We start from the raw sequence: 281,467 nt of genomic DNA, 5'->3' as shown, positions 1-281,467 counted from the left end.
GGGGACAATCATCACTCTGGAGGCTCTGTTGAGTGAACAGACGCCGCTCGCATTTTGCTCTTCATTCTGGGGTTAATCTGGTGTGTGTATCTCCGTGTGATATTGTGTGTTAGTAGAGTGTAGAGTAGGTTAGTTAGTGTTTAGAGTATCGTTAGGATTTGTGACTGTTGCCTTTAGTTTAGCTGTGTGTTTTGTGTAGACTCCATTTGTTAGTTGTACCACTCTTGAAGTGAGGTTTTGTTTCGTTCTTTATTGAGTATATTAGTATTTATTTTCCCTGTTTGCCTTTAGACTCCTTTTGAGTCCTCCCTTAGTTTGGTTATCTGTCAACCTGTGCCCTTTTGGCCCTTTAGTTTGTTTCAGGCTGCCTGCCTGCCATTTTGTTACACCTTGCTTTATAATAAATCACCTATAATTAATACCAATACCACTCTGGTCGTGTCGCTTCCCTTTGGTTCCCCTAGCCCAGGGGTCTTCAACTAAAATTCAACGAGGTCCAGTTAGAGAACATGTCCCCATGCAAAGGTCCGGAACATCAAAATGTCTAAGTTGCTTCATGAATTAGTGTGATATGTATTGAAGTGACCTGTAGCTTTATCAACGTCTGCATAATCAACAACTGACTGCCAATCAAATAAAGAAAGTACAATTTAAAAAAAAAAACAACAATATGTATTGTCAATTAACATTAAATACTGTGGATATGTGTAATGTTCCTCTCGGGCTGCATTTACAAATAAAATAGAGAAAATAAATAAAATAGCTTTTGAAAATATGTGCATCTTAAAAGTGCTTAATTTTAGATATATAAAATAAAGTGTAGCAGCAGCTTGAGTGTCCCTTTTTCTTTGTTAACCGTTTCACATCATGACTTAACAGTTTCAGCCGATTATAGAACAATATCAGTCTTTACACATCATAACAATTGCACAGTTTCAAAGTTTCTCTTTCTTTCCCTCTTATATTGCAGTCCCCCACTCACTTTTTTTAAATTCAGTGTGAGAATTGAGCTTGTCCTGCCAGGAGTTTGTAAATCTGGGCTGACATGGAGTCAAGTTGTACTTTTTACAGTATTACGGCTTATACAGATGACTTTTTTTTATGGATTTTTTGTCAAAGCACTTAAGCTATTCATTGCTATCGGGATGTTAAGAGCATTCCATGGAATATAACAAAAAGTGTATCTCGAGCCGGTTTCTGAAACTTACCTACCCCACCTTTAAGTTAAAAATCAAGGGTTTTTATTATTATTTACAGCAGGGGTGGGGAACCTTTTTCCTTTCAATTTTTACAACATCCTCCGAGGGTCGTACACATTATTGAACTCAACCTTTGCTTAAAATATTGAAGTTAATCTGCATCAATCTGGTGCACTTTGAGAGCAACATGAAGAGATCTATGGATACATCTCTCAACATCCATATGAAACAGAACTGTAAGCATATTTTTCTTTTTGGATATTTTACAAATCACTCCCCTTTTAAACTCTATTCTTGTTATTTTTAACAACTTTTTTGTTACTGTCTTATAATATTTTATACCAGTTTTTCATTTAGTCTCATTAATAACTATAATGATCATATCAAGGTGTGCCTTAACCTCACTGAGCTGAGGTTATTTGAGCCTCTCAGGAGAGAGCTCTCTTCCACCTGGTTGTAGAAAAGCTCTTTAAATTCGTTAGCATAGCTAGCTAGCCAGATGCTAATAACAACAGATCGCCACTGTGCTTACAACTGAAGACACAGCCACGCAAACACTGCGGCATGTGTACGGCTCCTTATGGATTATTATTCTTATATGCAATATTTTAAGGGCTGGAGCGGCGTTCCGGTGCTCAGCACTCCTTTCAGACGAGACATATACCACGCGAAGGAAGACAGGTTACGCTCGTGTTGTGTTCAAGGAACCTGTCCTTGGCCAGGAAAAACAGGTAGGCCTACTCGCTTGTTTAATTATTTTTGCGGTCTAGATTTCTTCTTCTTTTGTGAAGTGAGAAGTTGTCTGTCAGTCGAAAACTCTTCGGTTCTCCACGAATTACACAAGTCACCCAAATCAGCGTTAAAAAAGCGGGAGGCGCCGAAAAATCCCCTATTAATGTATTGATTATAGCTCGGGTCCGTATAGGTCGGCGTCTGGGTCCGGATCCGGACCGCGGTCCGCCTGTTGCCGACCCCTGCCCTAGCCCAATAGGGAACGTAACACAGACACAGACATTATATGCAGACACAGACGTGGTTCAGAAACACAGAAATATTAGAAAACAGACCATTTAAGCTCGGATGGATGCTACACAATCAGATGCTGTTGGTACCTGTACATGTGGATAGATATGTAAATTGTAATCCCTGTACATTTTTGCTGTCCATGATGTCCTTTTGTTGTTCTGTTGTTTGTGTTTTTATGTCTTCATGTGGAACCTACTGCTGCAGGTCTCCCTTGAAAAAGAGATAATTGATCTCAATGGGATTTCACCTGGATAAATAAAGGTTTTGAATTGAATTGAATTAAGGCAAAAAATCTAGTTTGATGGATGCTGTCAAAACTCAACTACAATAATATGTGTGTGTGTGTGTGTGTGTTTATTTATCACGGGCACATAGTAACATATCTGTCCACGGCTGTTTGAAGAGCAAGCATGGGAAACAAAAGACAGCATTTACCTGTTTGCATCCAGCTAGTCACACACACAGTTACAATCACACTCCCTGTAATTGACAATTAATAGATAGTTTAGCTTCTCATCATCATTTGCTGTGGCCCACTGATGTTAACGATCGTAACTGAAAGGCTGCCTGTCAAACGTAAACATTCAGCCACGTGACTCGCAAACTCTCGCGAGAGTTTTACACAAGACGGATCCTAGCCATAACCCTTGCACCGGGCGCTGACAATGGCGCCCGGTGATCATCAGATTTGACGACGCTGATTGGCTGAAATTATGTTTCGGAGGCATAGTTTACAGATAGCAACAGTCAGCTGCTAGTGGCTGCTGCTGCACTGGTTGAGGGCTCCTCTCTTAGCGCCCAGACGAGAGAGGGTAATGATACACGGGCAAGGCCAGGCAGGAAACATGTGACTTATCAGTAACTTTAGACATCGTAACACAATTTTAAACGAGATTTTTTTGTAGATTATACATTTTACTGATACCAATTATATAATATTTACCTTGTTCATTAAAGGTGGGGTAGGTAAGTTTCAGAAACCGGCTCGAGATACACTTTTTGTTATATTCCATGGAATGCTCTTAACATCCCGATAGCAATGAATATCTTAAGTGCTTTGACAAAAAATCCATAAAAAAATGTCATCTGTGGAAGCCATAATACTGTAAAAAGTACAACCAATCCGTTTAGCCGGCCCAGCTACACGGATTGGATTGCCGCCCTGTCTGTCAGCCTTCCATCTCGTGCATGCACAAATGTATCTCGTGCCCTCATTGGGCGTGCCGTCATTGGGCGTGCATTGCGCGTTCATGTGTGTTGGAGGCGGTGCTCTGTAAGGAAGTCTGAAGGAAGGGGCGGATTCTTTTTCGGCTGTGTACTTTCAAATTTTAGTGCACTCGAGCTGAAACTTACCTTCCCCACCTTTAAAAATAAAAAAATAAAATATTTTATATAGGCTATATATATTTTTTTTTTGTAATGTGGGAAGAGGTGGGGCGGCGCCCCTAGCGCCCCTATGAGCCGGCCACCCTGGATGGATTGATAATTCAGTGTTAACACACAGGAAACGTCACCATCGAGTCTTTGCTGCACGCTGGCACGCTTCCTGTTCGTAGCCTCTTAAATCCAGTCAACACTCAACTAATAACACCACTAATGGAATCATCAGAGCAGCAGCAAACCTACCAGCAGTGCACTCTGTCACCTCCCATTGACTAGGACGCCATTCAGAAATCTATGCTGATAAATCAGACGCCACGCATCGTCATTATCAGGCATGTAAGACACAGCAGTCATTAGTGGATGGAGAAACTGCAATGGACACACACTCTCACGATTACAGAAACACACCAAGCCTACTCTCTGTCTTTCACACACACATTACAGGAGAATGGGAGAGTGGGAACCAGTAGTAGTGTGTCAGTGGGGAAGCGTTGAGACAGCAGTGGGTCAGTGTTTGTGCTGCAGTCTGAAGCCCGCTGCACACCATGCACACTCCACTGCAGCACTTTGATTTCACATTGGCATCCCCCCCTCTGCATCTCCAGCATAATGGCTCGGAGCAGCCTGCCCCATCATTACCCTTCTCACATGAGAAACCACTGCTGACATCTTCTATTGCACACCGCACACACCGACTCACACAAGCACATCCACACCGAGCATGCATGCACCAAGTCCTTTTTTTGCAGCGAGTAAATAGGACAGACAGGGCTGCCCTTCTTTCCTGTGTCCTTACACTCTCTTGTCCACTTTATTCTGCACAGCAAAATCAAAGCTAGTTTGTAGGACTCCGAGCTTGGCTGCTCCCAGAGGAGACAAACCTGGACGAAAGCCCTAAGAACCACTACCGCTGTAACACGGTGATTTATTACTTTTGCACCAAACAAAGAGAAGTTCACAGAGAAAGTCCTCTTCACATGAATGCACTGCACCAAGAAGAACAAGAGTAATGAAACGTGCACGCACGCACACACACACACACACACACACACACACACACACACACACACACACACACACACACACACACACACACACACACACACACACACACACACACACACACACACACACACACACACACACACACACACACACACACACACACACACACACACACACACACACACACACACACACAGTCACACCTCGGTGCTGTCGCAGTGCTTTCTCTCTATGTGCTGTGAGGTGAGTCATCAGCACAGAGAAGCATAACCTCACAGCTCCAGCTAATCTCTCCTCCTCCTCCTCCTCCTCCTCCTCCTCCTCCTCCTCCTCCTCCTCCTCCTCCTCCTCCTCCTCCTCCTCCTCCTCCTCCTCCTCCTCAACCTGCCAGGATCTCATTTTCTCCACTTATGGATGAAGGCACGGTGACTTACATCATAGCTGTAGCCTCACATATACATATAAGGCCACAGATCCGAAAACATGGCCAACACATCCTGGAGAATCACACTCACACGCTCTCTGCAGGGATATACCCTGCAGCTAAGACATTGCCAGCAATCCAATCAATATTCCTGCGTTATCATGCATTTTATGCACTGAAATCAGCATTTCAATTCCAGAGGTCAGACTGAGACCGCGCTTGATGTTTTATATGCTGATTTTTTAAAGTTCCATGGAAACATTATTGCAGTCTTTGTCCCTTAAAACTGATTCTTGCAGCTTCACATCAGTTCCCAGCGCTGCTCCTTTACAGCGATACACAGGTCCTTTCTGCCCTTTAAAACAGAAGCCCTGTGAGATGTGATTAAATGCTACATGTTCGCTCTCAGTCAGCAGGATACTGACCAGAGGCGGACAAGAAAAGCCAAACTAATAAACACAGTGTCTCTTTGAACCCACAGAGCTGACAATCAATCGGCTCTTCTGCTGTGGATCAGAGAAAGTGTGCGGATCAGAAAGGTAAAAAAACAAAAACACACGGCTTCAAGAGGAGATACAGTTCACCAGGAGGAAGATATTCCCAGGTTCTCATTTATAACACACACGGCTGCAGACATGCTTCACTCTGTCACAGGGGGACACATGCTGGCACACAAATTGGAAGCCAAGCATCCACGACTTGAGGCAGTTTCTGTCTTACTTCTTCTAAGAGTGAATAAACAAAAGATTATGTCGTTTTTTGTCTAAATATGCATGCTGCCAACCTTGCCAGAAACTGCATCTGACTGACTGTAGAAGATGAAACATACAGGCTGCATTAATAAATACAAAACATGAGCAACAAAACATTCTCTGTAAGTTTGACCTTTCCTAACACCAACAGATGTTAGCATAGAGCGGTATATTTAAAAGTCTTAACATACTTTTAGATCAAATAACTCTGACATTCAATTTTAAGAGGACTTACATTGCCATGTTAGCGTTCTGCATCTCGTGTTGAGGCACTGTGACTATTCTGGCTGTGTGTGCTGCTATGCTGTGGTGTGTTGGTCTGTTTCTGTCAGCCTGTTTCTGTGTGTGTTCGTGCCCAGGGCCAGACCACTGGGATAGCTGTCTCTATGCTGACTTCGCTGTCATATATTAAAGAGGCCTTCTTAACGGTCTTGGGAGCATATCAGCTTCTCTGTCCCGTCACTTCAGGCATCACATCCAAGCAAGCACTTTACCACACACACACACACACACACACACACACACACGCACGCACGCACGCACGCACGCACGCACACACACACACACACACACACACACACACACACACACACACACACACACATACACCATGTATACATCACTTCAGGGGACATTACATTGACTTACATGCATTTCGTGGAGACTTACCCTAACCTTAACCATCACCAACACATGCCTAACCCTAACCCTAACCCTAAACCTAATCCTAAACCTAACCAAGTCTTCACCCTAAAATGAATGATTCCCCTCATGGGGACCTCCAATTTGTCCCCATAAGGGAGGCGAGTCCCCACACGTGACTATGTAAACAGATTTAGGTCCCCACAAGTATAGTAATGCTAGGCCACACACACACACCCTCACACACACGGTCAACCATTCCCTGTCTCTCCCCTCCCCCTGCTGTTTGCTCGGCCAAGGGTACTCTCCAGGGGTCCACACACACACACACACACACACACACACACACACACACACACACACACACACACACACACACACACACACACACACACACACACACACACACACACACACACACACACACACACACACGCACAGAACGACACCAACACTCAGTCAAGATACCATCTCAGGAGCTGACACACAGTGACAGAAGCAGCCTCGCAGGACTCTGCACCACAGTACCAGTCACTCTCATATACAAAGGAATAGCTCAGCAGATGTCATTTTATGATCCTCTTTTCTGTCTGTTCATTTATATATGCAGTTAAATACCTCCATTTTTAGACAAGAATAAAATGCCGAAATTGAGTCGAGTTCTGCCAAATTTGTCAAATTGCAGATGCCCTGAAACATTTAAGGATAAACCACATAAGGTGTTAGGACACCTCAAGCGGTTTGAATCCTCTCAGTGCTTATTGGCATGAATAGTTCATATCGTTTCTTCCAACACATCTTTTCATCTCTTAAATTCTTTATGCATTTATAATGACAACACACAAGGTCAACATTTCTGTAAATGTGTGAGCAGCTATCTGGCAAACTGTTGCAAAACCAATGACGTAAAGGTTAAGAAAAGTAAGAAAAGCAAGACACAGTTTGACAGCAATATCAACAACATTAGCATGCACAAGACGTGCAGAAATCATGCAGCAAAGCATTGATGCATTGACACGACAAACCATCCATCATTCAGGACATGCAGCTTGTGACAGCATCACAAAGCAACAGAACACAGATGATTGACCACACTGCACACATTAGCCATTCAAAGCATTGGGTTAAAATATACATTCAGTCAAAATCGTCCATAAGAGCTCAGATGGGCTGAGAAGGGGGGCTGCAAAGGCCAAAGCAATCATACTCCTTAATTAAAGCATTCAGTGACCCTCAAGCCATGCATGGTTTCATGCGGCCTTTCTTATCGTTTATTAAAGTCATTCCTTTAATTTGAGGACTGCAGGGGAAACATAGATAGCTCAATTCATAAGAAAAACAACACTTAGTATCACAGGGCTGATTTCAACAACTCGTAAAAACATGAGGTGATCAAGAACACATTAAAGCATGTGAGGCTTTTATTCAGTGAAATGTAAAATGTCTCTCACCTGCGTTTGAACACAGCATCGGTGTACATGGGAGGGGAGAACAGAGGTGGCTCCGCTGAACCGTTAGGGGGCACAGGGAGGCCCCCATTCCTACCCTGTCCTGGGTCCCCCTCTGTACAGACAGATTAATATATGAATCACTTTAAATTGCCATTCTAATTTACACTTCTTCCCCTGAGACTGCTTGAGTAAGTAGAAGGATTCACAGGTTTGTAAGTAGAATATTAGCCACAGATAACACTGAGAGGGATTCTCTGTAGAGCACTCAGTTTTTATGTAAATGTAAGTGAAGCATATTGATTTTGAATAGTGCAGCACAGACAGCTCTGCGCACCACAGCCACGTTGAGGCCATATGTTGTCAGCGGCTGGTTAGGAACGCTGGCGGCTCAGTAATCCCCTCAGCCATAAAGATTTAAGAAGCTATTTTTGATGGCTCTTAGTCTGCGGCGCGGGTTTACGGCAAAGTCGTTTTGTTACCTTGATATTGTTTGTATTTAATCAATTTCTCACATAATATTAAATGCAGCAAAAGATAAGTGAAAATACTGGTAAAAATAAGAGGAAGGCTGGCTGGAAATTGAGAAGCTGTAAATGTGTGTTGTTCTGATGCACGCTGAAAGGTTTTTCCAGAGAAAACAACAGCACAACAACACAACAACACACACAGCCCTCCCTCTATGAGCCTTATTTTGTTTGTGTTGGCCATTAGTTGATTATCAATGCATGTACCGTTTTCATCCAGCAGGAAGGAGGTTAGCAGGTGGGGACACACTTCCTCCAGAAGAGAGCAGAATGAGCAGAATGCAGAAGGCCCCTTTGAAGACAGATGGTCCAAAAATATCTCCGTCCGTTTCCTCCTGGACTCGTGTCCCAGTATTTCCTTGTATTCCCCAAGTGAGAACACCTTGTCATACACCAGGTGGGGAAGTACTGTGTTGACATCTAGCTCGCTCAGGATCTTTTGTCGATGCTTCTTGAGGATCTTAGCCGCCCATCTCTTTTTCTTCCTGGTGCATGGCCTCCTGCCAGGCCTCTGGTACTGCCTCTTCTGCTTCTTCACAAACCATCTTTTGGTGCCGCTGTCAAACATCTTCGACTTCAGGAGATCCAACAAAACTTGATCCACGGCTCCGTCAGCACACTTCCCAAAGGAGGGGAGGTGCATATTTTATGCTAGTGAAGCAACCATGCCACATATTTCCTGGAGCCTGGCTTTGTTGTTGTCCGAGTCGTTTATCTGAGGCAGGAAGAAACAATCTGGACAGTGGCTGATTTCTAGCTGGGTACTTAGTGACGCTAAGAAGATTACCAGACTCCTAAGTACACCAATGCAAACGGCTCACTACTGCAGACAACATATTTTACATCATTTTTGAGCTACTTAAGTTTCCATTTAATCACCATATGCCACCTTTAATTACAATATTTCCTGTTAAATCCTTGGAGATAATGTAGAGAAAAAACATGTGACAGGCCTTACAGTTATTTTTGGGTAATGCTGACTTCCCTTAAAATCATCCGGTAGTCACACAATAAGGTTTTTGAGGTTCAAACCCTCCCTATCCTGAAACTTAGTGTGAATGTAACAGAGTTATAGGAATACTAAACCCCCAAAACGACCATTGTATATCAAATACTCACCCCATGTTACCTTTGAATCTTTAAGCATATCTTCACTTTGAATAAAGAAGAAATTGTTAACATTTTTAATAAATTGCACTAAGTAGGGGCTGCAATTACCAACAGCAAAACTAAATTAGATTTGTTTACACACTCAGTGAAATTGTGCTGTATGGTCCAATTGTCATGTATCTATAACCTATTTTTGCATGATCAGTAGACGGAAGATTGTGCCTGCAGGCTATACCCGACTTGACTCATCTAGACTTTTCTTTGTTTTTGAATTCTTCACTCATTGTGGATGCATGCCCGAAAAACTGCCTTGATCACAAATTCGAGGTAACACAGGGCCAGTAATTGAATTTACAAATAGTCATTTTGTGGGTCAAGTATTTCTTTAACCTCCAGCGGCTCCACTGACCAGCTCTCCAACAACTCACAGTTCTGGGTATTGCTGTGAGTGTGACACCTGATTAAAGCAAGATTAAAGTATTTTGTCATGAGCATTGACCCGTTAAATTGAGATGTCAGGCTTGCATTGAGGAGAAGCAGTAACATATCATAAAATGGAGCAAGGGCATTTAAAGGGGAGCTTAATGCAATGAACTGAAAAAATTAAGTAATGCGGCAAAACCCAGCATGACCTTGAATCACATTTTATCCAGCTTCTGTATAAAATGATGGAGGATGGTCTACTCTCTTTACCAGGAGAGGGTGCCATTTGATCGGTGAGCATCATATGCAGTAAATCATAGGGTGACAGTTTTTATGTGCATTACAAACATTTGGCTTCAGAGCCGCAGACCCGTGTTATCATATTATACACTGTAACAAATGCCATAACATGTCATGCCAATAAAGCTAATTTAAAATCAGACTTTTAAGAGCAGCTCAGTAACTGCTTTAGGATTTATGGCTTTGGATTGTTCAATGAATGTTGCCTTATGTCATGTAGGTCTTTTATTAAAAGTAAAAACAATCTAACAAATTAAAATAAATACATTTGGCTATAATAACATGGTCAGGCAGCAGCCTACATCACGAGATAAACTAGTCCCACTATAAGCTGACAAGTCTAGTTCAACAGAGTAGTAATAAATGCTGTCTATGCGGCCCCTGGATTTGCTGGATTCAGGTAATTGCATGCACTTAAGCTTCTTAAATGTAGGTACATTAAGGATCCATTTTTTAAAAGGTCGAGAGGGCTGAAGAAACCACATACAATATATGCATGTATCAATGCAGCTTTTAAATTGTCCAAAGATAGAGTGCAGTAAATAGTTAGTTAGTTGCATATAACGTACTTGTGACAATTAAGCTTGTAGCGTAGGTGGTTACGTTTGTCTCCTTTACGTTTGTGCAGAGCTTCAGTAATGGCGATGCATTTGTACGCTATAGGTTACGTATAAGGCTTGGGCATTTTAACTTGTCAGCACAGGAAATATAGAGTGGTGCAGGAACGAGTCCTAAAACCTTCAGAGAATTTCAGGAACAGTGTAAAGTGTTTCCAAGGTGTGGTGTTCCTCTTCTGGCTCGGGGGAGAGAAGCCAAGACAGTCCTGAGAACCTGCGCCTGAATCTGTCCCAGTCAGTCACGATCTTCGGAGGTGGGCCCTCTTGTCAGCGGGTTAAATGACTTATTGGTTGGAGGAAACGGCTCCTCCACTGAATGCGTACTGTCAGCTGCCTCTGGCTTCTTCCACTGACAGGTGGTGTGTCACCGTGTCAGTGCAGCTGAAATTGTGGATGGCAAAGATGGCTAATGCAGCCGCATGACTGCATTTCCATTCTCCACGTGGGTATTGACATTTTGTGGAGATAATTCCCTCTTCTCCTGTAGAGGCAGATACCTGTGTGGTGGTGGGTTTGTTTTATTATTTAAAATATAGCCTATTTACATTTTATTGCCTTCCCAATTATCCCTTTACTTGTTTATCCTGTTTGTTTATTTCATGTATATTTCTGTTCGGCCTAAGTGTTTTCTGGTGTGTAATAAAGATTTCATGTGACTAATAGGCCTATGAATAAATGAACTCTAGGTTAATGGTACTCTTCCCTCTCTTGCTATCGCTACTCACCGACACTTGATAGACCTTATCCCTCATGCCAGCCCTGACAACACCGGTAAGCACACCTTTATCTAGGCTGCACTGCTGTACGTGTCCTGACTTGTTGTGGTTCTCTCCTCTATCTACACTCTTTTTGTCATCTTTGTAAAACGATATCAGACTGGTAATTGAAACAGCCATGACGTTCAATTCAGTGTGGCTCAAAGGAAAAGCGTTGTTAAAATATGCAAGCGCGCAAAATTCAAATACAAGTTGAAACGATCTAACCTGTTAAACCCCGAGCCTGTTTTTCAGGTTTCAGGCTCGAAAATGACATTCCCAGAACAAATGACCATATCTTCCCTTCTAAAAGGGTTAAATGAATAATCTTTTTTCTCAAAGTAATGATAAACCTGTGAGTTGGATGTAGAAACGTCAGAATAAATATAGATGTTTTTTATTTTAAAGAAAATTCAGATTGAACATGGTAAAAAACTGTAAATTATAGTGTCCGTCCAAAAAATATGTTGTACTTATAGTGAAGTGTAGTGGGCGTTGGACGCGGGGGTACGCAGTACCCCCACTTATTTGGAGCATGATCTTTTTTTTAATAGTCTAATAAATATAAAATCATTGCCAGTGTTATCAGTTGCAAGTGAGTATTTGTTGTAATAATGACAAAAACATAATACATTTCACAGTAATTATAATAAAAAATAAAAACGATTTCCTTAAAAAATGATGATTCGTCATCACGCTCGTGACCCCGCGGCGAGCTTGGGGTGTGTCAGTACGGCCCGTCCACACAGCGGCGTGCGTTGAAGCTTCCAACGCTTCTGCCCATTCACTTTGAATGGGGTGACGTCACTTTTAGCCGAGCTGCATTTTGGGAAGCGACGTGGAGCGTTGCTGGCGTCAAAAGTTGAGCAATGTTCAACTTTTGACACCTCGACGGAGGCGTCAGCCAATGAAATCCCGTTTATGCAAATCTGCCAGTACAAGCGCTAGCCAATCAAACCGCATGTATGCTGGGAGAGACTACGCAGGTCTTTTCCTCATATTCCAAAAAATGGAGGAGAGATTAATTATAGCGGTAGTGAATCACCCGGTGTTATATGATCAGTCTCTGTTCATTTACCGGGATACAAACCGGAGGAGCCAGGCATGGAGGGAGGTGGCAGAGACAGTGGGTGGAACTGGTAGGTTTTCGCCAGTTTGGGGAGTTTATATTATATATGATATTCTGAACAAACTGTGCTGTTGTATTAGCTGTAATGTGTCTCTACTGTAGGCTAGTTTTATTATATGTACAGCACTTTGGCTCGACCAAAAATCGTTTATAAATGTTTATAAATCTGCTATATAAATAAAACTTGATTTGATATATCCAGTGTACTTAATTTTAACATTGAATGGACAGCTTGCAGGCATAAACAGTATATTTAGCCAGCATGGAATGTAGCATAAAATAGCACCATAGACATTAATGTCATAAATGTTCATCATATAAAGTGTGAATGTAAAACCTTTTATGCAAATGACAGTGATAAAGGGATTTGCTTTTCATTAATGTAGGAATAATTTAGTCAATTCTTCAAGTAGTTCAACAAATTAACTTTATTATTTCATTTCATTAGAGGAATTGTGCAGGACAAGGTGGAAGTCTCTGAGGGACAGGTTCCGGAAGGAGAAAGCTAGGGAGAAGGAGACAAAACGAAGCGGGGCAGGGTCGTCAGGGGGATATAAGCCCTGGCGTTTCACGGCAGTGATGGGTTTTTTAACCCCATTTCTCATTGACCGTGAGACGTCCAGCAATATCCCCCAGCAAACCCTGCCTCCACCCCCCTGTACTACTCCTGACCCCAGCCAGGTGCCAGAGGATGAGAGCCAAAGCCAGCTAGATGAAAGCCTTGGTGAGACTCAGCCAGCCAGCAGCCAGCAAGCTGAGGCAGGGCAGACAGGAGAGGAGGCAGGGCAGACAGGAGAGGAGGAAGATAATGTTGAGGGCCGGGGGAAAAGGAGAAGGGGGATGTCCGCCATTGTCTCCATTGACTTCCTCACACACACACTCAATCTTTTCTCAGCTGCAGCTCCGCCAATTTCTCCTCCCTGAGACAGCGGGACGCGGCGAGGCTGTGAGTCGGTGTGTGAGCACACACAAACTCCCAGCCAGGCTGCGGGTGTGTGTGTTCGGGCTGGGTTTCGCTGTGTCTCGCAGACGGCCACTGGGCTCATGGGGAGGGGGCAGGAGCTCCAACAAGGCGTTTAGGACAGAGTGAATACACATACTATACAGAGATGCTGTATTAGAAACCAACCTCAACAATGGAATTATGATCAGTAGAAATGGCCATGACATGGGACCTTTAAGTTGGCATGATGTTGAAGTCGTGCGACCCTGGCCAGCTGTACTCGGCTGTAGTTCGTTTTGTTAGCTTCTGGATTTATGATTCTAAAATTCTAAAAGTAGAAGTGGAGATTATCCTGCTGAACAAAACGTGCATTTATCAAACAGGTTCGTTTACCACAGATCTTATGTTTTACAATGTTCCAAAATCCTTTTTGCTTTTTTGTCGAGGGAACCCTAGCGCAGTTTACTTCCGGTAAAGTAAAAATGAATATTGTTAGAAAATGATGGCAAAGAGCTTCAAATGATGAATAATAGTTATTCATAACTTAATGTGTCACCGAAGGGAAAATCCTTCCCCCTTAACTTCTACAAAATATATTTCTTTACTTTATTCTGGTGGACAAGTTGTCTGGGTTATCACCATTATTATCACTCAACCAAAACAATCGAATTTAGGAGTTTATTCAAGCATACATTTAGTCCAAAATCTAAAAGCACCAGAAGGAGACAGAAGCAGGATTTAGGGGGCTTCTACTGCACACAACCCTGCAGGTCCTTACATAATCTAATGTCCTAGATTTGACATTAAAAGCTACTGTTATATTCATGAGCTGAGTGGGGCAGTCACAATGTTTTTGGGTTGTACATTGTTCATTTATTTGTTCAAGATATTTCAAACAAAAGCACAAGTACTCAACAAAATCAATGGTACATTATGATTAAAAACAGATTACTAAAGACTAACAGCTAACTCTAATCTTTAAAACAAATAGTGAATAAAATCACACATGAGAGATGCATGATGATTTAACATAACTTGTGATTACAATTCTGTATTTGTATGCTATGTTGAATGATAGAAATGATTGTAACCATAATATTCATGATAGAAAAATAAAGATGTAAATGTATTCAGCCGGGAACAAGTATCTTTACCTTTGAGATATTACATAAAATCAAAAACTTCCTACATTAGCTCTGTGATTCTGTCATTATCTGCTACAGTAATTTGTATAATCCAGCATAAAGTGGATCATCTTTCTTTCTGTAATAGTCTTTTCCTGTGCTGAGAAAAATTAGAAGTTCTCATAGTGATGAATAAAATGCGCCTGATCCCTCTTGTTCATCTGCTGGCAAGCTTTCTCCACATTCTTGGTCAGTCCTGGTGGTCCGCAGCTGAACACACCAATTTTGCCCACCTACGGAAAAATTATACAAATTGAAACAGGCTTGTGTTTCAGACAAACATTAGGGAGTTGAATATGCATGAAGCACAGACCTCTGGATGAACTTCCTGCAGTGAGCTGAGAAAGGAGACCAGGGGAGGCCGTCCGAAGTGTGTGACGGAGCGCAGGCCGGTGAAGAGGCTGCGGTTCCACACCTTCTGAAAGTGGCGCTCACACACATACTGTCCACACATTACAAAATAAGTGATCCTTAGTGGATTTCATTAATATTTAACTTTAAACAAACAGTTTAGGGACATATCCTTAGAGCTTTCTTTCCGAGTTAAATGAGAAAATCAATGCCACAAGCAGCCAGTTAGATTAGCTACTTACACAGCTTTGTTGAATACTCAATCCTGATTAGTCTCATTAGGACATTCGACCGTCTGTTATATCTGAATTGCTGACCACTGCTATGGAAGCAGTTCTGATCATAGGCTTTAAAATAGGTTATAATAACTTTAAGATCATTAAAATCATGGATTACATTTGGGTTAAAAAGTGGTAATTGTTGGATTTTGGATCCAGCTGTTGCTCCTGGTTCCAGTCAGTATGCTAAATTTAGCAAAATGCCTGTTGTCTGTGTCTATATATATATATATATATATATATTTTCGTTTAAATATAAGAGGAGTACTTTCTCATCCAGTTCACAGCAAGAAAACATGGGAGCATATTTCCCAACACTTTTGAATATTATTATATTATATAAAACATATACAGTATTTCAACATTGAAGTGATTATTTGTTAAATATTAAGCTGTATTTTAGTCGTTGTTCTATTCTCTACACTTGCAAAAGTGGACTGCAGATCTTACCAGCATGGTGGTGCGGAGGTCAAACTTTTCGGCCACCTGAGTGATGTAAGTGTGGACAGAGACCAGCTCCTGCGTGTCCATCTCCTCCACCTCCCTGATGATGTCTGACACCCACTCAAACTGACGCTGTGTACGTGTCACCCAGATGAAGTACACCTTCAAAGAATCAACGCATGTTAGTGACAGAAATAAGAGGAAGAGATCGTTTAGGGAGTGAGCTTCATGCACAAATAAAAAAGCTGCAGGGAGGGATACAAACATTTTTTTACCTTTTTACACAGAATCTTGGACTTCATGGAGGACTTGAACACGAGATCTTTAAGGATGGAGGTGAATGGGGTGATTCCAATTCCTCCTCCCACCAGAACAGACACCTCAAAGTCAATCCACTCCTGATGGCCCTCGCCAAACGGGCCATCCAGGTACAGCTGAGGATGAAAGAAAATATGAATATCAAGGTCATGAAAAGACAAAGAATGATGAATAAGATTGTTTACACACATAAAACAATACTTGAACCTGCCTTTGGATAGGCGCCAAGCTCAACCAGGCTCTCCTCCGTGTAGAGGTCTCGGAGCTGGCTGGTCCACGGCCCCACCGCTCGGATGTGCAGACTCAGGGTCTCTTCATGCGGGGCTGACGTGAGTGTGAATGGATGGTACTCATCTGTGCCTAACTTCAGGCACGCAATACGAACCCACTGGCCTGAACGGTACACAAAGCCCTGTGGTCGCTTAAACTCCAGATGTGTCACACCTGCAGGTAGGACAGCCGAGGGACAGGTAAATGTAAACGCAAACAAACAATGTGATTTCAGTACAGCGGATGGAATAGTGCTTTTTAGTTAGCGAAGACAGAGAATAATTAAGCTATTTTTAAGGTTTTTGAGAACTATTACCTGAAGGCAGCAGCTCAGCTCTCACCACAGGGATCTCCACATTTTTCCTGCTCAAACTGATCAGTTTATCCAGCAGGAAGAGCAGTGCAGGTGGAATTAAGTAGATGTAGAAACGGGGCTCTTGGATCAAGGCAAAACTGCCATGAATAACTGTCTGTTGACAAAGCAAGCATCACATTGTTCTTAAAAACTGTCCCTCAGCATGAAAGCCACCTGAAGTGCATTTCGGGTATTTTAAGGTCATAAAAGTACTTACTAGCATGTACACGACAACGTAGAGGTAATGTGTGATCCAGAATGCACGAAAGCTGATGCGACGGAAATAGCGTGAGGCAAAAACATACATAAATGCAAAAGTAAAAAGAAGCAGGACACCAGTCGTTCCTAGGAAAAGGACAAAGAAGAAATGTAATGTAAAGAAGAGCAAATAAACGGAATTATAGCACAACAAAAAAGCCGTCCATTTGCATCTTAATTAAACGGGATTGTCCCACTCTCAATAGTTTTAAAGGACAACTAAAAGAATGGTTGAGAAACAAACAGACGTGCAATCACCGCTAAATGCACTTTAATACAGGGGTATCTCCTCTTGCACTTTAGGTTAGCTCTTTTATCTTCTCTTGCACTTTATATGTCGTTGCTGCTATATTGTACTGCCATGTGGTAAATGCTTGTATGCTGTTCTTGCTCTTTTGCACATCATGTATTTGTTTTTGCTATGTGTAAAGGGGCTGCGAATGGAAATTAGCTCCAGGCTAAAATACGGCATGTTTACACTATTTGCATTTTCTTGTTTTAAGTGTTCATTAATGTGCATTGTCCCTGCAAAATAAACGATAAAAAAAATAATAATAAAAAAAAATAAACAAGTCTTATCATACCTGGAACAGTTTGAAAGAACCACCATGACCACTTCATAGGAAGTTCAGACCTGAAATGAAAACACATATAAGTCTGTCAACATGACTTTCCACAAAGTATTCTGCTAGAATGAGAAGGATTATTTAAACATTACCCGTTGTTATTAAAGACTTTGGGGAAAAGACAAGACAGGATGCCAATGTCGCTGATGGAGAAGATCCAGATGTTGACCAAATGGCCCAAAGTATGAATAACTACAGTTAGAATAGAAAAAGGAGGTCACATTAATCAAATTTCAAAAAGTGAAGACACCAGAACTTAATCTCCCATAATCCCTCTCTGCTATCATCTCCTTGCAGTCTCCCAACCTGAAAGGACGATGGCAGTCATGGCCATGAAGCGATGGAAATCAATGGCTGCGTCGAATGGGATGTATCGGTTGAGGAAAGTCTCTCGGCATAGCGTGATGAGGTTGCGACACACAGTGAGCAGCATGTAGGGAAACAGGAAGGAGATGGCGGCAGCCGAGCCACGGGCGATGACGATGCCCACCATTGAAGTCTCTGGGATACCTGTGGCCTCAGACTGCAAAGCGTAGTCTGAACAACAAGGTGTTTAAAGTGTTCAGAAAAGGCACACTGACAATAGAAAGGGTATGAAGCTGAAGGAAATAATTAAAACTTTAACAAAGTGAGGAAGCTTTACAATTTCTACTCACAGTAACACCTTTCAAGAGCCACGCCAGCTGTGATGCCGTACACGGCGATGAAGCAGACGATATGACGGCGGTAATTCTCAATGAAGCGCTTGAAGTGCTGGATGTTTTGCTGAATTGGGTTCCTTATGTACTGCTCGCGCTTGGGCTTCACGTAGACATTTGGAGTGCTGACACCTAACCTGAAAACATCAAAATCCATCAGATTATTATTGAGTGGATATACTGTTCTGTCTATTATTGTGCGGTTCAGAGGAAGTCGGGTGTGATACTTACTGTTAAAAAATACTTTAAAAAAAAAAATGTAAACCTTGGTTTTTCAAACAACCACAGTTTCCTCAATACATAAATATTAGAGAATAAAATAAGCAAAAGGTACTCAGGAAAACTTTTTTTTAAAACTATAGATATAGTTTTCAAAAATCTAAAAAGAACAAACTTTTTCCGTCTGCGTAGCTCCGATCCATCTGTCTTGTAGTTGCTGTAAACAAGAAATGGACGAGCTAGTAAGTTGGGACACAATGGACACAGGGGATATAAAAGTTACAAAGCTCCAGTGGATCTTTGTTTTTATCCACATTGACAAGCAACAGATTTGTGATCTGGATGAGTGATCGTAGTCTGTTTGCTGACCTGTTTCCTGGACAGATGAAGGACACTCTCTGGTCTCGACTCATCCGCTTCTTCCCCTGTTTCTCCATCCCTGCACACACATTCATTTCATCAGACAAGGTCAGAGAAATGAGGATGAACAAAAAAGTTTTTACACCAAACTTTTCTGACCTTTGACATTGAGCTGGGCAAACTGCAGCTCCTTCTCGTGGTCTCGCAGGAGGAAATGGAAATCCTGCCATGAGATTTTCTCTTTGTTATTAAAGCCTGCGGCCTGCATCATGGACTTGATGCCGTCCTCCGCCTGACTCTTTGACAGAGCACCGTTGGAGATATCAATGAAAGACCTGCAGCACACCAAAAGGGCTAAAATGAACCAACCGATAGAAAAAAAACAATCAAAGCAGACAGAAGGAAACATCGATCAAACCTGAGCATCCGGGCAAATTCTTCTTTTGATAAGAAACCAGTTCCACCAATGTCGTTCATGGAGAACATCAGTTTGGATTTTTCCTCAGAGGATCCTGGTTAAATACAAACACCAATGACATAATGTAAGACTCGACTTATTTTACTAAGTTGACTGGTACATGACCTTTTTTTATTAAATATCCGAAGCGCTAGTCATGTAGTCCATTCTCTATCCTAGATGTCTAAATCTACATAATATTAGTCTAGAAAACCTTGAAGGAAAGTGATCTTTTAAATTGATTTATTCATTGATCTACCTCATTCATTAATTTCCAAATGTGTTCCGCAGCTTGATTTGTATTTTCAGCTGGACAGTCATAGTAGATATCCCTTAACATTATTTTAAGTTTCATTAAAAAGTTTTAGACACTATGGTCTAAATGCTGTTTCAGAGTATTTTTCCTTTTTGCAAGAATTTTGAAACATTACATTTTTATGTATAAATAAAATGTTATGTTTAAAACTATATTTTCTGCACAAATTCAAGGATATTTGCAGAAAAATGTTCATTACACATTTATTAGTGCGTTTTTTTATTTATTTTTACAAGTGGTGATAAAAATCCCACCTCAAAAGATAATTCACTCCATGTACTGAGCACCTAAATATTCAAACTGCAGATTGACATGTTATGCAGTGCTTAGATGACAGCATACCGAAACCTAAAACAGCTACAGCATTTTGGGTTTATGCATTTTACCTTTCATAAAGATAACCATCACATCCAGAAACTCTTGGAAGGAGAGGTAACCGTTTCCATCTTTATCTGCGAGTGTGAACATGGAGTCTACAAACAAAGAGTCGGACTTGAGGCCCAGTGCATCTGCAAACTCAGACGCTGTCAGCTCGCACTCGAGGACCTCTCTGGCTTTCTTGCTTGAAACGCCGCTCATGTCGCCGGCGTCACACTTCTCTATTTCCAAGACCTGTGCACAGGAGGGACAGATCATTACACGTATCCAAAGTGTCATCAGTAATATCATCGACGTTGACTAATGACTGAGGTTACTGGATGTCCATCACACATGAGGTCACCATCAAGACCAACAGATAGTTCTTTTGGGTAGAGGTCAGACCTACTTTGACCTTAAACAGGGATTAAGGACATTTTGTGGTTGAGCTGTAAACTGCTGCCGTTGAGGATGATGTAAACATCCAGAGGCTGTAGTTACCTTGGAGAAAGCGTGTCGAATGAAAGTTTCCACAATCTGAGCCCTCTGCTCTCTGGTTAAAGCCTCTTTCAGCAGTTCCCTCTCTCTCATCTCCTTCACTCTAATCTCCTGCCCAATGTCTGTCACCCCCGGACGCAGATGCTTGACAAATGCTGCACGTTTGCTCTCGTCATCAAAAAACAGCACCTGGATGTGCAAACAGGAAAGGAAAAACAGGACTGGAGTCAGATAAAGGTGATTTAAATCAGGTACATCTGCAGAAACGTGCTTGCATCAACGGTTGGATAAGGTGAAAACAAGAGCAAAAGCAACTTAACTGCAAAAGAGGGAAAACTGGATTTGCTTAAAGTGCAGAAAATCTTAAATGTGAACACATTATTTGGATGTTTATGCTTACAACAGCAGCAACAGAAAACACTTTCGTAGTACAGTTTGAATCAGACTGCAGCTGTTTTAGATCAAAAACCTGAACGTGACCCCCCACCTGTCCTCACCAGGTCGTACTCTTTGGACACTTTGAGCAGCAGAGCTGTATGGTTCCTGTCGTTGGAGAGAAGCACGTCTAGGCAGTCCTGGTTGCCCAGATTGAGGCAGCGCTGAGCGTACCCAGATCTGTCAAAGACCTGCAGCTTCCTCCTCTCATCCACCGCCACGCTGACAGGATGCAGAGGTTTTTTATGGCCCTGCCACTCATAGGCTGGAGAGCAAATTCAGAATGAGACGAGGTGAAAGGCAGGGCTCTGGATGATGATGAGCACAGGATTTAAAATAACAGAAACTACCAGATTGGTTTCACTGTCATCTGTCAAGAGTTTTATTTGTCTGGTTTAATAAGTTGGGTTTTCTAGCTGACGGAATATAAATCATGAACGGTCATTACCACTTCAATTCATTCATCAGCTCAGTTTTACGATTGTGTTGATACTTATATGACATCATAATGGCTGCTGAAGGGCGGTGAAGCAGTCATTCAAAGCTGATGATAGGCAGTCGTGTAAAACTGGCATCGAGTCAGTTTTTAAAACCTGACTTATAGATATTATGTTTTTAACAATCAACACTATTAAAAGGATCCGATTTATTTCGTACCAGCAATTCCCACAGCTGGCTCCTCTGTTCTGTCACCAGCCTTTCTTCTTCTCTGGAACTTCCTGTACCTGTACTTTCGAAGATACGCTACCATACAGGCCACCAGGAAACTAACTGTGGAAGTAAAAAAGGATCAACAAAACTGCTGAGGAGTGAAATCTGAATTATGCTGAGTGAAAACAGATGGATTTGGGAGTGTGATACTGACCAACAGGAAAGAGGAACAGAACAATGATGAATATCACGAAGCCAGCTTTACTTCCATCTAAGTAATTCAGTCTAGTCGCATTGGTGCAGGGATGGACAATGGAATCATTCAGCTGTGTGGGCTGAGGACAAGGGTCACCTAAAGCAACGGAGAGCTGTTTATTTGTATCCATGCTTTAAATGTTTGTTAATGAATCAAATATAAAACACACAAGTTTTTACCATTCTTCCAGAAGAACACATTATTTTGTATATCAGTGGCTTCTGCACTTGTGACTGCGATAAGAACATCATGAAAGTTCACATTGCGGATCTTCTGGATCTCCTCATCTGTGAACAAACTGGAAAACAACTGTATTAAGAGCATGTGAGATAAATCACACACTACCATAGGATCAGACACAATGACAGTTATTTATTTATTGAAAGACCTTAAGAAAGGAGCTTACCCATTCTGTTTGTTCTCAAACCAGAAGCGGTCTCCGTTTCTGATGCGTTCAAACTGGTCTAGGATTATGGAAGAGAAAACTGGACCCGGAGCACCGACAGCCTCCAGCAGTCCTCCGGGGAAGAGCTCCAGTTTTGAGATATCTCTGTTGTACAGCTCTGCAATATCCCGGAGCAGCTGTTGGACACAATTACACACTTTGAAACACAAGATCACTGCCAAACTTTTTTCATGTGCTTTCATCATACTTTGTTGTAAGATTTTAACCTGTGGGTTGCTCCATTTGAGTTCAGGATTTATGTCTTCAAATGTTTTGACAGGAGGCAGATCCAGAGCTTTTCTGATCTCAGTGTAACTACGCAGGCCGAAGTCTCTCCCTCTTTGGACCGTCATGGCCACCAGATCTGTCCGCGAGAACCTCAAGGACCCGTACATGAAGTCTGTCAGGGCGCAAATCAGATCAGATGAATGAACTACCTTATATGTGTACTGTATATGAATGATTTGTAGAGTGATTTTATTGTGCATTTCTATGTTATATTTAAGATTTTCTGACTATTGTGGTTCTTTTAATTTCTGCACCAAAGCAAAAAGGCAAATTCCTTTTATGTGAAAAACGACTTGGTAATAAGCCTGTTACTGATCCTTCCCACATCCAGTGAATAATCATAAATAAACACCTCTAAGGTCCTCCACAACAGTATTGTCTTCTCTCTCTGCGATCTGGGAAGCCATGCCCATGACGAGGTCGTCCACATCCTGGCTCGTATTCACATTGTTACTCTAGAAACATATGACGAAGCATTAATAAGTTATTAAATTATTATTATTATTAAATTAAATGCAGATAAATTATATACCTGACGTTTCCAAAAGCTGTTACATAGACGCATTGCTGGTGATAAGCTGCCATCCATGTTGACAGTCTTTCGAAAATGGCAGGTTCTGTTTCTGAAGGACAAAGGAGACGTTGTATTTCTTATTAGTTATTTATACTGTATTTCAGATAGGGCAAGACACTGCTTACAGCAACATATGGATAATATTACACTTAATTAAAGCCCACTATACAAAGTGTTCTTTGGTTTTACAGCTTCCAGGATAATAAATACTAATACCTCATGTAAACACCAGGTGGGGCCATAGTGATGCCAAATCGCATGGCAGCTGCCTGAAACTCAGGAGAAATCCCCGGATCAACAAACCTCTGGTAGCCTGTGCACAGATAGATCAGAGCATAACACCATACAATATAAGAAAACATTATAATTTATAATCTATCTTGGAAATAATCCTCCTGCATGATAACTGTGATACATTTATTGGAGCAAAGAACTGGAAACACAAGGAAGACACCGGTAAGACAACATTGATGTAAAACACTGAAGATGTATTAGAAGATACTGCCAGAGAATTGAAACATTTGCTAATACACAGTGGTGACACAGCCTCTGCTCAAACTAACTCTGAAGTTATCTTCCCCAGTCCCTGATACCTAACCACTCCTAAGAGCATAATTAACATTATACTACAAGACGCTCACAAAATGTCCTGGTATTGACTGAAGAAGAGATTGTTTTATGGTCATGTCTAAGACACAGCTGTTGGTGAAACCCATGCACAAAATAAGGGCCTGCCTTATCATAGCTTCCCCAGTGCTGTTTGCCTGTGATCAGAAAGAGAGGAGTGACATGAGACGTTAAGGCAAAACTAAGGGCCAAATAAATAAATTCCCTATCAATAACAACCTACAACATAATCAAAATGGTCAACGTCAACAAAATAAGTATAGATATAAAATGAAGAGTGATTAAGGTGCTGGTCTTATCAGCCCTTTGTCCTTTTAACTTTCTTCAGCAGCGGCTGCTTATTCAGCAGAAGAAGGGGACTGAGGGTGATGCTTTGCTGACGAAGCACATATTTGTCAAACACCAACAACGATAGCTCACCTCACCAAGGCTTGTGGTCATCGGTGCATTACCTGTTCCCCTCCACTTGTACGCACACGCACTCTGGCTGACTCTTACCTGGATAAGGAGGAAGCTTTTTGTCTCCAAGATATGCGGGCAGCCATTCGTAGAGAGCAATATTCTGTGTGGAAGAATAAGATGGGAAAAAGTTATTGCAGCATTTGAATCCACACTAAAACCCAACATGATTGCATTTATGCATTACATTTGATATATCCATCATTTTTTATGATATAGTTTATTCTTATATATTAAACTCTTATTTTAATGTTGATATGAGGAAAATATTATTTGATAGCAAATAGTAGAGTATAATTTTCAATATAAGACGAGAAGCTACGTGTTGAGGACAGTTTTTGCAGTGGACAGACTCAACTAATCAAACAAGAAAGAGATGATTCATTCGCAATTAAATAAATCCATAACATTAAGACCACCTGGCGTACATGCATCCTCACTCTTTCCAAAGTGCAACTTAAATCTGCAGCTGAGCAGCGAGAGGATTACATGGAGACTTTTCCTTCTACCTGAAAGCTGGCCACAACGGTCTTCCTGGCGTTTTGAAAGAGCTTTTCGTCTGACCACGCTGGGTGTTCCTCATGCAGTTTGGAGGCTACATAATTGTGGTAGCGAAACCAGATAATCCCCTCTGCTGCCGTGAACATGTTCTCATTGGCCCAGGCATTTCCCAACTCTGGACACAGAAGATGGCACAAATTATAGGGAATTCTGCTTTTCCATCATATGAATTCACATCACTGCAGCTACAACCTGAGAAACACACACTAGGTTGTATGTGTGACATGTTTTTATACAGAGTGGTGTAGAAACTGGAAAGTGCAGTGTGACAATCTGATTGCATTGATTGATGAGGATATCTGAACACTAATGTAATGATAAATGATCGGTTTGTTTTGAAGGAAGCAGCAGCAGAGCGGTGACAACAGCAGATAATCTTCCGCCTCTCCCCCACATAATTACGACAGACTTTTAACAACACTAGCAACAAAACACTTGTGTCATGACAACTGCACTGCTTCTCAATGCTATACAGAGAGGGATTTTCTGTGGTGAGCCTCACAAGCCATTAACACAATAATTAAAGAGTCATAACTGACGTCAGGCAGGGCCTCTCTGGACTAAGCCTCACAGGCTGCAACACTGATCAAAGCAGACGTGGCGCAAAAAATATTTGCAAGAACGTCTTGCAGCTTGGTTTCTGCTGCAGTATCGATTAGGTGGTACTATTACCACATACACTGAAAAACGATATTTCACAAACCAGATTGTTTTAAAGCTGTAGCTCAGCCAAACACACACACACAAACCTATTTGTTCTCATATTGAGGGAAGTTTATGCAGGTTTTAGAGTAGAGTAAATTGCTTAGATTTTGAGATCTATTATATGCACTTTTTAACCTGTATGCAAGTGTCACAATAAACTCCTTTTAAGTTAAAATACTCTTTTAATGAGGAGAGAATTTCTACAGGCAGAGCTGTGGTCTATTGTGAACTTAGAAAAATACATTGCTGTTGAGTTTGGGCCTTAAAGGCCATACATTAAATTCCACTTAGCTCCCCAGTTTTGGTATTGAGCTCCAGCCAACATTCCTGCTTCAATAAATCACACTTAACTATAAGGTTGGAGGTACTGCACTCCAGGTACAGAGGAAATTATATTTGACCGTGCTCTCGAGTAAATCAATGACAGTCAGTGAAGTGCACTTTTCTGCAACTAATAGCAGCGCTGATGTATTTATAAGATGCCCTTGATGTTGACCCCACTTTCTGCTGACTCACTGATTCAATAATATTACTTATTTACAAATGGTGTTATGTTTCCGGTCAGTTCTGAAGTTTCTCACCATAAAGGCCTTTTGGTCCATGGTCTCCTGTAGAGGGGTCAGCGGCGCTCCACATGAGACTTGGTTCTTTTGCCTGATATGGCATGTTCCCCTCAGAGCCTGAAGTCAGGAGCCCTCCAGAGAAGCTTCTCAGGGAGTCGGACCAGGAGCTGGAGGGGCCGTAGATGGAGCTGCCATCTATCCATGCTGTCACCAAGTTCACCTACACATGTTGCATGTGTTTGATCATATTTGTGTGCTCTATTGGACATTATAGTGTTCAGGTTTATCAGTTGTATATGGAGGCAGCATTATGGTGATACCATTAACAAACCTTCCGTTTTATACTGATACCTGTGTGCGAGGGTTACTGGGACTCTGGCCGGACTCTTTGTCCCACAATCCTCTCTGGAAGGGCAGCAGGACCTTCCCGGTGTCAGTGGGGTCAAATACAGGATCCCCCTTTGGGACTGGGATGTTCATAAACTCAGGCGGACATCCAGGTGTTCTCGAGTCAAAAATGTCAAACGAAACATGATAACCTTAAAAGTACAAAAAATAACAATTAAAAGCCAAAAAACTACGAAAACATTTACATGGTTGGTACCTGAAATGTTGTGTTATGTTCACTCACAAACAAAGAAATTACGTCATATTAATGGTTTAATATCAGCAAATATCTAATTTAATTTAGAATATGCTTCTCTAAAATATTATGCCTAGGAGTTTGCATTTAAATCTACGTTTACATTAGCAACAATGAAAGTAATACCTTAAAATCGTGGGCAACACTTTCGGTAAGATTTAAGTTGAAAATAACATGTCGCCATTTTGGTGCATTCTCATTCTCACAAGTTGTACTTGTCGCCTCAATGTTGTATTCAGTCATGTATCTCTGACTGCGTTTCTTGAAGGTGCACTTCAATGCAACAACATGCATGATATATATTTACCGAAGAACAGCGAGAGCACGGTCTGGTTGCGTGCTGAGGGCCGACCAGAAGGCCCCCCGGTCAGCAGGCTGCTCAGTCTGCGGGGGTTTGGCAGCAGAGGCTCGTTGACAGGTTGGTAGACTCCGTCCCAGTATTCCGCGGGCACGAGGCGCACAAGGTGAGAGCCTGCACGAGCATACACACACACACGCGCGCGCACACACACACACACACACACACACACACACACACACACACACACACACACACACACACACACACACACACACACACACACACACACACACACACACACACACACACACACACACACACACACACACACACACAGTGAAGTGACACAGGTGTTCTTGCAGCCTGCACGCTACTGTGCTGCTGCTGCTGCTGCTGCACGCTACTGTGCTGCTGCTGCTGCTGCTGCTGCAGCTGCTGCTGCAAACTTGTAAAACTCTGTAACTCACCGACAGCTCCGCGTTTAGGATTCCCTAAACTGTTGTACCAGCCGTCAAAACGAGGAACCTCCCAGGTGTTTTCACAGCGTGAATCTGTTCAAGACATGTCGAGATTAACTGAGCTGTTTTATGTGACCCTGAGTATGAAGCACAACTGCTGTCTACTTACGTTCACTGAGTATGAGCACCACGCCAACCGCTGCGCAGACACTCAAAACCCATTTACGCAAATCCATTGATGCGAGAGATGCTGCTCTGCTCAGTCTGCAGCCAAGAGGAGTGAAGGACTTCTGAAAAGTGAAGACAAGGTGAAGGTAAATTACAATTTTCTTTCAAATTACTATTACATTTCCTTTTAAATATACTTTGTTGGTTTAGCATATATTTAAAAGGCAGGACATTTAATTGTACAACCTTTTTTCTGCTTTAACACACCAAAACGTAATAAAACTTTTAATATGTTCCTGTTAGCCTTACCAGCAAACTGCAGACATCCAAAGATAATGACTTGTTTCTTGTATCACTCTGTGTTTGTTAGGAGAAGATGAAATAGTTGAGTCTTGCAGTGCAGGGGCTATAATGTAGTTGCAAAAATGAGCACAGGTGAGGGATGGTGAAGCCTTCATGTGTTGCATAGATTTTCACAAACTGCATGTGACCTGTGTTGCCTAAATGGGAATGGTCATATGTTTGGATCACTCCTCTTTTCCCCAGCTTGTCAATACATCCTCCCCCTCACAAAGGACACAAAGGGGGGCCGACACTATAAAAGAAGTGTATGTTTCCTCAACATTCACACTCTTCTGCGGTCTTCATCTTTCAACCTTTGGGTAAGAAAGACCTTTTGTATTTTTTTCTGTGTGTCTTTGATTGGTTTTGTTTGTCACATTGATTCAAATGAATCCATTACAATTAAGAGAACAGGTGGATGTATACAATTGCACAGCTTTGTGCATTACACTGATTAATTTATTTGCAATAAAGATATGCAGTACCAGGGAATATAGATGAAATTACATGAGTCAGACATATTACTCAAGAGTCAGACGTTTTACTCAATGAAGTGGCGTGTTGCATTATTGTCCCATCCTTACTGTAAGAAATAAGAGCAGCTATCTCTGTATCTGGAGGAAACTGAGAACCCTTCCACTAACACTGTCTTCTCTGTTAAACTCTCTAGGCTCAGCTGAAGCGCTAAGATGACTCTCTTCGATGACATTTACCCATTCTACCCTCTACAAAGATCCTCCTTCCTCTTCAGTGGCCGTTTGATCACAATAATTCTAGTCTTTCTTTTGCTAGCAGCCAGTCTTCTTATCATTTTGCCTGGGATACGAGGGAAGTCGGTGAGTTTCAAGCATCAGATAAACTTGTACTCACTGCAAACATCTCAAAATGATTGTCTCCTTTTTAATTCAATGTACATGAAATAGTTTTGAACTACTTTCCAATCAGAGGCTGTTCTGGATGATTCGAATAGTTACCAGCTTGTTCATAGGTGCAGTGTTAGTGGGTGAGTTTTGTATTCTTATCACTGTCGTTGAATAAATCACACAGATTTTCCTTTCCGTGCGAACATCCCTCACCTTTGTGTCTTTTCTCTGCAGCGCTCAACTACACCGACGACTGGGCTGAGGCAAGAATGACCACTAATGCCACCTATAAGTCTTTCAGCGACGCAGTGGTTAATGCTGACATCGGCTTGCATATTGGGCTGTACGGTATCAACGTGACACTAAAGGGTGAGTCAGTGTGGCTGCTGTTGTGCAGAAATGTGTATTATACACTCGTACACTGATTGCTTACCCTAGCAACTTTGATCTTTTAATCTTGATGCTTTTATCTGGTTAAATAAAAACCCAGATGTTCACTCAAAAGACTATATATTCCTGTCATAAAACATATAAACTACAACACCCTTCTGTGGGAAATGTGTGATTTAGTTGTCATAAATGTAATCCTGTTTTCTCTCTCAGGGAATCCCATTGTACAGTTCAATGAGACCATAGACTACAATGAGATGTTCAGCTGGCATGACACTATTGAAGAAGAGTATGAGGAAGCTCTGGAGAAAGGTTTACCCAACCCCATCCTGTACATCGCTGAGAAATTCACCATAAGCAACCCATGTGGACTCATCTTTCAGTACAGATACTCTGGCCGATACGCCTCGGCAACCCTCTGGTAACATTATATAACTGCATACATTTTGGAGTTTTAAAGTACTGTCAGTTTAAGCAGATGGTAGTAAAAGTAGTTGAATCAAAACATCTGCACACTTTCACAGGACGGCTTTCTGCTGCTGGATTCTCGCCAATATCCTCTTCTCCATGCCGGTCATCCTGTACGCTGGGTATATGATGATGGCTACCGCTGCCTTCATCTTCTTCGCCATGGCTTCTTTCTCCACTATCATGAACGCACCTCAGTGTGTTTTCTCCATAGGATCCGATTCATTTGAAGCACAGTACAGCCATTCATTCTGGCTGGCTCTGGCAACAGGTGAAGATAATAGGCGTAACATTTATTTAATATGTTTGTATGTTTTGAACTGTAGATTTTCAAACAGCTGTGAAGATTTCTACTAATGGAAATGTTTTTCAGGTTTGCTGTGCACCATCATCGGTGTTCTGGTGACGATGTTGCACTTTCTCATACCAGAGAAGATGAAAGAGGCTTTCAGTGTTGGTTTCGACAGTTATGAAGATGAGGATGTTTCTTATGGGGAGGGCTACCTTAATGCAGTTTTTCTTGATGGAGTGACAATTTCACCGCTGTCATCAAAGGTCAGAGAGGTAAGGTGGCAATAATTAGAGCTTAATACCTCCTTTTGACACCTTCTATGAATTTGCTGTGAGACTTGACTTTGATATACATTTAATGATGCAGAATACATATTCAACTCTGCGCCATCTTGAAATATAATGAATCACTGCTATTATAGCCACCATGGCAACTAAATCCTTAGAGCTGAGTGTTGCACTTTTATGTTCATCTATAACATTTAAGAAAGGTGTTTCCTTCTCTGCTTAACTGTGACTGAGATGATTTTGTTTCTGTGTTTTAGGAACATATATGACGCTGTGCTGGTTTCCTTCAGGGAGCTTTTCCAGCCAATACTTGAAGATATTTCTTGCTGAATGTGTTACAGATTACGTGTCTTATTTCTCATCTGTTTTAATTATCTTTGTGAGCCTGTGAAGTGTTATACATCATTGAACTGTACATAGTTGTATTTGTGAAGTCTAATGGCATGTTGCAATAGTTGTAGGAACAGTATATGAAGTTGTATGGGATCCATGCAGTATGTATATAAACTGATCAATAAGGAATCTGTCATTGTTCAACTTCCTTTCGTTCATTTCAAATGAAAGATGAGACAAATCATTAATTTGACGACTTTCTTCAGAATTCATGAAATGCATGCACATAGCCATGGCAACAATGTGGCTTACTTTGAGCATACTTCCTGTGGGTTGAAGCATCCTTATTTCATAGCTTCTAAGATCCAAATAAATGTGAAAAGATGAGAAGTAGAATAAGTAGCAAACTGCCTCGTTAAGAATAATATTCTCTTAAAGGGGCCCTATAATGCTAATTTTCAGGTTTATTTTGTTTATAGTGCCTCAACTGTGACATGTTTAGATGCTTTAATGTTGAAAAAGCTCTTTATTTTTCTCATACTGCCTGTGCCGCAGCACCTCTTTTCACCCTCTGTCTGAAACCAGCGCCCATGTCTGCTCTGATTGGTTAGCAGGCCGGCTCTGTTGTGATTGGTCAACCGCTTATAGATGTCCCGCCCCTTAATCACGAACAATGTGTTTTAGCAAATAGAAGCGTGAGTGTAACATAGTGATGTCATTATGTTACGTAAGTATCGAGTCCAATGGAGCGTTTCAGGCATTGGGGGGAGTGAGTGGGAGAGAAACTCCTTCTGGAGGGAACTGATAGATTTGAGCCTTTGTAGACCATTTACATGCACACAAACCGATATAACACACTACAGGAAAGGGAAAACCCTGACAAGCATAATAGGGAACCTCAAACCATGCAAATGTAATGTATGTCTTGTGTTATTGTAAGTACTTCTTTGCTGCAACACCTCAATAAAATAAAAAACAACAACAAACATTCATCAGTGAGATTGTATTCTTAGTGTTATAACATTACATTCATTCAGAAATGTATATATTTGATACATTCTTGTACTGTTTGCTCTGGTAAAGGTAATGATCACGGATTCTGTAAGTCTTTGAAAAGTAGTTGTGTCTTTGGCCTTCAGCATCACCATAATACACAAAGCTTTTGTACAGCATATTATTATCCTTTTTTAATACTTATTTTTATAGATTATCATGTCAGATTGAGAAAGAATCCCTGGTCAGTAATTCTTCATAATAGCATGCATATACTGTAGGAGTAATATGGCCTTTCCAACCAAGTCCTGGAGTAGTCCAAAGTATTTACAGTATAAGTACATTTTGAAACTCCATACACATTATAAAAATGACTAAATAAAAAATAAATGTACTAATTTATCTCTTCATAAGAAAATAATCGTGACCTTAAAGCTACTTCTCTTCAACACCAGAAACTTACGTACAGTACTACAGACAGAGTATTCACATTGTAAGGCCATTATGACAATGTAATTCAAGATAAAACCTGAAAATGAGAACCGGATGTTCTTTACAGCTTTGCAAGAGGCCGGGAAAATAAAATGATAGAAAAATAAAATCTCCCCGTCCCACTGAGCCACCTGTCCATCATCTGCCCTTCGCCTCCACCCAGCCAGACATGCAGAGCTACAGTGGGCTGATCCATGCACGGTCTCTAAATGTAGAGGGGCGTCTCCTGTCCCGTTAGCAGTCTGAACATCACGGCAGGCATCGTCTTCATGTTGATCTGGCAGAGACGAGAGGAGGGGGGGCAATTACACTGTCAACTTAAGGGTCCGTTTATAGAGTCATAATCACTTGAATCCTGGCCTAATTGACTTCCTTCTGTGACACCAGAAACTCAGAGGAGACCTTGAATCAATTACTGACAAAGAATATGCTTCAATGGCTTTAATGGAGACATATACTGTGATGAATAGGGGCAAATAAACTCACAATAACATCACACGATGTTCACATCTTCGTAAATGTGTAAGTAATGGATCTGACCAAGAATGGTTGATTAATCAGAATCAGAATAGCTTTATTAGTCCCACAAAGCCTAAAGAAAACTGACCTAATAATACACTTTGTATATTGTAATAAACTGTTCACAAAAATAATCCGATTGTTTTGCTCTGACTTTAATCTTAACATTTAAGGCATCCTTAGCACTCTCTTGCTGAGAATTAGGTGATGATATTGCTCATCTTTTACATCTGTATTATATATATGAAGCTACTGCTAGCCTCCAGTTAGCTTAGCCAAAAAGACTAGAAACAAGGTCAACAGCTAGCATTGCTCTTTCCAAAGGTGACATAATACACCTACCTGCACCTCTGAGCTCACTTCTTAACAAGTTGTGTCAAGTTTTTTAATCTGTTCAAATACCCAACGGTAGAAATTAAACATCGGGGTTTTACAAAGGTTTTTGTGGTTGACCATTCCCTGGCTTAGTAACCGTGAGCCTTGTCGGCACCTTGAGGTTTTGTTTCACACTTAAATGTGTAGTAAACAAACAAGATATGACATGATAATAATACATTAGCTTCAGTGTTGTTTGTAGGTGGATTTAAGTGTTACAGGGCCAGGCTAGCTTGTCCCCCTATTTTCAGTCTTTATGCTAAGCTCAGCTAAGCAGCCAGGTATCGATCTTCCTATCTCACTCTCAGCAAACAACAAATAAGCAGATTTCCCAAAGCTGTTTTTTGAATCAAAGCATCCAACTAATGGTAGATGAGGATATTAACTTTAATTTGTACATTTGAGCTAAAAAACAAGATTTGTGTTCTAAAATGTATAGTGTAGTAGAAAGCCTGAAATTAAATAATGCTTAATTTTGTACCACTCATCTGCTGCTACACTTTTCAGCCAACAATTTAGCCCAAACCAAATGTAAAGATTTATTTGATTGATGAAATGCAAGCAGTAGTAATTTATGTAACCAAAACTCTGTGCCTTGAACTAATCTCTAATCTGAAGGCATAACTTTGAAAGGCCTTTATGCTACAGAGACTTGTGTGGGGCAGTAATCAGTGACAATTGCCATCTTGTCGCATGATGTCTTCTTACCTCACCCACTGAGACAGACAGGGTTTGAACAATCTTCTCGTGTGCCATGGCAACAACACTCTGACCATTTATCTCAATGATCCTGTGTCCAACACGAACACCGCCTCGCTCAGCTATGCCACCTCGCATCAGACTGCAGATCTGAGGGTTGAAAAATGGCATAGTTTACAGCAGACACCTCAGTGGTTTTCTTCAGAAGCTGCCAAAGTCTTAACCTAAAGTGCCATGCTTCATACCAACAAAGGCTTACTCACAATGCCATTCTGCACACTGAAACCAAGCTGGAACTTGAGATCAGGTCTCTTGATGAGGACAGTGGTGACAGGAGGGCAGCTCACAATACTCAGCTTTACCTTCACCTGGTTCTTCAGACCCTGAAGAATAAAAACCGATTTTAGGATTCCAAAACCAAAATGAATTCATCCTACTGATGGGTAATACCTGTAGCCAAATTCCTTATTCCTTTAGTAGTGTTTAAATCCACATTAAAAACATGTAATATGTAGTTTATTTTAAGTTTATTTAAGTCTACTGCTCAAATAATAATACTAGTCTGCAACAAATCATCAGAATCAGAATACCTTTATTAGTCCCACGGAGGAGACATTTGCGTAGTTACAGCAGGAAAAAGAGCTACAGACAGCTTAATGTTACATATGTTAAATATGTGACATGCATTTAAAAAAAAGTACTAAGTTATGATATAATTAAAACAATATATAATAAAAAATAAAAAGTTACATCATTTAAATAAATGCACTATTCGCTCCAGTTTGAGTAGCATTTGCAAACAACCATAGGAAATTGTTTAGTGATATTTCGTCAGAAGACTAAAGGAAGATGGGAATATGTTAAATCCCTATGAGTTACCTTGATGATGCCCTGACAGGTTGCCAGTGGCAGACCCACCAGACTTGTGTCATTGATGGACATAATCTGGTCCCCAACACTGAGTTTTCCAGAGCGAGCTGCAGGGCCGCTGTTCAGCATGCTGGCCAGAATGACGGTGGGCAGGATGGAGCCCCACCCAGACTCCACAATCACCACACCAAGACTCTCCCCTTTCTGCTTCTCCACATTCAGCTGGAACCAAGAAAAAGAATTTCCAATCATTTTTAAGCACATTTTGAATGTCACATGCCAGGGTTTAGAAGTACAGTGAATGATGGTGGAGGGAAATCCATCTGTCCTCATCCACAAATCACCTGAAGCCATAATGAAAAAACTTCAAACCTCTTTACAGTTGTCTGAGTTTGAGAAATGGACGAGGTCATCGTGGTACATTTCCTGGGAGTTGATGATGTCACTGTATTGTTTCTGGCTCAAGTCGGTCGGGTTGATGCCGTTGGCTCGCAGGAACTCTCTGTAGGCCACGCTAAAGGCCTGACCGATGGACTGTGCAATGAGCTGAGCCTGTGGGAAGGGGAGAGTTTGGGGAAACTACTCAGCAGAAAGGCTATCCCAGTTGACAACAGCAAGGAGGTGGGAAAGATGACAATGTTATAGACACCTCGGAACAAACATCTAATATAAAACTAAGGCATATACTCAAAACTCAAAATGTATTTTCAGTTTAGCAGCAAATACTCACATCTTCAGACTCAAAGACATAGCAGATCATCCTGTACTGACTCTTCCCTTCACCAGCAGAGTCAGGAGACTCTGAGAAATCCTCTGATGAGGCCTGAGACAGGCGCCTCCGAGCCATCAGAACCACAATACTGCCAATGTCTGCGATATAGGAAATGGTCCGCAAGGCACTGTCCATCATTGTATCCTGCGTGGAACAACAATAATGGCAATCACTACTCAGTTATATAGATTTAACACACAAGGGAAGCTTATGTGTTAGATTTAACACACAAGGGAGTTACTAACCTGTGTGTCAGCATTCAGCACTTTGACAGCTTTGGTGGAGATAAACAGGTCCACTTCTGTCATCATTTGAGAGTCTTCATCTTGGCTCTTTGAAATAAATGTATATTGTTTTAATCAGACGTTTAATATTTGTTGTACCTGTATGTTACAATGCAAACTCTTAGCTTATTTTAAAGACACTAACATGGCCGTTGAGAAAAAAACCTATGCAACAGCACCACCGTGTGGTAAGGAAATGACCATGCTGCATGGTTTTCCCTTTACAAATAAATCAGCTGGCAATAACAGGTACATATACACATAAAACTCCCACACAAATACAAAGTAAAATGCCTTTTTGGAGCACAACCAACAACTTGCATTGCTAAACAGCTACCTTGTTGTTTTACTCCGAGGCATCAATATTGATTCTTAAACCTGCAAACACTGATAGCAAGTTAGCTCGATGGCTAAAGATTAAAAGGCAACGTCTTGTGTTTTTTTCCCCCATAATTTTCTAATCAATTTGTCCTGAACACAAAGACCAGATGAAAGAAGAATGCATGCAGCAACCTCTTTAGCAAGTTAAATATGTATAAACTAAATCAATGGATATGAATGAGTGTCTGTGAAGAGACAGATTACCTTGATGCGACTGACAGCTTCATGGGCCTGGGACATGCGGACAGACTTGGATGGGTTTTTATCAGACAACACCTGAGTGCAGCCAAGGTAGTTAGCAGCAAAAATGATCCCATCAATAAGATCCTCTGGCTCACAGGGACCTGGGACTATGCAGAAAACAAACGGCTGTCAGTGGAAACATTTGAATGTGCTGGAAAGATTTATGAAATATAAGAATATTATGAGATAATCACCATCTTCAAAGCTTGGGAAAGAAGCAGCTTCCTGTGTGTTCTTAAAAATAAGCATGTCAATATTAGCCTTTAATTGTACAGCATTGGTATGACTATTAATACCTGAGATACATATCAGTTAATCATAGTAAATATTGTATAAAAGCATATCAAATAGAATCATTAATACAAGAAAAATAAGACAATAAATGTTCCAGTGCAGTCACATAAATAAATAGTGATTTGATTTAATAAGTGGCATACAGAAAAAAGTATTCTTATAGTGGGAATATCAAAAATTGATGTTTTGGATATGGAGAAAAGGCAGATTAATTCCCTTAAACTACATAAATTAAAAGAATGTGGATGTCATCAATGAAACATAGTCTTCTGTTTTGTAAAAAGTCTTCACCTTGGGTGTGTTGCTGTCCTCTGCAGGGAGGGGCTCTGGACTCGGAGGCCTCCTCGGCTGCTCCGGCACATCCTCGGGTATCACAGCCGTGCTCGGCTTCTCCCCCTGTTGTATTCAAACATCTGCTATAACTTTGGCATGTCTTGTTTTAAATATTTCTTATTGTTCTGTGTAAATGATAAGCCCATGGGGAAAGATACTTTTCATAGCAAAGCATGTACTTAACATCATACTGCAGCCACTCTAGGACACAGTGAAGGTAGATTGTGCAGGAACAAACACAAGCCCCAAGGGATGGGATCTGAAAAAGACCTGCCCTATTTGCATTTGGTTACCTGCTGCGGTTTCTCTGGCCGTCTCTGCCTGTCCTCAGGAGGCTCCCTCTGTGGTTCTGGTGTTTGATGAGCAGCCAAGGATGCTTTGATAACCCTGGGTTCACTCTCCTGGCTGTCGGCGGAAGAGAGACTGGCTCTGGGAACGGGAGGAGTCTCTCTGCGAGGCGGGGCCTTCTGGGTGTCGGCAGGAGGCTGAGCATGTGCGTGACGAGGTGGCGGGGGAGGATGAGGCCTACTGGAACCAGACCGAGCCTTGGTCCTCACCACAGCTGTTTTGCTGCCCTTTGACAAAGTCTTTGGACGCTGTTCACTGCTGTTGGTCGTGCATCCTTTGATCCCAGAAACAATGGGCTCCATGTCCTCTCCTGCTACCCTCCTCCCTCGTCCTTTACCCTGCCTCTCCCTCTCCTTTGAACCCATGTGAGACGCCTCACACTTCTTACTAGCTACGGGGATATTACGGTTTCTGGCCACTCGAGTGTCATCATCTCTCTTCCTTTCATCACCTCCCTTTCTAACTCTTCCATTCTCCTTGTCCTGATAAAGGCTGGTCTTTCCTTGAACTATGGTCTCTTCCTCCTCTAAATCCTCTATAAACTTGGCCCCGTCCAACACCTCCTCTATCTCATCTCCGTCATTGAAGAAAAACCTGTTCTCCTGGCACGTGTTCACCTCCCTCTCTGCTTCAGCCACAGCAGTAGGAGCACAATGCGACCTACATCCATGGCCCGTCTTGTGAGGTTTAGTGTCTGATTGTGATCCCTCATATATTTCTGTGCCATGTCCAGGCCTGGGAGTAAACTGGTCAACAGCACTGCTGCTGTCATTAATATTATCGCCTACTGCATGCTTTATATAGCCAGCATCCTCAGGAGAGTACTGTTTGTAGAACCTCGCGTCCACAACACCCTCTCTGTTTAAATGCAGTACCTCATCGTAGTCCTGCTCCACATCAGAGCCCACGTTGTCGTACTCGGAGCAGGTGTCCTCCATGTCCTCAGGACTAGGGTCACAACTCAAGTCGAATTGGCTTGCAGGGACAGGAATCAGCTGCTCTTTGATTTCATCCTTCAAGGTGCACAATGATTTCTCAGACGCCTCCTTTACCAAAGCTCGCTGCTCTTCTTGTCTCTGTTCAGTGACTCCTGGACCGGAGCACGGTGGAGGGCTGGGGGCCAATACTTTGGTGATGGTTCCTGGCCTTTTTCCATGAACCATAACGGGCCTTTAAGCACGCTATACCTTCAACCCTGTGAACGATAATAGATAACCACAATTAAACCTCTGAGATGCATTATGCTACTTTTACACTTCACACCGTGAACAGCACATTTTTCACATAGAAACAGAAACATTGAACAAATGTTACGTTTTAAAAGATAATGTACAACTTTACCGCCTGTTAAATATCTTTACTGAAACCTATGTACTGTAGAAATGAACTGCCCCATGTTATTCCTATCTCTGTAATAAATACACATATTATTAAGGCATTCATATTTAAAATGTCAGCAAAACAAAACATCAATCATAATACACACTAACAACACATTTTTGGAGCATATCTCAAGAAATCAGACTATATTGGATAACATATGATCACAGGTTAGTTTCCACAATAGCACACAAATTAGAAACATTATATTAGAGTAAATATATTTCTTTACACTCAATACTAACACAACCCCTACTCCAAGGTCAAACAGGCCACCTAGTATCAAGTTATCTATATATCTATTACTTCATTACCATCTAACACCAACATTCACCATCTGACTCCTTTTGTCTATGACTGCTAAGGTTGTTTGTAACCTGTCATCTTGCTTTGTTGAATCTGCTCTACTTGTGCCTTGATGTCCTGCAGAACAGGAGATATGCAACAAAACCATTGAACAGCAGCATGTGATGTTTTTATGATGTCAAATAATTGTTACTTTTTCAATTAAAGTGATATTCTCCCTTACAAACTTATCTCTGATACACTATTATCATTTTAGTCTATGCACCAGATTCAAAATCCAAGTCAACTTTTTATTTGATGATAAATCGATTGACAGAAAAATATGTATCTGCAAATGTTTTAATTACCACTTAAAAAATGCCCAAAGAAAAGAAATATACATTACAATACTAGTTTGCTTCAACCCTACAGTGTGTAGCTTTACACCAACAAAAGATATTATAAATATGATTCATCAATTTAAAATAACAAACAGCAAATACGTTAATCATTTAAGCCATATGCATTCCCTGGATCCATTACTCTATTTTAATCTTTTATGCAAAAGAAGAGCAACATAAAATGCTTAATTCTGTTCTCAGTCTAATATTTAAGGCGTTAACACTTAATAGTGGCCTTCTGAAAGTAGCTCTCACACTGAACACAGTGGGCTGATATCCGCCCAGTCTCGACATGTCAACACCCTCATCAAAACATGAATCATGAAGGCTTGAGGCTTAAATGGGTGAGAAAAAACAGTACAATAAGCTTTTTGAATATTATTTATGTGTATCACACTAAACACAATACATCCTAACCGCTCACAGTGTTGATCTCATGACAATGCAACTGAGATTATGCTGTTATGAATACAAAAACCTAATCCCCCCCAGATCACCTCCCATATAGGCTATTACACGCGGACCTAATGGAGAGGTCATACCTCTCCATGGTGCTGAAGTGCTTATTAAAACAATAAGGGTCATTATGGTCGCGATTTCACGCAGCTCGCCCTGCCCTTCACATCATTTGTAGGTATCTAATAAAGCCATTATGGTTAACTTTTGCCGCAGCTGCAGGAGTGGATGTTGTGGTGGCTCCGGTTTCCCCACAAGTGGACGCCACATTCCCATCTGCTTAAACATCGATAAGATAATAAGACATTATGGTTTTCCTGCGCATATAGCACGCAGTGATGGATCTGACTCCCTGAAAACACACTCTGCTGAATTCATCATCTGCAAGCAAATATTATCCTTCTGCTGTAATGCACATCGACCTTGATTTGAAGCATCGAGACTGCATCATCCAGTTTATGGGCTGACGTTGTACCAAAGGACCACATCCAGAAGCATTGTCTTTGGCTCTCTTATCGCAAGACGAAGAGGCCTATGTGCATCACAAATACATGTTTCCCCATCCAAACACAGACAATGCTATGTGGCACTTACCAACATCAGTCCTGTCGGCCGCACCTCCTTGTAAAATGCCCGTGTGCTGATCACATCAGATTGCTCTCCGGAATGGTGATTTTTGAATAAAAGCCGCACAGCAGCCCAGGAACCTGTGTAGAAAAACACACCCCCATCATCATGTGCTCACTGCTCGGTCCCCCAACTAATTACACTGTGATAGGCATAATGACCACAGAGACAAACATACACCTAAATAACTGACCGGTATCGTGTATGTATATATTTAACTTTAAAGTTCTGTTTTTTTTATTTCCTATCTGGGGATTTTTCTATTTAAGGTTTATCTCGGCTTATTTTGTAGCTACTCATTTTCATTTTCACATTTTGTGAAATGCCTTGTTTACATGCTGCTGTATCGAACACAAATCCCAAATTGGGATCATTAAAGTATATCTTATCTTATTGTTTTATCAAAAAGTTAAAAACCCTTCCAACTCTTAATTTCCCTAAACATTAACAGTAAATTAAAGGAGAAATGTACGATGTAAAAAAACACTTTCTATTTTTTGCATTATAGTAACACTGACTTTATTTAAAAACACACATCAATTAATATAATTTAAAATTGCTTTTTTTCTTTACCTTGTTAGCGTTTAGGTGGTTGAGAAGTATCGATGTAGTCGATCCATTGGTACATCCTTCCCAGGCAATCTGCGCTCCGCTGGTTAAGCCTGGAAAGCGGGATTGTTATGATCGTGCAGCGCTCTTCTTTTCTACCGGTATGGTAGCTTCTGTTTTCAATTGACAGTCTTTTTATATTAGTGTTTTAGCGTTTTTCTAATGCATATTTGAACCACCAAAGCTACATATATATACTCGTTTAAAATAAAGTGTTTTTATGAGTCGAGTTAGCCAAACAGAGCCATTAGCAGTATCTGTCGAGCCTATCCGTATCATAGTATGCAACAAAGAAACGCTTCTAAAAAAGCCTTGTATTGAGCAGCACTTCCGCCTGCATCATGACGGAAAGAGCCAGCAAAGTAACACCGAGAGGAAGTTTGTCATTGTCTAAGAGTAAGAAGAAAGGCAATGTCAAAGCTGGGATTTCTGCCAGTCCTGCCACCGCCACACCTCCCATCAGCTCCTTCTTCATCAGCCAGCCCCCCCCTAAACTGGCCTGCCCCCTGTGTGGCCAGCTGGTACCAAGATTCAAGATCAATGAGCACATTGATTTGCAATGTCAGAACTTTGAGAGAGGAGACAGCAATGCAGCCTCAGCAAGTAATACTGTCGTGCCAAGGAAGCAGCTGTCCCCCATAAGGAATCCCCCAAAGTCCCTAAAGCTGGATCCAAAGAATGAAGAAGAAATCAAAGGCACCAAGACCAGCCCTTATCTCAAGAAGAATGATTCTCAGCAGGCACCACTGGAATTGAGAAGTAAAAGTGTGGTGAGGCCCATTGACCTGGGAAGTCTCTCCTCCAAGTTATCTATGAAAGGACATAAGTCACCTAAGAGGACAAAGACAGGAGATAAACGGGCACCAATGGATCCTGAAAAGGCGATATGTTCATCTCCTGAGACCCTCAGCAGCTCACAGAAAGAAAATATTCAGACTTTAGAAGCCGAACAAGATGGTGTGACAGTCATTGACCTCACAGACACTAGTAATGACTCTCCAACAGCAGTGGAAGATATATCATATTCAGACAAAGGACGTAATCCTGAACGCAAAGCTCCTAAATCAGAGAAAGTGGTTACTCTAAAGCAGCTCTCTTCTTCCTCTAAAGAGTCTAAACTATCAAAGAGAAAAAAGGGAACACCTTCCACTGGCAGCGCGTCAGGACTAAGAAAGAAAGCAAAATATGAGGGGAGCAGCGTTGAGCCAGAGGAGGTGTTTTCTAGTGACATTAAAGCAGCGATGGCTGATACAGACCAGACTAAAACTGAGGGACCTTCTACCACTACTTGTGACCCCCTTCTGACTTCAGAGGAAACGAGTGATGCAGCGATCAAAAGTGACACACAGTCAGAGTCTATTACTGAGAGCATCCCGAGTGACCAGGCTGTGGATCCCCTACGGCTTCCCTACTACCTCCGTAACTTCCTGACCGTACTACAGGCTGTGCTGGAGAATGAGGACGACAGGTCATTGTTCAATCAGGATGACATGTCGCTCATCCATGCATTCAAGAAACTCTCAGGTAATGCCGATATAAAACTCGAATTATCTGTAGATTATGAATTGTTACACAAGGACAAAATAGTAAAACATTTACATACTAGTTTGTCCAAAGGGATGTCTTTAAATGCCTTGTTTAAACGTCCGGACATCAAAAGTATCTAGTGTTATATGTATGCTGTAAAACAGAAAAGCAGGACATATTTGTATTTTAGAGACTGAAAACTACCTTTTCAACCATTTTGCATGAAATATTATTAAATGATTAAAGATGAACCGACTACCATAATAGTTTGCGATGGACTATCTGAGTAGTAGGCAGATTGTTGCAGCTCTACCTTCTGTTATTGTTGTTTATTTGAAGAGAGGCCTCATCACTCACATGTATTCCCCCTCTCAAGCCATGGGGCAGAAGCTGTATGTGAGACTCTTTCAGAGGAAACTGAAGTGGCTCCAAGTGAATAAACTGGATTATGAAGAGATATGCAGTGATCTGGGACCTGTGGCTCAGGAGCTGGTTCAAGCTGGTTTTCTACAGTCAGGTAAATGATGTCTAATACTATCTTTTTTATTTATGGAGCCTCTTTAGAAGAGAACACCTCTTGAATGACTTGGAACTTGTATATTGACAGTATGATGTTGTTAATGAAGGATTTTGTTATATCGTTACAGTTTTAGCTAAGTTGTATAGTACCAATCTTTTTTGCCATATAATGTTTGTAACATTCTTTTGAAAATAGCTATATGAATAAAGTCTTTTTAAGAACATACTGTTTGTTATCCTGCTGTAACACCACATCGAAAACATCTCTCTGCTGTTTTTGAAAATCGTAGAGCGTGACCTTCAGGACTTGGGGGAGACTCTGGATCTCCTGCCCGCTCCTGATATCAAATCTCTGGCTAAGACTTTCCATCTGGGCAATTCTGGGACTCAGAAACAGCAGCTGGTGGACGGACTTCTCCGTTTGAGTCGGCAAAAGTCCCTCTTCTCTTTGTCCGCTGCTCAGAACAACATTGGGGCTGTCATCCTCAAAAGGTGAGATGATCAAACACATTGTGTGCATTGACAGTTCTAGTATTGCAGTAATGATCTCACCCTTGTTTCCTCTTGCCTTTTTAAAGGGCAAAGCAGCTTGCAAGTTCCTGTGTGCGCCTGTGTCGCGGTGTTCGGGCCGTCTTCTCTCGGATCCTTCTCCTCTTCTCTTTGACGGACACCCTGGAGGACGAGGAGACGGCGGCTGGTGGGCAGAGCCAGCTGTTCACCATCCTGCTGGTTAACTCCGGACGCCTGGCCTTCCCAGACTACACCGTGCAGCGTTCAGCCAAGGTGTTCCAGGACAGAGAGGATCTCATCAGGTGCGGGGCTGCACAAAGAGCTCAAATGTAGTATAATGTATTGTATATACAGAATACATATTAGGGCTGGAACGGTATACCGAAGTCACAGTTAGAATCGTTCCCAGTTTTATGGTGTGCAATAACTGCAGTACAGTGGAAAAACTCCATATGCATAAGGCTAGATTCATTTGTATTTCTTTTGAGTAGACAGCAGTGCAAGGCACACAACTTTTTACGGAAGACAACAATTCACAAAAGGCTATAAACGTGAAAGGCTTATCCTCCAAAATATACAAATTAAAACATTTGCATTAAGAGTGTTTTAATATGTGTCACATTGGCTACATGTTAACATTAACAAACAAAAGTATTCAGTGTTTGACTATATTTACCGTGCCGTGACAGTTCGGTAGTAATACAGGAACCGTTACAGTCCTAATTAATACTCATGATCCCATCTATCCCACTAGATACGAAGCATCCATGCGGACCCTGCAGGAGGTGGTGTCAGCCATGCAGGGGGGTCAATGGGAGGAGGCCATGGAGCTCTATACTGCGGCTAAAAGCGTCTGGAAGGAGCTGAGGACAAACCATGACCTCAGGTGACATACATCTTTTAAATTGCTTCTGTCTTAAACCAAGATGTGAACTCCCTGGATATCGTTTAATGCTAATATTACCACTGTGTTCGATTGGATAGTCACGAGGAGGAGCTGCCTGTGTTCCTGCGCAGCTTCACTACAGGATGGGCTTACACTCGGGTCTTAACCAGAGGGGTGGAGATCTCGCAAAGGCTACGTTGCTATGAGGTTTTCTGACCCTGTCCGCTCGCATTTAGATCAAATAAAAGTATTTTAAAAGGGAAAAGTGTGTATTCAGGGGTTACATTTCTAGTGGTTCTTCTTCTGGTTTGCAGGAAGCAGTAGAGGAGCTGCAGTCCTTACTGTCGCAATCTGTTTACTGTCCTGACAGCCGAGGCCGATGGTGGGACAGACTGGCACTCAACCTTCACCAGCACCTTAAAAAACCTGAGCAAGTGAGCAGCGTTACCCGGGGTTCCATTTAATCATCTATCTCTTTGTGTGAGTGCTCAACAATAGCTATGGTGTTTTTATTCGTTTGACAGAGTTCTTTTCCCATCAGGCTATCTGTGCTATCAGAGATGGGATGTCAGACCCTCTGGTGCGTACTGGACACAAACTGTCCCTCCATCAGAGAGCTGTCAGGATGAAAGAGTCTGCCAGCCTGAAGAAGCTTCGCCTGCAAATGAATGACATGCCCACTATCCAAGTTGAAGATGTCACTCATGTGAGTCTAGCACAGCTCAACACCCAATACTTACAATAATGGAATAAGAATGGCCACAACATTAACATGTATATAGATTACCAGGGACTACAGATGAAAAATAGCCTCTTGGATAACTCAATGTTAATTAATGTGCACTGTCCCTGTTAATAAATGAATCAATACAATTATATAATAATAATATATGTCATTTATATAGCGCTTTTCCTGGTGCTTAAAGCGCTTTACAAGCAAGTAAAGAAGATATATATATATATATATATATAGAATGATAAAGAACAATCACAGTTTAGAACATACAGTATACAGTATGAAATGTATGTATTTGATTACAAAAGTACATCACTGGAGTAATATAATTTGCTGAGTTTAATGTTATGTTTCTAACCACCTCATAAGATACTTTCACTATGAGCACTGAATAATATGAGTGCAGAGAGCAGTAAGGCAACCACTATGTCAGCTAGTGGGGAGTGCGGTCAAGTATAAAGAGAACATCACAGCAATAATGACATTTGCTGAGCTGAAATGTTGTTACATTTCTTACCACCTCAAGCCTTACAAACATGTTCGACTCTCATTTCTTTTCCTCTCCTCTTTCTCAACTCAGTCTCTTACCCTCTCTCTCCAGCACTCAGCCTTAAACCACCAGATTTAGCAGCGCTGAATAATTTCTTCTGATATTTTTTTTAATTGTTCTCTTTAAATGCCTACGAGGTGACAGGATATTGTCTTTAAAGATACACACACTCATGAAATTACTGGCATCTATCAAGCCTTGAACCTGACACACAAATACAAACGTCACACACACATTAGCTACTGACTCTTCCTCTGTCAATGTTTAATAAACGTAGCGCAAGTCGGGGACGGAATATCAATTTGCCAAGATAACCTAATGTTACATCATCGTTGGTTGTATATAAAATAATGAATGTATGAAATACTGTTTGTACCTTTGTCTGCAGGTGACCATCCGGGGACAGCTGTTCCCCCACGAGGGGGGCATGGGGAAATCTAGGTTTCTTTTACCAGCAATTGGAGATGGGGGAGAGAGTGCTGATGCCACTATTATATGCTCTGTGGAAGACCTGTCATTAGCACATTACCATCAACAAGGCTTTGACCAAGGTAAACAGTTTTGCTGCACCTATTAAACATCATTCTGTATTCTTTATTGTTATTTATGTATTATTCATGTAACAGGGATCCATGGCGAGGGCTCTACATTCTCAACATTGTTTGGTCTTCTGCTATGGGACATCATTTTTATGGAGGGTATTCCAGATGTTTTTAGGAATCCATACCAGGTAAAGTAAACCCTATGAATACAGTATTTGTGAGATTTCAATGAAATACCAATTAAACTAATCTGCCTTTCTTCTCACAGCCATGCCCGCTGGACCTTTACACTGACTGTTTCTATGAGAACAGAAAAGAGGCGATAGATTGTCGTGTGCAGTTACTCAGCGAGGCTTCTGTGGAGACTCTGCATGACATGTTGGCGAAGGTGTGGACCTCCCATGAGGGTAAAGTGTGTTCACTGGTCAACTGGGAGCGCTTCTCATCCCTGCAACAGGCACAGGTATTTATTTGTCCAGCTGGTAAATATTCACATAGTGGCCACTTGAAAAATTGAATTCAAAACAAGGCAACTGCTCAGCCACAAACTCTACCTTTTAAAATAATAAACATGTTTAGATTTGATTGGCACTGTCAGCGCTGTATTAGTTTTACTTTAAAGGGGACCTATCATGCAAAATGCACTTTTGTACGTCTTGTATACATGAATATGTGTCCCCGGTGTGTCAGGAAACTCACCAAGTGTCCGAAAACACAACCCTCTCTCTTTTCCTCCATACCCAAATCTCTAAAAACGGGGCTGCAACGGAGCTGATTATTATTTGAATTTTTCTGACATCAGAAAAGGGGTGCTCCGCCTATATGGGCAACTCTCCACCTATCAGGGGAATGAGAGACCGTTCGAAAGCACTGGAGATGCTGTAGTACATATGCCAGGCCTGTAAGTGACGCTGCAGTCTACCACAAAAGCAGAATCAGCCCTTGCAAAAACAGGGCTGGAAAAGAGCATATAGAGTGGCGAAGTCCTTCCCTTTCCGGTGGACCTCCATGGGACCTTATTTTGGAAAAATCATGTATTGAAGTCAATGGAGAGAGAAAGATTATCTTTTGATCCCGTTTGAATTGTGCAACGAATTACACCTGTTTGTCAATTTAAAAGATAATTTTGCAAGTAAAAAAAATAAAAATGTGTCGTAAAACTGTGAAGTAACACATTTTTTTGTGTGAAGCGCTCAATGAACTACAATTCTGGTCTTGCATACGTCACTAACACCAAGATGGCCGTCACGTTAGCACATTTCACTTCTTTCTTTCAGAATGAGGCGAAAAGTATTAAAATAGGTGAAAATCACTACAAGTCTGGCCATGTTGAGAGCTGTACATACACAAAAGGGGAGTTAGTCGGTTCCGTAAGAGCCAGCATGCGGGACCGGCTTTACAAGGTTTAGGTGAGTAACATGAGTGTAATGTGTAACGTTAATGTACGGGACTCTGGGATTTGTAGTCTTTCTAGTTGCGTATTTTTCATAGTCTTATATTTCAACAGTTTTAAGACAAACTGTGACTTTTTTGATATGGAAATGATTTTTTAAGATTGACAAACATCATATGTGTAATTCATGGCACAATTCAAATGGGATCGAAAGATACGTTTTCTCTCTCCATTGACTTCAATACATAATTTTTCAGAAATAAGGTCCCATGGGGCGGAAGTAGATGGGCGTGACTTCGCCAGAAATGAGGCATGGCTAAAATGCATGATCTGTTTGGTATTTTGAAAAAAAGACTTCACAGACATGTTTTATATAGGTATGGCCCTACAATGTATGTTTCAAATATAGCATGATAGGTCCACGTTTATTATTGAGGTCATAGATTTCAGTGGTGTTCAAATAGACTTCATATTATTGAGAGGTGTTTCTAATGTTTTGACAGCCCCATTTACAAACATGAGTTGGCAATTAATATTGGAAACACATCATTTTTATACTCTACATATCACAATATACATTATACAGTTGTTACAGATGGACAGGCCCATGTAAAGATTCAAAGTGGCCTTGATATGCTATGACAGGTTAAGTTAAAACAGATGTTGTCTACCTTTGCATGTCACTGTAGTTTCTAACACCACTTTTTCTATTGCAGTCCCTTGTGTCATGCATGAGAGGAGCCTTCTTAGGAGGGGTAATACAACGAATGTCGAAGGACTACAGACACTGCCGTGGAGGTTTGCCTGATCTAGTGGTGTGGAACACCTCAAACAACACCTACAAGGTGAGACCACACCATATGATTGATTTCTGAATTTGATATTGTTCTTTGTGTGTGGATTTCGACACTCTGTGGTACCTGATTCCTTTACATCGATTGTGCTGCAGCATGCAATGGACTGTTTCAATGTGGGCTGTCTTGTTGTTGTAGCTGGTGGAGGTGAAGGGGCCAAGTGACCGGCTGTCCCAGAAGCAGCAGATCTGGCTGGATGAGCTTCAGAAGCTGGGGGCAGATGTGGAGGTGTGTCACGTGACGGCGACAGGAGCCAGAGGAGCTCGTCTGGAATAAACAGACACAGAGAAACTGACTGAAAAGCTGCTAATTAATCAGATTGTGGTCAAAATGGAAACATCAGCAGACAAGACTCTGGGAGAAAATATCTGGGTACTTTTTCTGATTCATGATCATCTAGAACCAATGTTCATCTCAAAAACTCACTTCATCTTCAACATGTCACAGATATGATCCTATTTCTGTAAAGGAAGTGTGCCTTGCAATATGTGGCGTTAACCTGAGGGAAACCACTGCATCAGCGGGAAGAGGATGAAGATCACAAGATGAAGATCATCACTGAGAAACAGAAATAGATTGCCTACAGATAATTAGAGTTGATGACATAAAACAAATCCAAGGTTCACACAGCAAGCGATGGTTTTTTATTTTCTTTGGTTGCCAAGCAACAAAAACTCACAATTTGTTGGAAGCTTAAAGAATTTTAAGACAGCTCTACGAGATTGTATGCAAGTAATTACTGTAATAAAATAGTACTCTACCAGAGAAATGTAAGAACAAGGCTGCCATTAATGTATTAATCATATGGTTTATAAATGTCAGAAAAATGTGAACATTACAGGTTCTTAGAGCCTGAGATGCTTTCTCAACATTGCTTGTTTGGTCTCATCAATATCAATAACACATACACTGTATTAAAAAAAAGTTAACTAAGTATGAAAAATAACTAAACTTTACAAAAACATATGGAGAATAATTTAATATCACTGTCACTTAACTGAATCCTATATTAAGTGACAGTGGTATGGTTGAAATGAGAGTAGTGAATAATAGAAGTCAGCATTGTTTTGTTTACAGTGAACATCATGAATGAAACCTTATTCCCCCCCAAGGCAAATTTGCTTTACACAAAGAGCATAAAGGAATATCAAAAGCACATCAACCATACGTGACAACACATTAAGCAAGGAAAACATAAGCATCATAAAAGTAATCAGCATATATTATTTGGTGAAGACACTTATGGTGAACAGCCTTTTGTCACAATATGAGCTAAGATAAAATAAAATTGGGAAGAATACAAATACAGGTATTTGTTAAGACTTAATTTTTAACTTTTGGGTTCAAAAGGCAGACATTTCTTTGTTTTGCATATTGAAAACGTGTATACAATTTTCTTTCATATTAGGAAATGTAATGGGGATGAACAATTTCCTACAGAGGTTTTTCTTCGCACGGGATGGTGCACCTAGGGCAGTAGCTGGAAATTATGATTTAAGGGATATTTCGCTGTTTTCTGCGCCACTAACGGTGGAAGGAGATCTATATACAGTGCACACATTACATTACAGCCAGGCATATTTAATGCTGTGCCTGGGCGTGCTGTGTGTGTGCAGGCCTGGATCATGGATGCATTTGGGGGAAGGGATGTCAAGCTGCCATGCGTCTGACGTCATGACGCAGGAGCAAGGAGGCGATGAGAGGAAGGTGCAATAAACACACAGGGCGTCTGCGCCTATCTAAGTAGGACAATAAAGTGAAAACGGTATCAATGTTCTAACAATGGATTTGTCAGACATGCTTGTTCTTAAAGTTTTCCTGTTCGTGTATTTACTAAACCACACCCAAGGTGAGTGAGGCGTTTTGAGAGAAAAAGCGTTTCAAGTTGTGTTAAATCCATGAAGCTAAGAGGAGGACTGGTGTTAGCTCACAGAGGACCAGCAGGGCCTGCTTGTTATGAACAGGACTGCACCCTTTTTGCCGTATTACTTCAAGCTAATAAATCATATATAGCGTAAAAGCTGACTTGGATTCGTGCTGTCGATTGAAATAAACCGGTATTGATTGGTTATTTCTGTGTGTTGTCACCGTTTTTATTGTCAGCTTTGTGTTGGTTTTGTTGTTATCGTGCGGATAGCGCCGACAGCCATTGTTATGAGAAGATGGAGATGCCGACCGGGTGTACGGACCGTTAGCTTTGTGCTAGCTAACACTTTAGCTGCTATCATCACGATTAATGGGAGGAATAAGACATGTAGCTCCTGTCATTATGTTACCTGCACAATGGCAGGGTTTACCATTTTACATGGCTGACAAGTTTTCGGGATTGCTGGCATCGTTTTTTTTTCTTTCCCTGCTGTCAATGCTTATGCTACTGTCGCTATTCTCTATTTTACCTCAACGCTACTGTGTAGATATCTATTTCATATTTGAAAAATGTGTATGATTTGTGCACGAAATTGCTCCTACGTAAAATGCTCCATTGTGATGTACCTGACGTTATGGCATCCTGCACCTGCTGTATATATCGCTGCTGTGCTTTTAAATCGTTTACCTGCAAAATAATGGGCTACATATGATTATCATCTTCTTATACGATGTTCATTCACTTCATTAGGGTCCATATTTCTATTTGGAAATCAGTATACTTTTTTTATATTAATCTAAATTCCTTGCCAAACTATCAAAAACAGCAGTAACAACTTTTTTACATTTTAATTTTAGGACTTCCTTTTTATTCAATGCTTATAATACTTTTATTTTCTAGTCCTTGAGAGGTAAATATATTTGAGAATAGGCTTTGCCTTCACTTCTAATTTTCACCTCAATGAAACATTTCATGTTAGCAACTAAATATTTCATACTTCACATGAAAAGAGAAACCAGCTGAAGCCTGGGTTACTTACCCCTGTTTTCCTCAATAGTTGAAACACTGAATCCTATAATTTAGGCTCTCTAGAAAGGCATAATTACCTACCAGACAGTACTAATTATACTGTATTTACTGAACATACTTTCTCTATGTTAAGGGGCAAGGATGTGATATTACAGACTCAATATGCTAAAAATAAAACGTGCTTTCAATAGGAATTAAATGGCCTTAACAAAATTACTATCTTTGCTCGAAATTGATTGCTTTTGAGTATGAAGCATGTGGTGAACGTGTGGGAATTTCTTTCCTTGGAGCCTGCCTCCCACTCCACTGGTGGCAAAATAATAATGATGCTGGGGCTGTTGTTAAGCACTGCTTCAATACAGCATTTAAATTACTGAAATATAAATAGCTCAATTTAAAACATGCAGACCATACTGATTTGCTGTCGGTTTACATCATCTGAATCCTGCGTGTAAAACATCGCCTGATCTTCTATTTTTAAGGCGCCTTGAGGATCCTAATATATACCCCTGCCTCAGTTACCTAGTCTAAAACCTAGCTGTTATACTGTAATGTTGCCTTTAAGATTCAAATGAAAGTGTGAAATGTTTGAAAGATATTGTTGAATTAACACACACAACTAACATTGGCATCTAATAATAGTCGAAGTAACACTGTAGTATCAAGGCTGTTACAGGCTTATGGAATTGGATGTACGTTTTGTTTTGTTCCTCAACATTTGCTTGTTAACACCTTTTCTCTGACACATGTGTTTTTGTTCATTTTCATACATATACAACACAAAGGACTTGAAAAGATTGGAACAGAAATCCTAGCATTGCTGTCTTGTAAACAGATTAGATTTGATCGGAATTTTCTGACATTTAAAGGTGGGGTAGGTAAGTTTGAGAACCAGCTCGAGATACACTTTTTGTTATATTCCATGGGATGTTCTTAACATCCCGATAGCAATGAATATCTGAAGTGCTTTGACAACAAATCCATAGAAAAAAGTCATCTGTGGAAGCCGTAGTGCTGTAAAAAGCACGACCAATCATCTGAGCCGGCCCGGCTAAAATAACTAGATGACCTACCTGCCTGTCAGCCTTCCATCTGTGCACACACTTATCTCGTGCCCTCATTGGTCATGTGTGTGTTGGAGGAGGGGCTCTGTGAGGAAGTGGCAGATTTTTTCCGGCTGTGTATTTTCAAATTCTAGCGCATTCGAGCTGGTTTCTCCAAAATGACCTACCCCACCTTTTAATAAGGCCTGTGTTTTCGTTTTTTAATGCTAAATATGAGGTCCTCCTTTTCTTCCCCAACAGGACACTATAGAAATCCCCTGAACAAGTACATCCGTCACTATGAAGGTCTCACCTACGAAACAGAGCTGGTGCACAGCAATCATCAGAGGGCCAAGAGGGCGTTCTCTCCTGAAGACAAGTTCCTTCATTTAGATTTCCACGCCCATGGAAGGTTGGTCCATTTTCCAGTTATAAATCTAAAGGGAAATTCTGTCTGGATCTCTGTCTGTCTTTATGTCTCCTCTTTATTCACCTGTCTGTACATATGCAAACGTATCCCTATTCCTACCTTCTTCATGATTAAAGATGCATGTAAGCTGTAGCAGAGATTTGCAGTGTGATTGACAGTTGTTTACATTTAATCCCGTTTTATTGAATCTCAGACCTGGTCAGGGGCATCACATTTGCTCCATAGTGAGGAAGGGTCAGCCTTGCTTCTGCCTGTCGTTTATATGTGCTCTTTAAAGCTTAATTTTATGTATCTCTTTCCAGGGTATTACCTCACATTGGTTTTAAATAATCCAGCTTCTAAATTGTGAAGATTGCCTGTTGTGAATTTATCATTTCTAAGCTTGGTAATGTTGGTTGAACAAAACATCTATTTGCCTAACAATTAATTGAATAATTTATAAGATTAACCAGCAGAATAATAAATGATTAAAATAATTGTAAGTTGCATCCCTGGTGTGGGTTTGTTCTGATTTCCTGTCACATTTCCCTCCCTTTTTATTGTATAATAAAGTCATTACAGAACAAGTTCAGGGTCACACCAAAAGAGAAAAAACAAAGTAAACAAGGCTGAACAACAAAAACAAAGGGGACGAGATTTTCCACAGTCTGAATACATGCAGGTCAGGTGAAGTAGAAACTGTTAATGTGTTGGTGTGCATGTTAGCCCTGTAATGGCTCTGGTGTTCCTGTTCACTTGCTACCTGGGTTTGGGAAACCCTTAAGGTATAGAATAGGGCTGCACGATATATCGTGTCGTGACGATAATCGCGATATTTAGGACGTGCGATATTAAGTAGGCAAATGAACTCAAACACGTCATGTTACATTCTTTTGCTGCTTGCTACAAAAGGAAAACTCGCGCGGCTCTCATGTCAGGGGTACTTGAGTGAGTGAGATGCTGGCTCGGCATGCACAGCAAACCACCAATCACAATCAAATCTCCAAAGCAAACGGACCCGGTGATTAAAGGTAAAAACACTGAATAAAGTAGTTTCATGTGATTCTCCAGGGCAGTTCGGCGCTGCTAACCGAGCTAGCTCAGCTTCAGCTTGTTGCTCTGATAACTTAAGATCCAGACGGTCCGTGACTAAAATCCTTCATCCGGTTAAATATAGTTACAAAAATACCAATTGTATAGCATTAAAGTTCAAGAAAGGATGGTTTGCGGCAAAAAAAAACTGTCTTTCCTTCAATTCCTGTATTTTTTCATATCGCAATATATATATATATATATATATATATATATCGTAGGGGGAAAAAAATCGCAATGTCAGTTTTTTCCCAATATCGTGCAGCCCTAGTATAGAAGATGGTTGATGAACACATGTAGTTTTTTATTATGGTCCTTCCTCCAGCCTTTTGCAGAGGTGTTATTGTTTGAGGGAAAGTGTCCACACTTCATGACAAAGTCAAGACCATCTGGCTGGGCTTGGCAGAGGCTGCTTCTCGTCCTGCCTGTAGCACCGGCCTGCTGTTCCCAACCGATGCTGCTTAATAGGGACAACGACGCAAACGCACAGAAGGAAGTGTCAGTTCCTTTGAAAAGCAGAATGTGCCGGCTTCTTTTTCTTTTGAATTCATGACAAAGCTGGAGACACAACTCCTATTTGATTTGATCCCCCTTCCCTTTACTGGTACAGTGTAAAAACATGTTCTAAGATGTGTATATATAACCTACTTTTTCTTTTGTGATTAAGTCATACCAGAAAACAATGGTGGTGCAATGGATTCATTCAGATCACCAGATGTATTTGTAATTAAGTCAAGTTTTGACTCTAAATTGTACACAAACCCTGCTTTCTTGCAGATACTTTGCAGTTCAAAGTCTGACCTACAGAGCTGTAACCTTTACAGTATACTAAGAACCAAAAAGAGCACTGTTAGGTGTTACAGGAGATCCTAGGTTTGCTGTAACACCTTTGTTTCTCTGCCATATGTTTGATCAACAAAAACCAGCATTGTTTCAAGATGTCCCATTCCCCCTCTCTTACAAGATCAGACTGCAGTTTCCCTTCTGCAACAGAAAGCACCTCAGATGTTTTTCTCTGGCAAACCATGCCCTCCCTTTCACCCTTTTCCCCTTTAATTTGCATTTTCCTTCTCCTCAAAGCCCGGGTGGATATTACTACCTCCCAAAGAGAGGCCACATTTAGATCCACACCCAAATACAAAGGCTCTCACTGTGTGACATGAATGAAACGGGTTTAAAGAAACAAACTTCTTCCAAAATAGATAACGCTGTTGTTCAACGTTGTTACCTCCTTCATTACATAGTTAGCTTTTTTTCTATTCCCTGAAGTTTAATTTATTTTTGATTTCAGGCATTTCAATTTACGGATGAAAAGGGATTCCACCTTGTTTTCTCAAGATTTGAAGGTAGACGTTTCAGGAGATGAGGTTCCATTTGATACCCTCTCATATCTACACCGGAGAGATCTACGGTGAGACTGATCTTCTTTTCTTTAATATACGTGTTTTAATATAAGCTACAGCGATGCTTGATCTTGTGTGAATCCTCTCACACATTCACCTCTGTCATTTGGATTCCCAGGGGAGAAAGGCACCCTGACTCATGGCTCAATTGTGGACGGTAAGTTGACGGCTTCATTCAGAGCTACCAAGGCAACTACTACGTGGAGCCTGCTGAGCGATACCTGGAGGACAAAGACGTTCCCTTCCACTCCGTCATCTACCATGAAGACGACCTACGTGAGTCCCTGCAGCCACACAAATACTGACAGGATGTAATCATCGTGTATGTGTAATTGCATGCACGCATATGTAAATGTGTGATCAGGAAGTGCAAGGTTAGGGCAGCTGAGAGGATGGAGGCAGACTGGTGTGATCGCCCCCCAGGGAGCAGAGAAACCCGCGGTGCTCATTAGCGGAGTAACACGATCCTTCTCTCAGGCTCATTTTAGCACTCTTACCAATGTTTGGTACTTATAGTGAGCACGAGGCATACTTCATTTCACTCGCACCCCCTAATTTTCACATCATCTGTGTACATTATAGTATGTAAGCTGAGGGGTAAAATTAAACAGAAATGTGAGAGGAATCGCTAATAAGAGCGACAAAGAAAGTAACGGCTCACTTGGCAAGCTACGCTCAAGTGGAGTGTAAGCACATCCATTAGCTGCTGATGAATAGCAGCAGAAATAGAGAGACTCGGGGGGGTTAAGTAGCTAACATTGTCTTCTATAATCCTAACTGTGTTGTGTCTGCCTCTCTCTCTCTCAGACTACCCGCACAAGTACGGCCCGGAGGGAGGCTGCGCTGATAGCGCCGTGTTTGAAAAGATGAAGAAGTACCAAGCCTCGGCCGTTCGTGAGCCACCCAAGGTGCACTTCACCGCACACCACAGTAAAGCCCAACAGACTCTATTAAAGGGATATGAATATCTCCGTCAGGGTCAGAGATAACTATGAATACTCTCTTTAAGTCTCTGTGAGCACTGTGGATATATTGACTTGTGAGAATAACTTTTGTACTTTCTATTTAAATATGGAACGTATGCAGAAATCATTATGAACACACTGCAGCTAAAATCACAGCCTAAAAATACCAGATATTATTTATTCATCCCATGTTTCGATGGAATATACACATATATGTTTTATTTAACTGCCCATTTCCTACTCTCCATCTCCTTTCACCAGGAGCTCCACACGGAGGCGGGCTCTAAAGACCCGGTGCTGCTGAGGAAGAAGAGGATGGCTCAGATTGAGAAAAACACCTGCCAGCTGTTCATTCAGACCGACCACCTCTTCTTCAAGTACTACAAGACCCGGGAGGCTGTCATCGCTCAGGTCGATCACTGTCACTCACTTTACACATGCTACTATATCTGATACCATAACTGTGCTCCATAAGAGAAGCCAATGTTGGGAAGGGCTAGTTTTTAAAGATACAATACAAATGTAAAAACATGATGATGTGATTATTTTGCACCAAGCACAGCCATTTTAAAGGGAGCTGTTGGTAAAAAGGAGACATTGCTGTTGTTGTAGGTGATGTTAATTTGTAATGTCTTACTCTTTCAGATCTCCAGTCACGTCAAAGCTATCGATGCTATCTATCAGGGAACAGACTTCATGGGCATTCGCAACATCAGCTTCATGGTGAAAAGGATCAGGGTAAGTCTCAGGCTGATTTTAAGTTTTGATTTCATTTGTAAGCCCCTTTCTCCCTCTGAACTCATCACTATCATCCTATTCTGCAGATCAACACCACCAGTGATGAGAGGGACCGGTCCAACCCGTTCCGCTTCGCTAACATCGGCGTGGAGAAGTTCCTGGAGCTCAACTCGGAGCAGAACCACGACGACTACTGCCTGGCTTATGTCTTCACCGACAGAGACTTTGATGACGGGGTGTTGGGTTTGGCCTGGGTCGGAGCCCCTTCAGGTACTAAAAGACAGTCCTCTATGACCCGGAGCTGCACATAATTGTCTTATTCTTAATAATGCAACATCATTATAATATTCCTTATGCAAGGTTGTGTGCACAATGGCACAAAATACTCACAATCTTGGTTGAATATGGGATTATTCTAAAAAGGAAACAGAGATTTACTCATTTAATGGTGTTTTATCTGAATGGCATATTGCAGCAACACCATGAAAAGTGTCAGTGGTATTTGGGATTGCAAATGCTGATTGATTCCGACTGTTATGAGAACCAAGCAGCTTCAAATACCGACTCCGACAATATGCAGATGTGATGATTCCCAAAGGTTTCATTACGGCCCCGGGCCATTTATCCATTGCACTCTGTAACTCAGATGTTTTCTGTGCTACATTCTTAATTTCAAGTTCTAACGGAGAAATATTGCACTGTTGAAATCTTTAATTACTTCTGGAGGGTGTGTGTCTTCTGGTGGCACTGAAAAACAATTTAAATGTAATATTTTTCTAACAAATCACTGTCATTATGTTGAGAATTAAGGCGTTAAATCATCTGGATTAAAAAATGGTCATGACATTAATCAGATTCTCCCTCTCTAATGAGATAATGTGATTCGTGTTTTGTTGCTCTGGTTTTTAAGAAGTCTTGCTCCAACTTGTGCTTTTCTTTCCCAGGGAGCTCGGGAGGCATCTGTGAAAAAAGCAAGCTGTACTCTGATGGGAAAAAGAAGTCTCTGAACACTGGGATAATCACTGTACAGAACTATGCCTCCCACGTACCTCCAAAAGTCTCCCATATCACTTTTGCACATGAAGTGGGACACAACTTTGGCTCCCCGGTGAGTGACTTGGATGTGCCACTCTTATGCCTGATGGAAATTAATTCATTAGTCTCGCAAACTTTTTTCCCCTTCTGCTTCTTACCCGTTTTTTTTCTCTCGCATTCACAGCATGACTCTGGCTCTGAGTGTACTCCAGGAGAATCCAAGAGCCAAGACAAGAAGGAGAAGGGCAATTATATTATGTATGCAAGAGCCACGTCGGGAGACAAGCTCAACAATAATAAGTTCTCCATCTGCAGCGTGCGCAACATCAGCCAGGTGCTGGAGAAGAAGAGGGGAAACTGTTTTGTCGGTACGTTTGACTGTTTTAGTTCTGATCTTGTTTTCCTGTACTAATGTGTTGGACATTTCGAACCCAGTGCCGCATTTTCTGATTTCGTTCAGGCGACTATCTGGCACCAACATATCGGCTGGTAACAGCTTTGAAAAGCAACCTTGGCGTTAGTCCAGGACTATTTTTACCCACTGTTGTTGGCATGTTGTGGAATTTTTTGCTTTAGGATATTTTTGTGTCACACTTAATCCAACTGTCAAATCAGAAGAATAGAATACGTATAATATTTACTGTATATAGCTTTTGAAAGCTTGGCGGATGTGACTTGAAAAATATTAGCTTGTGGTGAAAGCCTCAACCTTTGACACCTGTTCTGTGTTATGTTGTTGCCTTTCCTCAAACAAACAAAAAAAGGTCTGTTTGAGTTTATTGTTGCATTCAAGGGTCCGTTTCTATTTGAAGAGTTCTATTTGTTGCAGCAACACATTGTCCTCGGAACAATATTTGTTTGGCTTTGTAATGAGACAGTTCTCAAACACTTTTATCCTTCAGTGCAAGAAGTCAAACCACGAGACATGTTCCAGTCTTCGGGGACCAGCCTCAATGTTTGTTTTCCTTCCCCCAAACAGAGTCTGGTCAGCCCATCTGTGGTAACGGCCTGGTGGAGCCCGGGGAGGAGTGTGACTGTGGCTACAGCGACCAGTGCAGGGACCAGTGTTGCTATGACGCCAACCAGCCTGACAACAAGAAGTGCAAGCTAAAGCCCAACAAAGTCTGCAGGTAGGATTTCGCTTTTGACCATTTTGAAGTTTCATAAGGAAAATCTGGCATCTCCTTTGTGATCATCGTTCCCCAAACTCTCCTCTTTCCCACAGTCCCAGTCAGGGTCCCTGTTGTACCCGAGAGTGCTCCTACAAGGGTCGTAATGAGAAGTGTCGAGAGGAGTCGGAGTGCGCTCACCAGGGCATGTGTAACGGGGTCGGCTCTCAGTGCCCCACATCTGAGCCCAAGGCCAACTTCACGGCCTGCCACGGAGAGACCCAAGTCTGCCTCAACGGGGTGAGTGGCTGCAGACTTCACCCCTGGGAGAACCGGTTGTTATAGCAACTTTATTTCCATACCAGTCAGCATCTGATCTGGCCTGTCCTCATGCTCCTCCCCCGCAGGGCTGCCTCCGGATCCATCTGTGAGAAGTACGGGCTGGAGGCCTGCACCTGCGCCAGCCTCGATGGCAAGGACGAGACGGAGCTCTGTCACGTGTGCTGCATGGAGAAGAGTGAGTCATTACCCTTTTTTGAATTTAATGTGCTGTCCTTTTCATTTCAATTGAGTTGACTGTCTGTGATTCATCTCCACAGTGAATCCCAACACGTGCAGCAGCACAGGGTCAGAGCGCTTGACTCGGTTCTTTAATAAGAAAGTGACCACGCTGCCAGCCGGCTCCCCCTGCAACGACTTCAAAGGCTACTGCGACGTGTTCATGAAGTGCCGTCTGGTCGATGCAGACGGCCCGCTGGCCCGGCTGAAGAAGGCCATCTTCAACCCAGAGCTCTATGAAAACATTGCCGAGTGGATTGTGGTGCGTATCAACGTCTTTGATTCTGATTGGCCGGTTGGAGGGGTGGTTTTTTGTTTGACTGCTTGATTCTCTTCTCCAGGCCCATTGGTGGGCGGTGCTGCTGATGGGCATCGCCCTCATCATGCTCATGGCCGGATTCATCAAGATCTGCAGTGTGCACACTCCGAGCAGTAACCCCAAACTTCCTCCTCCCAAACCTCTTCCAGGTGAGTCCTCAGATTTACAGAGAGTTCGTTAAACCAGAGGAAATTACATTTTTTATTTATAAATGTTTTGTACATGGTGTGTATTTAACATCTGTTTAAAGTCAATTGAGAACAGTTAACCTGTATGCAGCACCTGCAATTCCACGGCACTGATGTTCATTTGCAGTGGGGTGGTTGTACTGAAGGTGTTTTTGATATTGTGTCCATCCCTTGAAAATAAAACGTATTTCTAATTGCATCTGTTAAGTCTTATGCATAGTTTAAAAAAGAAACTATGAAAAACAGGCAGTGTAACTGTTGGACACTACCATACTGAAGTGACAGTAGCTGTTAATGAGTAAAGGATCAAATGCTTTGGACTCACAAATACAAGAAAGGATAACAATGGTCAGAGAGTTTTGGAAACTCTTTCCTGAGAGCAATTGTAGGTTTCGCCACTCAGCGTTTTAACTTGATCTTTTAAATAAGGCCAAAATTAAACTCTCAAGGCTGATTCTGATGATTCTGACCATGTAGGATAAAAGGCAGCACTATAATCAGAATAATCGGCCCCTACATGAAAGTGAACGGTCAGTTTGAGCGATTTATTTCACATTTTTCACTCAGTTCTTTCATTTCTCTGACTGAATGTTTTTCTGAGGTTTTGTATGAAAGGCTTTAAAATGACGGACCTCGAGTCTCAGGAGTTTAGAAACATCTTCTTTATTGCCATACTAGTGAATGGCAATAATGTGAGAACAAAATTACCCAACTGTGGCTTTGGGGCCGTCAGAGGAAAGACGTAGAAGGTAATAAAAAGAAAATGGTGTCAAACCGTACAATTTTAGAGCTTCAGCAAACATTAGAGCTTACTATGCTCCCGTCTCATCATCTCCATGCCTCCAAAATGATTAGCGTACATTCTGACACAGACAGCGAGGCAGTTTCTCTTGACTATCTCTTACAGTGTGACATGCAGCGAACTCACACGATGGTTGTTACTGCCGTGCAGGCATCAGGAGCAGAGTGTCAGTGGAGCAATTTAGCTTGGAGTAAACGCACAAAAACTCCTTTTGCAACCAGCCGATTGTGCGGAGAACGGAGATCATACTGGCCTCTCCAGGTCATGCTCTTGCAGATGAATTTCATCTGTTGCCATCAGGGCGTAGATATGCTCGACCTGCTCTAAGACAAATCGCTTTTGAAAATCATTCATCCCCTCTGCACTGAAACGTTTAAATTCTTGATAGGTTTTTAACTTGATTCTTTATTTGCTTATTTATTTTGATGCTATGAACTATTTATCGTGTTAATTGGAATGATCCACATCCATGCCCCCGGGGGTATCTGTGTGCTTTCTTCCCGCCTGTGCACATGACATAATCTGCTCATAACCAATTGCCCCTTGCAGGATTAATAAAGCTGTTGGTTGAATGATTGATAAAGTCTGTCTTCTAACATTACATCACTGCCTTTCCCCCCCGACAGGCACTCTGAAGCGGCGGCGAGCGCAGCAGCAGGCTAACGCCCAGGTGCAGAACCAGTCCCAGCACCCGCACGGCCACCAGCATGGGGGGGGCCAGCGGCAGCCCCCCCGGCAGCCCCAGCGCCAGGCACAGCCACAGAGGAACCACCGCCAGCCCAGAGAGAACTATCAGATGGGCCAGATGAGACGCTGAGACCCCGCCCCCCTCCCTCCCCCCCCCCCCCCAATGCCTTGGCTCCTCCTTGTGCCTACAGTGGGAAAACAAAAGCGTCACTCCATCCAAAGAAAAAGCCTGACATGGTTGTTAGTCGTCGTCATCATATCCTCCATTTACAGACAAAAACAGACACACGTGAAAAAGAGAACACAACTATCTAGCAACTCGATTGGTTCTTTGAGGAGTGGACTCGACCATCAGCCATTTCCAACGCAGTGCGATCAAGCATCCTTTTCCACCTTTTTGTTCCTTCTGTTTAAGGAGTGCCAAGGAGTTAAGGAATCATGTGTAGCTTTAGTACATTCTGTGATGTGTTTTTTGTTTTCTTGCAACGTCTTCTTGAGTGACACGCCCGTGGCTGCTGGTGAACTGTTCCGTGATTATTTTCTCTTTTTTTTCCGCCATTCTAGCCAGGAATGAGAGACACTGTGGGATCACTTTTGTGATTTACACATGTCAAACGGCAAAAGACACAGGCTCCGGTCTCCTTCTGCATGTGACTGTACATATTTAGTGTATCATAAGTGAAAACAAACTATTTCTTCTACTGTAAATGTGTAATTCTTCACTTTTCTTTTATTCTTCGGTTAGTGCTCTCAGGACTCTTAACACGTAAATGAAGGAATGATGGTTGTGAAGAGTTCCTTGGACGTTGCTGTTGAGGATTTGGCGCCATCAAGTTCTCTTTGCAGTCGTCCAATCAGGTGGATCTCTTTCACTTTCGTTAGATTGATAGATTTCAATTTGGGTCACCATATCCCACTTTTCAGGCCTTCTTTGTTTCAAGGTCCCTTTTTTCATCTTTTTTTTGTTTTTGTATTGTCTTGCTAACATGTTGTGGAACAAGCCGAATGAGGTGAGATGAGAAACAGAAATAGATTGCCTACAGATAATTAGAGTTGATGACATAAAACAAATCCAAGGTTCACACAGCAAGCGATGGTTTTTTATTTTCTTTGGTTGCCAAGCAACAAAAACTCACAATTTGTTGGAAGCTTAAAGAATTTTAAGACAGCTCTACGAGATTGTATGCAAGTAATTACTGTAATAAAATAGTACTCTACCAGAGAAATGTAAGAACAAGGCTGCCATTAATGTATTAATCATATGGTTTATAAATGTCAGAAAAATGTGAACATTACAGGTTCTTAGAGCCTGAGATGCTTTCTCAACATTGCTTGTTTGGTCTCATCAATATCAATAACACATACACTGTATTAAAAAAAAGTTAACTAAGTATGAAAAATAACTAAACTTTACAAAAACATATGGAGAATAATTTAATATCACTGTCACTTAACTGAATCCTATATTAAGTGACAGTGGTATGGTTGAAATGAGAGTAGTGAATAATAGAAGTCAGCATTGCTTTGTTTACAGTGAACATCATGAATGAAACCTTATTCCCCCCAAGGCAAATTTGCTTTACACAAAGAGCATAAAGGAATATCAAAAGCACATCAACCATACGTGACAACACATTAAGCAAGGAAAACATAAGCATCATAAAAAGTAATCAGCATATATTATTTGGTGAAGACACTTATGGTGAACAGCCTTTTGTCACAATATGAGCTAAGATAAAATAAAATTGGGAAGAATACAAATACAGGTATTTGTTAAGACTTAATTTTTTAACTTTTGGGTTCAAAAGGCAGACATTTCTTTGTTTTGCATATTGAAAACGTGTATACAATTTTCTTTCATATTAGGAAATGTAATGGGGATGAACAATTTCCTACAGAGGTTTTTCTTCGCACGGGATGGTGCACCTAGGGCAGTAGCTGGAAATTATGATTTAAGGGATATTTCGCTGTTTTCTGCGCCACTAACGGTGGAAGGAGATCTATATACAGTGCACACATTACATTACAGCCAGGCATATTTAATGCTGTGCCTGGGCGTGCTGTGTGTGCAGGCCTGGATCATGGATGCATTTGGGGGAAGGGATGTCAAGCTGCCATGCGTCTGACGTCATGACGCAGGAGCAAGGAGGCGATGAGAGGAAGGTGCAATAAACACACAGGGCGTCTGCGCCTATCTAAGTAGGACAATAAAGTGAAAACGGTATCAATGTTCTAACAATGGATTTGTCAGACATGCTTGTTCTTAAAGTTTTCCTGTTCGTGTATTTACTAAACCACACCCAAGGTGAGTGAGGCGTTTTGAGAGAAAAAGCGTTTCAAGTTGTGTTAAATCCATGAAGCTAAGAGGAGGACTGGTGTTAGCTCACAGAGGACCAGCAGGCCTGCTTGTTATGAACAGGACTGCACCCTTTTTGCCGTATTACTTCAAGCTAATAAATCATATATAGCGTAAAAGCTGACTTGGATTCGTGCTGTCGATTGAAATAAACCGGTATTGATTGGTTATTTCTGTGTGTTGTCACCGTTTTTATTGTCAGCTTTGTGTTGGTTTTGTTGTTATCGTGCGGATAGCGCCGACAGCCATTGTTATGAGAAGATGGAGATGCCGACCGGGTGTACGGACCGTTAGCTTTGTGCTAGCTAACACTTTAGCTGCTATCATCACGATTAATGGGAGGAATAAGACATGTAGCTCCTGTCATTATGTTACCTGCACAATGGCAGGGTTTACCATTTTACATGGCTGACAAGTTTTCGGGATTGCTGGCATCGTTTTTTTTCTTTCCCTGCTGTCAATGCTTATGCTACTGTCGCTATTCTCTATTTTACCTCAACGCTACTGTGTAGATATCTATTTCATATTTGAAAAATGTGTATGATTGTGCACGAATTGCTCCTACGTAAAAGCTCCATTGTGATGTACCTGACGTTATGGCATCCTGCACCTGCTGTATATATCGCTGCTGTGCTTTTAAATCGTTTACCTGCAAAATAATGGGCTACATATGATTATCATCTTCTTATACGATGTTCATTCACTTCATTAGGGTCCATATTTCTATTTGGAAATCAGTATACTTTTTTTATATTAATCTAAATTCCTTGCCAAACTATCAAAAACAGCAGTAACAACTTTTTTACATTTTTAATTTTAGGACTTCCTTTTTATTCAATGCTTATAATACTTTTATTTTCTAGTCCTTGAGAGGTAAATATATTTGAGAATAGGCTTTGCCTTCACTTCTAATTTTCACCTCAATGAAACATTTCATGTTAGCAACTAAATATTTCATACTTCACATGAAAAGAGAAACAGCTGAAGCCTGGGTTACTTACCCCTGTTTTCCTCAATAGTTGAAACACTGAATCCTATAATTTAGGCTCTCTAGAAAGGCATAATTACCTACCAGACAGTACTAATTATACTGTATTTACTGAACATACTTTCTCTATGTTAAGGGGCAAGGATGTGATATTACAGACTCAATATGCTAAAAATAAAACGTGCTTTCAATAGGAATTAAATGGCCTTAACAAAATTACTATCTTTGCTCGAAATTGATTGCTTTTGAGTATGAAGCATGTGGTGAACGTGTGGGAATTTCTTTCCTTGGAGCCTGCCTCCCACTCCACTGGTGGCAAAATAATAATGATGCTGGGGGCTGTTGTTAAGCACTGCTTCAATACAGCATTTAAATTACTGAAATATAAATAGCTCAATTTAAACATGCAGACCATACTGATTTGCTGTCGGTTTACATCATCTGAATCCTGCGTGTAAAACATCGCCTGATCTTCTATTTTTAAGGCGCCTTGAGGATCCTAATATATACCCTGCCTCAGTTACCTAGTCTAAAACCTAGCTGTTATACTGTAATGTTGCCTTTAAGATTCAAATGAAAGTGTGAAATGTTTGAAAGATATTGTTGAATTAACACACACAACTAACATTGGCATCTAATAATAGTCGAAGTAACACTGTAGTATCAAGGCTGTTACAGGCTTATGGAATTGGATGTACGTTTTGTTTTGTTCCTCAACATTTGCTTGTTAACACCTTTTCTCTGACACATGTGTTTTTGTTCATTTTCATACATATACAACACAAAGGACTTGAAAAGATTGGAACAGAAATCCTAGCATTGCTGTCTTGTAAACAGATTAGATTTGATCGGAATTTTCTGACATTTAAAGGTGGGGTAGGTAAGTTTGAGAAACCAGCTCGAGATACACTTTTTGTTATATTCCATGGGATGTTCTTAACATCCCGATAGCAATGAATATCTGAAGTGCTTTGACAACAAATCCATAGAAAAAAGTCATCTGTGGAAGCCGTAGTGCTGTAAAAAGCACGACCAATCATCTGAGCCGGCCCGGCTAAAATAACTAGATGACCTACCTGCCTGTCAGCCTTCCATCTGTGCACACACTTATCTCGTGCCCTCATTGGTCATGTGTGTGTTGGAGGAGGGGCTCTGTGAGGAAGTGGCAGATTTTTTCCGGCTGTGTATTTTCAAATTCTAGCGCATTCGAGCTGGTTTCTCCAAAATGACCTACCCCACCTTTTAATAAGGCCTGTGTTTTCGTTTTTTAATGCTAATATGAGGTCCTCCTTTCTTCCCCAACAGGACACTATAGAAATCCCCTGAACAAGTACATCCGTCACTATGAAGGTCTCACCTACGAAACAGAGCTGGTGCACAGCAATCATCAGAGGGCCAAGAGGGCGTTCTCTCCTGAAGACAAGTTCCTTCATTTAGATTTCCACGCCCATGGAAGGTTGGTCCATTTTCCAGTTATAAATCTAAAGGGAAATTCTGTCTGGATCTCTGTCTGTCTTTATGTCTCCTCTTTATTCACCTGTCTGTACATATGCAAACGTATCCTATTCCTACCTTCTTCATGATTAAAGATGCATGTAAGCTGTAGCAGAGATTTGCAGTGTGATTGACAGTTGTTTACATTTAATCCCGTTTTATTGAATCTCAGACCTGGTCAGGGGCATCACATTTGCTCCATAGTGAGGAAGGGTCAGCCTTGCTTCTGCCTGTCGTTTATATGTGCTCTTTAAAGCTTAATTTATGTATCTCTTTCCAGGGTATTACCTCACATTGGTTTTAAATAATCCAGCTTCTAAATTGTGAAGATTGCCTGTTGTGAATTTATCATTTCTAAGCTTGGTAATGTTGGTTGAACAAAACATCTATTTGCCTAACAATTAATTGAATAATTTATAAGATTAACCAGCAGAATAATAAATGATTAAAATAATTGTAAGTTGCATCCCTGGTGTGGGTTTGTTCTGATTTCCTGTCACATTTCCCTCCCTTTTTATTGTATAATAAAGTCATTACAGAACAAGTTCAGGGTCACACCAAAAGAGAAAAAACAAAGTAAAACAAGGCTGAACAACAAAAACAAAGGGGACGAGATTTTCCACAGTCTGAATACATGCAGGTCAGGTGAAGTAGAAACTGTTAATGTGTTGGTGTGCATGTTAGCCCTGTAATGGCTCTGGTGTTCCTGTTCACTTGCTACCTGGGTTGGGAAACCCTTTAAGGTATAGAATAGGGCTGCACGATATATCGTGTCGTGACGATAATCGCGATATTTAGGACGTGCGATATTAAGTAGGCAAATGAACTCAAACACGTCATGTTACAATTCTTTTGCTGCTTGCTACAAAAGGAAAACTCGCGCGGCTCTCATGTCAGGGGTACTTGAGTGAGTGAGATGCTGGCTCGGCATGCACAGCAAACCACCAATCACAATCAAATCTCCAAAGCAAACGGACCCGGTGATTAAAGGTAAAAACACTGAATAAAGTAGTTTCATGTGATTCTCCAGGGCAGTTCGGCGCTGCTAACCGAGCTAGCTCAGCTTCAGCTTGTTGCTCTGATAACTTAAGATCCAGACGTCCGTGACTAAAATCCTTCATCCGGTTAAATATAGTTACAAAAATACCAATTGTATAGCATTAAAGTTCAAGAAAGGATGGTTTGCGGCAAAAAAAAACTGTCTTTCCTTCAATTCCTGTATTTTTTCATATCGCAATATATATATATATATATATATATATATATCGCAGTGAGGAAAAAATCGCAATGTCAGTTTTTTCCAATATCGTGCAGCCCTAGTATAGAAGATGGTTGATGAACACATGTAGTTTTTATTATGGTCCTTCCTCCAGCCTTTTGCAGAGGTGTTATTGTTTGAGGGAAAGTGTCCACACTTCATGACAAAGTCAAGACCATCTGGCTGGGCTTGGCAGAGGCTGCTTCTCGTCCTGCCTGTAGCACGGCCTGCTGTTCCCAAACCGATGCTGCTTAATAGGGACAACGACGCAAACGCACAGAAGGAAGTGTCAGTTCCTTTGAAAAGCAGAAATGTGCCGGCTTCTTTTTCTTTTGAATTCATGACAAAGCTGGAGACACAACTCCTATTTGATTTGATCCCCCTTCCCTTTACTGGTACAGTGTAAAAACATGTTCTAAGATGTGTATATATAACCTACTTTTTCTTTTGTGATTAAGTCATACCAGAAAACAATGGTGGTGCAATGGATTCATTCAGATCACCAGATGTATTTGTAATTAAGTCAAGTTTGACTCTAAATTGTACACAAACCCTGCTTTCTTGCAGATACTTTGCAGTTCAAAGTCTGACCTACAGAGCTGTAACCTTTACAGTATACTAAGAACCAAAAAGAGCACTGTTAGGTGTTACAGGAGATCCTAGGTTTGCTGTAACACCTTTGTTTCTCTGCCATATGTTTGATCAACAAAAAACCAGCATTGTTTCAAGATGTCCCATTCCCCCTCTCTTACAAGATCAGACTGCAGTTTCCCTTCTGCAACAGAAAGCACCTCAGATGTTTTTCTCTGGCAAACCATGCCCTCCCTTTCACCCTTTTCCCCTTTAATTTGCATTTTCCTTCTCCTCAAAGCCCGGGTGGATATTACTACCTCCCAAAGAGAGGCCACATTTAGATCCACACCCAAATACAAAGGCTCTCACTGTGTGACATGAATGAAACGGGTTTAAAGAAACAAACTTCTTCCAAAATAGATAACGCTGTTGTTCAACGTTGTTACCTCCTTCATTACATAGTTAGCTTTTTTTTCTATTCCCTGAAGTTTAATTTATTTTGATTTCAGGCATTTCAATTTACGGATGAAAAGGGATTCCACCTTGTTTTCTCAAGATTTGAAGGTAGACGTTTCAGGAGATGAGGTTCCATTTGATACCTCTCATATCTACACCGGAGAGATCTACGGTGAGACTGATCTTCTTTTCTTTAATATACGTGTTTTAATATAAGCTACAGCGATGCTTGATCTTGTGTGAATCCTCTCACACCTTCACCTCTGTCATTTGGATTCCCAGGGGAGAAAGGCACCCTGACTCATGGCTCCATTGTGGACGGTAAGTTTGACGGCTTCATTCAGAGCTACCAAGGCACCTACTACGTGGAGCCTGCTGAGCGATACCTGGAGGACAAAGACGTTCCCTTCCACTCCGTCATCTACCATGAAGACGACATACGTGAGTCCCCTGCAGCCACACAAATACTGACAGGATGTAATCATCGTGTATGTGTAATTGCATGCACGCATATGTAAATGTGTGATCAGGAAGTGCAAGGTTAGGGCAGCTGAGAGGATGGAGGCAGACTGGTGTGATCGCCCCCCAGGGAGCAGAGAAACCCGCGGTGCTCATTAGCGGAGTAACACGATCCTTCTCTCAGGCTCATTTTAGCACTCTTACCAATGTTGGTACTTATAGTGAGCACGAGGCATACTTCATTTCACTCGCACCCCCTAATTTCACATCATCTGTGTACATATAGTATGTAGCTGAGGGGTAAATTAAACAGAAATGTGAGAGGAATCGCTAATAAGAGCGACAAAGAAAGTAACGGCTCACTTGGCAAAGCTACGCTCAAGTGGCGTGTAAGCACATCCATTAGCTGCTGATGAATAGCAGCAGAAATAGAGAGACTCGGGGGGGTTAAGTAGCTAACATTGTCTTCTATAATCCTAACTGTGTTGTGTCTGCCTCTCTCTCTCTCAGACTACCCGCACAAGTACGGCCCGGAGGGAGGCTGCGCTGATAGCGCCGTGTTTGAAAAGATGAAGAAGTACCAAGCCTCGGCCGTTCGTGAGCCACCCAAGGTGCACTTCACCGCACACCACAGTAAAGCCCAACAGACTCTATTAAAGGGATATGAATATCTCCGTCAGGGTCAGAGATAACTATGAATACTCTCTTTAAGTCTCTGTGAGCACTGTGGATATATTGACTTGTGAGAATAACTTTTGTACTTTCTATTTAAATATGGAACGTATGCAGAAATCATTATGAACACACTGCAGCTAAAATCACAGCCTAAAAATACCAGATATTATTTATTCATCCCATGTTTCGATGGAATATACACATATATGTTTTATTTAACTGCCCATTTCCTACTCTCCATCTCCTTTCACCAGGAGCTCCACACGGAGGCGGGCTCTAAAGACCCGGTGCTGCTGAGGAAGAAGAGGATGGCTCAGATTGAGAAAAACACCTGCCAGCTGTTCATTCAGACCGACCACCTCTTCTTCAAGTACTACAAGACCCGGGAGGCTGTCATCGCTCAGGTCGATCACTGTCACTCACTTTACACATGCTACTATATCTGATACCATAACTGTGCTCCATAAGAGAAGCCAATGTTGGGAAGGGCTAGTTTTTAAAGATACAATACAAATGTAAAAACATGATGATGTGATTATTTTGCACCAAGCACAGCCATTTTAAAGGGAGCTGTTGGTAAAAAGGAGACATTGCTGTTGTTGTAGGTGATGTTAATTTGTAATGTCTTACTCTTTCAGATCTCCAGTCACGTCAAAGCTATCGATGCTATCTATCAGGGAACAGACTTCATGGGCATTCGCAACATCAGCTTCATGGTGAAAAGGATCAGGGTAAGTCTCAGGCTGATTTTAAGTTTTGATTTCATTTGTAAGCCCCTTTCTCCCTCTGAACTCATCACTATCATCCTATTCTGCAGATCAACACCACCAGTGATGAGAGGGACCGGTCCAACCCGTTCCGCTTCGCTAACATCGGCGTGGAGAAGTTCCTGGAGCTCAACTCGGAGCAGAACCACGACGACTACTGCCTGGCTTATGTCTTCACCGACAGAGACTTTGATGACGGGGTGTTGGGTTTGGCCTGGGTCGGAGCCCCTTCAGGTACTAAAAGACAGTCCTCTATGACCCGGAGCTGCACATAATTGTCTTATTCTTAATAATGCAACATCATTATAATATTCCTTATGCAAGGTTGTGTGCACAATGGCACAAAATACTCACAATCTTGGTTGAATATGGGATTATTCTAAAAAGGAAACAGAGATTTACTCATTTAATGGTGTTTTATCTGAATGGCATATTGCAGCAACACCATGAAAAGTGTCAGTGGTATTTGGGATTGCAAATGCTGATTGATTCCGACTGTTATGAGAACCAAGCAGCTTCAAATACCGACTCCGACAATATGCAGATGTGATGATTCCCAAAGGTTTCATTACGGCCCCGGGCCATTTATCCATTGCACTCTGTAACTCAGATGTTTTCTGTGCTACATTCTTAATTTCAAGTTCTAACGGAGAAATATTGCACTGTTGAAATCTTTAATTTACTTCTGGAGGGTGTGTGTCTTCTGGTGGCACTGAAAAACAATTTAAATGTAATATTTTCTAACAAATCACTGTCATTATGTTGAGAATTAAGGCGTTAAATCATCTGGATTAAAAAATGGTCATGACATTAATCAGATTCTCCCTCTCTAATGAGATAATGTGATTCGTGTTTTGTTGCTCTGGTTTTTAAGAAGTCTTGCTCCAACTTGTGCTTTTCTTTCCCAGGGAGCTCGGGAGGCATCTGTGAAAAAAGCAAGCTGTACTCTGATGGGAAAAAGAAGTCTCTGAACACTGGGATAATCACTGTACAGAACTATGCCTCCCACGTACCTCCAAAAGTCTCCCATATCACTTTTGCACATGAAGTGGGACACAACTTTGGCTCCCCGGTGAGTGACTTGGATGTGCCACTCTTATGCCTGATGGAAATTAATTCATTAGTCTCGCAAACTTTTTTCCCCTTCTGCTTCTTACCCGTTTTTTTTCTCTCGCATTCACAGCATGACTCTGGCTCTGAGTGTACTCCAGGAGAATCCAAGAGCCAAGACAAGAAGGAGAAGGGCAATTATATTATGTATGCAAGAGCCACGTCGGGAGACAAGCTCAACAATAATAAGTTCTCCATCTGCAGCGTGCGCAACATCAGCCAGGTGCTGGAGAAGAAGAGGGGAAACTGTTTTGTCGGTACGTTTGACTGTTTTAGTTCTGATCTTGTTTTCCTGTACTAATGTGTTGGACATTTCGAACCCAGTGCCGCATTTTCTGATTTCGTTCAGGCGACTATCTGGCACCAACATATCGGCTGGTAACAGCTTTGAAAAGCAACCTTGGCGTTAGTCCAGGACTATTTTTACCCACTGTTGTTGGCATGTTGTGGAATTTTTTGCTTTAGGATATTTTTGTGTCACACTTAATCCAACTGTCAAATCAGAAGAATAGAATACGTATAATATTTACTGTATATAGCTTTTGAAAGCTTGGCGGATGTGACTTGAAAAATATTAGCTTGTGGTGAAAGCCTCAACCTTTGACACCTGTTCTGTGTTATGTTGTTGCCTTTCCTCAAACAAACAAAAAAAGGTCTGTTTGAGTTTATTGTTGCATTCAAGGGTCCGTTTCTATTTGAAGAGTTCTATTTGTTGCAGCAACACATTGTCCTCGGAACAATATTTGTTTGGCTTTGTAATGAGACAGTTCTCAAACACTTTTATCCTTCAGTGCAAGAAGTCAAACCACGAGACATGTTCCAGTCTTCGGGGACCAGCCTCAATGTTTGTTTTCCTTCCCCAAACAGAGTCTGGTCAGCCCATCTGTGGTAACGGCCTGGTGGAGCCCGGGGAGGAGTGTGACTGTGGCTACAGCGACCAGTGCAGGGACCAGTGTTGCTATGACGCCAACCAGCCTGACAACAAGAAGTGCAAGCTAAAGCCCAACAAAGTCTGCAGGTAGGATTTCGCTTTTGACCATTTTGAAGTTTCATAAGGAAAATCTGGCATCTCCTTTGTGATCATCGTTCCCCAAACTCTCCTCTTTCCCACAGTCCCAGTCAGGGTCCCTGTTGTACCCGAGAGTGCTCCTACAAGGGTCGTAATGAGAAGTGTCGAGAGGAGTCGGAGTGCGCTCACCAGGGCATGTGTAACGGGGTCGGCTCTCAGTGCCCCACATCTGAGCCCAAGGCCAACTTCACGGCCTGCCACGGAGAGACCCAAGTCTGCCTCAACGGGGTGAGTGGCTGCAGACTTCACCCCTGGGAGAACCGGTTGTTATAGCAACTTTATTTCCATACCAGTCAGCATCTGATCTGGCCTGTCCTCATGCTCCTCCCCCGCAGGGCTGCTCCGGATCCATCTGTGAGAAGTACGGGCTGGAGGCCTGCACCTGCGCCAGCCTCGATGGCAAGGACGAGACGGAGCTCTGTCACGTGTGCTGCATGGAGAAGAGTGAGTCATTTACCCTTTTTTGAATTTAATGTGCTGTCCTTTTCATTTCAATTGAGTTGACTGTCTGTGATTCATCTCCACAGTGAATCCCAACACGTGCAGCAGCACAGGGTCAGAGCGCTTGACTCGGTTCTTTAATAAGAAAGTGACCACGCTGCCAGCCGGCTCCCCCTGCAACGACTTCAAAGGCTACTGCGACGTGTTCATGAAGTGCCGTCTGGTCGATGCAGACGGCCCGCTGGCCCGGCTGAAGAAGGCCATCTTCAACCCAGAGCTCTATGAAAACATTGCCGAGTGGATTGTGGTGCGTATCAACGTCTTTGATTCTGATTGGCCGGTTGGAGGGGTGGTTTTTGTTTGACTGCTTGATTCTCTTCTCCAGGCCCATTGGTGGGCGGTGCTGCTGATGGGCATCGCCCTCATCATGCTCATGGCCGGATTCATCAAGATCTGCAGTGTGCACACTCCGAGCAGTAACCCCAAACTTCCTCCTCCCAAACCTCTTCCAGGTGAGTCCTCAGATTTACAGAGAGTTCGTTAAACCAGAGGAAATTACATTTTTTATTTATAAATGTTTTGTACATGGTGTGTATTTAACATCTGTTTAAAGTCAATTGAGAACAGTTAACCTGTATGCAGCACCTGCAATTCCACGGCACTGATGTTCATTTGCAGTGGGGTGGTTGTACTGAAGGTGTTTTTGATATTGTGTCCATCCCTTGAAAATAAAACGTATTTCTAATTGCATCTGTTAAGTCTTATGCATAGTTAAAAAAGAAACTATGAAAAACAGGCAGTGTAACTGTTGGACACTACATACTGAAGTGACAGTAGCTGTTAATGAGTAAAGGATCAAATGCTTTGACTCACAAATACAAGAAAGGATAACAATGGTCAGAGAGTTTTGGAAACTCTTTCCTGAGAGCAATTGTAGGTTTCGCCACTCAGCGTTTTAACTTGATCTTTTAAATAAGGCCAAAATTAAACTCTCAAGGCTGATTCTGATGATTCTGACATGTAGGATAAAAGGCAGCACTATAATCAGAATAATCGGCCCCTACATGAAAGTGAACGGTCAGTTTGAGCGATTTATTTCACATTTTTCACTCAGTTCTTTCATTTTCTCTGACTGAATGTTTTTCTGAGGTTTTGTATGAAAGGCTTTAAATGACGGACCTCGAGTCTCAGGAGTTTAGAAACATCTTCTTTATTGCCATACTAGTGAATGGCAATAATGTGAGAACAAAATTACCCAACTGTGGCTTTGGGCCGTCAGAGGAAAGACGTAGAAGGTAATTAAAAAGAAAATGGTGTCAAACCGTACAATTTTTAGAGCTTCAGCAAACATTAGAGCTTACTATGCTCCCGTCTCATCATCTCACATGCCTCCAAAATGATTAGCGTACATTCTGACACAGACAGCGAGGCAGTTTCTCTTGACTCATCTCTTACAGTGTGACATGCAGCGAACTCACACGATGGTTGTTACTGCCGTGCAGGCATCAGGAGCAGAGTGTCAGTGGAGCAATTTTAGCTTGGAGTAAACGCACAAAAACTCCTTTTGCAACCAGCCGATTGTGCGGAGAACGGAGATCATACTGGCCTCTCCAGGTCATGCTCTTGCAGATGAATTTCATCTGTTGCCATCAGGGCGTAGATATGCTCGACCTGCTCTTAAGACAAATCGCTTTTGAAAATCATTCATCCCCTCTGCACTGAAACGTTTAAATTCTTGATAGGTTTTTTAACTTGATTCTTTATTTGCTTATTTATTTTGATGCTATGAACTATTTATCGTGTTAATTGGAATGATCCACATCCATGCCCCCGGGGGTATCTGTGTGCTTTCTTCCCGCCTGTGCACATGACATAATCTGCTCATAACCAATTGCCCCTTGCAGGATTAATAAAGCTGTTGGTTGAATGATTGATAAAGTCTGTCTTCTAACATTACATCACTGCCTTTCCCCCCCGACAGGCACTCTGAAGCGGCGGCGAGCGCAGCAGCAGGCTAACGCCCAGGTGCAGAACCAGTCCCAGCACCCGCACGGCCACCAGCATGGGGGGGGCCAGCGGCAGCCCCCCCGGCAGCCCCAGCGCCAGGCACAGCCACAGAGGAACCACCGCCAGCCCAGAGAGAACTATCAGATGGGCCAGATGAGACGCTGAGACCCCGCCCCCCTCCCTCCCCCCCCCCCCCCAATGCCTTGGCTCCTCCTTGTGCCTACAGTGGGAAAACAAAAGCGTCACTCCATCCAAAGAAAAAGCCTGACATGGTTGTTAGTCGTCGTCATCATATCCTCCATTTACAGACAAAAACAGACACACGTGAAAAAGAGAACACAACTATCTAGCAACTCGATTGGTTCTTTGAGGAGTGGACTCGACCATCAGCCATTTCCAACGCAGTGCGATCAAGCATCCTTTTCCACCTTTTTTGTTCCTTCTGTTTAAGGAGTGCCAAGGAGTTAAGGAATCATGTGTAGCTTTAGTACATTCTGTGATGTGTTTTTTGTTTTCTTGCAACGTCTTCTTGAGTGACACGCCCGTGGCTGCTGGTGAACTGTTCCGTGATTATTTTCTCTTTTTTTTCCGCCATTCTAGCCAGGAATGAGAGACACTCGGTGGGGATCACTTTTGTGATTTACACATGTCAAACGGCAAAAGACACAGGCTCCGGTCTCCTTCTGCATGTGACTGTACATATTTAGTGTATCATAAGTGAAAACAAACTATTTCTTCTACTGTAAATGTGTAATTCTTCACTTTTCTTTTATTCTTCGGTTAGTGCTCTCAGGACTCTTAACACGTAAATGAAGGAATGATGGTTGTGAAGAGTTCCTTGGACGTTGCTGTTGAGGATTTGGCGCCATCAAGTTCTCTTTGCAGTCGTCCAATCAGGTGGATCTCTTTCACTTTCGTTAGATTGATAGATTTCCAATTTGGGTCACCATATCCCACTTTTCAGGCCTTCTTTGTTCAAGGTCCCTTTTTTCATCTTTTTTTTTGTTTTTGTATTGTCTTGCTAACATGTTGTGGAACAAGCCGAATGAGGTGAAGAGTCAACAGAAAGGGAGGATCACCTTTTATTGTCTTTACCGAATTGTTTTTGATGAATAATGAAATAACCACTAACTGAAGCTGAGGACGATTCTACCTGCTCAGATATGAAGACGAGGGAGAGGCTGCTGTGGCTTGGTTTAGGAGTGAGAGTGTATCATGTTACAGAGTTAGTTTACATGAGTGTGGAAATAAATTGAAAAACGACTCCGGTGTGGATGTTCAAAAAAAATGTGAGATCAAATCATTCTATTATTCTTCAGATAGCCAATCTAAGAATTTGTCAATGTGGGCATGCAGACACATTTATTAAATGTGACTTTTAATTGGTCTGTAATACTTGTATGTCACGCAACACTATTTCCTTTGACAGCTATTAATGTGAGTCTTAAAACCAGTGGAAGGCGCCGTGTAACGCAGCAGTTTTGTCGCACTACTCTCACACATCTCCTCAGTGTGGTCACTAGTTTCACAAGAGGCAAGCTGCTGCTTTTTATTTCTTATTTAAACTCACCTGCAGTTTACTCCCGCTCAGATTTCATTGCGGACTGAATCCCCTTAAGAGCTCATGAGTGCCGGCCCCCATTAACATCAGTGTGCTATAAAACTTTAAACAGCTGGTCTTTTGTGCACAGGTTTTGTAAAAACACCGTTTTCAGGAGCCAGTGAAAATGGAAAGCAAGAAGGAGAGGTGATGGGTTGTTGTTGGACTTTCTGACCGCAGGTGTTTCCTTCCAACCTTAGTGCGGCACAGCATGAGGGGCAAATGACAACATGATTAAACCAAGCAAAAAATATTCGATATTTTGTGCAAAATGTCATGTTTTACTTGCCGATAAAACATTTCTCCCACCAAATAGGATGTGGCGAGTGGGTGAACGGTTAGCTATAGACATCTTTTGCATAATATGTGTGGCAAAGGACAGTTATTGCTCTGACTTTATTTTACCCTAGCAGTATCATTTTTAATTGCATGCAATACTAATCACAACTAATATCTTACAACACTGTCCTGATGGTTGTAACATTCACACATGTGCTCTGGAGGGGACATATTAATAACGTGTCTCGCGGTTAGACACGGCAGATGAACTAGGCAGGTCTGCGGTCGCTGTAACGTCTCATGTCTGTACAAAGTGGAGCTCTTTTTAAATTTCATCTACATGTAAACTTGTACAGTACTTCGAAAATGTGCATTTCATTTGAAAATGGATAAATTACATTTTGATACATCAGTTTAATTTTTTGTATTCTAATTCCAGAGTAAGTTGTTCAAAGATGTTCATATGTGACAAACTTTCCTCTCTAAGTTATTTATGTTCTTATATGTGCTAATTGAACTGGAGTTTGCTTTTCTCCACCATCATCAGTGGTAAAAACAATTCAGGGTGATGGAGTAAATGTTACATTCTCATTTCTGTCTGTGTTCTCCTGTGGCATGGTTTGGGTAGAAGAGCAGAAGAATAATGCCTGTAAATTTACTTTCTTTTTAATTTCGTAGTCTTGGTAAAGTTTTTAGATAAACGTGCACTGAAAATGTCCAAATTGAGTTGAAATGTTGTAGGTAATGTAGGCCGAAAGAACACGATTAAAAAGTAATACTACTGTCTGATTTTAATGTTCACTGTGTTTTATACAGTATCGGAAATTTTTGTTCACTTTGAACATTTTTACTAAAAAAGAATTTCAAATTGTATTGTGCAAAGAGATGTAAGTTTTGGAGTACTTGAAATGCATTAATTAAAAGACTCGTTCAAAAATAAAATAGACCCCTGTTTACTGTCCGTAATGTGTGCTCTGTTTTTTTATTTTAATTTGTAGTATATGCTGGGGATTAATTCAGAGGAGTTTAAAATGGCACAGATTTGACAAATGGAAATCTTTTTTGTTTTTTTCGTTTATAGTTAAAAATGTCATCTGAATCTCGTGGTGATTTCAGTGGAGTTGTTTCAGATTGTGCTTGTGATCTAAAACGCAAAGTCTGCAACCTTTACTATTGTACATTCAACTTGTTTTTGTAACATAATGTATGAATGATTCCAGCTGACAATGTTTTCTCAAAATAAATAGAAAAATGCATCAAATGTTTATAAAACCAAGGGTCAGATTTATAACATCCTCCTGCTTTGTTCATGACGTTTTCTGTGTGACCAACAAGGATTTCGATTACACGTTTCTTTTGTATCCTTAGATTGACCATACAAAGGGATATATCATGAGTTATATTGAATTTCAATTACATATTGACCTGCAACTTGTTATTAAAGGCAAGGCAAGTTTATTTATATAGCCCCTTTCAACACAAGTTAATTCAAAGTGCTTTACCAAAATGAAAGACATTAAGAAAATGGCATTTAAAAACAGTCATTAAAAAGAAAAGATAATAAATTAACATTAAAAGAAAGAAATCATGAATAAGTGCATTTTAAGATTTGAATATATCAATTAAAAGCAGGCCAAAGGCGGGATGGATCATCCTCATATTGGATGTTGTCATTATACTTCTTGCATTACAAAGAAGAAGCTATTTGAGGATTAAAACAACCATTCTTCCCTTTTATATTTCAAATTAAGAGTCAATTTAGTATCTGAAGAATAATGTTTGCCTTTTAATCTAGCCCTCTCATTACGGTTGCACTTTTGAATAATACAGATGAATAGGTTACATTTGTATAGCGCCTTTCAAGGGACCAAAGGCTTTTCCGGGAGTGATGACGTTCACTGCATTGGAAAGTGTGTCCGATCCTGGGAGCACGCATTTGCAGTGGAAAGTGACCAGCCATTGATTTTCAATGCGGATCCTCAGCTGTGTCACCCACAACAAGTTGAGGTTCAATATTTACTAGATCATGCAGGCGGTGAGTTGTATTGCAATATCTATAAACTCAGATACAAAACATGTCTCTGAAGTGTTTGGCTCGAAATACCAAACAGATCATTGTAGCATTACCCATAATCCCCTCTGTTTCAGCCCTGTTTCAAAAGTGCTGATTCTCTGTCTGTTACTTTAGATGAAAATAAGGAGCCCCTCCCCACGCCCCTCTGAGAGATATCTGATTAAAAAGAACACAATGGTGCTCTAGGAGGAGATTCAGGTGATAAGGTGGGGGGGGGGGGGGGGGCACATGTTTATGTATAAAAGACATAGAAAATGGATTTTGCATAATAGGTGACCTTTAAACTGATGCACCGTTCCATGTTCTCTTACCTCTCCAAGATGATGTCCCTGTGTGCCTTTAAACAATGACCCTGCAGAGAGGACAATGTGGCTGCTCTGTGTTTCTGCTGTCGGAGTTTCAGCTCGGTGCGAGGAGCTGACGCCACACACAGAGGAGCGAGCAGCACCTTTTGTCTCTCCTTGCAGTGACAAAGCATCATTGTAAAAACGGGCACCCAGGAGCGTCACCCGCACTGAACTGAGTGACACTCGCTTCAACACTCAGCTGACCCTGAACACACCATCATACAATATAACTACCAGTTCAGTGTTCAGCCTCACATAATGCTCACTAGATTCTCAAAGCACAGACATTTAACAAATTATAATTCAACCATGTGTCCATTGATGCTTTTACCTTTAGTAACAATTGAGAAATTGTTTTATTCATACTTGTTCATTTCCAGATGTTTTGTAATGGATTCAAAAGAGGAATAATTGCAAGTATAAAGTTGTTATTAAATGTGTAGTTATGTACAGTTATTATACACTCAGTTGTATTCTCACACTGAATCTGTATGTGTACTATCTTCAGTTCAAACAACATACAGGCAACAGAGTGAAGGCAAGTTCACAGAACAACACATTATAAATCGTACTTGGGGTAATTTAAGGTCACAGTAGCTAGAAACGGAATTCCTTGGGCTGAACTTATTTGGTGTGTCCATATGATTTCACAAAGACAAGAAAATGCTATTTAACAGACCCAGTTCTCAGCATACTTTGTGGGATTTTCTCACAGTACTCTTTACAGCGGCAGAATCAGCATCCCACATCATCCTTGCTAAGGTGTGAGAGGAGAGACAGGATCACATGCACATGGACATGCACATGGAGTGATCGAGCTGTCAGTCTATACAAACTGAGCTGTCAGTCTATACAAACTGATTTTCCTCTGTGCTCCATGTATACAATCGTGCAATGGATACATGACATGGACAATAATGAGATTTCTACTTTGCCCCTCAGCTCGCTAATTCCTTAAATTAATTTGATCAAGTACTGGCTAAATCCAATTTTGAGCCCCTTCTAGTCTACTTGTGTATTTCGATCTTGTGCCGCTATCAATCTCAACTCCATTTAAGAGATGTATTTTATTGTTTAGCTCCATTTTATATAATACTTTTTATTATTATAATTGTATACAAAGAACACATGACAAGCCTCTAAAATATAAATATTGAAATAAACAGCTGTAGAACTTAAAGATACGTGGACAGTGCATCTGCAATAATAATCCACTATGTTAATAAAACAACACATGGACTGCTAAGTAAATACTTCCACTTGTGATACTTTAAGTACATTTTTCTGCGAATACTTCTGTTCCTCGACTTAATTCATGTTTCACTGTGCGTTACTTCACTTGGCTTTCACTGTGCACTATAATAATTGTGATACTTAGTAGTTGTTTCAAATTCTTTGATTTAAAGGGGTCCTACCATGCTAATCTTCTGTTTCGTATTTGTATTTTGTGGCTTTACAGTAAGATGTGTAGTGTACATGCTTTAATGTTCAAAAAGCTATTTTATTTTTCTCTCTTTTCACCCTCTGTCTGAAATCAGAGCCCAGTCTTCTCTGATTGGTTAGCTGGCCTATCACATACAATGTGTTGGAGCATAAGAACACAAAGGAGTCCAATAGAGGCATTTCAGGCGCGGTGGGGGGGGGGGGGGAGAGAAACTTCCTCTGGGGCAAACACAGGGATTTTAGCCTTTGCAGACCATTTACATGCAGAACAAACTATATAACATACTCCAGGAAAGGGAAAACCCCCAAAAGCATAATAGGACCTTTTTAAAGGACCTCACTTTCTCTGTTTTAAGGTGGGAAGACATCTTAGTCATGCTCCAGTTGGAAAGTTGTACAAGCAAATGTGCTTTTATAAACTAGATGCTTTTTTTGTGGATGACAGGAAGAGTTATAATATGTTGTATGTCAATCAATCAATCAATGTTTATTAGCCCAATATCACAAATGTTACATTTGTCTCAGTGGTCTTCACAGTGTGTACAGAATATCAGTATGACAATACGACACCCTCTGTCCTTAGACCCTCACATCGTACAAGGAAAAACTTCCGAAGAAAACCCAGTTTAAAGGGAAAAATGGGAGAAACCTCAGGGAGAGCAACAGAGGAGGGATCCCTCTCCCAGGACGGACAGACGTGCAATAGATGTCGTGTGTAAATTGAAAAGATAATACATTTGCAACATATGGTAGTCCAAATGTTTGGAAATGCATGTGTGTATAATAGGAAGATGAATCCACGAGGATATCCATCCAGGACCGATGATCCAGGACCACAGCCACGACTCAAGATCCAGCGCTCGCGATCCAGGACACAGGACCGCAGGATCATCCATGACTCCGGATCCCAGCGTATATAGACACCAAAAAGAAAGAAATGTGGGGAAGCTGGGTTAATCGGAACATGAGAGTACACAGGTATAGACAGAGAGAAGGAAGAAGTAAGATGTCCCCCGACAAACTAAGCCTATATCAGCAAAACTAGGGGCTGAATCTAATCAGCCCTAACTATAAGCTTTATCAAAAAGGAAGGTCTTAAGCGCACTCTTAAAAACGGATAGGGTGTCTGCCGCCCAAACACAAACTGGAAGCTGATTCCACAAATGTGGAGCTTGATAAGAAAAGGCTCTGGCTCCCATTGTACTTTTAGAGATTCTAGGAACAACCAACAACCCTGCATTCTTGGAACGCAATGCCCTAGTAGGACAGTAGGGTATAATGAGTTCTTTAAGGTAAGATGGCGCCTGCCCAGGGCTTTGTAGGCGAGAAGAAGAATTTTAAATTCTATCCTGTGTTCTATAGGGAGCCAGTGTAAGGCAGCCAGAACAGGAGTAATGTGGTCCCTTTTCCTAACTCTGGTTAGTACATGGGCTGCAGCATTTTGAATCAGCTGAAGCGACTTGACTGACTTCTTGGTACTCCCTGATAATAAAGAGTTACAATAATCCAGCCTAGAAGTAACAAATGCATGGACTAGTTTCTCTGCATCGTTTTGAGGCAAGATATGCCTGATTTTTGCAATGTTACGTAGATGGAAGTAGGCGGTCCTTGAAATTGATTTTATGTGGGCGTTAAAGGATAAATCCTGATCAAATATAACACCAAGATTCCTTACAGTCTCACTGGAGGCCAAATTAATGCCATCCATAGTTAGTATATCTTTAGATAATTTGTTTCGTAGATTCTTCGGGCCAAGTACAATAACTTCAGTTTTGGTCGTGTTTAACATCAAAAAGTTTAAGGTCATCCACGTTTTTAAGTCCTTAAGGCAGTCTTGAATTTTATTTAGATGATTAATTTCATCAGGCTTGATTGATAAATATAGTTGAGTATCATCCGCATAACAATGAAAGTTTACAGAATGATTCCTTATAATATTGCCTAACGGAAGCATATATAATGTGAACAAAATAGGTCCGAGCACTAAGCCCTGTGGCACTCCATGGCTAACTTTGGTTTGCGTGGAAGATTCATCGTTAACACGTACAAACTGAGAGCGTTCAGATAGATAGGACCTAAACCAGCCTAAAGCAGTTCCCTGTATGCCAACTAAGTGCTCTAGTCTTTGCAATAGGATATCATGTATGTATCCGCATTCCTTCAAAATCGGAGTTACCGCCTAGAGTTCGACTTCAAAACAGACACCTCGCTGTGACTCAAATCCTCTTTAATATGTACAAGGACATTAACTGGAGTTATCAGCTAATACAGACAATATTAATAAAGGCATAATGCACTGAGCTGACACTGAGAGGTGTAATCATCCTCGGCAATCATAACTAAAAACAAATGATCTCGTGTGGGTCCACTAATAGTTGAAGGTGTTTACACTAATAGACTAATAAATGTACTGCTGGTGAGGTTTCCTGCAAAGATTCATGCCTGCCGTTACTGTCCTCTCTCCCTTTATGACACAAGCGGACATAACAATCTAAGGGACGTTTGAGGCTAAACAAGGTAATGGTGTAAATGCTGAGATGGGAATTACATAAACAAGTTGTCAGCTTTACTGCAGTTTTCAGTGATCCCTGAAGTGAAATATCTGTTATGAAATTGATATTTGTCGAAACTTTAATGGAGACAAAACAACACAGATCAAAACACAATAATTAAGAAAGCATAGAAGGGAGGATTCCTCCTGGTTTGCAAAATAAGAAAACAATAATAAGTTAGAACAACAGAAAAAAATGTAGATATACAGAGAATAACAATACAACCACTGGTGTAAACAGGGAGCAAAACTAAAAGGAGATTGACAGGGATATACATCTACTAGTTCAGTATCAGATGTATAGTTTATCCAAACAAAGGGTCTAATATCTATAATACAGTATGTACAACATGTTTATGATAACAATGTGAAGCCCACAGGACTGAGATCTATGTGCTTATGAAACATAAAACATAAAAAGTTATAGACAGTCCAGTATTTGGTGTGGACAGAGGAAACCTCCGTACAGATGGACGCTGAGTACAGATTAATTTGACCAGAAAGTCCTGGAGGTCTTTTTGTTTTTAGCTCATGGTGATCATCTCATATTTGTCCTTGATGCTGTTCCCCTCATCATCGTCTTCCTCCTCTTCCTCCTCTTCCTCCTCCACCTCGTGGGTCGGCTCGGGCTCGGCGCGGGGGTGGTGCAGCTCGATGAACGCGTAGTAGACGACGGCGGCGACCACCCCCCCCACCATGGGCCCCACCACAGGGATCCACCACCAGTGGTTTCCGGTGCTGCAGTGGGAAAAGGAAAAAAGTTAAATAAATGTGTGGCAGTCAGATTCAGAGGCCACTGCAGGTCAGGGGCCACACCGGATCATTCACAACCATTGACTTCCTGTCAAGTGCATGTGACGTTATCTAACACCGTGCTTCGTGTCAGCAGCTCGCTTGTTCATCAGTAGATGTACGATATATACAATTATATATACAATTATTAACTGTCTCCTGTAACAAACTCTCAAATGTAATTTTGGGCTAAATTAAGATCAAATCTATTTCTTTAAAAAACACAACTTACTTATTCCACCTATATGCAAATTACATCCTGGTTAAGTTTGACAAACAAACCAACAATACAAACAGATAAACATCATATTACAGCAAAAAACTTATATTTTTGGTATTTCTCAAAAATAGCAATTCACATTATAGACATCATGCATACTATATAGTCTATATGCTTACTCAAAAACTATTTATTTCATATATGTGGGTTTATAAAATGATAGGTGTTCCCTAGAGATGTAACATATTTTATAAAAAAAATTATATTTCTTATTTATACTGGTTTTCTTTTAAAGAATTATCTCATATGGCTTTTCCTTAATTCATAAATGTAATACGTTTTAAAATAAAGGCATACATAATAACATGAAAAATGTGTGTGTGCGTGCATGTTTTTGTTGTGTGAAGGGGGTTATATATATATATTTTTTTGCTGAGTGGCTGTGTGTTTGCTTGTATATTACTGCAGTCGTATGCAGTGATGCTACCAATGTTCTATTCATGTGTATGTTCAGATGTTGTCTTTAAAAGTGTAATGAAATTAGCTACACAAATACAATTGCCACCCTAACTAACATAAGGCTCTTAGGGTCTGTACACAGTTACCTGAAGACCTCCATCCCCCATCCTGCTACGGCTGTGAAGAGCCGGGGGCCCAGGTCTCTGGCGGGGTTCAGGGGGTACCCACAGTTCAGCCCCATGGACACACCGATGGCCATGATGATCAGACCGATGGCCAGCGGCTGCACGCCTTTAGGAGCTCCGATGTTCCCGTCGTCAATGATAGCCAGAATACACAGCACCAGCATGCCCGTCCCCACCACCTGCAGGAGAGGAACGGCACTCGTTTGGTAAACTGGAAATCAGGCAGGTCAGGGATAAAAGCAGAAGTAGTATTTTATGTAATTCTGTTTATTTGTTAAGTGTTTTGCCTTCTCCTATTCCTACTACTGTTTTTTGAGAACTCTCATGTATTGACAACATGTAGGTATAAAAAAGTGTCTGTGTGAATGTCTTTGTTAACATATCATATATTTCATAACAATTGTGTTGGTTTGAAATACTATTTGTAGAGATCATGTGTATACGTTGAAGGCTGTATTGGGAACATTGTTATCACATTTGTTTAGCACATGATTCCCTCTGTAATATTAATCATTTAATCTTGATGGTTGAATAAAATATGGTTTTAACTTATATTTATATTTAGTTAGCACAACCTTTACAGCACAACATATTTTCTAATGTTAATACTAATATGATCGCTCTGCACAATCACACTGATAAGACTTATCTCAGTGGTTCACCTGATCAGTTTTGAGCTGTTAGATGTGTTATCTGTGGATCGCTTCACACACTAATGGTGTTAAGTAAATAATTGACCTTCCAGATAAGGCCAGGAAATGGCAGGAAATGGGTAATTAGCCTCAAAACTGAAGCAAAAGAGGGGGTGTTCTCTGATTAAAGGGGGCAATCAATTTTGCATTGGCTATATTGGCCAGGCTTTGTTGAATTAGAGCCTGAATTTGAGCCTTAATGCACAACAGAGCAGACGTCAATGTTGCCACTGACGTCACGGTGACCAGACCTCACCTGATCGATGAAGCCGCCGAGGACCGTCAGGTGTCTCGCAGGGTAGGAAGCAAAAATGTGGCCTGTTGCATTGATTCCTGTGACTGACAGAATCCCACTGGTGAAGTCCATGAAAGAATCTGTGAGGGGGATAATCAGACATTAGTTGTGCAAAGGAATACACTTATCTCACATTGATGACGCTTTTTACTCATACAAAGTGGTATGGTTTAATATTCATGTTAAAGGAATAAAGTTGAGCAGTACTCACCATGGTATAATCCAAAGACTGCAGCAGCTCCAGAAAAAGCACCAAGAAACTGAGCAAGGACGTAGAAGGGGAACTTCCAGATCTTCAGTTTGCCCAGAATCACCATGGCCAGGGAAACAGCAGGGTTCACATGGCCCCCTGGGAGCAAGACAAAGCAGAGGGTGAGAGAGGGATGCAGCGGGTGGGGGTCGTCTGGCATGATACCCTCTCCATCATTAGTGAGGCTGTCACATTTACGAGGGGCAGCAGAAGGGGAGCGGCCCCCCGGGCGGTGCAGGGTTTTGTTATGTGTGTATTGTTCACGAGCAAAGAGGCCGAATAATGGATCACTTATTTAAAATTCACAGTAGAAAACAAAAGGGAGCATTACTCCGTTCCTTTTTTATTTCAGGCTGTGCTCCCATCCTGACAGATTTTACATTTTAAAAACATATGTCGCCTGTCAGTGATTTGTCTGCATGAATAACACTTTATTGTGTTAATGTGAAAAAGCCCTCAAAACTCACCTATTCACTCTTGCTCTCAACTTTTAATCTCCCCCTTGCCTCTTTAACTCCCTTTTAACTTAGTCCAAGACTTTTTTATTCATGTCATTATTTCCTTTATTTCCGTGTAAAGCATCTCTGAGCACCAGGAACAGTGCTATATAAATACCTTGTATCATTATTATTATTATAAATTGGAAGTAGCTGCAGTTCAGATGAGGCGAGCGGTGTCGTTCGGGCTGAGTCTGGTGAACGGAGCCCGTGATCGATGCAGTTTGCAGGACATTCAGTGCCCAGGGTTATGTATGACCCCGGAGAGGCTGTGCACTCGCACTAACGAATCAATGGTCAGTGCACATTCATTGGATCTGCGCAGAGCTGGCACGTTCCTGCTGACACTGGAGTCGTAGAGGTGGCACATGGCTGGACAGGAAGCCATAAAGTTATATCATTACAGACGGCAAGCCTCATGACTAACAGTGTTTTCATTACAGGCGAGCAAATGGTTATTTGGTCGTTTTTGTGACTATGAATTATTTGAATGCAGTCTGCGGCGCTAAACAGTAGATTAAATTCAGCAAATAAGCTGAATGTGCAAACAACAAATTAACAATATAATTAAAGCTGATATTATTTTCCAGTAAATTTGACAGGATGCCAATAATAGTCTGGACTCAAGAAAATCCATTAACAGTTATTTATTTATTTCTCTTGCACATGCATTAAAAAACAAATCTATTGCACGTGTGGTGGATGTTGTTTATTAAGTTGTACTTGATTGGAAATAAACAATTAGGTGCAGAAGCTCCTACAGCCACATTAAACCACCTTACCTGACACTCCACCGGCCACGTACGACGCCATCATCAGGCCCACGGAGAAGCCGATGTGGACGGTGAGAGGCTCGCCCAGGGTGTTTCGACTGAGGACGGTCTGAGCGACTGAGCCACAGCCGAACAACTGACGAGGAGGAGGAGAACAGACTGTCACTAACGTCATAAATGACAATGAGATGTCTGCAGTCTGGAACTTCTCAGACTTGACACAACTTATAAAGCAAACCATTTTTGCACTTTTGACAATGTTTAGATTTGTAACATGAGAAAAACAAAATGTTGTAAATAAAATGATACTTACAACCAAGACAAATGTCCCCAGGAATTCTGCCAGGAATTCCTTGAATATTCCATGTTTGAGAGCACAGCGTTGCCTCATGCTTTTCTTCTGTTTCTTCTCCATGTGTCCCTGTGCCAATCCCCGTTACAACTGCCAGATGTCGAGCAGTGCGAACCTCTGGAGCTGTCAGATCTCCACCTCTGGCCGACAGCAGCCATTCAGCACACACCATTGATCCATTTGGGACCATCACACTCCTCTTATCAGCCTCGTCAACACACAAACTAGAATGTGTGTTGCATCTCCATAAAATGCATCTTCAAAACTAATTGTCTTTAGTTGTGTGTGTCATCACAAGACAAACATACAGCTTTTAAAAGTTACTGGAGTTGTAAAAACATGAGTTCGTAAAACACAGACATTTATTCATTGGTTTAACTTTGCAGTTTGCATCATATTACAATAACACACAACAAATGAATAAATTAGGGAAAACACGAATCAAATTGAGTACAAGTAAATAAGCTTTTTTTGTCGGTCAGATATTGCAGTTATACATTTTGCCACAAGAGGTCAACCTTGGCAAGGTCTCTCACTTTAACAACTGGAAACATTATGAAATCACACCTGAGTTTGTAAATGGAATAATGTTATGATATCAACGATTCTTCAAAGAAAGTCTAACATTTCTGAAAGTCCAGAACTGGTTATTTAGCTTTTAATCAGATCCCAAGTCATCCAGGTCCTTCCCGTTGTCTTCCCCGGCCTTACTGACAGGAGGCGATTTCCTCTTGCGCCTGTAAATGCACAGAAAGAGAGAGAAAGAGTTATAGAACAACATGATGTAATAAACACTGTATCGTAGACAGAAACTCAGTGGAGGAGGTGAGTGGTCACCTCATCTCGTTCCGCAGCGAGCCCAGTTGACCGTGAAGTTGCTCGTTGGCCTCGATGTGCTCGTCCACTTCCCTCTGCAGCTTCTTCTTCGAGTGCTCCAGACGCTCGATCTCCTCCTCCGCTTCATCCATCTGCCTCTTCGCCGTCTTCAGTCTCTGAGTCAGCTGAAATGAGATTATGAGTCACAAGAACAGTCCACAGATCCCGACTACTTTACAACTGTGAGTTATTTCTCTGCCGTTGTGTACCTGGTCTCTCTGGCTCTGCAGGTTGATGTGCTCCTCGTCCGTCTGCATCTTCATCTCCTTCACCTTGCGCTCCAGCTTACGGTTTGCTTGTTGCAGGCTGTTGTTGTCTCTGAGAGCAAAAAGCACCAAGAGATCACATCACTGCTGCAGCTTCCTGTAACTCAACACCTTCCTAGTGTGTTTCAGGCCAGAGATACTCTCACCCTCACAACCACAGGGAAAGTGATACGTGAGAGTTTTCTGCTCTACGGCTACCATACAATCTGATGGAGCCATTAATCAAAGTGTTATCGGGTGCTGAGACTTACAAACTCTGTACACATTTATTTACAAGAGCTCTAAGGTCATTACTTAGTCCTTACTTCTCTTCTCCTTGCAACCTTTCCTCAAGTTCCTGGATGCGGCTGTTAAGTTTGGACACGAGTGAATCCTGGTTGGTCCTCTGTGATCCCTCCAGATGAGTCACTCTGCCCTTTAGGTCTTTATTCTGCGACAGGAAGTGAAACAGAAAACAATCATAAACTAGGCTAAATTCAAGCGTACCCTGGAGTGCTTGTGACACCTAGTAGTGTAGAGACACAGGAGGACACACATGTATGCACACAAGCAGGAGGAGGGTGCAATTCACAGTCCAGCCAATGGTTACACATCCTTCCACTATCCTACAAGAAGTGCAGATTGTACCATAGAAAAAGCAGGAAAGGAGGAAACTGCAAGCATGGATGAAAACAATGCAGGTTTAACAATTTCAACACAATTGGCTTTGCAAATGTTTGTGAGGAAAGGAAATAGTTTCAATATTTGTGTTGGAGCTCAATGAAGAAAAAGTGTAATGCGATTTGGTAACACGTACTGTAAACAGAGAGTGTTTGGGAAAACCTGTCCTTTAAGTAACTTTACACTAACATGTGGACGTCAGCAGAGGGTAGGACTGAGACTAGGAGACACTGAAGGAGACAGCAGAGGCAGAACCCAGCAGGAGCAGAGGCACACGCAACCAAGGGATTAAGAGACCACGGCAGTCCCAGAGAGGGTCGACGGAGCACCTTTGCAGCCCTGGAAAGACTTTTAACCCTTTTAACATTGGAATTCTTTGTATTGTTTTAACTGCATTTAATTGTATTTTAAAATAGTTTTAGACTATCTTTTTACTGAGATTATATTTTAGACAGCTCCGATTTTAGTTTTCTTCGTAAAGTTTTTATGTTCTACTGAATAAATGATTGTGTTTTAAACTTAGTAGTTGGCTCCTTGATTACCCAGTTTTGCTCTCTGCCTGATTTAAAAGAACCTTTTCCCTCTCCATAAATGATTACCCCTCCCCCTCCTTTACATAAAGTGGCGTAGGTTTATCCCTGCTGCACATCTGATGCCACATATTGAGATAGACATTGAGATGTGACTAAATAAAGCATTTGTGTGGAATTATAGTCATGTGATAACAGATGATAGGATCTGATGTCCGATCGAGGATGTTCAGAAAGTGGACTGATGTTTTTTAGTAAAAGTAAATTAAACGGTGGTTTGTTGTGGAGGCGTTGTGTGAGGTCAAAGGTCAGTACCTGTCTCTCCAGGCTCAGCTTGTCACACTCCAGGTCCTGTCTGACGGCTCTCTCCTGCATCAGCTCGGCCCTCATCTGATCCACCTGTTAGCGAGAGGAAACACACATGATGTGCCATTCAGCACTGATGGAAAGTAACTAAGTACAGTAACTGTACTTAAGTATAATGTTGAGATAGCTGTACTTCCACATTATGATTCTCAAAAACATTTGCCCTTACCTTGAATTAAGTATTTATAAATTGTTTTATTGATCTTATGGATCTTTCACCATTGGGCTTCCGTCATAATATATAAATAACAAGTAGGGAAGGAAGGGTAAAGCCTGTGGTCAATAAACCACTAATACATTATTTATGCCAATATCTAAACATAGAGTTAAGTATAGGCTTGCATTTTAGATGTACTTCCTTCAGTGTTGACTGAAAACACGACAGTACCATATTAAAAAGAAAGGTCACTTTCAGGTTAAATGAAATGTTTTTTCTCTTAATTCCTAGAATGAGAGGAAATGCTGTCTAGTCTGAGCAGCCACGTCAGATCTAAAGCTCTCTCCTCTCTAATAACATCCAGAGGCCCGGTGCAGGGAGTGTGAAAGCTGCTCACAATAGTTTGCTGTTTTTTTCCTTTGCACTTTGTTTTGTGTCAATTAGTCTGCACTGCCCGCTCCCATGAATGGTGGCCTACTTAACAGATGCACTGAGGATGTGAGGCTCTCATGGAGACATAAGAGATGAACAAACATATATCAATTTGTTGCATTTCAGTCATGTTATGGATGTTAAAAAAGTGATTGTCAAGTAACAGAGCTTAAGGAGTGGAAACCTGAATACTCGGTCCTTAATTTGTTTATGTTTAAAACCAGTTGCAGGGCTGTGCGTTCAAACAGAAGACTGGGCAATAATGTTGTCTCTTCACAGTTGGGGAACTTTATGAATTTTAGCGAACGCATAATACGATCATTGTGTATAAGAAAGGTAATGACAGTAATGGGAGTGAACCTGCCTGCTCTTTGGTCTTGTCGAGTCGTTCCATCAGGCGGTCAGCACTGCAGCGCTCGTCGTTGAGATCTTCTTCTAACTGGCTGATACGTCCCTGAGAGGACGGAAACAAACAAAATGTGTCAAACCACCATCAAGATAAATCTATCCCTTGAGTTTGTAGTTAGTTGTCGTCTGCTTTCTGTCTTTCATTCACATACAAAAAGACTAGTTTCTGATTAAAGGAATATAAAAAGGAATGTATCTGTTTTGTTTTCCTTATACTGCCGGTAAATGAATTATTGTTGTGTTTTAAGCTAAGTACATGTATGGACAAACCAAGTCAATAAATAAAAAGGAAACAAACGGGTAATAAGACGAATAATAAATGAGGAAATCTATGGAATTAAACACAGTTCAGTGCTGATTGGACGGGAGTGTTTGACAGAGTAAAGAAGATTCCTGAGAACACCCAGACAGGTTTGATAACTTTGTACAGTAAACAGGAGCTTCCTCGGTCGATACGCAGTGTCAACAGTGATCACTGCTGTCACTGTGGGATGTTTTGTCATCAGCAAGACAAACAGTGCTGAGCTGTGAGAAGTTGTTGCTATGGCAGCACCCTTATAGTTCACAGGAACAAGTGAGGGCAAATACTGGCACCTGAACATTTCAAAAGTTTGCTAAAAAATCATCCCTGTATCATAAAGTATCCTCGAACTGTGTCTGTTGCCATGTTTTGTATTAGTGTACTTTGGCTTAATGATGGTCAACATTTTATGATATTTTATGACATTTTCACATTGAATTATGAATTGCATGAAATGATCAGCTGTGTTAATTGTTTTGTTTTATCTATGTTTGTGCGGGAGAACCCCTGGAAGAGTATTCTGCGCTCATGCTAGTGCTAATGGGGATCCTAATAAAAAGATAGAAAAAAAAAAGATGCGATAAACTGAATCATGGTGGGACGTTGGGCTGTAATGAGAGTTTAAATTAAAAACTCCAGATGATCACTAGTTTAGAACGTTTTTTAGTAAACATAACAATACGTGTATTATTATTATTGTGTCAGGGAAAATTGCTGTTTTCATCTAAACACTGTATGACTCAACTTGTGTTATGAGCGTGACTAAAGGACGATGATCGCAGGGATACTTTATTTCATAGTGCCTTTTTTCAGAAACCTGACTGCACCACATAAGAGGCACGTCATACATTTTGCAAGCGCTTAATTACAATGATTTGCACAATCTACACCAAATAATAAAGGAAAAATGAGGAAAGCAAGAGTATGTAGTATGTATTTTAATACTAGTTGAACATTACATTTTTATATTCGTGTGTTTTTTATTTATTTTTTATATATATGTTTCTGGTTATTGTGCTTTTTATCATGTTTTTAATTATTGTTTTATTATTGTACTCCCATTGTGTTATTTAATATTGTAGTTATTGCCTGTACAGCACTTTGGTCAACTGGAGGTTGTTTTAAATGTGCTATATAAATAAAGATTGAGATTGAGATGTATGTCCGAATTATTTCTGTTTTTCTTTCTTTTTCACCCATTAAAAAAATTACGAAATGTTCAGTTTTACGGAAATGCAGTTTAGAATAAGTACATGTATTATTTGGAAGCATGTTTATCTTCTGATGGCACTTGAAGGGGCACTGCGTAAATGGAGTTTGACTCTTACTAGAAACTAAAGTCTATATCTAGTATATATCTATGAGTGTCCCCAGACATTAAGGGAGCACATTACTAAATGCTGGAGTACTCCTTTAATTTCAGCAGTTTAGGTTGCTGGGACGTTACCTCCATGAGTTTGACCTGGCGCTCCCGCTCTCCCAGCGTGGCAGCGTTCCTCTCCTCCAGCTCCTCCGCCCTCTGCTCCAGCTGCCGGCCCCTCAGCTGGGCCTCCTGCTGCTCCCTGCGACAGCGCCGCAGATCCTCCTCCAGAGGAAGCAGCTGAGCACATAGCAGAGCAACACACAATGCAAGATAAAACGTAAAACGCACCGCCTGCTATGGGGTCAAACAGTCACTCGAACAGAAATGAAGACGTACATAAATCTGGTAACACATCCGAGACTACTTTTGTTTCCCCAAAGAAAATGGAAGAAAGATACGGTCCCGATGATAGAAAGCAAAATAGTTCAACAAAGGGAAATAACTCCTTCACACTTTATTTTAGTTGTGACTCAGTTGAACTTGCATGTTGATGAATCAGAGAGACAATGAGTACCACACCTCTTCCTGAAGTTTTTTGGCTGCTTGTCGCGACTTCTCCAACTCTGCTCCCTTTTCCTGCAGCTGTCTCCGCAGATCGTCCAACTCCCTCTGATTCTTCTCTCGGGCCTCATCGACCTGGCTCTGAAGAACATCTGTCGACGCCTCGCACTCCTCCATAATGATGTTCATCTAAACAAAGCGCTTAAACTGTGAGATAAGTGGACGTGTTTACGTTTTATGGCCATATGGCTTGCTACATCTAAGCCAAGCACAAGAAATACCAGATTTGTCTGCTGATCCCATGTGGCTTCAGGGTTAAGACAACAAGAGTTGCAGGTGTGTGTTGGCTCCAAAGTAATAATAATATTGTCACAGGGCCCAATAAACATTCCTGGTCCACCTCTCACCTTCCTCTGCAGTTGCTCCATGTTCCTGTCCTGCAGCGTCCTCTCATCTTCCAGCTCAGTTTTGGTTTTCCACAGCTCCTCTATTTGTCTCCTCTCCTCCTTGAGCTTCTCCTTCAGGTCCCTGTGGTCATGATTAAGTTTGGTCAACTTACCCTGAGGAAAAAACCCCAAAGGAAAACAGATCAGTTTCAAAGCATGGCTAAACAGGCAGTTCCCGGTGTAGAGAGGCAGGAAACATGTGACAAGAATGGCATGCGGCAATGGCAGCACCATGGTATGCATCCATGCAACCAGGCTAGAAGTTGAAGATGTATTTTTTAAGAGTGACTTGGCCAAGAGGACGGCATAGCCATTGTTACACACACAACAGACACATACAACTTTCACACAAGCTTGAAAGAGCACCACGTCCACCTACTATGCAATACAAAACAGTTCAAACCCATAAAACAGGTAGTATTTTTAATAGTTACAGTAAAAAATGTAGGTCACCACAATGCCACCATGCTTTACCTGCACGTCCTCCAAGCGAGTGAGCAGCGACTGGTTAGACTGACAGATCTCCTCCTCGTTCCTCCTCACATCTCTTAGTGCTTCCTCAACCTGCTGCTTTTCCCTCTGCAGAACACCAACGCATTGGGACGTACATAGAAAATGGATGATTAGATCACATCAGTAAGTTAAATGTCAATAAAAGGATATTTTTGCTTGCGTCTCTTTAAATGTTCTACCTCCAGCTGCTTCACTCTCTGCTCCAGCAGCCTCTCTGTGTTTTTGGACTCCTGGATATCCTGACTCAGCTGATCCAGCTTGTTGGTCAGCTCTTGCACCTTTCCTCTCAACTGATCTCTGTCCTGGCTCGTCTCCTTCAGCTGCACCTGAGCTGATCCTCTCTCCTCCTCTACTTCAGCCTTCTTTTGACCCAGCATAGTACTGCTCTGTGACAGCGGACAGAATAACAAATGATGAAACCACGTTGTAGCTTTAGGAAAAAGAGACGAAGACGGAGAAGCATGTTACCTCTTGAGCCAGCTCTAAATCCCTGAACAGCCTTTGAAGCTCCTTTTCATACTCCTCCTTCAGAGCGGCCATGTAGGAATCATGAGTCTCCACCTCCTCTTTGAGCGCCCCCTTCAGGGCGATGAGCTCCCTCTCCCTGTGGTGCAGCACCTCCTCCTGCTCCTCCTTCACCTGTAGTATCTCATGAAAGTCCAGACGTAGATGCGCCATTTCCTGACATACATCAATCAAAATAAAAGGTCACTACCTCGAGGCCAGGGAGGGAGCTTTACAGCTGCTTCTGATTTGTGAAGTGTATCTCCTTCATGTGGTTTCACTTACCTCAAGGAGGACTTCTTTCTGTGTATTTATCACTTCAGCCTTTTTGGCTTGATCCAGCTCATCGTGCATCTCAGAGAGCTGTTGCTGAAGATCTTTCATCTCCGTCTTAGATCTTTCCCTTTCTGCCTTCATGCGAGTCAGCCTAACATCCACAAACATGCAGGAGAGAGAGATATATTACAGATATGTGTTGAGTTCAAGAAAGGAAGACTGTATACCATGCTTTAAAGTTTCAGAAACTAGATAACAAAAGAGGATATCTGCACACTTAATCCTAATGGCATTTGACCCCGCTTTCGGTCAAATGACTTTCATCAGATCATACAACACAGTTCACTTGAATGACCTTAAAGCAGAGGTGTATTCTGAATTAATTTCAAACAGCACATCTCGGCGCAATGGTTGAGTTGTTTGGGATCAAATAACATCATGATCCAATAGACATCCAGGAGTTGAACAAATCGAATAAAGCTAAAGGGAAGGGATGCCTTTTTCCATGATTTGTATAAGAGGCCCACTGTCTCAGATTTTCAAAATCCCTGCCTCAAAGCATTAGCAGAAGCTTATTTAAACAAAGTGAAACAAAGCATGGAGGTATTCATTTGAGGTATTCTATCCGAGAAAAACATCAACGTCTATTTGATGCACAGTTTGAACAGCTAGTTTGGCTCTATCCAACAAAAACAAAAAAACCCTACCAGAACATTTAGAGCCCCACCTATTTGCAAGTCCAGGACTATTTTATGGCTGGGAACAGTGACTTCTAGAAGCCAAAAAACAGCTAGTCAACAGCAGCAGTTTTTTCCTGTTTCAGTCTTTGCTGGATGCAATTTGGTGGCTTGAAACTACATTTTTCTACAATACTAGTTTAGCATCAGATTTGAGTTCTCCTTTTAAATGTTGTTGACTCGGAAGTTCTTACTCCTGTTTGGTGGACTGAAGTTCGGCCTCCATCTGAGCCAGTCGGTGGCTGAGTCTGCACAGCTCCTCCTGACTTTTGGCCAAATCCTCCTGACATTTCTTTTTCTCTGTCCTGGCCTTTTCACAAGCTTTGGCCAGAGTCTTTTCATTCTGCGCAACACAACAACATCATTAGTCACAGGAATAGGAAATGAGTGTTTCAGAGGTGAATCAGCAGGATGGGTCTGCACTACACCTTAATCTCTGTTTCCAGTTGTTGTTTTAATTGAGACACTTCTTTCTGCAGCACTGCCTGTTTGTCGTGCAAAAACTTCACCTCGGCTGCATAATCCTACACATGTGAAAAAGGAGAAGCCCAATATGGTTGTCCATTTCAGTCAAAGACATTAAAACATTATTATCACAAGACACATTTTCTGTTCCTCCTCCATATTTTCTACAGTCTTCCACTTGACCTGGTTGACCTTTTCAAGCAGCAGGGTGACTTTCTTCTCAGTGGTGGAGTCATCATCAGTCGTCCTGAGGAGAAAGTCAAATACTTTACAAACATCCAAACTGTACAGCCAAACGAAAACATTGACATGCCCTTTCATTAGTGTGAAAGGGAAATGTGAAACGCTACGCCTACCTAGCGTTATTCTAAACAAGAGCTCTACTTCTGCACATATTTTAAAAAGCCACTGATGGATCGTAAACACTTTGTATGAGAAGAAGTTATTTTATCAGGGGAAACAAGTACATGCTCTGCATTCCTGTCTGATGCCTGAGCACACACAGCTGTAGCAGCACCTCCTTATCTGACTACAAGAGACAGTGTTAACAAAAACAAATGTCAGCTCTCAAATATATGCAAATTGAAAATGAAAATGTATATATTGAGCTGTTAAAGATATAATTAGAAAATATTATATATGAAGATTGTTGATGATTGTATCTGTACTATAAATGTAAAGCTACCGCCATTTAGCTAAGCTTAGGTTAGCATCAAGGATTGACACTGGGAGGAAACAGCTAACCTTCCTGTGTTCAAAGGTTTAAAAAAAGAATCTGTCAAACAGCACATCTAACATCCGGGTAGTTACTGCCCGGGCCAAAAAAAAACTCCAGTTTATAATCCTCAAAGAATAAAGTGACATTGCTCTTATGCTAAGCTAAACTAGCTGCTGCTGACTGTAGCTTCATATTGAGGGTACAGATGTATGAGTGGAATCAATCTTCTCATTGAACCCTTGGCAAGAAAGCAAATTACAATACTTCCCAAAATGTGAACTAAATGATTCCTTTACATTATGAATTTGAACTGCTTTTAATCTGTAATTATTGTTGTGTTTTTTATTAGTTAAAATGTGTTTTAATGTTGTTTTTATGAATTTTGACATGTTACTGTCCCCGAGTACCCTGAAAAATGGTAAAATGTATAAATGAAATGTATGATAAAAAGGTATTATTATTAATTAAGCAGTACTTACCCGTCTTTGAGGTAGGTGAAGAGTATTTGTTTGGCTGTGTCTTCAGGTGCGTCTACTGAGAGTTCTTGCTGTCCTTTCAGAAGATCGGGAGTGACCTGGTTAGGGAATAAACAGCCAATCAATACACCTTTTTAAATGTAAACTGTGACTCGGCGCCAATCTCTTTACCTGTGCATCTCTTTCATCAGATTCATCGGTCTGGTCACTACATGATCTGGTTCTTGAAGGTTTCTCTGCCCTTTGAAGTAATTTTGCTGCATGTGTGGAAATCGTCTCTTTTCCATTATGTCCTTTAATCAATGTGGTGTTCTTGTTCTCCTCCCTCGTCAAAGAAGATTCTCCGCCAAGGAGTCGAGCCCTGGCTGATCCTGGAGGATAAATCCCACCTGGGGTCTCGCCCCTGACAGCTTTCAGAGACGAGGCTCTGCTGGAGGAAGAGGAGGAGGAAGAGGACTCTGAGGTTCTACCGCTGTCTGCGCTGCGGGACCTTCGACACTGTTCCGGGTCCAACCGGTTCCTCGGGCCGCCTCTTCCTCTCCGCTGGCTGCTGTTGAACCGGCTTATTAGCTTCCCGACAGATATGAAGGAATCTGTCTCCACTGAGTTAGGCGACCTTGCAGGAACTTGACTACCTGAGGGAGGGGTCACATCACTCTGGTCTCCCACTGGGCCCTCGGCAGGCAGAGGGATCCGGGGTTTCTTCACAGTCTCAGGAAGAAGGCTGGTGTTTAGCTGTGCAGGTCGAGCGACTGACGCTGCTGAAGGTACAACTACGTTCAGGTTATTACTCTCGGGGTCATAAGGTCTCAGAATCTCCGGATGTTTCTGATAATGAAACTCAGAGGAGGATTCAGGCCTCTGTGACTCAGAGGGAGAGCGTCTTTCATCCTCAGACCTCCTCACCATGCCAGGATTGTACCCCGCCTGGTGAGTGATGACAGAGACGTCCCGGTGGATCTCCTGGCCAGAACTGTTCAGAACCACGTAGGGTTGACCTTTAATTCCTTGGATCTGCACCCTGACTCCGAACAAGTCATCCTGGCTGCCTCTGGGACTCTGCTGCTTGGTGTAGCCCCTCTGTATCCTGACGTCCGGAGAACCGCTCAGCCTGTGAGAATCCATCGTGACTCTGAACTGTGGAAAAAACAAACCTGCTTGTTAAATATGACGCTGAAGCAGACTGACCCTGTATGTGAATTAGAGACTGATGGACATGTTTGATGTTTACACAACATTGGAGCAGGGTCAGGGCCTCACAATGACACACATCCAGGGAGCTCCTCACACAGCTGCACTCAGCAGATATAAAGACAGAATAAATACACACAGACAAGAGGCTGATATTGCAATGAAACAGCTCCTTCTGTGTGCTCATGACAGAGTACTATTGTACAACTGCATGACGACTACCACTGGCTGGGGTCCCCGAGGTGTCGTCACCCACTTCATGGTATGACACTTCAGGAAAATGATTGTCTACAAATATGTTACTGAGGCCGAAACACAAGAACACAGGAGGTGTTGTGCAGAAGACAAAACCCATAGGAGTACAATCCTGAGGGTATCGCTTTAATCAGTAACACAACAGCTCATTTATAAAGTTTAAAAAAAAGTTAGTTCAGAAAAGAATGATATGGTACCATTTTCTAATAAGTGGTTCTATAATTGCTTTAATAGTGTTTATAAATGATTGAATAGTGTTTATAAATGATTTACAATATCAATTTGTCGCCAACTACAAAATGATAACATCGGCTACTTTACAACATACAGTCAATTGAAGAAAAGCTTACCAAAAGGATTTGTACAATTTACCCGAATGATGTATTGACAGAGTTGTTCATTGTCAATGATATTGGATCATAATAAATGCACAACGGAGAATCTTGATCTGCTAACTAGTGCCTCAGCGGCTGTATTATTTTAAGTTAATTATCTGTTTTATTTCTACATGATTTTGGCCGCTACAATAACTGTACATGAAACATTATTAATTAACATTAATAATAGCTAATTACAGCTTGATGCTTTTATAGAGTGTGCTTCATTAGAAGCAGGACATTTGTCCAACAAGTTGTTCATATGGCAAATATATTGAAGCGACAAGTCCATTGTTTCTTATTTTTATTGATTTTGCCATTACTCTTTTAAAGTAATTTGTCATAGGCTACGTCTATGTCCACTCTTTCTATCGATCTCATGTAGGCTGTGAACGTGCAGCGGATATGCGTTTATCCGGTTTCAGGCTACTTTACTTCACAGTAAACCAAGTCTAAAGTTGTCGGTTACTTTGAAAACAGGCATCTAAGATCAAATAACATCTATCTATAACATCACAAAGTAGGCTATATCACAACACTTTACACTGAAGATAGAAGTTGACAAAGTAGGCTACAGTATATCATGATCCGTAAACTCACCACTGATCCCCGCAGACACACCCTGCAAGACAGACGTCGTAAAAGCAATACGGGGCTGGTAAATTAAAGACACATGCGGTAGAAATCGATCTGAGCTAAAAACTTACCAGCTGAGTGTCTGGGTGTTGAACAGAGTACTCCTCCTCCCTCTCTGTCCAGAAGACTGTCCTGCCTCCACCCGAGCCCTGTGTCCCGCTCAGAGAGGCGTTCACTGCCTGCTCTGTCGGATACTCAAACCATATGGGATATTATGATTTACTCCACCCGTTAATGTCTCCATGTCATCGTCAGTGCACGCCATGTAGTCTATATCTTACTGGTATCTTTGATTATTCCTGAAGTTTGTCACAGGACCGGGAAAATATATCTCTATTTCCCATTGAACAACACTTCAGACTTAAAAGGCTGCCATTGAAGGCATACTTTTTCTGATCATGCAGGTGGCCCCCAAACATGCATCTTGTATTAGGCCTAGAGATTAAGTTGAATAAATGTGTTTATCTGATTTTGTTTTAGAATTGCCCATAAATAATCCACAACTGGACTACCCCCATGATGGAAGAGATGGGCGGTGACAGACAACCAAAGTACCTAACAAAGGTCTGGTCTGGCCACTAATAAGGGGACCTCGAGTTTGGTAATTTTGTAACATTTCATTGAAGAAAGTTCAAGCAAACTGTTTTGCTAGTTTTGACAAACTGTTTTTTATGAAGAAGAGCCTACAACATGAACTATTATGTCATTACTTTGATAACGTTTTTTTTGTTTACTTTCCTACTACATTAACCATCTCACAAGATTTCCAGTGACCCTTTGAAGCGTCTTGACCTCTGGAAAGCGGAAAATACCAATATAACAATGACCACAACCACCTAATAATTAAATACATTACTCTTTTTTAGTCATTGCATTTTGAAGACAATATGCAAGTTCTGTAACATTTGGATGCAGGACTTTTCTTGAAATGGCATAGGCTATGTTAGATAACTAATTTGATTACTGCAAATACTGATTCGTTGTGAGAGTAACTGGCAGGTATATAATATTCATAAAAATGTATTATATTGAAAATATGATCTCATGTTCATTGTTTAGAGTTATTCTAAGGTTTACTCATTGGGAACTCACAGAAAGATCACACTGTTGAGATGTCTGCCTGTTTAACACACTTTGACCAACAGGGGGGTTCAGATGAAGCCTCATGAGACGAACCCTTTTGAGAACCAATTGGCTGGAAAGCTTCAAAGCTTCATAATGCTTCATCTCGCCATCACTAGCACACATGCCAGCATTAGGCACTACCAAAAACAGGGGTGTGATAGTGAGTCGGTTTTTCATAAAATATTGAAACACAAGTCAAACATAAATAAACATGAAATCAAAATACTTCACATCAATTAATCGACGTATTTATGAATAATACATTGAAAACTAAAACAAAGATGCCAAATATACATTTAACATTTATTTACCACCCCCCTACTCAAACTTCTTGGTGTAACCCTCCCAGAACCATAAAGAGGTGTTTAATGCCTGGGGACTTTATTAAACACACATCCTGGGATGACAGGAGACCATGGAAAACGTTTATTTATATATAGGCTATTATATATCTGTAACTTTACAGAAACGCTAGCAAACCGGCATTCAGGACACTTATTTTTAGTGTGTACACATGTTGTTTATGGGAAATATTGCTCAACCAATTGCACCATAAAAGGCGACAGGTGTAATTTATTAGTTGTCGCTGTCACCGTTTCTCCACCCGGCATCTGGAATAAACAACAGGTGCTCAGATTGCCTGCAGATATTACACCATGCAAAACCTATATAATTAATGAGCCACTGTTTTCCTTTGTAAAACTTGTCACAATGCCTCACTGTGCACAACCTAATATGCATTGCAAATAATGCTACGCCAATAAAGACGTCTTTCACAAATGTAATGGACACTCATTTGGCCTCAAATGAATGATATCTTCTTGTATTTGAATGTTCACTTAATAGTAATACAAGTTTTAGTAGCCTACTTTAAATACAGTAGGTGTATGTGCATGTGATAAGTTTTAGTAAAATATATGAAAGAACACACTGAAAACTATTTGAAAAGACACATTTATTGCTACATTATCATTTGACACATGCCTGTTGGCTACTTAAACTGTACATGTCATGATGGAAATAATTCCAGATTATGTTTAATTATTATTTGTTTAGCAGTTTGATATGCAAACAAGACATCAATTATTATTTTACACTGTATTGCTCAGAGCATGGAATATGGCTACATCTATTAAAACAGCACAAAAAGGTTTTCATATGTAAAAGTAAATGGAGACATTATGAAATGCACAATATTTGTATGAAAGATAAGTTACATAACTTATAAAAAATGAATATTCTAGTAAAAACTCAAACATGCAAAGAGCTTTGACTAAGTCTGAAGAGCGAGATTTACTCTGAGAAGACAAAGTCCATTTTCCACCTCTGTCTCGTTAAGTGTGATCCTGTTAACAGTGCTATTACATAAATGTGTGAAATATGTACAAATAACAGATGATGCCGACCTGTCAAAGAACATTTTGGGAGATCTGTTCATTCATAGAATGGTCAAACTCCTTCGCACACATGCACACACTAAACAACAGCTCACACACTCTCACACACACCACAGGACAATTGAAATCCGATGTCTGAACACAAATATGGGAATGTCAGTTCTCTGAGCTCGGTGAAAATCACGAGTGTACGTGGTTAATAGTGATACACTGAAAAGATCAATCAGAAACATATCTGGCTCCTCCAAAAATCAAAACTGCAGATGACACTCGTCACTACTGGGTTTCATCCTTTCAGATATATTCAAAACAGACAGATAACCAATAAATATATAAAATATGTACAAAACATCGGCAGTTTACAATGCATTTGTCTGTTACAAGTTAAGTGTAGGCACAAAGTTAGAAGTCCGGTTGGGAAGCAAGGAGATGATTGTTCAAACGGAGAGGGCTTCCTGGTTGCTCTTCGATCAGCATCTGGACATCAAACACACAGATGATAGAAAAATTTGACTTTCTATGGAAATATTATTAATGTCAAGTTTGTAAACAGGGTTGGTAGCATTACAACATTTTTTACAAAAAAGAAAAATACAGTTACTGTCTGCTAAAAAATATACAATGTCTTTATCACATATGTGTAACTGCTGTTTAAGTTAATGTTACTTACGTTATGCTGTATTTGATTCAGTTATTCTCGGATGCTCAGAGGTGGCCCATGGGGTTTGATTGGTCTGTCAGACTGGGATGGAAAGCGAGATGCATGGACTGTTGATCCGCCATGGCTGCAGACGCTTTCTCTTCCTCTCTCCTCCGCAGACACGCTGCCTTCGGGTTCAGGTTCCTCTCTGTGAGATTCAACAACAATGGGTAAGTGTTTGACTAAGTAAAGAAGCTAAAACATGTGGTAGAACAAGGATGTTATTCATTGCCATCCAATGTGAAATGCGAGTTCAGTTTATTTTGAAAAAAACAACTGTATTCTGCTTTGGCTGTCGCTTTTCTGTCAATATGACTTTTTATAGTTAAGTGTACTGCTGTAATAGTGCCTTTAAAGCTGTTCTTATCAATATTTGTATATTAACAATCAATTTGACTTTGTTTACTGTACATTATGTTATTTGTAGTCAAAAATCCACAGGCAATTTTCACCAGACTGCTATTCTTCTCAGCTAATGATGAGCGTTTTAGCATCTTTCAGCTGTTGTTTTGATTTGACGGTTTGCAACCTCAATGTTTTGGTCTTATCAGCTTTCATCAGTGTAGTTTTCAACTGCAGCAGCTGGCAGCTGTTTGACCCTTCCTGCCTAGAACCAAAGAGGTGAGACTAGCTGGTGATATACACTAAAGGAGCATTTAGCTGCTCGAGATATTTCCCTTAGGAGTTGGAGGGCACCAAAAAGGAGCTAAAAATACAGTAAATATTAGGCTCATTATCATCAGGTTGACAGAAACATGACTCCAAATAAATGATAATATTGCGCTATGTCTGCTAATTGTGTAAAAAAACTACTTTTTTACCTCCAAGTGGATACAAAAACAATAAAATAATGCATGTTCAAATTGAAAACATAAAAATGTGTGTTAGTAGATATAAGATATTTACCCCGGATAAACTGTTTACATCTTTAGAGTCTGTAATCAACTGATTCATCTCCTACGCTGACTCCAAACCTCTTGTTGTAAGTTAGGTGTCACTCTCCGTTATTTATTTTACTTAAACCATTCCTCCTTTAAGGATGCGCTGACCTCTGACTTGTTGTTCCAGGCTGAGGATCACAGACACGGCCTGGTGCAGCACCAGCAGCTTGGTCTGCGGCTTCTCGCTCTTCAGGTGCAGCTGAACCATGTGACCCAGCTCCTTGAAGGCCTCGTTGATGTCTCGCACACGCAGGCGCTCACGGGAGTTGTTGGACATCCTCCTGTCGCGCTCACGTTCGGCCTTCTGCTCCGGAGTCAGATTCTCATCCTCATCGATACTGCAACATCAATGAGAGAGACAGAAATGCTGGTAAGAATTCTGTATCAAGTTATTGTCTAAATCTTTAAAAGGCCTTTTATGTTTTGATACTGATATTCACACATCAGTTGAGTTATACTGTGGGTGTGTCTGCCCTCTGCTGGTCACTGGGCTGACATGTTATTGGGTCTCCTGAGGTTATTTGATTCATCCTCATTTGTTCTGTGAAAGCCATTCCATACTATATTGAGAATCCCTTTCCAATCAATAACCCCTGATCAAGAGCTGCAATTTAATCACAATTTAATAACTGTTTTTGTTACAATCATAGTCTCATTGAGTGTGAATAAGAAAACAAAACAAAACGTCCAATAACATTTTTTTGCTGGAGGATTGCCCACATACGTCAACTTCAATTTCCCGAACTAGATTATAGATCTAAATAAAAAGAAAGGACGCACTCAGGCTCCAGAGCTGATGTCATAAAGAGGGTTGTCCTGAAGTGACTGCTGAAACTAGAGACACCAGGACATACCCTCAAATTAATCTGTGACATTTTCAGGAAGTACAGTCTACTTTTAAATCTCTGGCTCATGTCAAACCAAACCAAGTTAGTGAATTTAATTGCAGAACTAAACGTTTAATAAATGTATTGAGAAAAAAATTCCAAACTTTGTGGGGATTTAAGTATTTGCTGTCTTTCTGTTTTATATTTTCAATACATTTGGATTTCATGATGTCACTTATCATATAATGGTCTGATAACAAAGGAAAATACATGTAGTACTTGCATCCTTAGTTACAAATAATAATAATACAAACTATATGGAGCAAAATAACTAAGCTTATGTTGTATTTAACCCCTAATGGCGATTGGCTACTGAAGAACGAGGAAGGACTCTATAAAAAGATTTATTTTGGCATCGCTTGTGTACTTCTTTCATAACCCTACCACCTTAATACAACTTTCAGTGTCTTTACATTCACTGAAAGTCCTGGCAGCTCCTCTTTTCTTCTCCCTTAACTTAATGCAACATGAAAAAGAAATATGAGGCAGAGTTAAATAGGCTGGCCTGGACGCAGCTGCCCTCCACAGCAGGGGGTCCCGCAGTGTTTTCAATTAGTGAAACCAAACGGTAAGAACACTCTAATACTTGCCTCTGAGGGAGGGACTTTCTTTAAATCTGCTGTAATGCTTTAATGTCACAAAACCCATTGTTTTTCAAACCCATTGTTTTTTTTCAGTGCAGATTTTAAATTATGCAGTTATTTTTAAACCAGTAAGCCATACTAAGCAGCTGGTTTTAAACACAAAACTAGTTTTTCTGAATGGTTGAATGCTGTTTTTTGTTCATACTAAGCAGATAATTGTTACCTGTTATCTCCTTGTGTTTTGTTTTTGCTCTCCTCATCTGATCTCTGGCTGTCGGAGCTGTGACTGTGGTTAGTGTGGTTCATCTCTTCTCGTTCCCTGCTCTCCATCTTCAGCTCCAGATTACTTCCTGTGGCACATCACACAAAATAAAAGAAATGGTATATTAAAACTGTGAAATCTACTCAGTCCTAGCTCATGGGTTAAAAAGTTCAGATGTGAAATACACGAGTGCATCAGCCTCTACCTGCACTTTGCATGTCATGTATTGTGGCCCTCTGTCTGACTGGGTACGGGTGGCCATTTTGTGTGCGGCTCTGGAAGGCTGGGTGGTTGTTGTTCATATTGACAGCTTCAACCTTTAAGGATCATAAAGAAAGTGGAGAGATAAGAGCTTTATTCATGTGTCCATAGCCTCAGTCACATACAGTATACAACTTTTACATCCAACCAATGACAAATAAGTAACAAAACAAACATCTGCCTCCGACGTAACACCGGGTAGATCTCTTGCTCTACAGAATTAAATTAATCTCAGACAATCTTAATCCTGCTATATACTCCCTGCATATAACACTAAAACAGATACATAATTTGAAAAAATAAAAGTGAGAGAATGTAATGCCCCTCCCCCCAAAGGATTAGACTAAAAAGCCCTTTCCCCTGCATATACTCCACTCCAGCTGGGACAAAATCCCCTGGTCTGCTGAAAGGGAAACATGCTGCACGATGAAGGCGTCCCCCACCACCCACAGTGGAATTAAATTCTGCACATACTGTACCCTCGCCATACAAGAGCTATGCATATACCACACTCCATTGTGCTCAGTTTCCTTTTTCAAGGACAACAACCCGTACATGGGGAAAACATGCAGACATAGCGGGTGGAACATTCCAACACATACACAAAACATGGAATTTCCATACACACTGCCATGTCCCTCCCTACATATTTAAAGGAAATGGATGTTTACCATGACTGGAGAGTGGCAGGTGAGCGGCAGGGGGCCGGCAGATCCCAGGAGGCCCTGCAGGTTCTGGTTCAGCAGGCCGTGGATGTCTGCAGGCAGGCCGGCCGTAGGGCCCACAGCGTGGTTCCTCAGGACGTGGATCACATCGTCCAGTCTGTCCAGCCGGTCCTCCACCTGAGACTACGCACACCAAGAGAGGAGAAGTTATTTATGTGACATTTGCCAATCAGGAAACAGTATTGAATTTAATCGAAGTTAAATTCAATCTGACATTTTTCTGTAACAAATAAGAGCTCTTAAATCAATATTTTCAAAAAACATGCAGTTTTTCAGTTTAATTGTGTCAAGAACAGTCATGTCAAGTAACATAAAAGTTTAATTGGAAGTAGAACGGTACTTGTAAGGCTAAGACCTCTGCTAAGGCCTAATGCTCTCCCGCAATGTTAAAAAAAGTAAAAGATAATATCTGTATCTGCCTCATGATTTAGGTCTGCTTCTAAACATATTGCATTTGTCATTGGCCCATGCTACACCTGTCCACCACTTTAATGAAAATCCTGCTTATATACAGACAGAAAAAAATAACAAAACAAAAAATATAACCTCTATGGAGGATGTAATAATATATACCTTAAATAAATTGTTTAATATTGTTAGGATCTACTGTAATAAACATCCTGCAGGAGAGATAGCTGACAAATAGACACCACTCTCATATCTGTGTGTTAGATATAAAGCCAAGGCAAGCAGTTATATAGCTTGACTCTATTGGCTCTATTTCTTGGCCCGCTGACCTCCTGCTGTCTTGTCGTGACCTTGAGGTTGCCAGGTCTGGCAAAAAAATCCTGTAAAACCACAACTTCGGACATGGCTAGCTGTTTTGCCCAATTTCCAGTCCTTGTGTTAAGCAATCAATTGTCATTATTATTAAAATAAATAAATTGTATTAGTATCACCATAATTTTTTGGTTATATTTCATAATGGCCCTTTCAGGTGTTTGCACAAACATTTGATATTTTTCACATTTTTAATATCTGTTTATTGTTGAATATTTGTTTGAATATACTTAACATGAAAAATATCTTAGGAACTGCATATTAAATATATTCTCCTTTTTCCTTTAATTAACATCTATATCACACAATCATTTAAACTTCATGTGATATAAATCAGGTCTTTACCAATGATATAAGGGAAGACTCGTAGTGTGGTGAGACTGGTGCTTGGGCTGAACTCCGGGGCCACATGTTGGTACCTGGGAGGAAGAAAATAACCCAATAAGGCCATGAAAAGACAGGAAAACGCAGAATATAAATAATATTTCACTGTGAGGAGCCGCTACAGCAGCTTGTGTTCCTCCAGTTTACCTGCAGGTTCAGTTGCATTCGGGGACGGAGACCTGACTGGTGTGGACGAGCTGGAGGGGAAGTTGCTGCTGGTGTGATCGGGGGAATAAATCTGGCAGCAGACATGGGGCGAGAGAAGGGTGGGGGGAGGAGTGTGAGTAAGGCATGGATCATTTTAAAAGCACACCTTGTCATTTCTGCGTAGGGTTTTACAGCCGCTGCCTCAGCCTTTGGAGCAGGCTCGTAACCTGAACTAAACTCATCAATTCTGGTCATTTTACTAGTTGGCAGCCAATAAAAAGTCCAGCAGCACAAGAGTGGCCTTTCGTTAATACGCACTAGACTGCTCCAGGCAGGGACAAACCCCTATTTTCCTTTTGCATTATGCCGCTGTGGCTCTCAGGGCTTGGTTTTATGCGCTGGTCTGACTGTTTGAACATAACACGGCATAGATGAGCCGCTCTAATAGGATTGAGGTGGTGCATACTTACAGAGGCCAGAGCTTTGCCCAAGGTATCGCCTGTCTGTGATTCTCCTGACACATGTCCCTTGCTTCCTGAGACTGAAAAGAATAATAATATTACATATTAAAACAATTAGCAGACAAACCAGAGCTGACATAAGGTGCAGATTAATTCCTCCATTTCCTCACCTGTTGAATTGTCTGAGTTGTTGATTGTCGGAGTGTGTGATGCTGTGTTGTTGCGGTGAAAGGTGGACATTGGAGGGAGACCCCTGTTCATGTCGGCAGCCACCACTGAGTGTGGAGAGTAGTCCTGAACAGTAAACACACATCATAATTAGCACGGGATGCTGTGCTGTCAGACAGCCTATAGGTGCAGGATGTGAGTCTCACCAGGTGACTGTGCTGCACCGGCCGCAGGCTGCTGTACCCCCCCGCCTGGGTCTGGTGGGCTGCTCCCAGAGCACCTTCATAGCCCTGCTGGTTCAGCCCATTTACAGCATTCCAGATGTCGGGCGAATTGCTTGTCCCCTCTAAAATGAATAACAATATGTTATAGCCTGCACTGGAGCGGCATCTCAAACAGCCAGTCGAGGCATTAAGCTGTACAGCGGCCTCCATGGAAACAATAAAGCCCTGTCAGTCTGGCAATGGCTGGATAATGTTATTTTATAACAAACTATGTCTGAGCTCTGAGAATCATGGGAAACACCCATTTGTTTTTAATGGTTCATGAAACATAATATAGGAATGTTAAGGTTCAGTACGATTTTTTGTGGTTTCCTTACCTAAATATATATTCCATATGACTATTTTCAATATCAAAAGTTTTCCTGTTTTACTAAATGTGTCTTACCTTTATTTTTATTCTATATGTCACTGCTGTTAGTATTACTTATTATACAGAACATTTTATATGTATTACTCTATGTTTTTATTTTAATCTCTAGCACAAGAATGTATTTCTTATCTTCTCTTCAGTATCTACTAAAGCCCAGAAACCACTTAAGCTATGTGTGTTTTTATGTTCCTTAAAGTGAACCATATTTCTCTGACATGCTTGGAAAGGGACGGGTTAGCAGAGAGCTGTTGGATGTATAGGAGTAACATTATGTACAAACATTCATTTGTTCTAAGAATTAACTTTAATTACTTTGTTGATTCTCTGAATTTTTATATAGCACAATTATAAGGTCAATATTGTTATCATATAATATATTGGTTCTAACTATACTACAAGAAGAAATGGTTTTAGTGAATGCTGAACCTCAGCTGAATTTCCTAATCGCAGTGATTGCTGCTGGAATAATCATGATTATTCAGGATTGTTTGCGCTCACCAAAGAAGGTGCTTGCGAACACATTGTTGTGGGCCTTGGAGGATGGATGAAAAGATGAGTTCTGGTTGATGTCGTCGTCATTATTGGGAGACTGCCCATAAACCTAGGAAGAAAAGCGTGTTTAAGGCATTGCCGACTCTGACGTGCAACATGATTTTACACAAACAATGATATTCTATTTGTCTTTAACACTGAAACCAATCTTGCTGTCACAAACGGCCTAATACTGTGAGTACGAGCTGAAGCAACAGTATTATAAAGCAAAGCAGAGAGGATGATGCACACTTAGAGCTATTGCGATAATCCATAAGCTGCAGATCCATGCACCTCCTCATCCGGATTTAGGAACCATTCACCATGAGAAATCCCTGTCCTAATCATGATCAGGTTCGACTGGCTGCAGAAGACCGGGATACAATTCCCTCTCAAATAATTACAGGCCTGCACATACTATGTCCTCTGAAAGAAACAAACACAGAACCCTAATGATCCCCTTATGTAGGAAACAAAACATTGCAAATGGCAAACAGATTTCAGAATTTAACTGAAGATACCTCTGGTTAATGTTTTTCTTTCAGTTCTAAAGGCTACAAACTGCACATATGCGCCTGAAACACACCAACACATGCTCACTCACTCAAACCAACCAAGAGGTCTGGGCTGCACCTGCACCTCCCCTGGTCGCTTTGATGTGCCCCAGGAAATGAAAATAAACCTCCCTGCACAGCATCAATGGGGTGTCAGTTACCCGGGCGACAAGTTCTGTAAAGCAGGCTATTAAAGACTCTCTTGAGTATGCTTGTGCAAGCACACTCACAGGCTCACACACACAAAGACACATGGTCTTAAACACACACACACACACACACACACACACACACACACACACACACACACACACACACACACACACACACACACACACACACACACACACACACACACACACACACACACACACACCCACCATGTATACATCACTTCAGGGGACATTACATTGACTTACATGCATTTCCTGGAGACTTATCCTAACCTTAACCATAACCAACACATGCCTAACCCTAACCCTAACCCTTACCCTAACCCTAATCCTAAACCTAACCAAGTCTTCACCCTAAAATGAATGATTCCCCTCATGGGGACCTCCAATTTGTCCCCATAAGGGAAGCCAGTCCCCACACGTGACTATGTAAACAGATTTAGGTCCCCACAAGTATAGTAATGCTAGACCATACACACACACACACACACACACACACACACACACACACACACACACACACACACACACACACACACACACACACACACACACACACACACAGCCGTGACCCTGGCTGGCATGAGTCCCATGGTGATTGTGGGCTTGGCCAAACAGAGGAGCCCCTGCCGACACAGGGCCCGTCTGAGCCGCCATGGGCAGCATATGGCGCAGGATAAAGCCAATTGTCCTCCTTACCATCAGCATAGCAGGCGACCCGTTAATAATGGTCACACCCCCCGCCCCAGTACGCCCTCTGTGGCCCCCACTGGAGAGGGGCCGTCACCATGGCATCCTCTTTTAGCATAGCATTGATTTAGGAACCATCAATCACTGCATCACAAATGATAAGGGACCTTTCTTCAACCAAAAAAATACAACTAAGAGAGAATTTAAATAACGTAAAACCTTGACCTCATATCATTTTAAACACAAGTAAATGTTATCATTTAGATTGTATTCATAACATTTCTAAAGTAATTTTAATCTAAAAGATATGTTACACAAACAACAAAAAGCCACACTATTTCCCATTGTGAAGGCAGAAGGCACACAGCTTTACTCTGCTGGATGAGTGAAATATCAACTTGCTATTCAGGGCCTATGCTGTGCCCCACCATGGCCAACTCCAGCCACATGCAACCAATTTTCTGCCTCTGTGATCCACGATGTCTGGATATGGTTAGTCTCACAGAGATCAAAGCTGCCTTTGATAATGGCAGCAGCGGTGGAGGGACTGCTCCAACATAGCGGGGTTAAATCAAATAGAAAAAGCAGCAATCTGCTTCATGTCAAGATGTTTTCTGCTGCTAGGCTTGACTACACGGCGCTCAGTGAACAGGAAGCATGAGGTCTCAACGGTGCATTTTAACACGAGATTGTTAAAACCACAAGAGAATGAGGTGTTAGTGGATGCTAAAATTAATTCAGATGCTGTGCAGTTGTTATAAGTTGTGTGATTGTGTAGGTAATCATTATTTTATTCGTTGATTGTCATAGAAAAAGGCCTTTCTATGCGAATTTGGTTTGAATTTGTTAATGGGGAAACAAACAAACATACAGGCAGACAAACAAATGACCAGTAAGCATCACAGAGATTTTATTTTTACCTTATGTTTCACAAAGTTCTTTCAAAAAGTGTCAACTAATTAAGTTTGAACAAGAATAAGCTTTATACTGTAGCTTTTACACAATTCTTCAGGGAAGTGACAATGACACAACACATAAAAACCTCTCCACCTCGGGTTCTCCATCACACACACACACACACACACACACACACACACACACACACACACACACACACACACACACACACACACACACACACACACACACACACACACACACACACACACACACACACACACACACACACACACACACACACACACACACACACACACACACACACACACACACACACACACACACACACACACACACACCAGCCACATGAAACAACCTAACATCCCATCAAATGTTCTGAACAGAGTAGGAAGCATCCGAGCCAAAGCTTCACTAAAAGAGGATCAGAAAGTCAACTTTTATATAGCTTCCTTCCACATGAATACATTTCATATTGATGCAAAATGAAGTTGTCAGGGAGATAACACACTCTTCAAACACTATCAACAAATAAAATGTTTTTCATAGTGCAAGTCCACAAACAAGCAGAACATCTGAGAACACAATACAAAAGTGCATCAGCATCATCACCAAACACACTGACAAATACATGAAAAAGATCACCTAGAAAACAAAAATATAAATATATAAAAAATGTACTCACCGGTTTCATGTTGTAGCAATACATCAGGGAGTTGTTGCCTGTGCCAGAGACAGGATGAGCACAGTACATAACTCCGTCAGATTCTGTGCAACACTCTCATACAATCCACTAGAAGCTCCTCTGTCCGTGTCTTTACTCATGTGTGTGTAGTCCACATGCACTCCTTCCCCTAACCTACCCCTGCTGGTCATGCAGCTACCCGCAGACAACTTATGCAAATAAGGGACGGACCATTCCAGGAGGCAGAGAGGGGTGGCCCAGGGTTGATGCTATTACTGTACTACAAGCCTGGACTAGAATATTCTAAGCTGTTTTTTGTATGTAGTCAAAGAAAAGTATTAGAACACACAAAGTCAGGTTGTTTTGTTACGTTTTATGTGTCTGTTTTTAATTAAAGAGGCTGTTGCGCAAAACTGCATCATGAAAATAATTCATGTAATAATCAGGGGATTCCCCACCCACCAACACCTTGACCACACCAGAGAAATTAAAACAGGGGGGTGAGGGTCCACTAACAGTGTCGTTTATACATTTTGACATCCTACGTCGGTGTACAATCATATGCAGGCAAATTCAGAATGACGGCATACATGCAGATAATCACGTGTAAGCCAGGTAGATGTTTCCAGTAAACAGAAGCCTCCACACTCCTGTCTGACCTACTTGTACAAATAGATCCCGATCTTCAGTTTGTAATCACGTGTGGCTTTGTGAGCTTCTCCAGCGGCTGGGATAAAAGTTATTTATACAGCAGCCTGTCTGGGTGACCTGGTACTGAAAACACTTCCTGTGTGAGGTAAATCCACTGCTTGAAACTGACAGTGCCTACTGCATGTGCAAACAAACAGCTCAGATATTTTAGGGTACTTTCTTTAGAAAACTCTCACTGTCGACTTGTGAGCCAATCCTCACTGTCGGGGCTACCGTAGTTACCGTAGCCTACCCCTCATACTGTCGGGGTACCTTTAACTGTTGCTGTTTATTTTTGCACATTTCTGCACAATGTTAACTCTTTTAAAACTACGTAGCTCTTCCACTTTTAAATCCTGAGATTATAATTTTTCTTATTTTCATATTTCTATTGTATTACCTTTTTTGGTTTGTTTATATTTCTTGTAAACATTTATTTTTCTTGTTTAATTTTAAATCAGTTTTTAAATAGATTTAAAAAGAGTTGTATGTTTGTTCTTAATTTAGTAGGCTACTTAATTAAATCTGATTCTAGGACGTCAACTGAGATGCTAATGTTAAAATACTAATAGGATAGACGATGTCAACGGTGCAAGGCGCTGAGCTGCTATATGTTGTGCAGTAATCTCTCTGTATGTACATACATATAGTTAAGACCTGGAGTGTGCCGGCAAGTGTCCTAGAAAGACCTCACAAGAATCCAATCAAATAATTTTCCCTGAGCCAGCCGCTCAGCACTTATCTTGAACTCACTGTCATACTAACCCTGCAGTGTTGACACTGAAGCCACACGGGACTGTGTGATGTGGAATCTTCTCACCACATCTATATCCATTTGAGTCATTACCATAATGCATGCTGTGCTGCCCTTATATGAGTTTAATGCACAGCTCGTGTAGTTAAAAAATAGTAAACCACATTTTTTCAAAGAATCTTTTTAATGGATGATAAGAAATAATTTAAAGAGCCGATTATATAGATTCCATTTTTTCTTTTCTTTTTTATGCAGTTTCATTCATGATAAGGAGTGTTATGTCAACTGATGGAAGGAAGAGCAAAAAAACCTGATCTGAGAGCAGAAAAAACTAAATATGTTTTCTGGTTTAAATCTTTCTTAACCTGAGTTTCCTCAAAGTCTAATCCCGACCACGCTAGTGTTAACTGGGTTAGGCGGTCAGTCTCTTCATCATAACAATCATTGCTGGAACTTTCCTTTATTTTCTAGGAATAGCATCTCTCCTATAATTATTATTTTTGTCAAATGGTATTGGTTATAAAGAAGAAATGTCCTTATTGCAGGTGAAATAAATGACAGAAATCAGGACACATAATCCTGGAACAACAGTGGATACTGAATGACCTTTTCTTCTGACAGAAATCAGTTCTCCTATCTGGCACACACACACACACACACACACACACACACACACACACACACACACACACACACACACACACACACACACACACACACACACACACACACACACACACACACACACACACAAACACACACACACACACACACACACACACACACACACACACACACACACACACACACACACACACACACACACACACACACACATCTTGGGTAAATGATCCAAGAGCAAATATATACAGTCCCCTAACCCTGAACTTTGCATCAATCTTAGTTAATTGCAGTCTTGTCAGGAGTGCGATTATTCAAACAGGTAATGCAAATGTTAATGAGTTGATATTTGCATATCTTTATTTTCCCATGGTTGAAATGTCATTGGTTATGACGCTCTACAATGAAGAATGTCACTTCTGATGGCCCCATGATAAGTTGTTGGCCATTAAGAGGCCAAAAAAACAACTGAAGAAGATGGGAGGAAAGGATGGAAATAAGAAAGGAAATTAAGACTTTTATATGCAAAACAAAACATATGCACTCACTGTAGCCCTCAGTTATCAAATTCAATTTTATTTGCAGAATATATTAAAGGCAAAAACTGTGATTGCATTTTGTAAAAGTAAAAAAACAATTTAGATATGGCTCACATAAACAAAAATATAACGTATACCACTTCGCAGTCATGGTTGTCCTTTTCTGTAAGATTGTGCATACTACGCCTGCAACACAAATTTCAAGTGTTACTGGCATATTGCTCATCGTCATGCGCCTGATTTGACATGGCTCTAATAACTATCTTCCTGCCAGTGATTGGCATTCACACAAGAAGGGGTGAGTGGGACTGGGGAGCAGATGGTGACATTCCACATGACCAAACTGATCAATCAGCATGCTGGGACGCAGGTGCAGCACAGGCGGGCAGCACCACACCATCTATTTCACCATCTACGGGGCACAAACACATGGGCACCAATCGTGGCACCCTGAGGGTCTGCATGCTCCTCTGTCCCGCTGCGCCAAGGTTGATGACATCAGAATTTCCCATCCGCTCTTCCACAGGACGCCAAGGAAAAGAAGGCGGAGAAGAAAAAAAGCCGTATAAAATCTGCAATAACAGGGATAGGTTGTGGTGACGTAGAAGCCAGGGACTCCCATACTTTATCCTTTTACTAACCTGATTAACAGAAAGTAAACGTAGATAAAGGTACACATCTTTTCATTTACGGTATTATTACTTGCACATCAAACCGTATTTTAGAGGTAATCATTATTTATTTATTCATTACTACAGCCACATTATGCTAGCCTGCACGCTTTCCATGACTTCATCGTAACATTTAGTTTAAGATTTGAAGATAATTATCATTGACCATAAGCCATGTTGATGTATTCAATTGTTTCTGTATCTCAAAAAACACATTTTCACAATTTAAAAGCTGGAACCATATGTGCTATCTATTATCAAAATAGATGCCAATTAATTAAAAAGCTTTCGTACAAACATTATTTTTGGATGAGCACTTGAATTAGAAGGAGTTTAGTTTACTATCAACAGTAGTTCTGATTTTATCAGACAGATCAAAATGTATTCGGTTAATGGATGTACACTTACAACGGCCAGCTTTTAAGAGTATCGTGTTTCTACTAAGGCAATTCATACAGAAGTTATCTTTACATGTTTCCCTTTAACGGACATGTCAGTGAATGCATCTTAAAGCAAGCAGGCCTACTGTTGTTGGCATACAGAGTGAAGCGTGTTGGCCGTGGTGTTTGATACCTGTTGGCGTGACTCTGTGCTGAGGATCTCCTGTTTCTCCGGGATAAGACCCGAGCACGGAGAGCTGATCTTATAGTCTGGCCTGAGTGCAGGACGAAGTGGGGGTTGTAAGAGGATTGGAGCGGCCATTGCTGCGTGGTGCACGTGTGAGCTAGACTCACCGACTTCTGCACCACGGTAACTATCCCACATTCACCAACCTCCGAGGAGAGGACGGGTGGCTTAAGGTCACTGCTGCCAGTCTAGACTAGAGCATGACCTGCTTCATTTGCAGGGAGCAGGTAATGAAATCAAAACTGTACAACAACAAAATAAGTGGTGATTAGGGGCGATGAGTGTGTTTAAGTGTGCCAGCACACAATCAGCTTCCTTTGCTTGTCTCTAAGAACAAAATCCTCTTTAATATGTACATTAAAATATCAACCGTCAAGAATGGGAGGCCCTTATCAGCTTTGTCATTATTTATTTATTTCATTTTAACATGTTTTCTTATATGTAGGTGCTCGGAAATATTCGGCATGTGTTTGGTAAAGATATGGCTAAGTATATTGTGATATAATTCCTCTTAAAAGGTTTTTTTTGGATCATCAAGCAATAGCCAACACATGACTCAGAACTAAACAGGCTTTATTGAGGAGATGTTTTAAATTGAGAAGGTTTCATGAAATGGTCACAAAAATGGCAGCAACTTTTGGAAGAGAGTTGTGTAAATCTTAGCATTCGGAGGAATGAGCAAGGGCAAAGACTGCTGAGATGAGACCTTCAAGCCCAAATGGGAAGTGACAGGAGACTGACAGTAAAATAAATCAGTCCAGAATAGCCAGCAACCGAAGGTCAAAAATAGAGTGAGAAAACAATGACTAACAAGGAAAAACATTTTCTTGAGATTTAGATGAAGTGTCACTGTTCCACACCTCTGGTGTTGTTAACAAGCCAGAAAATGATGAGGTCTGATGGATGTGTGTGATAACACATAGAGAGAAGGAGAAATTGTTGACAAATTTTGAAGCAAATTACAATCTATTTAATTTTTTGGCAACACGATCATAATTAAATCACGTGTTTAGAAATGTTCTTCACAATTTCAGGCTGTATCCAAAACACCCATGACATCTCAGTCACACCACAACTAAATTACAATCCTAAAAAATGACGGTTTTATTTTCTTTTCATACAGCAGAGGGTGCTATGCTGGCCACCAAGACACTACAATCTGCAAAGAAGAGTAGAATATCATATCATACATAAAATATATATTATTTATAGCTGGTCCATGCCAACCTCATGCCTCACCTCACATGACTTCCTCCTCACATGTCCTCTCGTTTGTGACTATGTTGTGCTTTCCAGGAAACAGCTCACTGCTCTGTTCTGCTCAACATCTCTCTTTAACTATATGATAAAAGATTTATACAGTGGAGTATGCATATTGGTATTAATAAACGCAATATCCCAGTATCCCAATACTGACATTTAAATACCAATTTCAGGATTATACATAATGTTCATGTTATTTTATGAATCCAGTGTCGTTGTAAACCACCAAATTCGACAATTATCGCCCACAGATGTCATATTCTCATTTCTAGGAATGCTCTGATTTTAGTACATCGTCATGGCCAAGTTTTGATTTGAATCATTTTTGTCAACTGTTTGTGTCTTATTTTTATAATGACATTGTGTAAGGTCATGTTATTAACAATAACAATGTAGGGTGTTACCTCTCATCCATTTTGAACATATTTGTGGGTTGAATTTGAGAGAAGTTTGTTTGAGTAAAAACATAAATACTGAAATAAATAACATTTGGCACATTTGTCTGTGAGTTTGTTTGGCTTCTTCTTGGTATGTAAGCAGCTCATGTAAATGAGCCTGAGGTGACTAAGCATCACTTAAACTAGTTTCTGATTGGAGGGTGTTACAACTGAACCGGTTCTCCTTTAACCTGCTTGCACACACGCACACACACACACACACACACACACACACACACACACACACACACACACACACACACACACACACACACACACACACACTCAAGTACCCAAGTACGCTGGTCTTTTAGGGTAGAATAATATGTTAAAAGCACAATGCAAAACACTTCACCATCAAAATTATGATTGAGTATCAAAATATACTCAAAGTACTAAACGTCAAAGTATCTGTTTATTACTTAATTATATTAAAATGGCACTGATCCATAGGTCTAAGCATCAATAATCTTGACTGATATCCACTTATTAGTTAATATTTTTGTATGAATAATCAGATTCTTCAAAAAAGCATAGTAACGTAAAAAATAGATGCAGTTCAACAGCATAACAACAATAAATGAACTGTTTACATTCCACCACAGATGTTATGTTTGTATACCTTGATGATGCTCACTGCACAGGACAAACAGAAAAGCAGTCACATAATGTGCTAAGAGACATTTAATAAACAACTTCACATCCTGCAAACAAACAGAAGCTCTATAGCAACATTTTGTATTATTCCCTCTTCTTCCTGTTATTCTTATCTTAATAGCCACTTACATGTCTATAAATGTCTTTCCCGTATGTGCGTGCAATGCATGTGCGTGTGTGCGTCTACTGCTGTCTTGCATTATGTTTCATGTGCATGGTGTCAGTGGAGCAGTGGAGTAACATTACATTTTTCCATCAACAGAGGGCAGCACAAAATAAATTATGATGAAAGAATGTATTTAGGTCTTGTTTTTCTTGACCTGGTGGATTCATTCCTCTCACATTCCACATTTATATTTCCAAGAAGGCGATATAAAAACATGACTGATTATAAATAGGTTAGACGCAGTAGTTAAAAGCAAATTAACTGTACATGCGTGTAATGTATGTAATTATACGGCAGGTTTAGGACATAAGTGAACGTTTTATTTATATCTGCTACTCAAAGTCCCAACCTAATTCATCATCCCAGGTTATTGTTTTACCGCCAGCTGTGTCTCAGACTTCCACAGAGGAATAAATAGTAAGCTGTGTGATGAGCAAAGACAAATATTGGAAGATGTGTTTGGTGTTTTTGCATTTCCTCACCAAAAGACTGATCACATTATCAGTCGATAGAAACATATTAGCAGATGTTTTGATTGATACCCGTGCTGGTAAATGACCGGTTTATGTATACAGTCTACGGTTTATTTGTTGAGGTGATATCATCCTGGCTGTTTACCCGTCATTGTCACTATCTGATCAAAATGCTTCCTGCAGCAGCGCCCATGCAGGCTGACAGCGGAATCGCAGCGCACAGACCAGCGTCAAGTTACAGGAAAACACCGCATGAAAAACTAACATACATTTCAGGATTTTAAAATTAAAACGACAGCACAATACTTTGAGAGTGCATCTATTTAACAAACAAATTCTGATTTCATGCCAGTTCATAGGAGGTGAAAATATGTTTTCAATTAGACTACCAGTGGAAATTAAGTTGTATGGGGTCTTACGTTTACAGTGTTTTTAGAAAAGTTGTAATCAGTTTTTTATTATCCCCAAGGAAAGACTTAAACAAGTTAAAAATACTTTAACAATGGAAGATGTATCCATCACATGAATAATGCACGTCAATTATTCTCTTATCAACTCTCTGAATGTAAATGTCGAATTATTTTAAAATGGATTTAAACATTTTGGAATTGTTCTCAAGGAGTCCTATTTATGTTACCAGGGTCCTCACTGTTAGAAAATAGGCTATATTTTCGCAGTTCAACATTTCAAAACAACAAAGAAGATCGATGCTATATCCATTTTTAATGATGTAGCCTATATCTGCTATGCATGTCTAACATTTAAGCCTGCAAATGTAAGGTTGAAATCAAAGAGTATAAAATCGTCTTGAACTGTAAGTGGGTGATTTCTAGAAAAAACATTTCCATAAAACACACAGGCCTGCGTTGGACTTTTGATCCAGGGAGTGTAACATAAAACCATTTAAAATATATTACTAAGTGACACATTATGGAATGTTGAGCTGTGGAGCATAGGAGCATGATAACCTATAGTATTAGGCCGTTTCTCAATCTCGAGGAAACTGGCTTCCAAGCCAATATTTCAAGGATGCTACATCATCGAGTGCTGCCGAAGGACTGTTCCAATCTCCAGCATACTTGGAATTCCACCGAGGCCGCGTCCTTGGTTTGGGGGTAATTTCGAGGCTGCACATGGGTAGACTTCGCGTTCTTAAAATCCCCACAATGCTTTGCGCACGGACCAATTTCAAAAACCCTTGCGGAGAATGGCTGAACCGACGCACCGTCGCGTAGAACATGTGTTGGTAAATATGTTACTTTGTTACATTTGTTTGTTATCACCAAACACGTGTTCCGTGAAAGTAAAGCAAGTTCATAATTAGATAGACATCGTGAGGTATTTATTTTCGGTACAGTTTATGTTGAAACCGTTAGAGAGTGGCACACTTGTTAGTCTGTTCCATTCTTCTTCGTTTTCCGAAGCCGTGGCTTGGAAGCATACTGGGTTCGTTTCTGAAGGAAGTGACTTGGAAGTACGCGACTACCAAACCAGCATCCTCGCGATTGAGAAACGGCCCTAGATACATCATACTATGGCACATTTCATGCTTTTACTTCGAAGGCCAAATCCCTGTTTACTTCCGGTCTCCTCCGCCCTGCCTGTGTGTGACTTGACGCAGCTCGTCTAGCTGCTGCTGGCTGCTGCAGGCGTGCTATTTGCGGCAGCGGAGAGAGACCTCTGCGAAATGCCTTTTGTATTCCCGGGTGCTTTTTTTGGTTTTAATTTAGTGTTTCTTAAGGGTGATATCCCAGTGTGTGTAGCCATGCTGTGCGGTGGATTCAGCGGGCTGTCCTAGCTGCCTGAGCTGCTCCAGCAGCGGAGGGTCCGGTGCAGCACAGCCGGGGATGAGGCCTACTTGTTAAAGCTCCCCCACCAACCCCTCCATCGCGATGGCTGATGATCAACAACAACCTGGTCTGAAGCCTGCCTCGGGATTAGGCTCTCTTCCAGCGCTGGTGCCAGGACTCCAGGGGCCCGAGGCTAACGCGTTACAGTTCAAAATAAAGAATTCCATTTGGTAAGGATGCATTTTATCCTCCTGCAACCACACTGTCCTTTTTTCGATAGCAGTAGCCTCATAATTAGCGTATCTAGCTGTGGAGAGGCAGGGAGTCTGTGCTGCACAAAGCGGCTGCAAATAACACCAGTGATCCCGTGCTAACCCAGGATATTTAACGGGAAATACGAGAACAGCGAGGGATGATGCACATATGCAAACTGTTTATGCATTAATAACATGTTAAAATATGGGTATTTGCAGCAGTAGTAGCTGTAATCATTAGCATCGAGCCATAGGAGGCCATGTGATGGATGAAACCAAGCCCACCGCTGGTGCTGATGAGCAGGATGACAGGTGTCAAACCAGAGGCAGACCCACACTCATTTATTGCTGATAATAACACAACACACTGCTGGTAATACTGCAGTTTTTACACGTTGAGGTTCTGGAGTGGCTTGGGGTTTATTTACACCTCAGTTTGATTTTCCATCATCCTGCAGTAAATTGTGATTTAAATCAACTCAATTAACTTGACATTTTATTATCTATATCTACTCAGGTGTTATAACGTTTTGTTCTGTGGCTTTGGGAAGAGTGTAAACCTCATTCACATTTGCCTACTTTATAAATGTAATTTAAAATGAATTACATGTTATTACCAATTAAGACACAATGTACTTAACTGGAACCTTTAATATAGATGATTTAAAAGGAAAGATGTGACCATTTTAAAAACAAAGTGCTGTTATAGTCTTTACCTTTTTCATCTTCTTACTCATTTACCCATTATGACAAAGTGATAACATGCCTTTAGAATGTTTTTGTTTTTTTCAAAAGTATTTTTAACATTTCTAAAAATGAAATTGCTCATTCAGATAAAGTATTTGCTACACCTGCTTTATTGTTGAGATATTGACAAATGCGTCTGAAATGCCTTTTCCACTATTCTAAACTCCTATAACGATATGGTGCAGTATTGCTGTCCAGTTCCAAAAACATTTTATTTAGTCCAAATTTGAATTTAATATGTATGGAATATGCTTAATGGTGGCCTTAAATCACAGAAGTTCCTTTTTTGACAGAAGTCACATTTAATAAAGCTTCATAATGAAAACAATGACGGCTGAGTTGAATTTAGCAGCTGCATTTTCAGGGTCCTGGTATCGTGCATGCTGGCTCAACACTGCTCAACATGCTGACACTGTCACAGCTTACTACGATTCCTTAATAGAGCACCTGGGCTTTTACTATCATAGTGAGTCCTAATGTGTAATGTGGACAACAAAAGTAGTGTCCAAAAGCAATTGACTGCATTTAAAGATGCATAAATTACAATTGCAACTGCCAACAAATTATGAAAATCTCACTCTATAATAAACTAAAGGGTAGTAGTGGATGAGTATACAACCTATAACTTCATTGCTTTTTTCCTTTGTCACATTTCAAATGACTTGGCAAGGTAAAAACGTTCAAACTGGCCAGCAAGCATCACTGGCTAGTGGCTAACATAACTAATTATAATAAAGCAGAGGGATATTAACAGCATGATGGTGTGGCGGTGCTCCTTTTGCAAAATAAACTTGTCAAAAGGAAGAAAGAAAGCAGACAAATACAAAAAGGACCTTGACGTAAACCTTCTCCAGAGTGCACACAAACACAGAGAGGGTGCTGAGGTGAAGGTTTACAGTTCAACTCGACAGCAACCCAAAACAGTCAGCCAAGGTGGCTTTGGGAATGTTTCTAAATGTCCTTGAATGGCCCAGTTTAAGCCTAATAAACATCTCTGGAGAATCTTGCAGATGGCAGTTCCCACACTACCCACTGAGAAACCACCGGAAAGAAGAGTTGAGACTGGAGTTTTTGCCAAAGTTGATTATTTTAAGAGTCTTAATTATCATACAAATGATATATTTATAATTTGTATAAATATGTCCGACACTCTGATAGATGTTTCCACTGTTTTGATGTGCCATATATATTTATCTTTATTTCAATTTCTTTACGGCATGGTGATGCAGCAGATTTTACAGCACGTCAAGTTGTATATTATAGTTAAGCGTATTTATTTGTATTAAAAGAAAAACAGTGTTGGATGGAAAATTATAAAAACTCTTTTTGTTTCGTATCAAATGTATTAGAATAAAAGGGATAGGAAAAAACTAAATTAAATTAAATGAGGAAATCTTGCATGTATCAATGTTTTTAAGTCCAGGTCATATTTATTCACATTTCTGTCTTTTGCTCTCTTCTTTTATTATAGCAAATCTGTACAATCAAAAGTGGACAGCATATTGGTGAGTATCCACATAACATGAATTATTTAACTGGCAAATTATAGTTAATCACATTCATACATTGGAAATCCTTTAAAGGAAGTATTGTGTATAAAAAAAAACATGATTTTGTGTAATATTTGTTGATGTTTAGCCTTCAAAAAACATAATTTTGCACTACAGTCAAATACAAAAAAACTTTCCATTCGAAAAGTAAAGCCCAGCAATCAAATGGCACCATAAATTACAGTTATCCAGAAAAATGCTCGGCTGATAACGTCCAAAAAATAAGGACAGACAATCAAAGCTTATTTAAAAAAACTAAACTAAATGTAAGCTTCAAATGTAGAAAACAAAAAAGCTTATTGTAATGGTACCTGTGATATACACATAGTGCTTGCATCGTGTGGCCGTTGGGTGGCTCCGTAATCTGTGTCATGTGATTTTGTAAATGAACATCTCATTATGTAAACCGAACCTCTGAGGTAGCCTTGGTTACCTTTTTATACGTTTCTGACGCCAGGTGTAAAGGTCAACTTAGAATATCCAAGAAAACCTTGAAGGGCATGGTGCCAAAAGACCCAACAGCTAAGAAGCACTAATTCACTCTATGCTTGTAGCAATGGGCTTTAGTAACTAGCGTTTTCATTCAGCGCTCATTGGCTGACGGCTCTCACCTCATTCATTCAAGTATTGGTTCCCATAGCAACAAAGAGGCAAATAGAAAAGTAAAGAGGTAAGATGAGTCCATTCTTAGAAACCAATTGAAAAGCAATTTTCAATTGGGGGGGATCAATAGTAGGAAGGTGGAGTGTAACTCTAAACTTTTTAGCGTTTAAAAATAGGTGCTAAATTCTGAGTCGTTAACATTTTTGGACAATGCATAAAAATACATTTATCTTAAGAAGGGATGAGATGCTATATGGCAGATTATAGCTAAAAGCTATTTTCCATCAAACATTCAACACATATTAAAACATTTCTTAGTGTCCATCACACTAACAACTAAAACACATCCAATCACAGATGTATTACATATAAGTACTAACACATTTAATACAACTATAATGTTACAATTAATTCAAACTAACATCTAACATCACCAGCTGTGAATAGGTTACAATTAGAAATCTTGGATTAAATTTAACATTTTAAGTCTTTGGATCACCTTATTTCTCCATTCTCTATCCATATTGCATATCGCTATTTATTTAATCAGTTTGGGAAACAATTTTTACTTAGTTTTATATGAATAAGCATTTTCCTTCTGTGGTTATTTCATTATACAGCAAGATGTTGAGAAGTTTACAGACATCGAAAAACTCTACCTCTACCTGAAGTTGCCTTCTGGTCCCAGCAGTGGCAATGATAAAAGGTATGGCACACACACACACACACACGAACATACGAACATACACACACACACACACACACACACACACACACACACACACACACACACACACACACACACACACACACACACACACACGCTTTACTTTTCTAGTTTTTCACTTTCCTTTTTTTGTCTCACATACATACATTAAGGCTGCTTTGTTATGGTTCTCATTACATTATTGGCACTGTTGTCTCATTGCTTGTTACTATCTACTGGGTGGGGAACATTTGAATATTTTTCACATTTATGGGGGGTTTCTGTAATTGGTGAGCTTTTTTTGTACGAAATTATCATTCATTTTTCGGCTGTATGATTAATTATCATGTTGAAGCAATCCACTGATTTCTGTAGACTTTTGCTATACCTAGCTGTATGTGTTTCATTTGTTTCCCCATATCTATTCATCACCCCAACCCCCAAATTCTGCCCATTTGGACTGAGAATGAGAGGGGGTCCTCCACTCCTGGATTATGGTATTAAAGTTTCTGTATTAACAAGAAATGATGCGTACAAATGGAGGACACTGCCTCACTAGATTTATTTTTTCTTTCTGTAACAATTTCAGTGATCAGAGTTCCATGTCGTCAAGCCGTACTCAACAGATGTATGCATTCAACTGGATACGGAATCACCTAGAAGAGCACCCGGAGACTTCCCTCCCTAAGCAAGAGGTGTACGATGAATACAAGTGAGTGTGTGGGAAACGAAAAAAGAACGAATATCAATATGTATTTCACCTTTCATTTTATGGAGGATGCTCTTCTCTTGCAGGAGCTATTGTGACAATCTCGGCTACAACCCACTGAGTGCAGCAGACTTTGGAAAGATCATGAAGAATGTCTTTCCTAACATGAAGGCACGCCGACTGGGCATGAGGGGCAAATCCAAATATCCTTTAATTTAGATGAACCGGTTAACAAAGTCTTCCGATGTCCGATCACTTTATTCTGCCTTCATAGTCTTCCAATTGTCAGCAACTAAGTTGATGCTGTTTGTTTGTTGTAGGCATGTAGTGGCGGCAAGATTTGAAGAGGAGAATGTATTTCCGTTTGAACTTTTGAATAAGAAAAATTAAGGTTATAAGCTTTCTCTCAGCTGAATTGATGGCACATATCGTCCACATACATTTTAAAATTCTAGATTTAGATAAACTCTTTTTACCCATTTACAATTGTGTTTATGGCCTTGATCGGTAAATAAAGGCTATTGCCTGAGGGCTATAGAGGTCTTCTTGCTCAGACCTGGAAGATTTGAGCAATATAGACTAGACGCAAAATCTAATTTGTCCAGAAAAACCAGCCTATAATTTACATTTCTTTATCATTTTATGATGTTTCACCTTAACTCCTTCTCACATACTGTTATAGCGGGTTAAGGAAGAAAGCTTTTGTTCACATGCCCTCCTTACCCAACCTGGATCTGCAGAAATCTGGTGATGGGGTAAGTAACACAAAAAACCTACAGTAAAATCTAGTTTGACTTGTAAAAAGGCCTGATTGTCATCCACCTGCTGCTCTCTCCCTTAGTGTGAGCTGATGGAGCCTTCGGGACAGTCTCCGAGCGCTGAGGATGAAATGAGATCTGCAGCCTGCGGACTGGTGTGTGAGTGGGCCCAAAAGGTCCTGAGTCGTCAGTTTGACCACGTGGACGACCTGGCCCGCTTCCTGCTCAATAGCCACTACATTGGTACTAAGTCCATGGCTGCACTCACTGTTATGACCGGAACTCCCACAGGTAAAATGCCCTCTGGTCTGCTGGTGGTGGGACTGTGTGTTGTTTGTGTGCACTGTACAGCATTTGTTGTTTACATTTTCATTTATGTGCCTTATATTTATCATTATTGGATATCGTGTTTTACGGCGCCTGGATTTTCACTTATTTCTGTGCAAGGTGTTGAATTAATTGTTGAATTCGAGAAAATGTTTTGTCAAACTGACTACATTGTGGCCAAAGCACTCACAACAGTCAGATCTTGGCTTTAATGCAATCAAGCACAAACCAAAAGTAGCTTAAAATCCAAAAAGACAATTCTCTCACACTTCCTCAAAAGGAGCGGAATCGGAAATGATGTATTTTGTCAATACTTACGAATCTCTCGTATTAGGTACTTGTCAATATGTAAGGAAGATTTTCTATGATAAAAGGGGTTCTAGTTTTCAAACACTTGATAATATGCCGCAGAGTACTTTGGTTGCTTATATTGTATTTGGCACTGCAAATCTTATGTGTTTTGCTCTCAATGACAGTGTATTTTTTTTCTACTCTTGACAGGAATGAAGACGCCAACTCCATCCTCTGCGTTTGTGCCGACAGCTGAGACGAACTCTTTCCAGCCCCAGGTGAAGACCCTGCCCTCTCCCTCTATTGATGCAAAGCAGCAACTGCAGCGCAAAATCCAGAAGAAGCAGCAGGAGCAGAAGCTCCACTCACCTCTGCCCAGCGAGGCCCAGATGAAGAGGACGGAGGCCAGCACCCCCGGCCCCATAATGTCTTGTGGCAGCCCCGCTCTGCTGTCTCCTCAGCCCACCATCGGCATCGTGGTGGCAGCTGTCCCCAGCCCAGTCACGGTATGCAGCTTACATTTCTTTCTCTATTTATGATCAGACATGTTATTGACAAATGGTCCTAAATGTTATTCTGTATTCTCCCTTTCCTTCTCCCAGGTACAGAGAGGCAGGCAGTTGATGACCTCACCCAGCCCTATCGGGACAGCAGAGGGGAAAGTGTTGCCTGTGAACTTCCAGGTTGTCACTCAGTCTCTTAAACAGTCCCCCAAACATCCCCAGAACATCTCCGCTAGTCCTGTGGGTGACCGGATGGCACGACACGGCACACGGTACGCACAAATCCTGCCCAAGCCCTCTGCCACCAGTGCCATCACGCTGCGCTCCCCCCCCACCCTGCTCATCACCAACAGCCCCATAAAAACTGTGATGCCAACACCTCACGTCAGCTCGGTGAACGTGGTGAAGATGACGGCCATCGCTCTGGCTCCCAGCAGCAGCAGCACAACAGGGCGTCCTGCCTCGGCGGGTGTGAATACAATCGCTGCTTTGGACGAGTCCATGCAGTTCCACGGTGCGTTCTCAACTGCCTCTCAGTCTAGTGCAATCAGACCCAATGCCGTAGTCGCCACCGCAATCCTCTCCACTGACACCAAAGTGACGTATGCAGCTGGAAATGACAATAACCACGGCCATGGCACAGAGAAAATGGCTTCTGGGGAGAGAATGGCTAAGTTCAGGGCCACCAGTGAGCCGAGCTTCCTGATTAAGTGTTCTCCGGGACCAGACAGAGGAGCAAGGGGGAAAAGTGACCACATGTCCACTTTCATCTCTGTATCTGCAGCTGGGACTCGGGACAGCAATAACAGTAACTGCCATGACAGTACTTTGTACCTGACTGTTGATAATCAGAACTCCTTTGGCTCCTCCGCTGTTACCCCCATGACAAAAGACCCCTGCCTAGATGCTAAGAGCCCCAGGAAGCGCACAGGCGGGGAGTCCCATGTGATCCCTGTGAAGAGGGTGTTTATCTCCCAGCAGCCACTCGCTATAATTGACAATCCCAAACCTGCTTCATTGAAGAGGATCCCCAGACCGGGAACTCCTGCCAGACCAGAGAGTGCCCCCTGCAAAGTGACTGTGAAACACACCTCCATCGGGCCCACACAGATCCTCGCACTCTCCGACTCGCCCATCACACACACGCAGGGCTCCCAGACTGTTGTCAAACCCCAGGCGTTGGTGTTGAAACGCGAAGAGCGTTCTCTCAGCACCGACACCAGCACGTCGGATCAGGCTTTGCTACGGCAGATCACTGGGGGCCCTCACGCTTTAGCAGCCAACTCAGGAGCACACGAAGCCTCTGTGATGAGCCACTTAAAGAGCACAATATGGGAGGAGGGACAGCTTGACGAGCTCCGGAAGCAGGCGTTTGCGCAGCAGATCCCAGCAGAACACAAACAAGCCCCCACTGACCAACTTTCCCTAATAGCTCAGCCCACCGAGGCCTCAAGTCAGCTCACCCTCACGCAGGAGATGGTCGACTTTGCAGGTTCTCAGCCCAACATGGACTACTTCCCGTTCAATGACGATGACATGACCCAGGACAGCATCGTGGAGGAGCTGGTCCAGATGGAGGAGCAGATGAAGCTGAAGGGTCTGTTTAACAGCTGCGTTGACGTGTCTTTACAAAGCCAGTCGGCCAGCAGTCAAGGCTCCATGCTTAATGCTCACCAGGCTGGCTCCACCTTCTTCCACTCGGTCCACAGCAGCACCACTCCGGTCCAAACTCCCACCCCAACACCGACCCCAACTCCCACCCCCACCTCGGAGATGACAATTGGGCACAGCATGACGAGAGAGAGCCCTTGCTCCCGCATGGCTCCCATCACCCCGGTGGATGGAGCCATGGGTCGCCATACTCCCATCAGCACACCGCTTTCCAACTGCAGCAGCGTCCCCCCAAGCCCAGTGGAGTGCAGGAACCCTTTTGCATTCACGCCTATTAACTCAAGTATCACAGGTTACCACGACGCCAGTATTGTCTCCAGCAGCCCTGTAAAGCCCATGCAGAGGCCGATGGCTACTCACCCTGACAAAGCCAAACTGGAATGGATCAACAACCGCTACAACAGCAACTCCACAGGTCCTTTGCCCAACCATAGCATTGGCATTCTGCCCAGCTACCAAGACCTTGTAGATGACCAGTTTCGTAAGCCTCATGCCTTTGCAATTCCCGGTCAGTCATTTCAGGCTCAGACGAGACAGGATGCTTCTCACTTTGGCCGTTTGACTCCTATTTCCCCAGTGCAGCAGCAGCAGCAACAGCAACAGCAACAGCAACAGCAGCAGCAGCAGCAGCAGCAGCAGCAGCAGCAGCAGCAGCAGCAGCAGCAGCAGCAGCAGCAGCAGCAGCAGCAGCAGCTGCTAACAGGTGTCACTACTCCCACCAAACAGGAGAGTTTTGCTGTGCCTGCACCGTTAGACAACAAAGCATCAACCTCATCCGCGTCTAGTACTTTCCGTTGCCGCAGTGTCAGCCCTGCAGTGCTACAGAGAAACTCTAGTGGCAACACGGGCCCTCAGACCTGCACCACAAATACAACCACCCGAACCGTGGTGTCACCCTTTAACTCGCCCATCACCGCCGAGGTGCTCAACATACTGTCCAACAGCCAGACGGTCAGCTCTGTCCACAGCATGGTCCAGCGTAGCCAATCTGTGCCCCTGAACATCATGATGCAGAGTGAGATGATGCCTGTTCAGGGGCAGAGTAACACCGCCAAAATCACCAATGTTCTCCTCAGCAAGATGGAGGCTGATGGGGACGATTCAGTCCGTGGCCTGGGTATAAACAACCTCCCCTCTAACTACACGGCCTGTATGAACCTCACACAGATCCTGGAGACCACCCCTGGCTTCTCTGGAGGAACGGCTCACCAGAATCAGCTGCCTGTTAGCTCCAGCCCTGCTGCCTTTGAGATGCAGCAGCATGGCTACCTCAACAGCGGCAGTGGGGAACAGGTGAGTTTCTCCACTGGGGACAGCCAAGCACAAGCGGGTCCTGGTGAGCAAGACCAGCAGCAGCAGCTCCAGGAGAATCCCGTGCAGACACAATCACAGCTCCTCCTCCAGAGCACACAGCAGCAGGAGGTGGAGGACGAGCAACAGCAGCTGGATTTCAACAACACTGTCAAGGACTTGTTGGGGCACGATGGCCTCAACCCCAGTTCCCAGTTGGTGGGTCAGGTAGCCTCCGAGCTCAACGCTGTGGCGTCTGACTTCTCAAATGACATGAGACTGACCTCAGATCTGTCCAGTAGCATCACTGACCTTAACACGTTGGACACCAACCTGCTGTTTGATCCCAATCAACAGCAGGAACAATATGAAGACTCAACACTGGAAGAACTGAAGAACGACCCGCTTTTTCAGCAGATATGCAGTGATACTGTGAACTCTGGTTTTGACTGGCTAGAAAGCAAAGACCAGCCAACTACAGTAGAGATGCTGGGCTAACGCTATCTTTTAATCTGTATTATTTCTGTTGTCTGTTTGGTGCGTATGTATTTTATCTGTTTTCAAACTATAGTTTGTTGGGATTTGTCTGGACTTTGCCATCCGTTCTGTTCAAAGTGCCAGGCTTACCAGAAAATCTCTCCTACTGCCCTTTGGTTTCTTCTCCCCTTTTTCATTTGTCACCCTGAGTTTCAGTACTCAGTACTTTTCTCTCTCTCTCATCTGAAATTAGAAATCGAAGCATTTCAAGTAAGAAGTGTGTGGGTGGCAGCATCCACTTACACATGGTATGGATATTAAGAGAAACATAATCTTCCATGTTATAACCAATCAATAATGCAATATTTGTATTTAACAGACACTTAATGAAAGAAAGAGATGGGTATGAAATTTGGCACAAAAGACCAAAAAACCTATGCTGTTGTATACTATTTTCAGTGTGTGCAGTTCAAGTTCAACCAAATGGAGACAATATCGGGATTGAAGTATATGCACATAATAGTTGTAGTACATTTGCCAGCCATATCGGAATATTAAAAAAGGGTAGCATCTCATGCTGCCAGGTGCTGAATTTATGACATATTCTTTATACTTTATCATATACCAAATCATTGGAAAACTAATTCACATCTGAGCATTGTCCGAGCGTGACATTTTCTTAAAGCCTATACTTCTTGTACTGTTTAATATCTTATAAAGGGAGTAGATGAATCAGTAGGGAGAAGATGGGAATTCAGGCCACTTTGTGGACAATACATCGAAAGGAATAAACAACTGGCTGCCTTATTCCCAAAGTCCAAGGCCTTATGCCACCTGTAGAGAGACTGTAAATAGTATAATGTTAAGAACATTCTGAACCATCCAGAGCTTCATCATATCAAGGCAGCTGTACTATTTCTTATTGTTTTTGTTTTTGCAGTGTTACAATATAGATGCGTATTGTATAGGCTAACGACTACACTGTGTGTGCCCTTATTATTAATGGATTTAGAGGAATTTGATACGCTGTCCATCAATCATGGCAGGCACACTTTCAGTCATGAGATTTGTTTGGCATGCTATACTCCCAGCTTGGATAAGAATATCAATGGTATGGAGAAGGCTTAGTTACGTAGAAAGCTAGAGGCTGACATTTATGTTTTGATGTCATCTTGGGATCAAGAGGAAATGAAATTATGTTTGTGGAGAATCCAGCCTTATTTCCATACCAAAGATGATCCATTTGAATAACATGAGATTATGACACATCGAGACACTCCTAGGAAACATTACCAACAATGAGAAACGGGGCGCCTCGGAGATATAAAAGAGTTGTATTGCATTTGAGGAAAAGGGTTAAGTTGCGTAAATCTTATGTACAGTATGTAAATTTGTGAAATGGTCGCTGTCCTATGTTTTATAGGTAACCATGGACCTGAAAGCATGTTGAAACCATCACTGCTAGCCAGGTAGGCTCTGTGATACAGTAGGATGCTTGCTTGAGTTTTTGGCTATTGTCAATGTTGTATAAGTCATGTTTAAGCTCCATCTGTAAATAGAATAGATACATAGAGATTTGATGTATCAAGACACTATATTATGGCCCTTATTCTAGCCAAGTATGTGCCATTCAAAAGAAAAAAAAGCTTAACAGATCTATAGTCGGCAAGATACTGTATGTTGTGTGTTACATTTCTGGCTCAATGTGTCGTAAAGTAATGCTGTCTGGTCTCGCTTGCTGATTTTCTTTTACTTTTTTTCTATTCAAAGATAATAGGTCTCTGCAGTTGCAGAAGTGATGTGTGCTTTGAGCAGGATTAATAGCATGGTATATTGAGAAAAAAAGTTGTGATACTGTTAGCTGGTTGCAAACATCTCTGTGACAGACATTGTGCTCAAAGCCTTTCAGCAGACACTGGAGAAAAAAAAACGATTACTCATGTTTCAAGAAACTTTGGAGGTTCACATTATTGCACTAAATTTTTATGACACGGCTTTGCCACATCTTTATGGACAAAGGTAATGATGGGTGCCCACAAAAAAGAAAAAAATATTTTTTATGACGAGATGAGTAGAGAAATTAACTGTCGGAAAATGACTAATTGTCTTGTAGCAAAATGTGCATTAATCTCAGTGAGATACACATTTCTTACTCATTTTCATACATGAGAATAAAAAGCATTGAGGGAAAAAAAATGTTAAACAACCTTTTAAAACCTACATGCGCATTATGTTGATAAATGATTGTACGCACGCATGTGTGATGACTTCTGTTGTACTTTGTATTATTGGTAACCACTGTCTTCTGTGATTTGGGCAGGTTCTGTTAACCAGACTGGCAGTGCTAGTTTCATGAGTTACATTATTTTGTTGTGTGCTGTTTACTCAGTTAATGTTGTTCTACATGTTACGTTGATGACTGTTTTCTGTTGATTTGACATATTCCTATTTTGCTAAATGCATTTGTGAAGAAACTTTTAATTCTTTCTTTAACAATAAGGCACTGATAATTGAATTTGAAAGAAGGAAATGCACCTCCTAATGAGTACAGGAGCTCCATCAAGCAGTGACTCTGATTCTTTACCTTTGAGTGACCCAGAACCAACTCTGTTTGACTATCTTGTCCATTTATACCGGTAGAAAAAAAACCTCCTCTGTGGTGTTGTCTGGTGTACTGCTTAATGTACAGTAGCTTGTTAATATTGCAAACGCGTTGTTTCTTTTTTCAATGGAAAGTACTCACTGGTGAGATTTTTAAAGTGGTTTTAAAAGCCAATAAACTTTTTTAAAGAATCTTCTTTGTTTTCATGTGCTCATGATTTTGTATTTTATTCCATTAAATAAAACTATGCTTCAAAGCATGAAGTAACTTCACAGGACTTAGTAGTTGTGGTATTTAAAGAATATTAATTATAAATATTTCAATTGGCTTATTTATTAGCTAAACAATTCTATATGAAATATCATTGCCGGTAATGTTATAATGTTTTTGAAAGATTTTAGATTTAAGGAAAGATACTTAGTATCTGTCTCCAATACAAACATTGCATGATAAAAACTAAGTTTTGATTGATCTGACCCCAGACATTATGGTATTGATTTTTGTCAAACTAATACTGATGTTTATTTGTTCTTGGGTAAACCCCACACACTTATAATATTTTAGTAGTCGAGTATCCAAACCTTTTCATCCCCCCCTCAAGATGAAGTCAGAGGTCATCTGCTCTTCAGATGACCTCTGGGGTCAGTGGAGGGGTGGCCTCTTCACGCTGCAGCCAATCAGAGGCCAGTTTGTTGGTCTTCTGCTCCGCTTTCCCAGGGCCTCATGATATTCATAACATGTTAATGACCTTAACCCTATTGATTATGGCCAAACAGCCTAACTTTAAGCCATGTGAAGCCCAGCGGTAACCTACACAACACAACATCTGTGACTCAACAGATTTAGCAATACTGGATAATGCTTCCTGTTTGTATACAACCTATCAATAACCAGATAATGCACGGATATAAAGTGTGTCAGCAATACAGATAACTCGTGTTTTGTTTATGTTAGCCACCTAAAAAAAAATTGTATTCTCTTCACTTCTAAAATCATCAGTGTGAGGAAGACATATTTTTTGCCTCCAAATAAACTAAATAATGCTTTTTACATCAGTGCCAACGAATGCATGTCAATAAATTGAACTAGTTAAAAAGCATACAAAACTAATAAACTACAACATAAGTGATGTCCCAATAAAGAAATGGGTATTTAAATATATAATAATAGATGCAGTAGTTTCTCCCGGGTATAGAATCTTTAATTACATCATTTGAAATCTAAACTATTAAGTCAACACATTAAAGGATGATATTAACCTGACCCTAGGTTTTGAGACTTGAATTAAAACTATAAGGCTTTGGATGATTAAATCAATAGTTAGCTCTAATCAATACATAATTACACTCCGCCCTCCTCATTTGATTGGATATTGAAGTTTGGGGGTGCATGTTTATGACAGTCATCCATACAAATACTTAATCAACAATTCATAGATGTTGTTGAAAACACGCGTTATATAATATATTTTGGAAAGCACAACACACTTCCTGTTCTAAATGTGTCGACTGCATTTACCTGTACCAATGAATGGGTGTTTTGCTGATACAGCATGGCTGATCTCACAGCTGGAGCCCATTGTATTGCTATTGAATGAGGGCTGGGAGACGGCAGGGTCATTGTCAAAAGGCACGGTCGCTGGATCAATAACTGAATTCATTAGGCAGCTGACTTGCAGCCATCAATATCTCCTTATAATTACCAGGTTTTGTGTTAGAAGCAGATGCCGTCCAGGGTGACCTTATAACCAGTGGCCCTTGGTAACTGATATTTATTTTGTTCATCTTATTTTATTGTCTTAAATATCTAAATCTGATGCACAAAAAAGAAGACCTCACAATGCTACGTTGCTACATGGGAAATCAGTATAGGTTGATGTCTGATCACTCTGTCGTCTGAAAAATATTGTTTAGAGATGTATCATATGGACCTGATACGAGCTTGACATCCAGTTAATGTGCATTTTGGCTTTATATAGATTGATTGAAAGAACTAAAAACCGCTCAACTTGTTGGACTTGAATCAAGTATAAAGTCACAAATCCATTACTAGCCCAATATCTAAAAGTTGTGTCAGAACAATATTTACAAGCTACATGATGTACAGTAGGCTACATTCTTTATTGTCCTGAGACCCTTTATCTGAATTTGGACACCCCTAAAAATTATTTTAACATTGATAAAAGGAGTACCACAAGAACAGAGTAGGGCTAGTTCTGTCAGGACAGACATGCAATTAATGTATTGTATACAAAGTAGACAAAAGAAGCATTGGAGAAATAACAACACAAAGGAAATCGAATGAGCATTGTTGTTAAATAATGTGACCTACATCATCTGTACACCCATTATTATTATTTCATTAGGAAGATAAATATACACACTGTTAGCCGACACAGAAATGATAGTGGGAATAGTGTAAAACATATGACCCTCTTTGAGTAAGCTGTTTCCACTCCAGGTGAGTACAAGTATCATCTTCTTTAAACATTGCATTATTAAATGTATCCAGTTCGTGTTTTGTGACAGTTCCTCCTGGAGGCCCCTGGGGTCCCCACACCTCACTTTGGACACACTTGCTGGCCTGTGCGGTCTGCGCATGCGTGAGGAGGCGGGTGTGGGGCCCCTGTCGAGCCGCCGGTGCTGGGCTGCCGGCACATCAGAAGTGATTTCGGGGATATACGGACAGCAGCACGCAGAAGAGCGGCGGGTCGCGCTGTGGGAAAATGACACATACACCTGGATAAATGGCGAAGTTTAAGATGAAAGTCCACCAGCACTGGTTGTTTTTAGTTTTGTTTCTTCCTTTATCAGGTGAGTGTCTTGTTTTTGTTGAGTTTTTAGTGCTTACCTGATATCATGTGTTCCGAGCGCGGACTGTTGATGGCATAAGGTGAACATAATGCAGGTTAACGTTATCTATTGTTCCTATATGAAATATTCCTTATGTAACTATGTTTTTCAGAGACAACATTGTATTCTGAACCTTGTTGACGATGAGAATATTACAAGACATGTTGTTATATTTTAACCGTATACTTTCTATCTATTTTATTCTTGTTCTGTGTTTCTCTGTCATTAATGTCAGTAAACTGTTAACTTGGTCCGGATTCTGACAAACTTCATTCTAATATTTATAGATGCAATGCAAATATTAAAACAACATACCATACATCACTGTTTTTCTGACAGATATACTTTTTTTTTATCCAGCCAATTATACATCAACGTAGGCCTATATTAAAGTATGATTATGTATGCTTAATACAGCTGTCTCTAATTACAAATATAATTAGAGTGTCAATCATACTACGAAATCAATGCATTCTGCATGCCCTCTTTAAAAAATAAGGTAATATCAATGAAGTTTGTTTTATTACATTATGGTCTTTATGGAAGTAGTAGATATTGTTGTGCAATCATAGTCTCATTGCACAGACAAATCCTTACTAATGATCCCTTTCTTTTACTCTAGGTATTTTTTGTTTCAGCGAGTTATCCTTCATCACAGAGCCCAGTGATGTAACCTTATTACCAAAGGACTCTGCAGTCTTGGACTGTCAGGCTCATGGGCTGCCTCCAGTCACTATCAAGTGGCTGAGAAATGGAGTTCGACTGACAGAAAGTGAGCACATACAGTTTCTGCCCAACGGCTCCTTGTACATACCAAAGATAAAACATACCAAGGAGGATTCAGATGAAGGATTCTACCAGTGCCTATCCCAAAACAAATATGGAGCTATCCTAAGCCAAAGATCACGTCTGACTATCACAAGTAAGTATGGAGTTCAAAGTGAAAGCTATTCTCTGAAGACAACATGGATTTTGTTCTTATTTTCCATGGTTAGGATCAAGATGAGGATGAGTTTACTTTTCGGTGATATCCACTTTGTGTTGTCAGCATGCAGGCATTAGAATGGCAAGTTCATGGGTTATTAACCTGGAGATGGGAAGCAGATGTACCCCACCCCACTCTTTTTATTCTTTACTTAGGAAAAACCTCTAAAGTTTGGCTTTCCATGTTTTTGGAAGTTGTTTAGACTTGGTCATGCTTGAGTTCAGAGCTGGCAGTCCAGTTATAGGATCATTTTAAGAGACAGTTAAAAGTAGATGGAGAGTCAATCTAAAAGCTCATAAAAACTCCATTAACTGGCAGCCATGAGTCAGAGTAAACTATCTTCTTACTGTTCTTAGTACAATTAAAACTTCTACTCCTATGAAAGTAAGAAACATTTGCAAAAAGTTAGGATTTAGCCTTTTCTCTTCTTATGTTTAGTGGGATTACATTGTCAATAAGGACTGTGGCTCTGTTTAATTGTTGAATGGTCTGCCACACAGAGGAATCTCTGAAAGGCTGTTCTGCTTTTAGCCTTTGTTTGGAGTCACCCTGACCGCCCCAGAAGAAAAGGTTAGGGTTTCAGGTCATTTGTGTGTCCACATATCAGTGGACAGGACAGCTGTGTCTCTTCAATGGGCCTGGTCTACCATGGACACTTTTCAGAGGTCTTAGAAAGGATATCCCATCAGCTGTGTCGTGGAAACCAACATGGCCTTCTGAAATATACTGATTTTGACACTGAGGATAAAAACGTTGGGCCAATATATCCCAATACTTAACAGGACAAAACTTTGAAGGCCTAAATACAACCCACAGCAAGAGATTATTAATCATAATAATAGAAATACAAGTAGGAAAACAAATGGAGACCCCAACTCTACTCTGACAATTATGTCATGACGTTTGTCAATCTATTAAAAGAAAACTTAAATATCCAGTTATTTGTGTGATAAGATATAAAAACCCTCAAATGTGTCCGGGTGTCCAGCCTTTGTCAGTGAAAGGGTTAAAGGTTTTTTGGTCAGCTGTAGGCAGGGAGGGGTTGGATGGGCCTCCTCTGGGCTCCCCTTCTGTCCAGAGGTCCTGGGGGTCGGGGGTCAGCAGGGAAAGGCTTTGTGATGTCACAGGCCTGCCCGGGCTCGGCCGCCCTGTTGTTCTTTCTCCCAGCCCCCAATCCCTTTCACTGGATCAGCCGCTCTGTTGCCCTGTCAAGCAGAGCCCCTTTTGTTAAAGAAAGGCCTGTGTGTCATGTGATTGAACGGGCCTGATATTGCAGTAAATAGTGATGATCTTTTCAAAACATGCTTACATTCAGGAGGTGTTTTCCTTGTTGTTTCAAGGACTACATAACTTATTTAAGCACCTTTTGGATTCACAGGGTATCACATATCCATGAGAATGTTACATTTATAGAAGAAGTTACATTGTTACATTGTCATACATTGTCATACATTGTCATTGTCAAGTTACATTGTCATTCCAATGTAATACTACTGTAGCATTTTATATAGGATATAAACAACATAGAAATCACAAGGTTCCCTCTTGTAGACTAATGGTAGACTGACTTCGATCTGCCTCCCAGTTTGGGCTCAAATTGAATGGACAGGGGGTAAAGGCGAACTTTGACCTCTTTAGAGAAACCTTTGTGCTTTTTGACCTAGACATTGATTTGTACTTCACAACAGAGGTGACCATATTAGTGGCTGTGTCTGTGCAGGCCACACCCACAATCTACATCTCTGATCCCTGCCTAAGTGAAGACGGCCTGTTATATACATAGAGAGGTTGTCATGTACTAACACTGAAGGAAAACCTGCCATTTCCGAGAAATCGATCTAAATCAAACTTTCATGGATCATTTGAAGGCCCTGGTTTATTCACTTGACATCAGCAGGGTTGCTAGTTATATTATGTGTAATATTGATGAGTTAAGGTCTTGAATTAAAGGATTGCTTTAATTTAGATGTCCCAAAGCTCAGGATTTAAACGTGGGGTTTCAGTGGGGGAACAGGGTATTGATTTTCTTTAACATGATATTGACTTCCTTCCTGTGAGTGAGGGGGAAGGGAGAGAGTTATCACCCTAATGAATGAAGGTCATTTGTAATATCCTTCTGGAGACAAATGCAGATTTTGAGTTGCTTATTGTGGTGATTATTGAAAGATCTTTTGAAAACACATAGACAGAATGTGAGCCATGAACTTGATCCCAGTGGTTTTAGTAGTTTTAAAGCAAATGTAGTTATACTTGATCTTGAAGCATAGTGGTGTGTCATGTTGACTTCTGCAACAAATAGTTGTTCTTCTATATTTAAACAGTATTTTTGATATGTTTTATTATATTAAATGTTAGGGAATAATTTGCTTAGGTATTCAACCTTTGACACAGTTCATAATTTTCTCCTCTCACTGTCTCCTTTCCCATGGCATATGTCTACGGCCTTGGGTATTGCTGCTATCTCTCTTAAGGAGGAGCAGCTTGGGCGCATTGTTGTTGCCAGTCTATGACAGAGCACAAGCCGCCATGAGGTACTTTACTGTTCAGGGACGAAGGTTCCCTGGCGCGCATTCTTTAATATGGACGAGAGCTCTAATTAGATTCAGGGTCCATAATTGTTTAGTCTCACTGATGAAGAATGTCGATTATTACACTGCGACTAGTTAAAACCTCGAGCTACAGAAGAGTTCTTCAGAATTGGCTTGGCAACCACCTGTTTTGTCAATTCTCCGGCCGTAACTCCAAATAAACCACCAGTGTTTGCCATCAAAGCTCCAGCTCTCCTCGTGTCTCTCTGAGTCCCGACTCTCCATGGCTACAGAAGTTTCCCCCACATTAAAGGTTTCTGGCCCTCCTCCTTATGCAAAGTGAATTGATTAGTTTGTACCTATAACAATGCATCATTCAGTGTCATTCTTCAATTGATCCATTGATTGGACCAGCTGGTCAGTATATGACCTGATAGCTCATCTGCACACAAGCAAGATCATGGTGTCGCACAAAGATCAATACCTTTCATATAATCATTTAACATCCATCACAGTCAGGGTGTTGCATGCATAATGTATGGTTTGTTTTACCAAATATTGAAAGGATATGCTCTATTTAGTAAGTGACAAACACAATTAAGTGCCAAACAAATCGGTGTTAGTAAATATTTAATTCAGCAGCCCACTACTTAGAAATTCTGAATATTTTCAGAGTAGGTTAATACATATGTTTTTAATGTGCTGCTACATTGATTGATAATGTATTTCCCCCCTCAGGTATCTCAGAGTTTGTATTGCATCCTGTGCCTATGGTCGTGACTGAGGGTTCAGTGGTACGACTCACCTGTGCCGTCACCTCCAGCCCTCCAGCCACCATCACCTGGGAGCTCAACCAAAGCACATTACCTCTAAAAACCGAAAGGTACCCATCAACACACCTTCTTTCCCCATCATAAGACCCCATAATATCTTATTGTCTTGTGGGAAATGTGAAGTTGTTATTTAGAAGCAGCTCCCAAACTGTTGTTTACCTGGTAAACAGGGTTCGAACAAAGACTTGAACATTTGGAAAAAGCTTAATTGTAATACTTAATATGTTTTAAGGTTAGGTATATGACTTAACATGGATATGCCCCTTGTAAAAGGTTTGATTTTACACATGATATCCTGTTTCATCTACACAACCACTCATTTAAAAAAAGAGTTATTTTGTTGTTCAAGGCCTTTGTTAATTCCTTACTCTGCATCATTGAACAATCATGAACAAAACATACAATTTAATTTTACATACACAGCTAGTAAATAGACAAAGTTTCAATATATGACTATATGATTTCTGTAAACTTTATTTTTTCACAATTGCATTTATTGTAGCAATATAGATTTCATGATAGATGCTTTAAGAGTACAGACCTTTTTGTTTCTGTCCCTTCAAGGTGCTTGAATTTCACTGTTAAAAGAGTTTGTGCCTAAAGTTATTGTTTTATGTTCCCAGAATCACAGTTTTGCCTAACGGAGTTCTTCAGATCCACAATGTACGATTGGAAGACGCCGGACAGTATCAATGTGTGGCAACTAACATTGGTAGCCGTTTGAAGAGTAGAGAGGCCACACTGACAGTCAACCAAGGTACAGCGAGTGCATCCACTGGATGTAAGGGCTGACCATTAAGCCATCATATCATATTGGAAATTGATTTTGAACATTTTCCTTTCTTGTTAAGGTGCTGGCCCTAAACCACGTCAGAGGCCCATAATCATTGCAGGACCTCAGAATGTATCAGTGTCTCTTCACCAGACGGTTGTCCTGGAGTGTGTGGCCACAGGCAACCCCTATCCCATCATCTCCTGGAGCCGCGCTGACAGGAAACCCATCGACGTGTACAATGCCAAAGTGCTGGGCAACGGGAACCTTGTTATTTCTGATGTCAACCCCAAGCACAGTGGAGTGTACCTCTGCAGGGCCACCACCCCTGGAACCCGCAACTACACTCTTGCTGCAGCCAACATCACAGTACAAGGTGCAGTGGAGTCTCACTTATATAGCACTGGTTCTCTGACAACATATCATACATGCTTCCTATATTCCATAATACAGCTAAAGCTTTTTGAGATGTGAAAATATTTTTGACTTTAGAAGATAAGTCCATATTGTTTATGGAGAAAGTGATATGGTGCAAGAAGCAACTCAAGTAGTCTGCTATGGGTTAAGAAATGTAAAGCAATATACTATGTGCTCATTGCTTTTCTCTTACACGTCTGTTTCAGTGCCTCCATCCTTAGTTGAGAGGCCGGAGAGCCAGACCCGTCCGAGAGCAGGTACTGCCCGGTTTATGTGCCAAGCAGAGGGAGTGCCTTCGCCACGCATCAGCTGGCTAAAGAATGGAGAAGAGGTTCACTTAAATGGGAGGATCAAGATGTACAACAGGTATTGAAATCAAACATAACCAAGTACCATACCAATAAACTGTCTAAATCACATTCAATTTACTTTCTGAGGTGAGTACTGTTTGTTAATATTGTGTTTCTTGTTTCACAGTAAATTGGTGATTACTCAGATCATCCCAGAGGATGATGCCATCTATCAGTGCATGGCAGAGAATGATCAGGGCTCTGTGCTGTCCTTGGCTCGCCTTATTGTTGTAATGTCCGAGGACAGGCCCAGTGCACCGAGAAACATCCACGCTGAGACCATCTCCAGCTCTGCTATCTTACTGGCCTGGCAGAGACCTCTCTACAATGCACACAAAGTCATTGCCTACTCCATCCATTATATGAAGGCTGAAGGTGAGACCAAAAGGAAGAACCAGTTAATTCTGTTCATGGTTTTTTATTTGAGCTGTTATGAATTGGGAGAGATGAAGGTGTGAACAGATGCAAGGTGACCACAATACGCTATCTAACTCTCTCACATGTGATCAACTTTCCTTGGTGAAGGCCATCTGTTGTTGCTGCGCAGATCAGAGGTCAAGGAGGACTCAGAAAGGCAACTTTGCTGAAATAAAAACAGGCTTAGCCAGCCCATTGTCCACTCCCCAGCTCAATCTGCCTGCACTTAAAGGGACAGTGTAGCTTTTTAAAAGCATCACAGTCTTGCAGACCAGTAGCATCAGGAGATATTTAACTTTAACCATTATATTGACATTGAAGTTACCCTATATGTCATATCTGCCTTTGTAGTAAACACACTTTAAGAGGTTATCAGCTTTGTGTGAAGAGCCTTGTTGGTTGGTATATGGTTGTGCCTCTCATTACCCATGTTTATAGAAAAGATGAGTGACATTTGGAAAAAGCCAGCATCAAGCCTTTCAAATAACTGTTTATAAAACTGACTGTTTACAGGGTCATGGCCTTACATCCTGTCATAGAGGTCCCTCTCTTTTTTGCATTATCTTAACACACTTTATGATCTATCTCTTTCAGGTCTAAACAACGAAGAATACCAAATTGTTATTGGCAACGACACAACCAGTTATATCATCGATGACCTTGAGCCAGCTCGAAACTACACTTTTTACATCGTGGCTTATATGCCAATGGGAGCCAGTCGTATGTCAGACCAAGTCAGTCAACATACCCTGGAGGATGGTAAGCATAAATCATTGAGACTCCCAGCATTCCTTGCTATAAATCACTCTGGTAGTTAAGCCAACTTGCATGCAAGTGATGTGAGCACATTTTGAGTTGAAATAAGGGGGATGGGCATTCTGTTGTTAGCACAGTTTTCTGCTTACTTCAAGCTAATTGATGTGAATGCTAATTGGAAATATGACATTTGAAGTTTCTGCCAGCATGCTTGTATGTTGAAGAAGTGCATTGGACTAAATACATTTATAATATCTATGTCTTTCCGCAGTGCCTTTACGTACCCCAGAGCTGAGTCTGACCAGCCACAGCGCCACAGATATTCAGGTGACCTGGCAGCCGCTGCCCGCCAAGTTGAGCCGCGGTCGGTTGTCTGCATACAGACTCTCTTACCGTACGGCTGCGGACAGTACTGTCATCTCTGTGGAGATACCTCAGAACAGCACTGAATATCTGCTGCAAGACCTTCAGCCGGACACCATCTACCTGCTCCGCATGGCTGCAGCCACCCGTGTGGGCTGGTGTGAGCCTCCTACGTGGACCTCCCACCGTACACCTAAGATCTCCAGCAGCAAAGGTAAACTTGCAGAAAGTGGAAAGGGAAATCCTGTTGCAAGCCGGTGAAAGCTAAATGTCATTCTAATGTATAGAGCAGTTTTGGTCAATTGTGACAACGTTTTCAAGTGTAATTGAATGTATTCTTAGGGTCAAAAGCAGGCATCTTTAGTAGGGTAAAAAGCCAACAACAAGTACATGCTAGAGAGTAATATAATATCGTGGTACCAAACTTGTAGCCGGCTATGCTTCTGCTTTCGTAACATCGTTTTGTTTTGCTGCTGTTAGAATACCAGGAGGATCACTAGGGCTCATGCAGAGTGGCCGGTTTTGGACTAGAGTTTGCTCTTGTAGCATTGACCCACAGTCTTTGTGTTGGTTACCCAGGAACCTTTGCCCTTCGCTGTCAGTGATGCTAGAGTAGCCTCAGTCACGGGTCATAAAGAGAGGGCCTCAGGCGTCTATGCGGGGGGAAAGAATAGCCTCTTTTCATGGCCTGGTGTGTTGGGGGAGGCTGTTTGTCCACCAAAGCTGAACTTCTTCTTTCAAAAGTTTGGTTGTATATTTAGTTGATGTAGAGCAGCACAGTCGACAGAATTCTACCTTTTTTATTAGAGATCAAGGTCTAGAACATGAAAACTAGGGATGATATGTGTGTGGTTAATGCATGTATACGCAGTGCAACTTAAATTATAACTCTGTCACACCCATCCATTGTGATAATGAGATCACCTACCATCCATCTTTTTTCTATACCCTGTGTCCTGTTGTTTTTTGGTGTATTCATCCTTTGTGCTTAGCAATATCTTTGAATTAAAATGTGTGTATTGATCCCATGTCTGGTGTTTCTGCCCCATAGTGCCTTCAGCCCCTACTCTTCAACTTGAGCCGCTTAACTGCACCTCCATTATGGCACGCTGGGAAACCTCCCCTCAGTCTGTGGCTGTCCAAGGTTACCGGCTGTGTTACCATGAGGAAGGCCAACCAGAGCAGCCCATCATCCAGCTGCAGGCTCAAAACTACACCTACACCATCAGTGGCCTTGGTGAGTAATGCACTGTAGCTTGTCTAACTAACTTCTGTGTTGTGAGATGATGGGAAGTGGATTGGGTGAAGAACAGATCACTTGTATATTTGAATGTTAGTGCATTTCTGCCATCTAGACCAGGGATATTGACGTAGAGACAACAGAGTGACCGATGGGTTCAAATGGGTCCCAATTTAATCCGGTGGGCAGTTGGAAGCTACATTTGCATTTGTACCCTCTGTGCTGATCAATATGGGCTGACCCCTGTTGCCTAACCAGTAGCCCCCTTCAGATCCTGCTGCAGTATAGTGTGAGAGCAGGCTCCCAGGGTTAGAGGTCAGGATCCAGATGTCCCTCCCGCCACCATTTCCCATCCCGCGGCTTGCATAATTACCCCTGGCCATTGTATTCCATCCAAGGCCAGGCCTGCCCTGTAAGACCCTGGCCACTGCCCCCTTTAGCCGGACACTGAATCACACAAACAAAAACCCCTGGGATTGGTCAAAACTGGACTGAGACACTGACCTTTAGCCGTGAGACAGCAGTCCTGGATCAGGACCCTGCCCCCCCCCCCCCCCCCCCCCCCCCCGGTCATCTGCGCTGTCCATGTAAATAACCCAAACAATCTATATGCAGATAACCAGGGCCTGTTAATATTATAAGTGTGCATCCTATGCAGTTTATACCTAAAAAACTAACATACCAATCTGTATATTGTCATAAGCCGTTTTAAATTAAATGTTTGCTTGCAGTAAAACTCTCTTTATCTGTAAACCCTTCACTTTATTTCTTTATTAATAATCAAACAAGCTGATTCAATTTGCTGGATCTGTAAAAGCCCTTTCATTTTTATTCCATATTAATAATAACACAAGTTGCTGTCACTGGTTCCATGTTCTATTATATCCCTGATATATAAAGTTCTGTCTTGGAGCCATGTTTCTTTCTGCGCTGATCCAAGTTTAAGGCTATAACACAAGGCCAGTAGGAAGGGCGTGAATGGGGGAACAAAAGGGGCCCGGCTCCTCCCCCACAGTACTGACCCCAGATTCCTTCTGTTGTATCTTGGCCTGACCTGGTGACCCGAGGCAAACCCCCCCCCAGTCCCATGGGCCTCGGATCCCAGCAGCTGAAGGCAGCCCCTGGCCCAGCCCCCACATCAGGCCTGGACACACCGCCTTCACTGGTCAATACCCATTGGCTGACCTTTCACACTGGAGGCATAAAACAAACCTAAACAGTCCCTCAAACACCCTGATTTAGGAGCTGATGCAATGCTTTCCAAGTAAAAAAAGGTGTTTTTACTCAAGTTAAAATGTTACTGATGTTTTCAAACGAAAGCTTCCCTCCCCAGACCACAATGATCTTCCTGACGTATTTTACCCAGTTCTTGATACAACATTGTTTCCCCCATAATTACTTTATTTAAAAAATGAACCTCATCTCGCCTCTGTTGTTTCCCTCCAATTTTGTAATGTGTGTGTTTTAGTTTTTTAAACCTAGCAGCACTGCCATTTTCATGGTTGTAAAATCTTTATAGGATTTGAAAATGTAAAAGACAATATCGTTTTGTGATAATTTCATAGAGCTTATTGATCATCTCACCATATTTACTTGGCCTAGGACCTGGTTGATCTTTCTCATGCTCCCTACTCATTACAATGCATGATAAACGAGAGGTTGGGGTGACTCAGGGGGCCATGCATTGTCAGGGCATGGGGAAGGGCCATTAATGAGCTGCAAGTGTCCCCTCCTGCAGACAGTTGTGAAAGAGTCTGCTTCTGTTTTTAATAAATGCTGCTCTATCTATTCTTGCTTTTGACATTTTAATGAAAATCTCTCAGGGTTTGGAATGATGTCTGGGCCCTGTTGGACTACTCAGATTTTAAAAGCTGCTTCATGCACTTAAAGCAGTCACTTTGATCTACCTTCACTTTTAGTTTTTACAACATGCCTGAAAATGTATTCTTTGTGTTTCAGATCCAAGGAGAAAGTATCACGTCAAGATTCTGGCTGTCGGTCAAGCTGGTGATGGCTATCAGACGGACCAAACAGTTAGCACCCCGGGATGTGTGTGTAAGTACATCTCTCTGTTGTTTGTTTCAAAAGTCTTTCTCATTTAAATAGACCTTACAACTTTTCACAAATTGAGAGATATGACATTTTTCCATCATTCAGCGGCCAGAGACCAACTGGCGACAGCCCCTCCACCTCCAGATCATGTGACTGTCTCAGCCACCAACTCGTCTTCAGTGTCTCTGCGCTGGGGCCGTCCTGCTTTCTCGTCTGGAAAGGCTGTCAGCTATACCATCCGTTGTACACCTGTGGGCACCCACAACGCCTCTGCTATACGCTACCTGCAAACGTAAGCCGAGAACCCCCAACAAATTCAGTATTTTACATCTGGCATGACAAATGCAGCCTCAGAATACTCTTTTGTTTTTGTTGCTAAGTATTTATGTTATGTAACACTGCATGTTTGTGAATGATGTGGCCGTTGTACTCTTTTTAATTTGCTGCCTGTGTAATTGTATGTCAAAAGCTCATATATATAAATGTTGTCTGTCCACAGCACGAGACAAAACGTGACTGTTCAAAATTTGGAAACAAACACTCGCTATGAGTTTGTTGTGCGTCTTCATGTGGACCAGATGTCGAGTCCTTGGAGTTCTGTTGTTTACCGTCAGACTTTACAAGCAGGTAATAACTTACTGTAACATCATTTCACCATGATTATGTTTCTGTTTGTCCAGTTCTTCTACTCTCGAGACACAAATCAGTTAATTGCATATTGCTCAGAACATTTCTCAGCAAGTCTAATTGACCGTGAATATGATTTCTCTGTTTGCAGCACCTGGGCAGCCGCCTAAAGGAGTGCGAGTCACTCTGATCGAGGATGCCACCGCCCTGGTGTCCTGGAGGGAGCCCACCGAGCCCAATGTGGTGGTGACACGCTACACCATCCTGTACGCCTCCCAGAAGGCCTGGATGGCTGGACACTGGCAGATATTGCAGAGGGAGGGTGAGTAGTGGACAGCATCATAAAATATGTTTTGTTGGTGATATAATTACAGTTTTAAATATATATTTATTAAGAACATCACATGTAACTGTTATTTAAGCATAATGATGTGCACTATAATTCATTTTCTATATTTGTACTTAATTGTAGTTTTGCTTTTGTTTACAGGGAGCCACACAATGGCGCTGCTGGAGAAGCTGGAGGTGGGGAACGTCTACCTGGTGAAAATATCTGCCTCCAACCAGGTGGGTGACGGGCCTTTCTCTCAGATCGTGGAGCTGGCTCTGAAGAATGGAAACAAACACCGCAGCAAAAACCCCAGGCACTCTGAAAACTTCCCCGATACAACAGGTACACATCATTAGATTGCTTCTTATTTATATTAAGCTGGTAGTTATGTGGCATTCATTATTAAAGTAAAGCTATACTCAGTTGTTAGTGTTGTCTTGAAATTAAATGGTTTGAATTTCTCTTAGGCTTTAATGTAACTTAATAAAAACAATTGGTGAGGTGATACACTTTAAAGGCAGTATGGTTTCATAATCATTAGTGAACATGGAGAGAATAAAAGCTCATTCTTGTTAGAAAACAAACCACAAGGAGGTGTATGTCAGCAACACCTGGTAACCATATATTATATATACGTATATATGTTGTACGATTTTTTTTTTCACATGCAATTCGTTTTTGTTCACATTGAATAGGAAAATGAAAAGTTTAGTTTTTTTCTAATGAAAGCTTAGTTTAATTGTATACCGTCAGGCCTTCACACAGTGTTAATCATGAACTGTAAACATCAGTCTATGAATGTGAAGGGTTGTTAAACAGCATTTTTTAGGCTGAGGGCATTTACTTTTTTATTTCCTTCAGGTTTATCACCCCTCTTTCAATTAATTTCTCTTAGTTATTATAACATATGTAATTATATTCCATCTAAAACACTGTTGTTTATCTTCCAGTCTACTCTGATGACCTCTACCACATAGACCAGAGGTCCATGACAGGCATCATTGTTGGAGTGAGCATCGCCTTGTCCTGTATTGTAATATGTGCCTTAATCCTCATCAGTAAGGGAAGACCAAGGTACATTTTGTCAATTTTTACAACAGTTTTAACAATTAACATTATATTCTCCTGAAATGTTCTAACAATATTATATTTCTATGATTCATAGGAAATCCTCCAGTCAAAAAGTCCTTGCTGTTGGAGATCCTGAAGGTCCACAAGCTGGGTTTTCCCGGCCCAATGAACAGCATACAGAGAATGTTGAGGCCATTATACCCATGATCAGTCACAACTTTCTAGATGCCAAGGTGAGACAAACGAAAAGTGTGATGATGGTTCTTCTGGTTTCAGAAATGTAATATACATTTGAGTTATGTGTGTGATGTTCAAAAGAGCACACGACCATACAAAAAATCTGATCTGATTTATTTCTCTTTAGTTCCAGGTCGGGTCTAATATTGTCAAAAACAGTGGCGGTCCAATCAGCAAGAATAAAAGCAAGAGGTGGCTGCTCTTCAAGAGGGAAATGAGGAACACATCTGAAAGTGATGTGAGTGATGCAACCTTATTCTGATCAATCCACTTTCCTTTTAGACTTCTCTTTTTTATCTTAATTTCCTTTTTCTCTTCTCCTTCTCATTAGGCTGAGAGGAGAGCCAGCTTGTACGAGGCTGGAAAAACTGTTTTGAGGTATGAGGAGCATTTAGGTTCAGCGCCTCTGCCCCCTTCATCCCGCGAGATCATCTTCGGACCTTACCACTCGGAGAGCTCTCACACCAGTGAGGGCAGCCAGGGGACGGGGGACTCGGGACACTACTCCAACGAAGAAAGCAACGAAGAGTTGAGCAACCCTTCCACCAGCCAAAGCTCCAGACCTGAATCTTTTGGGCAGGAAGATGTTGTAACTGTTGCTGAGCTGAAGCAGTCTTTTGTTGTGGAAAACGAGGAGATGCTGAGCCATCCCCTCCATCACTCCGCCTCTGATGCAACCCAGCTCTGCTGCACCTCGCAGGGCTCCCCTCCTGCCCTGCACTCGGCCCAGGACGTTGGCTCCTGACATCAGGAGGCCTAAAGCTGCTCTCCAGCAGCCGGAGCTACGCCACTTCTACCTCGTTTGCTTCCTGAGTTGAGCCCCTTGGTTATTTCCTGAGGCACGAGGGTTAAGGAAGCCAGCTGCTACGATGGACGAAAGGTGTTCTCGCTTCGGATCTACCTCAGGATTTTGTATGGATGTTCGTTATAACATTTTATTTCCATCTTCTTAACTTTTTACCTGTTTGTCTGTGTTCGCCGTTATCTGTCCTAAACCAAAGCTCACCTATGATGAATGTTAAAAAGAATGTCAAAAATGTACTGTGATACATTTTTGTTATATTTAATTACTTTTCACTGGAGCAGAGGGTGAAGTTGAACCCTTTTGACTGATTATCTATCTCCACGTTCTTGTGTATACATTACTACCTCTTTTTCACCACATTATGTGCAGTATTATTTCAGACTCAGGGGACACACATTCATTGCCATGTCTTGCTACCTCTGTTCGGGCGTTATTTTTTGGAGGTGCTCCTTTCTTGAATTCTCTGAACTTTTATTTTCACAGTTGAAAGATTTTTTGTTTCATTTGCATTGTCTTTGAATGATGTATGTTGTGAAAATAACAAGTGCTTTAGAAATGGTCAAACTATATGAGCTTTAACACATGGTATCGTTTGGCATTTCCAGTGCACTGAACTCAAAGCTTTAACATGGCCTTAATATCGAAAGGGCTTTGCATACTATAGAAGACGAGATCCAAAGACGGGAAAAATGGTACCCAAAGAGTTTTTGATAAAACAAAAGATATTTTAAGGCAACCAAAAATATAAAGATTATACATTAAGGGTGTGTTTGCCAAAAATATTGTTCTTGCCAATGATGTAAATTTCCCTTAGAATGGTGGTTTGAATGCTTTTCTTAGTGTACATTTTCTTGATGCTTCATTCTGGTAAAAGCTTTAGCGCAAGTCTCCCTGGCTTGTGCTCCGTTTGCCTTCTAAACCATTGCTAAACGCAGCGGTGATGCCGATGCTATTATCCAAAGAGTTGTCTCCTTCCTCAGATGGGTATGGCTTTTCTTTCACATGATCCTTGGTACTATGAGGTGGAAATATTTGACACACGACCAAAGATCTAGTTTGTCCTGCCAGTGATAGATGATGATATTTATTCTTTTTAAGAGAATCATCTGTTACCGATCACCAATAATGCTATATGGGAAAGAATTGTCTTTCTCTCTCCATAAAAACTCCTGTCCAGGTGTGACAATGAAGGATACTGACTATCAAAATGGAAACCCAATGTGTGAAGAGCAACATAATCAATTTTTATATCTTTGTAATACAAATAATCCTAACCAAAGAAATTTGAAGTCTCTGTTATTTAGTGATTTTCTTTGGTTTCATTTACATTATTTGCATTTAAATGTGATATAATTTCCAATGGTTTTGATTGCTAGAAAGGCATTTTAACATAGTTTCTTTTTTTAAAGCTTGAGATGTCAAACTGTTCTGATGTCCTTTTATCACCATGAAATCTTACCCAAATGATACTTAAGTAGGTTAAAATGAAGATTTGAATTTATATCTTTCTTTTAGCATGATGTCGTAAACAAAAACATTTCCCAATTAAAATGTGACATTTGACTAAATTAATAAGTTCAAGTTAAAAGTTTGTCTGTGTAATTCATTATTATGAAAGGTTCATTTGAAGCCACAGATAATTTTGCTGACTTAACTCAGGTGCCAAATGTAGATTTAGAGTGTAGACTTAAATGTTAATATTTAAGTTATGTTTTTGTTTTGTATTTCTGCTTTTGAATACCAAAATGTATCTTTTAATCCAAAGTGAGCAACAAAACTAATTATTTTAAGTGTTTAGATGTTGCAACAGACTTTTTGATACTCTCAAGATGATCCCAAATACTAGATAATAAAATTCTTATTGAAAAATGTTGTGTTGTCCTTGGGTTTGTGTGTGTGTGTGTGTGTGTGTGTGTGTGTGTGTGTGTGTGTGTGTGTGTGTGTGTGTGTGTGTGTGTGTGTGTGTGTGTGTGTGTGTGTGTGTGTGTGTGTGTGTGTGTGTGTGTTTCATTGATCCTTTTAAACTTTATTGTAACATTAAGATGAAATTGAAGATGTAATACTTGCAGGTTTCCCCAGTCTTTTTCACAATTAAGTAAAATCCACACATTTTCTGTTGTTTGGCTTATTGATCACAGAGAGCTATGTTTGACTCCATAATCATGACAATGGTCACCAGCCAGTCCGGCAGTGGCTCAGTCAGTAGGGGCTTGGACTGGGAGCTGTAGGGTTGCTTGTTCAAGTCCCCGACCAGACCTAAAATATGAAGTGTGGACTGCTACTTGGAGAGGTCCCAGTTCACCTCCTGCCTACTAGGATGGGTTAAATGCAGAGGCCAAATGTCACTGTGTCTGCTGTGTGCTCTGCTTGTGTGACCATTAAAAGAGTGTTTCATCCCTCCCAATTCTATTCTACCAGCTGTATACGATGATAACATATTGTGTTACATATTGAATCATTTACAAATGAAATAGCCTAAAATTGTGTTAATCTTTTAAAGTAAACTCATTACATTACAAAAAATCCAAACAGTTTTGAAAAAGAAAAAGGACATTACTATAATGATAATAAAAAGTAAGTCAAATGTGGTTACAAACACTGAAGTTGAATGTGAAAATTAGATTAGATTATTATTTTGAACATGTAAAAAAAAGAAAAACAGTTAAAATCCCAACAACCTGACTGTTGGCAAACGTTACTCAACATTCTAAGTTTCCGTAGTGCCGGTAACGATTGGACAGGGTTAGTCAGTGGGCAACACATCACAGAGAAGTCCCATAAAGTCAGAGGTTGAAAAAGTATACTCTTGTACTTAAGTAAACGTAGAAGTACCAGAGTGTAGAAATACTTTGTTACAAGTAAAAGCCCTACAATCAAAATTGTACTCAAGTAAAAGTACAAAAGTATTAGCATACTACTTATAATACCAAAAGTACTCATTATGCAGATTACATTACACATTATTGATGCATTTAAGTGTTTTTAAAGCTCATAAAGGTGCAGCTCATTTTAATTACTTTGTATGTTGCAGAGTAGCTTGTGAAATGTATTCCAGGTGTAACTAAAGTCTCATTTAAATATGCAAGGAAACTAAAAGTATAGGCTATTAAATAAATGTTGGGGAGTAAAAATATACAGTCTACCTAGCAAAACATTTAAAAATACTCAAGTAAGATACTAGTAACTGACAATTGTACAGTAAAGCTACTTATTACTGTACACCACTGCATGAAATTCATTGGTAGTACTAGTGTGTGTCCTTGGGCAAGACACTTCACCTGAACTTGCTCCTGTGGGTATTGTCCACAGTATCTGACTATTGCATGTATGATATATGTACTAATGTGTGTATATGTAAAGCGCTTTGAGTCATTGAAAAAGCGCTATAATAAATGTACGGAATTATTATTATTATTAAACAAAGACAGTGGTAAATTATGTCCTTTCAAAGGACATAATGGGACTCCTTTGAGTCCGCTCGATACTGTATATTTCCACGGAGAAGCGTAGTGTGCCACAGGGCCAGCAGGGGGCAGGCGCTGCAGCTGCGGCGGGGAAAGAGGAAGAGGAAGAAGAAGAGACTGCTCGGTCTTGTTTGTATCGGTGCTCGCACGCAGCGTCTCTGCTGCGAAAATGCGCATCGAAAAATGTTATTTCTGCTCGGGACCAGTGTATCCCGGGCATGGAATGATGTTTGTAAGGAACGACTGCAAGGTATGTCAATGTATTTCCATCTGAATAATCCTGTAACTTTAATAGAAGCTCGTGTTTCACTGTCAGCGTTAGCCCAATAACGATAGCTTTCTAGCTAACATGCTAACATAACGTGCTGTACTCACTCACGTGGGATCAAAACATGCGTTTTCTTTCTGAAAGACTGTTAACAACTCAACATGGTGATTATATTATTCGCATTCATCGGTTTATATTTCGAGGTTAGAGCGCCTAATGTTGATACTTTTTGAAATGTTAGATCAACTTTGCCTTAAATGAAAATCTAGTCGATGCTGAGGCCGGACATTTAAACAGCAGGGCCTCATGTTTGGCTCGTGGAGTAGTTGCGCCCTCTAGAGGTTCACTGTGGACTTATCATAAACACCCTCAGTTATTGATCTAAACTTTCTTTGTGTGTTGGTTGAGATGTGTCAAGTGATACTTTAAAATAACGTGCATTCATTTTTAAGGCTTCAATTGGCAGAACTACATGTGTTTTAACACCTGACAAAGTCACAACAAGGAGACAACATAAGCTTTACAAAACACAAGATTCACAATACATAAAATTCGAAGGCTAATAATTTCTTCATATTTTGATACATATTAATACAATAATGTATATAAAACATACTAGTTTTCAACTTGTTATAACTTACATTTTACAATTGTTAGCATTTGCTGTCCGTTTCCTTCCATGCTATTCTGTAAAATAAATGTTATTGTGTAACTGAAAAACAGGATGAACAGAAATAATCAGAATACCTTCTGATTACCTCCTAAACGTGTTCTTCTGCCCCTCTTCGTAAACAGTCATTCAGATTCTGCAGATCAAAATGCCACAAGAACTTCAAGAAGAAGCGTAACCCTAGAAAGACCAGATGGACCAAAGCATTCAGAAAGGCCTCAGGAAAGGAATTGACCGTGGTGAGTGGTTTATCAATAGAGCTCTATCGCTGTCATAGATTTGTTTTTACTGTAACTTAACAAACACATTTCCTTTCTTTCAGGATAACGCATTGGAGTTTGAGAAACGAAGAAATATGCCTGTTAAATATAACAGAGCTATTTGGGATAAGACAGGTAATGTAGAAATCTATTTCTTATGTGTAGGTTTTCCTGTTTTGATTCTTAAGCTGAGTAGTCATATTTCACTTACATTTTTTACAGTGGAAGCAATGAAGAGGGTGGAAGAAATCAAACGGAAACGACAGGCACGATTTATCATGAACAGGTGAGCAAGGCGTTTTGTTTTCTTTTGAGTTCATCTTTCTGCATCTTAGAGACACCATCTTATGTTAAACTGTTATTTATTCAACAAATACTGTATTGACAGGATTTGAAAAACAGTGCTTGCCTTACCTTTTTACTTTTTCGCCTCCACTTATAGATTAAAGAAGGGCAAACTGTTGGAGAAGGAGGAGGCCATCACCGAAGTGAAGAAAAATATTCACCTTATCAGAGCACCACATGCAGGTAAGCATTTTTTAGGAACCAAATTTAGCAAAGGTATACAACAAGTATCCTGTAATCATGTAAAAGTATTTTTAATTGATGACATTTTTTTCTGTTCACTGATGGCATGTGACCCATTTAGTACACAATTCGTTGTGTTCATTGTACTAAATGGGTCACATGCTTCATACATCAAACAAACAACATCTAATGTCCGGACATAAAACAAAATTATTTTTCATATCAGTAGAGGTGGATATTGATTGGAAAGACATTTGTCTTGGGTAAAATCTAGAGATGATGTATATTTTGTAATGTTTGTTTTCACTAATATACATAAGATACGGTTGTCATTTTAGCACTGTTAAAAATCTGTTTGTGTTTGTTTGTCTATAGGAAAGGCCAAACAACTGGAAGCCAAGATGGTGCAGAAGTTACAAGAAGACGTGGACATGGCGGATGGAGATTTGTAATCTTCAGAAAGACTCTCATGACCAAGTTAACATGTATTATATTGTACTCCTGTTTGGAATTAAAATGTCCAATTGGCTGATGATGGACTCTGTAATCCTTTTGAGTTTTAAAAAGCTGAACGCATTGATCAAACAATTATCTGCCCCTAAAGCAGCAGTAATTAACCACATGCCTCCAAGTTTGTTTGTTTGTTTTTTCCTGTGTGGTAGTTTGTGCTTTAAAGAATGTTCTCGATCATTTTGCATAGTAAAGTGTATTAGAGTAATACAGAAAAATTTAAAAAAGGTAACAAACAAAAATGTAATAAACATCTTTTCAACTATTTTTTCTTAAATTTCGTTTTTGTTGTGACATAAACTATAAGCATAGTATTTATACTTCAGCTGAATATACTTTGGTCTTAGTTTCCCATGGTCATTAGCTGCCTTTCCCACACTGCAACCAAATTATTTAAAAAATGTATAATCTACACATTACAGGTGTAACAGTGTAGGCTAAGTCAATGTTCATCATGTATGCATTTCACAAAAGTGTTATTGGTATTTAAAAATGCATTGAAATGTCACATTCAGCCTCCAAATCTAAACCGGGATAAACATTACACATATTCATTATTTGCTAGCAGAGAGATAATGTCTGTTATTTTTCCACAAATATGAAGGCTTCAATGTGGGGAAAGTAAGTCTGATTGGTATTTACCACAGACCACATCAGATGGGATATGTGTAATTAATATTGGCAAAACATAGAAAAACAACAACATAACTAATCTTTCAAGCCTAACCAAGTGCAAAAAACTATTCCTACATTTGAATTAGAACAATTCTGATTATTGAAGTTTATTTTACAGAGGCAACATTGAGTTATGGAAAGTCTTAAATATGAATTTACAAGTGTTTATATAAAACATTAAAGATGTTACACAAATGATTTTGGAGCATAACGCAACATAGCCTATTCAATGTTGAAATTAAATTATTAAAATCAGACAACAATACGACATATTTGTTTAAAATAATGTTTTAAAAAGTTTTTACAAATCAGGTTTAATATTTTATAGAATACACTTTTTGGACCACAACGTATCAAATATATGATTAAAATAATAAACTGAAGGAGCCTGCACCACATCCTCTGTCTCCCATCCGCAGCTCTTGCATCGACTCCCCGGCCTGTTGCTGTACAGGCTGTTCCCTCGCCCGCCGAGTCGCTCCCAATAACGTTTCCACCTTTCATATCCCAGAAGAGCTGGTTGAACGGCTAGCGCTACACCCGCAATTTTGCGAGAAAACCAGGGATTACATACAACGATGTCTGAAGAGGTTGAGGGAACACGAACTGCGGAGGAAAAGCAGGTAAATTACAAGTGCAAAAATGCAAATTTAACCAGTTAGCCTGCGCTGCTAGCACGTCGAATCTTGTGAATTAGCACACGGCTAGCAGTAAGCTAGTTAGCTAATGACATGAACGAGGCTAACCGCCAAGGAATGAGCTAATAGCTCCTAGCATATATTGGTAAACTAAAACAAAAGCCCTGCTGTTTCGGAGTCAATAGCATATCTGAAATGGGTTCATATGTAGCTTAAGTGAACTAGCAAGATTCATGCTAGTGCAAACACCAGTTGGAGTTGTACCTTATGGCGGCCCTTGGATATTTTGAAATATAAATGGTACGTTAGCTATGCTAGCTGTATTTGGTACCATAATATCACTGCCGATTCATGAATCATTTATGTCGTATGCATTTTTAACAACAGTGTTTCTCCTATTTTATGAGCTGAGTGGAGCATTTGCCATCCATACACTCTACTCTTCTCTGCAGGAAATGGAGGACACAGTAATCAGTCCTGAGAAGGCAGAGGAGGCCAAGCTGAAGGCCAGGTATCCTAACCTGGCAGCCAAGCCTGGTGGCTCTGACTTACTGAGGAAGAGACTTCAGAAGGGGGTGCGTTTCTTATGTAAACCTGGTTAGTTCTTTGCTGAGTAAATACCAATACTAATATTCTCACTTTATATATTTTTGTTTTCCCCAGCCAAAGTATTTTGACTCTGGTGACTACAACATGGCAAAGGCAAAGATGAAGAATAAACAGCTTCCATCAGCCCCAACGGAGAAGACCGAGATCACAGGGGGGCACATCCCAACACCTCAGGATCTGCCTCAAAGAAAGACATCAATCGTGGCCAGCAAACTGGCTGGTTAATGGGTTTTATCTTTACCGTTATGTTATCATTCCAACCCCCACTTTATATCTTTTTGGTTTATTTTTGTTTATGTTCACCTTTTTATATGTATTCTCTAAGAACAAGTAATGAACCAAGCCAAATTCTTGAGAAAAATGGCCACTGGATTGCCAGTGAGCTAAGTCCAACAAAAAGTTAAAGCTGCAAATCCTTCTCAAGATCTTAAAAATACTGAATAGTGATTGATGACAACAAAATATTATAAATATGAGTGGAAGTTAATGCTATCTTATACATTTTCACTTTTTAAGGATATATACCTCCATACAAATTGCCTGTCTAACAGCAGCTAAAGAGCAGCAGAGGAATCTTAATCCGCCATGTAACTGATCATCACAGGCAAACATACTAGTCACCACCACAGACCATTGGCATTGATGTACTCAAAAAGTAGAAGTGTAATTCACAGATATGTATTTCAGTTTCAAATGGTTTTGACTATTCTACTGCTCGTATGGAGGCACATATTTCACATAAATAGTGAAAAGTGGTGAAATCCTGCTTTTTTTTTTTGTTTCTAACCCGTGGTTGTTTCCCTTCCTCTCTCTGTGAAGCCGTTCGATTCTGTGCTTTCCAAGTACTGAAGATTGGATCACACATGCTTTGTAGCCAGTTGTATTTAATTCATTTTAGTGACATTGGTTTGCAATGACTGCTGCTGGTCTCCATCTCATCCTGACATCTAAAATGGCCTTAAAAGTAATGAATCGTTGTTCCTCTTGAGCAATATTTGCTCCCTCAGTGAGAATCTTAGTTATGAATTTTGCCTGAAATGTCTGTCACTGTCTGACTGGAATCGCTTAGGATTTTATGGAAAGAAACTCCCATGACATGTCTGGAGTGTGCATGTGCATTTACTGTGCAGTCACACTGTGCCATTTGTTTTGTAAATAAAATAGTTTTGCATAATATGTTACAAGTACACTTATTCAATTGAATGTTTCCTTGCTTTTATGTTTGCCCTCAAATGTTGCTAATACTACCTGCACTAAAAGTAGCCCAGTTTGTGGTGTACTCACCTAAGATTAGAAACAACTTACATGGTTTGGTATTTTCATTATATTTACTGAAATATGAATCACTAAAATTGAGGAACATGTGTGAATAAATTCAACTAAGTAACCACAATGGATGCTTGATTAATGTCAATGTAAGTGAGTTAATTGTGTTGAGACTACTGCAGAACATATACCTAACACATGCAGTCATTTACAACGTTATATGGTTGATACCTTGACCAATGACTACCAGTTTTATTGTGGAGGCAAACTCCCATTCACTTGTGTGACCTCAGGTCTAACCTTTTATGTAAAGCCTTACCCTGCCAAGTATAGATAAAAACGTAAGTATATTTTAATCTGCAAGTGGCGTAAAATAAATTTCAGATGAAATGAAACCAAGTCTTCTTATTGTAGTTTATTACATATTAGTGATGGTCAGTTACTGAAATCATCTTAAATACAATACTATATATGTTTGATGTAAACTGCTAGTTATATGCAAGCAAAATAAACTAGTTGGCTTCAACGCACGCCGCCGTGTGTCCCATAACAATCCCTTTTTAGATGTATATCTGTAAAGTTACCCTTCTTACATTATGACCAAAATAAGAGAGCTATTAGGCCTCATGGTGGGATTTTCCATCCCATGGCAGTAATGTTTACACCACCTGAGCCTTATCCTCGGTTCACTCAGCAGAGTTACTGCAACCGTCGCCTGTTTACACAAATAAAACTAAACAATTTCAATGTGACACGAACCAACTACAGAGAGATCACAAGAACCACCAAGAGGTGTTTAACAAAAACAAACACACACCATTACCATGAAACATCGAGCAGGAGGCACAGAAAGGGGCAAAAGTACCACATACAAAAAGATGACTACAAAAACAACTAAACAACTAAAAAATGACACACACAAACTTGATTTAAAATGACTATTAAGAGACAGAAAATAACAGTCAAAAGATTAAAAACAACTACAATCTGTGTGTCCTGCTACTGTGGAGGAGAGTTGATGGGGCCTTTTTCTCCCCATCACTGTGCCCCCCGGGGGGCCCATTGTTTCAAAATCTACCCATGCCAACAGTTGCCAAGAGCGTGTTGGCCGCTAGGTGGCGGGAAACACGCACGAGAGCAAAACGTGTCAGGGCACGCGCAGCTGACAGCAGACATTTGACTGTCCTCCGGCGAGAGCAGCAGCTATGAGAGCAGCTCGGAGAAGTTAACTTTTCCTGCTCCGGGAGTCAGTGAAATGTTGTTTCTTTTATCTGCGGGCAGAGGACGTTTCTGAGGACTCACTGAGGGACTTGTGAGACATGGCAGCCTCTGAACTTTACGCGAAGGTAGGAACAGTTTTTCTGACTCATTCAACGTTTTCCTCTTGCTAATGTCATGCTAGTCCAAAATGTAAATAAAAACGTTTCTTTGAATAACGTTAGTTTATTCGCGTTAATTAGTCAGGGCTGTTTACAGAACAGTTTTTAGCCTTTTGATAACCAAATGTATTGCTTTTACAGAGGTGGGAATTAACTAAGTACATTTACCCAAGTACTGTACTTAAGTACACATTTGAGCTACTTTTTCCTTATGCTACTTTGTACTTCTACTCCACTACATTTAGAAGATAAATCCTGTAAGCTTTAGTTTATTTTAACAAAATGCATCTCTAAAAATTAAACTTGGACAAAGTCTTAGAAGTCACAAAAGAGTCAAATTATTTTAATATTTTACAAAAAGTAAATCTGATATTTTTCTACAACACTAATATGCTACTTGATGCAACACTATTATTTATAAATGTCACATATGTACACATACTTTATATAAAAGCTATTTTCCTGCACAATGATTACTTTTATATTTAAAGTACGTTTTGCTGACAATTCTTTTGCATTATTACTTTGACTTGTAGTGAAGTATTTTTACCATAATGTTGGTATTTTTACACAAGTAAAGCATTTGAATACTTCTTCCACCACTGACTTTATATCTGCCTGCCACTTAAAATGCCCCGTGCCCATCCATTTTATTTGCATGACTGCTGTCTGCTGACTTAAAGTTTGCCATCCTGCTTTTCTCCTGAGCTACAAGTCATCGCTGTTTTTCTGTAGCTTTGTAAAAATGACTGTTTGACTGTAATGTTAAGTGGTTGAATGGCTCTGACCCTTATCCCCTCCACTGTGTCCATCAGTATGCCCGTGTGTGGCTGCCAGATGCAGGAGAAGTGTGGAAGTCAGCAGAGCTTATCAAAGATTACACTCCTGGCGACCTGAAGCTGGCTCTGCAGCTGGAGGATGGCACGGTGAGACAGGAAAACACACGCACGCACGCACGCACGCACGCACGCACACACACACACACACACGCACGCACACACACACACACGGTCACACATACACAGTTGAGGCATTGAGGTGGAAATCGGTGTGATATTCTGTCAGAAAGCCATGAGCACATTTCTCTGCAAGAGCACTGTAATAGAGACTCATAACTCTCTGTGCTGTGGGATTATTTGAGGCAGCTGTGGTGTTTGGTTAGCGCTTATAAATACTTAGGCAAGACAAAGACATTCTGCCTCTGTATGCAACAACACAACACCTTGAATACAGGAAGCCAGGGTAATGTACTGGGTCTAAAATAAGTCAACTGATTGACCAACAGTTCGTTTTTACACTCTGTTCACTCGGGCTTTGCTACCTGAAGCTGTGAGGTCGAGTTTGGGCATGCTCTCCAGGTATGTAAATAAGGCCAAAGCATTATCATGAGCGAACATGAACAAGCCAAGCACAGTGTTTGCAGGTTAGCTTTTACCATGAAGTGCAACTGATGCTAAGATTTGATTGCTTAACCATCTATTTTTACTTTGTTTTGTCTTTTCTTTTTCTTAAGTCTCATACTGTGGGTACTCATAGCTTCCTTCTTGTGTCTTTCTAGGAGGTGGAACACAAAATAAATCCCAAAACCAATGACCTGCCACCACTGAGAAACCCTAACATCCTGGTGGGCGAAAATGACCTCACAGCTCTCAGCTACCTGCATGAGCCTGCAGTGCTACACAACCTCAAAGTGCGCTTTATCGACTCCAAGACGATTTACACATACTGTGGTAACTAGCTTCATCTCCTTTGAGTCACACTATCAATGTCACTGCAGACTTTGAAACCCTGCTCACTGTACGCTCTGAGATAATCTACAGTACATCATGCTGATTATTGTGGCTCAGGCTGCTCTTAAAGGAACACACACTTTATTAATTTGAATCCATGTAAGATAACATATTCATATTACCTTTGTGGTATTTAGGAATCGTCCTCGTTGCCATCAATCCGTATGAGAGCCTTCCCATCTATGAAGAGGACATCATCAATGCCTACTGTGGGCAGAACATGGGAGACATGGACCCCCATATATTTGCAGTGGCAGAGGAAGCATACAAACAGATGGCCAGGTTTTGTTACCTTCAAATAAATAATAATTTACATCTCAAAGTGAATTAAATGTTACTTTCCCTCTATGCTGATACCCTCCGTCTGTATGCCATCACATCTTTTCACACAGAGATGAAAGAAACCAGTCCATCATAGTGAGTGGTGAGTCTGGAGCTGGCAAAACTGTCTCTGCTAAGTATGCTATGCGCTACTTTGCCACAGTCAGCTGCTCTTCGGGCGAGGCAAACATTGAGGAGAGAGTCCTAGCCTCCAACCCTATCATGGAGGTGAATCACACAACAGGGAAATATGACAACAATTATAAAATGACCCAAGTTTCTGAAAGCCTTTTGTCTGTTTCCTCAGGCTCTTGGGAATGCCAAGACAACAAGGAATGACAACAGCAGTCGCTTTGGGAAGTACATTGAGATTGGGTTTGACAAGAAGCATCGCATTATTGGGGCCAACATGAGAACCTACTTACTGGAGAAGTCTAGAGTTGTGTTTCAGGTAATTTTCATTGGTATGCTATCATGTGACCACCGTCTGAATGTGGCCTTCCATATCTTTCCATTTGCTGTGTTTCTCCTTAATTGATTTCAAACAGTGTCATGTGAATGTCACATTTCAACATGTCTATATCTTAGCAACGTAATATCAACAATCATAAACAACACTCCCTTTAGCCTGCCTGACCCTTCACTCAGAAAGATGGCAACATACTTGGTTTTGTGAACTATTTAAAAGAGACATCATCTTGGGCATGGATATGTGCTTGCAGTTTATCGATGCGCCTTTAACTGAAAGAAATATACATTTTCCTTAATATGTTTGCAATACATCTGTGATTTACTTGATTCCTCTTTTGTATCCCTTGCACTACTTTTAGGCCCAAGAAGAGCGGAACTACCATATCTTCTACCAGCTGTGCGCCTCTGCACATTTTCCCGAGTTCAAAGCCTTCCAGTTAGGTATAAGTCACTCAAATATCAGTTGTCATTTAAGCCAGATTTAAAAAAAAAAGGATCCATCTTGTAAATATTTAATTTAAAATGTGATATGATTTCTGTTTGAAGGTTGTGCAGACGACTTCCACTTCACTAACCAGGGCCAGAGCCCAGTCATTGATGGAATGGATGATGCCAAAGGCATGAGTAAAACCAGGAGGGCTTTCTCACGGTTAGGTGAGTGCTTGTTGCCTTTCAATGAGGTTTGCATTTATCATGTATACCAGGTGGGTCAAACTCAATTTCATCGCGGGCCACATCAGCATTATGGTTGCACTCAAAGGGCCGGCTGTAACTTCAAGACTATATAAAAATACATATATAAATATTTAATCAATATAAACGTATGTATTATATTACATTATTGCCTCTGCATTGGATTATTATCTGATAACTTCCTAAATAACTACATCTGAAAGCAGAAGTCTAGGGCAAATAATTGCAAGTCTCTTCAGTGAGAATGTCACAAAATGATTTAAAAAAAAAAGCCAAATTCAACATTTTTAAAAAAGTTACATTTTGAGGAAAAAAAGTCAAAAGTCAAATTCTAACAAATAAAAGACACATTTTGAAGCAAAAAAGTCAAATTCTCAACAAATAAAAATCTAATTTGAGATGCATTGTGGGACATGTAGTTTATGGGCAACGTGCTTCTGTCAAGTGGCATGTAACCGTATAATAAACGTTATTCTTTTATATTTAATTATATTCTTTGCAAGCTCTTGCGGGGCCACATAAAATGAAGTCGCGGTCCGGATTTGGCCTTGAGTTTGACACCCCTGATGTATACAAAATTGACAAACATTGTTTTTGTATCTGGATTACCTTACATGATCTGTCTTTTTGTTGTTGTTTTATTGTTGTTTGTTTCTTTGTAGGAATCAGTGAAAGTGATCAAATGTCAATTTACCAAATTCTGGCTGCTATTCTCCATCTTAGCAATGTGGAGGTGAAGGATCAGTCGGCAGACAAAAGCAGCATCTTGGTAAACACTGATTTCCTCGAAATACAACACTAGTATTTGGTGTTTTTTCTATTCGATTGTTGTATTGAGGATGTTAACATTTGTACCCGTCTAAGAGCTTTATTGTGAATGTATTTTCAGCTGGACAATGTCCACCTGATGGTGTTTTGTGAGTTGATGGGGGTGCCCAGTGAAGAGATGGCCCACTGGTTATGTCACTGGAAACTCAAGACGACCACAGAAACATATGTGAAGTCTGTCTCCAAAATGAATGCGGTGAATGGCCGAGATGCCCTCGCCAAACACATCTATGCCAGAATCTTCAGCTGGATTGTGGGCAGTATTAACAATGCCTTGAGGTCTACAGCAAAACAACACTCCTTCATCGGTGTGCTCGACATTTACGGGTTTGTTTTTTTCCCCAGGTTTGTGGCGTTTTCATTTTTTCGCTGGATTGTCAGAGCTCTTAATGTAAAACAATGTTTTCCCCTCAGGTTTGAAACGTTTGATATCAACAGCTTTGAACAGTTCTGCATCAATTATGCCAACGAGAAGCTTCAACAACAGTTCAACCTGGTATGTGTATCCTCTTGCTCAACACATTCATTTTGTCCTCGGAACATTCCCGTAAATCCTTTCCCTCCTCCAGCATGTCTTCAAACTGGAGCAAGAGGAGTACATGAAAGAGGAGATCCCTTGGACACTGATTGACTTTGACGACAACCAGCCCTGTATTGATCTCATTGAGGCAAAGCTGGGTGTTCTGGACCTCCTGGATGAAGAGTGCAAGGTAAAATGCCAGTTTTATTATTTATTTTCATGTCGAGCTACTTTCCACAGGACAAATCTCCACCGTGTTCTTTTGGGAAGTTATGAGTAAGGCCAAGATGACTAACTCATGTGTCAGCCCTTCCTGTTTCCATAGATGCCCAAAGGCTCTGACGACTCATGGGCCCAGAAACTGTACAACACACTCCTGAAGCAGAATGCTCACTTTGATAAACCCAGGTTATCAAACCGAGCTTTCATCATCCTCCACTTTGCAGACAAGGTAATAAAGCGCTGTATATCTCCTGCTGAGTTGGCATTACGTCCAAGTGGTCAGTGGATGGATGCATGACTCATGTGTGACATTGTAATAACTTCTGCAGAGCATCCAAAGTCAACTGTGGCATTACATGAGCTTTGACAAAGATACCATTTCATGCCTTTACAATAAGTGTTCGATGATTCTATTTATTATAGCATTACAAATCCGTCCACTTTAAACTTTGAACGATGAATATGACCTTTACTTTGAAACGACACCTATTTCCTATTGCCAAGGTGGAGTACCAATGTGAGGGTTTCCTGGAGAAAAACAAGGACACGGTCAACGCGGAGCATATCAATGTGCTGAAAAAGAGCCAGGTGAAATGTTTATTAATAGTTCATTATAGTTTCACTTCCTGGTTCTTTTCAATCAGTCTATTTACGGACGTTGCAGGGATTCAATGTCACCACCCCACATTTTAAAGCAAATGTGTATTTTGTATTGCATGTTCCTTCCTGGGCACACACCCTAGAATTGTTCAACCACAACTATTGGAGGAAATACACCCACTTTTGAATCTCGGAATGAAAACACTGCCACCTGCTGTCCAATGAAAGGATTGTATTTTTGCAACTTTAATCTCTGAACAATAATGTTTTTAGGTTGACTGGCTGCGGAAGCTGTTTGAGGATGACCAGAAGGCAACAAGTTCAACAAAGAAGCGAAGTGGTGTCTCTGGAAGAGCTGGTCCGACTCCGAGGGATAACAAGAAGACCGTTGGACTGCAGGTATGAACATAAAGAGCAGATGACATGATGTTGGAAGGAGTGCGAAAAGACTAGCTTAAAGGTGGGGTATAATTCACTTCAGAAACACTTTTTGTTATATTCCATGGAATGCTCTTAACATTCCACTAGCAATGAATATCTTAAGTGCTTTGACAACAAATTTCATCTGCGAAGCCGTGGCGCTGTAAAAAGCACGACCAATCATTTTAGCCGGCCCGGCTAAAGTAACTTGATGGCCTCCCTGCCTGTCAGCCTTCCATCTGTGCACAAACTTATCTCGTGCCCTCATTGGTCATGTGCGCGTTCGTGTGTGTTGGAGGAGGGGCTCTGTGAGGAAGTCTGAAGGAAGTGGCAGATTTTTTCCGGTTGTGTACTTTCAAATTCTAGCGCACTCGAGCTGGTTTCTCCATTCTTACCTACCCTACCTTTAATACAAACAAATTATGAAGTAAAATGATTTCATATATTGCTTCCACAGCTGGTCAGATCTAAATGCCTTTCAAAAAAATATATGACTCTGAAAATCTGATAATAGAGATTTAATCTGAATGTTTCACCACACTTTTTACATTTCCCTTATTTCCACATTGTGTATAAAGGATTTATTCTTTTCTTTTGACTTAGTTTCGGCAGTCTCTTCAACTGCTGATGGACACACTAAATGCCACGACTCCTCACTATGTGCGCTGCATCAAGCCTAATGACGACAAATCTCCATTCATGTGAGGATGATTTCACTCTTCTGTTTATATCTGCAGTAGCACAGAAAGAAGCGCAGATGAAGGGGTAGTACTCTTATTTTGAAAAACATTTGTTTTTGTGTTGCTTATCCTGAATGAAGCATGGACCCTGTGAGGGCCGTTCAGCAGCTTCGGGCATGTGGCATCCTCGAAACAATCCGGATATCAGCAGCAGGCTTCCCATCGAGGTAGAATTTCAACGGCATCTGGTACAGAGCACAGGGCCAAGTGCAGTTTATACATGTGTATAACATTCACCTTTCAAAAGAATCCATCAAATGTGCTTGTTTGTATGAATGCTGCAGATGGACCTATCAGGAATTCTTTAGTCGTTATCGGGTCCTGATGAAGCAAAAGGATGTGCTCTCTGACAGAAAACAAACCTGCAGAAATCTCCTGGAAAAACTAATAAAGGTATGTTTGAGTTTGAGCAAACTAAATATTGGAGCTCTTACAGACCCAATAAAACAATACATATTATATTTGCTAATGTATCTTTTGTTTGTTTCCTAGGACCAAGAGAAGTATCAGTTTGGCAAAAACAAGATCTTCTTCCGGGCTGGTCAGGTGGCGTACCTGGAGAAGCTTCGTTTTGACAAGCTACGTAATGCTTGTGTTCGCATCCAGAAGACTATCCGCTGCTGGCTCGCTCGCAAAAAGTACCTGAGGATGAAGCAATCTGCTCTGACCATACAGAGACATGTCCGGGGTCACCAGGCACGCTGGTGAGTGGAGACATTCAACAAAAGCAGAATAAGAGCTGATGGTAGGCTCAGTTTCTAGCTGATCCATCATGTTTCTTACACTTGTTTTCCACTCCCAGTTATGTGAAGTTTTTGCGAAGAACCAGAGCAGCTGTTGTCATTCAGCGTAATGTGCGTATGTGGGCGACCAGGAGAAGCTACCAGCAGCAGCGCTCTGCAGCCATCACTATTCAGTGCATCTTGAGGGCCTACATGGCTAGGAAGCAGTACTTTAAGGTAACCCTGAGCTTAAGGAACTGGATATGGTGTCCTTTCACACTGTTTGTACTTTGATGTAAGGCTTTAAAGTCAAAATAAGATCTTAATGACATAAGGAGGCAATGTCAACATCAGCCTCAATTTGCCTTTTCAGTTTAGCTTAATCATTAACTAAATCCTACTAATGGAGACCTTATAACCCTTTTTTACACTTTTAAATTATATTTGGTTTTGACATAACATGTATATATTTCTTTCACAGTTGATGTATGAACAAAAAGCGGTTATCATCCAGAAATGGGTGAAAGGCTGGCTGGTTAGACGGCGTTACCGACGTGCCCTGGCAGCCATCGTGCTGCTGCAGAGCTGTGTGCGTCGCCTGAGGGCCAAGAAGGAGTTAAAGAAGCTGAAGGTGGAGGCCCGCTCTGTGGAGCGCATCAAGAAGCTCAACAGTGGCATGGAGAATAAGATTATGCAGTTGCAGCACAAGATAAACGAGCAGGTGAGTAGTGACTGTGTGGGTGTTTAGTTTAGTCTTTGGTAAGTCCTTCATTCTGGGATCTGGTGGAAGAAAAAAAAATGGAGGCTGAATAGACATTGGGTCATTGGGAGTGGTGGCATCACATGCACAACATGTGTTTGTTTCCCCCCCGCAGCAAAAAGAAAACAGAGAGCTCAGTGAGAGGCTGACTGTTATGCAGAAGACTCAGACCACTGAGAGAGAGAAGCAGAGCAGAGACATTGAAAACCTACGCAGATCAGAGCAGGAGGCCAAAAGCAAGGCAGCGACGCTTCCCTCGCTCCTGGAGCAGCTCTCCTTCCTCCAGCACCAGCTGGAAGACACAAGCAGAGAGAACACACAGCTCACAGAGCAGACCCAGGTCTACAAGGAGCACACACAACAGGTATGTGTCCTTCCTCTGAACTTATCCAAACTGACTGGTAACTTCAATACCATTTTCTACATGGCAGCACTTTTTGTTAAATATCTGCATTTCCAGAGTTCATGGTTTAAAGGTAGCCCTTTGGCGTCTGATGAACTTTAGTAGTTCATTGTTTCCTACTCTGTTCAGTGTCCAGAACCTCAAAGAACATGATTGAAATGATTATTAAAAGAAACTAAGATAAGATGGTTTTCCCTCCTCTCCCAATCAGATGGTAGAAGACCTTAATAGGAAGAACACTCTGTTGAGCAGCGAGAAAGATGAACTGAACCAAATACTCCTGGAACAAACCAATCAGCTAACAGGTACCGAGCAATTTGCCTCAACCATCCTCACACTCTCATTAACGGCTGCATTAACAATGAATGGATGAATACGACTGTTTGGTTTCAGAAATCAAAACCAACGTCGAGAATGCAGACCAGCTGGAGAAGGACTTGACTGAAGAGCGCTCTCGCTACCAAAGTCTTCTGAGCGAACACCTGGATCTGGAAGAGCGGCACCGAGACCTGACGGAGGAGCTGGACCTCAACATTGTGAGGAACTCTTCACTTGCTGCCACATTGCTGACATGACAACAAATAGTTGGTCTATGGATTTAATCAACATGGCAATTTCACATTGGTCTCACACAATTGAGTTCAGTAGTCATGAAAAAACATAATATGGTCTGACTATCTTGTGCTTCTTAACGTTTTTTTTTTATTTGTTTAAATACTTAAGCAGAGTTCGAGCAAATGTAGTCACACCAGGACAGACTCCAACTACAGCAGCAACTCATCTGGGTTCGGTCAGAGCTTAGGCTCCACTGAGGGAGAGGACAGCCCAATCACACCAGAGGTAATGTTGAAAACTACACAATGTCAAGACACAGTATCAGAATGATGTTGAAAGAAATACAATGTAAATGTTTGAGTGTCCAAAGCTCCCCCCCCCGAGAGCTAAAAGCTGCCTGTATAACATGTTATATGTTGACAAGAATACCAGCTGTGGTGTGAACACAGTTGCAACACATTCCAGTTTTCACAATGGACAAATTGGTGTCGTCTACAGAAAACGGCTTTACTGACGTGACGTGTCAGTCACAATGTTTGGTATAAATCAGGGTTATTCAATGGGCGGCCCGCGGGCCAAATCCGGCCCCGGGGTGATATTTACTGGCCCTTTGAGTATAATATTAAAAAGTGATCACATTTTTTGTTTGTTTTGGGCCAGAGTGGCTTTATTCCAGAGAGGGCGCTACATTGAGAGATAGAGGGGAAGACATTGCCTAAACACTTTGGCAGGCTCGGGTTTCGAACCCACCTACTAGCTACTGTAGTGACAACTCCTGTCATTGATTGCATCTCTGCGTGAATGATTAGATAATTCCACCTAAATGAAATGAAATGATGTTGATGGTTAAATCAGCTTCACATGTAGGCCTACTGAGTTCTGAACCTGCCATTGAGATCTAGAAAGGCCTTGGGGCGATGTTGTTGGATTGAATTAAACACAATATATGCACTCCACTATGCTGTTGTAGTATTTACTGCATCTGAAGCTCTTAATATGATTGCTCATATTTCAAGCCATCTTTTCCCCGGCCCCTTGCTTTGGATCATTTTCACTAACCGGCCCCCGTTCCAAACTAATTGAATAGCCCTGAATGATCACTGTGAATAATTAGATTACAAGGTTTCTGTTTACAAAACAATATAAACGTATTCCTTGGAACAGCTGTGGGACTTTCTTTGTCTGCTCTTGTCTGTGTTATACTCCTATTAGTGCAGCATTGTAGTTAGTTTGTGAAGAGATTCCTCACCCCATGCTTTCTGTGTTGTGTTGGCAGGAGACCCCGGCAGCGGTAGACTTGCCGGTCCTGCTGAAGTTCCAGAGAAGAGTGAAGGAACTGGAGCAGGAAAAGCACTCTCTGTGGCAGCAGCTGGACAAGGGAGAAGAAGCCCAGCAAGAAAAGGCCAAAGTATGGAATGAAAAAATAACCTTGTTTCTTAATGGTGTTATTCTGCTATTCACCAATAAGCTAGGGGTCATTTTGTGGCTTGATATTTGTTGGATTTGTGTGTATTTTGTTCTAAAAGGAGGTGGAGGTGCAGAGAACTGTTGGCCGAGCAGAACTGGATTTGGAAACACTAAAGGTAGGACTTATTCAAAGTTCAGGACAACACAATAACGTCCCAGGAGTTATTTCCATTGTGGTTGTTGTGGTGTAGTTATATTTTGAAGAGGTCTTCAATGCATGTGCATTTAATAAATATAAATTAATAATAATTATTAAAAATACATTTAAAAAAAAAAAAAAAAAAAGATCGGAGATGGCGATAAAAAAGGCAGTACTCCAGGTGTACCATGTCCCATTTGTTTACTTGTGTCAAGGTATTGGCTAATAGCAATACAGACATGGTGTAACCAATCAGAGAGCTACTACAGAAAGCCTAGGGCTCATGGGAAACAAGGTTGGTTGTCAGAGTTACGTGCACACGTGTAAGGATGTCACGATGTTGTTGAAGAGTAAATAAAACTACCTTTGAATACAAATGAACTGTATCCGCCAACAGTTCATTTGACAACTTGTTCATGGAGATAGTATGGCTTTACTAGGAAGTAAAAGCAGGAAACATCACAGGTGCATGTAGATAGCTCTCTTCCAACATCCCATGAAGAAGATGTCCACAAAGAGCCATGACGATAGTATTCCTAAAAACTTTTTCTATTCTAAATGTAAGGTGAAAAGAGACAAACGTTTTGGGATGTTTGACTGTTTCTCTAAATGTCTTAGCGGCAAGAACTGGAGTCTGACAACAAGAAGTTGAAGCAGGATCTGAATGAGCTGCGGAATTCTCTGACCAATGAGAACAGTGATCTGGCGCCCCCTGCTGCTGGCTCTATGTCCTACAACATCCTGCTGGAACAACTCACTTCTTCCAATGAGGAGCTGGATATGCGAAAAGAGGAAGTGCTGCTCCTCCGCTCACATATGGTCCGCCAAGAAGCTCTCAAATACAAGGTGCAAAGTGAATTACATTACATACGTTCTTATTGTTTATTTAGTCTCTTTGTATTTAATGCAACAGACATGTGACGATACCTAAATGACCTTTACCCTGCATCAACTGACCTCTAGGACTCTGCGCTCGGGGAAAGGGTGAATTTGGATCTCAATGACGTTCCCTCATTTCAAGATGTGGACAGGTACGATGTGGCTTCCACTCCAGTTTCAACTCTTCGGGTAGTAGAGTTAAGTGTTGTTAATGAAATGATCTGTTCCTCAGGTCCACTGACATCCACACACTGAATGAAGATGGGGAGCTGTGGCTGGCTTATGAAGGCTTGAAAGAGACCAATAGGTAATCCAATCATATCCTGTAGTTGCATTCAAGAAAGTCCGTGCCACATAGAAGTAAATACAATCTCTCTATCTTACAGGATCGTGGAGTGCCAGATGCAGCTGCAGCACCGTGTTCACAACGAGGAGAACAGGAAGCTGCAGGAGGAGGTGAGCAGGTTGAAGGTTGAAAAGGAGCAACAGCAGAGGCTGCTGGTCCAGAGCCTCCTCCTGCCTGAAGGCGCCCGTATCGATGCCAGTCTGAAGCACGAGATCACACGGCTCACCGATGAGAACCTGGTGAGTGTGCACTCTGGACTGGATCTCTCACCCTGCCTTTCGCTCATATCATGACTGTGTGACATATGATCGCAAAGCAGAGTTCCCCCAGAGTAAACAGCTCTCTGTCTCATCTTGGATCTGTACCTTTGGAAGGGTCGTCTACCCGTTTCCTCTTTTTCAAATGAGATGACATGTTCTGTTCTTCCAGGTACATGTTTTTGATGCATTGCTAAATAATAAATACAGAAGAGAAATGTAATGTTTTTGAAGTGTTTTGATTTAAGACTTTTAAAAATAATTCGCAATGCTGCAATTTTAAGACGTTTTAATTTCACATTTGTATAAGCATGAGCACCGTGTTAAAGTGTCGTACACCCACTTAACCTTCATGTTTAATTCATTTTAGGAACTCATGAAGAAGCAACAGCAACAGAACCAAACCATGCGCCAGCTGAAAAGAGATCTCAAATGTTATATTCAAAAAGTTGAAGATGTTGAAGGTATTCATGTCGACTGTTCTCATACAGCGCATTTTCTAAATAACTCTTGGACGTCATAACCTCTGTGCTTTCTTATAATGTGTCTCTGTGGTTTTTAGCGAGTTCACAGCAAAAGAGTAAGACCGCCGTGATGACTGCTCCTGTCCGAGCGGTGAATATCACCCGCAAGGAGAAAGAGTACCGGGGCATGTTGGAGTACAGGGGGGGCGACGAGAGCCGCCTGCTCAAGAATCTGGTCTCAGGTATGTGAAAGGAAACTATTTTCTGAATGGTTTAAAATTACAGGCTAATGTTTTTCACAGATTTTTTTAAATGTATTTATTCTACTAATTCATCCAAAAAAGAATAAAGTATAGTTCAAACACACAAAGATATTAGTAGAAGCGGGAGGGCTGAAGCATAGCTTATGGGAAGTAGCCCTCCCGTGAATCATCCTAATATAACATTGGCATTATTGCGTCAAAAACGTATAGAAATGAAGGAGTACAAAGAAATAAAGAAAACTGGGGAAAGAATAAATAGAGGTTAGGGAAAAAATAAATAAATGCATATATATATGAAAACGCTATATATTAAAAAAAAAATATATATATATATATATATATATATATGAACTGCATATAAACATTGTGTGCACTTATTTTCAAGTGACTTTTTGTACATTTTTGTATGTTCACACATACACAGAATATACATAAGCACCATATGTTCGGGTGTATAAGTACACAAATGCACTCATATACACCAATACAAATATTACAAGGCAATATCCAGGTCTGAAATAATAATTCAACCGCATAACGATGAAAATAAATAAGAAGGAACAAATAAATACAAAGTAATGTAAACAATATTAAGTAAATAAGATTGAAAACACATTTGTGAATTTTGCTTTCAAATCTTCTCAGACCTGAAGCCACGTGGCGTAGCGGTCAACTTCATTCCTGGCCTTCCGGCTTACATCATCTTCATGTGCGTGCGATATGCAGACAATGTGAATGACGATCAGAGAGTCAGCACGCTGCTCAATTCCACCATCAGCAGCATCAAGGGGGTCATAAAGGTGGGGTATATACCTTTTTGATTGGTGGCAAGAAACTTAAGGGATGCTTTTATTTTGAATTAATTTGTAATCTTCTTCTATAGAGGAAAGGACATGATTTTGAAAGGGTGTCTTTCTGGCTGGCCAACACATGCCGATTAATGCACTGTCTGAAGCAGTACAGTGGAGACGAGGTAAGCCTTTATACTACAGATATATTCACAGCTGTACATTTGCCTTACTTAACCCTGGATGTCTGTACATCCTCTTCATATAGGTGTTCATAACACACAACACTCCTAAGCAGAATGAGCAGTGCCTCGCCAACTTTGAGCTGTCGGAGTACCAGCAGGTCTTTGGTGATCTAGCTATCCAAATCTACCGGCAGCTCATCAAATGCACAGAGAACAACCTGCAGCCCCTGATCGGTGAGAAAGTCTCACAACACGTCAAGTTTCCTTCTCCTTTCCATAACCACATGACATGTATTTGTTCTGTTTCTTATGTGCAGTGGCTAGCATGCTGGAGCACGAAACTATCCAAGGTATTCTGGGCTCCAAACCCACCGGCCTGAGGAAGAGGAGCAGCAGTTCCTCAGAGGCGGCTGTAACCGTGGAGGTCCTGCTGCAGCGCCTCGGCCTCTTCTACACCACCATGTGTCAGCACGGGATGGACTTGGAGCTCATCAAACAGCTGGTCAAGCAGCAGTTCTACATCATCTGTGCGGTCACACTCAACAACCTGCTGCTGCGGAAGGAAATGTGCTCCTGGAGTAAAGGCCTGCAGATCAGGTACTGCACAGAATGCTCATTGGCCTGTCGTTACTTTATTTATGCAACGAGAGAAGTGGGAGGGTTTGGATTGAGGTGTGCTGGTCCTTGTTTCTCAGACACCCAATGGTGAGGTTGTTAATAAATGAGGCTGAACAAAAACATCATGCACAGCGGAGTCAACAACTAAGATCCTGTAAAAAGATAACAGTTATTTGCAGAATCCTTGCTTCCTGGAGAACCATGGGGTAAAAAGCTTTTATGAGTAGGGAAGAGTTCTTTAATGATGCTTAAGAATTTCTCTGGTGTCACAGCACAGATGTCAGGTTTGACTTTGCTCTGCAATACCTCCGTTTTGTCTAAATGTCTCCAATGCCTCTGGCTCCAGGTACAATGTCTGGCAGTTAGAGGAGTGGCTGGCGGAGCGGGAGATGGCCGACTGCGGAGCCAAGGAGACTCTGGAGCCGCTGGTTCAGGCTGCTCAGCTCCTCCAGATCAAGAAGAAGACGGAGGAGGACGCCCAGGCTATCTCTGTCATGTGCACCGCGCTCACCACAGCACAGGTCCTCCATCAGAACATGTTCTGCCTTCTTAATCTGCAGACATGATATGCTGCTAGTGATTTGACCTTTGTGTGTTTCTCTTTGCAGATTGTAAAACTGCTGACCTTGTACACTCCAGTGATTGAGTTTGAAGAGCGAGTGTCATCCACGTTCCTCACAACTCTTAACGTGAGTAGAGGTTGTGTTACTGAACGTTACTTTCACGTTCAGTCATATCTAAATATATTTGTTTTGTCAATTTATTGAACATGTCAGAAACAAAACATACAGCAATAATCATAATATATATATATATATATATTCTTCTTTTTTTCTCACTCATAATAATAATTATAACAAAGTACAAAAAATATATATATAAATACATTCTCAAATAGTCTGTCATGTTCAACAGGGGCAAAAGGAAGCTTAAAAAACAAGTTTCCTCTAACATACATTTTCCTTATAAATAAAATATTAGGTCATCGTCATCAGCGACATGTTTGTCTTGTTAATTTGTTTGTTTGCTTTTTACAAAACAATCAGAAAGAAATTACTTTTACAATTAGTTAGTTTTAGTTTAGTTTTTAGTTTATTTTAGTTTTTTCGAGCGTGTAAAACCAAAGAAAATACAAATGAAACAAAAGATGATACAGACATGATACAGTACTATACAAATGAATGCAATAACAAAACGAAATATTTAATTCAGAATTGAATAATCTGTAGTATCATTGTCTGATATCAATAAACAACAAAGCTTTAGCTAATTACATGTCCGAAAAGGGGTCGGAAGAAGTTTACACTTATTTAATCTGACCCCTTCTCCCTTTTTTTGTTTTGTTTTTTACATCTTAATATATGTTAACATACAATATAAATGTATACTTATAATCTTGAATAATTTATATAATCATTCATATAATATATACAGGCAAGTTAGGAGAATGGTCTCTATATATTTGTATATACATATGTACATACACAAATTCATAGAAACACAAATTCATAAATAGAATACAAAACAAGAATATAAACAGTTATGGTTTAGCAGTTTCATCCCTGAACCTTGAAACACAAAAACTTCTCTTTGTTGTGCGCACCCTAACATTAGTGAATATAAATGAACCACGTAAATAATAATTCCCTTGTCTTTCATTGAACAATATCTGAATATTCCCAGGTAATTGAAAGTTTTTTGCCTTGAACATGATTTGTGCAATTTAGAATTCAACAAGATCTAACAGTTTTAATAATTTTAGCTCTAAGAATAATGGGTTTGTATGATCCCTATAGCCGACATTTTTAATAAGGCTTATTGCTCTTTTTTGTAGAATAAATAGGGATTGTGTTGTAGTTTTATAATTACTGCCCCAAACCTCTGCACAGTAACTTAAATAAGGTAACACCAATGAACAGTAAAGAATGTAGAGGGAATTTTGAACAATAATCTGTTTTGCCTTGTTTAATATTGCAATACTAATGTGGTTTCCAACTCAGTTTCTCATCAATTGTGATTCCAAGGAATGTATGTTCTTTGACTCTCTCAAGGAAAATACCATCTATCTTAATGGATGCTAGTGTATTGCTATTTCCAAATATGGTTAATGTTGTTTTATTCAAGTTCAATGATAACTTATTACTGTTTAGCCATAACTTTATTTTGCATATTTCAGCTGTGATCTCTTCCAATAGTAGCTGTACATTGTCCCCAGAACAAAATATATTAGTGTCATCAGCAAACAAAACAAACTTGAGTACTGTCGATACATTGCATATTTCATTAATTTACATAATAAATAGTTTCGGCCCCAATACTGACCCCTGGGGGACACCGCATGTAATGTCCAAATATGAAGAACAACACTCTCCCAGCTTCAGAAACTGTTGCCTGTTACAAGAACAAATGGGCTTTTACAGGTCCTGTTCCTAACCATTCATGATTTGGCTCCTAAATAATACTTTCAGTTTAGAGAGACCTGTACAATATTTCATATGTTAAGTAAGGCTTTTATAATCTGCTTTTTCTTTTACATTTTAGAACCTTTTGAAAGACAGAGACGAGTCGTCCACTTTGATGATGGACGCCAAGAAGATCTTCTCCGTCTCCCTCCCCTTCACTCCCTCCTCTGTGGCTCTGGAGACCATCCAGATCCCCGCCAGCCTCAATCTGGGCTTCCTCGCCCGCATCTAGACCAGAAACCTCTGAGACTGAATTGTGTTTACGAGAGGAAAAACACCAAAGTCTCTACACGTTGTAATGTCACTGATTACTGCAGAACTGCTGCAGAATTAGACGACTTTGTTTACATGCATCTATGTTATAGCTTTTCAGCACTGCACAGCCAAAGACTCAGAACTGAATCTGCAAGAAAAGTGTTTTTAAGGTCATCTATTGCCACGCCTCATATTGCTAAAACAGGTATTCACAATGTTCCTAATATAAGATATAAGTAAGGACATTTGACAAATCATAAAACATGCAAGTTTGTTGGGATAGATGAATGTATCCTAGGACTGTTTTGATGGACAAATCTTTAAAAAATATAGTCTAACCATGATGTTAAAATTGTATTACATTGGATTTAAATGTTAAAATGTCTGAAGATGAGATTCTGTTTTATTTCTGTAACTTCATATATTTCTGTAACGACTAATATAAAATATGTATTTCACAGTTCTCAATATTGTCTGTAACATCAATGGCTGGCTTTTCAGAAAGATTGTTTTGAAGGGCTTAACAGTACTACACAAAGAGTTTCACTACTTCAGAAGTTGCTTTGGATCTGGTTTGTTCGAAGTTCAAGAAACAACAGGGAGTCCCACATTGAGTTTTTAGAATATTTAAATGATGTTTAAGTATTGTCTTTGTTGACACTAACACAATAACTGTTGTAATGATCAGTAAATACTGTACACGCTAATCCTCATCTATTTGTCGAAAGAAGCTTGAATCCACTTCTTTTTTTAGAGGAAACTGTTTGGGGATGTAGGATCTAGAACATGTATATGCAGTGCAGTGTAACTCTTTTCTCCCAGTCTAAAGTGATATCTGGACCGTACGTGCAGCAAGAGCATGTCATTTTTCCCTTGTTCATCATTGCTCTGTGCTTGTGAATACCTAAAAGTTCGTAACTGATTAATCCATCTTTTAAAAGCTTCAGACTGTGCACACCAGGAATGTGTGTCCTTGTAGAAGTTACAACCCTGGCATTCCCACTGTTTCCTCAACAAGTGCAGTGATATTGTAAAACTCGTATCATAATCATGTCATATTTTCCATTCTTTGCTCAAGTCCTTGTGGTCAAGCTGTGGCTGAAGTGCATCCTCATGGTGAGCTGACAGAGGATCAGCATCCGGTTTCTATTGTCGTCAGAAATCCTTGAAGGAACACTCCCACTCTGTCAGCCGCTGTCACAAGACGAGAGGGCGGAGTCTTCAGTCAAAGTCCGCAGCAGGTGAGCGACTGTCAAACAGGAAGAGAAACAACCGCAGCAGGAGGGACGAGGCCTTCAAAAATAAAAGCATCAGGTTTGTCACTTTTATTAATTATTAATGTTATAGCAGCCTCAATACTGTTCACTTTGTACCTCTCAAAATGAAGCAATGTCTACTTTCAGAGGTCCAAATAGATAAGGGTATCCATTATTTTACAGAAAAACAAAAGAGTAATGAAAAAAGTGATAAACATAAATGTATAACATGTTTCTTCTCCTTGTAGCTCCTCAAATGTGTCTTCCAAACACATTAAGATCAGTTTAATACAGTGAATAGAAATACATGATAAATGTTTGAACATCATCGTCATGTCAGACTTTAATTCCAAATAAATGCAAAAAATACCCAATATTACAAATACACATGGCCTACATACAATTGCACCTGTCAGACAGCCATAAATATGTTTGCTATTTAAAACAAAGTATGCCTTAATGGTGAAATACAATTTATACTGAATTTCAAATTGGATATTTTGGATTAGTTCATTGAGCATTATTTTGAAAGTTACAACCGGGTAAACCAAGTAAATATATCTTTATTGACTCTGGTGATTCTCGCATAGTTGTGAACTTGCGAGGGGGAGTCAAGGAGTTCGTTGGTAACCTGGAAAGTACAATGATACAACGGCAGATAATTAAATATACTGACAAAAGAGGCTAAGACAATAATGATTAAACATGGCTCTGTTGGAACTCTACACCGAGGTAAGAGAAAAGTTACATGTCTGTGATACTATAGAGAAAATAATACCTTAATGTAGTTTCACAAAAACATATGGAAACTTTCTCAGGGCTCTGGCAGGTTGCAGAGATAACTATGAGGAAGCTGGATTTATATTCTCATATAACCGTTTTACTTAACTTTTTAAATGTCACCTGAATCTTTATTACTTGTTAATATAATATAAACTGTACTGAATGAGAATTACATTTATAGTGGTATTTGTTTTAACAACTATTGTAAACATTAATATATTTTTAAATTCTAACTTTTAAAACTTTCCAGTACAACAGAGTGTGGATACCAGACGCAGGTCATGTGTGGAAATCAGCTGAGATTCTGAGAGACTTTCATCTTGGGGATAATGTTCTTGACTTGCTTCTTGAAGATGGCACTGTAAGTAAAACGTGACTAATAAAACATACACATGCAACTGCAATGGATTTATGATGGTTGGAAGTGACAGCTGACTTTACATAATCTCTGTACAGGAGAACCACTACCCTGTTGACCCGGCAAAACCACAACTTCCTCCTCTTCGCAACCCGGACATCTTGGTGGGGGAGAACGACCTCACGGCTCTCAGCTACCTGCATGAACCTGCAGTCCTGCACAACCTTAAAGTGCGCTTTGTGGAGTCCAAAATCATCTACACCTACTGTGGTACCGTCTCCTTTCACTGGCACACTTTATATAAGCACTACTGTGTGTGCTCATGGCTCAATTTACTGTTTCCTCATTTTCAGGTATTATACTGGTAGCTGTAAATCCTTACAAACAGCTTCATATCTATGGAGATGCAATCATTCATGCCTACTCAGGCCAGAACATGGGAGACATGGACCCTCACATATTTGCAGTGGCAGAGGAAGCATACAAACAGATGGCCAGGTAAATAAAAGCTGGTTTGATCATAAAGTAGGATATACAGTCTAGTTATAGTTGTATATATATATTTTTATTATCAGAAACCATAAGAACCAGTCCATCATCGTCAGTGGTGAATCTGGAGCCGGGAAAACAGTGTCTGCTCGGTACGCTATGAGGTACTTTGCTGTTGTAAGCAAATCTGGAAGTAAGACTCGAGTTGAAGACAAAGTTCTGGCATCCAATCCGATAACAGAGGTATGTTTTAGTAAAATCTCCAATAAACAATAGTAATCACTTTATATGTACAGAACTTTTGATACTAAAAGTACAGCTCACAGTGCTTTAAAAGATGGCATTATTTATTTTGTATTTGAACAGAGCTAACAATAGTTTATTAAGTTGGGAAAGGTTGATCAATGGGCAATGTTTCAGTACTCTGACAACAAAAAATGTATATGTAGCACTCAGTTACTTTTTAAGACAACTTGTGGTGAGCTAGATTTAAGATAATTGATATCCTTGTGAAAACTTCAAAAGAGACCTGATGACCCGAGGGGATTTTCTCTCAGGCAATAGGAAATGCAAAGACCACCAGGAATGACAACAGCAGCCGTTTTGGGAAATACACAGAGATCGGCTTTGACAGGCGGTACCGGATCATTGGAGCGAACATGAGGACCTATCTCTTAGAGAAATCCAGAGTCGTGTTTCAGGTAGTGTATAAGATGAAAGATGTTGTTGACACATTCTTTATAGTATATATCCGATCCATAGCAATAATACCTTTGTTATTCAGGCAGACAACGAGCGAAACTACCACATCTTCTACCAGATGTGTTCCTGTGCTCACCTGCCTGAGTTCAATCATCTAAAACTGTGTGAGTGTCTGTCCTGAGGGTTTATTCTACAGTCCAATCTCACACATTCTCATTGTATAAATACTGTATTATAAGATTGTATGATGATGTGATCATATATTCCTGTCATCAGTGAGTGCAGATGAGTTTGCCTACACCCGCATGGGCGGTGAGATCACTATTGAAGGTGTGGATGATGGGAAGGACATGGAGGAGACTCGGCGGACCTTCTCACTCCTGGGTAAAACAAAACACGTAATCTGTCAGACTGTAGCTGGCTTTTAGTGTGGCTTAATGTAACCTTGCGCTCTCTGCCTCTCCAGGATTGATGGAGGACTTTCAGTCAGATGTGTTCAAAGTGTTGGCAGCAGTTCTGCATTTGGGGAATGTGGAAATCAAAGACTCTGGAGATGGAAAATCATCAGTTCCAGTGAGTCCCAACTACTTCAGCTATGCATTTTGTTTATGAGGTGAGATCTTAAAATATGGTTTCCATATCTTCCAGCCCAGCGATCCACACCTGGCAGTCTTCTGTGAGTTGCTGGGTGTGCGTGCAGAGGGTTTGGCTCGCTGGCTGTGCCACCGGAGGATTGTTCTGGTGGCGGAGACGGTGGTGAAGCCGGTGCCCAAAGAGCGGGCAGTAAACGCCAGAGATGCCCTAGCCAAGCAGATCTATGCCCACCTGTTTGACTGCATCATCAACAAGATAAACACCGCACTGCAGGTTCCAGGAAAGCAACACGCTTTCATTGGGGTTCTGGACATTTATGGGTACTTCAGACACATCACTTTTTTTTCAGCTGCTTGATGATTCATGTCACTTTAGTTGCTATTGTTGATGCTATCTTTGTGTCCTCTGCCCTCAGGTTTGAAACATTTGACACCAACAGCTTTGAACAGTTTTGTATCAACTATGCAAATGAGAAGCTTCAGCAGCAGTTTAACTTGGTAAACTTCACACTCGTCCCAAATCATTGCAAAACTCTGCATACAAACCTTTATCCACTCAGAGGGTCATTCTCTTGTCTTTATTATTTTCAATCAGCACGTGTTCAAGCTGGAGCAAGAGGAGTACATGAAAGAGGACATCCCATGGACGTTGATAGATTTCTATGACAACCAGCCGGTCATTGACCTGATTGAAGCGAAGATGGGGATCCTGGACTTGCTTGATGAAGAATGTTTGGTAATGTAATGGATGTGATGAGAACTTGAACTATTACTGTTTGTTTTGTTCTGCATCCTTGACATATTTCATTTGATTCCACAGTTTCCTCAGGGCACGGATCGAAGCTGGCTGCAAAAGCTTTTCAAATATCTCGATGCCAACCCTCTGTTTGAGAAGCCCAGGTTATCAAATGAGGCGTTTGTGATTCAACACTTTGCTGACAAGGTGCAGTCTGATAATGCTTAGGAACCCGTTTCATGCATGATTTAGCAACGAAGTCACTTCTTCTGTTACACATTAATAAGCCTCTTGGATTCCTGACTGATGTTTATCTCTGTTTGAACATGAACAGGTGGAATATCAATGCAGAGGCTTTCTAGAAAAGAACAGGGACACTCTCTATGAGGAACTGGTTGACATGTTGAGAGTCAGTGAGGTAACCAAAGGCCCTGTTTTCTTCTGGCTTTTAAATGTCATCTGTGTCATGATTGCCAACCAATGCAGCATTCTTTTTCTAATTGTATCGCATTTCTACTGCGTTCAGTTTCCTTTTGTGGCCAACTTTTTCCAAGAGGAGAAGCAAAAACCTGTGACCACTAAAGTTGTCCAAGTGAGGCCCGCCAGACCCGGAGTGAAACCAGCCAATAAACAGCAGAGAGCCTCAGTGGGAGATAAGGTGAACTGTTTACCTACTGTTGCTGCTCACTGGAGATTGAAGTCCCTTAGTGAAGTTTCCATAATATTCTGTATTTACCAAAGTCATTGTTTCCTTTGTCTCCTTGTTATAGTTCTGCAGCTCCCTCTCTTTACTGATGGAAACACTGAATGCCACCACCCCTCATTATGTGCGCTGCATTAAGCCCAATGACGAAAAGCTCCCATTTGAGTCAGTGCTGGTTAAACGGTGTTTGACACCATCCACTGTGTGTTCTCCTAAATCGTTGTGCACGTTTGTGTCTGAGGTGTAAGCGGGTGTTTGCTTGTTTTTCCAGATATGACTCCCGGAGGGTGGTGCAGCAGCTGCGAGCCTGTGGAGTCCTGGAAACTATTCGTATCAGTGCACAGAGCTATCCCTCCAGGTGACTCTCAATGATATGAGACTCCCAAACATATGTCCAAATGCTCATGTTTTTAAAGGCAAACGTGTTCTTTGTCTGCAGGTGGACATACATTGAGTTCTACAGCCGATACAGTATCCTAATGTCACATCAGGAAGGAGACCTCAGTGACAAGAAGCAGACCTGCAAGAACGTGCTGCAGAGGTTGATTCAGGTTAGACGCCTCTTTTTGCTTTATTTGAAGTGGGGCGGTTTGAGGTACTTATGCATAGTCGAGAGAAACAGGCAAGAGTATCGACAAGGAAGTAAAACAATGTAATGCTATCAACGGGTGGGAGCTAACGGGAAACTGCCGGCGTTATATAATCTATTCCCCTTGCCAGCAGAATCCATTGTGTAAAAACAGTTATTATACCATGCAGACCACAGGGGGTGCTGGTCTATCGCTGCCTCTGTTGCTTGGCTTGTTTATATCTTGTTTATATTATAAGTCACAGAATAACACAAACAAACTGATCCGTCCCACATTAAACAAACTTTTAATTGAAATGCATCGTGCTCATGCAATATTGGGCACTGCTTGTGTGTTCATAGTTGTTGTGGTTTGATCTCTAGGACTCCAACCAGTACAAGTTTGGTCGGACAAAGATCTTCTTCCGGGCTGGTCAGGTAGCTTATCTGGAGAAGCTGCGCCTGGACCGGCTGAGAGGAGCCTGTGTGACCCTGCAGAAACACGTCCGCGGGTGGAGCAAGAGGAGGAAGTTCCTGCGCATGAGAGAGGCGGCCATCACCCTGCAGCAGTACATCCGGGGAACAAAGACAATCCGGTTAGAGGCCTACAGTTATTTCTTCCTGCATGCCTTCCTGTTGTGTATGTCAGGTTTAAGACATGAACATCATCCACTTGTTTTTGCAGTAAAACAGTGACTGCTGCGGCTCTGAAGCAGGGCTGGGCAGCGCTGGTGATCCAGAGGTACTGGAGAGGTTACCGCATGAGACAGGTCTTCCATTTAGTCCGTGTGGCCACCGTCACCATCCAGGCCTTCAGACGAGGCTGGATTGCCCGTAAACGCTTCAAAAAGGTCAGAGGGAGGTTGATTAATTATGTATTTGATATGGTGACAGTACCAAGTGTAACCACATGGGATTCATGCTCTGCTAACTGTCTTCTCAGATGGTGGAGGAGCAGAAAGCCCTGATTTTACAGAAGTATGCCCGAGCATGGCTGGCACGGCGGCGTTTTCAGACCCTGCGTCGGCTGGTGATCAACGTCCAGCTCTCCTTCAGGGTGCAGCAGCTCAGGAAGAAGATTGAAGAGCAGGTAGAGATGCTTCCAAGGTTATTATCATTATCAGATGTGGCTTTTATGACGAGGATATATTTAAATAGTTGTCTCCGTACAGAACAAAGAGAACCGCGGACTGATGGAAAGACTCTCAAGCTTGGCCAACTCCCACTCTCACACCGTGGACAGGCTGCAGGGTCTGGAGGCTCAACTGGAACAATCAATCAACCAGAAAGTATCTTTGGAGGCCAGAGAGAAGAAAGTGAAAGAAGATGCTAGCCAGGTTAGTCATGAAGTTGATGCTTGAAATCGAATACAGTAGTTGGTGTATTTGCTGCATCTTGTTTTGGTTATGAAGTGTACTTCAGGAGCCCTTTTAAAGCAGTTGTATTCTATCACAGATAACAACACAGCTTCAGAAGGAAATGGATGCACTCAAACTTGAAAAGCAGAACTCGGAGAAAAGGTTTGACGCTTCTTCCAAAGAAGCCAAAGGTAAAAGGGGTCATGATTCTTATATATGCTATCCTTATTGTAGTTTGTACCACATGTGTAACTAGTTCAACACTCTAACAGAGAGCTTTGACCAAATGAAGACGAATCTTCAGGAAGAGAAAGAACATGAAGCAAGGTTTAGAAAGTGAGTCATGATGAATGCATCTTTTCTACAGCACTGCTATTTGTTTACATTGTGGCTCTGTGGTTAAATTGAATACGTCGGGTGATGAGTTGATTGTTAGCAGAATTGCAGAGAACAACATTGAGATCCAGAGGATTGACCACGAGAAGGAGGTGGACACTCTGAAAGAGGGGATTAAGAGATTGAAAGAGGAGAGAGTCAGCCTGCAGAGAAAGATCGAGGAGGGGGGCCAGGTGAACGCTGAACTACAGGAGCAGGTCGTCCAACTCACCACACATGTCAAAATCATTCCCGAGCTACGGAAGAATCTCAACAACCTGCAGAACCAGAGAAATAACATGGACCGGAAGATGAGAGAGCAGTCGGAACAAGCCAGAGGTACATACCTTTATCTTATACCTTCAGTTATGAAAATAATACCTACAGTATTACACATGACTACAAACTGATGATGACCCATGAATATCTCATGCAGCTAAAATGAACGATATCACGAGACAACTTCTTGGTGGTGTCGTTGAAGAGAACGTTCTTTTGGGGTAATCCGCATTTTTGAGGTTTTTATTTCACACAGTTGTTCCATATCTCATTTGGGATTTTAATCTCACACATTATTTCTCCGAAGGCTAACTCCAGACAACTCTGAGAAGAACTGTGATGTTGAAGATTTGCTGGCAGCCTTTGATGGTCTACAGAAAGCGACCAGGTCTATATTGACTGTAGCAAACCTCTCACTTTATGTCTGAATAAACAGTGTTGTGCCTGTTTGACAAACTTGTTTACCTTTGATCCTGTTTGACATGGTTTCTCCTTTTGTGGCAGAATCCTTGAAAACCACCAGAGGGAGCAGAAGGAGGGCTATGAGACCCAAGTGGAAGGCTTTACGTTGAAAGTGGACCATCTTGAAAATGAGAACAGCAAGTTGCAAAACCTGTTCCAGGAGAAAAGTAATGTCAACGAGAACATTCGCCAAGAACTGTCCAGGCTCAGCAGCGAGAACTCAGTGCGTACTGCCTTCTTGGCCACATTTACTTTCTTGGTATAGATGGGGTTCGGAACATGCTGCCATTTGTGCTTTCTCTCTTATGTAACGTGACCCACAGGTGATCCCGGAGCTGAAAGTTCAGGCTTTAGAGCTCCAGAGGCAAAAACAAGATTTGGAGGCCCATGTGGAGGAGCAGAGCAGAGAACTAACAGGTACATCGGTTTCACTTTGAAGCTCTTTTGCACATTCCTTGTTCTTTTGTTCATGTTTTTTGTATGTACTCTGAAAGACAAAACTGAGGAGATCACAAGCGTACTTCAAAAGAAGATTCAAGAAGAGAGCTCACAACGGAGGTAAGATAGTTGCATTGATGTCGGTTTCTTGATTAAAGAAGTGATGGTAATTTCTGAGTCGGCCTGATTGTGTTGCTCGTTAGGCACTTTGAGGAGAGAAGTGAAGAGCTGGAGGAGTTGAAGAGGGAGCTCGAAGGCAGAGTGGACGAGCTGGGAGAAGAGAACGATCACTTGAAGAGACAGCTGCAGATGGAGAGCGAGGCCAAGAGCAAACTGAGACAGGAGACTTCACAGTTAACCGCTGACAATATGGTGTGTGACACAACGCAAGTGTCCGAATGTCTTGTAAACACTTTAAACACATCGTGCTTTTCTTTTCAGGACTTTGAGGAGCAGCTCGACCAGAAAGACAGATTAATAAAGAAGCTACAGAAGCAAATGAAAAGCCTTGAAACATCACAGAGAGGTAGCTTTGTGGCTTGTGCGAATGTTTCATACGATGTATTCACCTCCGCCATATTCATCTCTGTTTCCTTTCTCACACAGCAAAGCAAACGTCTGCGCCTGCAATCCCCAAAGACTTCCTCGGCATGTTGGAGTACAAGAGAAAGGATGAATCCAGACTCATTCAAAACATCATTCTGGGTATTCGTCCTCTGCATTATTCTGCATTCATTTTGTGACCGTCTGCCCGACTAATGCTAATGGAGCAGGAATACATTTGAACTACAGTAAACTTGATACATTCTGCTCGTAGATCTGAAGCCCAAAGGTGTGGTGGTCAACATGATCCCCGGGCTGCCGGCTTACATCCTCTTCATGTGCGTGCGCCACACCGACTACCTCAACGATGAAGTCAAACTCCAGACTCTCATGAAAGGAGTCATCGGTGCTGTCAAAAAAGTCATCATAGTGAGATAGAGTTTAATTTCATTAGCCTTTATCTTGACTGTGGATTTGCTAAACGAATAATGATCCAAATGCTGTTATTAAGAATCCTATCTAAGATTAGTTAACCTGATTGTATGCAGTTGTTTAATTTAGTATTATTCATTCATTTTGTGATATTGATAATGTGCAAAGGATAATCAGCTACACATATAGAAAGATATCATTTGTTTGGCTGCTGAAAATTAATGAAAGGACCATTTTTCATTTCAGAGTCACCACAAAGACTTTGAGTTGCTGTCCTTTTGGCTCTCCAACACGTATCAGCTGCTCAACTGTCTGAAGCAGTACAGCGGGGAGGAGGTCTGTCTTCACTGAACTCACACTGGTTACACTGTTGTTGTATCTGGTAACAAAATTATATTTTCACTTTCTCTTTTTTTCTTTCTGTTTTAAAAAAGGAGTTCCTAAAACAAAATACTCCTCGCCAGAACAAACACTGCCTGCAGAACTTTGATTTGTCTGAACACAGACAGATTCTCAGCGACCTGGCCATTCAGATCTACCATCAGTTCATCTCAATCATGGAGAAGACCCTCTCTCCTGCAATTGGTATTTCCTCATCAGTTCCTCATTATCACATTTGAACCGTATTCAACCTCAAATGTGCTGCTTTACTTTCTCCGGACAGTTCCTGGTATGTTGGAGCACGAGAGTCTACAAGGGATTTCCAGCATGAAGCCCACGGGTTTTAGAAAGCGTTCGAACAGCATCTACGAGGACTCAGAGACACACACCATCTCCTCCATCGTTCAGCAGCTCAGTGTCTTCCAATCCACCATGAGCCAGCACGGCATGGAGCAGCGCCTCATCAAGCAGGCTGTCAAACAAATGTTCTACCAAGTGGGAGCGACCACCCTCAACAGCATCATGCTGCGCAAAGACATGTGCTCCTGCAGGAAGGGGATGCAAATCAGGTGTGTGGTTGTTTTTTGATAATTAAATAGTATTGTTACATTGATACAAAATAGTTATAGTGGGTGCCAAGTAGCTCACCTGGCGTAGAAGGATGCCCCTTGTACTAATACTGATATAGGTTTCAATTCGACCAGCAGCCTGTCTATCTTTAGCGGTACTAATAAAGCCATTAAATACCTAAAAGAAAATACAAAAAATATATTATTTCATAGTTTCTCTGTTTGTGTAGGTGTAACATCAGTTACCTGGAGGAATGGCTGAAGGAGAAGGAGCTGCAGAGCTCGAATGCGATGGACACTCTGAGGCCGTTGTCTCAGGCCGCCTGGCTGCTGCAGGTCAACAAGTCCACCGACGAGGACGCCAAGGAGATCACCGGCACATGCACTGAACTGAACCCCGTTCAGGTACTTCATTCATTTTCGCACCTGCAGTATTTCTGTTATATAACAACATCCAGCTTCACACTGAAACAATACTCTCATTCAAATGTGCAGATTGTCAAGATTCTGAACTCCTACACCCCCATTGATGATTTTGAGAAAAGAGTGACGTCGTCATTTGTCCGAAAAGTTCAGGTGAGCTTGATTTGGTGATTTTCAATTTAGCAAGTTTTTCAAATTTAAAATAGAGTGTAATGTCTTCAAAGACTTGCCATACTTGTACTTCACTAAATATGCTTATCTGCTCCTTGTTGCAGTCGTTACTACAAGATCGTGACAGGTCCACGCAGCTGATGCTGGACTCAGATTATCGTTTCCAGGTCACGTTTCCTTTCTGCCCGTCCGCACAGGCCCTGGAGCTGCTGCAGGTCCCCAGCAGCCTCCACCTGGACTTCCTCTCCAGGATCTGACACTGATCCTGACCTTTCACTCCTCATGACTGATTCATAGTGCAGCAACCTATGGCTGTGTATGTCATTGTATATATAAATATGTAAACAGTAAACACCATATAGGTGTAATAGAAGTCTCGCAATACATCACCTCCATAAGGAAATATATTTTCTATAGATTCTTATATTTTCAAGCATTTATTTTGTTCGAACTGCAACCCATATATTCTCATATTAACTTAAACCACAGAAAATGAACCAGAAACTCTTGTTTTTTTTTAATTGATTCAGTGTTTCAATCTTCTCTCAATAAAAACCCCAGCCATTCCCTGGTTTTAGCTTCTTCAGCGATTTGTACGTGTCTCTTTGTTACATCACTGTTACCTGAATTCAGCTCAATCCATCTAGAAAAAGCAGCCTTTAATAATACGTTTCCCAACATAAAGGTTTAAATGCTGTTTAAAGTCTTTCTGATGAGGTTAGCCAAATTGAAATATAGGAAGTCTCATACTGACATATGATCCAACTAAGGACATGACCTCAGCGCTTTCAGGCGCTGTTAAAGTGTAAAAGAAAGAAAGTAAGTGGAAACAATAAAACAGTATTAAAATAAACAGAGGATTTCATAAAATGTTAATCTATTTCTTTAAAGATTCATGTAACAGCTATTAAAACATGCTGAATACATGTTTTCATTAAAATAAATGGTTGTATGTTAAAAACCTGGAGTGCCATATGTATCTGCTTTGTTTTTGCATCACTGACAAACAGTATTCAGTTTTCCATGTTGGAAGATTTAAAATAATTAACTAAAACAGAAGAGTATCAATCAATCAATCAATGTTTATTTATATAGCCCAATATCACAAATGTTACATTTGTCTCAGTGGTCTTCACAGTGTGTACAGAATATCAGTATGACAATACGACACCCTCTGTCCTTAGACCCTCACATCGTACAAGGAAAAACTTCTGAAGAAAACCCAGTTTAAAGGGAAAAATGGGAGAAACCTCAGGGAGAGCAACAGAGGAGGGATCCCTCTCCCAGGACGGACAGACGTGCAATAGATGCCGTGTGTAAATTGAAAAGATAATACATTTGCAACATAGGTAGTCCAAATGTTTGGAAATGCATGTGTGTATAATAGGAAGATGAATCCATCCAGGACCGATGCCACGACTCGCGATCCAGGACACAGGATCGCAGGATCATCCATGACTCCGGATCCCAGCGTATATAGACACCAAAAAGAAAGACATTTGGGGAAGCTGGGTTAATCGGAACATGAGTGTACACAGGTATAGACAGAGAGAAGGAAGAAGTAAGATGTCCCCCGACAAACTAAGCCTATATCAGCAAAACTAGGGGCTGAATCTAATCAGCCCTAACTATAAGCTTTATCAAAAAGGAAGGTCTTAAGCGCACTCTTAAAAACGGATAGGCTGTCTGCCGCCCGAACACAAACTGGAAGCTGATTCCACAAATGTGGAGCTTGATAAGAAAAGGCTCTGGCTCCCATTGTACTTTTAGAGATTCTAGGAACAACCAACAACCCTGCATTCTTGGAACGCAATGCCCTAGTAGGACAGTAGGGTATAATGAGTTATTTAAGATAAGATGGCGCCTGCCCATTAAGGGCTTTGTAGGTCGAGAAGAAGAATTTTAAATTATATCCTGTGTTCTATAGGGAGCCAGTGTAAGGCAGCCAGAACAGGAGTAATGTGGTCCCTTTTCCTAACTCTGGTTAGTACACGAGCCGCAGCATTTTGAATCAGCTGAAGCGATTTGACTGACTTCTTGGTACTCCCTGATAATAGTTACAATAATCCAGCCTAGAAGTAACAAATGCATGGACTAGTTTCTCTGCATCGTTTTGAGGCAAGATATGCCTGATTTTTGCAATGTTACGTAGATGGAAGTAGGCGGTCCTTGAAATTGATTTTATGTGGGCGTTAAAGGATAAATCCTGATCAAATATAACACCAAGATTCCTTACAGTCTCACTGGAGGCCACATTAATGCCATCCATAGTTAGTATATCTTTAGATAATTTGTTTCGTAGATTCTTCGGGCCAAGTACAATAACTTCAGTTTTAGTCGTGTTTAACATCAAAAAGTTTAAGGTCATCCACGTTTTTAAGTCCTTAAGGCAGTCTTGAATTTTATTTAGATGATTAATTTCATCAGGCTTGATTGATAAATATAGTTGAGTATCATCCGCATAACAATGAAAGTTTACAGAATGATTCCTTATAATATTGCCTAACGGAAGCATATATAATGTGAACAAAATAGGTCCGAGCACTGAGCCCTGTGGCACTCCATGGCTAACTTTGGTATGCGTGGAAGATTCATCGTTAACACGTACAAACTGAGAGCGTTCAGATAGATACGACCTAAACCAGCCTAAAGCAGTTCCCTGTATGCCAACTAAGTGCTCTAGTCTTTGCAATAGGATATCATGGTCGATAGTATCAAATGCAGCACTGAGATCGAGCAAAACAAGAATAGAGACAAGTCCCTTGTCTGAGGCTATTATAATGTCATTTGTGACTTTAACCAGAGCTGTCTCTGTGCTATGATGTGTTCTAAAGCCAGACTGAAAATCTTCAAATAAATCTTTGTTTTTTAAGTAATGACACAGCTGTTTTGCGACCGCTCTCTCAATAATTTTTGAGAGGAACGGAAGATTAGAAATAGGTCTATAGTTGGCTAAAACCTCTGGATCGAGGTTGTGCTTTTTAAGAAGCGGTTTTATCACTGCTACTTTGAATGACTGTGGAACATAGCCTGATAATAAAGACATATTCATAATATTTAATAAAGAAGTGCTAATTAATGGAAAAACTTCCTTCAACAGCTTAGTTGGAATTGGGTCTAACATGCACGTTGATGGTTTAGAAGAGAGAATCATTGAATGTAATTGTTCAAGGTTTATGGCTGAAAAGCATTCTAGTTTACTATCTAGTGTAATATTAGAAGAGTAACATTATAATATATTTTTAAAGATACATTTCTTGTTACATCTATTTAATATGAAAACATGTTTGCTGCATAATTGATTCCATAAACATGTGTGCCTTATTTATCTGCTGCTGCGATTTTGAATCAGCAACAAACAGTATTGGGTTTTCCATGTCGGAACTATTGAAATGCATTATTCAGTGGTAGAGTAGTGGAGCTGCTGAGGATGCAGCAACAGCATCACCAGGATGCAGGACCCTCCTCCTCTTCCTCCTCCATCTGGAAACCGGAGGAGCATCTTCTCCCTGTGACGTCATGACAGCAGCATCAGCTGTTAGCTCTGCTTTAAGCCTTTTCGCTGCCGATCGCTGCCTGCACAAAGGAAATATATGAGATCCCCTCTCATCCCTGAAATGGCGACACAGGAGGTACAGCTGAACGAGACTCTCGTGCATCTGAAAACGGAGTCGGAGACGCTGAAGTCGAAGCTGGAGGATGAGAGAGCGAAGCTGCACGATGTCGAGCGTGAGTACTGAAAATGGAGAGGCCTCGATTCTCCGCTGCGCTCAGTGTGACGGGACGAATCACAGAACAACATCTCATTATTAAACACAAATCTGTTTTATCTGGATTTGTTTACGCCCACTTTGACAGAGGCGTTAATGTGTCTGATTGTTATTGACCTGGTAGGCTTGACGCTTGACGGTACCTGAGATATTTGACAGGGGACCTGAGAAGGCTGTTTTTTTGCTTCCCCATTTTTCAGCCCACTGCTTTTCTACTATGTTGTGCTTTTTGACCAATCACGTCTCAGCTTGCCTTAATGGATAATGGAAAATAAGCTGTAGGAAATAATCATAGGAACAGTCTCTTGTTATGCTGCTGATGAGCTATTTGAGGACATGATTATGCAAAAATGAAAATATTGCTCTCCTGATGGTTGGCCTAATCCTTCTTGCTTCTGGACAAATTAATCCAGGATGTAAACAATGTTTAATGTACTGTACATTGTTCGTGTGTGTGCGTGTGTGTGTGTGTGTGTGTGTGTGTGTGTGTGTGTGTGTGTGTGTGTGTGTGTGTGTGTGTGTGTGTGTGTGTGTGTGTGTGTGTGTGTGTGTGTGTGTGTGTGTGTGTGTGTGTGTGTGTGTGTGTGTGTGTGTGTGTGTGTGTGTGTGTGTGTGTGTGTGTGTGTGTAGTACATCAGGTGGCAGAGAAGGTGGAGGGGCTGGGTCAGTTTGTGATGAAGACCCGGAGGACTCTGAAGGGCCATGGAAACAAAGTCCTGTGTATGGATTGGTGTAAGGACAAGAGGAGGATTGTGAGCTCCTCTCAGGTAACACACTCTCTAACACTCTTTAAGCTCCTGCTGACTTTTATGCTTTAGTGATTAGTCCATATTTTCAATATCTCATAGTTCCATTGAGAGCTGGTTTAGAATTGCATGTGGCCTACATTACATTTGTTTTATATCGATCTTGTTCTAATCTCTTTGCAGGATGGGAAAGTGATCGTTTGGGATGCTTTCACCACCAATAAGGTAATGTCTATATGTCAACATACCTGTGTTTTATTACAGAACCCTTTTAGTAAAATGTTGAGATTTTTAAGAAAATGATTTTTTTTTCATATTTTTCATTTTCTGATCTATTTATTTGAAAAAATGTTATGCAACAAAACTTTGGAAGTAAAATATGACATACAAAGAAAAAAACTTCATAACAATGTATGCATCCAGTAAATATAAGAATATTAGCATGTTGTAGCAAATATCATAAAGCTCTTAAGCATTATAATACACTATTATTTACTCTAAATTAGCGACACCTTATCAGAGGTTATGGATTTTGTGAGGAGTTTGACGTAAGAGGGATTTCAAATGTTAGATTACTTTATTAAAGTATTATTCTTTTTATTAACAAATATATGTAACAACAGAAACATTTAATTTAACGTGACTTTGTCCAGTAACTGCAAATCTGAAAAGACAACAATATTAACGAATATGCGTGTGTAAATAGCTTTTAAAATAAAGTTAATTATAAATTCATTAAAAACTGCAATGTACAGTAGTGATAGTAAATTATATTTAATGTTACATTTTTGCTTCTGGAAAAAATATAGCAACAATAATGTGTAACCAAAGCTTCCTGTTCTGCTGTAATTAGATTGAATTGATCTGATTCATCTGCCTGTCCCGGCGCGACTCATGCAGCTGTGTCTTTTGATATTTATTAGGAGCATGCTGTGACAATGCCCTGCACCTGGGTGATGGCCTGCGCCTACGCCCCCTCCGGCTGTGCTGTAGCATGTGGGTGAGTGCATTCGTACACGTGATGATCCAAATGTGACTATCATCTGTCTGGATTTCCCTTTTTTTTTGACTGGGGTTATCTTCTTTTCGCAGGGGCCTGGATAATAAATGCTCAGTGTATCCTCTGTCTCTGGACAAGAATGAGAACTTGGCTGCTAAGAAGAAGTCGGTGGCCATGCACACAAACTACCTGTCTGCCTGCAGCTTCACCAACTCCGACATGCAGGTGAGAATATCCATCAAACACAAAAACACATCTAGTAATTAAAATGTTTATAGAAATATCAGTTGGAAAGATAATACATGTTTTCTACCGATTACAATTTCTTGCAAAAACAGCTGCTTTTCTTCCTTCCTATTTCTCTCATAATGAATCAGAAATCACTGCCTTCAGTATTCCAGTGGAAGAAGCTCCCCCACTTAGTTAATAATTCACAGCAGCTCCTGGTTTTATGTCCTGGTCACATGATGTTTAACACGACAAAGACAATCCATTTATAGCACTTTGCTAGCCCACATAGACTTTTACTGATCTTCAGAGTAAGCAGTTTCCTTCCTCCTCATTTTCTGCTTATGTTAAAGATCCTGACGTCCAGCGGGGACGGGACATGTGCATTGTGGGATGTTGAGAGTGGTCAGCTGTTGCAGAGTTTCCATGGACACGCAGCAGACGTGCTCTGCCTGGACCTGGCCCCCTCCGAGACTGGGAACACGTTTGTTTCAGGGGTGAGAAAACCCTTCACTACAGCTACTTTCTGAATTATTTGAAATAGTTGGTCATATTCTGCTTTATTCTCTGTTGTTGCAGGGCTGTGATAAGAAGGCCAATGTGTGGGACATGCGCTCAGGACAGTGTATTCAGTCCTTTGAAACTCATGAATCAGACATAAATAGTGTGCGGTAGGTATTTTTAGGTGTAAAAAGCTATTTTTTATAACATATTTGTAGTTGCTCTGATATACAATGTTTTTGTTTGTATAAAAAAAATTTCAGTATGCAGTATTATTATTCATACCACCACTGGGAGTCGCTAAAAGTCATTGAATTTGAAATCTTATAAAAACAGAAGTATTTGGTCTTAAGTGTCTGTTTCTTGTTGAATAGATACTATCCCAGTGGGGATGCATTTGCATCTGGCTCAGATGATGCTACAGTAAGTATAAGATATTTACCACACAAAGTGCACTTTAAAACATTTGAAGTGATCTTATTAACATTAAAACATTGACCTTTGTTTCAGTGCCGCCTGTATGACTTAAGGGCAGACAGAGAAGTGGCGATTTATTCCAAAGAGAGCATCATATTTGGGGTCTCCAGTGTGGATTTCTCTCTCAGTGGTAAGATATAAACACTGGTTTGGTGATATTATATACGATTAGATATTCAGTAAGAGCTAAGTGTGGTAACTTCTATAAATGGCATCTTCATAATAATCAAATAATTAATTACATTTTTTACATTATTTTGTTGGTTTTCTACTTTGAACCGTGTTTCCTATTGTTAAATACAATTTATTTCTTCTTTTTTGTGCCATATCTTTCATAACATCGACCAAACAGCTTAGAATGATTTATTTTGTTTAGTTAAAATGATTAATGTTTATTCTTTACTCTTTTAGGGCGGCTACTGTTCGCTGGCTATAACGACTACACCATAAATGTTTGGGATGTTCTCAAAGGAACACGGGTCTCTATTCTGTTCGGACATGAGAACCGCGTCAGTACCCTGCGTGTTTCCCCGGATGGGACGTCCTTCTGCACAGGTTCCTGGGACCACACTCTTCGGGTATGAGACGTCCGCTATTAATATTATCTGATCCGACAGCTTTGCAATGTGTAGTGACATTTCTGGGGAGGATTCTAATTGTGTTCTGTTGATTTTTCCAGATCTGGGCTTGAGGATGAAGAGGAATACACGGTAGAGAGACCTACTGAGAAACACCAACGTTTCTGTTTGCTAGAGTACAATCACAGAGATAGAGACCCCGTTTTGGTTGTACATAGGGCATATTAATAGCATTGTATATACTCCAGTCTCATGGCCACGGTAGATTTACATATTTCAGAGAGAAAATGTATCCAAATGGCACACGCTTCTACGGTATGTTTCAAAAGAAAATTGCACAGACGAACTTAAAACTCAAGATGAAGAATGTATATTACAGAAAATATCATTGGTAGTGACTAGCGTCAGTCTAAGGTAGAAGTGACACAATAAAGTGATGTATTGTATGTGCCCACATAAAGGACATTACTTATTTTAATTATTATTTAAGCGCTTTGAGCACTGGAAAAGCGCTATAATAAATGTAAGGAATTATTATTATTATTATTATTTAATAATTTGTTTTTTTGCACACAATAAATAATGGAGGAATTTAGTCTGCAGAAGAAAATGGGATGCTAGGAACAAAACGCATCTGTAGGAAAAGCACTGAGGGTTTTTTTGACATGTTTTGAGACCAAAAATGTATCGCGATGGGAGTATTAGAAGTGAGGATGTTTAGATTGACTTGTAAAAATGAATCAATATAAGTTATGAATAGAATTTGACATGAAGGCCTATAATATTGTGAACAAAAGTAAAGAATTGTGATTTATTTAAGATGGAAATATATCTAATTCCACACCCAGTGCGCCCAAGAAGCCTTGACAGCAACTCACCTGCTGATATTATTCTAAAAAAGCACATGTTTACAGGTAACCTAAAATACATGCTGATGATTTCCCTTCCTTATGATTTTAAAAGGTTTACCTCTCATCCTTCTGTTATTTCCTGCTCTATGTGCACATTTAGTGCAAACACCCTGAACCTTTGGTCGCCCTCTAGATATTTAAATACTAATATATAAAAACATGTTTAAATTCATAGAATGTTCTCATGCAGTTGTCCAATGGCTGTCATTTCATATTTAATGTAATTATTTTATTGTAGTTAAGTGTACAGTTAATAAAGGGACTGTTTATTAAAGTATTACAAAACATAATAAACTGAGTTTTGAATATCACCCCTTTGTATTCATTGTTCTCTACCTTATTGTATTCTTTTAGTTTATTCTACTGATCTATTTTAACTTTTCAGCCACTGTTTCTGTTTAATGCACTGGTTAATTTAGAGTTGTTGTTCTATTTTGCTTCCATAACATGTCATCTTTCAGACAATAAGAACCAAAATACACATTAAGGTGTCTTTTTTTAATACACTTTTTTTATTTGAGTCTATGCTTTTTTATTTTATTGCTGATAACAGGATTATTTACGAAGTAATAAAAAGAGATATCCAAAAAATCACTCCTGTTCAGATCTCTTTTCTTGAAATCCATACAAATTAGCATTCATCATTTGCACATTTAAACACAATTTAATGGGTAAGGTAATTTATGTAATGTAAGTAATCGAACGGGAAACGTCATGTTAATATCTATTAGTTAAAGAATTGACCAATTCCCTGTTGTGTCTCCCTTGAAGGTTTAAATAAAGTTCCCTAAACACAAACGGAAGTGACATCACCACCCAGCCTTGGCCAGTCTGCTGAATCAAAACAATGGCCGACTTGCAAGCTAGCATTTTACCTCTTATGATATTTGTAACTGTTTAACAATAGACTTTCCCTGACTCTGTTTACGAAACTCTTACTGAGATGGATAGATGATTACATAAGTGTATTAAGAAAGAAACAAAACTGCTTCCAGGACCCTCTTCTCGGTGACAAAATGAGCGATGTTGTGGAGAAAACCCTGACAGCTCTGCCGGGTCTGCTGTCTCTAGACTCCCAGCCTGGATCCAATAAACTGTCCTCCAGCTCGAAGCTAGGACAACTCATCAGAGGGATCACCGAGCTGACCTCCAAACATGTGAGTCTTTCCCCAAAAACTGGAGCTTAGGAGAAATAAGATGTGTGTTGTTGATCATGTTAGCTTAGGGTTAGCTTAGGGCTAAAAAAGAGGCATTGTGTTTTAATCTACTTACTGAATGGCTTTTATATTCTGTTTCTATTATATTCCTTACGTGTTAGAGTGATTTATAGACAACCTTTATGTTGTTGTTGTTGTTATTATCACGTGCTACCACAGGTGAAATCCGAGCTGGGACTATTTTTAAAACATGTTATTGCTGGTACGTTCATGTGCTTGTTATAAACCCAGATATTTTAAGTGTGTTAAGAGTCAGCTGCCACTATGCTTTGCATTCACACACTGGGTTGCAGAAAAGTTAATCCTGAAGGAAAATATGAACGTTATTAAAAAGTGTTGCTGCTGTTCTTATTCTAAAGTCCTTGGTTTTGTAGTTTCCCACACACACTTGAACGCACCAATCAGGAATGAGTTACACAGTCAATGTTATTAACTAGACATAATAACTAATGTACTTTGAACCATTGTCTATCGCTTAAGTCACTAGAACTTGTCTTTCATTGTACACTAGCATAACAAACGGTTTTTGTATTTGTTTTGGTTGACTTTATTTTAAAATATTTTTTTATTAAATAACGTCACCACAAAAGTTGTTTAATACTTTTGAGATTCTGATATGTAGTTCATCAGCTGAAGTATGTCATTTTGATGTTCTTATCAACATAAAAAAGCATTTTTTCTCTGTATGTGATAATAATTGTGTTACTCCTTTTTACAGGAGGAGGAAAAACTGATTCAACGTGAGCTAACATCCATCAAAGAACAGGTTTCCTCCCCCAACACATCCATGGTACAAACCTCCTCTTTTTCCAATTTTATTTGGACACAAATAATTGAAATAGGTCCATTGATGTCTAAAATGATAGATGTTTTTGTTCACTTCTTCCTTGTGTCATAATCTGATTCAGAGGCAGATGAAGGAGCTCATGGTGAGAGCGATCTACTGTGAAATGCTCGGCTATGAGGCTTCGTTCAGCTATATTCATGCCATCAAACTGGCTCAACAAGGCACCGCTCGGGAGAAAAGAGTCGGTATGTTCTCTTTACATTATCACTAATTCGTGTTTTTGCAATACTGAAGAAATCTCAAGAATAGCATCTTTTTAAGTTAAATAAGTATCACTTTTAAACCTTTTTTTAGCCATAGTTCATTGCTCCTTCCTATAGTGCTTTAGGCAGAAAAATAATTCTATGCGTCTGACTTTTAGGTTATCTCGCAGTGTCTTTGTTTCTGAATGAAAGTCATGAGCTGCTTCTTCTTCTTGTGAACACTGTATTAAAGGTAGGTGTTTGGTATTGCAGCATTTGTGATCTGCTGTGTTGCCACAAGGTGTTGATGTATTTTGTGTTTCCAGGATCTTCAGAGCACAAACCTCATTGAAGTGTGCATGGCTCTAACTGTTGTTGGCCAGATATTTCCCAAAGATATGATTCCTGCAATCCTTCCTCTGGTGGAGGAGAAACTAAACCACCCAAAGTAAGAAGTGCCCTTTGACTTTCAAGTCTATGTAGATACCAATATGTGTTCAACTACAACATGAAAAATCTGCCTAAATCTTTTGATTGTAAGGATTTCTTCTAACCTTTTTGAAGGGAAATCATTCGAAGAAAAGCAGTCCTGGCACTGTATAAATTCTACCTAATAGCACCGAATCAAGTTCAACACATCCACAACAAGTTTCGCAAAGCTCTGTGTGACAAGGATCCCGGCGTCATGACGGCTTCACTACACATCTACTTACAGCTGATCGAGGTAATACATTTTTCTAGACTCTGGACTTTCTGTTTTGATTTACTGATGACAGTTTCATCACTGGTTTTTTATTTTTCTTCCAGGAGAATCCAGAAGGTTATAAGGACCTGACGACAAGTTTTGTCACCATACTGAAGCAAGTGGTGGGAGGAAAACTGCCCATGGATTTCAACTATCACAGTGTTCCTGCTCCATGGCTGCAAATTCAGCTCCTCAGAATACTGTGCTTACTTGGGAAGAATGACCAGAGGTAAATATCCATTATTTTCTCCCCAGGAATCTGCGGGTTATGCCTTGATGTTTTTGTGCTCAAATGCTTGCAAGTACATGTTTCGAGTCTGTTATTATTTTTGACAGTACAAGTGAGATCATGTATGAAGTCCTCGACGAGTCTCTACGAAGAGCAGAGATTAATCATAACATCACCTATGGTATGTGACATTTAAAATACTGCTGTGGTACATTTGGTTGTGTGAAATAATTTCAGTAATGTCTATAATGACTTGTTGAAATCTGTTTTATATTTACAGCAATATTATTTGAGTGTGTAAAATGTATTTACACCATTCATCCCAAATCGGAACTGTTGGAAAAAGCTGCAAAGTGCATTGGCAACTTTGTTTTGTCGCCGAAGATTAATCTCAAATATCTCGGTAAGATTAAAATGATGTTTTTCTCCAACAATCAGGATCTCAGATGTACACTGTAGTAACTGTTTTATGAATTGCTTCTGTAGGCTTGAAGGCCCTCACCTACGTGGTCCAGCAGGATCCCAAACTGGCCCTGCAGCATCAGATGACCATCATCGAGTGTCTCGATCACCCCGACCTCATCATCAAGCGTGAGGTGAGGCAGATACTGCTGGAGTCTGGATTTAGGTGTCTTAGTATGGTGGGCTTGCAGCATTATAGTTCTCGTTCTGTTCTCTTGTAGACTCTGGAGTTACTCTTTCGGATCACCAACGCCCAGAATGTCACAGTCATCGTGGATAAGATGCTGGAGTTTCTGCGCATCAACAAAGACGACTACACCACCATTGACCTGGTGGGGAAGGTGGCAGAACTGGCGGAAAAATATCTTTTAATACATGTATTTTTATCTTTTGGTGGCCCACTGCTCCCAGAGAATGGAAAGAAAATTGTGAAGTTCACCAGTCACATAATGACGCTGCTATACATGTTGAAATAAGAGCCTCCAACTGGAATTGCTTTTCCGATTCAAGAAGTACATTTTGCATTGTGTAACTTCATCATGGAGAAAAGTAACTTTCCTAAAAGATAAGGTTCCTAATGTACCTAAACTCAAGAGGCAATTGATCAGGCCTATTCCAACCAACATCCAGTATTGTTTCAGACCATTGGAAGCTCATGATCTTAACAAACGAGCCTTTTGGTTTTTAAAATAGAGAGGGTTACAAACTCTGTTAATCATTATTTATACCTTGTTAGTTCGTATTTATTGTGTTAATGTTTTCCTATGAACCGTTCTACATATGCACCGGACAATGAGTGGTTCATTGAGACCATGAGCGCGGTGTTTTCAGTGGGAGGAGACACGATGCAGCCGGACATCCCCAACAGTTTCCTGAAACTGCTGTCTGAGGGTGAGATACCCCAACACTTACTCTGTGTTTGTTGTTCTGTTTCAGTTCAGTCATTTGATACCGATGCTTATTATCATTTTGCGATGCAATTGTTTCCTCTAATGACCCAGGGTTTGACAGCGTGGAGGAAGACAGGAAGTTGAGGCTGTTTGCTGTGGATTCGTATGTTTCTCTGCTGCAAGGAGAGCCTGGCAAACTGCCTCAGCGCTTCCTCCAAGTCATCAGCTGGGTGAGTGCTGGCGGGACAAAGAGCAGTCTGTATAAATGTTCTGAAATGATAAGAAGAACAAAAAGCAGCGTAACAAAAAAGGTCTGATTTAATTCATACTCTACTTATAACTTCACAATATGCAGGCATTTAAAAGAAGATAAAATACAGAATCAGAACAGGAAGACGTTTTGGTCCCCTGGAGGAATTAGGTTTTCAGACAGTTTAGAATAAAAATGTCATACTGCAATCCCCTTAGAGCAGTGTTTCTCAAACCTTTTCATACCAAGGACCACTTAACCAATACAAAAACACTCGCGGACCACCTAACTCCACAAATATAAAAAAACACATCGTTTTTCTAGAACAGATTACAAATCGCCTGAAAATGGTACAAACAAGTGGCAACATGTGTGATGAAGGTGTTGCGCTGGGCTATATCATGCAATCAAAAGTGAAACTTAACCTCGCTCCATTGTGGAGATATTCCCGCGAGAGTGCGGAAAACTGAAATGTATTTATTTATTTCAAATGTGAAATTTTACCAATATACTCACGAACCACTAGGGGGCGCTCACGGACCACACTTTGAGAAGCACTGCCTTAGAGAAACCATATAATTTAAACGTGGAAGTGCTCTAAAATATCATAAATAGTTAGTGGCCTAAGTTACTCAGATAGGGAATTAATATCATAGTTTTAAGCCCCAGACGATAACAGCAGAGTCATGCTGGTGTGTCTCCTGGTGGATGATCAGTCAAGATTTCAGGAAGCTCACGGGCTCTTAAGAGGTCTTACAAGAGAAGAGCCAGACCAAGAGTTTTAAACATGTCCAGCAAGATCATAAGCATACTTTGAAGTGTTAAAATTGAGACCATGGAACTAATTTTCTCAGGAATGACACAAAGTCACAGTTAAAACTGAAAACAATCGCCAACAATACTACTTTTGACCCTTTCCTTCCACATTGACTGATTACACACTAAAGGTTTGCCCCCCCTCTGCCATGCACAGGTCCTTGGGGAATACTCCTGTTTGAGAGCGGACCTTGAAGTGGACACAGTCCTGAGGCTGCTGGCCAAGCTGTTGGACATGAAGACCACCAGCAGTGAGACTAAGAGCTGGGTCCTCATGGCCATGACTAAGCTCTGTGAGGGGGGGGGCCGGTGTCTCTGTGGCCCGGGGGGTCTCTGAGACATACAGCAGCTCTCTGGACACGGTGCTGAGGCAGAGGGCCCAGGAGCTGCAGCACCTCAGCCAGGACCCGGAGCTACGAGCCCGGGTGTTACCCCGACACACCGGCCTGGAGCCCCTGGAGGTAACGTGGGGCTGCAGAACTACAATAATGATGTTACATTGTAGGCTATTTATCAATGTGATGTTGTTTCCCATCAGTATTCCTAGAACCAGGTTGCATAACAACACTGTATCTGCTCCTGTTGAAACTTGTGGAAAGAAAAACATCGTAAACGTTTTATTTCTTGTAACCACAGAGTATGATGTTTCTTTGTAGTTCATTCTCTCTGGCAGAGTTAAGTGCTCATTATCTGATGTTAGGGAAACAGGACTTGCATGCACTTGCCCGCCATGGCAACCAGCTAATGACATCAATGATTGTTTTCATCATCCTTTCAGTTGAAATCAAAGCGGCTGTTTAGGCATGTTTAAGTAGTCTGATGGGTTTCGATTGAACTGCATTAAGTATCGGATGGAAGTAGAGAACAATAATAATATTCTCAATTCGATTAAGATGCTTCCTCTAGTCATTTTGTGGTCTTTTGTTGCACAACTAAGAGTTGTAACTTCTTTAGTCCTGCAGAACTCTTCAGAATGATCTCCGGATCCCCATTAAAGGACAAGTCTAACATCATGTTGGTGTTGTTTTCCAGGTGGATTCCTCTCTTTCATTTCTGGATGGATTTGTGTCAGAGGCGTTGGCTGCTGGCGCTGCTCCATACAAGCCTCGGCACCAACGACAGGAGGAACTAGCTCAGGCCAAAGGTGAGACACTGAGCTTCAGATTGTGGCAGATTTGGCGGCGTGCGCTCTGCGTTGTTTTGATTTGTGCTGACTGTGTTGTCCTCCTCAGCGCTGAGCCTGGAGCCATACGGCCTGTCCCTGCCCCTCAGCATGTCCTCCTGCAGCATCACAGACAGACAGTCTCCCACGCTGCTGTCCATCAGCTCCGGGCTGTCGGGCAATAGCAATGACCTCTCTCACAAAGGAGGGTATGTAGACTCACCCACACCAACAGCTTACACACAGATGCACGACTGGTCTAATGCTCATGCTTTGATTTCTGTACCAGCTCCTCTAGTCTGAGGCTGGATGGTGTGAAGCGGGTGTGGGGGAGGGAGGGCTACCTGGCGCAGAGGGAACCTGCGGAGGAGTCAGCCCACGTGGAGGTCCCCAGTGCCCTCCGGTCCCCCAGCCAGCAGGGAGGGGCTGACGGGTCACACAGCCAGACCCCCACTCACACCCCCGAGCCCGAGCTAGAGAAACAGCAGTTGGCCTCGTCGCTGTTTGTGGGCCTCGGCTCCCACAGCTCTGTGTGTTTGGTGAGATGTTGGATTCTTATATTTTTCAGTTTAAGTGGGAAAGCACACATTTGTCTGATATTATAATTCTAGTGTCAGATCAAATGAAGACTTATGTGTCTTCATGTGGCAACTTGGAGACATTTACTGTGAAGCAGCAGCAGACATGTGACATCTGGTGCTTAATGCAACTTCACAGAATTCTAGATGTAGGGGGATGCAGGATTAATGTTTTACAAACTAATGATTTTATTATTTATTTATCCGCCATTCATTTCCTCAATTAAATCAGACATTTTTTTCATATATAAAATGTCAAGAAAAGCTGACATCTGACAGCTAACATAATACAAAAAAACCACAATCCTCATATCAGAGAAGCTGGAGCCAAATGTTGCCACTTTTGTTCTGAACATTACTGAAAATATTCAGTTACAAAAATTGTTATAATTTCATTGTTTCAGCTCTATTTCCCACTCTGCTGTGATATTGAAGCCCTTTGCAAATATAACAGACCAAAAACCCTGCACTGTATTTCTGAAAGTGCATCTGTTATAACATCCTCTTTGTAACAGATGGGGAAATCTGAGCCCACACCCCAGCGCTTCAGAAGAAAAGCCAGAAGTCCCGCCTCGTCCTCTGGTGCCAGCGAGAACATATCCCACTCCCTGGTCTCTCCTCCGATCACAGTGGATACCCTGATGTGTAACAACCTCCTGGACTCCCACATCACCTCCGAGCCGGACGTCTCTCCTCTGGAACAGACGCCCCCCCTCTCTCAGGGCCTCGCTGCTGCTAACGGCTCCTGTGATGAAGAGCTGCCTGACAGTGACGTGAAGGGAAGCAGCCCCTCTCTCATTGGGGATGACGCTCTGGTTGCAGCTGATCCGGCTCCACGTGAAGAGCCACCTAAAGACTTGTTGCTCAGTTCTTATCTTCCTGCAGAACTCTCTGGACTCTCTCACTCAGAAATCACGCCTCTGAGCTCCGACCAAAGCCTGGATCTCTCCGCCTGTCACGTGCAGAAAGAGGGTGATTTAGTGCTGGTGGTTTTTATCTACAACTCCTCTGACTCTGACATCCAACAGATTCTACTGCAGCTGGACTCAGAGGAACTTGAGGTACAGTAATTATGGAGCACATTATGTTGTAGCCTTATAGTTATCAGCCTTTCATATATATATTTTTTATATTCCAAAAGTCCCTCAAAATAACATTTGGGAAGAAGCTTTTATTGACTACTTTCCCAAACTTAAAAACACCTTACCAAGAAAAATGAGACAAAAGAGACTATTTTTAACTACGCTTTTAATTACTAACATCCCACGTCTATTTCTCTTTTTTAAAAGTTGTATTTTTGTATTTATTACTTTTAGTTTTTATCATATTTATTAATTGTGTCTTATTTCTGTGTTGCTTTTATTTAATTATTATTATTTTATCTTATTTATTATCTCGCTTATTTTACCCACTTTGAGCACACAGAAAAGTCCTAAACAGATACAACTTGCTATTATTATTATTATTATTATTATTATTATTATTATATGAAATGACAGTGTGTTGTCATGTGTTTCAGGTGTCCTGTGAGTGTGACGGTGCAGTGGGCGGGGCGAGGGGCCACAGTGTAGCAGTGTGTCAGTACTCCCTGTCTGTGAAGAGACCCTCAGTCCACGTTGAACTGGTCGGGACGGTTTCTTACCAGTTTCCTGCCGGGACGCCTCAGTCGGGGCAGTTCTCGTACAAACTGCCTCTCTCCAGCTTCATCAGGTGATTCTTTCTTCCTTTTCTCCCATTGTCTGTGCAGAGACGGTTAGTTGCTGACTGTTATTTCAAACGTTTTCTTCAGACCTTTGACCCTGTCCACAGAGGAGTACGGCACAATGTGGCTAGACTTCTCTCACGACACAAAGCAGAACCTGACGCTGATCAGTGACGACCCTGAACCTCTCGCAGCTTCTCTGAGTGTGCTGAAGAAGAAGCTCCAGCTTCATGTCGTGGAAATCATAGGTGAACACACATTTAGCCTTTCTTGAGGCAACCGGCAGCTCCATAGCTTGCTCCGTCTGTCCAGGCAACAAGACTTTCCCGCTCTTTGTTGGTCACAGCTGTTGCCATAGGAGGCTGAAAGTAGGCATGAAAGTCAAATGATTGTAAGGTTGTGTGTGTGAGAAAATGCATCATGCGTTGCCCACTTGTAACTGATGTTTCTAAAATAACCTGTTGAATTGTTTTCTATTGTTTGAAGGCATCTCAAACTGACCTACACATTGACTTACATATGTGATGCAGTATTTGACTAATGGTTGATATGTGTGTTGTTGATATGTTTTATATTTCATGCTATTACTGAATAAATAACCTTTTTAATTGTCCTTCCAGGCATGGAGGGCATTGTAGCTTGCCGTCTCCTGCAGGATCAGCCGTGTTTGATGCACTGTCGCCTGCACGCCGGGACTCTGGCCGTGTGGCTGCGCTCTCCGGTCCCCGACCTGCCCGACTGCCTGATGTACTTCTGTCAGAGAGCCTTACAGGAGCACTGACCCCCCCCCCCCCCCCCAACACTGACACTGCTGAGCAACACAATCACCTGACCCCAAACACTGAAGAGGAAGATATGACTGTGTATCTCTTCCACTACAACGTTTTGTCCGTGAAGCATTCATTTGTAACGTTGAACTGGTGTAATTATTGACAGAATTTGAAAGACATGGCTGGTAATAATAACCTCAGGGCCAAGAGATTGTGTTTTTAAGCTACTTAGGGTGTTTGATGTTAAAGAATAACAATAATGTCTTAATATTTCGACAGGGCTACATGATGACTTGAATTCTTCTATGGTTGAAACACTGTTAGAGAGGACATAAGTATAGTTTTCTTGGTGTGAAGGGGAAATCATGAATCTCTACAGTACGCGTTGTGCTGCTGGTCTGCATGCTAAATACTCAACTATCATGTCCTGCTTTCTGATTGGTAAAATGATTGATATCAAATCTGCTTTATTTTCTAGGCTAGAACGATCATAACAGTGACTTGTAATCAGACAAAGGCGATACTGAGGGAAGCGCTGACACAAGGACACATGTTTGATGTTATTTATAATGTGTCTTGAGGAGAAGCACAGGAAGGATCTTTTAGCAGTACCAAATGAAATGTATATATTTGTCCTAGTTAGGAATCAAACCATGATAGGAACATTTTAAGCACTCTAACTCAACCTGCTCATCCTTATGGCTGAAGTTTAAACACAAGGAAAATGTTTACATCCCTGTTTGTCTCTACGTCTTAAGGACTGCATTATGCTGACACTGAATGCAGCCGTTACACGTATTTCTTACATCTATGAAGAGAGTGTGTTGTCTTGAAAATAGCAATGATCATTTAACTCTTCGATGTCCATATTGTGCGTTAATGTGAGGAGCGTTTCAGTTTTCCCTCATGTTTTGCAGACGCTGCCTTCTGCGTGATATGGTGATCTATGCATTCATGTTTCTGTGGGTTTCGCTGAAAGGTGGATTTTTAGTGGTCTTTGATTATTATATTTTTGTATCAATGCAGTATTAAAAACGTATTTATTGGATTTATATTCTTACAGAAAATATTTTATATTCATTTCTCTGAAAGAAAAAAGTCATAGTGCTCCTTCATTTGAGAGATTTGACTTGTCTCGGCCTGTTTTATTTTACCCGACCTGAAGGGAAGTTCTTTGTGGCCTGTGTCCTGACTGCAGGCACGGCATGAAGTTATCGATGTGTGTGAAACTCAACTCTAACCCAACGCCTTATGATCTAATGCCAGGAGGCGTGTTTGATTTGTGCCTGTGGTACAGAGGAAATCAATGTTGTGCCTGTCACTGCATTCTGCTAACTTATGAATAAATACACATGTAAATAAACTTTATGACTCAATTGTTATTCATTCATTAAATACACACGTATTAGCTGGAAGCAAAAAAAAGACATTATCACAGTAAAGAAAATATGTTCATATGATAGATAGAGTTTTATTGTCTCCCTTAGGAGGTTAATAATACTCTGATGAGAGTGCACAGGATAGGAAGTGCACCTCTCCCTATGTTCTAAATAACACTTAAATCAATCATGATTTTTTTCCAGGTGTGATTTCATTTCCCCATGATGTCAAAAAGAAATCTTGGCAATTTGTTTTGCTCTCCTGTTTGAAACATCAAATGTTTTTTTTTTTAAAACGGTACAGATAATCCCTGCAAACCTTCTTTTCGGCCTCTGCTTGAGTCTTCAACAGCAGAGAAAAACAAAACGGGTGAGATTTTAAAAACAGACCAACAGCGTCTCTGAGCTTCCAAAGAAAACACAGATGAATACAAAACACACTAACACACATTTACACGACATAACAACAGTATATCTGAACAGGTTTGAACTAGGATTAATGTGAAAACAAATGACACAAAAGCAACACATCACATGTAGTTTTCTTTTTTTGCCTTTATATTGTTTTTTGTGACCTCAAGACAACAAACTATGTATACATGTCCACCCTGTATTTTACACTGTATCCCAAGTGCTGGCAAAGCAAGCCTTCTCTGCTCTGTATCAGCTACAACCTCCAACCTTGTTTGCTAAAGGTCAATAATGGCAAGGTAGTAGAAACACCTGATGTAACTTCCAAACAAAATTACAAACTTTGAAGTTACTGATGTTTGTGGAATTTTTGCAACTTATTACATTTTGGCCAAGGAATATTTTTGTATCAGTTTGAAACTTTACATGCTTTGTAGTGGTTTTCCTCAAATCTAACCCCCGCGTGTGTCTCGGTGCTTCCTGTGTGCGTTCATGCTGTCCGGGGGATGAAGCGCATGGCCAGGCCGTGCTCGTCCTCCACCGGCTGCTGCGACAGGTTGTTGGTCTGCCTGATACTGTCCAGTGTGCAGCCGCGGCGAGGACACACGGTGTAACGAGACAACAAGGTCACCAGGATGGCCTTCATCATCACCATGGCGATGTGTTTGCCCACGCAGGAGCGCGGCCCGCAGCCGAAGGGTTGGAAGAAGCGACTGGGAACCTGCCAAACAGAAGAGGGCAAACACTGAGGCTTTGTCTCTGTTTCCAGAGCCACGTAATGTTCTGATGACTTACTGTTTTGTCAAAGTTCATCAGGCTGAACTCGTCTGGTTTGGGGAAGAATTCAGACTTGTGCATGAGACCGATGTTGAGAATGATGTTGGTGCCTTTTGGGATTTGAATGCCATCGATGGTGTCGTCTTCCAGAGCTTTTCTCATCGTGAAGTCGACCACCGGGTGAAACCTCAAAGACTCATTAATGAAACTATCCAGCACTTTCAAGCTATGATAATCAATGTTTTCATCCGTTTGACCTGGAAATGAAAAAGCAGCGTTAAAGGATTGTTGGAGAGAAACTGAGATCCACGAAGCACACATGTACTCACTTATAACGGTGTTCATCTCCTCCACTATCCTCAGCTCCACGTCTGGGTTTTGTTTCAGAAGCATCAGCATGAAGAAGAGGCTGATGGAAAGAGTGTCAGGTGCAGCGATCACCATCTCCAGCACGCACTGCCGGACGTTATCCGCTGAAAGCTCTCCGATGTTCTGTTCAAACACATGACATGATCAGGGTGGGAACTATAGGACTGGTGGAATAGATGTATTAAAAGAGACGTACCTGAGCAAAGATCAGCTCTGTTGCAAAGTCACGATCATCATCCAACTTCTCAGACTCATTTATCATCTTCCTTTTCTCTTCAAGAAGGCTCTCCATCACGTCTTGCAGCTCCTGGCTGTTGGCACACAGTAACAGAGAGATTAGCTTGAAGAAACCACGAGGCAGACGTTAAGTTGTTGTGATGTGCGGCTTTACGCTGCTGTCTTGTGCTTGTTGTACAGCCATCCAATCTTGAAGAAGATATCAGGCTTTATAAGAACTGTCTGCCAGGTCTCAAAGTAGTTTTGGATTTTCTGCAGCAAGTCCTTTTCTGAGTTATAAGCAGACAATAGAACATGAGAACAATGTGATATGTTTGCTGGCAGGTGATTCACAGTTTGTATTCTACATTTGCTGCTGACCGTTGAGCGGCACCCTGAGGAACAGCCTGTTGGAGATTTCCACCACGACGGCTCTCAGCAGTTTGAGGGCGTCCACGTGTTGGGAGGGGTCGCTCATCTCCTGCAGGCGGTCCAGGTGTTTGGCTGTGGAGCTCACGCAGACCCTCACCGTCCTCTGGAGGCCGGGGCCTGTCAGAGCTGTAAAACAAATGACAGTGGTGATTGCCATCTGCAGGGGTTTGAATTATCTCCTTGAGCATAATGGGGCCCCTTCAAACTTTTTTAATTGAGTGAAAAGTCCACGTTGGTTACATTTTTTGTATGTTTCTTCAAAGAAAGAGGAGAAATAAAGCACCAAAAGACGTTGACTCCATACTCTCTTGTTTAAGGTAATTGCTCACCTTTAGAAAAATAAGCCCTCACTTTACTCCAGAGCGGGACATCGCTGTTGAAGATGATCCCCCTCCCCTCCATCCCGACGCACTCCAGCCCTTTCTTGCTCCCAAACCTGGCCGTGTAGTGGGCGCTCTTCAGAACATGATACACTGCTGAGGACCTGAAGACGCTTTGACTTACTACAGATTCATCAGATAATGGGTAAATGTACAGCGTTGTTTATTTCAGTTGGCTTGCCTGCTCAGAATGAGGGTCTCCTCGCCATTAATCCAGACTCGGACCATGCTGCCATACTTTTTGTTGTAGTAGTTGCTTGCTGTTCCTATCCCAGTCCAGATGAATCTGCTGTAGGAGAGGAGAGGACCGAGCCCTGCCAGGAAGAAAGGACCTGCCAGAGGGAAGCAGGTGATAAATTAACTGTGTGCTCCAATGCCTTAAGTGAAAACACAGGTCTGACGTTATGGAAATCAGTGAACTATCATGTCATTGTGTTCATATCATGATGCAGAAACATTTACTTTAAATTATGAACATTTACTGGGATTATTCAAATGCAAAACGCTGAACATTTTAAAAATCGTATCTATCTGCCAACACCTGCAGTCCTTCGCACACAATGGGATGAATCTTTACAAGTTAAGTATAAGTTAAGTCTTTTACCAGGTATATGTGAGCGGTGTGTTCGACTCCAGACAGTGAAGAGCAGCAGCAGAAGAAGAAGAAGGGCGGCGGTGATTTCAGACACCGAGTCGACCTCCATCAGGATGGCGGTGAGTTTCTCCAGCGGCTGCATCCTCTTCACAAACGCACCTCACCTCACTCTGTCTGTCCTCTGCACATAAAGGTCTGTGTCCTTTCGCCAGAGGACAGCACAAACTCATCCATTAGTTACAAAACAGAACCTTACACTTTAAATCCATTGTAATTCTCTTGTCCTGATGTATTATTACCTTTTCTTCTTTACATTACAGCAGTTGTATCATGCTCATAACATTAGTCTCTTCTCCCAAGAGCATATATACAGTTAGCTGAGTATATTTGAGGCAGAACTACATCGAAACACAATGCAGAATAAGAGTTTAAATTACATTTCAAAATGTGGCTAAGACGGTGTCTCAACACAGGAACTAAGTCCACATGTTTTAATGTATTTGTATCAACTAAAAAGGTGGTTAAACATTTGTTTGCACTCCAAGACGTTTCTACACCTTCAACGGGATTATTAAAACAATTATTTATATCTATTTATTATAATCATTTACTTATTATGTTATTGATTTTCAAGGCAAAGCACAAATAAGCAAAATAACAACACACAAGAATGACATGGACAAATAACATTAAAATACATATAAACCAGGTAAGAATAATTTAGTGATGAAAGCATAAAACGAAATAAAGATATAGCAAATATAGTATATATTAAATATAAAACTATTACGAACATTTATTTAAATTCTAAAATAAAGTTATCAAATCATTTCACTTACTTCTCTTGGTAGTGTCCTGCTCCTGAGGAGTGAGAGGAAAGTTTCAGAAGAGGAAGGTCTTTCTGCTGGTTTTCCAGATGATTTAATTCTCCTCATAAATCGCACTGGTTCAAGTGTTTATAAATCCTCAGTTAAGCCCTTATTTTACTGGTTGCTTAGGAACACTGCCACTTGGGGCTACAAGGACTTTTACATGGCCGAACAGTGAACAGGCAGGATAACAGCGCACATCTGAACCACAAAGCAGCCTCAGAGGGACCCAAAAGTGTAGTCTTTTTATTCATATAAAGCAAAACCCACCGGTCTTTCATACGATGTACTCTGTATCGTTAGGTTTTTTTAATAGGGGTTTATTCAAAAGAAAGAAACCCCACTGTCCAATTCACCCAGTTAGGAGGGTATTCAGGGGAAATTAATTAGCTGGGTCAGACTAACCTGTGTCAAAGAGAGCAGGGATTTAACCAGCCATTCACAAAAGGAAACTGGGGGAAAAGACATTGTCATCTTTAAAATGGAAACACTTGTCATTTGAAATGAGTGTCGGTGCTCCATTACTTCCAAAATGAGCCTGGATGCATATTTTAAAATCAGTGTCTGTGCAGAAGTTGTTTTCTTCTGACGAGCTGTCCTTCCAGCTCAGCTCCTGAATAGCCTAAATGAAAAGCTGTTATTCTGCTGAAGAAGATGTCGCCCTGGAGGGGGGGGGGGTGTTTATCCTCAATTGGCTGCCAAGCCTGCTCTCATTGTAGTAGAGAGACTCAACTTGATAATTATAGATTTTCGGAAACATCACCAGCACAAGGGGAGAAAAGCATGTAACTATAACCTTCCATTTGGATGTCCATAACAGTATTCATGAAAATAAAAACTATTTATTAGAAAGAGATTGTATTGCACGCACACACATCCACTTGCAGTCGTTTACTGGAAGCAATGTGAAAGCTCTTTTGTAGATCCAAAGAAAGATCCCCTTGTTCACCACTTATTTATTCCACTTTCATGTCATTTTGCGTAGGACTGACTGGTGGCAATTTTGAAAGAAAGAGGATGAGAATAAAGAAAGGCACAACACTGTGTGTGAAGGGTATGTCATTCTTGAAATATGTCCATAAGTGGCTTCTGAATCAAGCAGGCCTACACACTTGATCTGTTTCCCAGATGCTTTTTCTTACGCAATGCATCATTTGGGTACGAGTTACAAACATATCTTGACATGTTGATTTCCCTCCAGCGTAGTTTCCCTCTGACGTCTCATCTGTTGGCTGGTTATCAGATATGTGCTGTATGTGCTAGTGAGTGTCAGAGCTCAGATTACTCTGCAGCGGGGGAGCAGCAACAGGGCTCAAACATGAAGGAGAGGAGTGGAGTTTGTCTGGCGTGGAAAGTGCTGCTGCTGGTGGGGTTGTGTGCACTGCTGCTGCTGAGCTCAGGAGCGTTGGTGTTCCTGCTGGTTCGACAGAAGGAGCTGACGGAGGAGCTGGTGCGGCTGGAGGCTCAGATGCAGGAGCTGTCCCAGAGCTGCAGGCTGCAGGCGGGGGTCCTGAACCAAGACCCTGCAGAGGCCAGAGAGCTGAGGAAGCTCCAACGCAGCAGAAGACACCAGGAGGAGGATCTGACCCAAGAGGAGAAGGACATGATGATGACGATGGCATACTCCATGGTTCCTGTAAGACACCTAATGATTTTAATGTGGGCTCTATGAACATGTGACTAGTGGAGAATGTTTTTATAAGACAGAACAGGGGAGCAATCGACAACTCCTTGCTGTCATCTTTTATAGAGACATTTCCTTCTCCTTTTCCCTTTTGGGAGAAGAAGCATGTCTGAGTAATACAAATAATCTTAAAGTCTTTTTGCAGAGATCTTTTTTCCAGTGAGAGTTTTCTGGACAAATACTTAGTGGAGCGTGACGGCTCCTCCCTCTACTGTACTCACATCCGACACACATCCTGGCCTTTCTCCAGAGGGCGCTACTGCGTGTTTTGACAGCACATTTATCAGAGGCACACAAGTGCTTTACCAAAACAATATGTAGTTATAATATTAACCGGAAAGATAAATAATCATAAGTAATGATTAGTAATACTCAAACAAAAACTTGATTAGAACAACTTTTTTCAAGATTACATTACATTTAACTTGTTAGACGCTTTTATCCAAAGCGACTTACATACTCAATACTGTGGGCAATCCCCACAGGAGCAATTTGGGGTGAAGTGTCTTGCCCAGGGACACAACGACATGCTGACTGCAGTGGGATTTGAACCTGTGACCCCCTGATCCGAACACCAACACACTACCCACTGCGCCACACGCCTCGGGTGCATGGATGCACAAGATGCATGGATTAATTGTTTTTAATTGTGATGTGCCAGAAAATAGTAAAAACAATGCTCAATACAAGTTCCGAGAGGAAGGAACTTCAAATAGCTTTTTTTGTCCGATCCACGTCCATCCTAGAAGATGCAGAAAAAGTCAACTTTTGTCTTAAAGATAACATGCACAATTAATTAATTATCAAAAGTGCTGCCAGGGAGAATTGTGTTTAATCAATTAATCAAATAATCGTGTCTGCTCTTAAATGGGAGGTAAATATAGTTGTATCTTGTTTTTGTCTTTCAAATGCTGAGAGATGTCTCACGAGAAAGAAAAATAATATGTTTGCATCCAAGTGATTTAAAAACCAAACTATGAATTGTAGAAAGCCTCCAGATGTATTTACCATCAACATCGACCTCACCTGCTTTTTCTGCTTTCTTCATTTCAGGTCAAAGCCCTCATGGATCTGTGTAACGGCTCCAGAGGAGTCTGTTCAACAGGTGCACTTCATGCTCTGTGGACATACATCAGCTGTGGTTTTTATGTGTGCTGCTCTACTCTATTTAACTTGTGTTAAACATTTCAATGTTTTATTTTCCCCCAGGTCCACCTGGCCCAAAAGGTAAAAATGGGCAACATAATTAATTGCATAAACTATTACATTAAAGTGAATTTGCTACTTCATTCACGGCACTTTTTCCTGTTAGGTTTACCAGGTAGAGCGGGGTCAGCAGGACAGCAGGGAGTGCCCGGGCTGGAGGGGAGACGAGGGAGGAGAGGTGAGAGATCTGCCGTCTGAAATAAACAGAATAAGACTAACCCTTCCTCGGGCGTGCATCAGAACTCAACTCAGTGGTTTTAAACTAATAATCTGTCAATGACTAGGACGTCCAGGTGAAAAAGGAGAATGCAGAACCAAAGGAGACCCTGGGCCCCCCCGACCTAAAGGAGAGACCTGCAATGACATTCTCGTTGAAGGTATTTTTTTTAACCTGATATAAATAAATATATTAACAGAGAGATAATCTATCAGACTCAAGATAACATTTGAAAAGCTGTCACTTTAGTTGATATCATCAGGAAGTGTTGTATATTCTTTATATAGAGGACAAACTTAACCTGTTTAGCTCCACTACTTGTGACGTTCTAAAATAATAAGATGGTCACCATGTTTTCCGCCAAACTTAATCCTATTGTGGGATATAGTAAAAAAGGGAACCAAAACCTTTGAGAACTAATTTGGGGGAAAAACACGTTTTGATTTCCCTTCAAGCTTTAATGTTTTAATCTTGTTGTAGAGAGCGACTGTCATTGACTAGCAGTGTTGTTTGTTGATATCTCCAGGTCCTCCTGGTCCGAGGGGCCCAGCCGGCCCACCTGGTCCCCACTGTCCTGCTCGGTACTGTAATAATGAAGTGAGAAACAACACCATCGAAGAACACATCCATCAAAACAACATGTTGACGGGTGAGAACATCTTCACTGAATCATTATTAATAAGCCAGCACGTTTCACGGTTGTAGCAAGGACTTGGGATGTATTAGTTCTTCTCTAACAGAAAAGTATTACCTGACAACAACAACAACATATTTTCTATTAATTTAGATTTTGTTTTCGTTTTATGTTTCGTTCAACTTTCAAGTTTTGGTGTCTGAACATTGTATTTCCTTTTATTAAATTAAAATCTAATATTATCTAAATCAGGGATCTACACACTGCCAGCCAGGATTTGTGGTTGAAAAATTAAAAGATATATTTTATTGGCCTAAATGCTGAATCTTAAATATTTAAAATAATTTCTATACAACATATTTGTTCTATTATTATTTTTTTAAGAAAGGTTTTTAAAAGTTAAAACTTCATTTATAATCTTTTCCTACATATTTAGACTCATCTCCTTCTTTGGCGGATAAAGAAAACAGCAGCTCAACAATAAACAACACTGGTAGGATGAAATTCAGAACTACAACAATTATGAGTTAATCATTTAGGTGATATGCTGTTTGTGACTTTAGTCTTCATGTTACTTTTCATTTAACATTATATGATGTCTTTATTTCCACAGAACCACCAACACCACACGCAGCCAATGAGAGCCAAGACGTATTGAATGTTACTGCCTTTAAAGAAACTCTCAACACAAGTAAAGAGTCTGGTAAGCATCCATTATGTGAAAACTTTGCTGTAAGACCTGAGAACACTTTTCATCTTGTTTAATGTTTCCATCTAGAGTCAGTATCAGGTCATCCTGAGTATGGCCATGACACCTTGAACGAGACCAACTCAGAGAATGTCACAGAAGCATCAATCAGATTATTAACAGGTATTAACTGTGTTTTGGATTATAATTAAACATCTGATTAAAGGTGCTATAACACTGTTAATGTTTGTAACTGTTGCATAATGTTTCATTCTACAGCCCCACTTTCTCAAGACCAAAACAGTGGCGCCTTCAATGGCAGTGGAATCATTACGGACATCCCAATGAAAAGTGGTAAGAAACGTTCATATTATATAGACTATGTTTGATCTCAGTATTCACCCATTCACATTTCAATTTAGATCACTCTAAAAACAAATGTAAAATCCAGTTAACAGTTATCCAGTCACTGTTGTTTCAAGACAAAGTATACCATATACTTGTTTAGTATTTTATTTAGTTAAAAAATATATGGTCATCTAAATTCAGTTTTAATTAATACAGATTTAGTGTCACCGCGTCCAGCCTACAGACATGACACGTGGACTGAAAACAGCACACAAAATGTTACAGAGGCATCAATAATGTTATTAGCAGGTAAGAGATACTCAGACTCCTCCATGAAATGTGTGGTCTTCACTTCATTCTGTTATTCATGCTGTCTTATTAACTCTCCACAGTCTTACCAACGCAACATCGAGCTCATGAAGCCGCAGATGATATTAATGTTACTGACACTGAGATACTTCGAGATACAGATTCTGGTGAGCTGGAAGGATTTATTTTAAGACCTAGTATTGTTATTTTTCTCAATAGAAATGTCAGTATCAGATCTTTTTAATCCTTCAGACCTTCTTAATATTAGAACATAGCTTAAACTCATAAAGTGAACAATGTGTGGTAGGACATACAAATTCAGCAAAACATTTGATATTCATGTATTGGTAAAAAATCATAAACACATGGAATAAAATAAATAATAAAAAAAAGGCCATGTTAAATTATCACAATCATTTAAATCCAAAAGTTGTTTAATCTATTTATCTGGTTACTATACATTCCTTTATACATACAGTATACAACAACTATATTATTAACAGGTAGGAATAACTCTGTTTGGAATTATGAGTAAAAGGGGTGAAAATTACTTTTTTAAAACTTCATTTAATAATGAATTCCCTTCAACAGCTCCACTGTCTGAAGACCAAAACAGCGATTCCTTCAATAACAGTGGAGCCATTATTGATGCATCCAATAAAAGTGGTAAGAATCAGAATACACATCTGCTGCCCTTTATTCAAACAGGTGGAAGAGCACAATATACACTTAACCTTATAAAAGTTGTAGACTACTCACAATATATCTATTTGTCGTATAATCTTTTAGACTCTTTATTATCACCCCAAAACAATAACAACCAGAAACTAGAGAATGCAATTCCTGAGGAAATTGCTAGTGGGAATGCTTTATGCTGAAAAGCTGACGCTAAACTGCTATGCTGAAATGTAATGTGTAAGAAGAAAGTGAATCATTTAGATTAAAATGAAATGTGTAAGAAGAAAGTGAATAATTTAGATTGAAATGAAATGTGTAAGAAGAAAGTGAAGAATTTAGATTGAAATGATACATGAACACTGAGGGCTTGAATGTGTTCAAGCCCTCGGCTGCTACCGTGAGGAAATATCTGCCTGAAATTACAATGGGCTTCAATGGAAGAATTTTGAACGTTTTTGTCACTTCATGCCCTCGAGGCATTTTGTTTAATTATTTTTGCAAGCTACGAGATGTTTTCCTACGTTTGTCATGAACAATTATCTCTCAGGAATGTAGGGTTTGGGAATTATGGCAGTTTAAACAAAATATATGAATGCGAATTTCAAGCTGTCCTCCACTCTAGCTGTGACATCACACACTCTAGTTAATGTTAAAATGTGAAGAAAACCTCTAAAACAAGGTCTGAACAATGTTTAATATCTCTAAAAGTAAGAATCAGATTTAAAAGTTGTTTTACACGAATAATGTCAGAAAGATGTGTAACATTTTAAAGTTGGAATGAGGTGTCTGAGTGAAGGTATGAATGAACAGTTAGCAGTTGAACTCGCATGAAGATTTGTTGAAGTCTGAAGATTTCCTCCATTGACTTCAATGGCAAGGCAAGGCAAGGCAAGTTTATTTATATCGCACTTTTCAACGCAAGGCAATTCAAAGTGCTTTACAAAAAAAAAAAAAATGAAAGACATTAAGCATTAAAAAAGAAAAGCTAATAAAATAAACATTAAGGAAAAATACATGGATAAAAGTTACAGTGCAGTCTAAAATGTTAATGTTAAAAATGTGATGTATTATGGGATGTATCTCTGGAATTATGAAAGTTATGAATGATAAAAGTAATAGCCATCGATTCCCGACCGAGCTCAACGTTTTGATGTTTGAACAGAGTTTCTGCGATGTTCAATGCGGGAGGAGAAGAGGGCCAAAATAACCCGGCGGAATAATAATAAAAATGTTGTCCGTAGAAGAACAGTTAGTTGGAATGCTGTTAACAGCATTCCCACTAAATTAACTAGCGTTGAGAGATGGATTAACTGGATGTTCCAGGTTACTGGTGAGTACACTGTGGATTTAATCTTCTACAGAAATAAACAACAGCCAAGTTTATGAGCTGAGGATTTGATGATATGCTGTTCAGGAATTAAGACATCACATTTTAATATGATTTAATATCAGTACCATCTCTTCTGGTTTAATGTCATCTTTCTTCCTGCAGAATCACCAACTCCACATCCAACAACCAACAGAGATGTTTCTGACTCTGAGAAACTCCAAAACATAAAAGTGGAAACTGGTAAGTAATGTTGACACAATGGAAGACTGTTAAGACAAACTTTGAATATATGAAGAAAAACAAATAAACACTATTTTCTTTATTAATTTTATAGAGTCAGTATCACTTAACCAGGATGGTGGTAATGGCACATTGAACAATGCCAATAGAGAACATGCTACAGAGGCAACAATAACAACATTAAGAGGTATACAATGTTTTTATTATGAGCAAAGCTAGTGACCATAACTTTATGATGTTTATTTATGTTTCATTTATTTGTATAAGCTCCACTTTCTGCAGACCAACACAGTGATGCCTTTAGTAACAGGGGAACCATTATTGATAAACCCATGAGAAGTGGTAAGAAATGGTCTACTGGGTTCACAATTTGGGATCAATATTCATTCACACATTTAATTTTCCTCCTCCCTCAAAAGAGAGATATGTATTATCTGTTTGATCACTTTTTGTTGCATATTATCTTTCTCCCTGCAGAATCACCTACTCCACATTCAACTGACAACAACAGAGATGCTTCTGACTCTGAGAAACATCAAGACATAAAAGTGGAAACTGGTAAGCCACGTTGAGCCAGAGGGAGACTGCGAAGACAAACTTCTCTATGAAGAAAAAAAATAAAACACTTATATATATATTTTTTCTTCTAGGGTCAGTATCACTTTATCCAGGAAACGGTCATGGCGCACTGAAGGATATTAAGAGTGAACATGCTACAGAATCAACATTGACATTAGTAACAGGTAGGATATATGATGTTTGAATAATTAGCAAAACAAATGACCATAACTTTAAATCGTTTTATTGAATGTGTCCTCTCTTTAAAAAGCTCCGGATTCTGCAGAACAAAGCAATGATGCCTTTAAACACAGTGGAACCATTATTGATAAACCCATGAAAGGTGGTAAGCAACTGTCATCAAATGGTATCAATATCATTCACACATTTGGTTTCACACTTTTATTTATCATCTGTTCCATCGCTTTTTGTTGAATATCCTCTTTCTTTCTGCAGAATCACCAACACCATATTCAACTGAGATCTACAGAGATGTTTCTCACTCTGAGAAACATCAAGACACAACCTTTGAAGCTGGTAAACAACAATTTTGAGCAGCAAGGATACTGTTGAGACAAACTTTAACTAAATGAAAACAAACCCAATACTTTTAATTTCAGAGTCTGTATTGCTTCCTCAAAACGACAGCCACGACATATCGAAGGACACCGAAAGGGTCAATGCTACAGAGGCGACAATAACAGGCAAGGAGCACTCTGTTTTGAATTAACAGGAAAGCAAGTGACTTTAAAACAATACATATAATGTTTTATTTCATTAAACAGCTCCACTGTCTGCGGACCAAAACAGTGATGCACTCAATAATGCTACACAGCCATCATTGAAAGGTAGGAAGCATTGTTTTTGAATAATATGTAAAGGTAACACTTGGTTTTAGTATGATTGAATTATTCTGCACTATTACACTATTGTTGTGTGTTAATCTATTTGTGTTTACCTTCATGTTGCAGCCTCACTATCTGTAGACCTGGAAAGGGTCAACAACACTGGAAACATTAATGATACACCCATGGAAAGGGGTATGATTGTGTTTTGTGTCCCATATTTATATAATATTAACTACTCATTTTAGTTTCTAATACTTAAAATGAAATTATGAATGATTCTACTTCTTGTTTTTTTTGTTCTTCCCTTTTTCTAGACTCATCATATCCACTCCAGACTATTAACAGGATAAATGTGAAAAACAATGAACGATTGACAAAAACTGGTCAGTTATGGAAATCATGTTTCAAATAATGTTTGAATGTAAGTGTGTATATCAACTCTAACAAATATTGAAGGGCATTATGTGTCTTTGATTTAGCGTGCAACATTAGAAACATTAAATGTTCAGAGAAAGCCACCAAAATGCAAAGCACTTTTGGAGCTTGGATGTCCGATGCATTCCAGGTGGATCAAGATCGATACTGGCTGGCCGATCATTTTTCAGGTGATTTTCCTTTCATTTTATAAAGAAACCAAAAGTCAGACAGAGTTCATGTGTATATTTGAACTTGTAAACACTGCCTCTCCAGGTCGACATCTGGTGGAGCACAGGAACATTTCAGCATCACCGGATACAAGAACCAAGACGATAGATGCCAAGGGGTTCTTCCAGGGCTGTGGTCATGTCGTTTACAAGAGCTCATTTTATTTTCACAACGGAGGATCAAACAGACTTATAAAGTGAGTCTTAGTGGTATAATTGTATTAACTTGCTACTAACTTTTGTTTAGGTCTATTTAACTAACCATTGATTATCATTTCACAGATTTGACCTGAACACCAGAAGAACCAAAACTCTGACCATGGCAAACAGCAGATATAACAACCTGAACTATCTTTCCCGCAACTCAAAGACGTATTTCAAGTTTGCAGTGGATGAAAACGGACTGTGGGTCATTTTTGCAGCGGATACAGAAGATGATACAATGGTTGCAAAGTTAAATCCTGACACATTCTCTGTGGAATCTGTCATTAACACTCACTACCCTACAACTAAAGCAGGCAATGCTTTCATTGTATGTGGGGTGCTATATTTTACGGATGATAAAGACAGAAGGGTCACATATGCCTTTGATTTGATGAGAGAGAGTCCTCTGGATGCAAGTTTTGATTTGAGGCCAGCTAATGGCACCCTGGCTATGCTGTCTTATTACCCGAACAAAAAAGTTCTGTACATGTGGGACAACAGCAGTGTAAAGATCTGCAAGGTCAAACTCAAATACACCTAAGAATTTCCACAAACCTTGTAAGTAATAAAGTTATTTTTCAACTCCCATTCAGTTGAAATTAATTTATTGACCACAATGCTTGATTTATGCAGCATGAAGGATGAAGGGTAATTTGTAATTTTTGTATTAACCTCTTTTACACAGCACCCCCGATACCGGCGGGAAAACGCGTCATCTGCAGGAATCTGCACAAAGCTAGCACCTCTGAATTAGCTATGAGCGAAACAATCTTAAGGCCATTAGCACAGACCTCTAGCTACACTGATCGATATACTTATTGGATCTGCACAAACAAGCTTAGATAACATCCTGAGAGTCCACAGATTATAGAAATATAAGGATCATTACTGAGCGATCTGAACTCGTGAAAGGGGAAGCAAATACAAACACGGAGATATGCTCACTTTAGCTGTTATTCTGATCAAAAGTCATGTTCAATGGCATTAAAACGAGAAAAAACGCGGCTGAAGGTTAATCCATAGGTTATAGCAATGTGTCTGTTACTTTGAAAAAAATATTGATAGTCCATAATTCAATTGTTATGCAAAAATCGGAGACGATAAATTAGCTGCTAATGGTAGCCACCAGAGGTTAGCGCAGCTTCCGGTTTTTCTATGTGTCTCTCTCACTCCTTATTTGGTAAGCTGTGTGTGTATAGGGAACTTTCCCTCGATTCCATTGGCTCTGACGGTTAGAAAGAGATGTCAATCAGCAAAATCGACCAAGGGGGGCCAGAGATATGGAAAATCCAATTTTCTTTTGCTAAACCTCTCTAAAAAGGTAAAATGTCACTTGTTTTGCATCAATCTTGATACAGGGTACTTATTATATGTTGTACTTTGGATTCCTAAAGCTTTTAGTCTACCTTACCATCATCCAAGGGTAGTTTTCACTATAAGTAAAAAATAAAAGATTATTAATTTAACCCTTTTAGAAGGGAAGATATGGTCATTTGTTCTGGGAATGTCATTTTCGAGCCTGAGACCTGAAAAACAGGCTCAGGGCTTAACAGTTGAGATTCACAGAGCTGCAACAGTCTGCTTCTATAATAATCTTTTCATATTATCTAATTTGTTGCTACATTTGTTATTGAAATAAACAAATATATTTTAATAAATGTATCGTGTAATTTTGATGCACTGTGGGTATGTTATGTAAGATAGCACATATAATGATGAACAAGGGCTTTAGATGTAGTCTACACATATTGAGTGCTGATAGATGAGTTTGAGAAAAAAGAGGGTTTAATATCCAGAAGACAACATATACCTGTCAAACATTACAATTCTGATCACACAGCCAGAGAAAAATCATGTCCTCTTTCTAAATCAAAGTTACTTTAATGTATTTATTGCTGGCTGGTTTACTTAGTCTTCAGTGGATCTAATCCAGTGTTTCTCAAACTTTTTCATACCAAGGACCACTTAACCAATAAAAAGACTCGCGGACCACCTAACTCCACAAATATCCCAAAACACATCGTTTTTCTAGAACAGATTATAAATCACCTGAAAATGGTACAAACCAACACACTCTCACTCCCTAAGCGTCCAATAGCGACGTTTGGTCAGTGTCTGTGGCGTCCAATTGTGACGCTCCTAGGCTCCTTCAGCGTCATAAAGGGACGCAAATAGCTTTCAACTGATTGCAATAGGCTTGTTTGAGACACATTGCGGCTCGCCTCGAAAGTAGACGAGAGTAGCCGATCGCAGCCGGGGGAGGTGTCAAAAAGCTCGTCTTAAGTCGGACAGCTCGGACTCGGAGTCGGCTTGACTGGCTGGGTTTGCAATGGCGGAAATTCCATGTTACCCACTGTAGACAAAGGTGATCTCCATTGCTTTATATAGGTTTGTTAATTCAGTCATGATGATGAACCACACCAGTGACTGGGTTCCATAATTAGAAATGCTCCTCCCTCTTAATGTTTGCAAAACTGATAGGTGGAGAGGCTACAAATGATCAGTCCCTTCAGATCCGCACACATGAAGCTTAATGAGCATGAATTGAACAGACCTGCTGCTGTATTAATTCTTTAGCTGCCACTTTAAGCTTTATGATGTGTACAACATGGATGTAATTTGATTTAATCTTGCCATTTTAAATGATGTATTCAATAAATAAGGTTAAACCAAATCATTACATTACAATAGATTTTATTTTAATGATTTGGTTTAACTTAAAGAGAAACTTTATTGTTATTGCACATATTACAGGTACTGAGACAACAAAATACAGTTTAGCTTCTAACCAGGTGCAACAAGCAGTGAAGTGGAAAGTAATGTACTCAATCTACAGAATAACATATAGAATGAATTGAATGATGAATAAACAGTGGGGTATGAATACACTAGATATCAGCCTGTGAGCAGTATGAACAGTGTGTATGAATATGCTAAGATATATAAAGTATGAAAACGGTAAGCAGTATAGTATAAAATATATAGATATTAATTTCATGATGATAAACATTGTGGAACAATGATGAAAAATGGGAATGGATGTGGCGACGTAAAACTGACACAAAACAACAACAAACTTTTGCCAGCCAATTGGAGAGTTTCATCAGCAGCACGTGGTAAAAACCACCAATGAGCGCTCAGCTCGAGATACCAGCGAGCCGTTTCCCATCAAGCATTTCGCTTCCGCAGCTCGTGGAGAGCAACTGCGCCAACTCGCCTCGCCTCGCTCTCAAGGCTGCAGGCGTCTTTGTCGCGCGAGATTTCAAAGTCTCATGTGGGCGAGCCTCCAGAGCAAGTCGGACAAAATGACTAACCATCATGCAACGCACTAGCAAGACGTTGATCGCAACTGCGCAGGTCTGCGCAGGTCTTGCTTGTCTCAAACAAGCCTAATGTATTCCCATCTGCGTCGGGATTTGACGCTCATGGAAGCACGGCATTCGTTTGTGTCGGCTGCCCTTAAAGGTAATGTGAGCGTCCATTCCCATTGGATAACGGAGAATTGTACACCCGGGTGTAAGTATTCCTCTTACTGTCGATTGATTTTACAGTGATATCTGCACTACTCATCGACTAAAAAACACCAGATTATCCTTGTTAATTACACAACATTGATTGGCTTAAATTGTGTGCAATGCTTTTGTATTTTTCCCCTTCGATTCGGAGAAACAAATATTTGTTCTGAGTAAAGGATGGCAGAAGACACTACACTACCCAGAATCCCCAGCTATCGTTTGGACTACACCATGTGCTCTGTTTGACAAACCCCGTGATAGTCTGTGATTGGAGAGTGTGCTCTGAGTAGGCCGCAAGGTGAACCTCGAAAAGTCCTCTAGAAAAGAAATCCCGCTCCACAGAAGTGGAACTACACAATCTTTAGTTCATAAAAAAGAACGAGTCATGCTTATCCACCAAAAAAAAGTTCGTCGCTAAAATTCCTGCCAATTCTTCTAGGCACGTAATTATTGGCTGAACTAGTCCCTTCAAAGCGTAATAATATCTTGGTCCAAAGTAGTGCCACGGTTCGTCACGTGATCGTGCTCCACCAATTGGGTAGCTGCATATTGTCAACAGAAGTGAAAGATGGCCGCCTACATGGTTGCGCTAAACCAGACCAAATGGATTGTAAACAGTGCTGTATGCTTGTTTTATGTCATGTTTTGTCATATGTCTTAATACATCACTAAGTCCGAGGTATTTGCGTTATATACGCGGTATTTGTGAGAGGTTTTACTATCTGGGAACAGAGTTGACCATCGAATCAACATTGACTAGCAGCGTTTATCAGCCAACTCCAGCTACAAACAATTTCCCCACGGGGATTAATAAAGTATATCAAACTCAAATTTATCAAACTATCATTCCTGGACTACCATGTTCGCATCGCTAGGTTCATTGGCTGAGCTCGTGGATTATTCCATTAGACTGAGGACTTTTTGTCTGTCTGTTGTTACCCTGTACACGTTAAATGCACTCTTAAAATGACTTGATTTCATACATAGCTGCGTCCAAGAAGAAGGTTAACTTGTTAGGTTAAGTAATTTAGATCAATAAAAAGCAGTACTTCCAGGCTGAAGACTTTTCTTTTTGTCGCTGCTTTTAATTGAACTATTCATATCTTAGACTGCACTGTAACTTTTATCCATGTATTTTTTCTTTTAATGTTTATTTTATTAGCTTTTCTTTTTAATGACTGATTTTAAATGCCATTTTCTTAATGTCTTTCATTTTTTGTAAAGCACTTTGAATTGCCTTGTGTTGAAAAGTGCTATATAAATAAACTTGCCTTGCCTTGCTTTTACCAATGTCCATTGATTCATTTATTTACTCATTCATCCCTCCACAAATGAAAACAACACTGATGAACCATAAAAACGAGATTTATTACAAATATAAAAAGGTATGACGTAGAAAACAGTACAAAACAGAATAAGGACATGTAATGGAGTATAATTGATTCTATTAAATAGCTCTGCCCAGAACTACACATGCTGGCTATTCTGTTTCGCAACATGTTCTCTATGGCACGTCTCTACTGGGAGTTGTAGTTTTAAAAGACGTTTTCGTATTTCCCATAATAAGAAGTTGCCAGTATTAAACTGTGTACATCCCTGGAGGTTTAGGGGACAGGAAACACTCACATTTAAAACATATAATTAATAAATGGGTGAAAATTGCTTGTGCCCATTATGGGCAGTATTAATATATATACCCACATGCCAGCTAAGGTCAGAAGAGCTTTATTTAACAGCTGGTCTTATGTTTGTGACCCCTCCTGTTGTTAATTGATAACATTACATTACATTACATGAATTGATAAGCCTGAAACATGCACTTGTCAAGGTTCAGAGGCACATTTTGCAAATATGGCAGTAGCCATCGATCAGCTTAAGATAAGATATACTTTATTGATCCCAAGTTGGAACATTTGCGTCACATCAGCATGTGTAACAGTTAAATATGCAGTTTATTTGAAAATCATTTAGTATAATCACACAAATTCTGTGTTTTATATTTATTGATTGTTCAATACCTGACAAGGCCGGAGATGAAATATCTACATACATCTTATAAGAGTATAATACATTATGTATAATATCAGTTAAAATATGTGCTTCAACATAGTTAACATTGCTGGAGGTATGCACAAATATTGATAGATGTCTTAATGCACTATTGAGGAACCTGCAACTCAAGTTTTTCATTCAGTGCAGAACTACACCACAGTTGTGTAGGCCTATATGATATGTCAATAAACCTTAGAACATCTTGAAATCTTGAAAGGGATGTGCAAAATAGTCATTATATACAGTCTTTAATTAACTATTAGTAGAGAATAACGAGTAATGAATATACTTTATAGGGATCGTATTAATATCTAATAATAAAAATAATTAAATTCAATAACATGCTTTAACCACCAGGTGTCCCTTTATATCAGCTGTGCACCTTTATGGTGTAAATACAGCCTATCTACCAATTGGATCAAATATAAAAGTGAGCCGAATTAGTGTTGATACTGCAAGGAGACGTATTGTGTGAAAAGAAATGTAATATGTTGTTTAATGGCTGATATATTTATGATCCACATCACGTTTTCAGTTCCGCATGTTTGTCTAGAGGTCTTCTCATCAGGGCTCTGTAAATACAGAACTACGGCAGATATGTAATATTTAATGCAGCCGAACCGTGTATTACAATGCCGTTATGTGATGACTTTCAAAGAGAAAAGCAAGCACACTCGGAATAAAGTATTATTTTTTTTTTTAAATGTTTTCGGTCTGTTTCCGGTATTTGTTAATGACGATGTGCTGTGAGATGTGAGACTGGAATTGCACAGGGGAAAATAACGTAGGCTATCTTTAGATGCGGATTTTGTTAAACTAATATGTTTAGGCTGTGAACCAACACTATACATTGACGGGGAAGGGGGTAGCAATAAAGATAACACCATTAAACAGTTACACAACATAACAGAAATAATATCGATAGCAGCGTCCCTAGCAACCACCTTGGTAACAATGAAAACGTCGCGATTTCCTGAAGTAATCTTCGTAATAACTAGCAAACTAAAGATCATGTACATCCACTGCACACATAATCTGAAATAACAACTCATATTTCTCGCATCAAATGACATCAAAACGCATTTTAATGGCCAAACTAACTTTAAAATAGGCATTTCCCACCGAGAATAAAACGAAGTTCGGCCATGTTTTCTTTTTCTGCAGGGAGAAATGTGAAGATCATGTGACATAGACGCCAGCCATCGGAATGAATGGTGAAAAAAACGGGGTTTGTCAAACAGAGCACATGGTGTAGTCCAAACGATAGCTGGGGATTCTGGGTAGTGTAGTGTCTTCTGCCATCCTTTACTCAGAAAAAATATTTGTTTCTCCGAATCGAAGGGGAAAAATACAAAAGCATTGCACACAATTTAAACCAATCAATGTTGTGTAATTAACAAGGATAATCTGGTGTTTTTTAGTCGATGAGTAGTGCAGATATCACTGTAAAATCAATCGACATTAAGAGGAATACTTACTTCCGGTTGTACAATTCTCCGTTATCCAATGGGAATAGACGCTCACATTGCCTTTAAGGGCAGCCGACATAAACGAATGCCGCTTCCATGAGCGTCAAATCCCGACGCAGATGGGAATACATTGCAATCAGTTGAAAGCTATTTGCGTCCCTTTATGACGCTGAAGGAGCCTAGGAGCGTCACAATTGGACGCCACGGACACTGACCAAACGTCGCTATTGGACGTTTAGGGAGTGAGAGTGTGTTGCACAAACAAGTGGCAACATGTGTGACGAAGGTGTTGCCCTGGGCTTTATCATGCAATAGAAAGTGAAACTTAAGCTCGTTCCATTGCGGAGATATTCCCGCGAGAGTGCGGAAAACTTAAATGTATATATTTATTTCAAATGTGAAATGTTACCAATATACTCACGGACCTCTAGGGAGCGCTCACGGACCACCAGTGGTCCGCGGACCACACTTTGAGAAGCACTGATCTAATCCCACTAACAGAGTGATATGAGCAGCGAAGAAAAGAAAAGTAATGTGATTGATTTAAAGAGAAAACCAGCCAGGAGGAGACAACAATGCAGCTAGCCCACCTGGGGCTCTCAATACAATTATACCACATGTTTTCTCAATTTTAAATGACCCTTATAAACTTTATGTCTGTTAACTTTGTAGATGTTGATTTACAAAGAGGGTATTATGCAGAGATCAAGTTGCAAAGTGTGACTGATAGGAATGTTAATCCTCCTCTGGAGAAAAATATTACTCTAGAGCTCACTTTTTTGTCAAAAACGAAAACAGGACATTATTAGTGTAGTTATATAATACAAAATCCTGAACATAAGTTACATTTGGTATTTTTTATCAGGACTGAAGTTGATTGAAAGATTTAACCCCAAAAAGTTAAACAAAATATTAATCTGTTGTCATTTTAGAGCAGTTTTTGGAAGTGGACATTTTTGTCCCGAATGACTAATTTGTAACTTTTTTGTTCAATCTGATTTTGTGCAAAAACTAATAATCAACCAAAATCAATGTTGTTGCTAATCTTTGACATATCCAAGACTATGTTATAAAAAAAAAGAGCCAGTCCCCAGATATGTATTTTTTGGAAAATAACTAATTTTCTCTGTTTTCATCATGAAAAAAAACAGCGGTTTCATGTATTCAAAATGGCCTTTAAAGGGTTAAAATCCTGAAAATTATTACATTTTTGGTATTTTCTATTAGGGCGGAAGTTGCTTTAAAGATTGAACCCAAAAAAGTTGTGAAAAAACCTTTTAATATAATGTTTTTATCAAAGTCTTTTGCAGTGGACATTTTTGTCTCGAATGACTAATTTGCGTAGTCCAATCGAATGATACCGGAGGGATATATGAAATAAATGTAGTGTAGTCAAAGTGCACAGATCTCTCATGGGTCGCATTGAATTGTAGTTTGCAGCTTTAAAACTCAATTCAACACAGTGTTACACATTTACGAGTGTCACCCAAAGGCAACACCATAAACACATTACGAGCAACATTGCACGCACCAGGTTCATCCCTGTTAACGCCTCTTATGAAGCACTAGATCTCCACCCACATGGATGGGTATGAACTGCATAGACACGAATATAGTCGCCATATTGCTTTCACCACTAACATCGGTTAAATAACTCCTGCTAGCTACTGTACCCCCGGAGACAGAAGGTTAGCTATCAGCTAGCCGCGTAACCTAGTTCATAACAGCGTTACATCACTTTGGGTCGTGTCCCACCTGGGAAACTGCGGCCTAAAGGAGCAAAAGCTTAGCATTTTAATGCGATACTGTGACATTACTACGACACAACAACAACAACAACAACACAAAAACAAAGGGAAAACGCTGCTGTGACTTTGCACATTGGTTTCTGTTTTCCGAAGGGGACTGGTTTCATCGTGCCCTGTGAGTAAAACAAGCTAGTTATATATTGCTTTCACCTTTAGCTGGAGTAATGTCAGAATATATCTAGGTATTTAACTAACAACAGTCCTGACAACTAGCTTGTTTCAGGGTAAAGTCAGTCAGATTATTCACTGCGCAGTGTTGACTGTCAGTCCAAACGGAGGTTTCAGCAGGTAGTGCAGGCTTGGGCCTAGCTTAAGTAGCTAACGTGTATTTATAGAAAGCAGCAAGCTACATTGTTTGTTTGGGCATGTCCTGCTACGGGTAGATATCAGGAGGTCGTAAAAGCCCAACTAATCATTACACTTTTAAAAAAGATTATGTTTTTCAGTCATAAGCAGGCAAACCACCTTCGGCAGCAAATGACCTGCTAATGCTAACAGTGACGTTGAAGTTATGAAATGTTTTAAGGGCTAATCAGCGTCTCTTTCTCACTACACTGTGTTAACTTTGTGTTTATGTTCAGGATTTGTAGCCAAAAGAGGAGACATGTCCTGTCCATGCACTTCGGCTGCCAGGTTGTTCCTTAACACAGCCCACCGAGGTAAGTAAAGTGACACATTATACAGTAAAGCTGCATGACATTGTGCTACAGTTTGTGAAGTGGGTCTGCAGACCGCTGCTCGTCATGTAATATGTCAACAGCAGGTGGAAAAGTTACTTGGCGTGTAGCTGTGGGGCAGCTGAAGTTCTTACATCAGCCAGCCTTTTCATTAAGTTGTACAGCTGTAATTAGCCTTATGTTGTATTGACACATGAACAAATACTAATCAGTACATGTATAGTTATGTCGCAATAGCTAAGCTAAATCGTTACAGCAACTTGCTACTGTCCTACTTGCATAACGGATACATAATGTACAATAGCTAGAGCACAGATAGTATGCAGTGTGTTCAGCTGAAATATATAAGCATATAACATTATGTAGCTTTTTTTTTTTTACTTATCCAATGTATCTGACTTATGCCTGCAGTGGTGCACATAGGGCCATAACTAACAACTATGTTCATTTGTTAATTAATCTGCAGATACTTTTATTTTTTAATCAAACCATGTATTATTCATATTTATTTATTATTAAGTGTAACAAAATGAGGAGAAAAGGCCATCTGAGCTCAAAGTTACATTTTCAGACTTAGAATGTCCTTGGAGAAACTGGAATTGTTCTAAATGTTTGGTTATAAAATAAGTGGAATTATTTATTTGTTAATTTGAATTCAATTTCTCACTTTAGGACTATTAACACGATAAAAGTACAAAGACATTCTTAATTTAGTTTGTTATTATTGGAATATGTTTTGTATAGGTAAACAAAATAACTGTATTAGAAAACGTATGTTTGCATTGGAAATCAATAGGGATGTTGCTGTTGTGTTTACAGGATTGTTCTGCTCCCGCATCCAGTTGTTTTCTCTGAGTCGTCATGGGTCTCGGGAAACTCACTTCCCTCCCCGGGTCAGGGTGAGGTCGTTCTCAGAGACTGCGGTCTGCTATGCCGCTAAAGATGGGACAACAAAGGACAGTGGAAGTGAAGGTGGAAAGGTAAGCTCTTGGAAGATACATGTACTTGTAGCTCTGTCCCATTGGAGTATTAACACACAATGTTATACATGGAACAGATACTAGTAATACAATGACACATGTGCTGACAGGGTCTCTTTCTACACAGAAAAGCGTCAGTGAGGGGAAAAGACTCTCTGGCTCTGGTGGTTCAGGAAAGGGAGGAAGCCAGCTACGCTGCCCTAAATGTGGAGACCCCTGCACACATGTAGAGACCTTTGTGTGTGAGTTACCTTCTTAATATCAGACAATCATTTACCAAGACAGGTAGGAGTCGGATACAGAGGGAGATGGTTGATGCAGTGACTGAATAAACAGAGATAAACGTACAGCATAGTGCCTCGTCAGATATGCAAATGTTTTATCCAGGATTTAAAAAAAAAAAATTCTGTGTTGCAAAGTGTGATGGTGGACTGAAATAAATATAAACAAACAGCACAACAAGGGTACACCACAAACATCCATCATAAGTCATTTCCTGGCACAACTTGTCAAGAAGACAACCTGCAAGTAAACACTGAGAGTTTGGGTTTATTGTTGTCCAACAACATTGTTTTCTGCTTGGGTTGCAACATTAACTATGGGATAAGCGGCTGCTTGCTTCAACTTAGAAGTGTGGTTTATATTGTTATATTGTGCAGCAATGTGTAGTCCTCTGATTATCAACTGCCTGATGACAGGTTGAAGTGCATTGTAGCAAAGAGTGCAACGTGTAACAGCTATTTGTTTTTCCCATTTATCCTGTTGCATCATGTAGATTTATCAGCAAGTTTCCCCGTAGGCCATTTGTTCATTTCAGAAAAAATGGAAACTACTTCAATCTAAACAGTCATTTTTGGTTTGATTTTCAGTCAGCTTAATGATCTGCAAAACACATTTTCTTGAAAATGTTAAATGTTGCAAATGTTTTTTAATCAACCAGTGTGAAATGTTTCAGTGTTTAATACGTTTTGCATTGTTCTTTTGTAGCATCAACACGATTTGTCAAATGTGAGAAATGCCATCACTTCTTCGTGGTTCTGTCTGAAACGGACTCTAAGAAGGGGCTAAACAAAGAGCCTGAGTCCGCTGCGGAGGCAGTGAAACTGGCATTTTCACAGAAACCGCCCCCTCCCCCAAAGAAGGTGAGAAATCGAAGCAGGAAGACAATATTGTGCTTTTATGAAACTTCCATTGACATGTTGCACAACACATTGTAATAGTCCGTCTGTTATAGTTTGATACTGTATTGAAATATAAATTCATTTTTCCAGATATATGCTTACCTCGACAAGTTTGTTGTTGGCCAGTCATATGCTAAAAAGGTGTTAGCCGTGGCCGTGTACAATCACTACAAGCGTATCTACAACAACATTCCTGCTGGGAGTCGACAGCAGGTGGAGGTGGAAAAGCAGCCTTCCCTCACACCCCGGGGTCAGTATTACTGTCGTCTGTAGAGGGTTTTATTCTGCTGCTCTTAGGTCTAAATCCCACCCAGCTTTGCATTAGATCATGCTATTTCTAATGCGTTTGTTTTGATGAAGAAGATTCATATTAATGAATAGTGATGTACATATTCTAATAAGTACATCACTACATAATCTGTTATTTTTCCAACTTTAAACAAGACCATTATTGTAGTCTGATAATTGGTAAACACAGGAGTGTGTAGAAAAGAAAATGAAAGTTTTGGAAAACCCCTAACATATTTCTTGTCTGAGCTTCAAAGCTCCCAAGATACAACCGAAAAAGGGAATTTGCCTTTCAAGTGACTTTCACAAAAGGTTCTGTCTCTTGTTTTTCTTGGACTATATTTGTTTTGCTCAAATATGTAGTCCTGAACTTTGACCTACTTTTGGACGCCATCTTTGTTTTCATTCCATTCTTCACAGCAGTCAGAGAGGAAGTGGGGAGAGAGTGAGCACAGGGACCTGTAATTAAAAATGACAGATTAGGTTCTACCATTTGGGTTTTGAATATGTTTCTGAGACGATCCAACAGTATATTTCAAACACTAATTAAAAACTAAATTTGAATATTATACCACCAACAAGGCTGTTTTATAAATCTCTTGATAAAGTAAACGGAGGAGATGCAACCGTGCAAAACAGCTCCAGCCATTGTTATAAGTTACCGTTTGTTGGAATGCCAGTGTTCACAGAAAGAAAATGCAATTGTTCAAGCAATTACATTTAGGGGAAAATATCTTACATTTTTTACACATTCAGACGTAATTAAGAGCTATTTATTAATACAAATCTATTCAAATAACTAATTAGAGAGATTGCAGCTGAGCCTTTTAAATCATAACTTGTTGTGAATTGTAATCTTTTTGGCATTTGTTCAATATTTGACGACACCGGTTGTATAGAGGTTTTAGCTGATAACCATAGTGCCCTAATGGTAATGATTATTGATAATATTGATTTGAGTACTTTCACCCTCTCTCTGTAGAGCTAGAGATGAGAAGACGAGAGGATGAGTACAGGTTCACAAGTAAGTGATTGGTCCGCCTTACTCTTGTGTCATTAGAGCAGGGGTGTCAAACTCAATTTCATCTCGGGCCACATTAGCATCATGGTTGCACTCAAAGGGCCAGTTTTATATATATATAAGACTATATAAATATATCGTATATATAAAATAATGCATTATATTACATTATTGCCTCTGCATTGCATTATTATCACATAGGGTAATTACTTAATAATTAACTACGTCTGAAAGCAGAACTTGAGGGGAAATAATTGCAAGTCTCTTCAGTGAGAATGTCACAAAGTTATAAAAAAAAAAAGCCAAATTCTTGGAAAAAGTCCAAATGAAATATTGAGGAAAAAAAGTAACATTTTGAAGAAAAAAAGGCAAATTCTGAGAAAAAAGTCAAATGAGAGATGCATTGTGGGACATCAGAAACAGGTTTATTGTATGTAGTTTATGGGCAACGTGCTCCTGTAAAGCGGCATGTAACGTATAATAAATATATTATATTCTTTGCAAGCTCTTGTGGGGCCACATCAAATGAAGTCACGGGCCGGATTCGGCCCCGGGCCTTAAGTTTGACACCCCTGCATTAGAGGCACCACCCAAAAAATCACAGCCACCTAATCATAAGCTATGATTTTTTTTTTTTCAAGTTGCACAAATGCCAAAATTGTACAGACTTGTAGCTCTTCAGTCAGATTTTAATTCGGGTAGAAATTCTTGTTAAGTTATTGTAAGTTTATACAAAACATAAAGAATCAGATTAGAAGCTATACATTACTACAGCAAATTAATCACTTAATATACTTTTTGGGAGCATCTCTAGTTTCAGAGTAGTGACGACTGATTGGATTATCATTTTCAGAACTGAAGCAAAATGATTTAAACCTGTTAATCTCTGATTTACTGGACAATGAGGTAACCTGATGACCTGCATTCACATCTGTACCTTCTCTATTTCCAGCCCTGCTCTCCTCACCTAGTAACTCCACACTGACTAGGCCATGTATATGTTAAGACTGCACATGGCAATGTTTCTATGCACAGTTTGACACAAACTTCCTTAAAATTAGGGATGCTCCGATTGATCGGCCGCCGATCGATATCGTCCGATACTCACTCTCTGCCGATCGATCGGAGCTCTCTAAAAATGCCGATCGTGAGAGCATGACGTAAAATACATGACACTTTTCTCTGCGCGGCAAAACAAGCTCGCCAAAGTGGCTTCACCGGTCTGGCAGTATTTGAAGGTGTCTGAAAAAGACAATAAAATAGCGGTATGCAACGTGTGTGAAGCAGAAATCCTGCAGCTCCACCCGCTGTGACGGACCGGTGAGCGGAGCAACACACACACGAAGAGTTAGACCTAACACACTTAGCTATTTTATCTACCTCTGGAACAAGCTAAACTAGTTATAAATATATTTATTCTTCACTGTCGGGTCACTCATTACTGGATCATTGATCTGCATGAGATACTGACCGGCTGTCAGGAGAGCGAGAGAGGAAAAGAGAGCGCTTCCGCTCATTTCTCCCGTGTTATTATCCAAAGTTAATGTAAACTTGAATAATGTACTTCATGTGAATGTAATAATTATGTTGGTTGTAGTTTGTGGAAGCGCCAGTGAATGAGCCCCATTAACTGAGTTTTAAACATCACTTTAAATGGAAGATCCCCATAGGCCCCGCCCACTCGATCGGCCAAAAGTGATTCCGGCGATCGGCCCCAAAATTGGCGATCAGAGCATCCCTACTTAAAATGGATGGCCTGTTTAAATTGTGCAGAAGTTGAAACCGAAGACTGCGTCTTTACAGTCATTTCTCATATCCTCACTCAGCTGACCCCTGTGTCTTTGCTTTGTGTTGCAGAGCTGCTGCAGATTGCGGGCATCAGTCCTCATGGAAACGCTCTCGGGGCGTCCATGCAGCAGCAGGCCAGCCAGCAGGCGCCTCAGGAGAAGAGAGGCGGGGAGGTGCTGGACTCCACGCACACCGACATCAAACTGGAGAAGAGCAACATCATACTTCTAGGTCCCACTGGCTCAGGTCAGTGTCCACTATGTCCTACATCAGGGATATTCAATTAGTTTGAACGGGGGCCGGTTGATGAAAATGATCCAAAGCAAGGGGCCGGGGAAAAGATGGCTTGAAATATGAGCAATCATATTAAGAGCTTCAGATGCAGTAAATACTACAACAGCATAGTGGAGTGCATATATTGTGTTTAATTCAATCAAACATCATCGCCCCAAGGCCTTTCTAGATCTCAATGGCAGGTTCAGAACTCAGTAGGCCTACATGTGAAGCTGATTTAACCATCAACATCATTTCATTTGATTTCATTTAGGTGGAATTATCTAATCATTCACGCAGAGATGCAATCAATGACAGGAGTTGTCACTACAGTAGCTAGAGCCCGCCAAAGTGTTTAGGCAATGTCTTCCCCTCTATCTCTCAATGTAGTGCCCTCTCTGGAATAAAGCCACTCTGGCCCAAAACAAACAAAATGTGATTAATTTGTAACATTATACTCAAAGGGCCAGTAAATATCACCCCGGGGCCGGATTTGGCCCGCGGGCCGCCCATTGAATAGCCCTGTCCTACATGATATTGTTTTATATCAGTTTGATAACAATCCCCAACCAAACCAGACAGCCGGAAGATCTTCATATTCTTATTGTGTAAAACATCTGGTCAATTTTTTTTCAAGGTATGGTTCATTTTGTGGAATGAAAAAGTACATTTAATGGATTTCACCGTGTATTTAAAAAGCATTGGGAATGCCCTGCTGTCAAAAACCTTTTATTTTGGAAAAGATTCACCACTCTTAGGAACTGTTGTTAATACTGTAAATGCAGCACTCACGTATGCTTCATCATTCAGTTTTAAACACTTTCATATTCAGTGTACCTGTTAACATAAGTGTGTTTCAAAAATAGTTTGAACTATGTTTGTTTTGTGTTTTTTTTTCCCCAGGAAAGACATTGTTGGCGCAGACCCTGGCACGTTGTCTGGATGTTCCTTTTGCCATATGCGATTGCACCACACTAACTCAAGCTGGATACGTGGGAGAAGACATCGAGTCAGTTATTGCCAAACTGCTGCAAGATGCCAACTATTCAGTGGAGAAAGCACAGCAAGGTGACTTTAAAATAACATGCAGTCAAAGGTGGACAAATCTGCTCTGATAGGACATTACATTTACATTACATTGCATTTAGCTGACGCTTTTATCCAAAGCGACTTACAATAAGTACATTCGACCAGGAAGACACAACCTTGAAGAAAACCGAATCATATAAGTACATCAGGTTTCATAGAGCCAAACATTTCAAGTGCTACTCAACTGGCTTTAGGTAAGCCAGTCCTTTATTAGTATATAAGTGCTTTGTTAGCAGTTCTTTGTTAGTAATTTTATTGCTCGAAGTGGAGTCGAAAGAGATGAGTTTTCAGTCTGCGCCGGAAGGTGTGTAAGCTTTCTGCCGTCCTGATGTCAATGGGGAGCTCATTCCACCATTTTGGAGCCAGGATAGCAAACCCACTTGTTTTTGCTGATGGGAACTTGGGTCCCCCTCGCAGCGAGGGTGCAGCGAGCCGTTTGGCTGATGCAGAGCGTAGAGCACGCGCTGGGGTGTACCGTTCAACCATGTCCTGGATGTAGGAAGGGCCAGATCCATTTGCAGCATGGTACGCAAGTACCAGTGTCTTGAAGTGGATTCTAGCAGTTACCGGAAGCCAGTGGAGGGAGCGGAGGAGCGGCGTGGTGTGGGAAAATGTAGGAAGGTTGAAGACCAGACGAGCCGCTGCATTCTGGATGAGCTGCAGAGGTCGGGTGGCACATGCAGGAAGACCAGCCAGGAGGGAGTTGCAGTAGTCTAGGCGTGAGGTGACGAGAGCCTGGACCAGAAGCTGCGTGGCTTTCTGGGGACGTATCCTCCACATGTCATATGGGCATTCTGAATGGGCACACACACAGTACTCCATATTCAAATCTAAAGGGATGTGCGGTTGGTTTTGTTAGCCGTGTTAAAAAGAGAAAGTTAGCAGAAAACCAAAACAGTGCAGATGTTTATACAAGGCGAAAGAGTCTCGTCACTATAAACATCATGACACTGTGACCTCTATCCTCCATTAGCCGTCATACAGTATACAACAGAACCACCTTTGTTTTCATTGCACTCGCTCAGATCTTTTAACAGCTTATAAATGTTAAATTGTTACAGATTCAAGTCTATAAAGCAATGCCATGACAATCTTGTTAAATCTAAACTCTGGGAGACTCAACCCTTGTTAAAATAATGTTTACTTCTACAGCAGTAACTGCATTATTCCTCCAAACTGTTTCATTGTGCATGTTTATGTCAATTCCTTACAGGGGTATTGTATAAGTGGCTTGGTCTGATCGTAAGTGCGAGCATGGAGAGGAAGGAATTAAAACAAAACAAAACCCTTGGATGAACAAAAATAAACATCAGTTTCATTTTGACAAGGGTTTCTCCCCGCAGCAGTGAGTCACCCTTTTCAAAAATGAGACTGATGTTGACTTACTTTACTTTGCAGTGGTTGGATAATTTGGACCTTTTTATCGTGATTGAAAGTGCATCATGTTATGAGATGTTACTAATATGACATTAAGAGTGTTTAAAAGTCTGCAGACAGTGGAGTTAAGACTGGGGCTGTCGTCATGCAGTTGCGAGATGTGAAACTAATGCTGTGTTGTGTTTCATGTGCAGGTATTGTGTTTCTGGATGAGGTGGATAAGATTGGCAGTGTGCCTGGAATCCATCAGCTGAGAGATGTGGGAGGAGAGGGAGTCCAGCAGGTCAGTATTCAACCCGATTGCACTCAAAAGACATTCAACGCATTTCTTTATAGACACAGTTTTGATTTATAAATACGGCAGCGCATTGGATTTATTTACCGTTAAGAGTATCCTGATGCTTTGTTGTTAAATATTGATGGTTGTTTTCTTTTCCTCGCCGTCAGGGGTTGCTCAAACTGTTGGAGGGCACCATCGTTAATGTTCCTGAGAAGAACTCCAGGAAGCTGAGAGGAGAAACGGTGCAGGTCGACACAACGAACATCCTGTTTGTGGCATCCGGTGCTTTCAACGGACTCGACAGAATCATCAGCAGAAGAAAGAATGAAAAGGTACGTTTTAATGCGACTTGTTTGTGTCCTCGGATAGTCAGCTCACAGAGTCACTCCAACGTGTTCCTCTTGTTTCATTACTGCCCAGTATTTGGGTTTTGGAACTCACTCCAACATGGGGCAGGGCCGCCGTGCAGCGGCCGCCGCAGACCAGGCCAACACCAGCGGAGAGACGGACACCCTGCTGGAGATCGAGGAGAAGGACCGGCTGCTGAAGGTCGTGGAGGCCAGAGACCTGATCGATTTCGGGATGATCCCAGAGTTTGTGGGGCGTCTTCCTGTGGTCGTCCCTCTGCACAGCCTGGACCAAGAGACGCTAGTCCGAATCCTGACGGAGCCACGCAACGCTGTGGTGCCCCAGTACCAGGCTCTGTTCAGCATGGACAAAGTAAGGGTTGCCTTATGGCGCGTTTCCACTGCAGCGGGTAGCTCGCTTTAAGCGTGCCGAGCCGTGCGGGGCCCGTTTTTGGTTGCGTTTCCACTTGGCCTAGTACCGACTAGCGGGTCCTAATTCACATTTTTTCTGGCCCCATAAAATCGTGGTTCTAGGGTCAGGAACAACCAGGCTGAGTCGGGCTGAGTATGCTAAACTAGAGAGAGAATCGCTGGCAAGGGGGCTACAACTACAACAAGATGAACATATTTGACCGTGATTTAATTGTAATACACGTTTCTAAATGATGCCGAAGTAACAACATACTGATACCGGTTAGTAAAAACCATGAATTAATGCTTTGACAAGTCTGCAGACAGACGGCAGGCGAAAAACCCTTTTTAAAATGCGTGTTTTCTAAATGGAGCTTGGCTAAGCTAACGTTGTATATGCTCCGACCGTCCACACTCACAACAACGGCCTACAGACATAAATAAACCAGCGACTGTATTCGCCATGACACAGGCAGTCTGTGGTTTGTACTTGTTTAACTTGTGTCTAGTTTCTGAACAGATATGAGGAGCTGTGAGCTCTGAGGGCTAAGAGCTAACGGCTGTGTTGTTTTTCTGGGGCGCTCATTGAAGATGACGTCACGGCTCCGCCTACACTACGTTACTATAGTAACTACCCCAGTTCCTAAACTGTAATGGAAGCGCAGCATTAAAGTGAGCCGGGCCTAATAAGGCCTAACCAAACCGAGCGAGGCCTGCAGTGGAAAGTTTGGAAACGCGCCATTACAGTGGCTGCTACAGTACTGTGTTGAAGGGAGCGTTGAGCCAATAATACCCCGTCATTTTTAGGAAATGTCAATCCTGATAGTTTTGCTTTGAGTTGCCTCGTGTTGGAGATATCAGCCGTAGAAACGTCTGCCTTCTTTAACATGTAATGAAACTAAATAGGCTTGTTGTAACAACGCGACCGCTAAGGAGTGAGCACAAGCCTCTGTCCATAAGTACAGGCTCCCTTCTGCGTGGTCATACACTTGCAAGTGGCTGTGGATTATCCGGAGTAATGTCCAATATTTCTAACACTGATTAACCCCCGCCAAAACAATCTATATATTTTGTAATCTACTTTTAAATCTGTATTCAGACAGGCAGCAGCACGGTGTTAAGCAAACACAGCCCCCTCATTTATTTGAGTGAGACCACTGCATTTGCTTCGTGAGCGTGCCATTGAGTGGGGGTTTCCACTGAGCTGATGTCACAACACAGAGCAGGGTCATGTAGTTGAAAACCTGCGAGTACACATTCCTGGTAGATTCCTTCTCATTGAGTGTTCTCTCTCCCTGGTGGCTGACGGACAGCTCGCCTTTCTTGTGTCAGATCTGCATACAAAAGAGTGCAGGGATGTAACTCTCAGGGTCTATTTGTTTAACTCTGAATGTTTATGTAGAATTTCCAATTAATCTGCAGTGTTTGTTTTTTCAGTGTGAACTCAACGTGACCCCAGATGCCTTGATGGCCATAGCCCGGATGGCTCTGGAGAGGAAAACCGGAGCTCGTGGGCTCAGGTCCATCATGGTATGCGTCTTTATGACAGGTTTCAAACTTGAATACTCCTGTTGTCCTGTTGATGTAGCACTCATTAACACATCCTCACTCTTCATAGGAAATGCTCCTCCTCGAGCCCATGTTCGAGGTGCCACACTCTGACATCATGGCTGTGGAGCTGAACAAAGACATCGTCCTGGGAAAATCACTACCCAGATATATCAGGTCAGTGTTTCTCCGCTCACAGATCCGTGTGTGTAACGTTGGAGCTCAGATTCCTCAATCCAAGCTCCTTGAGGCCACAATGTTTTGCGATGTGAAACCTGAACTTGAGTCTCCATTTGAATTTCAGAGCTCCAGCCAAGGAGTCTACAGAGGAGGAATACGACTCGGGCGTCGAGGAGGAGAACTGGCCTCGGCAGGCGGACGCTGCTAACAACTGAACCACATGTCTCTCGTTTCACCTAAAGACAGTCTCTGAAACCATTAGATCGCGATGAACCTTTGGACACCCCCGACAAACAAGCTGTGGACACTGTAGTAGAAGTATTGAAGGCTGGTGTTTTCACGACGAGTCCTTTGGTCCCGTGCATCTGAAACGTTAATTCTCTAGCGGTGCACTCGCAGGGTGGGCCTTTATAAAAATATTTCAATCTCTGGGGATTTGTTCAAATTTGTATCTATATAAAGATAATGCAATTTTATTCATGAAAGGATCTGTAGCTAGTTTTTTTCTTTTTGTGGTGAGGGACTGTAAGGGCAAGGGAAGCAAATGGAAACGATGGGATCATACTGTACACTTGGAAAAAAAAGTGGAGCTGAAAAAGTGTAGACGTGATGTCACCAAGTCAAGTAATGCCTTGAATCAAAAGGGCATACTTCCACGAGCACATCAATATGTTGTCTTCTTTACCACCATTGTAATAATGGTGTTCAGTCAAACTGGGCTGTAAGTGCTGCTGACGGAGCATTTGTAAGCAGTTTGTAAGCAGTTTGTAAGCCTTGAACTTTAAATAGATGAACACATTGTGAAGTGTAACGCCCCAGCAAACTAAACAAGCAGGATAATAATAATAATTATTATTGCTATTAAAGCAGCAAGAAGGGTTATTTTTCAGTGTTTTGCTTCCTGTTGTCGCCCAGTCTTTAGAGAATGTATCGTTTTGCTCACACACCTCCTCCCCACAGGACTCTGCAGGATCAGCAGGTAGATGAACACATAGCCAGTACCTGACAAAATCACATTTTAAAATGGTCTACCCCAGCGTTATTAACCAGATTATAATCGGAAGGATAATCTCTTCCAGTTGGCTCTGAACCTGCTGTGTCAGTCCCCCCTCAGAACAGCACAAGTATTTTTATTTCTTTGTGCGTAGCCCAGTGTTGGAAACACACCTCTCTGTTAGTGATGTAATATCCTGTTACTAAAGTATCTCGGTGCACCGTCTGTAATCAAGCCTCGTTGCTCTCTGATAGAACTGAACCACGCTGCTGCACTCTTTAAAACGCTGTCTGTGCTATAACATGAGATTAAACTAGACCTGTTCTCCCTTTGCTTTTAAGTTTCCTTTTAAGTTAAGTTTAAAACTGCTTTTCCTGTTTTCAGAGGTCTGTTACAGAACCTGTACCCCCCCCGACCCAAGTTTGTGAATCCAACATTTATTGTGATCGTTTAAAATATATAAATAAAATGTAAATCTCTGTACAATACTTTTCGATTGTGCTTCCCATTTTTACTTCTGCAGACCACATCATGCTCTACAATGATTTCATTATCAAAGTCAGTGCAACATTCTTCCACACAGGAAACAGGAAATGGTCTTGATAAACATCTTTTTTTCTTGTTATATTTGATTTTCAACATATATATATAATGTAGCTTTGGCACATTTAAAAAAAGTGTCCATGAAAACAAGAACATCTTATCACTGCTATTGTTCATGTTTGACTGCAAACCATATGATTACATTTTCCATGAAATATGAATTGTTACATCACTTGTTGTTCCACCCTGCCACGCTGTAATCGGCTAATCTCTGGATATTATCGTCAGCACTCTCTAATCCCCTTCGAGGGAAAATTGAGATTCAAATTAAAAAGTCATACGAAAATGTGTCTTCATTATAAACATGAACATTGTGATTAATTATAATACTGTATAATATTATAAATATATTACTAGTAAAAATAATATTTTAATTTGTGCTATTGGTTAATCATTTTTATGTTAGTCTTGCATATCATTATTTGTATACATGGTTAAATTAATCTGTACTTGTACCTGTGCATTTGTAAACAACTCCTCACATGATGTCAGAGGCTTAGTGGTGAGGAGGCTTATCACGTACGATAATGTCTTTGTGTTTCCTCACCATCAACTCTTCAGATGGCTGAGTGCGGACCTCACAGAGAAGAGCTGACAAAGGTAAGAATGAAAACAAGTTCACTGAAGCTCTGGTTTGAAAACTTAAAACTCAGAAGCTCTTTCTGTTTCTCTGGTGAAGGTTGTTTGTTGGGACAATGAGCACTCTGGAGGACGTCCCGTTTCAGACTCTGCTGGGCCCGCTGCAGGAGGAGGTGACGGCTCCAGACATCGCTCTGCCAGACTGCCCTCGGATACTGCGAGACACTGAGGTCTCATCTGATGAAACATCAACATATTTAAGATTTCAAGTTTTACTGGGGTCAATTCAATGCCAGTGAGAAGTTTGACTCAATGGCTTTACCATATTTTCTAAATCAATTTCTCGTTGTAGTTTATATCATAAATCCATTTCTATGACGTCCTATGACGTTTTTATCTTTTTATGACATATCAACTTTTTATGACGTTTTTTTCCGTTTTGGCCAAGATTTTGTCTATTGCGAGTTTGCGACGATTCCACACAAATGTCTAATATGATGAATTAATAAAGTGATTCAATTTTGATCGGATATGAATTAAGGCTGCAGCTTGATGGCAGAGGCATACAACCACAATATGACTTTCTAATTCATGCATTTTCTCTTGCATTTATTATTGAAGTGTTTTTGAAGTAAGACACAATGGTGGTATGGGACAAAGGAAAAAGCTTGGCTGTAAATAAATAATAGATGAATCCCATTACCTGTGTCATTTTCAGGGTCCGGGTTTTAATTACTGAGACAATTGAATGTAAAGTAGCCATCAGTATCAGTAACACCTGCTACTAAGACTGCTGTGTATACATCTTGTTGCTGAAGATCTTCTTTTTTATTTATTTACCTCCAGTATAAATTCAACCTGGAGAAATGGATCTTAAGCGGGCAGCAGCCAGTCTCTGAGACCCCCTCCTGCCCCCCCTACTGGCTGATGTTCAGCCGCCCTCAGGAAAGCCACAGGGCCAATCGCAGGAGCCGTGAGATGTGGGCCCCTCGACCCCGCAGCCACAGCCTGAACTCTGCAGACCCCCGCTGGCACCAGCGCACCGTCAGGTTCCTCATCTCTGACTCTGAGGAGGAAGATGGGTACCACGAGGATAATGAAGCCTCCTCCGCTAAAGACCCCCCCCATTTCTCCATAATGAGCAGAGAGCGGCCCCGGAGCGCTGCACCCAAAGTGCCCCTCTCGAGAGTCAAAGACACACAGCCTGGTCCTTCCTCTTCCCATAAGAGCAGCAAGAAGAGGCACCGCTCACTGGGCAGAAAACACTCCCAGACCACCCCTGCTCCAATCACCCCCAGGCAGCCAAGACCCTCCTCTGCTGGGCCCCTTGTCAAAAACTGCAGACAGGTTGTGGGTTTTCTGTCCCAGTCTATGAGAAAACTATTCATTTCGTTTCTTCTTCTTTATAACGCAATCTTTGTATCTATTCCTCCCTTGACACCAGGCCCAGAGGACCGGAGGCTCTCGGGGGGTTTTCTTTGACTCCGCAGCAGAGCTGTTGTCAGCGCTGAGTCAGGAGGAGAGGGAGCTCCTGGGAACCATCACGGAGAGGGGCTTCCCGTTACACACCGCCATCCTGGCTCTGCAGAGGACAGGCTACCACAGCCCAGAGAAGGTAGACACCACTGCGTGTTCCATATGATCTGTAGTCTGTGCTTTTAATCAACCCTGATAATGCATGAATACAATACTTTATAGTTGCATTCAAATACTTCATAATGTTAAAAATAAAACTCACATCTTCGAACACGTGTTCATTTTGGCATATCTTTACGACTAATGTGTGGGCGCACGACCTGGCAACCAATGGTCTTATTTATACAACAGCTTGTTTGTGACCCGTCAAGTATCAGCAGGTAAACATATTCAATTAAAAACCCCTTGACGTTTTAACATATAGAGATGTGTCCTCGTGCTTTTTGCACTTTGACAAGACCTAGCATATCAGCCTATTAACCAACCCTATGTGCAATACCCTTATTACCTGCTGATACACTCAAGTGTAATAATCAATGCCATTTGCAATACACACTAATTATTTAGAAATTATTGTTTATAACAGACTACTTTTTTCAATACCTTTATATGTTTTGTCTCTTTTATATTACTATTTTATACCACGGATGTGAATTTATTGTATTACTGGGTTTACCTCTTTATTGTTGCCTTTTATCAGCAATAAACCCGTACTGTTGTGACCCTGTAAATGTCCCCCTTCGCTGTTGGAGCTGTAAATGTCCCCACTGAGGGACATTTGAAGGATTTCTGATTTATAAATATCTGCTCCGTAATCCACAGCTCCTAAAATACCTGGTGGCCAGTGAGCGTCTGTGTGCTCTGGGTTACGATGAGGCTCAGGTGGAGGAGGCCTTGGAGATGTTTCAGAACTGTGAGAGCAAGGTGATTCCCACTCAAGTGTTCACAAACAAAAAAGATTGCAAAACAAAAATAGCAAACCTTTAATAAGTATTAGTATTACCTGTAATAATTGACTTTTCAGGCTGCGGCGTTCCTGCACCTTCTGACTCAGTTTAATGAGATGGGCTTCCAGCAAAGTGCAATCAAAGAGGTGCTGCTTGTTCATGAAAATCACCGAGAGAGGGCTCTGGAGGAACTCATGACACGCATGACTTGAACAAAACATTCCCCCTATTTCCAGTTTCCATGTATTATTAATTATTGAGAAATGTACTATAATATTTATTGATGTAGTCCCAAAGCATAATACAGAACAGATCCTTCAAAAGACTCACTCTGTCAACTACACCGGTATGTATGAAAACATGAATGTACATTAAAAAGATCATAAGTGGTATCCGAAAGGTTTATTTACAGGTTGATTAAAAAAGAAACACTGAAGATTTAGCTGTCATCCCAGCTGGAGAAATAAAGTCACGGTGCAAGAGCTAGCTGCAACGTACTAACACAAAGTAGTGCCCTAGATATGGGTAACAGCGTTTCTTAAAAAAAAGGCTGTAACTCCTGAAAGAAAAAAAAGTCAGATAAAAAGCCCCTCTTACAAAAACCACGAGCTGAACACACAAATTACATAAGCAGAGGGAAATATTTACATGTTTGGTAAGAAGTGTCTATTAAGGTTCCCTCTGTCCTCTTTATAAAAATGACACCCCAACTGCCGTAAAGAGGTGATCTGCAGCGCCGGAGAGCATCCTCATTGATGGCTGGACTGGCGAGTTCAACTTTATGTTGGAGTTAGAAGCCTTCGAGAGGTCTCTCTGAAAGAAAAGGAAACATTTCAGTATGTTTTTTTTTTTTTAATATGGAAGGACTTGAAATGTCTGTATGTGCATTCATGGTTGTGGCATGGGAATATAGATGCTTATTATATAGAGAGTAATATTAAACGTGTTCTGTATGCATTCACTTTGGAAAACAATTAGATTTCAAGAAATATGTTGGAAAATGTCATTGTTGCCTCGGCTACAAATGACTGAGCCAATGGGATGTCAGGACGTGTTTTAAGGATTTACAGCTAAGGAGATTTATTTGTTCACAATCATGTAATGATTTGAAAATAATGAAAATATACTGCGATGTGTATTTTTAGGGATGTACGGATTGTCTATATCAGTTTCCAAACATTATGCAGTCTTCGAGTACATGTGATTGCCTTTTAGATGATGACCAAAATGGTTAATGTACATCCAAAATGACATGATCCGGTACAAGTATACACAAAGAGACAACTCTTCCGTAAGACATCCATTAGGTCATTCTGTAGGACTTGACAGTGATGCCATACGGCAGAGTATAACTTCTTAAGCATTCAAATTAGGGCTGCACGATATATCGTGTCATGACGATAATCACATTATGCGCGATATTGACATCGCAGGATGTGCGATTCATTTATTTATTTTTTAGGATGTGCGATATTAAATAGGCAAATTAACTCAAACACGTCATGTTACAATTATTTTGCTGCTTGCTACAAAAGGAAAACTTGCGCGGCTCTCATGTCAGGGGTACTTGAGTGACATGCAGGCTCTGCAGGCTTTGCATGCACAGCAAACCACCAATCACAAGCATTCTTAATCAGATCACAGCAGGATCACCGAGCTAGCTCAGCTTGTTGCTCTGATAACTTAAGATCCAGAAGTCTGTGACTAAAATCCTTCATCCGGTTAAATAGTTTAAAAAATACCAATTGTATGCATTAAAATTCAAGAAAGGATGGTTTGCGGACAAAAAAAAAAAATCTTCAATTCCTGTATTTTTTTTATATCGCAATGTCAATTTTTTCTAATATCGTGCAGCCCTTGTTCAAATGGAATGTAGCCATAGTACTGATCTAGGGTCATCAGGGTTCTTACACCTTCTCCAAAGTCAAGCATTTTTCAAGGTGCATTTTCCAGCTTTTCAAGCAGCTTACAGCTGTTGTAAATTACAACACATAATATACACATACTCAAATGATTATTTCCATACCTCACATTAAATCAGATGTTCTTTATGCTATAAACAACCAAATGTGTGTTTCGTGATAGCCTTCTACACGAGGATAAAAAAATTAAAGATAACAAAACAAAGTTTAATATTTCAAAATGAGTGACCTGTACGTGTATAACCTGGCTGAGCCAATATAAAACAATCAGCCAAATAACTTTTCAATACATTATTGATTACTATTTTTGAGGTACTTTTAGGTTGGAAGGTAAATGGTGTACTTCTCCTCCACTACATGTATTTAATACCTTCAGTTACTTCACAGATGTGGATGAATGGTGTGAAATATAACCAAGTGTTAAATCAGACTTTAGTTCCACCTGGAGTAAATCCACAAGCTACCCTGCAGTATACAAAGTCATTCAGACTAGCTGCACCTTCACCAGCTTTGAGAACACTTTCATGATCAATCTTTATAAAACATATCATATATTATTCTGAAATGGACCAATCTGCACAACGACTACTTTTACTGTCGCTACTTTCACTATATTTAGATGAGAATACTTTTCTACTTTCACTTGAGGAACATTTTTGAATGCAGGACTTTTACTGTAACAGAGTATTCCTACACTCTTGTACAATATCTGAGTACTTATAACTTCACTACAAGATCTAAGTACTTGTACTTATTCCACCTCTAGTAGCGTATTAGTCTGAATTGTAGCCACAAAAATCACACGGAGCTGCATAAAAATAGACTCACACTGGTAACAAGTGGAAAATAATATTTACAAATGTGTACAATGATTTGTAGGTCATTTTGACTACTCAAGACACCTGACTTATACATCTTCAAAGGAAGACTGTGTTCATTCTACAATTACATGGGATAAAGCTAAATGTAGTTTTAATTGTATAATACTTCAATTTTATATAAAAGACAGTTTGTTTTCATCTGTTTTCAAATAAACAAAGTCTTGGCTTTCAGAATATTAAACTTGTTTCGGCAAATTCAGATGATAAATACAACTTTGAAGCTTCGGCATAATTACAAGCGGAGAACGGAGTAATGTAACATCACAGCAAGCATAACAACAGTCGGTGTTTCTTTTGAGTGTTTCCCCGGTACACAAACGCAAAAATACACAAACACTCGCGAGCTTCCCCCAGACCAGTAATACAAACGAAAATGTGTCTTCGGGTCAATGTGACTGATTTCGATAGAGCAAGTCACATTTGGTTTAGGCACGAAACATACTACCAGTAGAAATACATTGCTTTCAAAATCGCTCTGTCGAATCAATAGATTATATTTCATGACTATAACACGAAAAGCCGTGAGAGCTTCATCCTCTGAACACCACACGATGCGACTGTAACGCACATAACATAGGTACGCTCCTCTGAAATGATTGTTATTCCTCAATCGAGTTCGCTATTCAGCTCGCTAACGTTAGCTTAAACAAACGTAACATGCAACGTTAGCCTAAAATGCTCTTCTACGTCGTACCTTTCATGTGGCTCGTCAGCGCAGACTATCGCATCGTTATTTTTGCAAACTTTGCAGGAGGCTACTCGTGGGCTTGACCCTCGTCTTAGCCATGGCTTGTATTTGTCTTCTGCTAGCCAACGCTCATTGAAACGGCAACCTCCTGGCACACAGTCATCTATCTCTCATCAGAATGCCCAGGTCACACGTAACACAAACACTTGCAGGTCGTGCGCATAGCGCGGGAAGGTGCAGCGGAGCTGTTTTATGTAGAAGCGAAGCAATTCTTTTCTTTTAATCTAAAAAGCGAACTAATCAGTCAGACAGCAATGTATTGTAAATGTAAAGCATTTACATTTTCAAGCACTTTATCTCAATTTCAAGCACCATTCCCAAAATTCAAGCACTTTCCCAACCTTGAAAACACCACGTCAAATTTCAAGCATTTTCAAGGATTTCAAGCACCCGTACGAACCCTGGGTAATGCAGTCATTTCCTTCACTAGAGAACTTAAGTGGAGTTTTGGGTTAAGGGATTCACTAAATCGATATAAAAATGTATATACCGTAAAGTCGGAATAGGAGCCAGCAATGATGGTGTTTTCTTGAGTATCCTGAGACCTTGGTGTGCTTCCTGGAGTGTTTCGAAGATGAGAGATGTTCTCCTTGTTTCGGTCGAGTGCACTCCGGGGAGTCCTTGCAGGTCCAAGGGTTCGCAGGACGGATAACTGCAACAAGAGCAGCTTCAATCAAAATGTGCTTTCTCACCAACCCTTTCATTTGACCAGGGACGTCGTGCACAGGTCTGGGCTAATGTGCCCGTTTGGCTGACCTGCCCCTCTGGAGAGAGAGAGAGAGTTTGTTTTTCTTTTTTCTGGTGTGGCAGAATCAACATGATAAGCCCACAATTAGTATTGTAGCGTCTCGCTGCGGGAAACACACTTTGTCAGCGCTGTCATCTGCCGGTGCGTTAAGACCACCTCAGTGTCGGATTTTGGAAACTTGATTTTGAGTTGTCTCATGGCAGTCAGGGTATAAGGGACAAACCAGGGGACTTTACTTCCTCTTGATACCGTCGGTTATTTACAAAAAAACACCTAAACATAGCCTTTGTTATTGTGCTTCTGTCTTTCTGTGTCTTCTCATCTGTAAACTCCCTCGACGCGCCGCTCGCTCTCTTTTCCTGATCGCCCTCTCACGGGTGAACAGTTCAATGTCCTGCTTCATTGTAGGATTTCTGCCATGTCTCTACCACTTTAGTTTGACCATCTCTGTTATTAAGTTATGGAATACTAAATAAATAATTAGATACCTTACCGTTACTGCGCTCATAAAGAATGATAAGAATAAGAACAATGCGTATTGAACTGGTTTAATTAATTAGTGAGTTTATTTAAGTTAGAGGCCCTATTTTATCAGTAGCCTATGTCTGGACTGCACATCAGTTACAATAGGCAAACTACATTAGAACAGAATTGTCCCCATTTTGTCTTTAATAGCTACTAACATTAGATATTTTAATGATATAAGGACCGCAAAACAAAGAATTTCCCTGGTTTTCATTTTTAAAATCAAGTCACCGAATGCAAGTAGTCGCCTTAGCTTATTTTGTTATGAGATGTGAATCACTGGTCAATTTAGCTGATGTAATAATCGTTTGGTTTCTTTTACATTAAAAACAAGTTACAATTTTCAAAAGGTCTTGTGTTTTTTTTCTTCGGGGGGGGGGGGGGGGGGGGCCCTTTTTCCAGTTTAGAGCAATAGCCCCTCCAAATGTCTGTGCACGTCCCTGCATTTGAGCAAACTATATGGCCATACAGAGGTGAAACAGAACATGTGTACTATAAAATAAAAACATGACATGAGCCTCCTCTTATTACAATTGGGCTCACTTCTAGCCTATTGTTTCTCTCTCCATCTCCATGTCATGGTCTGCAGCATACTTGAAACGTATTAAACTTAGGTGTTGATCAGTAAGGACAAAACGTGAGATACAAAAATACATTGTGTGGTGCTTAAATGCCCTGACATACATATGCAGGTAAAAGAAAACAGAGACAATATTGCAGCCTGCTAATTAATCCAAAATGTATGGTGAATGTGGTCAGAGAGGGGTCAGAGAGGCAGGGGGCTCACCTTGCTGGCTGACAGAGGGGGTTTGGAGCTGGACGACTGGAACGTTCCACTGAGGAAGCTGTTAGGAGTGGATATGGTGGAGATGCCATTGAGCTAAAAAAAAGGAAAAAGGCCGGGTGAACCTTCAAATCTATTCAGTCACTGAGGTATAGTCAGTTCATGAAATAAATTAAAATAAAATTACAGCACCATCTTACCTTTCTCACTTTTCCAGGCGTGAGAGTCCCTCCCATCGGCCTTTTGGATGGTGTTTTCATTGTAGTTCCATATAACATGTCTTCCTGTATCTGTTTGATTTTCTTCATTTGCTAATTTAAACAAAAAGAAGAATATAGTCATATAAAATCCCTTTGACAAAGAAATGTAAGACTTGATTTAGCCTTTTAAATCAAAGTTAAAACACACCCTCTCCAGTTTCTCCCTCTCCTTTTCAGCATGGTGGTGATCCCACTGCTGCTGCACGTACTCGAGGAATTTCTGTCCATTGACCAGGAACTCCTTTTCGTGCTCCTGCTCCCAAGCATCAATCTGGGCTTTAAGACTCTTTTCCAGCTGAAACAAATAGGAAACTACCATTTGACCTTGTTGACATGTTATGTTTACTTTTGCAGTTGGCTCATTCTACCTCTACTATACATGTTCCTCACTTTTGATAATCACGCTTCCCTTGGCCCTGGCTCTCTCACACACGGGTTATAATGTTGGCTTTGCTTAATTCCACAAACTTAATGAAAAACAGTTTTCTTGTGGAATCTATCATTTTTTATTTATATTTAAAAGAAAACCATAGAGCCAATAGTTTGTCAATGCAAATATTTTTCCATTTTCTATAGAGTGGCGAAGTCCCGCCCATCTACTTCCGACCCATGGGACCTTATTTCGGAAATAGTATGTATTGAAGTCAATGGGGAGAGAAAACGTATCTTTCGATCCCGTTTGAATTGTGCCACGAATTACACATATGATGTTTGTCAATCCTAAAAAATAATTTCCATGTCAAAAAAAGTCAGTTTGTCATAAAACTGTTGAAATATAATACTATGAAAAATACGCAACTAGAAAGACTACAAATCCCAGACCCGCATGCTGGCTCTTACGAACCGACTAACTCCCCTTGTGTGTATGTACAGCTCTCAACACGCCCAGAGTAGTGATTTTCACCTCCTTTAATACTTTTCGCCTCATTCTGAAAGAAAGAAGTGGAATGTGCCAACGTGACGGCTGTCATAGTGTGTGGTGCGAGACGGGAGAGGTAGTTTATTGAGCGGTTTCACATAAAAAAAGTGTTTTTTGACTTGCAAAATTATCTTTTTAATTGACAAACATCATATGTATAATTTGTGGCACAATTCAAACGGGATCGAAAGATAATCTTTCTCTCCCCATTGACTTCAATACATACTTTTTCCAAAATAAGGTCCCATGGGTCGGAAGTAGATGGGCGTGTCTTTGCCCCTCTAGTACTAAATAGCCGCGTTCACACTTCGGTACTTTTCCCACAAAGGTTCATGCGAACTCTTTAGTTCGCATGAACTAAGTACAGATCGCGTTCACACCAGAAAAAATCCCTGGGGGTGGATTAGGCAAATGAAGCCGCTGACGTCACTTCTTCTTCTGCTTTGGGTTTACTGGCAGGCCGCAAACCACTTCACGGCGTATACTGCCGCCCAAAGTCCCCGGCCGGAAGTCCCGGGAGTTGGGGACTGGCTTCAGTAGAAGCTGCTGGGAGTCCCAGCAGCTTCTACTGAAGCCTTCCGAGTAAATCGCCAGAACGCCGACACCTCCTCATCTCCACCGCTCCCATGTTTTATTTTGTGTTGCCATAAGTTAGTCTCTCTGCGTTTCTGCGCTGGGCTAATGCTAATAATGCTAATGCGAGGATAATAAAATGGCAGCTTCACAAAACTTTTTGGGAGTTTTACGGGGCGTGGTTTGCAATTCGCCCAGCCAATCAGGAATATAGCTCTTTTCTCAAAAAAGAGCCGCTCGAAAGTCCCTGCTCTCGAGCAGGGACTTTCGAGGGGGTAAAAAGGTTCGCATGAACTACTTTTAGTACCGGCCCTTTTTGGTGTGAACGCGATCATGAACTAAGTTCGCATGAATCTTTGTGGGAAAAGTACCGCAGTGTGAACGTGGCTATTGACTTCCATACTGCTAGGAAGCCTGATTGTTTCAGTACCCCCACCTGCTGGCGAGAATCAGTAATGCACCAACAACCGCTCAGCTGTTTTCACTCTTACATTACATGTCACTTGTTAGACGCTTTTATCCAAAGCAACTTACATACTCAATACTGTGGGCAATCCCCACAGAAGCAATTTGGGGTGAAGTGTCTCAGGGACACAACGACATGCTGACTGCAGTGGGGTTTGAACACCAACGCACAACCCACTGCACCACACGCCTCCAAACGTGTGGTAAGCTTGAGCTCATTTGTTTTATTGCTAGTTTATCCAATGTTGTTTTGAATCCCTACAAACAGCTTTTTGACTAGTTTAAAACAGTTAATTACTAATCCTGCTCTATAATTACTGAGCAAAGTATACAATTAAACACTTCCTAACCTTAGGCAAGCTCTTCTGCAGGTCAGCCCTCTGCTTCTCTTCTTTCAGAAGGTTCCCACCTCTGTTGTTGAATCTTGCAGGGTCGTTGGCCTTTTTCTGAGATGGAGAGAAGCACATACATCCTTACATGTAACCACCTAGAAAAGTCTGTTTTAAATGCTGCCACACTATATTCAAAGAGAGTACTCACGTCAAGTTCCAAGTACAGGGTCCAGTTTTCCTGCCATTTCATGACTCCCTCAAAGAGTTCTTGGTGGTCCTGGTAATACTTCTTCAGCGTGCTGACCTCTGCCTCGTGCAGGAGGAGGATGTCTTCTGCGAATTCATCTGGGTAGAGAGAACGTGCGCTTAGACCCACATTTCCTTTGTGATGATCAACAGCAAATAAGCGTGTACGGGCTTTGTTAGAAAACAGCAGATATTTACCATCATGATATGAAAAAAAGGCTTGCTGCTGTTCTTGGCTGTAGAAGCATTTCTCCCAGAGAAGGGCGATCTCCCCTCTGATGGCCACAATAAAAGATTTCATGCTCTGCATTTTCAGCACCTCTAGATGCTGGAGCTCAGCTTGGAGCTGGAAAGACACATTGTTAATGTATGAGTTTGTTGAAACAAAACACCAATGCATTGTCTGAAATCATTAATGTAAGGCAGGGATATTCAACTAAAATTCAACGAGGTCCAGTTAGAGAAAATCTCCCCATGCAAAGGTCCGGAACATCAAAATGTCTAACTTGCTTTATGAATTAGTGTGATATATATTGAAGTAGCCTGTATCAACATCTGCATGTAATCAACAACTGACTGACAATCAAATAAATATAGTACAATTCATAAACAATATATATTGTCAATTAACATTGAATTATACAGATAAACAGTAAATACTGTGGATATGTGTAATGTTCCTCTCGGGCTGCATTTCAAAATAAAATAGAGAAAATAAATAAAATAGCTTTTGAAAATATGTGCATCTCAAAAGTGCTTAATTTTAGATAAATAAAATAAAATGTAGCAGCAACTTGAGTTTCTCTTTTTCTTTGTTAACCGTTTCACATCATGACTTAACAGTTTCAGACGATTATAGAACAATATCAGTCTTTACACATCATAACAATTGAACAGTTTTAAAGTTTCTCTTTCTTTCCCTCTTATATTGCAGTCCCTCACTCACTTTTTTGTATTCAGTGCGAGAATTGAGCTGGAGCTTATCCTGCTAGGAGTTTGTAAATGGTGTCAGGGCCATTCTCATACACACATGCAGGTGTCATTGGTTAGCCTCGGTTAGCCTGCGTTGGAACGATATTTAGTTTTAATTTTTATCCTGGTGGACTGATCATATTGGGCTCTGAGACTGCTTATTTTTTGTGACCTCAGTTCTGATTTGAGAGGGAATGTTTGGTCAAACACTTTGTGTTTTGTCTCATAGTGGCATTTTCAATGAGCACTACAGTCTCTGAACAAATGAGACACACTGGTTCTGTGCTCCCAGTGGGCAGGATGAACATGAATGAGTCCGTCCACTCAGGGTTACAAGCTCCGTTCCCACTGTCCACTTTCCTCTTCTTGGAGCGCCATTGGTAATTATTTGTCTCTCCCTGTCTGCCGCTAACACACCTGTTCACTCTCTGCTTCTCTCCCTGTATCGCTAACTATTCTCTTCACTCACTTTCCTCTCTGCCGCGCTCTCGTCTCTTCTTCTGTGTTTCTTTCCCTGTATCACTCACTCGTCTCTCTTTCGCCCCCTGTCGGCGGCGGTTAAAATATAATCGCCCCGTCAAAATTGAAATCTCCTATTAATGTATTGATTATAGGTCCGGGTCCGTATAGGTCGGCGTCTGGGTCCGGATCGCCTGTTGCCTACCCCTGAAGTAAGGGCTCAAATAATTCAGATTTCTTACTGCCTCAACGTTGCTCTTCTTTGACAAGACCATATGCTCAGAGATGGGCTCCCTCTCCTCTTGGGGAATCTGAAGTCTTTCCCACAGCTCCTTGATGGTGATGCGCAAAGATGAGCAGCGCAGCTTGTTCTCAGCCTTGCTTTCTTGTAACTGGAAGGAAGCATATAAAACAATCAATTATACTATGAAATAATACATGATATTTGTTTTAGACTTATTTTAATCTGACCAGAGAATCAGATTCAAAAACATTAAGATACAAATGTTTGAAATTCACCTGACTGAGGAGAACTTTAAGGGCAGCAATGTTGTCATTTGAGAGACAAAATGCCTCCTCGTCCTCAGACATCACATCCATCTCAAAACTGGTCTCTGGATCCCGCTCCAGATCATCCATGCATACGGAGATCTCCTTTTTGAGGCTCACAAATTCATCATGACGACATTCCTAAAAAAGATAACTCAAGTTTACTTCCAACCGTTATGAGAAAAAGGCATTGAGTATTTAAAATGAGCAGAACATCATTGACACCTTCTCTTTGGTCAGATCATCCAGGTAGGCGTGATATGCCTCAAGTTGCTTCAGTGATGGGATGGCGGCCTGGTCAATGCCAAATGGGGTAGTGCACATAATGTCACACAGCTCACGGTCTTGTCCCAGGAGGCCCTTTAGCTCTTCCATTCTTTGCTTCTTCTGCTCCTTCATCAACTCCAAACGTGTACGGCTATTCTTCTCAATCTGCAGCATGGAGCAGCCCTCTTCCTCCTTGAGGAATCCAGAAAGTTAGTCCAAGAATTTAAGAAACTTTTTTTCCAGACAGTAATATGAAAACACCTAGATATATTCCTGAACGAAACTGTACCTCAAAGGAAGGCTGCTGAAGTTCACGGCACAACTCTGCAAGCTCTTCAAAAAATTCCCGAATGTTTTTCATTAATCTTTTCTTTAGCTGCTCTTCCTCGGTAATCATCAGGTCCAACAGCCCCTGTAGGACAAGAGTAACACAACAACTCATTTGTAAACTCCGTCCGTAAGTCCAGACTTTACATCTTATTTAAACTGATGACTCACTTTAATGTGCTTGTGGACATCGTTGGTTCTCTGTACGCGCTGTTCCTCTGGAATACCGATTTCATCCCAAATATCCTTCAGCCTAACCAGAGCTCTGTTGAGATAAGCAACCGACTCTGCTGCGTGGACTTCACTGGAAAAGAAAAGCAGCAGTGTGACGGGTACGTTTAAAAACCCCTGTTAGCAGTCAAACCAGTACAATATTAACGTTAGCGGTAGAGGATAATATCAAATCAAGTAACGTTAGCGGACTGTCAGTAGCAGAGGGCTAACGTTAGATACCGCTGGGCTAAATTGATGTATGCTAGCTCCCCGAAGCTGTCTTGTAGCATTAGCTTAGCTAGCTGTAAAGTTATATATTACCAGCTGGAGCGTTAGAATAGCATTCAACTTAATTACCATTTAAAGTTAGTCATTGCAGCATACACGGACGGCTATTCCGTCCCAGCGTGACACAAACTGTGTCAATGTAGCTAAAGCTAACTAGCTTTATCTCGACAGCCTAATAAGGAAATATGTTTGCTAACTGAATAATATTGTTTAAGTGTAAACAATTTAGAACCAATTTATATTAAAAGTCTACGTTACTAACCTCACTCTCATGTTTCCACCGCAAACTCAAAACAAAAATAGAAAAACAGTCTTCCTAACGCAGAAGCGGTCCTAACTATGAAGTCTCTACGGTTCGTTTGTCTACGGATTTGAAATCTGCACCGAACCACATCTGGGCTCCGATTGGCTGGTGAGTGACGTCACCGGAAGTTGTTTTTAGGGCGGTGGTTACGGGCATAGACATATAAAGAGTAGACGCCGCATCGACCGCTGCTGCCTATTGGCGCTGACGAGCCGTGGGGCCGCCATCTTGGACCGGTCACCCGCTCCACTCAGTGTAATCTGTCTGGCAGGCGCAATGAAGTGTCAGCGCATTTTATCAATCATAACTCGCTGAATACAAAACTGATTTTCACGGGGGGGGTTTCTGCAAACGTCATATATGTAGGCATGATACCGGACACATGATTCGGCGTATTTTAATATTCATAGTAGGCTTAACAGCAATAGAATATTCTGGTATTTGATAGCCTATGTTATGTATGATAGGTATTTTGCAAAAGACACACGATATATAATATATACACACACACACATAAAAAAACACTAATGGTCTATATATGATAGAGAAGCATATTGTGTAGGCCTATACTCAGCTATTTTAATAAGTTGAAAAATGAAGAAACAATAATACATTATACATAGACAGAAGTTATATATCAGTAAAAATGAATATCTATGTCATAAAAAATGAAAATGTACTTCTACATCTATATAAAAAATGTAAATGTTCAAGTTAAACACAAGAACACCCCGCCAAACCATATTTACACAAAGTTGCTCATGACACCCGAATGCCCCGTGCATGCGGCTCCTCCAAAGCATGACTGAGAACCTCTTTCTCATATCTTTGTCTTTGGGAAACCATCAAAATAAAAACGGGAGATTTGAGAGTCAACACAAAAACATTTTAAGAAGGAGGTCAAGCTTATTTTCTTCCTTCTTCTTCCTAGATAGATTAGATTAGATTTTAGATTTAGATTAGGACCCTTTGTGTTTCAGGTGACAAAGACTTCGTCAGGTAATATGCAATGGGAGCCTTCCAATGTCCGTGTAGGCCAACCACCATGAACACAAGAGCCTCAGTAGCAGCATCGGTCTCATTGTTTCCATCACCCATGTCTACAAAAGCAGACATTGACTGGTTATGTGGATTATATTGCACATGTTTTCTGATGGCCATGTCATCCAACATGAGTGAAACACATCCATATTTAGCCTGGTCGTCCTGGCATCTTCTCTCCAGCATATCCAGCATCATCTTGTTCAGGCCAGGCTTGCCATCCACCGAACACAGCCACCTGTAAAAAAATTGAGAAGTAGCTATTTAACGTACTTGCAACCGTAATTTCCAAAAATGAAATTGAACAACATTAAGACTACCTTTTTGTTGTAGTCTCTCTGAGGTATTTGTATGCCTTTGGACCATGTAGATGGAGTGTGAGGGCACATTCTCTGTGGTCCTTGGAGTACTCATGGCCCTGCTTTGCCTTCAAGTCTATTTGAAGATCTGAAATTGTATGAGAAAAAATTAATAAGTCCCCTTCATATAATAACAAAGGAGTTTAATAAAGAGTGTAAGAGTAAGATGTACATGAATCTCAAAGTGCTAATTTCATCTTCCCTGAGTAGAAATCAAGCCTCTTTGAGTTCTTCATTAATGAGGTTCTTTTCCCTCAAATCCCCCAAAAGAGTCCTCACTGTGGTCTCTGCCCTCTTTTCTCTAGCCATGGCATTCTTCCTCTCTCGCTCGAGACTCTCCACTCTTGCTAAAGCTTCATTGAGTCTGGCCTTAAGAGCAGTAGGAGAAGCAGGCGAGACATAGCTATGATCCCAGTAGAAAGAGGGATGAACATGGTTTGAGTGATGTTTCACTTCACACACAACACTTTGACACAACTAGAGTATGGCCCACATTCTTTCTTATAGTCATCACCTGTCAAAGCCACTGCCAGCATCATGCGTGTGTGTGTGTGTGTGTGTGTGTGTGTGTGTGTGTGTGTGTGTGTGTGTGTGTGTGTGTGTGTGTGTGTGTGTGTGTGTGTGTGTGTGTGTGTGTGTGTGTGTGTGCCAGGAATGCATGTTCAACATGTCTTCAATTGTGTGTGTATGTGTTTATTTGTGAGTGTGTTTAATATGAGTGGCAGCAAACAAGAGAGATGAGATTTGACTTTGTCTAGGACCATTATGATATGATGTTGAAAATAGAAATACTCACATCATTAGGCTGAGGTTGTGAGTGTGAGGTTGAAGCTTCTGGGTCGTCCTGAGGGGCCACAGACAGGCTCTCTTCAGCTTTTCTGGAAGTAGACGTAGTCCTGCCCTTTTCTGGCTAAAATGAAAAAGCAGAATACCACACACACACACACACACACACACACACACACACACACACACACACACACACACACACACACACACACACACACACACACACACACACACACACACACACACACACACACACACACACACACACACACACACACACACACACACACACACACACACACACACACACACACACACACACACACACACACACACACACACACACACACACACACACACACACGTATGTCACCCTGCCCTGTTATTGATAATAGAATATTTACATTTATGAATGCTAATAACCGTATGATGATACACCTACTCTTTGGAGGTGAACCGGGAAGCTGAAGATGGAGGGAATAACACCATCTCTGAGTCGGACAATCTGTCCTGTCCTGTCAAACTCGTCCTGCTTACAATGCTCACTGCAAATCACGGATGACTCACAGTGAACCCTTCCCTCCTCAAAGCAACTTCCCACTTCTTTCTCATATCTTTGTCTTTGGGAAACCTTCAAAATAAAAACGGGAGATTTGAGAGTCAACACAAAAACATTTTAAGAAGGAGGTCAAGCTTATTTTCTTCCTTCTTCTTCCTATATAGATTAGATTAGATTTTACTGTATTCATCCCACAACGGGGACATTCACTTGTTACAGCAGCGATTTATAAAGTCTCAGTTGGCCATGAACATAATGTTTGCTGGCTACGATTTCGCTGGCGGACATCAATACAGTACAATAATATTCTATTTACAAAATACAACCAATTATAATGTTGAATCTTACTTGTGAAAAGTAATCCCCCGACCCCTGTTCGCAATCGTCCGCCGATTTGCACAGCAATATGCTGCACAGTGCTCTGGCATCTTGAAACCTCTGCTGTCTATGGGTAGAATGTCTGTAGGATGACCGGTCCAAGATGGCGGCCGTATTTCTTGCGCCCCAGCAGCCAATGCGGCGTCTACTCTTTATATGTCTATGGTTACGGGCATAGATATATATAAACACATGTGTGTATATATATCTATGGTTACGGGTGGTTATTTGAGGCGAAGTCACGCCCATCTACTTCCGGCCCATGGGACCCCGGAAGCGAAAAATTAACATTGAATTCAATGGAGAGAGAACACGTATCTTTTGATCCCGTTTGAATTGTGCCACGAACTACACATATGATGTTTTTCAATCTTAAACAATAAGTTCCATGTCAAAAGAGTCACATTTTGTCGTAAAACTGTTGAAATATAAGACGCGACTACAAAGACTACAAATCCCAAATCCCATTCTGGCTCGCGTAAGTGATGTCACAGGCGATAATGCTCCAAGTGGTTGTGACTCGTAATTAAAGCGAAGAAGAAGAAGATCTCATAACTGATTTAGAGATTGCTAAAAATAAATTCACTTTTACAAGATGCCTGTGTGCTTTGTACCAGGTTGTAATCACATAAGTGATCATACCACTTGCTCGTTCTATCGATTGCCGTCTGATGAAAGGACCAGGAGTCGCCGGATCAGACATATCAGGTAATACACATGTTGTGCATGGAACACAGTCAAGTTAGCTACCTAGCTAGTAGCGACGAGTAGCGAGCACGTTAGTTAGCATTACATTACTTTAGTAATGGTAGCCTTACCATGAAATTATTATTTTATTACATGAAGTAAACTAAAGCAAACAGATATTGTTCTAAACTGTATTAAAGTAAACAGGTATTATCTTGAACTGTATTGAAGTGAACATGTATTATTTGGGACTGTTTTAAAGTAATCCTATATATATATATATAAACCTTCTTACATACACTTTCCCAGACACCCTGACACACACACTACACTCCCTGACCAAGATATCAACACACACACACACACTTTCCCAGACACACACAATACACTCCCTGACCAACACACACACACACGTCCTTTTCAAGGTTCTTTTTGGGGCCAATATAATCTCAAGTACTGATAGCTTTGCATGACATTCTTCTGGACGTGTTTCATTGTGATGACAGTAAGGGTGAGTCAATCTGTTTGTTGGAAAGACAGTAGTTGAGTGATTACTGAGAGAAAGTTATTAGAAGAGATAATTATTCAAAGTGTTGTTACTTTAAAGTGTTGTTACTGACCTTTTTCTCTTTTTTTTCCTTTCCCCCACCTGTAACTGCTGAGACCCTGAGGAACATGCACACTGACCTGCCCTGGCAACCTGATTTCCACTGTACGTAATAGTATTTGGTTATGGTATATTATTTATATACATCAAAGGCACAATGCACCCCCCAGAGACACACATGTATTGAGTGTGATATTTTGCATAGGTCAAGTGAAATCATCTTTACACACTAGAAAACTGTAGGAGCGGCAACTTGTTTTCTAATTGAATTTGTAATATCCGATAATAAAGTTGTTCTGTTTTCTTTATTCTTCTCTCTTCCCAGCTCCATCCATCACCGTGCTCTGTTCCTGCAGGTCCTGCTTGCTAATCAATGCTTTATTTTTTTACACAATTACAAATAAAGTCAATGTATTTTATGACATGAAGTTGTGCTTCATTCGGAGTCAATAATAATAATTTCATTCTGAAGGTTGTTTTTAAGTTTACTAAAATCTATCGTTTCAACTGTTTCACTTTATAAAAAGGAACAGGTGAGTAGAGCATCATTGAGTTTCTTATTCTGTCAGTCAACCCTAAACAAATTGATTGTACCTTTTTAATAATGACCTTACATGGTTGCCAAAGTTAAATTAACTTCAGAAAATCAAATCAATTAATTTCTCCAACAGTCAACTATTTTCATAAAGAATATATATATTTTTCAAAGTCAACTTTATTGTCAATCTTACTCAGTTTGTGTTTATAGACAGAGAGATCAAAAAGACTTTTAAATCAAATAAAATTATACAATTTACAGATATGTATACAAATATATATATATCCTATATACACCATCATGTATAATGATGGTGGACACTTCACTGTCTGGATGGCAGCTTGCTGGTCTCTGCTCAGTCGCATTGAGGCAAGCATTGCCCCCATGCCCCTTCACCAGCTCCGGCACGGTGACAATGGCCTGATGTTGAGGCCACGGCTCTGGCTCAGGTGACAGAAGCCATGCCATGCCACACTGCGCGCCCCTCAGTGCAGACCTGAACCAGTCTACATCCTGAGTGGCGATGTCTCTGGCAAGTGGGTTGTATGTCTCCTCTCACTGTTGGTAAAGTTGAGACACCGGCTGGACTACTTTGGAAGTGCCAGGCTTCCTCCACTGGCACTCAACATCTGTGGAGCGATCTGCCACATGGCACATATTGCCAATGCTGCAGCGTGGCTGCATTTGTACATCCCCCGTGCACAATCACAGACAGCGCTCTGCATCGCGCCATCGTCTCCCATGCAGATCTGTACAAATAAAGTAAGTACCATGTTTGTTAGCATGCTATAATAGATTGAATGAGCAATAATACAAGGATGGTCCAGATCTGGGGGTGGGAGGGGTTATTTTTCCATAGTTTTGTCTGATTGTTGTTATTGTTTGTTTTTTCTGTATTTTTTGTAATGTGTGTTGTACTGGTTGTGATTGTACATTGTATTTTTCTAAATGTGTATGAATATATTTTTGAAAAACATTTGATCAACAATAAAAAAGGACTTGGTCAGGATCTAGACTCAGTGTGTAGTTAATTAATTAATCAATGCTCTCTACATTAGGAAAATACATACCAGTGTACCCGAGGGAGTCACACACAGCTGTGCCTAGATAACCAAACAAATTGACAAGATAACCAAAACCCTTGAATCTACACACAGCAAATAAACTCAAATGACACAACGAGATGTAAAAGGAGATCACACATACAGTATAGTCAATATAAAACTGGCCGCTTCAATCTGAAGAGCAACTAAAACAAAACACGGGAGTGTACCTTCTTCTTGTGAACACTAATGTTATCCACAGCACACACAGACCACGAAGTTCTTAAGGAGAAAACTAGTTCCTGAAACAAAACACGTTAGTGTACCTTGTTAGCTAATGTTAGCTAGCTGACATTAACGTTACACATTGCACTCATATTACTCACCAACATCTTGTAAAGCCGGTCCCGCTGCTCTTACAGAACCGACTAACTCCCCTTTCGTGTATGTACAGCTCTCAACGTGTCCAGACTTGTAGTGATGTTCACCTCGTTTTATACTTTTATTCTCATTCTGAAAGAAACAGGTGAAATTTGCTAACGTGACGGCCGTCTTTGTGATGGTGACGCGTATTGTGCGAGACGAGAGACCTGTAGTTCACTCAGCGGTTTCACACACAAAAATGTGTAACTTCACAGTTTTACGACACATTTTTATTTTTTTGACTTGCAAAATATTCTTTTAAATTGACAAACATCATATGTGTTATTCGTGGCACAATTCAAACGGGATCAAAAGATAACCTTTCTCTCTCCATTGACTTCAATGTATAATTTTACGCTTCCGGGGTCCCATGGAGGCTCCCGGAAAGGGAGGGACTTCGCCTCTGTCTGCAGACCGCAGCAAGGAGGCGTTTCCTATAGGGGCGTTTCCTATAGTGAATGACGGGAGCCGGGCTGCAGTCGGATAGTTTAAAAATCAGCTCCTAAGTTCTAACCCTATCGTCTATTCCTTGACCTCTGAGTGAAACGTCACGGGGTTAAGGGATAGTGGATAGGAGAATTCAAAAGGACTTAGGAGAAGAGACTGCGGTACTTTAGAAAATCCGAATGCACTTTCACTATTCGACGTGTTTATGATGCGCCAGCGGACGTCATTGTGTGCGTCTGCTGCTGTGGGGAAACCATGGAAACCACAGTTTTCTATACAGCGGACTACAACATGGATGTTTAATAAGAACGAGGGACTACTGTGAACTCATCTAGAGACTCTGCACCGTGCTCTGATGCTGCTGCTTTGCTTTATGAACGTGGACAACAGAGAAACATATTCTTCATGACCAAAGTTGGAATTGAAATACAAAAGGAAAGTGAAACTTCTGCTCGTCCCCCTCTCCCTCCGGTCCACATTAATACACATGATCCCAATAGGCCTACGTATGATTGTATGAACTAAAGATCTTAAAATCAATACAAATGTATTTATTATAAACGTTAGTCCTTAACATCTATCACTGTGTATATCACCATTCAAACATCTTTTAAAAGTTGAACAAACCCCACACAGCTCAGTAAAGACTGAAATGTTGACTTTATTTCATAACTTCAGTGAAAACTAACGTTCATATTTCTCTTTTTGATTATAATACTGATGAACGTTCAAAACAAAGCACTTTGGCAACTTACCACCTACGTTTTAAAATGCTTAATACGCACCGTAACTTTCATGATATCATTTCTCGGTCATAATCGGTTGTTTCCGTGAACGGCCGACTGTTGAGTGACGACAAATGCTGCGGCTGCAAGGCATTGTGGGGCAGCATTTTCGCTTCTCCTGTCGGTTAGGGAGGTCCAGTGGTTCCTAAGCTAAAGGAGGTTATAAAGGAAGTTTGAAACCTCCTTTCCTATCATTCTCATCATTCTAGAGAATTCGAACGGCACTTATCATGGCTGCCACTGAGGGACTTCCGGGTCATTTCACTCCTTTAGGAAGGTTCCTAAGCTAAATGGACTATTCGACTTCAGCCCCGGTGTTATGCCGTAGGTTGAAGCCTTGCCGTGGATTGAAGCCCTGTTCGCGGGGACGCGCAGAGGTGACGTCATCGCCTGTATTGGGCGTTCGCCGTATTTTCACCCTTATCAAAGCTTTTATCTCTCTTTTGAATGATATATCAGATTAAACAGCAAACGGCTGAATAAATAATGTGCATATAATTGCGAGGAGGCTCGTTTTAAGGACACGTTTTTCAGATCTGTCACAATCTTCGTATTGGAATAAACTTCCGTTTTTGAGTGTATAGTCCCACTCTGTTATATTCCTCCTTCCTACAGAACAGACAATGACAGGATAATATGTGATTTGTCAGTATAGTCCTATTTCTTAAAACCTTCTCTGTTGTTTAAGTGTCTGATAACCACGAATAGTAAGCAATGATATAACAGTAATGATATCGATCATGTTAGACACTGTGTTATTTTCAATCAAGCCTAAAAGACAATGTGTTCAAACTGGCTTCACTCACTTGAATTGCTCCTTTGAATATCATTTGTATATATCCCTACTCAACACATGTTTGTATTGTAATGCCACTCCTATTTTTTTTAATTGTATTTTAAGGTGACATTGAATGCTTTGAAAGGTGCCCTAAAATAAAGTGTATTATTGATCTTATATCTGTGCCTCTATTACATTAGATATAATTTTCTATCACACTATTAATGTTCCTTATTTTAGACTAGGTTAATCCTGGTGTCAATAGGGAAGATCTGCACTGTTCTCTACATAACATGTTCAGATCAGGTGTTGGAGATGCCGGATTTGGAACCCCCCCTTTATCTGGATAGTCACAGACTCACCAAAATCACACTGGTGCTGGCTGTTACCCTCTAGTTTATGCTCACCAAAGCATTTCACTCTGGGCCCTGCAGGTACAAAACTAAAGAGGGGCTTCAAAATCCGGCAGATCAGGTGTTGGTGCTGCCGGATTTGGAACCCCCCCCCCTATATCTTTCTCCAGGATAGTCACAATGTCACCAAAATCACACTGGTGTTGGCTGTTCCCCTCTAGTTTATGCTCACAAAATCATTTCACTCTGGGCCCAGCAAGTCAAAAACTAAAGAGGGGCTTCCAAATCCGGCAGTGCAGTTGCTAGAGCTGCCGGATTTTGAAGCCCCTCTTTATTTTTGTACCTGCTGGGCCCAGAGTGAAATGATTTTGTGAGCACAAACAAGAGGGAAACAGCCAGCACCAGTGTGATTTTGGTGACATTGTGACTATCCTGGCCAAAATGACAGGGGGCGCTTCAAAATCCGGCAGCTCTAGCAACTGCACTGCCGGATTTTGAAGCCCCTCTTTATTTTTGTACCTGCAGGGCCCAGAGTGAAATGCTTTGGTGAGCATAAACTAGAGGGGAACAGCCAGCACTAGTGTGATTTTGGTGAGTCTGTGACTATCCTGGAGAAAGATATAGGGGGGGGGTTCCAAATCCGGCAGCACCAACACCTGATCTGCCGGATTTTGAAGCCCCTCTTTAGTTTTTCAACTGCAGGGCGTAGAGTAAAATGCGTTGGTGAGCATAAACTAGAGGGGAACAGCCAACACCAGTGTGATTTTGGTGACATTGTGACTTTCCTGGACAAAATTACAGGAGGGGCTTCAAAATCCGGCAGCTCTAGCAACTGCACTGCCGGATATGGAAGCCCCTCTTTAGTTGTTCACCTGCTGGGCCCAGAGTGAAATGCTTTGGTGAGCATAAACTAGAGGGGAACATGCAACACCAGTGTGATTTTGGTGAAGTTGTGACTGTCCTGGAGAAAGATATAGGGGGGGGGGGTCCAAATCCGGCAGCTCCAACACCTGATCTGAACATGTTATGTAGAGAACAGTGCAGATCTTCCCTATTGACACCAGGATTAACCTAGTCTAAAATAAGGAACATTAATAGTGTGATAGAAAAGTATATGTAATGTAATAGAGGCACAGATATAAGATCAATAATACACTTTATTTTAGGGCACCTTTCAAAGCATTCAATGTCACTTTAAAATACAATTAAAAAAAAATAGTTGCATTACAATACAAACATGTGTTGAGTAGGGATATATACAAATGATATTCAAAGGAGCAATTCAAGTGAGTGAAGCCAGTTTGAACACATTGTCTTTTAGGCTTGATTGAAAATAACACAGTGTCTGACATGATCGATATCATTACTGTTATATCATTGCTTACTATTCGTGGTTATCAGACACTTAAACAACAGAGAAGGTTTTAAGAAATAGGACTATTGACAAATCACATATTATCCTGTCATTGTCTGTTCTGTAGGAAGGAGCCGGAATATAACAGAGTGGGACTATACACTCAAAAACGTAAATTTATTCCAATACGAAGATTGTGACAGATCTGAAAAACGTGTCCTTAAAACGAGCCTCCTCGCAATTGTATGCACATTATTTATTCAGCCGTTTGCTGTTTAATCTGATATATCATTCAAAAGAGAGATAAAAGCTTTGAAAAGGGTGAAAAAAGCTTAGAAAACGGTGAACGCTCAAAACAGGCGATGACGTCACCTTTGCGCGTCCCCGCGAACAGGGCTTCAATCCACGGCAAGGCTTCAACCTACGGCATAACACCGGCTACAAGTTGTGTTTCCTGGATCAGCTGAGCAGGCAGAGTCCCTGTAGCTAGCTTCACGGAGCAGCTAGCAGAGAGACAAGAAGCTAACAGCGGCAGGCACTTGACAGAGCCCACTCAATGTGACCACGCCCTAATTTATGCACACACTTTAAGACCTAATATAAATAAAAGGGTCGCGTTAGAAAACAATTCACTCACAGATCCATAATCATGAAGGTGGAATCTAACTATATCGATAATAAAATGTATGGAGCCAGGGGTAGAAACATGTTTTTTTCTGCTGTAAAATTGGGCATTTTAACATGGGGGTCTATGGAAATTGCTCCTTTCTGCAGCCATCGCCTATCGGCCAATATATGAACTGCAGTGTGTGGCACTTCCGTATTGGCTTCCCGGCTCTTCCCCAGAGTTTGCCCCTTGGTGTGAACGCGATCTGTACTCAGTTCATGCGAACTAAAGAGTTCGCATGAACTAAATTCTCATGAACCTTTGTGGGAAAAGTACCGCAGTGTGAATGCTCCTAATGTGTGCACAGATGGAAGGCTGAGAGGCAGGTAGGCCATCCAGTTATCTTATTTAAAATGATTGGTCGTGCTTTTTACAGTATTATGGCTTCCACAGGTGACATTTTTGTATGGATTTTTTTGTCAAAGCACTTAAGATAAGACATTGCTATCGGGATGTTAAGAGCATTCCATGGTATATAACAAAAAGTGTATCTCGAGCCGGTTTCTCAAACTTACCTACCCCACCTTTAAGTCCCAACAGATTCAAAACAATTCAATCAGTAAACTCTTTTTAGGGTGCAGCTATATATTTTATTTATTTCAAAGTGGGTCGATTTTAATAGGTTTTTTTTCCTTCAAATGTGCAGAGGACTCACCAAGTGCTGTATTTAATTTATTTTAAAGTAGGCATGTGTATTATGTTTGTATTCTCCTTATAATAGTTCTTTGTACTCAATTTTATAATATAATAAATAATAAATGTAAAAAAACTGTAGTTTTTGTCTATGATAATAAATACAACTTTAAGATATCAAATATGTTTTGCGGCTCCAGCTAAAACAAATTGTTGGAAAAGGGGGAAAAATTGCTCTTTTGGTCAAAAAGGTTGCAGAACCCTGACATAGGCCCAATCCCAAACCACTCCCTCGACCCTACCCCTCCGTGACGGAGTGAACTCCGTCTGTAGCCACACTCGCAGCTCAACGAGGCTCCCTCCTGTCAGATGGAGGGAGTAAATACAGCAGCAAGCTTTGGGACGGCCGCCCCTCTCTCCGGCAGAAACAGGAACGGTATGTAACAACGGTTTCAAATCAGCATCTCTTAGACAAAACATTTAAATGAATAACTCAAATAAAACTCCAAACATCTTTCATTGTGTTACTTTTTTGTAAAGCTCTTTTAGTTTTAAACCTGATGTTTATAAGCTTCTTAGTTTTTGCAACAGTCTGTAAATATACACAACTTTATAATAAAATGCACGCATTTACCTTTTTCTAGACTAAACACAGGTATGATCCTAAGTTAAAAACATATGAGGTTATCATGAGGCTGTTAACACCGCAGTTTATCAGTGGATGTTTGCTACTTGTTAACAGCTTGTTTCCTGACGGACACACACAGCGTTGAGACTGGTCAGGTAGAGACCGGTGCAAGTCAGCACCGCTGCAGACTCGCTGTTTGAGGTCTCGATAGCCCACTCCCCCTCCACACCGCTCCACACTCGTTGGTTTGGAACAGCCCTCAATATGGCGGACCCTCCGCGGGAACGCGCAAACGGAGGGGTAGGGTGTAGGGGGCGGTTTGGGAATGGGCCTTAGACAGTGAGAGAGAGGGGCTAGATCGGGGCTTGACGGGCTTGACCCACGTCGCTCAAAACGGCTCAATAGGCACAGACACTAATTAGAAGAACACAGACTAAAACAGCAATGTACAGACGAATCAGACAAGACTTAAAAACAACAAGATATTAATTTGTACCCATGTTTCCTATCAGGTTAAATCTTTCTTTTGCATGCAAAATTACTTGAACAACTAATTTTATTATTGTCGATTATATTTCTATCAATGGACTAATTGATAAGTGACACAACTGTTGCAACTCTAAAACATAAAAACATCTACTGAGGGCTAGGACCATGGATGTATGATAGGACGTGTGCTGGTTTGACCCACGGTTTTAACCCTAGATTCAGTTGAGTAATTTGACAGAATAAGAATAGAACATAATATTTATTTACACACATTTATAACAACATATCTTATAAAACATTTGTAATATTTGTGTTTCTTTTAGCTGTCCATAAAGTTGAATTCTCTTTTAACAGAATAATTTACACGGCCCAACTCTGTGTCTGTAATATGGACGTTTATGGAGGTGAATGCTGTGGAGCAGAGGTTTTTTGTAAAGTTTGAGAAGGGGCTTCAAACTGTTTGAGGTTGGACTTAGTGAGTAGAAGTGAACAAATAATTGCATATAGCAAAACAAGATCTCATAGAATAGCCTAAATGTGTATAATATGGTTAAAGAGATAGTAAAGATACAGTATTTTTTGATTTTTTTTGTTTTGATTTTGATATACTTTATTAATCCCCGTGGGGAAATTGTTTCTCTGCATTTGACCCATCCTAGTGTTAGGAGCAGTGGGCAGCCATTTTTGAACAGCGCCCGGGGAGCAGTGTAGGGAACGGTGCCTTGCTCAGGGACACCTCGGTAGCACTTGGTCTTGCCGGGACTTGAACTGGTGACCTTCCAATTGCCAAGCCAAGTCCCTATCGACTTCGCCACCCCCATTTTGGGGGTAGTTTAACACAAACCTTTTTTTTACATATTTGATCTAGTCTGTTGTTATGTCAAACAACAATATAATGCGGTCTTGGCTCAATGGTTGAGTCTCTATCAAATAGCATATTAATGCTCCCATTAACCTCCAGGAATCGAGCAAATCCAAGTAAACTAAGAGGGCCTATTTTTCCAACTTCCTCTGATTGGAGGTCCACAGTCTTAAAAAGCTTTGCCCAAGAGGATATACACTAACATCCAAAATAAATAGGCAAGAAAACTTTGCAGTAAAAAAAAACGAAGTGAAATTTGAAAACAAAAAGCAATCATGGCTAGTTCAGAGATTTCATCACGATGACAGACAGCTTTTGTTCCCTGATCAGTGAGGATACTGACGTACATAGAGGTTCCTCAACACATCCTCACTGAACTGGTAGGTTAGCTTCTTCTTTACTTTCTTAATCTCTCCAGATTTACCATAGTTCCTCAGAGCTCGAGCCATTTTTTGATAGGTCATTTTTTTGCGATTTCCTTTCTGAGTACCCCAGTGGCTGGCCAGGACTTCTTTGTGTTTTGTGGAGAACTGAAAGATGCCCTTGTCCTGGTCCACCCACCAGATACTGTCACTCATGTCACCTTTTCTTAGCAGGTCCAGGAGGAACTGGTACAAGCGGATTTTCTTCTTGTTGCCTGTGTTGGGAAATATAAAAGTTGTTTACACAATTTTGTCCGGCAGTCATCAGATTCCCCAGGTTTTATGTGTACGTGTGATTTCAGGACATTAGGACTTGATGTGATAAGCCTTGGAAATACTCACTAGTGTCCCTCCTGAAGGAGTGTTTGTGTTCTTCTTGTTCATCCTCTCCTTCTGATACTTCGAACGGAGGGCTGACTCCTCTCTGTTCCTCTTCTGAGTAGTAACGTCCAGGAGAGGCAGATGCCTGGTACTGGTAGCACATGGATGGGGTGTAATATGGGATCTGTGGGAGAAATGTAAAGCATGTCATAGTTTGAAGTTTACACAGAGGAGTGATAGAGCTGCACATTTATTTTGTTTTGCAATCGCCCAACGTCTGACATTTTACCCCATTGTACTAAAAGAGGAAGTAAGTCTGCCAAAATAGAATTCAATGCTCTGTAAGAGCATGTGATGTAGACGACATTTAAGCGAAAATATTCCAGACTGTCCAAACCATGCACTGTATTTGGAAAGATAAAAGTGCTTTTATGTATTATCTAAATCCATGTCGATGTATTCAAGAGTTTTTCCTAAAATATATTTTGTTGTTATGGTTGCTCAATATATTTCGTCCAAAGAACCCTCTCTGAGTTACCTAGTAATTCATTCTGGAGCATATATTTCCACACTTGTATGTAAAGTATCAGCAAAAGTGTTACGAAAGGAGGGTTTTTTTTGTCTGTGAAACAAAGATTTTATTTGTGCATGCTTGCTGATTTCTCTGTGTCTTTTATCCTAGTCAATTTATATATTGTGGTTTAGAAAGTTGGCTGGATACATCCAGCAGTTTGAATGAGTCAACTTGGGCTTTTTGAAAAATAATCCTAGACATTTTCCAAATTGTTCTGACATGTTATGGACTGAATGAATAATCAGTGGCTTCATTTGAACACTTGACAGACATATTGCTACCTCAGTGCAAAAATGAATGCTATTGTTTATAATAATATTACATTGAATACATTCTTTAACTTGCTGAACCTCTTCTTATCATTTCAAAAGTCACATATTATGTAAAGATGAAGTATTTTCACAGTAGTTTCCTCTCTTATTTCTACACATGAACTCACCTGTGGTGACACAGAGAGAGGAACGAGTGGCGGGTCCAGGTGAAGGGGCAGCGACTCGCTGCTGAAGCGGTACGGCTGCACCAGCTGCTGAGGAGACACGGACTGAAGCTCTATGAGGTGATTCACCGGAGAATTCTCAAAGTCTGTCGGGTGGACACGCTCCGTGTGGAAAGTCCATCTGTGGTCTGAAAAGTGACTGAAGGTAAGGCACTCAGTAGTTTGATGATTTTTGCTACTGTTGAAACCAATCGTCTCACCTTCATATATCTCCCCCACATTAGTGAGGAAGGGGTACAGCTCTGTAGGGGGGCGATAACTCTCTGGTTCATTTGGAATGATTCCCTCTGACACCTTGTATTGGAGAAAAAGTTGATTTTGTCACGGACAAAGTAAATGTTTGAGTCTCTTTGTACTGGCAAAATTAAGAAGAAATATTTAAATTAGCTGATGCACTAGAATTGACATGGCTTGATCGTTATTAATCTCAACATAAAGACAAAAACATTAATAGAATAAAGAAACCGAACAGAGGTCCCCAAGGGAAATATGTAAGTCCACATGAGGGCAAGTACTGTTAGGAGATAATTTCGCAGCAACAATTATAATTTTCACAGCAAAAAGAAATATACGTCCTCATTAAACACAAACAAAACTCACACACAAAGCCTTCATGTTAATCAATCAACTAAATTCAATGCCACACTTTGGTCACTTGATTACTAGCCATGTTAACCCAAAAACAGTAGAACAAATGGAAAAATATCCTAAATGTCACAAACTATGATCAAAGACAAGCCAATTAACAATGAAGCAGCAGCACTTACAGATGATATGACATATCCCTCCATCATATAAACAAGACAGCATGAGAGTCTTGGTTCTTAAAGTTTGTAATGAACGTTAACTTTTTCCTATTGCTTCACCGAAACACGCGACGTCGATGGCTTCACCAGACAAAAGGGAACTGAAAGTGAGAAACAAGCTGGACCCTACACAGTCTGCGTTCATATCAACCAATTGTCTAATTCATATGATCAGATAGTTCCTGATGGCCGAATGTCATCTAGCCAATCATACGTACATGCATTTCCTGCATTATAAAAGAGGTATTTGTGCAAGGGCTCACAATGATTCCTCTTTTTTGAGAGTAGATTATAGGCGGTTACAGTTGATCGTCAATTATTTAAACACTTTGTTATTGCAGAGAAATGGTTATAGCAGCAGGTATTGTGTAGTTTAAACATTATGTTTTCACTTAACTGTACAAAAAAACTATAGGCATATATAATATCCAAAAATGATTGTGCAAACAGTCACGCTGTTAAAATAGACGTTTCTTGTTATCACACATACTCAATGGTGTGCCCTGTATGCCTCAACTTCCCCCTTTGTCAGGATGCAGTGATGTGACCTTAGAAAAACATTAAGACATTTAAATTGTTATTTAATTTAACACAAATCAGGCTTTCTTACACTTGCGGTACAGGAAAATATGATTTGCTTTTTTTTTTAATATTAATCACAACTAAATCCCTGCCAAGTTTACTCATAGCACATGAGAGCTACTGTACATAGGAGCTGAAACCAAAAATAAAGTTTGGATTCGAGCTTGTTCCTCTTTTAGTTTGGCATTATGGTTTAAATTGAGGAAGTATTGACCATGAGAATGAAACCAGTGAAACATAACTGAAATGTCCGGAGCCACTGTGTCCTTTCTTTGTGTTGTAATATTCCTGCTATGTTAGACATTATGATCTTAAAAGTAATACTTTATGATTGAATTTAATGGTAGATACTAGACGACTACTTTTTAAGGCTTTACAAATAAATGATACTTTATGTCAAATCAAACAAATGATATTCTATTGTTTGATATGTTTTGCCTTGTTGGGATGGAAAGCTACCAGAGGCAATCTGCTGGATGTGATGCAACTGTTTCCTGTTTACCAGACAGAGGACAATGAGGCCCAGTGTTTGCTTTAATTAGGACTGTCTTCAAGTGTTTCTAACTGAACATTTTAGACAACAGCAGCCGAGTTGATACAACATATGAAGCTTGAGCTGAGAGTGGGTACTTCCTGTATGACTGTGTCAAACTTCAGCCATCCTCTCAGATCATGCTCCACTGTAAGTGCAGCTCTGGGGCTTTTTGTGCTTTCAAACATTTGCTCTGGCTCCATCTACTGGGAGGAAATATTGGACTGACCAGTATCTAGGCTAGACTGAGTTCAGAAGCAGAGAGGAGACAACCAAAATAGCTCATCGAGGCCCATATTTATTTATCCCCCGCATCGGAATGGCTTATTTCGTCATCAGTTGACACATTTGAGGAATGATGGCTTCAGGGATTCATCGGAATTTCAGATTTCCATGTATTGCTGAAATTGCTCCCCACCTCAAATAGTATAGTGACAGCAGCAGCAGCAGCAGCAGCAGCAGCCAGGAGCGGAGCCCTGTTGTCCCGTGGATCTATCACGGTACCGAGGCGAGATACGGATGGAACATGGCTGCTATGAGGACTTTAACCGTGGCAGGTCTCTTTTGGCATTTTGCGCGTTGGGACTGATAGCAGTGGCGATCAGCACGGACAACTGGTACGAGACTGATGCGAGGAGGCACCGGGAGCGCTGCAAGAATTACTCAAACAAAAGAAACGACCCCGGCTACATTTACATCTCCAACAACAACCTTCCACTTCGCATGTTGCCAAAAGAGAGAAATGTGGAGTGGAGGAGCGGCGAGACGCTGCTGCGGGCTAAGCGGCACTTCTTGCCTCCTGCCCCGGCCATGGAGTCCCTCTGCAGTCGGCAGTTCAACTCCACCATCACCGGGCTGTGGAGAAAGTGCCACCGAGGGGGATTTGACTTGGAGATAGAGGATTTTATCTTTAAAGGTTTGGCTTCTAATGGGCATATGTTCTGCTGAACTGTGTTTGTTCTGCACATCTGTGTTGTTGTGTGCGAGGCGCTATCAGTGAACACTGTGTGCACGAATATCCAAGGTGCTGATGCTGCGCACAGACCCTCGAGGCCTACGCAGTATTACAGTACAGGTCGACGTTCCGTGTTGTTTCCAGCACGAAATGGGCAAGCTGTGGTAACAGAACCCGAGAGATGAGTACAATAAGCTACTCCACAATGATGTGTGGGTGGATGGGTGGGTGGTGGTAGAATGGGGTTGTGTGTGTTTTTATTTTTTTTAGGGAAGGGGATGGCAGCAGAGAGCCTTGTGATATCCTCTTCATCTGATCTCAGTGCTATATGTGACATCCTCTTTGTGTTGTTTACATCCACAGGATTGGTTCCACGCTGCACACGAATAAAATACTACTACTCATCTTCAACGCTGCCCAAAAACCTGCCAATCAATCTGACTAAGACAATAAGGCAGGATGAGTGGCACGCGCTCCGTGAGTTGCTCATTATGCGTTTTTTCCTAATCTGATGAATCTGATGTTTGTTGGTGCCAACAGACACTTGGCACCAACGAACACTGTCGCTTCTCTTTGCAGACCTCCAGAGGATGACTGCCAGTTTCATAGGCATGGCCATATCCATCATCCTGTTCGGATGGGTCATAGGCGTGCTGGGCTGCTGCAAGGAGCATGATCTGATGCAGTATGTGGCCGGACTCCTCTTCCTCATGGGAGGTAAGGTATGAAGAGAGAGCACTACCCTGCATCACCACAGAGGGGCAGTAAAGTCTTTGTGAAAGAGAGGGTGGTGCATCAGAGGAATTCAAATGGGTTGTCTGACTTTGTATTCCTTCTCCTCTCTGGCAGGGACATGCTGCATTATCTCCCTCTGCACATGTGTGGCTGGCATCAACTTTGAACTGTCCCGCTATCCTCGCTACATGTTTGGAATACCAGAGGACATCAGTCACGGTTATGGCTGGTCCATGTTTTGTGCCTGGGGTGGACTGGGCCTGACGCTGCTGGCTGGCTTCCTGTGCACGCTCGCTCCTTCCCTCTACCCTCCACACACCCCAGTGGTGCACAAGCCCAGGCCAGAGAACGGATGTGTGTGACAGGCCGATGCACATCTAACAGACACCTGTCTCATCCTGAAGCCGTGACGAGCCCAGCTCCACAGACAGTTACACACAGGGACTCAGAGCAGGAAAGCCTTCACACAGCTTGGCACAGAGAAAGCACAGGCCTCTCGCTCACATGAAAATAAAAAGAGGAGACATTTGGCTGAAGACGATTTCAGTTCCACTGGTGCTTTCCCCCTGTGCTCTCTTTACGAATGAACTGTTCAGTGTTAATTGCTTGCTCTTCAAGAGGAAAATAGTTATACAAAATGTCCTCCTGTAAAGTCTGCCAGTGGGAGAAGAAAAAAAGAGAAAAATAAACACTGGCAGACAATCAATAGCACAACTTTGAAATCTGTATCAAAATATGGATGTGTAATGTCACATTTGAAAGGGCAACAGTGTACCATTATGTACCCATTTAAAACAATTATGTACATGTACTTTTTGAATTGTATGCAGATGCATTTGTGTTTATTCAAGGAAAATATGAACATTAAGACCAAACTGTGTTTGAGGAAAATGTGTTGTTGTTCTTGAGGTCTTACTCCCATCAAAATATTTTTGAAAAATAAAACAGCCTTGCAAAACAAGTCTTTCTTGCTGTGTAACACTGAACAGATGCCATATAAACGTATTTGAGGTCATCTTTTCTCTTGCATTATGACATGAGTCCACTGGTATGTCAGCAGAGAGGCTTGCTAATGGAGTCAAAGCATCAACAGCAGCTGTTTCTGTTAGTGTTACAAGGAGTCTATTTTGTATAACCACTTCTGAACACTTCAATGTGCAAATGTAAGCAACCCAAACTTACAAAACCTCCAAACTTAGTAACTCCTTTTTACTATTGCGTTGCTAATATCCCATTTTGTTATCTTTACAGATTTATAATGTTCCGCTGCAGCCCAAAAGGACATCCCTGTCGTTGGATTACACCATAGTGGCCACTGGACATTGTTTTTGTAAGTATTATACATTATTTGATATGTTTTAAAAGTAAGAATTTAATTTGGAATAACATATACATCTTAAACCTATACTAAAGAAGAGGTTCTTTTGCAGTGTTACATTGCTGCATTGCTCTGAACTCTGTCTGGTAACAGTGACACAGAACACCTGCACCTCCTGGATGTGCCCACTGTATTAAAAAGTCATTTAAGGCCCTCTTACTTATACACAAAGTCCTGGCTATTTAAAGAGTGCATTACATTTCATGAAAGTCATATGTCAGTTCACTCTGCACAGTGACTACTGCTGGCAGAAACATGTCGTGGAAATAATTACCCTGAACTGTGATGTGTTTAAATGGCCAGTGCTTCAAAAGTGAGCATGACTGCATGTCTGAGTACATACTACATTCAACTGATAGTATAAGTTACAAGTTACTTCACTTAAATATAAAATATATATAATAATAATATATATAAATCGTAAATTATATTATCATAATAATATCATATCATTTATTGTCACCAACAGTATTTAAAGTTATGATAAGCTCCACCTGTACCGGCTGCAATGTTAATGTGATGAACACATGGATAAATATAACCAAATAACATTATTTTAAGATGGGTATAAATCACACTTTTACTTTTGGTAAAAGGGGGTATACTTTATCCAGATTTGAGTTAAAGCAGTTTAAAATGACTTGTCTTAACTCAAGATCCACTCCTAAACCATTTCTAAAGCTTTTAACCACATTTCATGGTCTTCATCAGAGAATGTTTTTTGCCCAGTGGGAGTTTTTGAAAGCTCCGGGAAAAGAAGCTTAGTAACCAGGTTGATGAGGACCATGAGAT

General features: G+C 40.8%; 23 protein-coding genes, 1 long non-coding RNA gene and 1 pseudogene across 37 annotated transcripts; 16 read left to right on the top strand and 9 right to left on the bottom strand.

The window, feature by feature from the left end:
• Window positions 1-14,661: 14,661 nt before the first annotated feature.
• On the bottom strand, window positions 14,662-27,874 carry duox (dual oxidase). The gene is made up of 33 exons (XM_034085881.1): window positions 27,808-27,874; window positions 27,648-27,731; window positions 27,187-27,351; window positions 26,588-26,775; window positions 26,255-26,456; window positions 24,917-25,083; window positions 24,447-24,510; window positions 23,538-23,634; window positions 23,280-23,370; window positions 23,100-23,202; window positions 22,687-22,859; window positions 22,421-22,596; window positions 22,194-22,312; window positions 21,973-22,110; window positions 21,765-21,878; window positions 21,170-21,372; window positions 20,676-20,861; window positions 20,204-20,429; window positions 19,463-19,556; window positions 19,204-19,379; window positions 19,054-19,123; window positions 18,860-18,901; window positions 18,424-18,602; window positions 18,074-18,304; window positions 17,860-17,959; window positions 17,726-17,775; window positions 17,101-17,228; window positions 16,845-16,998; window positions 16,470-16,702; window positions 16,216-16,374; window positions 15,947-16,102; window positions 15,181-15,309; window positions 14,662-15,100 (listed from the first exon to the last, which is right to left on the bottom strand). Exons 1-33 carry the CDS (start codon window positions 27,872-27,874, stop codon window positions 14,978-14,980), a joined length of 4,587 nt encoding a protein of 1,528 aa, XP_033941772.1. The 3' UTR covers window positions 14,662-14,977.
• Window positions 27,875-28,837: 963 nt separating this feature from the next.
• Window positions 28,838-30,717, top strand: duox2 (dual oxidase 2). Its single transcript, XM_034085806.1, has 7 exons — window positions 28,838-28,984; window positions 29,094-29,151; window positions 29,246-29,380; window positions 29,615-29,822; window positions 29,926-30,140; window positions 30,243-30,433; window positions 30,706-30,717. The coding sequence occupies exons 1-7, from the start codon at window positions 28,838-28,840 to the stop codon at window positions 30,715-30,717; spliced, it is 966 nt and encodes a 321-aa protein (XP_033941697.1).
• Window positions 30,718-31,784: 1,067 nt separating this feature from the next.
• On the bottom strand, window positions 31,785-40,648 carry apba2a (amyloid beta (A4) precursor protein-binding, family A, member 2a). 2 transcript variants are annotated; one of them, XM_034084478.1, is made up of 12 exons: window positions 40,501-40,648; window positions 37,330-38,579; window positions 36,995-37,099; window positions 36,604-36,643; window positions 36,371-36,516; window positions 35,747-35,833; window positions 35,460-35,645; window positions 35,102-35,281; window positions 34,739-34,951; window positions 34,123-34,242; window positions 33,869-34,009; window positions 31,785-32,543 (listed from the first exon to the last, which is right to left on the bottom strand). In XM_034084478.1, exons 2-12 carry the CDS (start codon window positions 38,545-38,547, stop codon window positions 32,472-32,474), a joined length of 2,508 nt encoding a protein of 835 aa, XP_033940369.1. In that variant the 5' UTR covers window positions 38,548-38,579; window positions 40,501-40,648; the 3' UTR covers window positions 31,785-32,471. The 2 variants fall into 2 exon arrangements, with proteins under 2 accessions (XP_033940369.1, XP_033940370.1); XM_034084479.1 differs by having other exon boundaries at window positions 36,371-36,510.
• Window positions 40,649-41,176: 528 nt separating this feature from the next.
• fan1 (FANCD2 and FANCI associated nuclease 1) lies at window positions 41,177-49,577 on the top strand. Its single transcript, XM_034085525.1, has 13 exons — window positions 41,177-42,666; window positions 43,046-43,186; window positions 43,479-43,680; window positions 43,767-44,000; window positions 44,453-44,584; window positions 44,683-44,791; window positions 44,899-45,018; window positions 45,126-45,290; window positions 46,259-46,421; window positions 46,497-46,600; window positions 46,681-46,875; window positions 48,522-48,650; window positions 48,798-49,577. Exons 1-13 carry the CDS (start codon window positions 41,484-41,486, stop codon window positions 48,933-48,935), a joined length of 3,015 nt encoding a protein of 1,004 aa, XP_033941416.1. The 5' UTR covers window positions 41,177-41,483; the 3' UTR covers window positions 48,936-49,577.
• Window positions 49,578-50,441: 864 nt separating this feature from the next.
• On the top strand, window positions 50,442-62,792 carry LOC117448300 (disintegrin and metalloproteinase domain-containing protein 10-like; annotated as a pseudogene).
• A 1,253-nt stretch (window positions 62,793-64,045) lies between these two features.
• On the top strand, window positions 64,046-78,694 carry LOC117448005 (disintegrin and metalloproteinase domain-containing protein 10-like). The gene is made up of 16 exons (XM_034085056.2): window positions 64,046-64,208; window positions 66,553-66,703; window positions 69,082-69,200; window positions 69,311-69,469; window positions 69,998-70,098; window positions 70,417-70,566; window positions 70,801-70,893; window positions 70,980-71,163; window positions 71,838-72,001; window positions 72,113-72,296; window positions 72,907-73,057; window positions 73,153-73,336; window positions 73,444-73,552; window positions 73,636-73,856; window positions 73,935-74,061; window positions 75,531-78,694. The coding sequence occupies exons 1-16, from the start codon at window positions 64,142-64,144 to the stop codon at window positions 75,719-75,721; spliced, it is 2,355 nt and encodes a 784-aa protein (XP_033940947.1). The 5' UTR covers window positions 64,046-64,141; the 3' UTR covers window positions 75,722-78,694.
• A 5,053-nt stretch (window positions 78,695-83,747) lies between these two features.
• On the bottom strand, window positions 83,748-88,428 carry LOC117448218 (aquaporin-9-like). Of its 2 annotated transcripts, XM_071203387.1 has the most exons (7): window positions 88,327-88,428; window positions 88,023-88,149; window positions 86,705-86,842; window positions 86,455-86,573; window positions 85,468-85,685; window positions 84,462-84,588; window positions 83,748-84,419 (listed from the first exon to the last, which is right to left on the bottom strand). In XM_071203387.1, exons 1-7 carry the CDS (start codon window positions 88,426-88,428, stop codon window positions 84,375-84,377), a joined length of 876 nt encoding a protein of 291 aa, XP_071059488.1. In that variant the 3' UTR covers window positions 83,748-84,374. The 2 variants fall into 2 exon arrangements, with proteins under 2 accessions (XP_071059488.1, XP_033941295.1); XM_034085404.2 differs by having other exon boundaries at window positions 83,748-84,588.
• Window positions 88,429-88,709: 281 nt separating this feature from the next.
• Window positions 88,710-100,979, bottom strand: LOC117448721 (cingulin-like protein 1). 3 transcript variants are annotated; one of them, XM_034086083.1, is made up of 19 exons: window positions 100,891-100,979; window positions 98,532-99,497; window positions 98,364-98,458; window positions 97,350-97,413; window positions 97,130-97,225; window positions 96,896-97,044; window positions 95,974-96,115; window positions 95,653-95,865; window positions 95,364-95,570; window positions 95,146-95,250; window positions 94,633-94,785; window positions 94,244-94,414; window positions 93,809-93,961; window positions 92,017-92,106; window positions 91,013-91,096; window positions 89,813-89,937; window positions 89,451-89,559; window positions 89,203-89,366; window positions 88,710-89,102 (listed from the first exon to the last, which is right to left on the bottom strand). In XM_034086083.1, exons 2-19 carry the CDS (start codon window positions 99,483-99,485, stop codon window positions 89,024-89,026), a joined length of 3,153 nt encoding a protein of 1,050 aa, XP_033941974.1. In that variant the 5' UTR covers window positions 99,486-99,497; window positions 100,891-100,979; the 3' UTR covers window positions 88,710-89,023. The 3 variants fall into 3 exon arrangements, with proteins under 3 accessions (XP_033941974.1, XP_033941973.1, XP_033941972.1); XM_034086082.1 differs by having other exon boundaries at window positions 97,359-97,413; window positions 100,891-100,965; XM_034086081.1 differs by lacking the exon at window positions 100,891-100,979 and adding an exon at window positions 100,784-100,880.
• Window positions 100,980-102,884: 1,905 nt separating this feature from the next.
• LOC117447585 (transcription factor 12-like) lies at window positions 102,885-114,528 on the bottom strand. 3 transcript variants are annotated; one of them, XM_034084341.2, is made up of 14 exons: window positions 114,451-114,528; window positions 113,847-113,884; window positions 110,794-110,896; window positions 109,848-109,987; window positions 109,644-109,767; window positions 109,483-109,553; window positions 109,013-109,103; window positions 108,827-108,900; window positions 107,648-107,824; window positions 106,921-107,032; window positions 106,677-106,803; window positions 105,091-105,320; window positions 104,012-104,189; window positions 102,885-103,818 (listed from the first exon to the last, which is right to left on the bottom strand). In XM_034084341.2, the coding sequence occupies exons 2-13, from the start codon at window positions 113,868-113,870 to the stop codon at window positions 104,047-104,049; spliced, it is 1,416 nt and encodes a 471-aa protein (XP_033940232.1). In that variant the 5' UTR covers window positions 113,871-113,884; window positions 114,451-114,528; the 3' UTR covers window positions 102,885-103,818; window positions 104,012-104,046. The 3 variants fall into 3 exon arrangements, with proteins under 3 accessions (XP_033940232.1, XP_033940230.1, XP_033940229.1); XM_034084339.1 differs by having other exon boundaries at window positions 114,437-114,506; XM_034084338.2 differs by lacking the exon at window positions 114,451-114,528 and having other exon boundaries at window positions 113,847-114,067.
• Window positions 114,529-122,373: 7,845 nt separating this feature from the next.
• LOC117447897 (DNA-binding protein RFX7) lies at window positions 122,374-135,213 on the top strand. The gene is made up of 10 exons (XM_071203541.1): window positions 122,374-122,764; window positions 125,007-125,040; window positions 126,309-126,395; window positions 126,854-126,891; window positions 126,984-127,106; window positions 127,190-127,309; window positions 127,777-127,858; window positions 127,945-128,152; window positions 128,690-128,985; window positions 129,082-135,213. The coding sequence occupies exons 1-10, from the start codon at window positions 122,637-122,639 to the stop codon at window positions 132,439-132,441; spliced, it is 4,476 nt and encodes a 1,491-aa protein (XP_071059642.1). The 5' UTR covers window positions 122,374-122,636; the 3' UTR covers window positions 132,442-135,213.
• A 2,537-nt stretch (window positions 135,214-137,750) lies between these two features.
• Window positions 137,751-153,493, top strand: prtgb (protogenin homolog b (Gallus gallus)). Its single transcript, XM_071203532.1, has 19 exons — window positions 137,751-137,835; window positions 138,497-138,796; window positions 142,126-142,270; window positions 142,844-142,977; window positions 143,072-143,368; window positions 143,616-143,775; window positions 143,887-144,134; window positions 144,771-144,935; window positions 145,204-145,509; window positions 146,347-146,532; window positions 148,495-148,590; window positions 148,693-148,879; window positions 149,087-149,214; window positions 149,366-149,536; window positions 149,705-149,887; window positions 150,496-150,619; window positions 150,711-150,849; window positions 150,981-151,091; window positions 151,185-153,493. The coding sequence occupies exons 1-19, from the start codon at window positions 137,769-137,771 to the stop codon at window positions 151,596-151,598; spliced, it is 3,561 nt and encodes a 1,186-aa protein (XP_071059633.1). The 5' UTR covers window positions 137,751-137,768; the 3' UTR covers window positions 151,599-153,493.
• Window positions 153,494-155,231: 1,738 nt separating this feature from the next.
• Window positions 155,232-157,623, top strand: rsl24d1 (ribosomal L24 domain containing 1). Its single transcript, XM_034084670.2, has 6 exons — window positions 155,232-155,372; window positions 156,186-156,299; window positions 156,383-156,455; window positions 156,543-156,606; window positions 156,763-156,848; window positions 157,224-157,623. The coding sequence occupies exons 1-6, from the start codon at window positions 155,292-155,294 to the stop codon at window positions 157,298-157,300; spliced, it is 495 nt and encodes a 164-aa protein (XP_033940561.1). The 5' UTR covers window positions 155,232-155,291; the 3' UTR covers window positions 157,301-157,623.
• An 823-nt stretch (window positions 157,624-158,446) lies between these two features.
• Window positions 158,447-160,673, top strand: arpp19b (cAMP-regulated phosphoprotein 19b). The gene is made up of 3 exons (XM_034084671.2): window positions 158,447-158,656; window positions 159,124-159,246; window positions 159,335-160,673. Exons 1-3 carry the CDS (start codon window positions 158,612-158,614, stop codon window positions 159,503-159,505), a joined length of 339 nt encoding a protein of 112 aa, XP_033940562.1. The 5' UTR covers window positions 158,447-158,611; the 3' UTR covers window positions 159,506-160,673.
• Window positions 160,674-161,733: 1,060 nt separating this feature from the next.
• On the top strand, window positions 161,734-179,688 carry LOC117447747 (unconventional myosin-Va-like). Of its 2 annotated transcripts, none has more exons than XM_034084618.2 (40): window positions 161,734-161,892; window positions 162,741-162,851; window positions 163,484-163,655; window positions 163,853-163,997; window positions 164,108-164,264; window positions 164,344-164,487; window positions 164,867-164,948; window positions 165,054-165,161; window positions 165,863-165,969; window positions 166,090-166,355; window positions 166,443-166,524; window positions 166,598-166,738; window positions 166,874-166,999; window positions 167,275-167,358; window positions 167,644-167,769; window positions 168,394-168,491; window positions 168,611-168,697; window positions 168,815-168,923; window positions 169,023-169,234; window positions 169,333-169,489; window positions 169,734-169,973; window positions 170,128-170,376; window positions 170,627-170,720; window positions 170,809-170,951; window positions 171,142-171,255; window positions 172,247-172,378; window positions 172,497-172,553; window positions 173,195-173,422; window positions 173,540-173,607; window positions 173,688-173,762; window positions 173,842-174,040; window positions 174,429-174,522; window positions 174,621-174,764; window positions 175,431-175,585; window positions 175,669-175,758; window positions 175,842-175,992; window positions 176,076-176,355; window positions 176,723-176,897; window positions 176,985-177,065; window positions 178,918-179,688. In XM_034084618.2, the coding sequence occupies exons 1-40, from the start codon at window positions 161,866-161,868 to the stop codon at window positions 179,068-179,070; spliced, it is 5,463 nt and encodes a 1,820-aa protein (XP_033940509.1). In that variant the 5' UTR covers window positions 161,734-161,865; the 3' UTR covers window positions 179,071-179,688. The 2 variants fall into 2 exon arrangements, with proteins under 2 accessions (XP_033940509.1, XP_033940508.1); XM_034084617.2 differs by having other exon boundaries at window positions 171,139-171,255.
• Window positions 179,689-180,956: 1,268 nt separating this feature from the next.
• On the top strand, window positions 180,957-191,298 carry myo5c (myosin VC). 2 transcript variants are annotated; one of them, XM_034084620.1, is made up of 40 exons: window positions 180,957-181,081; window positions 181,383-181,493; window positions 181,589-181,760; window positions 181,844-181,988; window positions 182,066-182,222; window positions 182,537-182,680; window positions 182,764-182,845; window positions 182,958-183,065; window positions 183,148-183,254; window positions 183,330-183,595; window positions 183,691-183,772; window positions 183,870-184,010; window positions 184,095-184,217; window positions 184,345-184,428; window positions 184,537-184,668; window positions 184,781-184,878; window positions 184,985-185,071; window positions 185,153-185,264; window positions 185,666-185,877; window positions 185,967-186,132; window positions 186,225-186,371; window positions 186,454-186,618; window positions 186,737-186,830; window positions 186,912-186,975; window positions 187,079-187,353; window positions 187,451-187,514; window positions 187,601-187,681; window positions 187,798-187,978; window positions 188,079-188,172; window positions 188,250-188,313; window positions 188,397-188,565; window positions 188,635-188,719; window positions 188,800-188,898; window positions 189,011-189,165; window positions 189,415-189,504; window positions 189,603-189,753; window positions 189,833-190,118; window positions 190,349-190,523; window positions 190,614-190,694; window positions 190,817-191,298. In XM_034084620.1, exons 1-40 carry the CDS (start codon window positions 181,055-181,057, stop codon window positions 190,967-190,969), a joined length of 5,229 nt encoding a protein of 1,742 aa, XP_033940511.1. In that variant the 5' UTR covers window positions 180,957-181,054; the 3' UTR covers window positions 190,970-191,298. The 2 variants fall into 2 exon arrangements, with proteins under 2 accessions (XP_033940511.1, XP_033940510.1); XM_034084619.1 differs by having other exon boundaries at window positions 187,076-187,353.
• A 2,892-nt stretch (window positions 191,299-194,190) lies between these two features.
• On the top strand, window positions 194,191-199,267 carry gnb5a (guanine nucleotide binding protein (G protein), beta 5a). The gene is made up of 11 exons (XM_034084657.2): window positions 194,191-194,441; window positions 195,113-195,249; window positions 195,412-195,453; window positions 196,152-196,228; window positions 196,321-196,453; window positions 196,810-196,953; window positions 197,036-197,127; window positions 197,332-197,380; window positions 197,468-197,564; window positions 197,846-198,012; window positions 198,114-199,267. Exons 1-11 carry the CDS (start codon window positions 194,306-194,308, stop codon window positions 198,123-198,125), a joined length of 1,086 nt encoding a protein of 361 aa, XP_033940548.1. The 5' UTR covers window positions 194,191-194,305; the 3' UTR covers window positions 198,126-199,267.
• Window positions 199,268-199,770: 503 nt separating this feature from the next.
• On the top strand, window positions 199,771-208,795 carry ap4e1 (adaptor related protein complex 4 subunit epsilon 1). The gene is given in 22 exon segments (XM_034084621.1): window positions 199,771-200,080; window positions 200,859-200,930; window positions 201,049-201,172; window positions 201,349-201,422; window positions 201,496-201,617; window positions 201,734-201,893; window positions 201,977-202,143; window positions 202,251-202,324; window positions 202,424-202,546; window positions 202,630-202,739; window positions 202,827-202,966; window positions 203,384-203,496; window positions 203,607-203,725; window positions 204,719-204,859; window positions 204,861-205,022; window positions 205,594-205,705; window positions 205,794-205,932; window positions 206,013-206,262; window positions 206,817-207,362; window positions 207,821-208,011; window positions 208,091-208,251; window positions 208,624-208,795. Coding segments are annotated over 22 exon segments (3,402 nt in total). The 5' UTR covers window positions 199,771-199,939; the 3' UTR covers window positions 208,785-208,795.
• Window positions 208,796-210,132: 1,337 nt separating this feature from the next.
• cyp19a1a (cytochrome P450, family 19, subfamily A, polypeptide 1a) lies at window positions 210,133-214,379 on the bottom strand. 2 transcript variants are annotated; one of them, XM_034084654.1, is made up of 10 exons: window positions 214,172-214,376; window positions 213,342-213,534; window positions 212,919-213,069; window positions 212,687-212,841; window positions 212,307-212,483; window positions 212,101-212,215; window positions 211,906-212,020; window positions 211,670-211,832; window positions 211,359-211,597; window positions 210,133-211,284 (listed from the first exon to the last, which is right to left on the bottom strand). In XM_034084654.1, the coding sequence occupies exons 2-10, from the start codon at window positions 213,472-213,474 to the stop codon at window positions 211,054-211,056; spliced, it is 1,479 nt and encodes a 492-aa protein (XP_033940545.1). In that variant the 5' UTR covers window positions 213,475-213,534; window positions 214,172-214,376; the 3' UTR covers window positions 210,133-211,053. The 2 variants fall into 2 exon arrangements, with proteins under 2 accessions (XP_033940545.1, XP_033940544.1); XM_034084653.1 differs by having other exon boundaries at window positions 211,359-211,832; window positions 214,172-214,379.
• Window positions 214,380-215,424: 1,045 nt separating this feature from the next.
• gldn (gliomedin) lies at window positions 215,425-224,377 on the top strand. Of its 3 annotated transcripts, none has more exons than XM_071203534.1 (28): window positions 215,425-215,837; window positions 216,939-216,990; window positions 217,095-217,112; window positions 217,198-217,269; window positions 217,376-217,468; window positions 217,835-217,957; window positions 218,379-218,435; window positions 218,556-218,645; window positions 218,721-218,813; window positions 218,910-218,984; window positions 219,195-219,287; window positions 219,371-219,454; window positions 219,879-219,953; window positions 221,128-221,295; window positions 221,458-221,535; window positions 221,630-221,722; window positions 221,803-221,877; window positions 222,013-222,093; window positions 222,186-222,278; window positions 222,365-222,436; window positions 222,550-222,630; window positions 222,714-222,797; window positions 222,879-222,941; window positions 223,065-223,133; window positions 223,256-223,324; window positions 223,421-223,546; window positions 223,632-223,782; window positions 223,868-224,377. In XM_071203534.1, the coding sequence occupies exons 1-28, from the start codon at window positions 215,520-215,522 to the stop codon at window positions 224,328-224,330; spliced, it is 3,009 nt and encodes a 1,002-aa protein (XP_071059635.1). In that variant the 5' UTR covers window positions 215,425-215,519; the 3' UTR covers window positions 224,331-224,377. The 3 variants fall into 3 exon arrangements, with proteins under 3 accessions (XP_071059635.1, XP_071059634.1, XP_033940516.1); XM_071203533.1 differs by having other exon boundaries at window positions 215,427-215,837; window positions 222,365-222,439; XM_034084625.2 differs by lacking the exon at window positions 221,128-221,295 and having other exon boundaries at window positions 215,436-215,837; window positions 222,365-222,439.
• An 8,001-nt stretch (window positions 224,378-232,378) lies between these two features.
• On the top strand, window positions 232,379-245,555 carry clpxb (caseinolytic mitochondrial matrix peptidase chaperone subunit Xb). Of its 2 annotated transcripts, XM_034084640.2 has the most exons (15): window positions 232,379-232,748; window positions 233,215-233,292; window positions 234,130-234,290; window positions 234,418-234,532; window positions 235,278-235,432; window positions 235,562-235,721; window positions 236,742-236,783; window positions 238,638-238,814; window positions 239,745-239,909; window positions 241,502-241,590; window positions 241,755-241,919; window positions 242,008-242,307; window positions 243,783-243,875; window positions 243,964-244,070; window positions 244,198-245,555. In XM_034084640.2, exons 2-15 carry the CDS (start codon window positions 233,238-233,240, stop codon window positions 244,286-244,288), a joined length of 1,875 nt encoding a protein of 624 aa, XP_033940531.1. In that variant the 5' UTR covers window positions 232,379-232,748; window positions 233,215-233,237; the 3' UTR covers window positions 244,289-245,555. The 2 variants fall into 2 exon arrangements, with proteins under 2 accessions (XP_033940531.1, XP_033940532.1); XM_034084641.2 differs by lacking the exon at window positions 236,742-236,783 and having other exon boundaries at window positions 232,380-232,748.
• An 810-nt stretch (window positions 245,556-246,365) lies between these two features.
• Window positions 246,366-249,289, top strand: LOC117447774 (ubiquitin-associated protein 1-like). Its single transcript, XM_034084663.2, has 5 exons — window positions 246,366-246,479; window positions 247,096-247,596; window positions 247,694-247,864; window positions 248,548-248,649; window positions 248,750-249,289. The coding sequence occupies exons 1-5, from the start codon at window positions 246,366-246,368 to the stop codon at window positions 248,882-248,884; spliced, it is 1,023 nt and encodes a 340-aa protein (XP_033940554.1). The 3' UTR covers window positions 248,885-249,289.
• A 17-nt stretch (window positions 249,290-249,306) lies between these two features.
• LOC117447759 (protein regulator of cytokinesis 1-like) lies at window positions 249,307-260,564 on the bottom strand. Of its 2 annotated transcripts, XM_034084642.2 has the most exons (14): window positions 260,413-260,562; window positions 259,821-259,953; window positions 259,612-259,734; window positions 259,281-259,514; window positions 259,026-259,196; window positions 258,749-258,898; window positions 257,274-257,421; window positions 257,038-257,174; window positions 256,848-256,943; window positions 254,689-254,835; window positions 254,481-254,591; window positions 254,284-254,376; window positions 252,714-252,875; window positions 249,307-249,485 (listed from the first exon to the last, which is right to left on the bottom strand). In XM_034084642.2, exons 1-14 carry the CDS (start codon window positions 260,421-260,423, stop codon window positions 249,363-249,365), a joined length of 1,839 nt encoding a protein of 612 aa, XP_033940533.1. In that variant the 5' UTR covers window positions 260,424-260,562; the 3' UTR covers window positions 249,307-249,362. The 2 variants fall into 2 exon arrangements, with proteins under 2 accessions (XP_033940533.1, XP_033940534.1); XM_034084643.2 differs by lacking the exon at window positions 252,714-252,875 and having other exon boundaries at window positions 260,413-260,564.
• A 1,930-nt stretch (window positions 260,565-262,494) lies between these two features.
• Window positions 262,495-263,696, bottom strand: LOC139434059 (uncharacterized). The gene is made up of 3 exons (XR_011643463.1): window positions 263,551-263,696; window positions 263,086-263,274; window positions 262,495-262,764 (listed from the first exon to the last, which is right to left on the bottom strand). It is a non-coding gene; the product is annotated as an uncharacterized lncRNA (long non-coding RNA).
• Window positions 263,697-270,380: 6,684 nt separating this feature from the next.
• On the bottom strand, window positions 270,381-276,653 carry spi1a (Spi-1 proto-oncogene a). The gene is made up of 5 exons (XM_034084666.2): window positions 276,455-276,653; window positions 275,888-275,981; window positions 275,631-275,815; window positions 274,639-274,801; window positions 270,381-274,511 (listed from the first exon to the last, which is right to left on the bottom strand). The coding sequence occupies exons 1-5, from the start codon at window positions 276,479-276,481 to the stop codon at window positions 274,201-274,203; spliced, it is 780 nt and encodes a 259-aa protein (XP_033940557.1). The 5' UTR covers window positions 276,482-276,653; the 3' UTR covers window positions 270,381-274,200.
• Window positions 276,654-277,748: 1,095 nt separating this feature from the next.
• On the top strand, window positions 277,749-280,258 carry tmem276a (transmembrane protein 276a). The gene is given in 5 exon segments (XM_034084664.2): window positions 277,749-278,167; window positions 278,170-278,523; window positions 278,926-279,039; window positions 279,142-279,279; window positions 279,412-280,258. Coding segments are annotated over 5 exon segments (888 nt in total). The 5' UTR covers window positions 277,749-278,133; the 3' UTR covers window positions 279,660-280,258.
• The last annotated feature ends 1,209 nt before the right edge of the window (window positions 280,259-281,467 follow it).

The sequence above is a fragment of the Pseudochaenichthys georgianus genome, chromosome 6 (genome assembly GCF_902827115.2).
Source record: "Pseudochaenichthys georgianus chromosome 6, fPseGeo1.2, whole genome shotgun sequence".
NCBI classification, from domain to species: Eukaryota; Metazoa; Chordata; class Actinopteri; order Perciformes; family Channichthyidae; genus Pseudochaenichthys; species Pseudochaenichthys georgianus.
The sequence above is the reverse complement of the archived record's forward strand: the minus strand, read 5'-3'. Positions and strand labels throughout refer to the sequence as shown.

Coding starts and splice junctions, on each gene's coding strand:
- duox (XM_034085881.1), bottom strand. CDS start 27,874: ATGGATTTGCGTAAATGGGTTTTGAGTGTCTGCGCAGCGGTTGGCGTG. Junction 18,603..18,859: donor GAGCTACGCAGACGGAAAAA/GTTTGTTCTTTT, acceptor TGATGTTTTCAG/GTTAGGTGTCAGCACTCCAA. Junction 17,229..17,725: donor GTTCTTTCAAACTGTTCCAG/GTATGATAAGAC, acceptor TCCTTTTCCTAG/GAACGACTGGTGTCCTGCTT.
- duox2 (XM_034085806.1), top strand. CDS start 28,838: ATGACTCTCTTCGATGACATTTACCCATTCTACCCTCTACAAAGATCC. Junction 29,152..29,245: donor CATAGGTGCAGTGTTAGTGG/GTGAGTTTTGTA, acceptor TTTTCTCTGCAG/CGCTCAACTACACCGACGAC. Junction 29,823..29,925: donor TACGCCTCGGCAACCCTCTG/GTAACATTATAT, acceptor ACACTTTCACAG/GACGGCTTTCTGCTGCTGGA.
- apba2a (XM_034084478.1), bottom strand. CDS start 38,547: ATGGTTCATGGAAAAAGGCCAGGAACCATCACCAAAGTATTGGCCCCC. Junction 36,644..36,994: donor AGGACAGCAACACACCCAAG/GTGAAGACTTTT, acceptor CTTATTTTTAAG/AACACACAGGAAGCTGCTTC. Junction 34,243..34,738: donor CCTGTCAGGGCATCATCAAG/GTAACTCATAGG, acceptor TTTATTCTTCAG/GGTCTGAAGAACCAGGTGAA.
- fan1 (XM_034085525.1), top strand. CDS start 41,484: ATGACGGAAAGAGCCAGCAAAGTAACACCGAGAGGAAGTTTGTCATTG. Junction 43,187..43,478: donor AGCTGGTTTTCTACAGTCAG/GTAAATGATGTC, acceptor TGAAAATCGTAG/AGCGTGACCTTCAGGACTTG. Junction 46,601..46,680: donor TTTTTAGGAATCCATACCAG/GTAAAGTAAACC, acceptor TTCTTCTCACAG/CCATGCCCGCTGGACCTTTA.
- LOC117448005 (XM_034085056.2), top strand. CDS start 64,142: ATGGATTTGTCAGACATGCTTGTTCTTAAAGTTTTCCTGTTCGTGTAT. Junction 70,894..70,979: donor TCATGGTGAAAAGGATCAGG/GTAAGTCTCAGG, acceptor CCTATTCTGCAG/ATCAACACCACCAGTGATGA. Junction 71,164..71,837: donor CTGGGTCGGAGCCCCTTCAG/GTACTAAAAGAC, acceptor TTTCTTTCCCAG/GGAGCTCGGGAGGCATCTGT.
- LOC117448218 (XM_034085404.2), bottom strand. CDS start 88,428: ATGGAGAAGAAACAGAAGAAAAGCATGAGGCAACGCTGTGCTCTCAAA. Junction 88,150..88,326: donor TGGGGACATTTGTCTTGGTT/GTAAGTATCATT, acceptor CCTCCTCGTCAG/TTGTTCGGCTGTGGCTCAGT. Junction 86,574..86,704: donor AGTCTTTGGATTATACCATG/GTGAGTACTGCT, acceptor TCCCCCTCACAG/ATTCTTTCATGGACTTCACC.
- LOC117448721 (XM_034086083.1), bottom strand. CDS start 99,485: ATGGATTCTCACAGGCTGAGCGGTTCTCCGGACGTCAGGATACAGAGG. Junction 97,414..98,363: donor TTCACCTACCTCAAAGACGG/GTAAGTACTGCT, acceptor CTTTCTCCTCAG/GACGACTGATGATGACTCCA. Junction 91,097..92,016: donor TCGACAAGACCAAAGAGCAG/GCAGGTTCACTC, acceptor TCTCGCTAACAG/GTGGATCAGATGAGGGCCGA.
- LOC117447585 (XM_034084338.2), bottom strand. CDS start 113,915: ATGTACTGTGCTCATCCTGTCTCTGGCACAGGCAACAACTCCCTGATG. Junction 110,897..113,846: donor ATTGCTACAACATGAAACCG/GTGAGTACATTT, acceptor TTTTCTTCCTAG/GTTTATGGGCAGTCTCCCAA. Junction 109,768..109,847: donor CGGTGCAGCACAGTCACCTG/GTGAGACTCACA, acceptor TTTACTGTTCAG/GACTACTCTCCACACTCAGT.
- LOC117447897 (XM_071203541.1), top strand. CDS start 122,637: ATGGCTGATGATCAACAACAACCTGGTCTGAAGCCTGCCTCGGGATTA. Junction 127,107..127,189: donor GAGGTGTACGATGAATACAA/GTGAGTGTGTGG, acceptor CTTCTCTTGCAG/GAGCTATTGTGACAATCTCG. Junction 128,986..129,081: donor CTGTCCCCAGCCCAGTCACG/GTATGCAGCTTA, acceptor TCCTTCTCCCAG/GTACAGAGAGGCAGGCAGTT.
- prtgb (XM_071203532.1), top strand. CDS start 137,769: ATGGCGAAGTTTAAGATGAAAGTCCACCAGCACTGGTTGTTTTTAGTT. Junction 144,936..145,203: donor TCAACATACCCTGGAGGATG/GTAAGCATAAAT, acceptor GTCTTTCCGCAG/TGCCTTTACGTACCCCAGAG. Junction 149,537..149,704: donor GCAGATATTGCAGAGGGAGG/GTGAGTAGTGGA, acceptor TTTTGTTTACAG/GGAGCCACACAATGGCGCTG.
- rsl24d1 (XM_034084670.2), top strand. CDS start 155,292: ATGCGCATCGAAAAATGTTATTTCTGCTCGGGACCAGTGTATCCCGGG. Junction 156,607..156,762: donor GCACGATTTATCATGAACAG/GTGAGCAAGGCG, acceptor CTCCACTTATAG/ATTAAAGAAGGGCAAACTGT. Junction 156,849..157,223: donor TATCAGAGCACCACATGCAG/GTAAGCATTTTT, acceptor GTTTGTCTATAG/GAAAGGCCAAACAACTGGAA.
- arpp19b (XM_034084671.2), top strand. CDS start 158,612: ATGTCTGAAGAGGTTGAGGGAACACGAACTGCGGAGGAAAAGCAG. Junction 158,657..159,123: donor GAACTGCGGAGGAAAAGCAG/GTAAATTACAAG, acceptor TCTTCTCTGCAG/GAAATGGAGGACACAGTAAT. Junction 159,247..159,334: donor GGAAGAGACTTCAGAAGGGG/GTGCGTTTCTTA, acceptor TGTTTTCCCCAG/CCAAAGTATTTTGACTCTGG.
- LOC117447747 (XM_034084617.2), top strand. CDS start 161,866: ATGGCAGCCTCTGAACTTTACGCGAAG. Junction 169,235..169,332: donor CGGGGTCACCAGGCACGCTG/GTGAGTGGAGAC, acceptor TTCCACTCCCAG/TTATGTGAAGTTTTTGCGAA. Junction 174,765..175,430: donor GCTCAAGAATCTGGTCTCAG/GTATGTGAAAGG, acceptor AAATCTTCTCAG/ACCTGAAGCCACGTGGCGTA.
- myo5c (XM_034084619.1), top strand. CDS start 181,055: ATGGCTCTGTTGGAACTCTACACCGAG. Junction 183,255..183,329: donor ATGGAAAATCATCAGTTCCA/GTGAGTCCCAAC, acceptor CATATCTTCCAG/CCCAGCGATCCACACCTGGC. Junction 185,878..185,966: donor CGGGGAACAAAGACAATCCG/GTTAGAGGCCTA, acceptor TTGTTTTTGCAG/TAAAACAGTGACTGCTGCGG.
- gnb5a (XM_034084657.2), top strand. CDS start 194,306: ATGAGATCCCCTCTCATCCCTGAAATGGCGACACAGGAGGTACAGCTG. Junction 195,250..195,411: donor GGATTGTGAGCTCCTCTCAG/GTAACACACTCT, acceptor ATCTCTTTGCAG/GATGGGAAAGTGATCGTTTG. Junction 196,454..196,809: donor TCACCAACTCCGACATGCAG/GTGAGAATATCC, acceptor CTTATGTTAAAG/ATCCTGACGTCCAGCGGGGA.
- cyp19a1a (XM_034084653.1), bottom strand. CDS start 213,474: ATGCAGCCGCTGGAGAAACTCACCGCCATCCTGATGGAGGTCGACTCG. Junction 212,842..212,918: donor GAGACCCTCATTCTGAGCAG/GCAAGCCAACTG, acceptor AAGCGTCTTCAG/GTCCTCAGCAGTGTATCATG. Junction 211,833..211,905: donor CAGAGCTGATCTTTGCTCAG/GTACGTCTCTTT, acceptor GTGTTTGAACAG/AACATCGGAGAGCTTTCAGC.
- gldn (XM_071203533.1), top strand. CDS start 215,520: ATGAAGGAGAGGAGTGGAGTTTGTCTGGCGTGGAAAGTGCTGCTGCTG. Junction 217,958..218,378: donor TCAAAACAACATGTTGACGG/GTGAGAACATCT, acceptor CTACATATTTAG/ACTCATCTCCTTCTTTGGCG. Junction 222,279..222,364: donor AACATTGACATTAGTAACAG/GTAGGATATATG, acceptor CTCTTTAAAAAG/CTCCGGATTCTGCAGAACAA.
- clpxb (XM_034084640.2), top strand. CDS start 233,238: ATGTCCTGTCCATGCACTTCGGCTGCCAGGTTGTTCCTTAACACAGCC. Junction 235,722..236,741: donor GCCTTCCCTCACACCCCGGG/GTCAGTATTACT, acceptor CTCTCTCTGTAG/AGCTAGAGATGAGAAGACGA. Junction 242,308..243,782: donor CTCTGTTCAGCATGGACAAA/GTAAGGGTTGCC, acceptor TTGTTTTTTCAG/TGTGAACTCAACGTGACCCC.
- LOC117447774 (XM_034084663.2), top strand. CDS start 246,366: ATGAGCACTCTGGAGGACGTCCCGTTTCAGACTCTGCTGGGCCCGCTG. Junction 246,480..247,095: donor GGATACTGCGAGACACTGAG/GTCTCATCTGAT, acceptor ATTTACCTCCAG/TATAAATTCAACCTGGAGAA. Junction 248,650..248,749: donor TTCAGAACTGTGAGAGCAAG/GTGATTCCCACT, acceptor TTGACTTTTCAG/GCTGCGGCGTTCCTGCACCT.
- LOC117447759 (XM_034084642.2), bottom strand. Junction 257,422..258,748: donor AGAAGAGCAACGTTGAGGCA/GTAAGAAATCTG, acceptor GTGTCTTTCCAG/CTCCAAGCTGAGCTCCAGCA. Junction 252,876..254,283: donor CCCCTCTGTCAGCCAGCAAG/GTGAGCCCCCTG, acceptor CTCTTGTTGCAG/TTATCCGTCCTGCGAACCCT.
- spi1a (XM_034084666.2), bottom strand. CDS start 276,481: ATGATGGAGGGATATGTCATATCATCT. Junction 275,982..276,454: donor AGGGATATGTCATATCATCT/GTAAGTGCTGCT, acceptor CTCCAATACAAG/GTGTCAGAGGGAATCATTCC. Junction 274,802..275,630: donor CTCTCTCTGTGTCACCACAG/GTGAGTTCATGT, acceptor TTTCTCCCACAG/ATCCCATATTACACCCCATC.